Source organism: Manis javanica, chromosome 2, assembly GCF_040802235.1.
Source record: "Manis javanica isolate MJ-LG chromosome 2, MJ_LKY, whole genome shotgun sequence".
Lineage (NCBI taxonomy): Eukaryota > Metazoa > Chordata > Mammalia > Pholidota > Manidae > Manis > Manis javanica.
Window position 1 is genome coordinate 198,044,930 of NC_133157.1, and position 288,358 is coordinate 198,333,287.

The window sequence follows — 288,358 nt, forward strand, 5'->3', positions numbered from 1 at the left end:
CTGAAATTCTTAATTTTTGAACAAGGGGCCTCTTCAACTTGCTCAAGGCCCCACAAATTATATAGTCCACTCTGCTGATAACCTTATGTTGCTAAAGCTAATGACCAATCCTGTGTATTCATTCAACTTGACCTATTAACAGTATCTCCTAAGGTCAATCACCCCCTGCTTTGTGATACATTTTTGTTTTTCTTGGGCTTCCCAGATACCTCTTAATCTCTTGGTTTTCCTTCTAACTCATAGGATCCTTCCTCCTTGATTTCTTTTGCTAGTGTCTCATTTCCCTGATTTCAAATATTGAATGTATTTTCTTCCTTAACTTTCACTTCCTAGATTCATCACAGCCAGTTTCATGATTTTTAAATAACATCTATATGCTAATGCTTACCCAATTTCCAACTCCCAACTCATAGATCTAACAGTCTAGTTGACCTTTCTATGTGGATCTTAAATACAGCTTGTCCCAAGTTTAACTCCCTTCCTTCCCCACTCCAGATCTGATCCATCAAATGTACTCTTCCAAATGTACTCTTCTCTTTCTCTCACACCCTACATCCAGGCAATCTAGTCTGTTCTACTTCCAAAATGATCTCTGGGATTTTAACTGCTTTTCTGCTTCTTTCCTCTCTTGTGCAGAAATGACTAAATTAGCTTCCAACCTGGTTTTCTTGCTTCTGTCCTTGCATCCTCACCTCCCATGATTTATTCTGAGAACAGAAGAGAATGGCAACAGTAAAGCATAAATCAAACAACACTCCCCTGCTCAAAATACTAAAACACTTCCCCGCTTGAGACATATAAATGCCACAATCCTCAAAACAGCCTAAAATATCCTCTAAATGAGCTGATTTTCTCCCACCTCGATGCTTTTGTCTGTCATTAATTTCTGAATACTCTCCCCCTGGTTTCCCCTGCCGCAGACACACTGGCTTCCTTGCTACTTAGCAAAGTTACCAGGTTCACTGTCTCACCTTGGGGCCACTGCACTGGCTGTTCACTCCGCCAGTTTCTCCTCCAAGTCTTGGCTCAGATGAGAGCTGTAGGGCTATTTCACCTACTGAATATATCATGCACACCCTTCATTCCTTTACCGCTGCTTTACTTTGTCTCCAGAGTACTTATCACCTTCTAATATGAAATGTTCTTTCTATATGTTTGTTGCCTGCCTTTCTTTACTGTGTCCCTTCCATGTAAATAGGAGTTTTCGTCTGCTTTCTTTCATTGACACAGCCCAAATGCCTGGAATAGTGCCTGGTACATAAATCCTCAATTAATGTCTGTTGGATGAATGCATGAAGCCTGGGTTTGTACTACATGGCATTACCAGCAAAAAGAATAAATAAATAATAATGGCAATAATAACTTCACTAGAGAAAAAAAATCATCCAGGCAATTGTAAGAAATAAAATTATAGGAAACAAAGCATCTTAATGATATTGAATTGAGCTTTGTAAACTCACTGGTTTACATATGCTTTTTAGGATACATTGATTCTTTGGGTAACCACATGCTATGCAGAAAGAGAGTATCTAAGGAAACTTCAGCTCTGAAGAAAGTACCAATGGTTGTGTATGCACTAACCCTAAAAACTAACAAATGTATAAATTTGAGGACAGACATTGCTTTCATGTAAGAGAGGTACATATTCTGAGAAAAAGTCTGTGATGTATTTGTGGGTTTTGAGTTTCATAAAAATTCCTGGGAAACTGCTTACAGTGTAATGCTTATGCAGCTTTAATTTGGAAATTCACCTTCTATTATGGAAATAATTGAAATAATTTCTATTATATTTCTTTCTAATAATAATAACCCTTGCTATCTCAGTCTCTACTGCTTACCTGAAGAAAAAATTAGTATTTGTTAGTTTGTTGTTCTTGTTATTAAGCAGAAAGTTGAGAGAACCTTTGTAACCTCAAATGATGTATTTTATATAAACACTGTAATATTCATGAACGAATAACTTTCAGATTCCCAACATCCTGGATATATTGAAGAACAGTACTATCAAACTAGCAATAAGTTTTCATTATAGAAATTACTTATTTTTATTTAAAGAAATTTATTCATTAAAGAGATCAACCATATTATGCAAAAGCCCTTCCCTTCCCATCTATTGCTATGCTTCACTTTTTCTACCTCTATTATTTTCATTCTCAACTATTACATGGAATGGGATATAAGACATCTTTGTGGACAGCAGTGGACATTAACTTTGGCTACTTTTTTGTAGTTTTTGCATTTCTTTGTTCAAACAAAGTTAAAAGAAAGAAAAAAATGTACCTGGAGTTAAGATGGAAAAGAAAAATGCAGTCATTAGCAGTATGGTCAAAAACTAGGGCTTATTTCTCTTCTGCACAAATGCTTTTCGTTTTAGGCAAATTTGGCTCTGAAAGAATCGGGCAGGTGCTGTGGCCACTGCAGTACTTTCGAGCTTCCTGGCAGAGCCGGAGGTGCAGTGGGACCTGAGACAAAACAGAGGAACCACAGCTCGCCTCAACCCTTTGCCCAATTTCCTCCCTGCTAGTTACCAGAGTTCACTATTGTTCAGGCTCCAGGGGTCACATTCTGTCTAGGCGTGGAATTAATTCTAACAAATGGTTTGCTTAGCTTGCACTATTTTTTTTTTTAAAAAGTCAGCCACTGACATTTAACATTAGATTTCATATAAAATTCCCTTTGTACGTTTTTTCTTGAAAACTGAAAACCTGGACCACAGGTCAGCTTGGCAATGTTCCTCAGAGCCCAGGAAAGGCTACCTTTATTGAGTCCTCTAGTTCCCGAGGCTGCACGCAGCTGGCTTCCCCCTCACAGGTTACCTGCCTGCTCCTTTTATGCAGCTGAGTGTCTGACCCCTGCTCTACCCCGCCCCCACCCCCAGATGGGAGATGGAAAGGTGATGATGGCGTGACAGACGTGGCTCACCCTTCCCTTCCCTCCAACAATGACAAATGGCTGATGGCTACCTATTTCTCCTTAAGTGGGATTCTGACAGTTCTGGGTGAGAACAAAGTGTATTCAACTTTAGCTGAAAAGTGGTCCCTGATAGAAGAGTCAAGTTCCATCTCAGGAAGAGAAATCACATTATTATTACTGAACTCTTATTTAGACAATGTTTTCCCCAGCTGGGAACCAAGCTTATTACCATTAGGAAAGCCCTACAAAAGTCTCTACTCTGCTGTTTTCAAAACAAAGGAGAAGACCTAGAAAAAACTAAAGAATTTGTTAATTTAGGTTCATAAAAATGAGAAGTGAAGATTTTTCAAGGAAGGCAGGTAGTAATTAATTTGAAAATTGTGAAAACAAGTCCTCTAAAGCAATGAGATATTTATGTTTTTCATCCTGTCCTTTTTATGTTTTTCCTTCTGCTTAAAAAACACTTGGGTGAGTCTTCCTGTGTCCATTTCCTAGCTGTATTTCTTCTGTCTCTCCCTCTTTCAAAATCAGTCCTCAGAAAACCTGCTCTGATTAATTCTATTTCAGGCAAAACAAGGCATATAATATATTAATATAAACTTCTTGAGATAGTTGATCAGGATCATCATTAAATACTCATGTAAGTATATGGAACTGCATCAAAGTTAAACTTCAAACGTAGGAGTTTTTGCACATAACATAATCATACCCAGTACTCAACACTCAGTACTTGATACTCAATATTTTAAAGTAAACACAATTTTTATTGTTAATCTTCCTAAAGAAACTAGTATAACTTTTTTTAGACAAAAATCTACCAGTAAGAGACTGATTGGTTAAAGAAAAAAAAAAATCAAAGCAAATTGAGAGAATCTAGGCTTTTCCAACCTTAGTCATAGTCTTGAAAATGGTGATTTGATTTCACCATCATAATTCAACAGAGCCTGCTTATATGTTACATGGGTCTGTATTTCCTATTCTTACATGGATAGAATGTGAATCCATATAAACCATACCAACGCCATTATGTATAACTGGTGGTAAAACTTTATTATTCAAGTTTAGATGTAACAGACATCTTTGCTGCCTGAAGATTGTTTGCATAAGAAATACACCAAGAACATGTTTGTGAGTAGAAATGAACATGCACTATGAAAACAAAATTAAATAAAACGAAAAAAAATTCCATGTGTTGTAAGAACAGAACTATTATAGCCAACATTCTAATATTCAATCAGGACTACAAATTGAATTTTTTTCTTAGCGACATGAAATCATTCCATACGAAAGACATTTTCTGCTGGTGAATATTGCTGTAAGTTAATTTTACATTGGCATTTTGAGATGTTTCCCACCCTCATCCCACCCACCAAAATTATCCATGTTGTCAAATAGTCTACCCAAAGGAATTTGGCATCTCTTATTGTGGTATTTGCCTGTTGGTAGCCATTAAGAAACTATGGTTTTTATCAGCCTTGTGAAAGTTTTGCTTCTTAGAGTCAACACTATAGGCTTTCTGGATATGATATTTACAGCTCATCCTTAACAAAAATGACCCCAACCTCTCCTGGCCCTTGGGAACTGAGAGTTTAAATAAGCCCCTTGGCCATAAAATAATACTTGGCACTCCCACAGTGCCTTTCAACCAAGGATCTCAAAGTGCTTTACAAATATGTACTACATTACCATTATTATTATTAATATTATTATTATTATTAATATATTTTTTTCCATTTTACAGGTGAGGAACCTGAGGAACAAGAAGAAAAAGTGATTCGCTGCAGGTCACATAATGAAAATTAACCAGGGGTGAAATCAGGAACCAGTTTTGAAGGACCATTTCCTCTGATGAAGGGTAAACCTCACTTCCATGTACAGCCACCCTCGCTTTACTCTGCTGTAGGATGGAGTGGAGCTGACAGCTCTACCTTTACTTTCCAAAGAGTGACACATGAGCGCACGTCATTCAGTTTCCATGTCTGGGTTGAATTTCACATTTCCTTCATCCCTGACTTGACACACACTTGTGACCTAGCATCTTCCGAGGCCCTAATTACTGCAAATAGCCACAAGTGCTATCTGAACAACTGCACCACTATCAGCAACGTGTGAGTCCGCTGTCTATGAAACAGTGATGGAAAACCAAAAGGAAGTGTTCTTCAAAGAAGCCATCCCCTTTGCCCTTGGCCAAGTCTTTCTTTGGGAAAATAACACAGCCCTTCCAAGTCCCGAAGCATGTTTTTCTATCCTCTTCTCATTTACAATTGCCTGATGATAGAATTCCACCTACTAGTACCTACCTTTGGTTAGCATATTTAGTTTCATATTCGGGTCGAATTTCAGTTCCTCCATGTTCTCCTGTGATCTAGGACAGTCACCAAGTTTTCACCTACTTGATCACCAAAGATGACTTGGGTTTCTTTTGCCGTGGCCCTTAACTCAAAGACAGGAAGCTGTGAGGTCATGTAAACTTTGGGCAAAAGGCTGGCACAGAGCACAGGAGAGCTGACCACCAGCTTCTTGACTCCACGCTTCCACAGCAGGATGACATGTACTTCCCCTCTAGGATTGTATTAATGTTCACTGACTGAACAGGCAGGCAGTTCCAAGGATTCAAGACAGGTCACCTTCTGATATTCTGCATCCACACAGCAGGAGGCTAATAATGATTTTAATAGCAGTATCGATATCAATTTATTAAGAAAAACATATATCCTCAGGCATTTTAAAATATATATACATTTAATATTTTTGGAGCTGTATTTGCACCGGATCATAATAGATTATGTGCACATGTGCAATCAATGTGCTACCACAGGCTTCAACAAAGAGCTGTTAAACATAATCGCTTTCTTCTTCTCATTAGTAATTACCTTAGAAAAGAATCCCCCATGCTTGTTTTCTAAAATCTACCTTTATTAAAAGAGAACAGTTTAGAACAAAACATCACTACCTTAAAAGCTGATTTTTTTTAAAAGAACATCTCAATATGTCATGTAGAAAGAATGGGCACACTCTATTCCTCTTGAACTACAAAGTTAATGTGTTAACATTGAGAGTCCCGTCCTTTTCTCATATACTTAGTGTCTCTCAATCCACAACCTTCCAAGGTGGGCTGGCTCTTTATGAGGTGTCTATCCCAAACAACAGTATGAATGCGGTGAGAGATGAATAGAAAGAGGGTGAGAAAGCTGAGAATGCGAATGTGTAAGCTGGTCCTGGCCTGGCGTTTGATCTAAAGCTCAATTCATGATATAGACAAGTAATTTTAGAAGACTTTTAAAAAGACAGCTTTTAAATGGCATACATTGCTAGCTGGCATACAGTTTTCAACATAAGGGAAGACTTTCCCAAGAAGGGAAAAACCTAAATCATCTTTAAAGACCTCATAAAAGGTTAAGTACCTAAATAGCTCATTTAAAAATCACAGTTTAAGACAAAATGTCTTAGAAATCTTAAAACCAAATAATAAAAATAAAAACCAACCATTTTTATATTTTGAGAGCTAGAACAAAAGCTTTCATAAGTCATAAAATAAGGGGTTGTTTAGTGTTATAACAAATTTTCATCTTTTAAAAAAAGCCCAACCTCTCCTCCATCAAAATATGTATAATAATGAAAACAAAAATGAAAATAAAATAATAATAAAGGAATACGGAATAAGATCTATCATGCCAATGCTAACCAAGAATATTCTACTGAAAGTAGACTGATCATAAATATTCCAAGAATAGTGATATGTATTTTCCAATGCTAATCATTACTACTATGTCTGTGAAAAAAAAATCAGATAAAAGAAAATAAAGGCATACATGCCAGAAGTGAACAACCTATTGGTGTTTGACACAATGGAGAAATTGCTTATGGAGTAGTTTTGCCCAAAAAGTCATACCTGTAATATTGCCCAAGTTAATCAAACTTCTGGTATTTTGATGATTTGAGCAGTCCACATTTAATGTTGCTTGAGGATTGCCACAGTGCACTGTTACTAGTCTTTTTACTAAGAAAATTAAATACTGTTTAGTTGTTTGGGAAATCTCCTTTCTTTTATAGATTCTTAATTGCCACCTCTCAAGTCTGCCTGTACATTTTGAGATGCATTCATCAAAATTCCTAATAAAGATAAATCACATCACATAGTTTGAAGGTCAAAGCTCCTCATTCCACTTCTTTATTTCAGTTTATGAAAATATTTGAGCTACCGGACAGGTGAGATCAGAATAGGGCCCTTTAGAAACGAAACTGAAGCTGAAGGCTTAGTCCTGATTTCTCTCTATGTCTGTCTCTGTTTTTTAACATGAAAATGAATTTTTTTTTACATGAAAACGAAAATGCAAGAATGGAAATGACAACACAACATCAGAAGAACATTTTTAAACTTCATTCACTACAATTGTCATGAACTGGTTGAACTCTACCTGCCATCCAACTTTAAGAAACGAAGACCTGGCACTGTGGAAAAGAAACAAAACCCAAACGGAACAAAAACGATACAAACCAACTGTAAGTTAATGTAAAAATGGAGTGCAAATGCGACTACAGAATGCAATAAAAACATCAGTGCTGCAATCCCAGCAGCACTTATCAAAATAATTTCTGAAATGTTTCATCTGAAACACAAAGCAATAAAAAGAGGATATATGTTTATCATTTTAAGCATAACAATGTGAGTTAAGAGCTTAAAAATTAAAAAAAAAAGTACTTGGAATGAATAGTGCTACCCTTTTTTTCCTAAGTAGGCATAAAAATATTTTCATTTCCTTCTTGTTTTCCATACCATTATATCAAGAACTTTCATTTGTTTCACGTTTCCAACTTTAATGCACACGCACGCACACACACACACGCACGCGCACACACACACAAAAAGATATCTACTGCAATAGAAATAGTTGCTTCATTACCTTGTTTGCTACATTTGCAAATGTAAACAGCTAGGCAGAGCCAGAACTGACTCTAATGCATGATGGAATATCTTTGTTGCATACGTACACTGTAGAAAATAATTATTCAATATGTCAGGCACCATTATTTGAAATGTAATACATTAATATTTACTAGAAAAATAAGTTTTTTTTTCCTATTTGTTCTCCCAACTTCTTTAATGAAATAAGTTAATCTGACAGTGCATCCAGTAGCTTGTAATATCTTCTACATCTCCGTGGCAAAAAATAAACTACTGGTTGGGACAATATAATGCAAATTATTAAAGTCAGTCCTTGTACATACATCCTTGTAGCAAGCATTGAGGCTCGACTAACAGCACCTTTAACCAATTATTTAATGTTCAGTTATTTAGCCCTATTTCCCTGAGCAGTTATGCTGAGGAGCTTTCCCTTCATGGATAGTTTTACAAAGCCGTAAGTATTAAAAGTACTATGAAGACATACTTCTAAGAATCCTATTTAATGCTACTTAACTAAACCTGTATAAATCTAATGAAGGGATTGACTGGTACATACAATATACCAACTGTCAGTCTGTGGTAACGTAACTTTAGACGCTGCCTGACCACAAAGTTTGGAAATTATATTTAACCGAAAGAAAATAAATAAATACAGCAGGTTACCTTGTGGAGAAATACCGTGTGTTCTATAAGCAAATTAAGCCCATGATCTGAACATTTGTATCCATCTAATCTTTTGAACTGAGGGGATCCCTTTCGATCTAATGTGCCAACTGAGATTAGTGACCAAGAGGAGGCGTGAAAAACAAATCCAAACTGGTCCATTACATACAAGAAAGAAGGATCTGGCTAAAATAAAATTACTATGTAAGCATTGAGGACACTGTTTTTAAAAATGCATATATATTTGGACAAAATGAACCTAAGTTGCAAACAAAAGGACTACTTTTGAAAAGACTATTCGAACATCTAAAGGACAAAAATACCAGAGAGGGCGTGCATGTGTATGTACAGGCAGGGCTGGCCAAAATCACTGTGTCACCATCTGTCACTTTTCTGGCTGCTCTCTCACCAAGTCTAACCACAGCTCACATTTCTAGGTCTAAATCTGAAACATGGTCAATGAGAAGAGAAGGATGTAAGAGGGCGCCATTTTCCTTTCCTGCCCTGGAGATCGGGTTTCTCGTCTGCCTAGCATTTCATGAGTCTTCTAAATTTAGGCAACAGTTTATAGGTTTTTTGAACAAATGGCCAATGGGCAGCCCAATACTGCTTTAGCATCATGATATGTAAACCCTACCCAATTCTAGACAGCTTTGATCTCTTTCTTTACAAACATAGTAATTGTAGTCTGGTGATACTTCTTACGGATGGTTTCCACCATATACGTTTGCGAAGATGGCTTTGACTTAATAGGTTCTAAAACATGACTATTTACCATCTTCCATTTTTTTCTCACTGACCATTTGTCTCACTTTTTAATCTTGGTAACCTACTCATTAAAAGAAAGAATAAAAGAAGGGAATTTCATGTTGGATAAGGCAGGCTCTATGAAGTAATATTTTTAATAGGTCTTCATAAGACATTACAAGCTATTGAATTCCCATCAAGAAAACCTATTTCTATTTAATTGTGCTAAGTGCTATGGTTTTACTCTTTAGGTTTTCCATTTTTTTCCGCTTGTGCATTGTTCCTATGCAGGCCCCTCTGGATATGAGTTGTGAAGTCATATTTGTCCGTGCAAAGATGCTGGCATATGCTGCACTGGAAAGGCCCACTGTCACCATGGCAACTCATATGCAAAGCATACATCACTTCATCCAGAAAGACAATGCCACAGTGCACACATTTTGTGGAAAGTTCATCTTGAGTACTTCTATCAACTTTCTCTGATTTTACTACATTCAAGGGACCTTCATTTTTTACATTTGAGGGTGCCTTCGTTTTCTCCTTGGAGGCACCATTTGCAGTTGGCCCAGGTCTGGAATGCTTGATCGCCAAATCTAGAGGAATGTCATTGTCTGATCCAACAGCTGAGAAACGAGGAGGCAGACTGAAGGTGGGATAAGGCACATAGTTTTGGCAAGGATTTGGTAGGCCAGGCACATGACTCAAGTAGTGCGGATTCCCAGGAACGGAGAGCTTATATTTACTCCAGAACCGCAGCCAATCAGCTTCACTCTGGAAGTCATTATGTACAAAGGGAAGTCCGAAAAGGGGGTACTGGTACTTTTCAATGGGGCTGCCTGGTGGTGAATAATTTGGGTGTTTCGCGGGTCTCATGTACTTTTCTATGGGACTGCCTCTCTCGGAACTTCCTTTCCCTTCAGATACAGAGGAACTATTTCCTGGGTCTCCAGTACTTTCCTGAGGACTTTTTATCTGAATGTGCAAAGGTTGCATCCTTTTGTGAATATCCAGAGTTTGGCTGACCAGTACTGGCTGCTGAGCAGGATGGCTTTTAGTCAATGAACCCTGGGCTTCATATTTACTCAGGCTGGGGAGTGGAATTTCTCTCTGGTGACTTTCGGTTAAATGATCTTCCGACCTCCTCTCTAAGGGGCTTCCGTTGACCTGCTCCTCACTGCCACCCCTCTGTTGTTTGCTGAGCTGCTCAGCCTGAAGTGCCTCTGGGTTAAGGCGCTTTCTTGTTCTTCTCCTAATAATCTGCTCACCGTTGTTTTGTTTAATGATGTTCAAAGGCCTGGGAGTCTGCAGAGAACACACACACACAATACATAAAAGAAAAGCATTAAAAAGTACATTAAAATGCATTAACAATTCCTCACAAATATAAACCATGCTTAAGTTCAAAGCAAAGATAGGCTTTTTGTTATAAATTTACTAAATCTCCTCCTTTTGCCCTAAGCAGGATCAGAGAGAGTAACCCAAGAGCACCGTTAGCCTAATTAAATCACGTCTATTTTTGCAGGGAACACGGAATACTTTAATCTACTTGAAAACAGCTTTTCCAAACTCAGTAGATTTTGGAATTGCATCATTTAGTGATAAAACTGTGCAGAAAGTTACTTGAAGAAATGTGATTTTTCTGAAATATTTCTCAACTTTTGAGTCATGCCCTAAGATGTCAACACAGTAAGTTGGAGACAGGTTTTGATAACAACTGTGGAAAAATTATACATTGCTAGACACTGAATTGTGCACCCCCCCCCACCCATTCACATGTTGAGGCTCTAACTCCCAGGGTGACTGTATTTGGAGATAGGGTCTTTAGGAGGTACATAAGGTGAAATCAAGGCCCAGAGAGGAGGTAGTCATCTGCAAGCCAGCAAGAGAGCCCTCACCAGAATCCGACTGTGCTGGCACCCTGATCTCAGACATCCAGCCTCCAGAACTGTGTGAAAAATACATCTCTGTTGCTTAAGCCACTCAATCTATGCTGTTCTGTATGGCAGCCTGAGCTCACCAGCACACACATTCTCCTAAATAACTGCACTGGTGAACTTAAAATATTAAATATCAGAGCATAAATAATCAAAGACAAACTGACAAAATCATGAGGAAACATCAGGTAATCAAAGCTGTATCAGTGGGAGTTTTTTTAAAATAACCTCTCACTTTTAATTGTCTTTCTGTGATAGTATATAACCACTATGGAACATGTTATTTGTTAACAGGTGGAGCATTTGTCTTCTGTTGAAAATCTAATGCACTGGTAGCCTTGGTTCAAATATCCCATCTGCATTCTATCTGTACTTAAATTGAATGCTGACATTCACTTCAGCTTAAGCATTATATGATTGGTACTATGTACATGTTCAACAGGTGTTTATATTTGACTAAAATCCATATATAAGACTATATGTAATAAACACTTTACTTGCAGTAAGATCTCTAACTTTGACTTATAAAATCAAAAGAATAACTTTAACAAATTAATACATATTTACAGATTAAAATTTAGGAAAACTGTTTAAAGGGCTAAAATCTGATTTTTCTAAAGGATTACTGGATCCCAAAATTATTTCTATATAAATTATGAATATATGTGATACGGACCTTGTGAATTATTTCTAGAGATGATACATCTTAATGCATGACAATACTTTTTATACATTAAACAAAATATAACTATAGATCCTCTTCGGAATGTTTCTTTTGTCACAAGGTGTTTTGAGGGGAAGAAAGATAACACACTTGTTATTGACAAATCAATTACTGGTTCCAGAATGAAAATGCCACATCCCTTGGAGATGCCAGGTGCATTTATATTGTTCAGAATGTTCATGTTCATAAACGGCTCATATTCATATTATAAAAATACACACTACTTAATTTCTAACTTATAAAGGAACCAGAAATTTGCATTAGTAACTTTTTTAAACATTCATAACTTTTGTGGCAGTCTTTGACATGAAATGTGAGCATAAGCTTTATGTATTTAAATTTATAATTAAAAAGCTCAGAACGAAAAACACCTCATTTCTGAAGAGATGATATTAAAATAATTGTAAAAGAAAGAGTTTATTTTATATCACAGTTGTTAAATTATCATAACCTGGAAGAGTAGTAGTTTAATTAATTCTTGGTCTATGATTGGCCAGAATTCAATTATAATCATTAATGTCACTACTCATTATAATGGAAGCTTATTGCTGCACTTAAATGGTAAAGGTTGATAGAAAGTAAAGTGGTGTGGTGGTGGTGGGAAGAATATTTCTACTAGCTACGTGCTAATAACTCAGGTTTTTACAGTTTACCACCAATTAGTATTGTTGACAGCATGCATTTTTTAAGAGTGTTTCCAATGGTCCATTTATGAGGACGTTTTGTCTAAAATTGTATTCCCTGTAGCTGTAATTTATTCATTGGCTGTGCTAGGAGCTATGGTAAAATGCCAAACAAAATGAAAAGGCAGAGGGAAATTGATTTCTGTTTTCTAAATGGTGTATTCCTATTTTTAAAGGCAGCTCTTGTCAGCAGATAAACTTTCTAAACTAAAAATATATCCTTCAGGAAGTCAAATGCATATACAGATGGGGGAATTTTTTAATTTAAATTTCATCATAGAATTCTAACTATAATTGGAAAGAAATTACTGGAAGCACCTCAGCCAGATATCTTAGAACATGAGGCATCTTTGCACCTTACTCTACTCCTATGTGTGCTGTGTGGGTGCTCAGATTCCTCACTAAAATATCCCCTGGAAGCATCTGGGTCCTAGGTCAGAACTGCTCTCCTGAATGCGCCCAACCTCCAGCCCCCAAAGTAGCTAAGACAACAAGTGCCAAATTCCATATCTGTTATGCGAAGTTCCCAGGAATCAATCATTTTCCTCTTACATCACAAGAAGCATAATGCATTCCTAATGATCTCAAACGTATGTCCCCATAACATTTAAGGCCATTGCATCATAAATCACATGTACCCTCAAAGTGACTGTATTAAACTCTGCAAGGGCAGGCACTGCAAGCCAGGGAATGGTACTTATCACACCACAGACCAGGCTGCTTTATAAAACTTTTCTTGAAGCAGTCTAACAAGTTCTTACCGAGTGAAGCTTCTGGTAGAGGCCACACGCATTGCATACATATCCGCCATTTGCATTCTTTCGCCAGAGAGAGGTCTTTGTGGTCAAGCAATTGGCACAAAAAACACCCGAGCCTCTACGCCTCTGAAATGGGGAGGAGAGGGGGGAAACACAAGGTCAGAGGTGAGTCACATGATCTGTGGAGTTAGACCAAATCAACCCAGGAGTTTTGTCTTTAGACTAGCAACAATGACAGTATAAAACCACATAGCCCATAATGAGGTCAGGTTCAATTGTGTTTAATAGGCACCACTGATTTTCATTATAATTAACCCTACAGTGATGGATGAGGTGTGTGCAACACCAAAGGCTTTTCACAGAAACAGCTTTAACTTTTTGAACTTTGGGTTTTGTGCCTTTAATGATGGCTCCTAAGCGCTGAACTCTAAAATATACCTTTCGAAAGTGTCAAAACCAAAGTCAAAAGACAGAGCATGGCAGTATGTTTAATGTTTTGAAAAGGAGGAGCACAGGCTACCTGAGCTTTAAAATACAGTCAAGGTTGGAATAAATACAACACGTAAACCACTTACAGTTAAACCTGACTTGTGTCTTTTTTTTTTGTACATCATTCGTGTAAACTAAGTATTAAAAGAATGTGAGGCACTCGATTTTAGGTTTTAGACTGCAACAGTAAAATCTGAAAGTGAGCACCTTCTATTTCCCGCAGCCGAGAGGACCAGCAGAAACTTACACCAACTAGAAGTATAGTATTACTAATGAGAACTCTTATGAGGTGCCTGCTTAAGCCAGACAACATAGTCCCATCAATGGCTATTTATTTATTTTATTTGACTCAGACTTGGAAATCACAAGCATTTCTGAATACAAATTGATTTTGGTGGGCTGCATTCTGTAATCACCAGATTCAGAGATAATCTAAGAATATTTGAAAGTAGATAATTAGTACTGCTTGTTCAATTCTTGCTATCAAGTACTGATTCCATTAAACTCATTGAAACAAAAGTCAGGCTGTGTTTGTACGCGCGTGCAAATACGGTCAGGCAGGAAATGGAACTCTTGCTGCAGAAAGAGGCCGCCTGAATTGCAACTCCACTTGCCTTTCTCTAGGAAGCAAAGCCTTTAATGATAAAATACTCATGTTAGATAAGGAGTGGAAAAATCTTGCTGGAACCCCATTTTATTATACATTTAAAATTACAAATACTGTAAGTCAAAATTTCAGGGATTCATAAAATTTAGGCAATTTATTTAACTTGAGTCCATACTGTAGACGACTGGTATCCTTGCCAAGAAAATACAATGGTTATAATTGTGCTCTGATACATTTCAAATGGAAAGCTTTCTGCAGACATAATTTTGGCTTCAAGACTGGAACACTTTCTTGGCATTGAAAGGGCATTTGATTCATCGGGTGTTTCACAATGTATCACTAAAAAGACCTGGTGAGCAGCCAGTTCCCTATAGGGTAATTTTTCCATCCAGATGCAAGTGCTATCAGAGGCCCTCGTCAGCTAAACTAATTATGATCTTGCAATTGCTGATGCCTGCTCACTCTAACATTCGACATCCTCCATTAATCATCAATACAAGGAAAATGAATGAAACGTAAAGAAATGAGGGCCGGTAAGCTGCACAGCCATAAAAATCTGAAATGAGAGCAATAATTTAGCAAGATTGGGGGAATGTTTTTAGTGAGCACAAAGTCAGGCTAACAATTGCCCTTTTCAACCAAGAACACGATTTCATTAGTGTAGCAGGTTGTGCTACTTTGGATGATGTAATAAAAGCTTGATTTTTTTTCACAAAGATAATCTCTGGCTCCCCTTTTTCTCCCTCCCCTCCCCAAGTCAGGACCAGGAATGCATTGTAAATTTCTAAACCTCAGTAAGAGCAACAGCAAATGGGTGTCAGTCCACAAGTGCCAGTGTTGACCTACTGCAAAAGTAGAGAGACTCCTGTTTCCCCAGAATCAAGGAACTCTTAGAGGCTGTGTTTATTAAATACTCCAGGGCCCTCCTTTTCCTGAAGCAAGTTGGGGTCACACCATCTTCTTCTTAGATCTAAATAACATGTTTGGCAAATAAACATCAACTTGATCCACATAAAGCCACTGTAAATGTCCATTTGGAAACCAACCCACATATATGGCTGAGGCTCAAATTTGAATGTGTAACCATTCTCCTGACTGCTTTTCTTTCCTTATGCCCTGGGTGCTTGACACAGCATGCCAAAGTGGGTGTAATCCTGTTTTCAGAGAGCATTTCAATCCTTGCACAATTTTGTGCTTAATTCTCTTGCAAAGAAAATGCCCTTCATTAGTTAGAGGGGAAGTCCTGAAATTACAGCACTAGTTTCTACAGGCATATCTTGATTTAAGCAGCACTTATGCTCTAATCAAGGTTGGTATATCTAAGGTAAACCATATCTGTATTTTAAATATACCAGGGGTACTTTCGATTCACTTACCCAGTACAGCATGGAGGTGAATAATCATGTTTAGGAGTCACACTACTTATATTCAAAACATGTCTCTGCCTTTTGCAGGCTGCAACTTTGAGCAAGTCACTAGACCTCTCAATGCTTAAATGTCCCTGTGTTTGAAGTGTGAGCTGCTGTATTACAGGAGCTCATGGATGTAATTAAAACAGTGCCAGGGATATAGTAAACTTTGTAAGTTACCCACTTGTCAAGCGGGTTCAACTGTGATTTCTTCCATGAGAAAAAATACTTTGTTAATTTGTTTTTCATCTCCTTAGTCTACTAATTGAGCCTTTTAGATATACTTAAAACATATAGCTGGATATTACCAACTGTATTTCATTTTGTCAATCTTATCAAACATGAGAATGGAAAGTTGAGTCAGAGTGAAATCCCTTGGTGTTCACACCCAGAATTCAGCAGGAGTGCACTCGTGTGGGGGCGGAGAGCGGGAGGGAGGTGAGAAACACTTGACACATTAAGTCACCTCCCATCTAAACTGACCTATCATGTTGGTAAGCACTGAAGAGCCTTATTTTTGGTGCGCTTGGAATTTCTGGAAGCAGCAGAGAAGGTGGGAGAAGCGGATAGTGTCTTTAGCTATGTGACCACAGAATCACACAACTGTGCCACATCTTCCAAACCACAACACAGGTGAAAGTCCTGACATAGTCACACTGTGTATAATGTCATCTTGCTGGACACAGTACGGCACTGCTCTTGAAGTTATCAACATCTTCAGTCCAATCAAGTGCAAAGAAGCAGTTACCAAAGGAAGGCAGAATAGAAGTCTCCCTTGCCCCACTTTTAAAAAACAATCTTGGCCTTGTTAGAGAGAAAGAATGTCACTGAAGACCTTACTGCATTCTGGTTTGTCATGCAGGACAGAGTTCTAAAATATTTTTTCCTTCTCCATTAGACTATGTTAAGGACAGAAATCATGTTTCCTAACAGGCATCAAATATAGGTACTAAGTATGTAGGACAGTGCTCAAAACATTAATAAAGTTGAACCTGCTATTGTTATCAGCAGTACTATTTTTAAAAATATCATCAGTACCATTTTTTTAAGTAACTTTTTAAAACTATTCCTTTTAAATGTCTCTAATTCAGGTTGACAAGTTCATCTCCAGCTGGGCAGAGAAGGCCAGTGATATTGTAGAAGATAAAATCAAGAGAACTAATTTTCTAGTCCTACCTTTCACACTTACTTTTGACAAACAGCTGAAGCCAAGTACATGCTAGGTCCTAAGGATACAAGATTGGTAGAACAAAGCACCAATATTCCTTTACACACATCTTCATAGTGATATGCTGCGGATGGTTCTATTACCTGCATGTGTATGTTTAAATGGTAAGATTATTTCCCTTTTTTCTATAAGCTGTTTTTAAGATTGATAATAATTTTACCTTCATGACTTTGTGTAGGAGGGAGGAGAATGTAGTCACATTAAAAGGGATGCTTCTGGGAAAAGACATGATACAGGTAAGTAGCTAGTGGGTCACACCAGTGGCGTATGTGAGGCACACGTACTGTTCAGCATGATCTTACTCTCCTCTCAGGCTGAGGGAAAGCTGCACTCCTACGTCTCAGGAGCCACACACAGTCATAGCATTCTCTGGGCTTGGCCTTCTCTAAGGGCACCTGCTACCTCTATGGGGGCAGAAGGCGAGAGTGAAGGAAGGTGAGCCAAAAACCAAATCTATGTGAAAGTCACCTCAACTGACAATTTCCACAGAGGAAATTCCAGAATCAAACAATTCAACGAGTTATTTTGTAAGTTCAATTTTCAATAGTTTGCCTAATAACTTGTGCATTCCATGGCAAAGTCATAGACTCAAAGTCGAAGTTGAGACTTCAGGCCTCCATGTTATGTCTGTTTGGCTGGCAACCTCCCTTGTGTAAAAGAAGGCAGTAGTAGGAACACTTAATTGTAAGGAATTCTGAAGCCAGCCCAGTGACCAGCCTAGCAAGTGCTTTTCAGTGAGAATTACTGAGAATTCTTCAGATCATTGGTTTTCTTTCTGTATTTCAAATGTATTATAACAATATTGATTTTCACAATAGCAATTTAAGTGATGAATCTGGAGAATCCTCCATGACAGGATTTGAAATAGAAAGTGACACACCCATGTTTTAATGTAATTTAAATAAATCCAACATAATTTTTTTTTCCTACTGTGGAGTACACCAAGAAGTATGTAACTACATAACTTAAAAAACAAACGGGAAACAAACTCCCCAAATACTTCAGTCTTTAGGTTCACAGTTAACCATTGTATGGTGGCCCTGGTGTTACATTTTTCTAAGCTTCTGATTCAAGTTCTGCTTTTAGGGGGCTTAATTTCTTAGTTATCTATCACTCTGGGTTGAGCCTTGGCACATGTGTTGGTAAACCCAGATGTGATTTTATGAAAAAAAAAAAAGGTTTCAAAATTGTTTCAGTTGCTTTTATTGCTTATTTAATTTCATTATTTGAAGATCAGCCCAAAACAAACATTTTAAGGTTTTCAAATTTCATTATTAAGAAAAAATTGATTTCATTTGATTAAGAAAATGTAAATTTGATTGACTTATTCATTCAAGCGGTTTACCATTTAGAGGCATGGATATTCATCCCCAAGATATTAAAAATCTCTAATGGTGAAGGGATTTGTACAGAAATGATCCTTTCCAATAGTTTTCTGTGAGTAAGAACCATACTGAAACCATGTAATTACATAATAAGCCTTGATAGGCAGAGTATTTACTCACATTTTTTATGGTTTTTGTATCTTAGTTATTTTAAATCTAATCAATCTGAAATTTGATATACATGCTGTTAGTCTGGATGTGCCTCAAATATTTTTAACTCTTTCAGCAATTTCTGTGTTTATTTGATTACATCAAGAATCTTTTGTGAACTTCATTTTAGGGAAATACACAGATGGCTATGATAGAACCTTCTGGTACAATTCTGTAGTAATAAAATTTCAGCGGTAAATTTAATTCAGTTCAAGTTCTGGGAATAATTATTGGATGTTCACCATGTGCCTGGCACCGTGTTAGAGGTGATGTATATGATAGACACAGTCTGTCATCTCTCAGTTTCCAGTAGAACCTGCTGAGAACGTACTAAATGTAGAGTTAATGTGATACAAACTGAGATTGTTCATGCACACTGACAATTTAATTCATGTAAATTAAATGGAAACTTTTCCAAAAAGTATTTCCCATGAATAAATCTCATTTAAAGGCTGAAAGTTTTCTAAGAATCAGAGAGCTTACTATATGTGCTCCTTTATAAAAAATGGATAGTAGTCTAGTCATTTCAGAAACAAGTTGACCCTTGTTTAGTGTCCCATTGGTAATAATGTCCTATCAACAGTACTGCCTTATAACCAGAAGAGTTGGTGCATTAAATAATGTGTTCATTACTGTCATATATACAGTAGACATTCAATAATTCTCAGTAAATGATGAACATTATCTTAGTTGTTATCTCAATTATTCACCACTTGGAGATACAGAAAGCTATATCCGCTCCCAGTTTCCTGCAATACAGAATTAACCAGCTATTGACTACACATCAGTAGAGGTTACAGAATATATAGACTGCAGCACCTCAAACCTTCTAAAAAAAATGGTGGCTTGCAATGAACACCTTTAAATTAATAATCAATATTTTATTGGAAGCACAGGCTGGCCAATATTTTAGCAAGAGCAGGGAAAGAACTCTGCCAACAGAAAGCAATAGTTACCAATATTTTGGCTGACTTTTGTTCCAAAAAAAATTGTGAAGAATTAGTTGAAATGGGATGTGCAGCAGGTCTCTGCCTGCTGTAAAAAAAGCCCTCTTTGCCCTCAGATTTCTTGCCAGAAGATTAAAGAGATGCTACAAGGTTCAACCATACACCAATCTTATAATCACCTACCTCAAAGTTTGGAAACCTGTTTGGCCCGCTTATTAAATTCATTTCCTCAACACATCAGCAAAGATAATGGAGACCAGTGTGAACTAAACTGACATCACTAGCTAGGAGCAATGGAACAACTTCTGTTCCAGGATATGAGACAATACATACTCCAGGAATCATACATTGTACCTGGGTATGAATGCGCCTAAGACATTCTACTCACATGGCACCACATGGGAGGTGCCCAATATATCAGGAAACATTAGTGTGTTGAACACATTAGCTCTATTTCTTCTGAGATGTAACTGGTGATTCTTAGAGTGGGACAGTAGAAAAACTAAGAATTCACAATGCATATGCCATATTTTAAATTATTCCTATGGATTCTTCAAATCTTCAGAATTTAGAAATTTGTCATACACACATAAGACCCACCACACAGGGTCAGAAGGATCCCATCTCCGTTCTCTGACTTACCCATACCTGGTAAATGAGTAAATCAAATATTCAATGTCAGACACAAATTACATAACAGAACCAGGACTAGAAAAACACAGATCTTTGGAGTTCTAAAAGTGTTGTTTCTGTAATAATGTTGTTTCTTTAAAGGAAAATGCATTTGGATGGTCAAAAATATGGCTGAAAATTTGCACTGTCTTTTTTCATTCCACATGGAAATTACTATTATCAGAAAAACTACTCAAGCTCCTAACGGCCTCTATTTCTGCCAGCATGGATCCATTTTCAGCTTCAGTTACAACAATGGTTGACGAATTGTTCTACAGGTACTTTTTTCAATGCCAGTCCCCAAATCTGACATTGAAAAGGGGAAAAAAAAGCTTTGGGAAGCACAGTTGAACAATTTTAGTACCTCTAAAGCAAACTTCAGCATGACAGTAGAAGAACTGAATCTGTTTTAGTAAATATATTGTAAATTTCATTTAAGCAATATATTGTAGTGAACACATTATTGGAATTATTCACATTACAAAAATAAAAATTTTGGTGATAGAGACCTGTTCTACAAAAAGCCTGAAGTTCAAAGGGCTCACCTAAGTATTTAACTAAAGACACAACAGTAATTTTATGTTATCTATGTAAGGTTGCCTATATAATAGATAATGATGACTGGTTATTTTGAAAGAAACAAAAATTACCAATTTATAATCAGTAATTCTCTTCATATTAGCTAACAGATTTGCAGGGTCCATGAAGTGTTACCATCTTCAAGGCATTTACATATACATCAATGGTTCCTCAAAAGTTCCTAACATTCTTGGGAGTCATAAAATCTTTTGATGAAATTTATGACACTCTCCCCAGGAAAAAAAGATATCAAAATATTTTATAAATAACTTCAGGATGTGCAAAAGAATGTCATTCACATATATATACACAAAGATTCGTATGGATCTGAGTGCCCGTGGATCCCAAAGTAAATAATCGATCTATGTTATTCCAATTCAGATTCAAAATGAATCCCTAAGTATTATTACTATTCTCCTACTTTTTTGATGAGGTGAAAGACTGAGAATGATTCTTCTTTGACTTACCAACTGTCAAAAAATAGATATCCTAATCCACAAATCTAGGCAAAACACAGGATTGTAGTCTAAAAACCATTTTTTAATAAATTATCCAACTGAATTCTCATTTGACTATTTTTTGTCCTTTCATTAACAGTCACCATCATATATTTAGTATTTATCAAATACTTATTATGTGTAGGATAATATTCTATATGTTTAGTTTCATTATACAACATCTTCAAAAATGATCTTAAGAGAGAGGTGGAATTATCATCATTATTATTATTATTACCACTACTGCCACCATCACCACCACCACTACTACAAGTATTATTGTTTTTATTATTGTTATTCCCTCCACTTTACAGATGAGAAAACTGAGACTTAGAAACACATTTCAATTGCTAAATAACAGGGCTCAGATACAAACCCAGGTCTCCCTCATTTCCGAACTGCAGTTCCTAACCAAGTTCCATGACCTATTACTAAAGAGGCGATTGGGGAATTTTTACCAAAAATATTACACCATAGCTTGGCTTTGAAGAGCCTTTATCTCTTCAAACCACCCTATAACAGCTGATTGAAATTATGCAAGTTTTGAGGTACCAGAAAGAAATGACTCATCCTTGATCAGATATGGCAACAATCTGTTTTGAGGTTGGTAGATACAGTCATAGCCAGAGGGATGCAGCATTTGGCTGATGGCAAGAAAGCAGGGGGCAGGAGGATGGGTGCAATACATGTGTTTTGATCTTGCCATCTCAAAAAAGAAAAAAAATGTATGTGAAATAAGCCTCTGCTTACAAGCAGAAATTAGTGACACCACTGACTTGGCCCCACAAAATGCCGGTCGCATGAGAGGGTAGCTGTGAATTAGCAGCTGTTTGCTTTTGCATTTACCTTGGTAGAGGTAGGGTAGGAAAAACGGTGCTGGGGTTTGCATGAGTTCTGTAAACACATATGTTCAGGTAACAATTTAGTAGATTTCCTTTATATATTTGTACGTTCCCTAGAGGAGACCGTTTGCACTGTATGGTATAATTACACAAGATAAGACACTACCAATTCTGAAAGATGAGTTTTTTTTACAAACTTACTCAGATTTAGATAATACAAAAATATTTATAATTATTTTCCCTTAAATGTTTTCCCCCATTATTACATGTAAGTGTATATATTCTTCATCGACCTCTGGCGTTGACTTTGATACTTTTCATATGTGATACAGTTTCCATGTCACTGTATAACAGTAAAGCTCAAACTATTCTCAACTCTCAAGTTGAGAGGACATAGTTCAGATATGATGTTAAAAAACTGCAAATGTGTCACAAGAGATTCAAATGCAAAATGTGCAATTTGGGCTAAATACCTGGACTGTAAACTATATTGGGAGTATATCAGGAACAGACTATACTGGGACTGTATCTGGGAATACTTCTTATATCAGTTTATCCTCAATGATTTGAAAATAATCAGTGGAGGAAAACCTAAAGGAAATGAAGCTGAACTTCATATAAATTTTTGAATCTATAAATAAGACTTTAAAAAGGTAAACTCATTTTTAGTCAATTTTGTATCTCCTCAGGACATACACAATCATTAGTATTTAAACATACTTTTCCAATGGTTAAAATAAGAGCCTCGTATGTTATGTCATTGTTCAAGTGGAAGATGTGTTTTTAAATAAGAACTGTGAGTACTATAGGTAAAACCATATCAGAGCAGATAATTTCATTACAGAGGCACTGTGCCGATCAGGGTAATCTAAGCTGATTTTTAAAGTTTTAATGCCATTATTTTTTTAAAAACAACAACTTGGAGTTATGGATTTCCTTAACAACAATAATGTAATTTGGTAATAACTGAAATCTTTCATGGGAAAACTGGTTCTTCAATAACCCACACAGTCAATCACACAGGAAAGTACTGTACTAGGCTGTCCTCCTGTCGTCCCCCCATCTTCAAATAGCTCACGTACACGACTTCCTTTTCCATTACCAACTTGTCTGCAGTACCATCTGTAAAAACGAACACATATACCTTGTGTGGCCAGTTTATGCTTTTGCACGTCCATTAGTGGGACTGGCTGCAGCTGCTCAAGAAGAAAGCAATGATTGTCTTTGCTTTCATATATATATATATAAATTCCCCCTCTTGTACTGCCGTATCAGTGCAAGGCAATACATCGTCTTGGGTAGGGAATGCTCTTAATAACCTTACTCGGACCAGGTTCTCTGTGTGATCTGGAGTTTGTTACTGACACTCTATCACATACCAAAGCAAGAACTACCTCATCGCATCGAGCACTCTCGAGACAACCCCTCAGTCATTCCTACCAAGAGGAACAGTTAAAATCACTTTGTACTTTGACATTTTGTACATTAGCATAATATCAGGAAACCAATACTGAGGCCTGGCAGCATATCCCGAGACACAAAACTCCTGGTGAGTGAGATTTTATTTCATGAGAGGGACTTTGAAGACATAACACAGCAATTAACTTTCCTAAATCTTTATTTTTCCCTGCCTCATGTTTATACTCTTTTTCTGTTGGCATTATTTTTTCCCTACATGGACATTATTAAACTGCTCACCATCTCCACAGAAGATGCAAATAAGTTAAAGCAAGAAAACTATGCTAAATTATTTTTTAAAAAGTGATTTGCCCATGAGAAATGTTTCACCCTATTGTGGGATAATAGGAAGACAAAACAAAAAGAAAAAAGAACACACCATCAATTACCAAGCTCTTAAAATAAAAGTATTTGGAAAAAAAGATCCTTAGAGAGGCTGAAATTGAAAACACACAAAAGAAAAAGGGATCCAAAAAGAATGGTTTAATTGTTTTCCTGTGTCATTCCACATTTACAAATGTACCTCGAATGTATCAAGCTAGTCTTCTTCATACGAGGCACCTTGTCGTCAGTGTGTAAGCTTAGCTTTTGTAACATTACAATGTCAATTCTGCCTCAGCTTTTCATATTCTGAATAGTGTTAAATTATCAAACAGCTCTGCTTTAATGGCATGTAAGTATAGGAGACAGTGCTAGGTTCCAGTGATTTACATACAAAAGTCATTCTCAGGAGACCAAGGGCTTGGAAGGACCCACTTTTGTTTAATCTTTGCATTCTTAGTTCTTTGCACACAGCAGACATTTAATTAATGACAGATTCAGTGAATTGACCTGTATCAGGAAAGAGGATTCTGCCAATAAATAGTTTACTAAAATATATGTGTGGGTGCACATACATACTTGCTCTGACTGAAAGATTACACTTTAAAGAGCAGCTTTATTCATGAAATATAAATGGCAATCACCGCTACAGATAATTTGACTTAGACTGAAAATAGTTTCACTTTTGTGAAATGCAAAAGAAAATAAAGTCTGCACCATACTCACACTACATATTATGCAGCAGAAAAGAAAAGGAATGGGCTTTGAGCTTCCGAGCAGTTTGAAGAACTAGTACAAGTGGCATATGCTGGCGTGTGTACACATGAATCCGCTGAAACATTTTCAGCACTGACACATAGTGAGAGGTCACTAGTTGCTTTTATTTCCATTAAAGCAATATCATATTTTATAAATGGAGCTAAAAGACCAACGCTGTTGTTAGATTAAAGAGAAAAATTTCCATGAGTTTCCTGGAAAGTTAAGAATTAATATAATTAACTCTGTGTACAAAAGACTGAAAAAGAAATGAAGCAACAGGGCCTAGAAGAGTGTCTTGTATGTCAGCATAATAATTGTTGATTGTAAGAGAGAGAAAACAAGACATCAATAACTTGTGGTTTGTTTTATTTCTGTGTTAGAGTTCTCTTATTCCCATACACACTCAACATGGGAGAATACTGAATGCTGTGCTCGACAGGGATCAGGCACTAAACGAGCAAAATATTGAATAACTGAGTAAGCTTTTAACATGTATATACACATAAATAATTCAGTATCTATAGCTGCATATTTTTGCACATTTACACAAAACTTACACAGGAGGACCTCATATTTATTTCATTTTTATGATGGAAAAAAGTATGAAGTGTGATCCTAAAACTCTTACATGCAGGTGACTGTCTAACAGAAATTTATCATATCAACTATGCATTAAAAAAATATAAGTATTGCTCTCCTTTCTTCCCTCTCTAGATTTTTCTAGTGACTTATTCATTTTCATGAGATTCATGAGTACATCGAAGATAATATTTCTCATCCAAAAACGTTAGTAGAAATGTGAGGAAGGAATGACCATCCTTTGGAATTTTCTAGAACATAAAGGAATGCTTGGTAGGTAAAGTTTCCTTATGCCTATTAGTCATTCTAGCTGAGGTAGTTTTGTTTTCATTCAGTGTGGACACATAGATTATATAATCATAATATAATATACGAGAGTGAATTGATTAATACATAACAAACATTTATTACTAATAGATCAAGATTTAGAAACTTTTGTATAAGAATTAATTTTGGATGCTGGCTGTAACCTTACATCTGTAAGCAACTCTTTGGAATTTGACATTCTCTGTTGATGAATGAATGAATGAATGAATGAATACACTCATACACTCACATTTAAATATATATGTGCATATATGTATACATTTCCTTTAAAAAAAGGCTTTAAAGTTCTCCAATTTAATAATCTAAAAGACTTAAAGGCTGATGGTCTCATATTTAAAATGCTGACTTTTAAAAAACAGAAAGTTACTTCTTTCCTATGTTAAGGGTTATAGCTGACTGGAAGATCAAGTTATCTCTGATGAAAAGGTAGATGTAGCAAGTGTAATGGCAGAATCAATGAAACCTAAGAAACCAGCAGGTAGCATTTCATGAAGAATGAGTAATTTATGTGTGATTAAGAACATTTCCAGATATTACATATTCCAAAAACTTATGTCTCTCTGAAGGAAAAGTCAAGTGGCTAGATCTGACTTAAATCATCCCTCTTTTTCTACTTATTTTCCAAGATTGTATTTCATTTATTGTGTGTATATACATACACACACACACACACATACTTGGTGTACCCATGTGTATATTTCTTTGGCAAAATAAAAATGGAAATAGTCATCTTCCTTTAGATTCATTCCAAATGAAAGGAATAATTCAAAAATAAATGGAATGGCCTGATTGGTACCAGACTAAGATTCAAAGCAATTCACATTTCCAAAAAAATAAAAATAAAAGGAAAGAAAAGTGAGCCTTAAACATAAAAGTCCTAACTTTTAAAGAAAAAGAAAAATCAAAATCACCATTAACAGAGGTTTAGCTAATTAGTCGATCTAATGCAGAGCTTTTATGTGTGTAGGTTTACAAATTTCAGAAAATGACCAAGTTATTCCACTTACATCTTTAACTTGACCCTTTCCAGGATTTGACCTTCCTAATAGATTTGTTTTATAAGATATGACATCTTTAACAGCTGTGCTATTCTTTCTTGAACTTGTTTTTTTTTTTTTTAAGCATGAAAATAGACTGATTTGCTAAAGTGATTCTTTGGTATCAGTGGGGGAAGGGAGGTATCAGAAATAGAAAAATAACATGAGTTCCTATCTGAGCGAGTCATTTTAAAATTCAGAGAAGAAAAGAAGTATTGCAAACATTTGTGGTCAGTTAAGAAAATGATGTAGAAAGAATCTGAAACTAATCACTGTGAATTGAGCTCATTAATATATGGACATATGATTATTAAAATGGGGAAGCAATTCATTTGAATGTGCTTATCTTCAAACACCCTATCCCTGAGTGGATGACACATACTCACTGCAAATTTCAGTATATTTCAAGTCCAGATTTTTATTTTTTAAAACTAAATATAAATCAGGATTAAGTGAGACAATTTCAGGAAAAAATCTAAATTTCTCACAGGGCAAATAATTGCAGGCACATTGGGAATTTTAACCTATGCTAAAAATACCTCTAGATAAGTTATATTTAATACAGCAACTAAACAGTTTGATTTGGGATATTGATCCTATTCAGAATTCTCTTAATGATAAAAGCAATGCTGGATTTATAGCTGAAATAGGAAGTGGGAACAACAAATGTGTAATAGTTACAGATTCTACCCCTACTCAAGGCTGTACCAAGTTTAACCTCGTAGAGATAGTTGGGTTAACTGATACTTTTCTACCTTGCCTCACATGGCATCTAGACTTAGAAGTCAATAAAGTACTTCAGACAAATAATAAATTGTAGCACAGTATTAAAAGCACATATGAAAGCTATTTTTAATTTCAATTACAGCTTTAATACGTTAGTTATGTTGATCTGATTACTGCTTCTGATAGAGCTACCATTGTCTAACGTGTCCTAAACCACACTGTTCTTTTTACAAAAGGTGGAGGTCTTTGGGTCGGGGGCGGGGGGAACCAGACAACTCTGTTTCCAGTGTCTAGGGGATAATTGTTACCTTTCTCCTTTTCAACTTTAAAAGAAAGCAGTGTCTATTTTATGCTCAGAGCAGCTGTTTTAGGGTCCTGCTGTCAGAATCTTTTCAACTTGGGTAGGTTTAGGATTATTTAAAAAAGAGTACTGTATCACAATACCTTCTCTTGCTGCTAATAACTGAGCATGTATAATGTCCATACACAGCACGGTAATTAACCCAGGAGATGTGTATTCACACTCACTTTTGCATGTATGTACACACATGTACACATACATATATTTTACATGGGTGATTCTAACTGGTTTAATTTTAAAAAATTTGGGCAACTCTGTGACTGAAATGTTATATTGGTAGTCTGAAATATAATAAAATAACAGTATTTGGTCTCCTGATTGCAATTTACATTTCAAAACAAATTCTGAAAACAATATTCAAGGGAAAAACAGAGGAGCTTCTTAAAGCTGACATGTTTTTTTACTTTACTATGCAGTAAACTATTGCAATATAATTCCCTAAATATTAGTAGAGAGGTTTTTCTTTAATAGTCTAACAAATTCATTTGCACTAGACTATTATAGCTAAGACAGTATCTTCATGTTTCGTAAAAAAAGAAATATGACCCTTATCACTTAGCTACAGTTCATAAAATTAACAAAAATCATTACTTTGAAAATACATTGTTCAGTTCATAGTTTAAATGATTGGACTTGCCTCTTTTATTAGATACATACATAATTTTTAACTTGGCAATACTGGTGTAATTTTCCATTAGAACTACAATTAAAATTCATTTTCATCCAAGTCATAAACACTGGTTTCCTCTAGCTTCCATTTAAGTTGATTTAGATTTTCCTTAGCAACCAATGCACAGCCTTCTGCAACCCTTTATTTCTTTGAATGTTTATTACCTGTTGAAATCTTCTTGGCTTGCAGAAGTAGCAGACAGGAAAGGAAAAAACTTACAACTTACACGTCTGATATTTAATCAATAAAGGAAGGATTTTCTTCCTTAGGAATTTACTTCTCTGTGAACTCTGCTTCTTCTCCTCTTTCAGGAACAGAAATGTAAACTGCTTCTCAGAAAATCAAAACCCCAGGTCACTAAACCATATTGGAAAGCATAAGAAACATGTCCTTATTTACTTATTGATTATAAATTATTCACCTATTATTTTTGAATACAATTGCTATTCACTTTCTATGACACAAAGACGAGACAAAGTCTCTTCATCTAAACTCATCTTTGTACTTCCAAAGTTTCTCAGAGGTATATATTCATCATATTCGTTATACAGGTTCTCTCAGTGATAGAAAATCTTTCCTGGAGGGATGATCTCATTTCTGGAAGAAAACAAAATGTACTCAGAGTAAAGTGGATGAATAAGATACCAGAACGACATTAGTAGTACCCAAGGACGATACACTAAAACAAACACTAGCCAGTAGAGCATGGGCACTGATCAGAATCAGAACCAGCTCTAGCTGGAGTGCAGGAACAATTTGAGGAACCCTCTATGAGGCCAGGTGCTACCCCTCACTGCTGGAGGATGGTGGTTCCCACAGAGCAGTCATGGAGGTGCACAGCACCTGGGGCATCCAGAACCTCCAGGGGACGCGGGGGTAAGGCTTGTCAATCAGGATCGATGTTTTCTGACAGGGCTGAATATTAGTCCCTGTGGTGTCACTTTAGTAAAAATCAGATGTAACTAGCAAATCACTGGTATGATCACATGGCTCAAAAACTGGTATTGATCATTATTCTAAAGACTTAAAACAATGTTCTCTCCAATGTCAGCGAAACCTGAATAAATTGGCAGCTCCTCAGGTGGTTGTTTTGAAATTCTACACTCCCTTGGTAATAAGTTCTGGTATGTTTATTTATAAATGTCTTATTACTTTAAATTATCACCTCATATAAGAAGAGTTCAGTGCTTTTGGAGTGTTTATAATTTTGAGGGAGGTAAGGTAAATAAACATGAAGCAATTAAGAATATGATGTAGACATATTTAAATCCTAAGATTTTTATGATTCTTAGTCCTCTAAATGCTACAACAAATGAGAAATGCAAAACACACACATGCATACACTTGGCTAAGGAGCCCATGTATACAGCTGGTGGGATCTGAATAAACTCTTAATTGTTACCCATCACTGAGTCTCTTAGTTTCTTTCAGATGATTGTGGCAGAAAATGAGACCAGATTATCATCAAGACTTTAGGCATGGCTTCATCAGGATTCAAGTGCCTTGAGAGCAAAGAGCACTATTTCTCTCCCCTGCTGTCAACTACAGTCTCATGCACACAGATCTTCTCCTGGATGGCAAACTGGCTATTGGACAGTTAGTGTCATGTGCTCGACTAAGCAAGTGAGAGGGCAATATGGAGTGTGCTCTCCTGATAACTCACCCCAATGGCCTCAACTGGGGCCTCGTTGGCCAGATTCAGCTCATGTTCCTGTCCCACTACGGCCAGGTGGGATGCAGAATGGAATGCCCAGGTCAGCTTATTAGGTATAGAGCAGTTTTTTTAAAGTGAGTTACAAATTACCTGGTGATCTTGCCCAAATGCAGATTTTTCCTTAGTAGGTCTGACATGGGATCTGAGATTCAAAATTTCTAATGAACTCCCAGTTTGGGCAACAAGAAATTAAGGCACACACTTAAGCCCTACTTTGGAGGCAAAACCCAGTATCTGAACTAGATGAAATACAAGTGAGGGAGGTGCGGATTCTTACAAGGAAATTAAGGACTGTTACCATAAGTAAGACATCTACAAATAAGATAAAATTTCTCAAAAAATAATATCACATTTCTTCTATAAATAAATTCTCTTTCTCTCTTTCCTGCATGTTTTCTTTCCAGAAGAGGAACATTTTAGTAAGTAGGGTGTATGTGCTGACAGCACCGTTCATCCTACTTGAGAAGTCCATCCATGCCATCTAGTATTTTCTTTGGTTTGAATAATCCTTGAAAGAATCCATCATTATCTACACTTCTCATGTAACTGTTTTTGACAAAATTGATCTATGCCATTTTCTTTCTTCTACAAAAGCAACACTATGAGGAGGTAGGTAGTATAATGGTCACTCTGCCCCAAAAAGTCTGTTTGGAAGAACTTGGCAGAACCTTATTGGCACAAAAAGCAAGGATACCCCAGTGACAGGTGCCATGGTCAACTGTTTAAGATTCAATCAGGGCCACTTCCTTAGTTCACAATGGATATACAGGATATGTTTGGAAGGCTCACAATGAAAGCCCTGTGGCCAGCTCACACGAGAGCTCTCCTGAGGGTATATCTGTACGTGAAAGACCAACAGAGCTCTTTAGGCGCCACAATGATGACAAAGGCAGCATCAGATTTTGTCCTGAATGCGTGAATTTACTATCCTGTGTCAAATATCAAAAAGTACTTAAGGGGCCAATAACTGGTCCCATTGACACATATGTCAGAAAAATAAATAATTGGCAACTGTATTATCCTTAAGAAAGGCTTACCTTCTTTCATATGAAGTGTCTAAATGGACTGGGGAAAAAAATGTACCTCTTCTGGTAGTATGTCTAGCTCGAGCTCATATCTACATGGCAAATATTAGATAAGCTACTATCAACTTTTGCTCTCTTCACATCCTTAAGGAGTTGGTATTCTCCTTTGTTTGAATTCTACATCACTGGGCATATCTCTAGTTTGTCTAGGTTATAATTCAGAATCAAAGAGAACATGAGACTTTCTATTCTTTAATATACCTATTCTTTCTAAAGCAAAGAAAAGCTGTTACATTTCTTCCCATGAACGACAAGCAACTTATAATGTAGTAAGTGAATTTTCTAAGGGTTTTATGAGGGCATTAAGGCTAAAATGCCCAAACATGGCCTATTTTTTCTACAACTAAATGAAAGCAGCCCAATATCATCCATAAAATGTACAAGAGTCTAAGAAATAGGAAACAGTACAAAACTCACTGCCAAAAGCATGTAAATTTAACTCCAAGAAGTCTTACATGCACAGGATTGCCTAAGCACCAAGCCCATAGCACACTAAATGTGATAATCAAGTGATATTTATCTGTAATTCATTTATACATTCCTTACTATTTAATGCCATTCATTGAACATCTGTCCTGTGCCCAGCACCATGCTGGATGACATGGACACATAGCAATAAAAGGCAGGACCCAAGATCTCAAGTTGCTCACCAATCATCAGGAAAGCCATATAAGCAAAGACCTCACAAAAGCTCTGATAAAGCTATCTATATTTACTAGATTTAACTTCAGGAAGAAAGAAAAAGAACAAGTGGCCAATTACTCTGAAGCGTCACGATATGATGCACGCAGAATGTCTCGCACTGCGCCAGTCACATACACAGTAGATGTTCAATGAATTCATTTCTTCCTTCCCTCTTTATATATTCAAACAAAAGTGGGGAGTATAAATAATAAATTATCTCCATGGGGTGTCTACCAGTTCTACTATTCCAATAATAGTTCATTCTTTCTCTGGATGATTTGGTAACCACATCGACGTGGAGTTTCATTTCCTCCCTCCTGCCTCCCTATCTGCCTCCCTTTCCTTCTCTCTCTCTTCTCCCATCCATCCTTTTCTCCTTTTTTGTTTTATCATTTTCAGACTACTCAATTTCCAGGCATTATACACTGGTACTTCTAAGAAAAACTATATTTCACAACAAAACAAATACTTCAAGATCATCTTACGTAGTCACCAAGACATGATCCAAATCAGCAGTGACAGGTGACTGATCTGACCTAACATTATACACATGCACAATATACGAAGGGACAGGGTGAAGTCATGTTCACTTCATTCCTTTAACAGATGTTTATTACGTACTCAGTAACACGCACATCATTTTAGCTTTGTCTCTCCTTGTTGTTTGAGGGGAGGGAATAAAATGGTCTCTACTGCATATGCAGATAGTATTAGATGCGTTTTTTTTTTTTGTTAAGCTGACATGCTCAACAAAGCACCTGAGTGTTAAGAGTATATAGATCATGAGTACCTTGCAACTTCAGCCCTGAATTTTCTATAAAGTAGGAATGGGGCTATTCACTCCTGGGGCTGGGGGAACAAGAGGTGATTCTTTCAGGAGGGTGGTGGTGTGATTTTCATTTCCTGGCACCGCACAGTGGTTAAGTGCAGGAAATCAGGAGCTGGAAGACCCAAATCTAACATGGTTCCATCTGGGTCTGTTTTTTTGGCTGGAGCAAATTTCTTCATTATTCTCTTTCACTCTTCTCACTTATTTTAGAAAAGAGGAGATCTGATCTCTGCACTGCCATTTTCAGTGATGCTAACAAGATAAATCAGAACATGTGAAATGGACATGAAAGGAAAAATCACACGATGAAATCCGGGGATTTTAAGAAGCATCAAATATGCAAAAACTGAACATGTTAAAGTGGCAAAGACAAATAAATAAAGCAAAGACCTGATGGCATAATTAGTTTTTCAATGGGTCTGTAAGTTATTTTCCATCCTGTCCTCTAGGACGAATTCGGTTAACTGTGTCATGTCGTTCAGGTCTTTACGAAGTTTGTTTTAAAAGTAAATCACTGATAAAATTGTAATTTATTTTAATAACGAGGAAGTTTTATTTAAAGAGCATGGTTTTTCTTCATTAGCTACAGGGGATATACTGTACCCTGTTTACGTTATTATTAGCACTTTGCAGCTAACAAGCAACTTTCAAACACTAGTCTGCAACAGCTGTAAAACTAAACCTTCCAGCGGTTGGTCCCTTCTGCTGAATGTCCAGAAATGCAGTGTTATGACATGTAAGAACATCCCCCCAACTTCCTTCACACTGAGAATGCTCAAGACGGTAGAAAACGTAGGGAATCAACCAGAATGCGCTCCCCTACTGTATACAGCATCTCACTCTCTGATTAGAGCCCATGGCACACTCACAGAGAGAGAGCAACAGCTGTTTTCTGTCTTTTCATTCCCTTCTCCCATTAATGTTATTTCAATTGTGTTATGGGCTGCACTTTAGATCTAAAAAGAAACATTTAGTTTTATTTGAATGTTTAAATGATTAATGACCCTCTAGTGCAGTTGTCTTCTCATAATTGCCACAGAGTGAGCTGCAATTTACTTTTAAGATCCAGACCTCTGGGTACCATGAAGAACAAATGGTAGCTCTGGAACCGGCCACATTGTGGAAGATTCATTGTTTTAAATGTATCCATTCCCCAGTATTTTATGTGGACAATGTTTACAATTTTTTATGTTAAAAGAAAAAAGCTTAAAACTTGTACTCTGGAAAAGTCAAGGTCCTGCCACCCTGCCCATGGGCACAAGATGGGTGCGTGCCTGAGAAGCAGAAGATAAAAGGAGGGAGAGGCTCAAGTCTAGGAAAGGCTGGTTGGATGAGGCAAGACTCCGCATTCTTCAAGGAGGACATTCTTGCATTTCATCTGCAAGCAGCACATAGCTGTCCACGGAAGGGAAGGAAGTATTATGTGCCCCTTTCATTTAATCAAGAAAAGGTGCCTGTAAATTGTAACAGGACCATGTGAGTCTTAAACTCTTCTTTTATACAACTGAAGTCCTCATCTCCTAGTGAGAGGCAGAACAGCAGTCGACATAAAACACATAACTCCTAAAAATACAGATGTTTACATTTTTATAATGGAAAAGGACATGATGGTTGCTTTCCAAGGTTTCAGCAATAAGTCTTATAATAAATGTGTATTGCTCGCCTCAACTTTTTTTCTTTTTTTTGGAAAATAAAAATACATTAAAGAACAGGTTCTCAGACATTGCTGATGCATACACCCGGTGGGACAAAGGAGGATAATGGGCAATAATAGGATGAAAATCGACATATTCAAACCACAAGGCCTGAGAGTTACCTAGATAGTCTGTCATTTCGCTGTGTTTTTCTTTTTAAGTCTTCTGGCTAAAATGTTCTCTGACTTTCGTCTTGCCCAATTTTGGGCCACACCGAATGTTAAATAAACTATTATTTAATCAAATACAGGCATATTAGCCTCACTCCTGCTGACAACTTCAATTAGAATATTTTTGCTTTGTTAAAAAAAAAACCCTTCATGATCTTTAAACTGTTAAGGCCTCTGCACCACATCTGGTAACAATTTTTGATATATCCAACCATCAGACTTCTATCTCCGTGAAGTGGTTTATCCAAGATTTGTTTTAATTAGGTCATCTTTCTAACTTCACATGGCTTTCAAAAGGCCGTATCACTCAGATGTTTCAAGCTGTAAACTTACTGAAAGGTTCAGAGGTTGTAATCAGAGCTTCACCAAGGTGGACTATTTCTGTTTATTAGTTAGATAGCTAGGTTAATTCAGTTACCTCTTAACAAGGACAATAGAGTATTTCTCATTTCAGCACATGGGTTTTTAATTTTATAAAAGCTTAGTGTTGGTATTTAACACCTTACTCTTTGTGCTGGTACTCACCTCAAAAGCAGTTTGAGTCCAGCCTTTCCATAGGAACCCACATTTCAAATGCCTATTTTCTATGACCGGGCTGCCCTGTTACATTTTAAGTTCTTCCATTTAAACTAAGTACAAGTTAGAGAAACATACCCTTGTGAAGACAAGATCAGGTAGAGTAGCATATACTTGAACAATAAATATTTGTTTCTGGATTCGTGTTAATAAACCAACTTCCCTTCATCAACTGTAGCATCCTGTAAGCTGCTTTAGCAAAAACTTACACTTAACCTTGGGTGTATATATATTTTTTTAATATATTTGCCTCCGTACAAACCTTTGGGAGTATAAAAATCTCCACTCATTTATTTGCATCACAGGCAGAGATTAAAGGCAAAACTAATGTGGAAACTTAAACTATTTATTTTATGAGGTAACTATTTTAAAATCCACTGGGAAAATAATGAAAAATGGCCTCATTATTGCTCTCTTTTGGTGAACCAGGCTTCATTCTACCGAAATAGGTCTCCCAACCAAATGTGCGCGGTATGTGCATGCCTGCGTGCATCTGTGTGTGTAGGTTTTGAGGGTGACGCTAGCCTATGGCTTTTCTTGAATAACATTGATGTTATTCCCTTTGAAGCACCAGCACAGCTTTATAGCTTTTTATTATTATTAAACTTCTTCCTGAATGCAGAGGTTTCTCACCATGATTCACAAAGCCTAAGAAAGGACCCACAGAATCAAGAATATTTTAGACTTTCTGGTTAAAACCGACTAAAAACAATCATAGTAAAGTTCATTATTTAGTCTGCATGATGCAATGTATGTGAATACTTGGAAACTCTCGGAGGACTCACTTCAAATGTCATATTTAGATTATCTGGTATTATATAAACCGTCAAGTGCTCTGAGGAGAGGACACAGTGTAGGCAGCAACATTTTTTACCTATTGATTTTCTGAAGGGAAAAAAATACATCTGATTTTCTATTTTTGCTGGCAGAAATGTGGGAGAAAAGTAAGTATGAGACTTCACCTAAATTTTCAAACTGTAATGAGATTTATATTTGAAAATTCTCTCATTTTCTCCAGGGCAAGAAATAGAGCTTCATTAAAATATATACTACAAATACAAAGATTTCACTGGGTTTTAATGAAAATCAGAATTATTTTCCTGGTGAACACAGGGTTCTATCTGGGCAACCGATCTGTGTTTTTCACTTCTTTAACATTTGTTTGTTTCTTGTTTTTTTGTGGGGGGGGAGGTAGATCATATAATGTAGTATAACAGGGAAACAAACTAGCTGTCAACATTTAAAACTTGGGTGATCTCACATAAAAATCTATGGTTTTTTTCCTAGGTTTTATTGATACTTGTAAAATCTAGTGGTACTAGGTTCATTTTCTTGCATGGCAAGACATAGTGGAGCTGGTAGTAACTGTCCATGGGACCTCTGAGCCTTGGCATTTAAACACCCTGCTTGACTTCTCTAAGCATTTAATTTTGCCATGAAAACTCTCAAGTCCTTTGATATTAATTATCCTAGGCCTTTTATGATCTAGAGGTTCTGAAGCCCACTACCTAGGTTCAAATCCTGTCTCTGACACTAGCTGGCTGTGTGACCATGAGCAAGTTGTTTAAAGTCACTTTAATAAAAGTGCTTCCTCTGTAAAAAGGGGATACAAATGGCACCTACCTGACAGGTTGTTTTGAAGAGTAAAGGAGTTAATTCAGTGTTTGGATAACTCAATAAATGTTAGTTGCTAAGGTTCCAGTTTTTGACCTCTGTCCTTTCTTTATACTCAAACTTGTCAATCCCACATATCCTGTAACTTGCTGACACCACCATTTGGATGTTTATCTAAAATGCATCTCCATGCCTAATATGTCTGTAAGTAAGTATTTTAATTTGGATATTTTGGTAACTTTCTAAAATACACCCTGACATATCTTCAATACAGTTGTCCCATCTTCCCTAAACGTTTAAAGTTCCCCATCATTTAGGGAATAACATGATCTAGTACTCTCCTTCCTTCCCCATTTGTTCAAGCTTCTCTTACCATCTTATCTTCCACCAGCTCCCTCCATCCTCATGTCCAAACACATGGGATCACATGCCACTCATTTAGACTCTGTACTTGTCAGTTTTCATTTTCTCTGATGGAGACTGTGCTTCCTTTCCAACATGTCCAGGGTCCAACACGGTGCCTTCAATACAGCAGGTGCTCAGTAGATTTTTATTGAATGCATGAGTGAATGAAGACTGAATCCAACCAATATAAGTCCTTCCTATCCATCTTTTTAGTTCTTCTATCTCTTCTGCTAAGATCTACCTTACATTCTCCTATTTCATTTTGTTGGTAGTTCTAATGTTTTCACAATACACTTTCTCAAATAGTTTTTGTGAACATGGCTATTTCTCCCACTAAACCATGACCTTCTAAAGGGCAGAGAGCACATTTTCCAAAGTCATTTTCCAAAGTGTCTTGCAAATCATCAGTGCTTGATCATTCAGCTGAATAATGCTTCACCATCTCAAAATTCAAATTGGTTTCTCCCCTTCCTCATTACTGGTTTGACTCCACTGTCTTGAACCTGCCCCCAACTATGATGAATGCATCTACCATATCCAATCTTTCCAGTGTCGATGTTTTCCTCCAAGCAGGGATACACAGCTCCCTGTACTTGCATTTTTGCTCTCCGATCCACCAAGAATAGCATTTCTAGGTTATACCTCTGAATGCAATCTTAATTTTTATAACTTTCTTGTTCATAACTTTCATCTTTTCACAACCCAGGGGATACATTCCCAAATTCCTTTGTTCTACATTCTTAAGCCTCTTCACAACCCAGATTTCTCAGTGAACTTCCGTCACTCTTTCCTGAGCCTTCCATTCAAGCTCCAAGTGCCCTCAAACAGATCTTGTACATCCTCAGCTTAGCATTTTCATATATTGTTCTCTCCTCTCCCCTCAACCGTCTGAAACTTGTGTAACCTTCAGGGCTAGCTCAAGATTCCAGACTTGATGAAGCTTTAAATGATATATTTAGTTTCTAGCACTTGTTTTAAGGGAGCTTCTCCCATATTGTCAAAGCCTATTTCATCAGCTACATAAATATTTTATTCTTTATACTTACCCTTGTCTGGAACATCTCCCAAACCTCTCCCTTCAGTTAAGTCCTGATGAACTGCCTTCCTACTTCTAACCATGTACATTAGACCATATTCCTCTTTAAGTTGGTCCAGAGATGTTGGAACTAAACTGCACCAAAATTCCTCCTTCATTTAAGGATGCAAAAAGAGCTGATGAGGAAATCAAGTATTAGACTGAATTTTAGGAGGCAGGAAATTATGACTTTTAATTGCTCAGTTAGTTCAGTAAAGAACTAAGAAAAATTAAATAGCTCAATTTATAAACTTTAGAGAAGGCCAGTAGTTCAATTTAAAGACAATTTTCTTTCCAAACATTACTTTAACAAAGGGCTAAAATCATGTATGGAGAGATGGAGTTATAAGAGAAAAATTATTAAAATCATACATTAAAACACAATTAAGAAATTTATCCATAAATATCAATGCATAAGAATTTTTATATAAAAGGCAGCATATCATTGATTACAATTCATTTTATAAAAGGATGATAAATCTATGATGCATATATTATTATGATGGTTTTCCCATTAAGTAAATACAATTCTTCCCTAGAGATATTTTTTCTTTCAAACATTCATTCCTTTTACATTCAGAATTTGGGTAAAAGCATTCTAAAATGACCACAGGCTTGCACACATTTGGATTTTGTGATAGGTAGGCTAAGGGTATATGGATTGCAGTTTGCTTTGACTTTGCAAAGTGTTTCTTCACAAAAGAGTTCCTACAAAATGCAAGAATGTATTATAGCGGGAATATTTAAAATACTCAGGTTGTTTTCAATCTATTTCAGAAACATAATTTACATAAAGAGCAATGTGCCATGTATAAAATTACTAGTTATGTTTAGTACTCTCTGCTTTCCCTACAAGGAAAGACTTTGTTTCCTATCAGACGAAAAAATAGCTGCTTCCCTTGATCTCACACTTTTCACCTGCATCAGCTGCTTCCAATTACTGGCTTCCACCTGCAGGACCCCATCTAGTTATGTTGACATTGGTTCCTGTTTCAAAAATAGCCAGGCAAGTGACCTGGGCCTGAGGCAGAAGACTGCTTCAGTTCGGAGCAAGACTCTTGCAACAAACTATTTAGTTTCTGGCCTATTTTTCTCCTCTGAAATTTTTGGTTCCTCACTCCTGGCATGGTTCTGATCACTTGTATTTTTCAGTCCCCGATGTGGGCATCCTCCCAATTTTGGTCCTAGTTTATATTTTTTATCTCTGGCTATCCTAGAATCTCTGAACCAATTTACAGACAATGAACATGAACCTAGAAAGGTAGTGGGGATTACAAAATCTCATTCTGACAATCTGGAATTATGGATTGGACCTTGTGTAACTGCCATTTCGTATAGTTTAACCTAGGAGAATGCAGTTTCTGAGGTTACCGATTCAGGCTTTCTTTTTGCTTTACACTGGCGTCTTTCTATATGTTTCAACTTCAGTTTCTCTACCTGTTTTCAATGCTTACTTAGCCTTGCTCTGGCATTATTCAGATTGGCAAATTCCTTGATCTAGACGAGTATTTCTTAAAGTGTGTCCCCACACCACTGACCTCAGACTCTTCCAGGAGTACTTGTTAAAAAATATGGTTTTTTTTCGTTCCACTCAAGGCCCACTGAATCGGAATTACTAGTTATGAGGTCCATGAGTCTGTATTTTGAACAAGGTCCTGTAGAGATTCTCAGGCAAGTACAAGTCTGAGTTTTGTCTAGTGTTTTAGCTTCAGCCGGACTATGATTTTCTGGGTTCAGCTACAAGTTCTTTACCAAACCTAGTTACTATACCTTTGTCCCATACTTGCTCCCAAGTATCTTAGTCTGGTGATCATCACAACATAAGACAAAGTGCAGTTTCTCAGATTTGCTACTGAACTATCTGAAGCTAACAGAATTTTATATGTAGGAAAACTGTTTATTAATTTGTAAATGTTCTGCTTCTATGTTGTTTTTGGTTTATTTGATGTTTTTCATTAATTCTACAACACACACACACACAAAGAATGCCTCCTTTATGTGTTCGAGAAGCTCATAGGCTAATGAACTTTTGTATGAAAGCCAGAAGTAATGAAAATTATAATAAAATATGATGAAAGTAATAAATTAAATCCAGGTGTAATGTGAGCACAAACAATTACCAATCAAAACCAGTCTGAGTTCCTACTGGATCAGACCAACCTTTCTAACTTTATTGTAATCTTAAATAATTTCAGGTTTCTCTTTTGACGGGTGGGTAAAAATTACAATTAGATTAGAAATAACGTGATATTCTTAGAATGCCATATTTTGGATATCACAGAAGAAATGTCAGTAGCACCTTTCAAAAATGATGCAGATTAAAAAAACACAAGTATCTTAACTGTTAATGTATGTAACTAAATACTTGGAACAAACAAAACTTATGTTCAACGTCACCTACTATGAAATCACTGTGTAGAGATCTGAGTCCACTCGATTACTTTCATAATTGTTGTCAAAGTTAAACTGTATTAAATCTTTGAAAATAGAAACTAAAATGTCTCAACATTCTAAATCACATAAAAGAGAAGACATTTTATGCTTGCCTTGCAAGGTTCTGATGTCCTTTCCTTTCAAGTATAGTAAATTACTGACTGTCCATGATGACTCACATAAAAGGACCAAGCGACATACTGTTCACTTACCACAGAAGATATATAGGGTTACTATAATAAAGCACAATTAATTTTCATTTCTGTAAACTAAACAACAAAACTAATAAGAGCTGTCTTAGCCATGCTCCTCATCTTTATTTCAGAAGAGTCCAAAAACAAAGCAGGTTCACAGAATTTCACTAGTTTATTCTTTTCTACCAACCACATCGCTCGTATTGCTTTAGACATTTTCATTATTCTTGCGATGTTTGAGAAATGACAAAAACAGAGAAGAGAAATCTGATAAAGATAAAGTATGGCACAAAAGCTGTATGGATAATTGCCTTCACAAATCTAGTTCAGTTCTCATCTCTCCTAATTAGCCTCATTACCATACTTTAAGACAGACGAGCAGTCACTTAAGACCCTGTTCTTTTCTGTCAGAACGAGTGCTGACAGCCAAATGGACAACATATGGGAAAGTACCCTCTTTCCGGCTATTCCTCTAAGCACTAGGCCTTAGGTAGAAAATGTAGGCCAGTTTCCTAAATTCATGCTCAAATAGGTGTCTCTCAATTAGGGGGAGAATAATGCCTCTTAAATACTTCTCTTTACCCACAACGTGCCACAATTTGGAGTGTTTAGGGCCTACATTTTAAGTATTTTCTCCAGGAATGTTGACCATTTTCTAAAAGAACATAAACGGTATATACACACTAACTCTTTGACATCTTCATGCTTTGGACCTCTTCAAAATTAAACAAAAGAGATTCCATCTTTTGGATGTCCCATGTTTCTTGGATACCTTTAACATAAATGTGATACCCCCTAAAAATTCCTTCTCAAAGACTAAATGTAAGAACTTCATTGATCACCCTTTAAAAAGTGAGTTTTAAATATTAATTTTAAAAATGTCAAGTAATTCGTAAGCATAACGTAACTCAATATCAACTCATTTGTTGCAGGAAAAACACTATGGAATATTTAAAAAGAAGAAAACATTTGGTGACAGGCTGAGTATTTTTCTTTTTTTTCAGATTTCTGAAAGCCTCAGCATGTACATTCTCTACCATGGTTAATTCTGAACAATTTATTTCTTATAAAATACATTTGATAACACTTAAAAGATATGTTCAACTTATTATGATATTGGAAAAGGTAATTATTTGGTTACATCAATTGCAGTATTTAAGATATGATTAATTTCCCCTAGTCCAAAGAAATTAAAATGTCTCAGTTACTCTTAACAATTTAACTATTAAATACTTCTGTAGATACTTCTGGGCCTATCTGTTTACATAATCACAGGTATCTTTCTTTTTTCCCTGATCAGTTTTCCAGTTCTTTTTTGCTAGAGTTAATTTTGCTTTAGCGCCGCAAAACCTATGATGCAATAGCAATGGCAACAAAATCAGGGAAATGGATTTTCTGCACGTTGCAGTTTGGGGAAACTGACAGTCCATTCAGCATGACTGAAAAATACCCTGAAGACCAATATTTACTAAGCATGGCACACACACAGGAGCCTTGTTAAAAATCCACAACAAATCTCTCATTGCAAACAAATCCGAAGGCTTCAGAGCTTCTGCAACTGTCTGAGTAATGTTGATTCTGACAGCAGAAAGCTGCTTTCCTACCATCCAGCAACTAGCTAGAGGTCTGTTGGCCCCACACCAAGATTGCATGATTTGTCTGTATTCTTTGCTACATACTCCTTTTGTGACAATCTACTAGAGGTGAACAGTATAATACTGAGGTGGGCTTTTTTTATCTGCCTACTTAATATTCAAAGGAGAATGGTAAACACCAACTAGCTATTTAACTCCATCACTCCAATAAAGGCATACATAATTAATGCTCAGTTCCCATCAGACTGTTGGAAGAAAAATGGTCAAAGCAGCATTCCAAATAACAGGAAATACTTTGAGCTTCACACTTAACACTTTAAAATGCATGATGCCTTCACTCAGAGATGCCAAAGTAATATGCAATTTAAAGAATACACACACACACAAACACAAATGCTTGCAAAAGGAAAAAAAGTGAGGAAATGGCTTGTGTGAAATATACAGGAAGTTGATGGACTATATACCCAAGCATGTCTTGTGCAGAGCCACCAGCCACGAGGCTGTGTGCAATGGGGAATTCTGAGAAGTACAATTCCGAAGTTTTCTTACAAAAATCTGATTATAAGTTTAGTGGGATATTTCTGAAATCTTATTTCTGCACCCACCTATAGAGTCTGGGAAACATCTGTTCTCATAGTGAGGTGGAGACAGAAACTGAATCCAAACTCCATGTGATCAGATGATCAGTATTCGGAAGCCCACTCTGTTCGCAGGAGCTGCTCTAAACGGCACAGGCCTCACTGCCGACCATCTTAAATGCTTTGAACATGCTTTTCATTCTTCACGCTTTTTAACTTTCAAATGCCTTACATTCCATTTCTAAAAATTAGATAATACAATTAAGCTCCAATGATTTTGTGAGGACCACTTAAATGAAATCACTAGCTAATGCTCTCTTTTAAAAATAACTTTAACCCTGAACTTCAAGTAACAGAACACATACCTCTTTTCTACCTTTCTGTTTTGTAAGTTTAGAATCCTGAGGCCTAGGAAGATCTGTGTCAGGAACTTCCTTCTTCTGCACAGTTAAGAACTGTAACTCATGTGTCACCCATGCATCCCCAAACACCAATTACACACGAAAAAACAGGGCAGTGAAAAGTGGCTGCACACACATGTGCACTCATTCTTGCCTCCCCCTCAATAAAAACAAATTAACAGCAGAGCCTTGGGACAGTTTTTTAGTGTTCACAACTTACAAAAATTTCATAGATCCATAACACATCCTTTTGGGAACCCAGCAAATTCTGTATGTTATAAAACCCCACCAAACAACAAAGATAGCAATCAGAATTCTAAGGGCACATTTCTGATAAAATTTATCCTACTACCCCAAAAGTGTGCAAAAGTATGGTTTGGGTGAATAATCGAAGACTACTAGCATCCAGTCAATTCCTCCCTTAGCCTATTCTTTTCTGTTATTTACTTTTCATTTTATTTACAATGACTACATGATGTAATAATGCAAGAAAGTTAAGACCTGGGTATTGATATTGCTGTATTTCTAAGTGCAGTGGTCTACTTAGGCCGAGCATGCTCTCCAGGTAAACTCCGGGCATGCTATTAATTCACAAAGTGACCCTAGCCACTCCTGAATAACATAAAATGCAAATTTCATTTCATGCACGCTTAAATGTATTCTTGCTCACCACTCGTTTCTCATTCATTAGAAAAATCATTCTTCTTTGAATTAGTGCATTAGATGGACTGGACAGTGTGCTAGACACATCATCTTGCATTTTAAATGACGACAGGGGAGAAGGAGGAAAAGTGACCTATCTCATACCACATGTCAAACAAGAATGGAACTGATGAACACATGAAAGAAACAGACAGCAAAAAACGCAACTATTTTCGCCAATAAACACTAGATCATTTAAGGGAAGTCTCTCCAGAGTTACTGCTTCCTGATTGATGCAATCCTAACCACAGCCTGTGGTCCAAAAATTGCCAATCAATCATGTATACATTACAGGAAAATATGGGTTAATATGTCTTCATGCTGGAGCTTCAATGATGTTCTGTTCAACCCTGGCACAAGATACCCTTTGCAGAAAATCAGCCTGGTGGTGTACGGTTCGTTCATTTGCACCTCACCGTTTTGTTATGATGTATAGGCAACTAGCCTCCTGTGGCCTTCCTAATCTGAAAATGAGCCAAGAGAAAGAACGTGCTCAGAAGTGTTGAAAGAAAGGCCCATTCTGTGCCCAGGGAACTGCATCTAATACAGGAAATGAACACAAGTTTGCTGTAAGCTGTCCAGCTTCTGAATCAGCTGTTCCCTGCTCAGAATTCATTTCCCTCCCCACCCCCACCCTGAAAACCAAGAGCTAAAAGCCAATATTAAAGTTTTGAAAAATGTGTTTTCCTCCTCTTCATGTACTCTCAAAGCTGTGTAAATCTAACTTGAATGGTAAGCGGCTTTATTTTAACAAGTGTGAGTTATCAGAGTTCGCATATCAAATTAAACCCAATGAATTCTGGACTTGTTTTAAATTTCAAGCCAGAGGCCCTAACTCCCTGCATTTCACTTGGCGGCTGGCCAGATTTAGTAATAAAGTGCTAAGCAGAAGACAGGAAATACTAGAGAAGTCGAACAATGTTATGACAATGTTTATAACTTTTACAGTCAGGCCTGGCTGCACATCTGTACAACATCAGACTCTGGTCGGACCCGCAGAGAGGAAACCATTCCTTAGCTGGCAGCGTTTTTCTCCAGCCAGATGTTATCACTTTACTGGTATCTTTTCACCAAACAAAAAAATATATATCATATATTTACATTTCTGAGAAGGAAATGGGGGAGGGGGGTCTCTTATTTGGAAGAAATAGTACCTTCAATTAATACCGCCCCCACAATTGATTTACTCTGGCAGATCTGAGACAGCAGACAATGGCATCTTTCCCTTTGATGTGATAACATTCAAACTGCCTTTTTTTTTTTTTTTTGGTAGAAGGGGAAAAAGCCTGGTTTGATGCCATAGACTGAAATACAAAGGAACTTCCAAGTACCATGGCCTTGGCCTGCTTGTTTAAGGCTCAGATGCCTATAAAATTAGGCAGTCACCTGACAAGTATTTACATAAATGAGATGATATTAGTGGCATTTCCTTGAGCACAGATGTAATATAAGAATCTATCATTTTGATTGAAACTAAGGAAAAGAATGCCTCTTTTACTTAAATCATTTCAAGAGTCTGACACAAAATGTCGCATCACCAATAACACTCCATATATATCAGTATGGAAATAGATTTTTAACAAACTCTAGGCTAATATAAAACCAAAGCAAACTAGAAGGAGCTCGGAGGGAATTTGGAAAATAGTATGAGCAATAAATAACTTTACATGTTCTTCACCCCCCATTTCTAAACGCACAGTTGGAAATAGTCTTCAATTTGGTATTCACTGGCTAAATGCAAAAACCAAATCAACCAGAAATTCCCTCCATGATTTCAGATGTGTTTCTCAGTTTTGCTAACCAAAACGTCTGCATTTTTGTATGTGTACGCTCACGTGTGCATGTGTAGGTCTCTCCAGGTACCTGTCCTCCACTTGCCTTCAGACAATTCATCACATGTTTAGGTAAAGTTGAAAGCAAGTTCAAAATGTGAAACAAGTCTTGGCTTGGCATCCTGGGAAAGCCACATCAACTTCATCAACAGTAACTGCTAGAGACATGTTAAAATGAACACAGTTTTCAAAACACCTGCAAGGAATCATACACCTATTGAAGTTATCGATTATAAAAGACTGCCAGTTTCTAAAGTACTCGAAGTATAAACAGGCATTTGATTGGGGTGAATCTGACTGGATAATACCTACAAATTGCTGTTTGCACTGAGGTCATTTTTATTGTAGCTCATACATTGGCCCTGTCCACATTAACAGACTTGAAGCCTGTGGATAAGAGAATATTTGCAAGGGAATTTATTCACCTGGCAATTCAATTGGAGTTAAGCCGAAATGGGGTATGTAATCCAGTGTTTCTGAAAAGCCTGTTTATTAGTTATCACCTTGGTTACTTTTAAAATGTAAATGCCTGAAGTTCATCCCCACCTCAGGAGGTCTCTGATGGTATCCTGGAATCTACAGGATATTGGGGCTATTGTCAACTTTTAACATCTTCCCCTTCCCCCCCACCACGATTTTGCAGTGTGTGAATGTACACTAGCATGAGATGTACTACACAGCATGTCAGTTGGGCTGCTCAGTGCCTGCCATGCTGGCTGTTCAATATTTTGAATATTGCCTTGGATACAGCCATTCAAATTGGCTGGACTAACACAATTCAAACAGTTTTCTAGTAATGTTTTAAATTATTCCACTTGTACTACTGTACTTCCATGCTATGATTATTTGTCTTTTAAGTTTTTCAAGTTTTTTGGCTTTTATGCAAAGTAAGCTCCACTGTGTATGTTGTTTTGACATGCTTAATTCCACAAGAGACTTCTAACCACCAATTCTTTCATCAGCATTCACACTACTGCAATGATAGAATATTACTTAATATTTTTCTTATAAAGTCCAAGATACTGATGCTCAATTAATCTCCTTCTGATGTATCAACAGTGAAATTATTATCACTTTAGGCTTTGATGCACTGAATTATTTGTTAATCCTGTAACATTCTTTGTTAATTAAATATGTGGGTTGAAAGCTTGAAGAGTAAAATCCTTATTTTGCCATTTTCAAGAAAATGACAGAATTATCTGGAAATACTGTCTTTTCAAAGAAGAATTTTATTTTACAGTATATAGACATTAAAACATCTTATTTTCTAACATTTGTTACAATACATGAAATCCTTCATAATACAAATATTTTACCTTAAAATTTGGTATATGTTAAAAATGTATTCCTATTCCCCCAACTTTTCATAATAATCCATTACTAGTTTTTTGGTGGAGATGTAACTGAGGTCTCTATGTAAGCTTTAGGGTTCTAGATAATATGTGGATTTTTTTTTAAGAATGCTTATAATTTCTTGTTCAAATTAAACATCATCATTTGCTCCAAGTTCTTTTATGTTTTTAAGGGGCTTGAGAATTCATTTCTAGCTTGAAGGATGCAAAAGGTCTGTTGGTAACTTCACATTACTTTCTTGTACTTTAAATTATACAATATTCCTTTATTAGTTGTTCTCACTGTCCAGTTTTTTAGTAATCCAGTTTAACAGACACACACTTCAACAGAGGCAAAGGAAATTTAACTGACCTTAAAATCTCAGGTTGTAGCTATGCCTGCAGCAGGGTTTAATTTCAAGGGAGACGCACTCTACCACTCCTAAATGCAGTTTGTCCAGGTAATGTGGAGATTATGATTTGTTAACAGGAGCGTCATGTTGTCAATAATAATAGATAGCATGTATTACCTAATAATGGAAGCTATAACTTATGAGTGCATGTTAATTTCTAGCTTATATACATTATTTTTGTGGTTTTCAAATTTTATCAGAGAAACCAGTTTTCAAACATTACATGGAGTACTCAATATCTATAACCGAGTACAAGTGAAGCTGCTAGGACAGAAGGTCTGATGAAATTCTCATGGCTCCACTACGCTCAGGCAGTTGAGACAGTTTGGGGAATCCTGGCTGAACATGAGTGAATTATTTATAAACTGTATCAGGTGAAACTAAACTCATTTTCCAGATTTTGAAACAGACCTGAGAGACTACATAACACACCCTAGCAAACTTCAAATCTGTGTCTTTTTTCTCTTTTTCCTTCAAAGCCCAAATTCTTTTTTCTATGCCTTATGGCTTCTTTTGGAAAAGGAAAATATTTTCTTTCATAGTTAATAATATATACATAGTATAATTTTATAAGTAACTGAAAAATTTCCTAGATTAAAAATTAGGTAACTTAAGGGTGACGTCTATGTACATCCTGTTTTATTCTAGCTGACTCAGAATTATATGCCTTAACTTCTCAGGGTATCCCTCTACTACTTTGGACCTTTTAGCCCCTTTCTTTCTTGATTATTCAGATTTGATATTGCTTTTTATTCCTAAATTCTTACTCTGATCTGGAACTTGAATTATCTTTTAAGTATCTAATTAACCTATAAGACATCGTTAGCTTTTAAAATGCATTTTCTATATACTATTTTACAGAATTCATGTCAGTGATACTTGGGGATTAAGAAACAACATCAATTTTGTTTTAGAAATGAAGTGAATTTAACATCTTGTTCAAACTACTCACTTTGGTAACAGTCATCTTAAGATTTATACATTGGAAAATTGGGATATTTCTTAGTATACTTAGATATAAGCAAATTATAAATAAATAATAAGAAAATAGATGGCCCCTCTATTTTAGTCCCTAATAAACTTCAGAGAAGCATTCATGGGTGTAATTCCTTTCTTTGATATAACAAAATCTTCACCATTTTACATCATCTGGGTTGACATATATTAAGAAATTTTCTAAGAGAATGACTTAGCAAAATCCTAATTATAAAATACACAGAAATATATTTTTTCAAGAAGTGTCCTATTCAAATCAGTGCAATCCAGCATTTGGTAATGAGCGAACTTAACTGCTCACATAAACAAGTGTTTACTGAGCATCTAGCAAGCTATTCTATGGGCTGGGGGCAGGGCACAGAACAAATTAGACAAAAATTCTTGCTTCCATTGTCATGGGGGACATGGGGACACACCACTCAAATGCTGTGGAAAAAACCAGAAACGCATAAAACACTGGTGTCCTCCATAAGCCAAGATGAGGAAGTACAATGTGAACCCAAGACAGCATTAATGCAAAGAGGGAGTGGCTGATTTAGACTGATAGGATAAAATTTAGTAGCTTTACTTTAAAATGTAAAAAGTTTAGGTTAATTTAGACTCGTTAAAATATAGGTAACTTTAAAGGTTAAAAAAAAAAAAGAGCTAAAACAAAAACAGCATTGAGGCCAGCCCCGATTCAACAGCTATAAAGCTGGGAATGGTGAGTGGTATTTTAGATTGTTCATAAGAAAGGAGTGCAGTGATTGCCAAAGCTGGAAGGACAGTGGGTTGGCACCCATTGGAGAAGAAGGGGGAAGAGCACCCAATGAATGGCTTAGTAAGAGAGCTGCTGTGGATTCAAGTAAGGAGAACAATTAATGGGTTTTAAGCTGCATATAACATAATCTATTTGTGTGTTAGGCATATACATTTGTGGGAAGGATGGGCTATGAATTGGAGAAGTAAAATTTATAGTCCCTGAACAAAGTCCATGAGGTTCTGATGACTGAACAGTCAATAATGAGACAGCCAATAGGAGGGGTTAAATTCAAGATCAAATGGGGCACTACAGGAGGTCACATGACTTGTAAGTTCCTTTTCAATCCTCATATTCAGTGACTGGATGTGAGGAAATGGAAGCAGGGCAGTCAAAGATGAGGTTCCCCAGGGATGTGATTTGCTAACAGAAAGGCTCACAGGAGGTTGTGCTCTTAGACTGTTTATAGTATTCCAAAAATAGAACTACTATTGAGTTGCTCAGAAAACTTTGTTTTGTAAATGGTTTATAGCATATTTGAATCTAGATCTCTCTTAAATAAATATATTTAATCCAAATTAAAGATAGACCATCAGTGTAGCTTTTTAATATACATACAGATACCTAATCCTATGACTAATAATTTGAGCTGACCAGATGCATCAAACAGCCAAGCCCAGAGCCCAGTTCCTGTTGGTCACATAGTGCAGCTCTACAGTCACATCTGTGAACAGATGGGGCTGGGTACACAACACTAATGTCCTCTTCATTCCCAAAAGGCTATGGTTCTAGTAAATGTTCCTATATTTCAATTCAAATTTTAACAACACACTTATAGAAAATAATCAGATGTAACTGAGAACATGAATAATTATTTATTTACTGATTATTTACTGAGGCAGCACCTGGTATGATATCCAGCACCAGGGAGACATACAAGAGCACAGAACTTAGTACTTAAAGAAGTTGTTCTGAAAGAGCATAGTATTTATTAATTATGGTAGACATCTATAATTCTATTTTAAATTAAAATCATTTATGGAAAATTGAAAACTTTTCACTATCAAAAAAGAAAATATATCATTTCAAAACTATGCTTAAATCCTGTTTTTAAAATGCAGTAAAAACTAAAACCATTAAATTAATTGCTAATGCCACTTTTAAAAAAAGTATGGAAATATTAATGCAGGTTTGTGTTTTTCCAATGCATGTATGAATTCAAAGTAACTGTTCAAAAATAAAACCAAGTATTGGTGTTATCCAATAAACAGATACAATTAATTTGCAATTTATAGTAAACAGTTAAAGGCTTAGATAAAAAATCCTTAAATGTCCTACATGTATTTCTTTGTTTATATTTTACTTTAAATTTCTTTCTTCATGGTAAAAAAATTAAACTTTAGTGCAATGTAAGTTAAATACCAGCATATCTGAATTTCTAAAAAGGGAAAAAGAACTAAAGACACTCTTGGAAGAGTTAGATATATTCCATAAAAACCTAAAATATGAGACTGAAAATCACTGTGAATGAAAACAATTAATTTGTTGATATTGGTCTTCCAAATGGATTTCAAGCATAGAATGCTATTGGTCAAATAAGTACTTACTCATTAAAAGTACTGATTCATAGCTTAAAAATGGGAAGTTTTAGAATTTACCTTTTATTCCTTAACCAATTCATAATTAAGGATAGTATGCAGGCACTGCACTAGGTTCCAACTGGTGATATTTCTAAGATAGCTCCCCATTTACCTAGGTTTGCAGCCACTTCTTCTCAAACAGGACTGATACCCCCAGAATTACATCAGGCTGAGAACTGTGTAATTTTCTTACCCCTGATAATGGTTTTATAGAATGACAATGTTAAATGAGAAAGCAAGTGGGATGGTAACCCTATGATTCCCAATGCCTGTCAGACTCGTGATTTAGGGATCTCTTAAGTGGAACTGCTTGGCTAAATCTTCGAATTGTGAACAGGCGTTCGGGTGTGCACAGTCTCATTGACTTTAATGGAGTTACACTATGAAATCCCTGTATACTACTTTGTTTCCCAAACGTACAGCATAATCAAATTCAGACCAGTAAAGTTACCCACATGTGTCTAAAGCTAGGGTTTTGTCAGCATACTGAATTATACAAATGGTATCCAAGTCTTTTCGGTAGACAACTTAAGTAAGAACTGTGCAATCATATGCAGACATTTAAAAAATGATACATTAAGTAATATGGAAGTATGTTTGTAATATCTATGAAATATGTATTGCAATAACACACTAGTGAGTTCTTGTCAAGGATGTTAGCTACCCATTAGTAATTGAATTTTTTTTTTTTAATTTTCAGAAATACATTGAGCTGGGAGGCACCTCTGTTTCTTTTGTTTACTGATATATCTCCAGTACCTAAAACAGTGAGCAACACATAGCTGGCATTCAATGAATATCTGATAAATGAACGAACTGCAAATAGCCCAAACTTAAATATAATCACCTGTTCAGGTAAATTTATGATCAGACTACAGATGAAGAAAATTATTTTCCTTTTCTTAACTACTACTATCTTAGACTATCCAGTACATAAAATTTCTCTCTTCTCTCTCTCTCTCTCTCTCTCTCTCTCTCTCTAATACACACACACACACACACATACACCCCATAATAGTCAAAACATGATTATCTTATTGAATGTTCAGTACAAATCCCATCAAATCTGATTAAGGCTGATATTTTAAACTTTACTTCAAGTTTTTCCTGGAGTTAAAAATCAAAACTTTTTTTCTATACAACCCTAGAGTTTACAAAACTTCTTCATTATAGATATTCTTCTCTTTATCTTCTTTTCATATAATAAATGCATCAGAAATTATATTTGCTTGAGCAAGAACATTGCTTTAGAGACAGAATTTAGAGCAGAATTTTGGTCCTATATTGCAGGGATACCACATCGGTGATAGGATCATAAAAGGAGCCACAGCATGACCTAGAAACTTGTGTTGGTTTTTTTTCCTTAGAGTTAAGCTTTATAACCAAATTAAGCCTTACAACTGACACCTTGATATTCATTCACTTTCTGCAAGCTTCAAAATTGCTTTTATTCAGAGAAAGGCCTATGAAGTAGTTTGGACAACTAACATCTCCATCTCCTTCTGCCCCACACCAAGCCCTTTTGTAGGAGCCATTTATTCAAGCAACAATGTATCATTTATTGATCACTTATTATATTCTAAGCCCTGGGCATCCACACAGAAGTAAGAGACAGTGCCTGATAGGAATGAGTTTAACTTGTAGCTGGAGCCAAATTATATACCACATAATTAAAGTATGGCCAAATAAGTATAGCTACAGAAGTATTTACAAGGCCCTACAATAGCATAGTGGTTAAAAGTTTTGCCTGAGAACTTTAAGGAAGGCTTCACATCTCACAAACATAAGGGTGATAAGGCTGAACAAGAAGTCCTGATAGAATTCTCTCTGCATGTTATAAACTATAATGAAAAATCTAGGAATCATAGGTAGTAACAGATCATACAAATACTACTTACTAAGAACTCTTCATCTTTCAGGTAACATGCTAAATGCTTTGCATGTGTTAAGAATAGGTAGATGTTGAAAACGTATATACACACATACATAGACAGGTGATATATATATACACAGACCATCAATTACATCTTTTCTTAAGGCAATTAATAGTTTGTATTATAATTATTTGTTTACCCAGATGCCTTCCCTCTGAAGACCATGAATCCCTTGCGGAGGCTGACATATTCATCTATGTGTCTCCAGCAACATCTAAGGTTCCTTCCCTGTGGTAGGCATTCCATAAAGGTTTCTTGAACTAATGAACACCTGAACCAACTATCTTTGTGGCATCTCTCAAGTCAATTAATATTTCTATGCCTGAGATTTTTTCAATCTAGTTGGTCTCTAAGGGCCTTCTGAGTTAAAAAATATTATGAAGTTTTCCCTCTAAGTTCCATATTGAGTAACTGAATTCTATAAACCTCACTTACAGGAGCAGAAAAGAGAATAAACCTGTTTCAGGCTGATTAAAAGCTGCCTGTGCAACTTTTATTTGAACCCATAAATTCTGGGGTTACAAAATGTTTACTGATGGCCTACACACGCAGATACATCAAAATACCTATTTTATATTCCTTAGTTTTTTTAAAAAATTAGGAATTATTTTGAACACACAATTATAGAAACAACATAATGAAAGCACAACCTACAAATTCTAACCTTAAAGCAAACAACATAAGCACAAACAAAACAAAACCCACTAGTCATAGATCAGGAGCTTCCTAGTTACCTGCTTCCAACACCTTCCTTGTTTCTCCTGTCCAAGAGGTAACTACTATTCCAAAATTTAATGTATGTCTTTGCTGTACCCAAAGAGTAAAGCCTACAGCCAAGAAGTGAATGAAATTCATAATGAGGGTGTTCTGTAGACACATGATCTCACTCTCTCAAAGTCTCCACGATGCCCAAGTTCATCAGAACTGAACCCCAAGGAACAAGATAGTTCCTAAGCAACTCCAGTGCTCAAGGAGCAAGGCCAAAAGACCTCTGCAGACAATCCACAGCTGCTGGGATCCAGGAATTGGCATGACCAGCCATCTCCCCTTCACACGATGGGTTAAACCAATAGACTGAGAATTTATGGGGTAGCAAGGGGCGGTATGATGGTAGTCACCAGCTGGGGCTTGCGGCCATTGCTCTTTTGTGACCTTGGGCAAGTTACCTGAGTGCCCCTGTACATCAGTCACTGAATCTATAAAATGGAGATAACAGTATATAGAGTTATTCAGATTAAGTGAATAAACACATGTAAGTTGCCCTAAGAAGTATATATGGCACATAGTGCACAATAAATGTTGACTGTTATTAAATTCTAGGTTCACAAATACAATCTCACAAAAGGAAGTTATTTCCTTTTTATCATCTCTAGAAATCTGAGGCATGCACCTCCTTGGAGGGGAACACATACTTTTGGAGTCCACTAATTACTAGAGTTTTGTATTTTGTAGTGGTCATATAGCACAAGGAGTAGAAGAAGAAAGGCTAGGCAATCTTGCTTCTAATATTTGTTCATTCATTTAAAGCCTTTCTTCAGCACCTAGTCATCACTTAGTCAGCGTGACCGGCACTGGGGAGACGCCACGATGAAGCCAGACAGGACCCTGCTCAAAAGTCATGCATTCAATACACAACTACACCAAATTTGACTAAATGCAGGATGCTTCATTTGCTACCACAAAATATTTACCCACTTTGAGCTTCAACTTTCTCATTCATAAAATAAGGGCAGTAACAACTACTGTCTCTTCACGTTGCTATTAGCTGAAATAAAATCATTTCTATATCCAAACTTTGTGAATACTGAAATGTCCCTGGAATAAAAGCGTCTGTGATACTGACACCTTGGTTTGGCTGCTGAGATATGTTCCCTTGGAACTACTCACAAGTCCACCCAGACAGGGAATGAATCGTAGAAGCCATGTGTCACAGAGCTTAGGTAGAAACCTATGCGATGACTGCAATTTCCCTCACACGGACTGGCCACAAGCTCCTAAAAACAATGGCTGGATATAAAAATTGAATTTAATATAACCAATTTGAAAACTGAGGAAAGAAATGTTCCTTCTTTTCTGAGACATTTAAGCATTTTATCTTCAGAGGAAGAGTGAAATGAAAAGTTCTATCTTTTGCCACACTCCTCATAAATTGTCTGTCTAAATTCCTAGACACAACAATGACAGAATTCACGTAAATACTCCTAACCTTTGAGGCCAGATTTTGGGACCTCATGGAGTGGTGCAAGGGAGGCTGGCCAGCTGCTGCCCATACTCAGTGTATGAAACCAAATATCTATCTCTAAGTTGGCCAACCTAGAAACCCTCATTATAAGAACTAACCACTTTGTTAAAGGAGCAGGCTATTAATAAGCGTTTTGCTGACTTCAGGCCATCAATTATTCAAAACAATTTAATCTTAAAACAATTTCAAATATTAAAACAGCTCAATAAATGAATGTTTTAAAAATGGACTATTCCCAGCTTGAATATTGCATTTCAGTTTACCTTATTACTGAAGTAGCTTCCCTTAGTAAAAATGTCATGCTAAGGATAGCTTAACAAAGTACGTTTTAGATCTCATTCCAAAGATAGTATTTTAATAAAATATATAACAAACATAACATTGAAATAAATTACATCCACCTTTCTATAAATCAGTTTATAGTTTGATTTTTAAGTACCCCGCTCCCCAGTCTGGCATTTGAGATGCTGAAAATGCTCACACATGCTCAGTGCTTGGCCTCCTTACTTCTCTGTGTAGTTAAGGCCTGGCAGCTGTTTATTATGAAAAGAAAAAATAACCAAATAGATGTCTTAATACATTTTTTTAAACTTCAGAGTCAGTTAAGTCATTAATTTTCAATTAATAAAACAGCAAAAGCCTAGTAATAGAGCATGGAATTTCCTACTTTTAAATAAACTTCTTGCCTTTTTAAAAATTACATCACTATATTAAATTACCCAAATACTTTGTCCTCCCTGACACTTAACTGTAGAGATATTATTTCCTGGCTTGGGCTCTATGCACAGTGCTAGGATATTGGGTCAAGTGATCTGTATAACCTGCTTATCATTAGTAATTCCTAGATAGAATTTAGAAAAATTCAAAAATTATAATGATGGATTTACATCAGCGTGGCAATATAAGTACACACAAACTATTAGGACTCAACTGAACTCTGATGGAGCAGTTCGTTATTTGTGCCTGTCTGCCAAGAGGACAATATTCTCAGTAATATTTTGTATGATATAAAAGGTTAAGTTTGAAAAATTAGCATTACAAATGTCACATTTACTTCCAGCAGGAAATGTGCAACAATATGTGACAATGCTGAATAAAATGTTGAAACATGTTTTCCTTTTGTTTTATTTTACTCATTTTTGTAATACAACACTGGTTACTGGAAAATGCCTTACAGCTTTATTCAAAACACATGTTCAAAGATTTGAATGAAAAAACTTTGACTCTCTCTGGAACATCTAACCGATATATCATTTGTGTGCTTTAAATTTTTTCTTACTGTCAGGAACACTTTTATGTTTTTAAGATTTATTTTAACTAGTTTATTATATAATGAAGCTTGTCAGATCATAGGAACAAAGTCAAACAAGATATGCTATATCAAAGTATAACATTTAACATAGAGATTTAAGTATACATATCAAGTACAATGCAATCAAGCCAAGTTTAATCTGAAAATGCAAATGTTTCAGATTATTAAAGCCACATCTGTCCTTTGAAGCACAATTTAGACTGTTTATCAAAAAGCTATGTGTAATTATTCTCCCACCCCAGACTCTGCAACAACAGATTTCTTTTCTTAAGAACTTTTCAATTTCACTTTAGAGTTGGGGTTTTAAAGTCTTAACCACCACAGAATATAAGAACACTAAAGGAAAATTAAAAATCTTTACAATGTGTCCTATTATAATTGCTATGTTTTGTTGGTAAATTGAGATAATATTTCAAAAGGTATTTCTCCAGGGTTTAAGAAAAATGCTAAATGCTTTTGGAAATCAATTCAACATAGTCCCAGCATCAAAAATGTGTGCTTAAGCACATTATTAAAAATTTTCAATATAAAGTTTTATAATACATTTGGCTTTCTCTGCCTTGGCCAACAGAAAATGATCAAAAGCAGCAGTTTAACCAGTAAAGAGTGATTCTGAAGTGCAAGAGAACTAGGACAGAGCTTTGAGTTCAAAGTCCTTGAAGTTCTCAAATCTTAAATTTACACACAAAAAAAGGCTCCATTGTATTTGCTTATATGCATCCATTGACCTAATATACATATATATATATATTACATATAACATATTTTACATATTATATATATATTTGTATTTTATGTATTATATCATACATAAAACCAAAATATATACATATATATAAAACAGAAAAGATACATAAGCCATCCTCAGGATATTTTTAAGTCTGAACCCCTGGAAATGAAATGAGTTGTTCCAACATTATTCTAGAACAGACTTAATTCCTGTGGAAAGGTATCTATTATTGCACACATAAGAACTGAATATGACATGAAGCTTTGGGCTCTCATTTACAAATTCTACTTAAAGATAAGGAGTCACTTTATCTTAGATTATAAAGGCTCACATATATTATAGTCCTGTTATAAAAATGCAATAATTTATTAAATTAATGGAGCCTCTGATACCTATTACTGTGAAGTTTAAATTTAAATACATATTTTAAAACTGAAAAAAAATTGAGATGTTTACTATACTCAAGAGGAAAGATACGTTGCTTGGGACTCTAGATCATTAAGGTTAACTAGAGATGCACCCGGTAGTTGCAATCACATAGAACAGACTATGCATTCAAATTCAAAACACAACTCACATAACTGCTAAACTAACTGCTCTCTTCAATATTTTAGGAGTAATTTATAAATCATAATCTGGCTTCACTAATCAACAGGGGGGTATAGAGGAAAGGGGCTGGCTAAAGGAATTTCTGCTTCACTTCTTACATTTTTTAAAAATGGATTTTTTTTTGTGCCTCTTGTGCCTCCCCAGGCAAAACAAACATAAACATAGATGAGAGCGCTGATTCAAAAAAAAATTTTTTAAGAAAGTGTCAGGAGTTTGTTAGGAGTCAATGGGAAAACATAATTCTGTAATATCATAAACTCTGCCATAATATATTCAGGAAAGGAAATTGTTGACAACATAATTTAGGTGAGTGCTCTATTTCCTTTCCCTAAATGTTTGAGAATTTTTCTGAGACCTTAATGTAAACTCTTCAACAGAGTCATGAAGGCTGCTAATGAAACACAATCTAGTTTCGACACGAGAAACAATTAGTATGCCGAAGAGCTTACGTTCTAGGAAACCTCTGAAATCACAAATCCCTTTTAGTCACATACTGGCTATGGATCTACAGATAAAAATGATCAGGGTAAGGAGGGAGCAAACCCCAAGCGAGGCAGTGGGGCAGAGGGCTGAATTAACAGGCATATAAATTGTGACTGCTCTTTACATTTCCCTTCCATTTTACCAATGCCCAGAGGCATTTCTGCAGTGGAACATCTTTGCAAATTCTAAAAATAAAGCAATAAAGTTTGATTCTTCAACTTTCACAATATTTTGACAGATTCTTCCAACTTTAATTTCCTTTCTGTAATGGTAGTATGATTTGCATTATGTTACACTGCTTCATTTTACCATAAAAAAGTTCATCTCTAGAGAACTGCTCTGAAATGATGCACTAGTTTAATAGACCTCCCCCGAGAATTGAATAAAAATAATTCTCCCATTGTAATTTTATACTGTAATGGTTAGTAAAGATCTCACCGTAGACCTGTATTGAAGCCAGGTTTTGAATTTTCTTAAAGAAATTTCAAATGATCATCCCATAACAGGTTCTTATGTCTCCTGCAAATCATTTACATAAAGGAAATGACCAGAACTGATTTATTTAAAATGTGGATAACTTACAAAAACAAAAACTCACATTCAATGCTATTTGATTCTTTTATATAGAGTGGTAGGTGTCCTTTTAATTTTTTTCCCTGTCTTTAAAAAAGCAGCGTTGGCGTGTGGAAAGCAACATAACAAACCTAACAGTTATGGTAAAACCTGCCCTGTGACAGAAACTGCTCCAGAAACGCTGCCTTGCTAGGAGATCTGTAGTAGAGAGGTGGGAATGAGAGAACCTCTTGAAGGGAAGGAATTAGGCATTTTGAAAAAAAATATCTATATGCTTAATTTGCCTTTTATACTCAATCATAGCCTATAATGAACACTTTTTATGATCTGAATTGATATATATGAATCTGAGCCAAGACGGAGAGTAAGAGACATGAAAAAAAGGGAGGAGGGACAGGCTAGAAACAGAAGTGTGTTGAAAATGATGTTAACAGATATGAAAGGGGACAGAAAGGAATGTGATAGCTGGCAGGCTATAAAGTTATGCAGAGAAATGAGACCGCCATTCAAGAGGGTAAGAAACCAACCTCAAACTTAACGTTTCTTATCACTACTCTTACCTCACTGTGTAAATAACCCCACTTGTCTAGTACCCTTAAACCTTCTCTGCTACCTAAGCAGAGAGTGTAATTATTTTCTTCTAAGTTGGTCATAACTGAACATATTCTGGCTGACGAAAAATCTCTGTAACCTCAGGTGTAACAGATGTGAGACAAGCATAGCCCCACTGTACAACATAAATGGGAATGAGTTGAGCCATCCTCCTTCATGGCTGACACTTTCTAGAACTTTCTTGCCTTCAGAAATTCTCCACATGAAAATTACACTACTACTTGTTATAGGACACCTCACTGCAAAGTGACAAACTAGAGCACTATTTTTGTTTTAATTTCCAAAATACTAATGCCACAATAATTTAGGCAACTAACTCATCAAGATCCATTCACACACACACATACACATATATGTAACATTTTTCAATTCCTGTTTTTAAACAGTCAACTTTCAATTATCTTCAAAGGCTCAGATGCCCTGTAGTTTATTTCTGACAAATCATCCGTTTTATTGTTTCTGACACTGTTACAACTCTGCTTAATCAAACATTTATTTACATAAACGGGATATTTGCTTAATCTAATCCAGGATTTTAGGAGAGACAACTGCTTTAGGAATAAAAATAATTTCCCTTGCATATACAAACAAGCAAATTAGTACTTGTACATGAATGCTGACTCCCAGGATAAAGTGGAAGGAGCAATAAACTAGTCAGAAGAACAGGGTGGAAATGTAGGCAGTGTTTTCAGCCTTTCATGAGCCATGTATTAACTGTGTGGTTACTGTGTCTGAGTTATGGAGAATTTTCAGATTAGAGATTTCTCCAGTGAACAATAAAAAAAACCCAGCCAAAGCTAAATAGAAATGATTTTGAAAAAAGTTTCAGACTTCTCAAGAGCACCAAAAAACGAAAGAGTATAACAGAGTGGCCACCTTGGCTAGCCCATCATTTTGAAACACGTAAGTGAAGTGCATGTATACCAATTTGAAAAGGGGATATATATTCCATTACTTGTTTTTCTTACAGGTTATCAGACTTTAGTTCACACACATACACATGTACACACACACTGAACCAAACAGAACTCCCAACTGACAAGAAGAAACAGTGTGAAGTGGCCCAACATTCGTATTCACAGTTGCATAACAGGCTCCTTGATCTGCAATATGCTTGGCAGCAAGAGCAAGAACAGATATTGTGCAAGTTACAAATTAACTAGAGCGTCATTAACTGGTGCTAAGAAGACAGTGCCTGGTGTTGTCTTCAGCAAGTTGGCTATCTGAGGAAAATTTTTTTCTAGTTATTCCTTTGTCCATGACGTTCAAATGATTACAGCCGTAATCAGATTATCACTTCTCTTTCAAAGAATATCAATGGATTATTCTCAGTGTTTTTAAAAATAATCAACCAGTACTCCACATCAATGCTACCCACTGGCTACAGTCCTAGTCCCGTTCCTTTGAAAGCTTTTGGAAAAATAAATCTCTCAATTAATTTCATAAAAGGCTATTACTAAAACCAGACTGAGCAATTCCATGTCCAGCCTGGCCTATCTATGCTTTGGTTATTGATAGCCTGGCTATCTCTGTGATTGGGTGGCAAGGATAGGATTTTAAAGGATGATGATCTTTTACTCTTTACTTCCTTACGCACAAGGAATACTAACTTCAAGAACTTTCTAAGGACTTCTTATTTATGAATTTTCATTTTTCTTTTTTTTAGCAGCATTACTAGGGTTTCTACTCAGAGTGGAACAGTCTATGGATCAACTGTCTTAAATCACAGTTGCTTTAAACTCAGTGTCCTTTTGATTGAAATGAGAAATAATATCATGCAACAATTAAAATAATCCAATTCAAGATCTGATCACTATCCAAATTTGAGATGTTGGAATTCTGTTTACTTCTTATGCTACATTTAAACATTTTAATGCATGCTTTTACATATAAAGAATATAATTATACATGTTGGCATACAATTTCATAAAAATATTGTCCAACGATAGCCTTACTATGAATGTTATGTATGAAATATGGACAGAATAACAAATATTTGTATTTATTATCATCAGATAATAGTTTGGTTTTAAAAAAAGTGTTTTTGTTTTTGTCCGGTCAATGTAGTTTTACCAAAGACCAGTCATTTAAGATATTTTAACATTAGCCACTGAAATGGAAGAACTTTTCTATTAAACATAATGATAGCAGTATATATCAAGAAAGACAAAGGGTAAACATGTATCCAAATTAATAATATGCAGCTCTGAAATTAAAGTTAGTTAACTAACATATCTGTGGCTCATGTTCTCTATGCCAAACATGTGAAAATGCATTAGGTTTTATGACTCTGCCTTCTGGGGAAGTTCCTTTCATTTTGTATTTTAGATGACTTCGTAGATATTAAGCATTCCATTAGGTGGAGTGGATCATCAGCCAGTTTCTAACTTTTCAGAGTTTATTTCTGGGCAGGAACTGTCTGTATACCATAATGCTCTGCTCCTGTGATTGGCACAAACATTTCATAAAGACAAGGCTGACTCGTGCCATGGTCAGGAAGGGCAAGTGTTTATGTTTGCAGACTATCATGCATCTTCCCTGGGAGTCAGGTCAATTAAATGCTTCAGCACCTATCTCACCCTCTGACCTCTAGGGCATACACTAAACATCATTTCCCTTTTTGTGATTATGGATCTTCCCTTCCATGTTTCTTCAGACATTTGGAAGAGAGGGGAAGACAAAGCAAGCATCCCTAATTAAAGCATTCAAGATGATACCTGAACTTTCACTTGTGTTGACCAAATGGTTTATGCTTTTTTCAATCACTGCCATCTATCATTCTTAATTAGCATCTACCCAATAAAACAGCTCACTTATGAAGTATATTAATTACTGTTTTATGACTTTGGTTCCTATTATTCTAGCTGTACAGCAACAACTATAAAAAGTGTGGCATTTCCCTGCACAAAGGGGCAGTATATGTTACATGTGATTCATGTAAGTTACATTAATATTTAGAGGAGTGGCATGGAATAAGCTGTGTATTCTGACTTCATGTCCTAAGGAGTTGTTTCATTTTTCAGCGCTAGAAATAAGTCTTTCTGGGAGAGACAAGGAGCAAAACTTTCTGCTATGGGAATTTCAAAATCATTCAAGTTATGAGTGGCAAATCCAAACGATAAAGGAAAACACCAGGCTTAGATGAAATATTCTGTTCTATAAATTTTGTAACCATAGTATACAGGGGAAATTCCCTTTTGTGATAATTTGTGCATAAGGCAGAGACCCGAGAGTCATTTTACTGTTAGCTTCTAAATAAATGATGTTTAATTATGTTCATGATTTGGTTACACAGTCCTATAAATAATAGTTTTCTGTGGTATTTACTGAAAATGTGTTCACTATGGATTACCAAGGGTTTAATGTTACAAGATCTTACTAAAATTACATAAAAAGTTATGGGAGCCTTGGGGAAATAAACACCCCTCAAAAAAGAGGAAGAAAAAAAATCAGTAAAAACTTTTTAAATTACTGAAACTTCTCAGAAGTAATTGACTAAATGTATGAAGATATTTTCAGAGCCTATAGTTTATTTCCACAGCTATACAATCATGATAGAATGGATGGCAAAGGTCTGTTTCATGACTTTAATAAGTCCATAAAGAAGTCCACTGAGCCATGAGAAGGTACCCTGGGATGGATGGATGAAAGGAAAGGATGAAGCAGGGAATTTCAAGAGGAGGAAAACGCAGAGCACTTTGTAAAGGGTCTTCCGAGTGACTGATAGGAGAGAACTGGCTTGCAAACTTCCTTCTCTCACACTGCTCTTTCACTCTTGCTCTTGTTCTATCACCAGTGAGAAAAGCGAATAGTTCTTGACTGTGCTCTTAGAGCAGTGAAAAGTATCTTTATTTAAAAGAGCTTCATTAGTGAGTGAAGTAATATAACGAGCATTGGCATTGCACATGGATCAGTAGCTAAATTTCACTTCTCAGAATATTTAGAGATACGAAATATTTCTGCAATTTATATGTGGAAGATCAAGGAAAATTGTCAATTTCAAATAAAGAATATTTAAAGAAGTAAAAAAATATATATGTATATGGACACACAGGGGAGGGGAGTACTTTAAAACAATGCATGTGTTTTTAGTCTTTATTTAAAAGACTATAGAGATAAAATTCTCTGTTTGCCCATAGGTTATAAAAGTAGTCCACTATAATGGTACAGGCTTTTCTGGTCACTAAGAAACCAGCAAAAATAATGGCTTCACAGAGTGACAAGGAAATTAAAATTAAGTGTAGAATGAACTTGCTTTCTTCCTAAGACATGGAAAGCAAAAGACAGTAACTTTTTACTGCAGAACTTTTTAAAGCCTACATGCATAAAGTAGAGGATTAAGTGAAAAATCAGGTTCATAAAAAAATGCATAAATGGTATTTAAAAGAGTGCCATAACAAAAGCATTATTTCATGAACTTTTTTTGTCGTAAAACACAAATTTAGTCATGTACTGGTTATGAAGTTAGCATAATTTGAATTAATTTCTAGGATGATGGCAAATAGTTTTACAATTTTGGTGGGAGGTTTTCGTTCATTATAAAGAAAACACACACACACACGCACACACTTCCTTATTTCTTTTACATTTTCCTTCCTTGTGAAACCTGGATCACTACTTTTACAATTAGCTGGTGCCAATTTAATTTGTATTGGCAACTGTCATAACTGCATAAGCATCTCTGATGTATTGCACACAAAACAAAAGCTTGGTAAGGTTCAGAAATATGAAAAGAAAGCAGTTCAGACTTAACAAGTGACATACTAAAATAGTGCATATATAATTAAAAACAAAAAAACAAATATTACTCCAAAATTATTGTTCCCAGTTTACATTTAGCCACAGTCAAACACTTTGGCAATATTATCTCAATAATTAAAACTTAACACCAGGAATGTGCCTTTATAAATAAAGCATATTGAGGACACTCCCTGTAATGCTTCACACTGTCAATTAAATTACTATTCAAAAATAGTTGCCTACTTCACTCCTATGTGGAAGGGGTGTTACATGTAGAACCCCTTCCACATTTATCATCGATGATATTCTCTAGCTCCCAGTTCAAAGAACTTAAGTATGGAGAATCAAACAAAAAAGAAAAAAGAAAACAAAAACAAAAAAAAATAAAATGACTAAAGGTTGTAGAGCTTTAATTATAAGATGTGGTCTGCCACAAAGAGATGTTCAGAAAATGTATTTTTGTTTAAGCACAACAAAATATGCATGAACTGTTGAACTTGACTCAGAAGCAACTACAAAACAATTGCTGGTAATATTGAGCTCAAATTGGGACTAGTAATTAGTGCAATAAAATTTCAGAGAAGGAATAATTTCCCTAGGAAGCATGGCAGGCTCTCACTACTGAAGTTTGGCCAACTAATCAACCTTCTATTCAACATATAGCCTGTGGTTCCTCTTTTGCCTCCTCAGAGCATCTATTTTTGAACAAAATCATATTGTAACAAACAAGTAATTCTAATTAAAAATGCAAGGAAGAGCTAGGCAGAAATGTAGTTTCTGCCTAACCAGCAAACAGCAGCTCTTGGTTTATATAGACTTTGCAATTTTAAGTCCTCAATATTTGCACAAAATTATGAATTTTCATAAATGTTTAAGTTTCAAAAGACCAACATGATCAAGCAAAAGAGCGATTCATAAAAATATTGAGAGTTGCAGCTGATACAATGATGCCCTTGATTTCTATCCAAAGCCTAATCAGGGAATGAAGAACATTACTCTCTATTTCTGAAAATGCCCTTGAAATAAGTTCAAAAACCACTTATCACACTAACATGCTTACTTTTTCTCTAACTAATTCGCAAATAAAATGATTCCTTCATATGCCTTATTTTTTCAAACACACAACAATAATTACAGCCATTACAAAAATCACATCATAAAGTAACCTTAAATGTTATAGATTCTGATATAGAAACATCTGGTAGTAGGTTGACTTTAGGTAGAACAGTTTCCTCAACATCCAAAGGCCATCATAGGTTAAAAAAGTAAAAGAAACCCCTGAGTCGCTTATGAGAAAACTGTGACAGAAATACGAGGGCGCTATTTATCATTTCCAGATATGGAACTGGGGTGGGGAGAAGTAATTATCATTTAAGAAAGCATGAAACTTGGAACAATCATCCATTTATAATCAAATATGTCACAGAAAGAAAGAAAAAAAGAGCACTAAGGGATGTATTTTCTGAGCATAAAACAATTAGAGATGCGCCAATGGTTACCAATATCCTATTGTAATGTTTAAAGGGGCATTTGCATCGTGAGCTGTGAACCAGCAGTATTCCTTTTTCATCTCGCAGAAGCCGCCATGTGTCTACAACTGCTACTGTATCTTCAGCTTCTAGGGGAAGGCTTTGCTATTATCTCTCAACTACTAACCACTGCTTCTTCACAGCTGATGAGAAACTCTAACGGAAGACTGAAGTTGCAGCTCCACCAGAGATTTGAATTTTCAACCTCCAATACAGTAAAGTACTGTAGATATACTGATGCTTCTCCAGCTTAGGTACACAATTTTGGAACTAAGTTATATCTTTTGAGTGTAAAATAGCCACTGTCAGCTCCTTAGGTTAGAGTTATATGCAGTTAGTTCCATTAATAACATGGCCTTCTGTTTTTATCTCTATATTTCTAGTTTCTTATGTCATACAGCAAATTCTCAAAGGGGTAATAGAATCTAACTATACAAGCTGTTTCTATCTTTTTTTCTCATTTAACATCATCTCATGTCAATAAATATAGAGAACCTATGCCATCCTTTTTGATGGGTGAATAGTTATCCATGCCGCAGTATGACTGGTGTATTTAGCAAAGCACATGCTATCATGTTTCAATTATTTCCATTCTTCCTCTCTCCCTACTTTCTCTCCTTTTTTCCTTTCTCTGATACAAAAAATATGTGATGAACAACCACATATTGTTTCTTTTGACTAAATTACTAGAACTGGGCCTGCTAGATTTCCAGCAAGACATGCTGATTGAAAATTCTGCCACATATTGTCCAATAGGCCTCCAAAAAGATAGATCAATTTCTATCACCAGTATTCACTAGGCCAAACTCATGCTGGGGAGCAGAAAAGTTGAATTTTATTTTTGTTATTCCTTTGATCAATAACGAGGATAAAACTCAATGTGCTTACTAGTCATCTGAATTTCTAATTTTGAATGTTACTGACTCAGTTTTAGTGCCAAATATCCATTTTTCAGGAAAAATGTTTTGAACACATTGTTAATTGAACCATAAAACTCAGAAATATCGTTAGCCCTTTTAAATTGTTTGCTTTCCATATCCTTGTACGTGCAGATTTCCAACATGAGCACAAAGGATGTGCTCAAAATTTCTGCTTTAAAAACATTATACAGGTAACTTTTAAGAAACAGTTTTGAACTGATACTACGTGCAAGGCACCACTGTTTGGGGAAATAAAAACAATAAATCAGGCACAATTTCTTGACAGGGTTTATCTTTTCAAGTTACCTAGAAAGGCATTTTTAGAAAATGTACTTTACACAGTTAACAGATCTATTGTTTAAAATAGTAAGTATTCATCAATTCAACAAATAGTAATTGAACACCTACTCAAACCAAAGGTGAATTAAATGCTGATCTTGCTTTACGTAACTGCAGTATATATATAGTGCAGCAGGCACAACAGGACACATATAACTATAATTCAAGTGAGAACATATCGAGTTCAAGCCTCCTTTACATTGTAAAGGCTCTGTAGGGGAAGCTGTATCTGGCCTGGACCTGACAGTTACAAGCAACATGTAGTGGTCTATTGGTGAAAACAGTAAAATAGAGTCAAAGAAAAAAATTCCCTTCCCTATGAAATGTTTATGATCTGTGCCTAAGAATGGAAATGATCAGTATATATATGTAAAAAAACAAACCTAGAAAATAAGACTTCTATCAATTTCTTAAAGAACTTTATCTTTTATAAAACTTATACTTAAATATACCCCCTTTTGTGAATTTTTCTATAGTTAGTCATGTCACAAATCACTACCAGCTAAGATATCAATATACATACCAGCAGAATAAATGGGTAGTAAAGAAAAGCTTTTATATTAACAAGCAGTAAACTTGTCACAGATTGTTCTTTTAATAAATAATTAAAGCCAGGAAAACGATTTTCAGTAAGCCATATGATCACAGCATCAGAAAGTCCTTAGAGCAGTGTTACATACAAAAAAGTCTAGAAAACTTTACAGTGCCCAGGGAGAGTGATGGTTTTTCACTCCCCAATAAAGCAGAAAGCTCAAAACATCCGAGAGAAGTGGGTGAGAGAAGGGTTCATAGGGATATGATTTTATTTATATTTATATACGTAGATTACATAGCATTTGCTTTGATTTGCTCTAGGTATACCATGCAGTTTAAAGATGTTCAGAGATTTTCTTTTGTTCAGAAAGATGACTGTGGGAGTCAAACCATCATGAGCACAAACCCCAACTCCATTTAGTAGCATGTGACCTTAGGAAATTCACTTTTCTTCTGTGAGAGGCTTTGTCGAATCTATAGCTTTTAAGAGGAAGATTAAATGAAATACTATAGAAAACACTTAGCGGAGTACCTAGCATAAAGGAAGCACTCAATAAGTGGTAGCTATTATTATTAAGAAGTTTAAACATAAGAGCTCAACATTAAAATGGCTATCAGTGTGACTATCTTCTTTTATAGAATTTCTAGGGGAAAATGTCAGTTTATAGATTTCACTCTGGAGACTGGCTAATTTCAACATGAAGAATCAATATTTAAGGCCTGGGAAATCTGCTGCTTTCTTAAGTACGTTGTTTTTTCTAGGGAGAAATTAATGTTATTTTCTTCCTTTTGTTTCATTTTTTCCTTTATTCTACCTAATGCTACCATAGATCAGACGTCTATCTGAAACTACATCAAACTGAAAAACTATCTATCTAAATGTGTAACCACTCCTCACTGTAAGATGAATGCATGTAAAGAATGCATATATTATGCTCAGAAACAATTTTACATATATACCTGTATATTTTAATCCCTTTCATGAACACATTTTAAAATAGGAGGGCTTCTTTGAAAAGATTCCTTTCTCTTAATGATAATGCTCAAGTGTGATGAACTGCCTCTGAAGTGCCAATCTAGCATAATTAGTTAACAGGACTTGCTGGTGTGTAATTTTTTCATGCTAATGATTTGATTCAATGTGAACACTAAATTTCTGTGCATGTCAGCCATTAAAATAAGTTCACAGAATTATTAACATTAGTTAGAAAACAGGTTTAACTGCAAAATATTTTTAAAAATTTCAGTTTAAAATAAAATATTAAATGCTATGCTCCTTTTTACCATCACAAAGAGAAAGTACTAGTTAGATTTATCATTTACAATGTGTTGATATTTGCCTTATTTTTCCTGTAAATATGCTGTGGATATTTTTCCAAGTACCAATCCTTTTTTCCAAGTAACAAATAAAATGAACCAGATTCAGAAAAAGGTTAACTGTTGGGTAAATAAGATCTATATGTATTTGACTTGTTTGCCTATTTTTAGATCAGGAAGTTCAAGTTTATAAGTAGCTCTTCATAAGGCTGGTTGCCACTAAGAAGGAAGGTGGGACCCTAGCCAAATACCATTCATCCAACATACCGTTTAAATTTCACTTTGTCTCAAAACTTCTGTGGTGCTGGCAAATAGAGCTCGTAATGCTGCTTACCAATCTCTTATTTTAACCCAAAACAGTCCTTTGATTATAACTAATTTTGCCACTCTCCCACAACAATTCCAATACTGAATAATTATATTATTTATCTGTCCTTAAAAATCACAAGGATTTAGAATATGCTGGAAGTAAAGTGATCTTCTTTCATAATTCAAACACTAGAGAGCCTCATCTAACTGTACCATATCATCAAAAATCTAGGGCATAAAAACTATTATGAGAACGCTATTCATTGCAAAATCTGAGCAACTACGTTCATTGTTTAAAGAAGCTCCTGTCTGCTCATCACAAATAAAGAAGATAACTCTTCGCAGAACAGAGATTGACTATGTTTAGAACTGCTTTCAGAAACACAGTGGAAACCTGGATAAGTATATCTGCTGAGAAAATTATCTTTTCCCCCCTCTGAGCTTTTCTAAAATGTTTTTGAATAGCTCCAATATCAAACTTTTTGGCTTAAGGTTTCAATTAAGAAAAATTCTACTGAGTCCCACTTCAGATACAGTCCTGCAAAAAGCGCTGGGATGAATAGAGACAGTCCTTGGGAAGTTCAGTAAGATTAGGAAAAAAGTAAATTGAAACAAATAAATAAAATGCAGGGAAGGTTAGACAATGCATTTCCTACGTCTCAAACGCTAAGGAAGCACAGAGAAGGAAAAGAATCCTTAAAGTAAAGTAAGAGGTTCAGTCAGGACCCCAAACTATGTTTTTCACTGGGCCAATCCCCAAATCAGGACATTAGCTTTCCTGTTTGAAGAACAGTTTTAAATGAACACTAACTATTCAGCAGGGATGAAAAACAAATGATTTCAAATGAGGATAAATATGTGTATGTTTAGACATGTATAGGACTAGCTTACCACATTTAATTTAAGCATAAGATGAAACTGAGCTTACAAATGAAAACTGACTCCACCAAATCGTAACTGAATACACAAGTTAATTTTGACTTTGCAAAATCTCATGGTAATAAATTATGAATTAATTTTTGTACATCACAAGGCAAATTTCCTTGCTTCAATTACTATTATCTGAGATAATGAAGGCAAGAGACTATGTATTAAAATCATGAACAACAGACCCACCTTCTCTTGCAAACATCACATTAGCAAGAGAACACACCCTCTTTCCAACTTTGAAGTCAAAACTGAATAAACACGGGCCTTTTAGTATTTCTTAAACCCCAACAAAGTTAGGATACATTAGTTTAATACTAGACGAAAGCCCCTAAGGCAAGGTAACTTCTCTGAATGCGTTTTGGCTCCTTTCATCAAAGAGCCAATCTGGAGAGGGTATGAAAACAGCTGCAGTTGACCATCAACATGCTTTCAGCAGCAAAGGGAATAAGAATATAACTTACATAGCCAAGGTCTATATCCTGTGGGCTTTTCAGATAAACGAACTCCACCTTAACTGTACCCGGAATAAATGGAAAGCCAGGGCAAAACCCAGAAGGAAGATGACTATAATTATTTCCATGCAATCAATATAACTTGTTATATAACTTAATTATCTTTTGTAATTAGCAGTTATAATTTGGCATTTTCATATGAATATTAACTGTCTTACATTCTAGGCACATTTAAGAACACATGTCCTGATTCATTCTGCATATATGTTGTTCTTTTTTATAACTTAGTCTTGCCCACTTTGTGCTTATTCATCTTTCTGCTTTCAGTACCTGACACAGATCGTAGCACAGAATAAACATTCAGTAACTATTGCTAATAAATAAGGAGATTACTAAATATACATGTGATCATGACTATACAAGAGAGGAGGTAGGAAATCATAAGTACTGGTAATTAGACTGTTCTAGCCATCATATTAGTTACTTATAGCTTTTTAATTTAATTCTAAGTATCCCATGATAAAGAAATAATTATTTCTATTTTATGGGTGAGATTTAAGCTCAGAGAGGTTAAGTAACTTGCTCAAGCTCACACAGCTAGTAGCAAAGTCAATCATCAAATTCTGGTCTGATAATCAAATCTTTAAAAATACACAGGGTAGGCATGTGTAAAAAGGAACTATCTCTTTTCTTGGATTGTAAGCCATCTAGAAGTAAAAATACATAACAGGTTACAAATTTCATATATATAACTTAACATAGCAAAGAAACTCACTATAATCAGCTCAGCAGTCTCTGAAATGAATGTCTTGAAAGGCGTATAAGTGAAATTAACTGGATGTCCTCTAGACAGGAAACAACTGAGAACAAGATAGGATATTTCCCAGTTCCAAACGTTCTTTCATGGAAAAGTGTGTTTGACTCATACAGTTGATTTGTAAAGTACGTCTTTTTTTCCCCTTTTTAGTCACTGTAATACTATCTTTCTGGAAAAAATTAACAATTTTATTCCTGCTACAGAATGGGATAAGATCATTGTAAGTCCAATATTTTAGAATTAGTGGAAGCATCTCTTTTCATTAAAATAAACCCACATCAATGTAACTCAAAACAAGGGAGACTTTCTTCCAAAAAGAAAATCTAAACATTCCTCCTGTCTTTCACATTATTGATAATAATGTATAATTTCATTAGCTTAGGCCTAAAATAAGATTCTCATATCTTATTGATACCCATGACTATCCCATATCACACTGACTACCCTATATTCATTTAAAATATCTAATATTCAATATTTAAAGATTCAATAAAAGCAAGATTAGTCAGTATTTCATATAGATTTGCAAATTTTAGTCTTGTAACACTGGCCTGAAAAAAAAAAGTAAGTTAAATACTACATTGTCTCCAAAGTAAGTTAAATATAACATTGTCCCCATGATAGAAGAAATACCTGGGGTACTGAGATATTAAAGAAATGTCAAATATTGTCCTGCAAGAAACAAATTAGGGCTAGATGTGAGTTCTCCTAAATCCTTGACCTATTTCCTTTCCGTTCTTTAGAGTGCTTATTCCATGTTATTTGCTCTGTAACATATTATAAAAGTATTCTTCAGAATCCTTCAACTATTCAACTGCAACTAAAATAGCTTTAAAAATTATTACTTCTCCTGGAAGTAACACTTTCTACAATGCCACTTCCAAAATTTGGTATTTGAGAGAAGATAGCATATTAGCTTTCCAATTTTATCTGATAGAGCATGTAAAACTTCCTAAGGCAATGGCTGATACTTTGCAAGTGAACTTCGAGTAGTGTCAGTTGAATGAGTACACCACACATCTTGAAGAACTAGATGTCTTGAGCATCACCTCCAGAACTACATTTGTTCTGCAATCATGGAATCTGTAACTCCTTGGGGTAGGCTGAATCCTAAAATGACCCTCCAAGATTGTTGGGCCCTGGTGTACACTGGTCTTCTCTGGTCAATCAGTAACACTGAGCTTGGTACTACTGTGAAGGGGTTTTGCAGATGGAAATAAAATCCCAAATCAGTTGACTTCATTATAGGGAGATTATCCAGGAGGACCTGACTTAATCACACGAGTTCCATAAAGACTTTCCTCTGGTTGGTCTCAGAACAGCAAGTCAGAGAGATGTGTCTCACCTGGCCTACAGGAAGGTGTTAACATCTGTAGGAACACAAGGCAGGAAACTGCCAAGAGGAGTAGAGAGTGGTCGCTGGCCAAAAGCTAGAAGGAAAATGGAGACCTCAGTCCTACATCTAAAAGGAAACAAATTCTGTCAACAACCAGTGAGCTTGGAAGGGGCCTCTGAGTCCAGGTGAGAACCACAGCTTTGACAGACACCTCCATTTCAGGCCAGTAAGACCCTAAACAATTATCCAGCTGTGCAGTGCCCAGTCTCCTGACCTACAAAACCTATGAGGGAACAAATCTGTGGTTATCTTAAGCTGCTAAATTTGTAATTCATTTCATAGCAATAAGAAACCAATATACCCCTTTAGTTTTTAAATGTATCCCACACTTCCTGAATAATACTATATACAGAAATGTATTTACTACATATTGTCAACTTACTTGATGAGGACTATAGATGGCCACTCTGTGGGGAGAACATAAAGAACTCTGCCACAATCCCTGCCAGAGTTGTTTACCGTGGAGTTGAAGGAAGAAGGCACAGACATAAGAAACAGCTCCATGACAATCCAAGTTACAGGGCAAGTCACTGGCCGTTTTTGAGCTAGGACTTGATACAATTTGGGCAGATTTTTATCATGACAGAAACTGCTGGACGAACAGGAGAGAGAGACAACAGGGAGACCAGGTAGTAGACTATAGGCAATAAATCACGAGAGAAGGACAGAGGCATACACTGAGCAGTAGGAATGAAAAGGAAGGCATTAGCCAAGACACATCTGAAGGAAGACTGGAGAAAACTTGGTACTGCTGTGAAGAGATTTTTTCACGCTGTCATATGTTTACATCTCCCTCAGAGAGTGATGGAATCTTTGCGTCTCATTCATGCAACAAGCGTCACTGGGTATCGCCTATGTGCTGGGCGCTACTGCAGGTAGTACCAGAGATTCAGCAATGCCCTTGAGAAGTCTCCCTTCTGGGGGAAAGCAGAAAGTAAACAAGTTGACAAATAATGCAGTTACAGGAAGCACTAAGGTGCTATTACTTTTTTCAAAGCCTAGCATCGTTGAATAAACAAGAAGGATGGGCGATGAGAGACTGAGAGAAGGAAAAAGAAAAGAGTCAAGAGTAATTCTGAATTTTTGTGTAACAGGGACTGAAGAAAAGAGTATCAGTGAAAGAAATAGGGAATCTCAAAATAAATAACAAAGTCTCTGTGCTTGTTTCCACACTGATAAAATGGGCATAATAATAGCAACTGACTCAAAGGGTTGTTGGGAATGAATGAGCTAATATATACATGTACAGTGCTTAGAATGGAGCATGAAACATAGTAACCACTATGCAAGCACAAGCTACTCTTTTTAAACTAGTGATAGGGAACCAGAGGTGTGAGCAGAGAAGCTAAAGTCTATCTAAAAGTGACAATGTAGCCAGTAGCCACAGTTTTTTTCCCCTTCCAGTACTAGGAACAAGGCACAGAGCTACAGTAATTCACTCAGAGCCATTCACACAGGGGATTACAAAGCATGGTTTTCTCAATTTAAAAAAGAAAAAAAGTTGTGTTGTATTTTTATTCCTTTGTGCAGGTGTGGGGGGAAGGTCACGGTGCTCAGTCAAGTAGGTTCAGCTTCAGTAGAACTAAGACAACTAACCAGTAAACCGGCCATTTTAAAAAGTGCTCCTCTCAAATCTTCCAGAGACTAAATTTTGTGCTTCTCAATCAGAATGACTTTGGAGAATTCATACCCAAAGGCAGAGATGAAGATATAGAATGATAAAGGAGACGCTGGATAATTCAGAATTTAAATAATGAGCTCATAAGCACTTGAGGCTTAGTATAATTGAGGTTAGGTTATGTATGTCTCAATTCTTAAAAAATGTTCTCATAAAACAACTACATACTCTTTTTGGTAGGTCACACCATTTCTACATTTTTTTTTTTGGACTGACAGCATCCTGTCCTCTAAAAAAAGTCCAGCCGATGATTTTACACTCCCACCCCACCATAATGACACCCTTTGTCTGCTGGAAAAAAATCTATACGACTCAGTTTGGCCTTCATGGCCTTCATGTCCTCCCCGTCCTGCCCCAATTCTCGTCTAAACTCAGATACATACCTAGTCTCAAGTGAATTACATGGTATATACATTTTCATTTAGAAACAGGATACTACTAAAATGTGAGCACTTTTTCATTGCAGCATGTGGGAACATATTTTCTTATTTCACTTCTGTGTGGCCACATTACCCCATTACTCTCATTGTACAAAACCAAAATTAAAACCCTGGTTGAATCCTAGTCTTCAAAAACACCAAGTTTTGAAGGAAAAGCAAATTAAACTATCCCCCTCCCACCCTCTGCTTTTTTAGAAAAGACTCAAAATTCTTCCTACAGCATTCAATCTTTCTAATTACAAGGTTTTATAGCATACATTGTCTGACAGAATTCGATACAACAATCACATATTTCTTGGTTTACTAATAAAGAGTTGGATTTTTAAACATTAAATAAAGAGCGTACATTTTGTGTTCATTTGTTTGTATCAAAGATGGTGAATTATGATGCTCTGAGGATATGTTATGTTCCAATTTCAAAGCAAAGTGGGGCTTTAGGCAGAAAGAAAAAAGGGCCTATGACATTTTGAAGAGGACAGTAAATGGTATTAGAAATAGACTTTGTTAGAATCCCTGTAAGCATGAACTTGGTTTTTCAAAAAAGCTCCTTTAAAGGTAAAGCTTTCTGAAACATGTTCAAATTGTATTTTTAAATATATTCAAAGAACAAGTATATAATATTTTCCCATCTTTTATACTTATTGGAATATTCAAATAAAGGTTTCTGGATCCATCTGAAACTTTGTTTTGTGTCTTTCCATCCTCTGCTATGGAAAAAAAAAATTACTGATCCTCTGATTTTCCTTTTTTACCTAAACGTAACCGTAGAAGAAAACAAGAATGAAATAACGTAGTTGGAATTTGGCTGATGGCTATCTCTATATTTCACTCAATTTTAAAAAATATTTTTTATATAGATTATCTGTGTAAGGTACACACAGAGGTTCTGTCAAACAAACTTTCTATCTCACCAAGACAAGGGGATTTTAGTGGGACAAGACCAAGTTTTACAAGGAATTCTTAAATGTCTCAAACCTTATAAAATCCAGAAACTATAATAAGTAGTAAATCTGTAAAATAACTCTTTGCATCACAACTTTTCCTTACGGTAAGGATAATTTAAAATATCTTTAAGAGGATAAGAAGGTATAGTTAATTATGTCTTTATATTTATTCAAAATCTTTTCAATTATAATCCACACCTTAAAATCTATAAAAAATCTATGGTATATATACACCTACATGTAGTACATGTTTATGCATGCAAAACTAACTTTTTTCCTAACAGAGCTAATGAATAACATTCTAACAATTTATCTAACACATTATCAGTGTGCATTTCCCCTGGAAGAGATTGTAAATTTAGTAACAATCATATATTTCAGTCTTTATTTTGTATCCTTCCTGAATCAAATGACTGCCTTCCTGCTGTTACTCCTTGTGTGTGTTATGACCATTGCCAACAGTCACAGGTTGATCTGCCCAAATAATTCCATTGTCCTAGACCATAGATTTAATCTCATGGAATTTGAAACTGTGATAATCATCTTAAGATTTTTAAATTAATATCAAGGACTAAAAAAATGTTTTCCTAGAATTTTAGGGGTTGGTTCATTATTTTGTAAACTGGAAGGCAATTGTTCCCCTATTCAGATTAAATACAGGATAGACTATAGCTTTTTGAATACAGAACTAGCAGAATCTTTGTATGTACAGTAATTAATTGTACTGCTGTCTAAACACATACCATGAAAGAACAACAAAATATCCGAACATATATTCTGAATTCTGGCTTTTCAGAAAAATTCTTCAATATTTTATTCAGGATGTCAGTTTACGGCAACAATTCTCTTCTCCCTTCTGAAAGTGCTAAGTGGGAGATAAACGAAATAGACATTGAACTTCTACTGTGTAATAATTAGACTTTGCATCAGATGGCTCCAATTTCCTTCTCCCACAGCTGTGTTACTAACTATCCTTTCTGATAACACCCTTTTCTCTCTCTTTTTTAGAGTGTCACAGGTAACTGAAGTTGCCAGATTTTATCTCCAAATAAGGGAGTCATTTGCAATTATTACATGTGATTTAGATTCTAAGATATTCCACTGGAAAGAGAGTATGTACAGCCTAGCAGCTCACATAATACTATCACTCACTTTATTCTGAAGTGCTGTTGGCTTGCTCGTGTCCTGTAGTTTTGGCTTGCACGGGAGAGTCCCTTCTCTCCCAGTGCGAACAGGAAGGAATCGCGGAAGGACTGATCATGCTACCCTCCCAGCTGACAAGCACCCTGTCACAAGGAGGCCATTAGAATCACTGTGTAATGATAAATGTCAATGTGATAAGAATAAAGCCAAACACAAGCTAGTTAATTCACATTTTTTAGGATATATGAAATTTGTGGCAAGTGGATATCCTTATTTTTTGTGATCTTTCTTTCATAGATGAAATATACCCAGGAGGGCTTGATGATTATGAGGGGTTAAGGGTCTTTTAACTTCAAACCAGTTCTCACTTGGCTTCTAATACATAATTTTAAAATTTGAAAAAATTACTATGAGATGAGAAACAAGAAATTGGGTGGAGGGTGTTAGATTAGTCAGGAAATACTCCAGAGATTGTGATCTTAAAGAAAATATTGACCTAAGGCAGAAAAGGAGGGCAAGGGAACTCTCATTTGGGGATTTTGCTAATCAAAGACTCAGAGGTGAGGATGTTCATGAAATACGTTTGAGGGCTATCCAGGAAAATAACTAGATACATTTCTCACGAGTTAGTTGGTGAGGCAGATGAGTTTACAGAAAGAGGCTGAGTTGTTTTTCTGGAATATCTAAACATTTTGTGAGAAATAGGAACCACTTTAGACTTTTTCATATAACAGTTAAATTTATTGAGTGTCAAGCACGATGCACCACTACATTTACCATTTTTATTTCATTTATTCCATAAAACCCTATTGCGTGGATGCTGTCATTCTATCTTATAGATGAGGAAACTGAGATTTAGACAAGATAATTAACTGGCCCAAAGACACGTGATGAGTAAGTGGCAGAAACATCATTTGAATCTAGTTCTCTCTGAAAAGTAAATGAACAAAACAGTATTGTAAGGGGGAAAAATTGGAACAAAAGTGTTTTTGATGGATAGGAGGGGTAAGAAGTAAAAAAAAGAAAGGCTGGTTAAGACTACAAACTCTCTTTGAAGTGCAGAACATTATGCTTGGCTTCTAGCCTGCACTTAAATATCTGTTGACTGGACTATTAGCAGAAGTCTGGGACTGATAACATTTTGCCACTTTCCCTTTGAACTTCACAGGTTTTCACCCACATCACCATAATAAACCACTAGCCTTTAAATCTCACAAATTCTTTCCAGTTTGAAAATTAAAATCTACTGTACATCAGTCACATTGTGGTCTACAGCCCACCTGTAAAATATACTGGCAGTTTTGATCTACATTATTCCATAAAGAATTTTTTAAAAGGGGCATCTAACATATCATACTACCATCAGTTTATACTGTTAGGAAGCACACTGCGATCATCTAACAATTTAATTGACATTTGAATATCTGTTCTATTTTTCTATATTAAACAAAATATAATTCTCAAAAATATGCTATAAATGGAAATGTATTACAAAGTTAGTTAAAGATTTAAATAGATGGATGCATTAGTTTCCACAGAGTGCTATTGTACAGGATTATTTTATTTTAATGGAAAGCACTGATTTATGAAGGAAATTATTTCCATAGCCAAAACGTATTTTCTTGTATCCTTCAGAAGATTCTGTCACAGCTCTGAAAAAATATGTTCGATCATTTCATTAACAAAGCTTGAGCTCATGCTGGGGCATCTCATTCTCAAGCACTAGATTTAACAATGGGACTGTGAACTCCAGTGTCCATGGCAACAGTAGCTAATTCTTCTTTCCAATCATGGTGGCAATTCTCTCCCGTGGCTTGAATCAGTTACAAAACAAAATACTCTCAAAGACCTTTCTGAGCCAATAGCCTTGCAGCTAATCTGCTAATAGGAAATAATCTGTAGCTAATACACACATTCCAGGGCAGCAGTGTGTTTTCTTAATACTTTGTTTCGCGGGCCTCTTTCCAAAGAAAGCATGGTAAAGAATAAAAAACAGACATTCATTAAAAATACTACCTGGCCATTATTAATGCCTAAAACTTGCTGCAACTTGCATGGCAAGAGTTTGTTAAAGAGCAAGTCGAGAGGAAGCAACTAACGTAGCAACAAAGAGAATGAAAGCAAACTGCTTATGCCAAGAGGGTAAGAGCTGAGTTAAGAGAAGGCATGCTTAAAAGCGACTGATTTTTAGCAAACCTTTATAGTTAACAAGTGTTTCCCCCCCCCCCCCCCCCCAATCACTACTCCCTACTATTTGTATAATCTGTTGCTGGATGCACTCCAGCTACAAATATCTCAGCTGTCTTGTAAAAATTATTTTTTTGGTCCCCTCAGTGGCATAATGGAAATGGTTTAGCATTGAAATTAGTTTTTTCACCTCAAGGGTCAAAGTGTAACCTCCTGAACAACTATAATGACCTAAATCATTCTAATTACTGAGAAGAAACAGTCTTCCCCAAAGCCTGATAAAGTTGTTGAATCAGCTCCCAAAACTCAATATTGCTTTTTGTTCAGAGGACGATTGGGATGTTTTTGCTTGAAAGGAAAGCCATGAATAATCATAAAGAAAGATGAAATACCTTTTCAACCCACTCGGAGTGGAACTTCCTCCTGCTTGGGGTTGGGATGGTTTGACACAGCAGTGTGTCTGAGTCCGTGTTCCAGACCCTGGATTCTACCTGGCTCAAGACAATGTGCTGACTTTAGGTTTTACGCTGCAACTCTTCATTTGGGAAGAAGAAACGATTTCCATCATGCCTTCTAGCCACTCTCCCCCTTCCACATTTTAAAAAAAGGAAGCAAATGAAATAAACAGAAGTACAGGAGGAATGAAATCCTTAAAGTTAAAGGAATCACAACACCAAAGGGTCTCTCTTCATCCTCTTTAAATCCGTTTTATAATTCTGGTTACTATGACAACATGATGCAACTCTGTATTACCATGACAATCAAACACAACTTTCAAAAAACAGTAAGCGCTGTTTTATTCTGTTGTTCAATTGCTCCCAAGGAAACATGCTGTTATTTACTTGTGATGAAACCTTTACTATAGTCGAATAGATCTTATGTCAGAAAAAGCCAAATTATGGTGGAAACAGGAAGAGACAAAAATATAGGTCTAAATTAACTATTTATTGAATGGAATCTTTTGTCCTATTCCTAAAAAATTGGAATGCCTTCCATTTGGGAAATATAAACTACTTCTTTACACAAAAGGGGGAGTGCTCATGCACAACAGGACTGGTTCACCTTCCTAGCTACTAAACGTATTTGCCATCAGCTGTGCAACACGGTATGAAAGTCTATCAAAGGACTCTGGGAAAACCAGAGGACAAGGTTAAATATGGGTTAAATACTGAGCTCATCACATTGTTCAAACAAAACTCTATAGAGAGTCTAACTTCTCAGTTGAATTGAGCATGGTGTTTCTTGAACTAAGAAATATCGTTAAAAGGGAGTATTTGGAGCTCCTTATACCTTTCCTTGGTGATTACTTTCAATTGTCACTTTATAGTAGAGTGAATGATCTGAAGTCTTAAAGTCTTCTTTCTACTACCATGACCACCACCCCATCAAAACACCTCCCACCGCTTCTCATGGCTCACATAATAAATTAATGGCTCTGTCTGTTGAGCAACTACAACATGTCCACTCCTACATCTGAAAAATCCTTATAAGTATGCAAAAATAGGTGCTATATCTACTAGGTGGAAAATCGAATTGCAACTTAGAAAGTCCAAGGAACTCTCAGTAAGATTCAAGTACTAAGTGGCAGAACCATGACGTGAACCCACCTCTTTTGTCTCCAAAGCCAAGCCTTTTGAAGCAGAGTGTTTTCCGGTTTTGTATTATGAGTATAATACTACAATACTGTATCTAGTAGACATAGCATGCGTTTTTGCATAATTATTGTAAAGATTTTCAGGTAAGTGGTAAAATCTTTAAATATAACAAGATATAAAAAACACAGCTTACATCTGGATAAGCTTTTCTTTCCTTTAAATATGGGAAACAAATATATCAGAGGTTAAAATTATGTTACATGAAAAGGCCTTCATAAAAGGCATTCATTGTAAGCTTAGGTTTTGATTGAAGGATAGACCAATAAAGTACATTCTTGTGATATTAAAATACTGTTTCAATGCAAATTAAAACAGAATTTATTGAGTGTTTATAGATGCCACAGACACCAAGAAAACAGATACATTCTCAAAGTTGTCAAGGAACCATGAGCCTGAAAGAGCTCAATCAATATTTGAACATACTCCGTGTAATAAAACCCTATAGGAAAGATGAAGTTGCTTAACAGATGGACCTTGCTTATAACCAGTTGAAAATCTAGGCAGTGGAAGATTTATAAAATTTTATTTACAACAAATATAAGCATCTCCAAGTGCACTAAAGGACATATAAATGTTCTTAGCTTACAGATGAGAGAAGGAAAAGAGTTCGTCAATAATAGTGTTTATTACTGTTCTGTCTTTTTCAGTTAATTTTATGATCTTAAGCTGAGCAGGAAGACAAACATTCAAAGGAAAGACCTTATATTATTGGTGATGCCTCAGCACATAAAAGACCTCCATAAAATTAAGGACTTTTTATTCATTGTATCCCCTTGTGTCTTCCTAGAACAATGTCAGATAGTAATAAATGAGTTTGTTAAATATCTAACAGTGGAATTCAGAATTCATGACCCTACTCATGCTTCCACCCCCTGAGTCTGTATTATACTAAAATAGTTTGAAACCAGTGTTCAAAGGTTGGTAGATTATTAAGAAAGTAAGTAAGTGAATGTTCTTCACTGTATTGTTTTGCTCTTTTGAAAGCTAAGGCTACTGCTGGAGAAGACAATTGATCCCAAGATTGAAAGTCATATTGGCTCTCTAAGCCCTATTGTCTTGTAGGAATAATCTCGAAGTTTAAAATCAAGGTTGAGAATGAATTACTCCCTCCAAAATTAAGATAAATGTCCAACGCATAATATAAAGCTTCTCAGTCAAAACAGATGAAGGAAAGCCACACATGAAGATCATGCCTTTATTAATAAAACTGACCATGTCCTTGATCAGACTCTCTTTTCTCTTACTTTACAGTTTTTAAGTCCTATGCAGATTAGAGACATCAAAAGAGACAGGCATAGATAGGTGAGGGGTGAGGAAGATCATCGGACAACACTAGCAAGGGAGGAACATTAGATGTTGAGTAAGGATAAAAGAAAACTTTGAAACAAAAGAACTCAAAAAACATATCTATCAGGTACAGTTTAGGAAGACCAATGGGCATGCTTCCTTATGATATCAAGGGTCAGTAAAGTCACAATAGAAATTATAGTTGATATACTGATTTCAACTAGGCACGGCTTACCTAAAACTTTAGGAATATACTTTAAAAAGTTTTTTTTGTTTTTTTTTTTAGTTTTCACCTTGGAAAATAGTTTCAGAATTTGGGAAATTCACTTATATAGGGCCTGATAAACTAGAAAAACATGATGTAATGTAGTAGAAGCCATTGAACATATATTTGAATCTGGTAGGTGAGGAATTTAATGTATTTGATATAAAAGGTTCATACTACACAAAATAAGGAAAATCAAACATTGCTGAAAACACTAAAGGAACTTCATGCCATACATTTCTTTGAGGAAATGCCAGGGTTGATGCAACCATGATTCATCATAGTGTACTTCTTGTCACTAAAAGGAAACACATATGACCCTGGACAGAAATGTGCTAATCCTGGTTGTTTGCTAAAACTGTAATAAAGCAACCTGTTTCTATCACAAATAATTACCAACCTGCGAAGTATGGCAGACTTCAGAATAGATTCTCTAAACTGGAAATATTTATTGATGCTTTTAACCTACTTATTATAGTATTAAATTAATAAGTCTTGAAAAATGAAGTATTCTTAAATCCAAGAAAAGTCAAAAGTTTTCAGAAATCACATAGTTTTGTCATTTAGTAATACTCTTACATATCATGTAGAACTTATGATATAATTATTACATCCCATTTTCATTTAATACAAGAAAATAAATTAAGGAATGGATGAAGAGCTACTTTAATATAATTATTATGTAGGTTCAGAGACAATAGACTTCTTGGTTATTTCCTTAACTCTGAAATTATGCTGATAAATGACAAAGGGCAACTGACTCAAATTTACCACAACTGATCACTAAAATTTGTCTTGCTTCTTTATAAAGTATTTAAAGATCACTGAACAAAAATTCTCAGGAAGTGTAAAGTGTTATATTAATGATATGTATGCACTACTGATGAATTGATAAACAAAAACAAAAAAGTTTTTGATTATTTTCATAATGATACACAAACATCTAAGGATGACCAGGGCCAATATCTTTCATGTGTGTTAATCCCAGGTCCCTCTTTCACTCTTTGTTCTTTCTTATGGACATTCTACCCACAAGAGGACACTCTCATTTGCTGTTGAAGGCAAAATTTGCTAATTCTTAAAAATATAATTAAGATTTTCAAACATGTTTGATACATCACTGTACTTTTAAGCAACAACAAGAAGTTAAAAGCACTAAGAATGTGAAAGAAGTCTTATTTAAAACCATTAAGTTAGGGGCATCTCCTGAAACACACAGCTTTCTTTAGCAATGGAGTCAGTCTGTCTGAAGTGTTTCCATACCATTTCTGAGGGCAGAAGTAATGCTGCTTTAATGTTCTTGTAGGTTAAAAACATTAATGGACACAGTAAGAGAAATTATTGGATGTGTTTGCTGTGTCTGAGGAATATAACTGACTAGGCAGAATAAAGATATTTTCATAAAATTGGATGGAATACAGGAGTTAGGACATAATGATAAGTTATGTGAGATGATGGGTTATAGCATTAAGTGCTCTGAGAAAATGCTGGATATCTTTCTTAAGTTATAATGAAGTTTAATGTCACCCTTTTGTCATTGCCAAACACTCAGGGTAGGATTTTGTCTCATTAGATTTGTCTCAGTTATCTACCTCCATTATTACAAAATCTAGTTATTAAATGACCAGCATCCCTGAATTCTCCAGGAATCTTCATGCTGAACAACTGCCTTTCAAATAATTTCTGAAGACACAGAAATAGTGTTTTTCAAAAAATGTTACTGTCAGTTTATCATTTGATGTGTGGGAAAACCTAGAATAGGTTTTCAGCCATACAGCTGAATTGAATATAAGTGTATGATAAACTCTGTTTTAATGCCACTATAGTCTCGTCACGGCACGTGTTTTTGACAAGTGATAGAGAATCCTAAATAGCAAGCATACTCCCAAATGTAGGCCTGGTGTGTGTAGAGATCTTTTAGAGGCTAATTCCTTTCATTGCTCTTTGTCATAGAGTTGGGATCAGGGGAAAGAGCTAAATGAGCTTTATTACCAATAACTTCTAATTCTGAAATTCTCTCCTCTCTGCCTTCTCATAAATACCCACCAGCCTCTTGTGGTTGTCCTCAAACTTGCGGGACTACCCTTCAGAAACAGTGCTCAATTCCAAATCCTATTTTCTTCAGAGTCCCTTCCTTCTCACTTCACACTTCGTCAGTTTACTCATTTATCTGTTCATTTATTCATTCACTAAACACACAATTGAATGTCTGTTCATGTTCCAGATATGGTAATTAGGGAGTAGAGATGCAGAAAGAAGGAGAGATGATTCTGGTCTCAAAGGTATATACCAGCTAGTGGAGAGATGAACATGCAAATAAAAATATGATACAGTGTAATTGCTACAACCTAGGCCCCCACACACCACAGTGGAAGCTTTGAATCCTGGGAAATCTCATCTATACCCATGGTTTCAACTAATACTTAATTACCCCTAATTTCCAAATCTAAATAACCAAAACAAGAAGATCTCCAGTTTAAAGGTGTGGACCCAAATGTGAGAAATTTGAAAAGTTCATTAAAAATAAACAAAAAATATTCTTATCACCAATGATTTCTACCCATCCCCACAAAAAAAACACAACACCGTTATTTCTTGGTTCTCTGTCTTTGTAAATGGTACAACCGTTCATATTGTCAGCTGGACCAAAATAAGAAGTCATTTTCTTTTTTTCTCACAAGATGTATCTAATCTATACCAACTTATGATAAATTTCTCTGAATCTATTTCATTGCCTTAGTTCAGGTCTTCAGTTGATTTCTAAATTGTCACCTCACATCTGGAGACTGAAATGCTGCTCATTGCAGTCCAACTTCCTCAGTGCCAGTAGAATAAGTTTTCGAAAATACAGATGTGATCTTGTCCTGCCACTGGTTATAATTTTCAGTGATTCATTATCAAGTAAAGGTTTTCAAGTCTACATTCTTGGCACTGTAGAGTCAACACATATTGAACTATGGGGGAAACAGACTTTCCCACATAGATTAAAACTGAGTTACTAAATGGAATCATCTGAAAGAATAAAAGCACACCCTCAGGGTACTACAGATTGGAGCCCATTTTCTCTTGATAGAACAAAATGCAGCCACAAGATTAGGGTACAAGCACTTTAGTCATGACACATACCTCTGTGTGTAATGGTTCCGGTTTTCTAAAGCCAGGAGTCAAAACTGGAGAGAGTCAACAGAGAATAGAACCCAGCAGCTTAAGTCAGATGAGAACACCTCGGTGACCTGGGCACCAACAAGTCAATTTCAAAAGTAGAAAAATGAAAGGCTTATTACTTTCGATTAGCAACTCTCCTACCCTTACCTCTTTGATGCAGGCCCCAGGCAAAACCTGAGAGATGAAAAGAGAAGCTGCAAGTACAGAAATGTACTTGGCCACACTGACACGCTTCAGGTGTCCCAAGCACCTGATGGCTCCCTGATACCACAGATTACATGGTATTCATGCAAAGAGCAAAATCCAGAGCTGAAATAAAATATCTGGAAATAATACACTGTACTCGACTCACAGTAGTTGATCAATAAATGTGCACTCTGTGAATTGCCAGAGCGCTAAATGGCCAAGAAGCAGTAGTGAAAAAATAGCAGGTCAGTTAATCATGCTTGGAATATCTATAAACACACCTACATGTACATGTGCAATCATTTGAAAAATGACATCTCATTTATTTACTATTTTATGAAAAAGACATATATTCATTAATATTATAGTGAAGATATTTTAGATAATTTCTTTTCACAGTAAGTCTTCAATATAAATTTCCAGAAATAATCTGGCTTCCTTGCTACATAACTTAATGCTAAAACCCTACTTGATGCTATTTCTTTTTGTGCGTAAAATATTTTAAGAATGACAGTTAAGATACCACACAACACAGGTGAATTACTAGACAATTCACAGTTGAGTGCTAGTTGTCAAAAACTGCCACCAAATAAAAACAAACAAGTTAAAAGAGAAAGTTTAAATCTAATCATGGACTTGGATAAGGTTCTCTTGATTCATTTTCTACATTTTTAGCAAAAGCCTCTTTCAGAATTATTAGAAAACGATTGATAAACCACATGGGATAAATTTAAATACCCTGAAATAAGGGAAAATATAGAGTATTTTAGAGCAAATAAATTACAACAACATAAAACTGTAAAATTAAAATTAAACAAAATTATAAAATTAAAGTATAACAAAATAAGATTATATTTAAAAACCATAACAACATTAAGTCATATTTAAAAATTAGAGCCCTGGGCCAGGTTTCCTGAAGTTTCCTGAGCTCTGAAAAAATTACAATTCATGTTGACAAAATGAAGAGGTTAAAAATAACTTTGAAAGAGGCAAAACATATTCATTTATTAGCAAAGATTCAAACCTACACACTCTATGCATGTTGTCATCATCTTGATTGATTTTGGAGTACTTTTTGAAAGAATGAACATTCCTTTCTTAACATGGTAATGTTGTAATTGGTACCATCAACTTATTATTGCAATGAAAACCAAGTTTTTCCTTATTTAATATTATCATGATGGTAGATGAAAATTATGCACCTTTATTATTACAGACAATAACATATAGTTTTCCAAGGGAAATCCCCAAGTGAGTGTTGACTTAAATTCACCTAGGTAAGTCTACGTACTTCCTGTCCCAGCCTGCTTATAGTCTATGTTTTCCATCTCAGGCAGGATAACTTCCTTGCATCCAACTCATCCCTCAAACCCTTTTCACTGCCAACTGGTCACCAAATCCTGTGGGTCAACTCCACTACAATGCTTCAACTTCCATACTTCAGAAGGCTATTCAGTCCTACCTAGACTATTTAAAAATATACATTTAGACTGTTTTTGGCCTGTCTTGTGAGAAGAAGTGTCTCAAGGCCCAAGATATTCCAGGACAAAGGGACTGAGAACCAGATACAATGAGTAGAGAAATTCTGGAATGTTTTGGGGTCTACTATAAAAATGACTGTTGTCCACGATTCTTTTATATACATACATACATATACACACACACATACACACACACACGACAGAGAGAGAGAGAGACTAATTGATATGTGTGGAAAAATGCTAGGTGCTATCACTCTTGCTGCCTAAAAAATAAAGTTCAGATTATTTCAGAGTATTCAAGGCCCTTCCACCATTAGAACTTAAACAGGTTTTATTAGTGCCATTCACTAATGTCATGCACAAAACCCAATGTGCCAGCTGAGAACTGGCCCTTTCCCCATCTTCAAACACATTTGCTTAAATAAAAAGTGGTAGAATACGCAGCTTCAATAATCTTGTTAAGGAAGATAATTTTCTTAGCATAGGTCAGGCCAAGTGTTTATGAGTGATACTGGGAGTACTGAGTCATTTTCCATGAAATTATTATCTGCTCAGCATATTTATTTCTGAAATCCCCCAAAATTGTTACTTTTGAAATGCATGAACACCTACCTCAAGAATTCATTCTGTAACTAGCTAGTTTATATACATTAAAATTACACCTTAAGTAAAATTAAAATGAAGTAAAAATGAGAACTTATTCAGGTGTAAGAAATCTCGGACTGTAAAATCACAACAGGATAATGTTTTTAGCAAAGACAGAACAGCCATGTAGGGGACTTTGGCTGATATTTTTGTAAGGCTCAAGATATATGTTGTATATCCACGTAGGGAGCCACATCATCTGTTATTCTGCCCAAAATATGTCTTATTTATCAACTTTCTATAAGTAAAAGTGAAATAAAAGCCCTTTTCAGGGTATTTGTAGAATGCTCCAAAGACTATTGTCATTATCAATTAGCATTTATGGATGATTTCAATGAAACAATTGCCCCCAAATTAAGCAATGTTCAAAGAAGACAATAAAGAAGTGTCTTATGAAATATAAAGCTGTCCACACCATGTCTGAAATATAACGAAAACCATGTTTAAGCATGCTTGCTGTTAACATGGTTTCACTTATAGTGTAGACAGGACGGTAAATTATCACACTTTCCTGTAACAGGACTTGGTCTCACTTTGAAATCACGGTGGTAATATTTTTAACATGCAAGAATTCTTACCTAAGCCTAGTCATAAGAGACAGAAAAATGCATGTGTGCTGAAATTGTTTTAATGTGAGAGATAGCCACACACTTTGCCATTTTCAGAAATGTCAATGCAAGTGATATCTTGATAGTGTATCTTTGTAATAAGTATTATGTGTGATTGTGTTATTTAGTGGTCTGAAATATAAAGCCTTCTGGTCTGTCCACCACTACCTATATATACAAGCATTCTTCCTTAAAATTTTCTCCTAATTCTTATATTTTTTACATATAACAAATAATCTAACTGCTCACCAGAAATAAGCATTTGGTACCAATGCCTTTAGACATTATTCTTGAAAAGTCATCTTGTAAAGCATTTGACAAATACCGAGGCACTTTTCTTTACCAAAGTTTTAAACCTTATGGAGGCAATCTGAAAGACTTTGCAAACTAGGACTTACAGACTAAATGCTTGTTTAGACTTAAAAGTTTCCTGATTTAAAAATAACAATGTTATTTTTAAGGTTTAGGTGTTTGAAAATGTTTTCTTCCCAAAGTTATATTTCTTAATTTGAAAATTTGTATACAGGTGGCAGGGTATGGATTTCAAAACTATAATGCCTCTGAAAACCTGTCAACATTAGTCTATAACTTAAAAATATATTTTAGAATATAAAATACTTGATTACTATTTTCTAGGAGTCAAATAGTTTTGGATTTCAATCTATCTTGTTAATTAACTACAAAGATTTATATGAAGCATCTCATAGTTTTTTTAAAGTTGGTAAATTATTCAAAAGGAAACACAAAGGGAAGAATGCCCTAAACAGTGTTCATTAACCTCCGAAGTACCCAGGAGGTAAAATCAGAGGATCCTGAAAGACTTTTCCTAAAGAAACACATTTTTAATTATAATTTACAAATTTGTATGGGAACACATTTTTTTAAAGCAGGAGATGTCTTTTCATATTCTGATTATCAAGAGGGCCAGCAAATTAAGTTGTGAGATGAAAAAAGAAATATTGCTTAGCAATTCATTATCAGACATAATTAAGAATTGAGAATTATCCCTAGAACTGATTTCATGAACCAAATTTCTCTATCATATTTAGAAATCAAACAGACTTACTGGAGTTTTTATCTTGCACAATTATAAAAAGATGTATTTATGGAACTGTCTAGTTATTATTACTATTACACTGTCTGGCCCATTATATATAAAGCATTTAGAGAGGCTTGATTCAAATAAGTCTTATTTAATTGGAGGAAAAAGTAAATACTGTTTTAGATACTTAACTAAATAAGGTTACCTAAATTCAAAGTAAGTGAGAGTATATTTAAAACTGTTTGGCAGCAATAATCAATTTTTAAGATTACAGTTGACAATAATAGCTATTCTTTTTCTTCGAATTATACTACTAATACAGCACAGGGAGGTCCATTTGTATCCATAAATTAAGGTGTGAGACATATTTATAAAATGTTTACAATCAGTATCTGTCCTGTTCAAAACCTCACAATTTTGTGTTCATTATGACGCAAAGCACAAAACTGAAAGGTATTTTGGTCTTTCTCCGGGTTCGATGTTTGCTCTAATAATTGTAAAGGGTGAGGAGAAAACAAAGGTTGATAGGCTAATTCAGTTTCAAAAAATAGTTAAAAAGAAGGAAAAAGAATGATTTGGGCTAAAAATAAAGATGGCTTACCTTTATCTCTCTTACAGTAAGTAGTAGAAACATAAGCTTAAAACCCATAGACGCTGTGCTCATTTCTATTCACAAAGAACTGTTCTACTGTCTGTCTGCAAATAAATCTCCTCTGTAAATAGCTCCAAGGTTGAGCTAAAGAATACTGTATGGATCAAAGAATTCATGTCTTCCTGTGTAAAGTGAACAGGCCGCAAGCTCACTTGTTTGTCTAAAACAATTACAGCTTGTATGAAAAGGCGGGGGCTAGGACAAATAAGTTACAGCTGATTTTCTCTGCAAAATATTTACGGGGGGTTTCAAATTAATAATCACCCAGGCCCACAAACAGCCTAATCTTTGACAATTGGTGCCAAATTATGCAAGGTGCTGCCAATTTTGGTTGTCTAACAAATCAAGACCAGTGTATGTTACTCCTTGGCTGAAGTCTGATTGATTCTGGTCATTATATGGGCTGATCTCATTTTCACACATGGAATCAATATGTGAGCCAGATGTTCATTTACAGAGAAGCATTGAAACGACTCATCTACATGCAACTTCATCCGGGACCACAGAGCCCCATAGACCCATCGCCTCTCTTCACCCATACAAGGCTTCACACAGTACAAAACCTATAAAACATTCTGCTAATATTACTGTCAGCTGAATGACTTTTACAGTACCATATAAAGTTGACAGATAATACATGCCAGTCCTAATTTGAGATAGACCTTTACTTTTGGGACCTCAACCATTGAACAAGCAAACAGATTGAGAAGTAACATTTATTACAATACATAAATCATTTTCTTACAACTGCTATAGGTCTGGCCTAGGGGTGAAGCCTCTGCATAGGCTATGAATCCTAATGCACTGCTTACATTACTGAATTGTACTGTCATTGCACTATTGGTGTGCAGAGAAACAAGAGCTTGTCTAGCTTTTCAGAAGCAAGTTCTCATCACGGTATTTTTAGAACTCGTTCCTTGAGAAATAAAAGGCCAATAACTTGTCTTCTTGAAATAAAAAGGCAAAATCTCAGTTTCTCTTGAATAGTAATGACCACCTTAAACAAGATTAATGACCACCTTTATTTAAATTAGAGACATTCAAGTATTTCATTTCATGCAGAAATTACTGTGTGAATGGTTCAACAGGAGAACTAAGCCCTAGTTTACTACAGACATACAAAGAATTTGTCATGTTTAAAGACAAGCAGGAAGTATCATATATCACAAATAGAATGGAATCACCATAAATGGCATGAACTTTTTTAGAAAAAATGTCATGTATTAATAATTAAACATGGTAGAATGTTAACAGAGAGTAAGTATGCACAGCTTAGGAATTCCTCTCTTATTTCTAGAGCTGATGGAAATCAAGTTTCTCCATATCTACTAGAAAATATTCACTTAATACCACTCATAGCTGATGAATCAATCTAATGTGCACTTCACTATATAGGACACTTACTTCTCTAATACTCTTCCTATAATATTATTTTAAAAATGCATGGGTTACCTAATATGGTGAGACCGTATTTTATATCCCGTTTGTTTTTCTGTGATTCCTCAAACATCTTGGCCTCCGTGGAGTCTTCTAATTTCATTTATTCCTGTTCAGTACTACATGAGGATAATCCAAAGGATGTCTGTTTTTCATCAGGTAACGACCATTAAATTTGGTTGCATTTGCCTTTAAATCTTGTTGAATGGCAAAAGAAACAGAAGCTAGAAAACCTATCCCTGTGACTCTGCTACAGTTTCCAAATGTAGATCTTTCTAGAATTTTAGCTCACTACTGCAGAACTCTGAGGCCAGAGCCATTTGGAAGTGAGTCCAAATGCTTTCCAACTCTTGATCTACTTCCCTGGAAGTATGTATGACTGATGCATCTCTCAGCATACCCTGGAAAGACTGATCACTTGGGTCATTTCAAAAAAAGTTTTGAATTGTGAGTTTATGTCTGTGTAACATTTGGGGCTTTGCCTTTCTTCCTCCTGAACTAAACAAAAATATTGGCCAATCAAACATACTCCCTCACATCATGAAATTCCTCTCAATGACTTCTTGCACCGAGTTAAAATCCTGGTGTGTTAAGGGCTAGTAATAAATGTTTCAGGGTTGTTTTTTCCCTGTATGACAGCATCCAAGAAAAGTAATGACAAATGAATCTACATGATGTTTTCCCTAAAGCCAAGCTCTTACCATCTCTTTAAAGTGGTTGAGGAGTTCTTTACAGAACAGGGTCCATTCCAATGAGGAGGCTTATGATAAACCATTGTATGCCAGGAATCCTAACAGGCTTCCATTTATTCATTTAATTATCATTTATAGGGCACCTGTAAGGCTGAGGACACAGAGACAGATAAGACATAACTCTGTCATACAGAAATGTGCTGTCTAGCATGGGGAAGGGCTCAATGAATACCACAGGAGCTTGCACTGTTTGTGCAAGGAACAGGTGACACATAATAACTTAGGCCTAATAGTAAACCTAATAATATCAAGTCCATTTTCATTAGTATTGTCAATTTTCTATCATCTACAAAGCAGTATATTGCCCCTTCAAAGAAAATTAAAGTGCTTGCCATTTTACAGAGAAGGAAACAAAACAAAACAAAATAGAATTTTCACTAGGCAAGTTTAAAAGAAGTTGATTCATTTCCAAAAGAAGTGAGTTACAGAAAACAAGAAACCTGTTTATGTCCTAGTGAGTCAAACTCAACCTGAGGGATTTTTGGTTCCTCCAGTTCTCTTAAATATTCAGTGCCTCATGGAGCCTTGAGAATTCTCCTTTCGTCCGCGATACGTCCTTGCCTTTCTTTCTCTTCCATGCTACGGCCACCACTCTACTGCCCTGCTTATGCTTTATACCAGTAATACTTGCCAGTCAAACAAGTTTCAGGGTCTTGCTCCCCTCCCCTGATACTGTGGGCAGGGTTAACCTACATGAGACATTACTCTCATTTGCACTTCACTCTAATAAATAAAGTTCAGTTCATTTAGCCTGATGTGCAACATTTCTACCTCCGTGTCTTTAACACCATTTCCTTAAGATAAAAATCTAGATCTGGCTTCTGTGCATCTTCCTCCAGTATCCACACCATGCCCAATGCACCCCACTTATCTTCATCTTGCTCATCCTTCAAAGCTCAATTCAGTCACATTCCCTCATACATACCTGGAAACAAGCCTCATTGTGACATACCTCTTGCTTTTCCTTTTAAAATAAATATTACACATTATATACACACACATGTATATGTACACACACACACACACACACACACACACACACACACACACAGTGGGCTTTTAAGAGATTTGTCCTTTACGATGCATTTTCCAGTGGCCAACGAGGAACCTTTTAAGAGTTCTTAAAACCGTGCAGTTGCAGACACTGAGCTGATTGATCACTTACGCCAGCTCTCAGGTCATCCCTCTATATTTCAGGCTTTACTCCCAAAACTATTAATCTGTTCTTCCTAAGCTATAAATTTGAAACTAGCTATTAATACAACTCAGTTCTCTGGGACTTCGTCTCTAAGGCTCTAAAAAAGAATGTTAAACTTCTGAAGATGAACCTGGTTCTCAATTGTTAATTTCTTATTGAAAGAGATTTTCATTAAGATTGAAACTGTGCTGAGTCCTACTTCTGCTTTGACCTTGGCTTTTATCAATGCATTTCACAACTAGAAAATAAGTCCCTTCTTTTACCTCTCACAGCTCTATAAGGCTCTATAAGTCATTCAGAGTTCAACACAGATGCCATGTTGCTTTATTTATCAATGGACAACTCCTTCTGCCATATTAAAGCATTTTGAGCAAAGCTATCTATCCTTCATCTCCATTTTGAATGTCAAGGTTATCAGAATTAGTTCCAGATACAAATGTCAGAAAGCCTCAATCAATTGAAGAAATAAATGTAAAGGACTTTGAGGATATAGTCAGGCAATAGTCCATCACTAACTCATGCACCTGTCTCAAGGATTAAGTATTAGTCTCATAGTAGTTTGGTTAATTTTTTTTCCTTTAAAGTGGTTGTTCATCAAACTGTTTGGTCTTCCTTTTTAGGGTACTTGTGCCAGAGAGTATTCATGTCCAGCATTTAAAAAGGATACTTCCTGCCAAATCTGAAATTATTGTCTTTCTGGTGGAAGAAAGACCACAGCGCAAGGAAAAACAAGGACTTCTATTTCCTTCAGTGTGAATAATCTGCTAGAACAAGATTTTTTAGATGTCTATACGTTTTCTGTGTTACTAAAATTCTGTTCTATCAGGTTCTGTTCAAAATAAATCTATTTTGCCACTTGGAAATCTTTTTTGCAGGAGGTATAACTTAACCAAAATAGTGTGCATGCATTTGGCCAGATTTTGTTGGGCAGGGTGCCATCATATCAATTGATTTGGTTTAGGTCCATGTGAAGTTGACCACCTCCCACTGCTGGGTGTCACCTGCATTTGTTCCCTTCTCAGCTCTGTACCCTCTCTGTACCCAAAAGCTTCAATCATTTGCTTTTTCCCTTTCTGTTCTCCAATCTAAAATTGACCCCTGGTTGCAGTAAAGCACCACATGTTATCACTTTGGAGGTGAGACTTTTGGTTTCAATGGCCCAAAATCCCCGCGATGGAGTTGGGACCCCACAAAGATCCGACACTCACTGGTTTTCCCTACAGGGTAACTAACTCTTCGGTTTACATGATGAAAGTGAGAAGACAAAGATGTTTAAAAAATCTTTTACACTTCCAAAAAATTCAGCCATAATCAACTCAAATACAACAAATCTCACTTCCAGAGTGAATCTAAACCACATTTAGTCGTTAAATCACGAGATATATTTAATTAACAAATTATAAGTGACATCAAAAAGATGGCTAACACAAAGGTTTCTACATATAAACTACACCTGCTTGAGGACAAATGCATTTATAAATTTTTAATGTTATATATTGTGTATAAAATTTAACATATCAAACATAAAACTAAACAAAAGTTTTGTCCTTAGGAAAACTCTGACATCATGTCATCGCTGCCATCTCTAAATGAAAAGTTATCTTCGTTCTCAGAAGGTGCCAAGATTCATGGCCCTCACTAAAGATGTGTAAGGATTTCCACTTAAAATTTTCTATTTTCAGGGGTTTATAAAAGCTATAAAAACTCTCTCCAAGCTGAAACTTGGCAAACAAGAACTCAGCGTGAGGACATTTTTTTTTAAAGTCTAAATTTAAAAACAGTATGTTCATGTACTTTTTTAAGCATAAGAAGACAAAAAGGAGAGAATTTTTTAGGTTTTAGTTGCCTTTTTAAAAATTCTGCATTCCTCAGGAGCTAGTTTGTTTTTAAATATGGAAATTTGAAGACTATAAATTCAAATTCTGGCCATGTTTCTTCATGAATTTGATATGAATTCAAATAATCTAAAATGGACCCTATCACGAAGGGAAGAAATTCACTGTTCTCAGGAGACCGTTTCCTGAAATAACTATATTTTCCTTCCCTCCAATATGGATATGATAGATAGATGCATCACTTTTTTTTCTCCAGAGCCAAAGAAGCTATTTTCATAAGTGAAAAAGTTCAACGAATCACCACGATATTTTGGTCAGAGGATATTATATTTTCTGTCTCTGCCTTATACATACATATGTATACATATATATATATATATATACACACATATATATGTACACACACACACACACACGTGTGTGTGTGTGTGTGTGTGTGTGTGTGTCTATGAAAACTTTTTGTATTTGCCAATTACATACCATAGCCTTTGATACTGGTCAAAATTTAGCTCCCCTGAATTTTGTGTGCATATGTTAAATTCCAATAATACACACGTGCTAAAGTAAGGTTACTATATGTATGCCAACAAAAATGTCCTAATGTCTGTCTTTAAACATATGTCCTACTACATCAAACACACCTCAGTATTCGTGAGAATTATAATGTTTCATCTCAAAAGAACCCTAACTAATCTGTTCCAAACATGGTTATGGGCATGGGAATGACACTCACGCAAATGAGTAAGTCAGGGCTCATCTGTGTAAGGCTCCCATAATCTAGTTGTGGATCTAGACACATAAAATGTGAACACTTGTATCCACACCCTCTTATATAAACCACCTATGAAATTTTTCTCAGAGCAGATGGTCTCCGTCGGCCTATTCTCTCTTCTCTATACCTGAGTTTTAGAACACGTAAACAGTTATGCAACCTTGTCACCACGATCCGGTTTTAGAACACTTTCACCATCCCAACACTTTCCCTCCTGCCTTCTGCCGTCCTCCTGAACCAAGCTGATCCTGCTAAATGCAGGGGCCTTCCCTTGCGCTTACCAGAATGTGTCCTCCCCCTATTTTCAGCGGTGTCATTCCTGCATTTGGAAGTTTGTTCCTTGAGTTTGTAACTCAAACCTAAAATTCCATTTTTCCGCATGGGATGTCTCTAATCACTCCTCTATGGATCTGTCGTGTGCCACTCCAGTTTTCCTGCCCAGTCTGCACTTTGAACCACAGACGGCGTCTTTGGCTCCTCCCATTAGCCTGGGGAGCTGGCTTGGTCCTGCTCCAGGTATCCAAGCCCGGAGTGTGCAAACTTTAATAAAATCTTCTGTTTAGAATTGCAGTCTCCATTAGTTCACAGCTGTCATTTATCTCCTACTTATACTAGAAACTGGTAGGAAATAAATGCTATGAAATCAAACTGAATGGACAAATCAATGTCTGAAGAAATTCAAAACAAGGAAAGGAGGAAAACATTGAATAGAAATCAAAGCAAAAATATCTTGATGTGAAAATCATATGCAAAAATCACAGTACAAATGTTATCTTTATCACTTTAAGGATCTTCACTGAAAATATAGGTGTAGTTGTCATGAGCACTTAAAATTTGTTTCTGTTAGATGGGGACACATAATTAAAGTGAAACTGCACTTCCCTTCTCATCCCATGGTCTACTCCTAAAAAGTTACCACATTTAATAATTTCTCCTATATAAGTATTTTAAAATTTTGCTTAAATTATTATTATCCCTAGTTTATACAATGATTTGAGTTTCCCAATACTGATGCTATTTCTCATTCATACAAATTACAATTTAATTTTGCAGTGAATTATTACATGCTACAATTCCAAATACATTCTACTTGAGTCTTTCAAATAAATACAAATCATACAAAAGCCAGTTCAACAAGCAAAATTGCCTCTCAAGAAAAGATAGGAAATGAGTGCAGTTCCATTACTATTCTCATGCTCAAATGCATGACTTAGAACCATCACAAGATTTTTACAGCGCCATGTGTAAATTTCGATATGAGAAAAACAGGATATATTTTCATGTTGTTGTTTTTAATGTTTTTCCTGTATGAGAGAGACTATCAGAGCCTAAGGCTTAAAGTAACCTCCAGAGATGATCAAGTATATAGAGTAAGTTGCAGGGAGTCATAATTAGAACACAAAGAAAATCTTCACTGTCCAAACTCTTTTTACTATTCTATGTTGCCTAAATATCACTAAGATCTTGGTTGTCACACATCTTGTAGAATCCAAGGGAGATCTGATTATTCTCTGAAATGAAACTCCTCTGAGAGTCTTATCTAAATAGATTTAGAAACTTAATGCAGTGACATTAATAAGTTTAGTTAAAAAGTTAGAATTAGCTCACCATTATGTAGAGATAATTGAATTACATACAGATCAATCTACACCACAAAGTGTAACTAAGTAAATGCCAAATACCCTATGACTTTAAATGAAACCAATTTGGCATGTAGCATCAGTAAATACAGACTGATCAACATCTTATTAAAATAAATGACAGAAATCAGGATATAGTGAAACTTCTAATAAGTTTTAAGTATTTCATATTCATAGTGTATATAATCACATTTTTAAATGTAAGATGTTCTAAATGCTGTCAAATATTCTTCCTTGAATGAAGAACTTGCTTGATTAATAAACAGATGTCAAAGGTCATGTACATTAAGAAAGGGTCGTGTGAACACCACTACGAGGGGAAATGTCTGTTTTGTAATAACTGTGGACAGAAGAAGATAAGAAACAGAGCAGTTGTTTCATCTTCGATTATGCCTTAAGTATCTTTAGAAAGTAACAAAGGAGAATATACATACCTGTAACTGTCTCTAGTTATCGTTTATCATGGTGAATGCTAACCTTAGTGGGATGGAGACATTTAAAATTCCCAGTTATCTCTCATTACTTGATAATAAAATCCATGATGGAATAAAAATCAATTTGGGTTGTAAGACTACTATCTTTCTCAATTTTCTTATTCCCTGAAAACTTTCCAAAGTCTCCACAGTGATGATATTGTACAGGACAAATAAAGTTGGCAATCATCCTTTTAAAAAATTAATCATTAACCTGAGCATACTAGACTTACATCTTTAAAAGTTACCACTTATACCATTTGTACTTTGAATCTATGCTGACATTCACTAAATCATTAATAAAATGGTATATAAAATAGAGGGAAAGTGAAAACACACACATATACAATATGCATACCGTTTATTATAAGTGTGTTAATGATGTTGAGACAAATCTTAAGGAAAATTATGGCAGTGAGAATTTGCAAAACTACCTGATTACAGAATGAATGAATTTTGGTACAGGTATTAAAATTATCTGAGCTTCTTTTATTCAAATGAACAGATGAATCTAAGATATTCATGACTGGACCTTAAATATTTTTATATATGCCTCTAAATTATATATTTATATGAACTCCTAGTTGATACTAAGAAATTTAAAAATTCAGTAACCCTTCAATCTTATGTCAAACAATGAGTGCTAAAAAAACCCCTGATATTTTCATAAAAACTAAATTGAAATATTTAGAAAGACTCAAAAAAAACAAGTTGCCACAAAATAAACATTGGTTTGGATACAGACATTATGTATAAAAGGTAGAGAAACATAAAATCTAGAGGACTCTGAAGGGGAGCAAAATGTACCAACTCCAAAATATGATTCTTTGGCATATTGATTATCTTGTACTGGTTATTTTCAAGAAATGGCAAGCACAGGAAAAGCTCTTAAAACTGAGTAGAAGTTACCCTTTTATAAAAGACATATCCATTTTAAAGGAAATCTCTATTTTGAAGGGTGTCTCTTTTTCTGTACTACAAAAAGAAGGCTAACTCTAAATCTCTAGAAACTCTTTTTCAATGAAGAAAGTGAAGACTTAAATCTGCCTAACAACCTTACCCTTGTTTACTGTGATTTTCTTGGTAACCTCCCATTAACTGGCCTCCCCAGTCGTCCAACCACCTTCTGTCTTTGGATGGGGGTGGTGTTTAGGTGGTGGTTTGGGCATTTCAGGGAGCTGCTTAGTTTTCCTGGGTCTTCACAATGGATGGAGTAGCCAGACATGTCAATGAAACTTCTGTTTGTTTTCCTCCTATTAGTCTGTTTTTTTATTACAGGAGTTCTCAGCTAAAAGATTAGAGAGAAAATTATTTTTCTCCCCTACAAATTTTACTCTGAAGTTATTTCGTAACTGCCTTTCTGTTCTTATTTAACTGTTAAAAATTGGAAATCAAAAACTAGAAAAGACACAGTAAAGGGTTGGTTTAGGAAAAAAGAAGAAGTAAGACTACAGTCAGGAGACTTGACTCAAAGAAAAGGCTCTATTCAGGAAATTAATGATCACATGTTCTAAATGTAGCAGTTACAGTGAAATGTTTATGGGTATTCTCCTTTTAAATATTGCATGCTTTAACCCATGTTTTTCACTGCCTGTTCAATAGTCAATGGTAAGACCTTCCATTTTACAGTAATCCAGTGATTCTCAATCTGGGGGGAGTTTGCCCAGAAGGAACATTTGGCAATGTCGGAGCCATTTTTGGGTGTTACAACTAGAGAGGGAGGGTGTGGCTGGCCTTAGTGGGTTGAGGCCAGGGATGCTGCTAAACATCTACAATGAAGAGAACAGCACCCACAAAACAAAGAATTATCTGGCCTGAAGGTCAACAGTGCTCCTGTTGAGAACTCTGTATAATCTCAACAAAAAGAAAAACTATCAATAGTAAAAATATGTAACAGGATTTAGAAGTTTAATCATTGCTTAATATTTTGCTAATATCTCTAAATAACAATAGTAATTGGACAGATGATGCCTTTGTCATTTTTGCACACATCATTTGATCCTCACAACAAACTTGGAAGTAGGCAAACTATGTATAATTGGTCCCATTTGAGAGCACAGGGCACTGAAGTTCATCAAAGTTAAAGAATATGAACAAGGTCATTCAAGGCTCAGGCTAAAACATGGTTATTCTTAATCCCAGTCCAGGGATCTTTTTACTGTATGACATTACAGCACTGAAATGAAACAACTTTAATGTATTTTATGGAATGTCTGAAAGAGTCCTACATAAAAAGGGTGGCAGGGTTAGGGGAGACATTCTTTTTCATTCTATTTTTACAGGGGAAAAGAAAGTGGTAAAAAAAAATTCCATAATTTTTTATTTGTCATTCCTAATCTGAGAAGATAATCAGAGACTTCAGTGCTTTTAAACCAAACTATATGATTGTTCATCTGAATCTAATGAAGTCACCTAGTTTGGCAAAAAGAAGGAATATTTTCTGCTTTGATAGTTCTAACAAATTGTTTTAAAACATGAAGTCTCTGTCTTCCTATAAGCCTCAAAGTGGAATCTCCAGTCTATACTCACTGAGTTATTATCATTTAGATAGATATCCTAATTACTTTCTTATTCAACTCATGCAAAAGCTTCACTTTTAAAAAGGTCCCTGAAAAGCTCTGCATAAATACACACCTTCCCTGGAACATATTTTAACAAGACATTTTTCTTACAACCATATGAGGAAAGCAGATCAAGGATCTAACCTTGGGGATCTTTTTCTCAAGTAATTTTGATTTTATGTGATTTTATTACACGGAGACGCAATATTTGATTTTATTACAGGGAGATGCAATGGATGTCTTAGAAGTTCTGAAGGTCTAATTACCAAGACAACTTTAAGATAATAAAATAGGTATGAGAAGAAGCTTCCATGATTCAATATAGAGGGGGAAAAAGATGAATGATATTAATTAATGTTCTGACAAGCTAAATATTATATTTTCTGCATGACAGTAAACCACTTTAAAACATGGCTCGTATCCTAACCATATGAAAACTTAAAGCTCCAAATTCTAATTTCCAGACCACTTTGGAGAGAACAAAAAAAAAAAATCACAGACCTGATAATCTTTCATCAATTTCAAACCTGACAGTTTGACTCCAGACTATGCTCTTGACCATGACATAACAATACTGCCTTAGTTGTTGAACTGTTTGGCTCTTTCACTCTTGGTTAACTCAATTTATTTCAGAACCATATTATGTTAATTCTGATTACTATTTAACTATTTAGTATTACTTCAAGATAGCATAACACAGTTGGATTGGATCCAATAGAATTATTCCACTTAGCACTCTGGTCTGGAAAAGGCTTCCAGTCATGTTTCTAACTACCTTCAGGGCTAACCCACCTGGTGTGTGGACAGAAAAGTGAAGGGTTAGAGGTCAAAGCCCAATATGAAGTGTTACTACCATGCCCAACACTGGAAATTTTTTGGTAGGTGAAACAATATTTGGAATGTACAAAACCAGAAGCTAGGGTGTGGAAAATACATCCAAATCTTACATTTCATAGATGAAGGAAACTTGATGTAAGTATTACCAAATTGAATGGCAATCCTAACAACTTACCCAACATGTCAATAATGAGTTGTAATTGTAATGCTAATGGAAATATTCTGTAATATCATTCATATAAAATGCATTTTGATTATCCAGGCTAAAGCAAGAACTATTTTCTCTCTAGAAAATATTACAAAATCCTTGTCATGTGATCAGGTGTTCAAAGAATATATGGACAAAAATGAGAGAAAGGGATCAGAGAGCTGGTCAGGAATACAATAAACAGAAATATTATGTTATTTTTCTAGATTCTCATCATAGTCATGGCATTTGTCAACTTTTAAAATTCTGTAATATGCTGCAATTTCTCTTTCCCTTCTTAAAAATATTTATTTTTAGCTTAATTGTGTGTTCATTATTATGAATTATATTTCTTAAAGGAGGCCCTTCAAATTTAATAAGCTCTAAGGTCCCCCAAAATGTACATTCACCCTTGTGGATGCTAACCTAAATGAAGAAAATTATTAGGGACAAGTAGATATAATTGTTGTTAAAGAAACTCAATACAGCATAGCTGTGACCATCTGAAAAAAATTAAAATGAATTAATTAGAAGAGCAATGGTGACGTTTACCCTGTAGTAGTTTATGTCAGTTTCAAAGTACAGAGTCAGAGAAATCTAAACTTATTTTCACATAATATCAGCAGACACAATTTAAATAACTGTTCATATACAGGTATACTTAATCTAAAGATATGTAAGTCATGAATCTTCCTCGCCTATGTAATCATCAAGGTCATATATCTTCTGTGCCAATTTGCAACATTTTCCTTAAGGGCAGGAACTACTCAATGTATACTTAATATGTGTCTACCAAAATTGTATGATAAAAACGCCACAATCTCTTTGATGTATTATTTGTATAGTAAAAATTTTTAACTTACTCTTGCTTGCTACTTGTTGTTATGATCATTAAAGTGGTGCTTTCACGGGCAATGAAAGTGACAGGAGAAAAACTAAAAAGCCAAATGTGTCGTGAAAAATGAACCAAATTTCAGTCACAAAGGCACACATTATGCAAACCTATATAGAAACACATCCTTCAGATGACTATAACTTCCCAACAATATTGCAAGGGAGGATTTATCCTCATTCATGTTTATTAAAGTAATCCTTGAAGTTAAATTTTTAATTAACTTTGAAATCCACAACATACATTTGAAAGACATTGCCTTTAGAAATTATGTTCCAGTTAAGGGCTTGGAATAAACTAAAATCTAATAAAAAGATTATTTTTCAAGGGAATTTATTTAGTGACTCTAAGTTCATTTCAATAGATGATTATTAGTTTACAAACAACCTTAAGAGTTGCAATTAAAAAATGTGTGTTTGGTTCTCAAATATATTTAAATACACAATAGATGTGACGTCAAAAAAATACTAATTACTTGACCATGAAACCCAGTACCTAAAAATGTTTTCCATGTCATAATTTTAAATTAAAAAGGCTTTTTCAACATTTATGATAATGTAAGAGAATCAAAAACTAAATATTAAAATAAATAAATGGTATTATTTGAATTATATATTTGTTAAAAACACAGATTAAGGACTGAGGTTCTATGACAGTTCAAAACAAAAGTCCATTATAATGGATGTAATGTTTTTCCAAAATTCTAAAATAATAATTATTGAACCCAAAAATCCAGAATATGCTGTTCAGGAAACACTTCTTGTAAAATTCCCAACTATATTTTGGTGGTAATTCATGGCATTTCTAGTTCCCATCTGATTTCATCTAAAATATTCAACTCAGCAAAGGGGAAACACATCTAGATTCTAGACACTAATTCACATACACACCTCTTCACTGTCAATGTAATCATGATTGTTTTGCTAATTCATCAACAGAAGAGATGGAAACACTTTAAAAAAGCAGTATTAATATATGTCCTGATTGTGATTGGCAGTGTTAATTACGTGGGGTTTTTATCCTGTCAGCAGTTTCAAGACGATTATCCTTAAGTTTAAATTCCAGAAATGCTCTGTATATGTGCACACACACACACACATTTTGTGCACTAGGAGACAGACCAGAAGATATAGACTAAGGAGCAGAAGAAAATCTTAGGAAGAAAGAAGCCAGGACTGGGCATTATCCTGGCTCATCTCAGATCACGCATCTTCCTAGCTCTTCTTCCCGTGACTAGCTATACATTCTGGATTCTTGGTCGAGCCTTTTAACATGTTAGATGAATGAACTAGATGAAAAGTATAATGTATTGAGTAGCTGAATGTATGTATTGTTTACATAGCCCTTTAAAAAAACTGAAAACCTAATTTCAACATGCACAGTTTTAAGCTCCCAAAGAAATGGTAACCCAAAAGGTTAAGCTTTCATTGTCTTACTGGACACTATAAACTGGTTTTGTCTCTAAGTCAGAATGTCATTCTGGGGAACTATATAACTCATGCTCTTAAATTTGCTTTAAAGCAGCCTTGCCAATTACTGATTCTCTTATTAATGAATTAAAAAAATCTTTAATATATGTTCATTTTATATCTGTACAAGAATTTGTTCTAAACTTTTTAAAAATTATTCTTCAACAGTTTTGGAGGTTCCATTGAGATAACCAAGCGAATTTAACTTCCAGAAATACTTAAACTAAGGCAATCTCTTGGGGGGGGGGCTCCGGGAGTGAATCCCAAACAACAATACAACTTAACAAGAAAACTATGGTTCTCAGTTTCTCTTTCTTATCCTAATTCTGAGCTTTTGTTTTCATTTCTGGTTCTTGGCCAAGTTATTTGGTTCTGGATTCTGGTGCATACACAGCAAATAAGTTATTTCCATAAGTGACACCAATGATAGGGAATCTTAATACTGATCATTTGGTATTTTCTAATACTGCAATTCTGTTCTCTGTTGGGTGAGAGACAACAGGAATTCTGTTTTATTAGTCTCTTATGTTGCTTTGTGCAAGAACATCTTTCATCCCACTGGAAAACAGAACAACAATTTCAGATCTCAACCAGCTTTTTTGTGCTTATTTACTTTTGACCCATGGCTTAGGCTGAAGAACTGAAGTTGAAAGTTCTGTGTTTCTGCGTTTCTCTAATCAAGAAAGGACTTTATCACTTACAAGTTTAAAATGTTTTCCTATATTCAGAGTATATTAGTAAATTATAATGACAATGTTAAACAAGTTGTCTTATGGTTGATTCTGACAGATTTATAATCTCATTCTAATATTCCAAGATTCCAAGGAAATAAAGGAACTGGATTTCTCAAATTTAAATGAACTAGTATTTTAAGAAGAAAATCATAATCCTTATAGAATCTGCTAGCTCAGAGCATTTTTATATAAGAATATAAATCCAGATTTATATAATTGAAGTACATCTTTGGATTAGCCTGACTGCCATAATCATTTTGATTTGAAACAGATATTTCCCTGATTTTATAGGTAAGTATAATAGAAGTTTATACTTTGTTTTATAAAATTTAGTTTTGTGTTTTCATGAAGAGGTTAATCTCTACTTTCTGAACTTCTTAGAAAGGTTTACTGCTAACATTTCTCCAATGTTACATCTAGGACTGGGATAAATACAAAATCATGTGTCCAACTAAAATATTTTCAATGTATCAACAATAATTACATTACGTAGCTTGCAGGTTAAAACATAATTGAGTTAATGAGTAATCCTTAGATAACTGGTGAATTTCTAAGACAGGATATTAATAAACTGATCTATCAAAATTATAGTGTTGCTATAACTTTGGGTCATTATAATGTTGGTATTCATTTTTCCACTTTAAACAAGTATAAAAATCAATGAGTGTGACTGTAAGAGATTGTGTGATGGCATTTATGAGTTTTGCAAATCTGCTAAAATGATTGTGAATGATAAACACATCTCAAATATCTGCCTCTTAGCTCTCTGTGAATGAAAAATTACTTAATTTGGTTAAATGTTATCATTAATATGAGTGATTAAGATTTTCTAAAAGCAATACTGGCAGAAAAGTTCAACTCTATGAATTACAGAAAATGTTCTTTGTTTATCAAGGGAGAATTTTAGAAAAGAAAGTAGTTTTGAAAGTGAAGTATCTGATTGCTCCATAATATGAAAAAACATAATGAAAGATAAATCTTGAATGTGTACAGTAAATTGTGTAAGAGTTGAGGGAAGTAAATGGTATTTGATTTGGTTTAATAATACCAGCAAGTAATGAGCCTGACATAGTAATAAAATATATTAAAATTTGGCAAATTGATAGACTTATAAAATAATATAAAACAAAGGGAGCCTGTGACTGTTTTGTTACCATATATTAGTGCAGTATTTGATATTCTTAATCACTGCTAAAATGAGAAATTTGTCTTAGATCATTTAGTCTGTTCTAAGTAAAGATTAGCAAAAGGTTACTTTTTACCTTTTGTGTAATAAATTCAGACAGCAGGGATTCTGCTCACCTGAGTAAGTTTCTATACTTTCAGCTTTCTTTGGGATGTTCTAGATTCTGAAAGAACTATGGTTTCTTACAATTATGTTATTTCTGTGTTTATTAAGAAATTGGTATTGTCATTTCAATCAACATGTAGCCAAGCTATTATTTCTCAGGCATATTTTTGATACTCTTTTGATTTTATTTTTCCAAGATCAGAGTCTAATTTTATAGGGGAAAGCAGACAGTGCTCAGAGCATTCCAACATAGCCCAAAATATACAAGCTTTACTCTTAACAGAAATATATTAGAAATTCAAAAGCCAAGGAAAGCGGGAAGCTTAAAGGCTTCAGGTGCTTTAAGTCAAAGGAGGCATCCAAGTGTTTGACTTACCCCTTTGGTATCCAACAGTTTGTCATAGGCTAGAAAGATGCTTAGAGCTAAAATTTTAGGTATGCGATGGCTATGCCTTTCTTCCCTAAAGTGATTGAATGAGCATACATAGTTTTAGAAATCAATTCTCTTAAAACTATCCATGCAAACCACTTAGAAAGTTGTTCCAAATTCTATGCAAAGTCCGATTTGAAAGACCACTGATCGCTCCCTGAAATTCCATTCTGAATATCCAGATGTTTCTCTAGAGACTAGTGTTTTAATACATGGGAAGGCCAAACTAAAAAAAAAAAAAGAACCTAAAAGAGCATCATAATAATGTTATCAGCTGGTATATGTATAAGTTTCCAGTTAGGGTGCAACTGGTAAATGAAGAAGCTTCATTTCCAGCTCACCAATGAACTATCTGGAATGTTGCTAAAACCGGTCATGAAATATAATGAACTGCTGACACTATAAGGTCAAGAAGCAATGTTGTTGCTGAACTCAAGAGACATAAAAGGATTTTCCATTCTCTTTAGTTTGTCTTCCATGGGGAAAAAATGTGTTTTCAGGACCCTTTATATAACATAGTTTCATAAACAAAAACTCTTAGGTCCAGGAAATGTCTTTCATTCAAGCTTCTTACAAAGTTATCTATAACTGGATCATGGAATAACTACTATGAATATATTATTAAAATAATTAGCTAAGTGGTAAGAATTTATTTAATCTTCCCATATAAATGCTAAATATATGCATTAAGACAGGATTTGGCTTTAAACAGGTCATTTTATTGTCTATTCTTCAGCAGTAACTTGCATGTGCTGACAGAGCACTGAATTGTTTCATACCACTAGGTTCACATAATCCTAGTGAGTGTTTTGTTTGCATTTTGTTCATATTTCTAAGAATAAAATTAGAAAAGACACATGTCATTTGTGTTAGTATTAACTCTTCCTCTCAAATGCAAATCTGTTATTAATAAGGGATAGAAGGTTCTAAAATAACATAAAGATGGCATTAAAATGTTGTTTACATAAAACAATGGTGTACAAATGCAATTGAGTTAATTAGGATCTAATAACTATCTTAATATTAGTCAACAAACTTTTACTACTTCAGACCAGTAATTGAAGTTGATTACAGCTTTAAGTAACCTTACAATAGTGCTTATAATCCCACTCTCAGATTTAGAATTTCTCTTCTGCAAACTTTATAAAGATTTTAGTATGGGTGCTAAGGAAGAGTTGTTCAAACGACTCTGTCCTTCAAAGTTTGATTTTTGCAAATATATGGAAGCTTACCTATTAAAGATAAAAATGTATTCAAACTTTTTTGAAAGCATCTTATGCACTTTATCTGAGCACTAAATCTTTCCATTTTACCAGAAATTGATGAAGCACAATCTTCTGGTTAGGTACTTTTTGGTATATGCTGGATTCAGTGAAATAAGATCAGTTTTCTCTATGTGCAATGCTGCTTTATACAGTAAAACTTCCCTATAAAATACAGAAAGTCTGAGAGAAAACACTATTAACTCAATGCTCTACAGGTTGAATTCAAGTACAACTTCAACTGACTTCTAAACTCAGATAAGAATTTGTCTACATTATTAAGAAGCCAGGAAACCAATATCTATATTCCCATAGGCTCACATAAGTTTTCCCATATTTGTGTGAGGGATATGTACATAAGGACAGCCCTTTTAAGCCAGTATAGAAGATATTTCCTTCTAAAAAAAATAGTGGTAGTGGGACAGGTAATAGTAAAAGTAACAAGAACACATTTTATGGGGTTCAAGGCATAATAGTAATAACAATGCAGTCTGATTATGTGATGGACTCTATAGTTTTCATTTTTAACACATTAGCAGTGTGGGACAGTGAGTAAAATCAAAGTTTCAGAATGCAGGAAAGCGATGTAACAACAACAAATAGTCCTTTTATGTTGTCTTCAGAGTTATTTTCAGAACTCTTGATACAAAACACATGTGCTTGGATTTTGATATATTATTTCATATATTAATCTTACATTGCTCAAGATTAAAATTATTTAATTAAATGAATATAGTAATGACTTTTAATGATCCAATTATAATTTATTTCTATAAGCATATAAAAGATATTGTGGGAGTTGACCAATATGAATTGTAATTTACTTCATTTTTGTTTCATAAATTAATACCAACAGTAACATCTGTGAAGGTCATTCATTTATTCAACAAATATGGGACAACTATTATTTGCCACATATTACAATTTATTCTTTAGCCCATTACAGTTTAGTATGATTTATTAGTCCTTTTTTCTTTGGTTTATTTGCTATCTGTAGCTCAACTTTATGAACAGAAATTTTCTTTCTTTTCAGAAACAAACTGAATGCAGAAAAAATGAATCTACCTTTGAAGTTGACTTCAAAGCCATGCCTTTATGCCACATCGGGTTGAAGAGCAAATAACGTGTTTGTTCATTCACACGGTGAACTGAACTCCTGAGATGACGCATGCTTTATGCTAAGCCCTTGGACCACAACACACCCAACATAGTCCCTGCCCTTTTGGTGCTTGCAGTCTCCTTTGAATAAAATGATTTTATTAAAGCGTTATTGAAAGAGGAGAGGTGTCCTGCTGGGAGGTGAGTGACCAAACAAATGAGAAAGGAGAAAATGAACACATCGGAGGGAGATTACTGAGAAAGCAAGATCTCCAAGGAGGCAGGAAAAGAAGGAGCAAACAGCATAATGGGAAGGAAGAATTTGAATTTTTGAACTACACTATGATACAAATATCATATGTGTCACACAGATCGGTTGGCGGCAGAAGCGCTCTGCTTCTCAGTGATGACTAAACTGTTGTGAAATGTGTATTAGTCTGAGGCTAACTGAGATGAGATCTTATAAATCTACCATATTGTTTTAGTTAGAGATCAAAGGACTTGATTAATTCAATAGCATTAACACAAAATAGAAACAGTGGTAACAGAAATTAATTTTCTAGAGCTGTGCTTTTCGGTATGTGGCTATTTACATTTAAAATAATTGAGCTTAAATAAAATTAAAGATTCTGTTATTCAGTCGCACCAGCCACATTTCAAGAGCATGACAGCCACATGTGACTAGTGGCTACCACATTTGGACAGCACAGATGATAGAAAGTTTCCAATGTTCCAGGAAGTACTACTGAAAAATACAGGTAGAGAGAAACTAAAGGCACTAAAGTTTAGAGGGGTTTAAAGTAGTAGAAAGCTAAACAGGACTGCATTTATTTGGTATAAATAACAGGTATAACTTAGAACAGTAATAATGACAACTGTCTATTAAGCAAATCTTTTACCTACAATGGCTATAGTGCCACTGGTCGAGGACATACTGACAACTATTGTAGGGCAAGAAACTATTCACGAAGACTTTACACCGTGCATTCAAGATAGAAAACAGTATCAGGTTAAATCAGGCTAAAATACTCAAGTAATTTCTGGGCCATTTAGTTTATATTGGTAATGCTATAATGGATCTTATTAGGGTCTATTTTCTATAACCTGCAAATGTTTGAACTAGTAGGTAACAGAAAAAAAGCACCAGTGTTAATATCTTTCCATACCCACACTTTCTTTTCTCTTTGTTCTATTTTCCAAAGATACGCTACTTCTGTATATAAAATCTGGACAAGAACAAAAAGTTAAAAAGGGGGTTAACAATTTTGAGAGAGTGAAAAAGAGCCAGTGGAGCAAGAATATGCCTAAGTACTAGAAATTAAAAAATAATGAAATCACTTCTAAAAATCACAAATTCATGCCTCACTTAGGAGATGGCAATAAACTATGTGCTAAAGACAAAACATTAGTTCTAGTACATTAGAAAAGGAATCCCCAGATTGCCCTGCCTTAAATTATGTGGCAAAGAACCAGACTATTTGTTTCTACTAGCAATAAATTAGCTAGTCACATAAGGATTAATTGCAAAACTGACCCTTGAAACGCTGCCCAGTAGCCCAATTTTGAAGAATAACTCAAATTTGGTCTTTTACCAAATAATTTTTAGTAAAGAGAATCTGAATGGTTTAATTCATAGGAGAGAGACACTGGAGTGAGGCTTCCTTTTATACATTTTTTCAGCTACCTACCTACACTTCAGACTGTGTATAGCATGTATTATTCCTAAGGGTCCGGTACCCTCTGAGAACATAGGAAAACTGTGTATTTTGCATCCAAGTATTCCAGGGAATATCATGTTACATAATAAATTCAAATTTTCATTACTCGTGGGTTCAAGAGTTTGATGAGATCGTGTTGATTATATAAGTGATATAAACAGAGATTTCAAACCTTAGCCACTTTTTTTTCATTCTGACTTCAGCCTCATTATTATTTTTAGCAGTCACTTAAATCTTTATTCTCTAATCTCTAATCTCTCAAGGAAATGTGTGCTCTGCATAAGAATGGCATCATTTAGATAAGGATACCACCATCTAATTTTCAGATCTGCAAAATTATATTTAATGTAGAAGGTGAAATAATTTAACTCCAAATGTGTGTGAGGCTTTGTTCACTGTTGAAATCAGGAAAATGAATGTTTAAGGATCACATTTTTTCTGGCAATCTAACCAATAATGCATTCAACTTCCCCACAATTTTCATGCTGAATTCCTATATAAAAAAATAAGAGAAAGAAAAATTCAGTGGCAGGCTTGGAGCAAAGAGAATAAAAGAACAGCTATATTCCACTCACTGCTTCGTTTCTAATTCACTAATGGGCGATTTATAATAAAAATGAAACTCTGTGATGTAAAGGTCCCTTTCACTAGCCAATTATACCTTCACTTGAAAATGGTCCTGAGGAGAAAAGTCAATGTTAAAAAAAAATGCAGTTAATAGATGAGGAGATATTTACCAACCCAAATGTTCAAGATAATTGAGCATTAATAAAAGGAAGCCATTCTGGTGTTTTATTTCAGCTGACATTACCTCCTTTGAGTCACAGTTGAGATAAATGGCTTCCTCTACATGACAATCAAATGGTCACTGTTACCCATTCTCCAAGTGTCAGAATCTGACTAAGGCACCCAACGTTAGAGCCTGCCTATTTCTTTACCAAGAAGGAGGGATGACTTTGTTACTAGTCATCTTAGATTTCGATGGATAGGTTAAAATGGAAAACATCAAAGCATAATTAACTTCTTGGAATACCCCAAATTGACAGTTTTAAATTTGTCTGCAATCCTTAGTCATCTTCTCCCCGTGTTTAGCATTAAGAAGCAATCATTGCAGCAGTAAGAAGTAAATAAATAACCCAAATAGGCAACAGAAAACACAGATATGCCCTTTCCTGGGAAACTAAAACTCGAAGTTAACTATTTACTAAGCTTTATAATAAGTTGTAAGCTGAGCAATTCAAGTAGCAAAAGATGTTCCTCTAATATTTTTTACCTAACTGGAAAGCCTAATACATATCTCTTTATAATAGGAGATGGATTAAAATAACATGTATTGAGCACTTGGCCTCAGCAGACACTGAAGTGAAATGAGTTTTATACACACCCAATCCTCACAACACTATGAGAGGGTCAAACATTCACATAGCCAGGAAGTAAGGGTGTTAGGATTACAACCAAGAAAGTCTAACTCTATGATAATAGGAAAGCAAAGCTGACTTTAATTTTTACATGATACTAAAGGCTCAAACACTCCCGATCTCACTTCACTGTTCCTGTGATACCTTCACGTGACGTGTGCGACCTCGCTGACCATCGTGACTCCAGGTAATATCCTCGGCATAGTGCTAACACCCTAGGGGGATATGTGATAAATAAAAAACAAAATCCAAAACTAACCCAGTGGATAAAAACAGTGGTCTAGATAGTAGATAGGTCTTTAGTCACTAACCATTTTCACCCTTTAAAAGTCATCTTACATTACATAGGTGCTTCATTATATAATGCTATTCAATTGTAGAGACAGCATAGCATGCGGTATATGCAGGTAATATACTGAGTTCTCTATTTATGATCCTTGTAGAAAGTATTTCAAAAGAGGATCTGAGTGAAATTAGAATAGAACCACATAACCTAGAGCAGATAAGTATTATGAACACAATTCAACATGCAAAATGGTGACCGTTAAAAATCTTATGCAAAGAACTGGAATTAAGGGTATCACTGGAGACAGCAAGTGAAACCACTGAGGAAGGTGTGCTATGGGCCAGGAAGGAGATGATTAAGAACCAAGCTGGGGCAGCGACACATGGAATTAAAAAAGAAAGTGGATATGCAAGACTGGCAGGAGGAGGACATGGTGGCTCACTGGCTGGTACGGCAGGAATAAGCAAGGAATAACAGACAACTGAGGTTTCTAGCAGGGGAAGGACAGAAATTGTATGTGTAAGAATGAGTACAGCTACACTAGCAGGGTGAGCAAATATGTGTAACCTAGAGTGCAATTTCAGACACCTATGCAAAGTTTTATATGGCTGTAAATAAGCCAATTTTTAGCAAAATTTTAAAACAAACATATGTCCAATATGTAGATTGAAAATTACATATATACTGGTATTATTAAAATTGTCCCCTTATTTTTAAACTAAAAGGCAATCTGGAAAATGGTGAAGCACATGTAATATTATACAAAAAAAGCATGTAAGTATCTTTATTGGACAAGTGATTTCAACATCTTCTTGAAGAAAACAACTTGAACTACCTCTCCTGAATAAGAATAGAAAGCTTATTCTGCAAGAGACTTCACACCCATTTTTCGCCCCATTCATGTAAGTAAGAGTGTAATCCCACAGCATAAAATGTGTATTACATTACAGGTAGTCTTTGATGTGTTTTTTTTGTGTGTGTGCAAACAATATACGTGATGTTGACCAAGACAATAGAAAATGAGAGGTCAATGCCAGGTAGTTACTTGGTAATGCTAGCTTTTAGCATCTGGTAAACCGCATATAGAAAGCCCAGTTCCTCAGTATGTACAGGATAAAAAGCACACAGAAACAGACATTTAACAGCAACTGGAAGGGAAATATAAAGCTGTTTTATGCATAGGAGATCTTTGAAAAATTAAATTAGCATAGATACTTAAATAAGTAGATACTTTAAATTTTTAATTTAAAATTTATATTACATTTAAAAAAATTACATCAGCAGAGATACTTAAATTCAAATCTGTGAGGGCAAAAGCCAAAGAGAGAATAAGGAAAAGCTGAGATTGGTTATCTGGTTTCCTGTATTTTCCTTCTAATCTGGAGAACTTAATGATCAAAAGAATTCATGTTATTTGTTTTTGAGGTCATCCCTTTTCAGTAAATTTCATAATGTCACCATTTTCTGTCATTATTTTTTCTTTGACAACCTGACTTTTAATGTCATCACAATATACCATCGCAAGAATGTATTGACATTTATTTTACCTGATTTTGTTTTTAGATATTTTTTAAAGGTCATGACATGTATCACCAAGTATCCACTCATCTGTCTGTGTTGGCTATTTTACAGGAGCTAAGAGGAATTAAAGACACAATTCAGCCATCGTAGAACATATAGTCTGACTGGGAAAAGTTAGGCATGAATAACCCAGGGAATTGGTACAGAAGTAACATTTAGCCAGTATGAAGAATCAAGCCAGTTGTGCGGACCTTGGTAAGTAAGGAAGAGAAGTGGAGTAATTCATGCTTATCAAACTTGGATACATGAGCACATCAATGTGAAAACATGTGGTAATATGAAGATAAAGGTAATAATTACATGAAAAACATAACCCATTTATTAGACATGCCACAAATGCCCTCAAGAATATGCAATTAATTTTTATATTAAAACAAATAAGTGCCCAAAGAAATTTTGGTTTACTACTTTGATGAATTCACAAAAGATAGCTACTATAGTGAATGACATAGGTGCATAAGCAATTCAAAGAAAGAAAAAGTCATGTAGTCAGAAATACTTAGAGGAGATTTCCTAAAGGCACGAGACTGCTGCATTCCTTACTACCAATATTAAAAACCCTAGTATTCTTGTAACCAAAGATATTTGTAAGCAGGGCCACCTGGCTGACAAGCCAGTTCAAATGACCTGTTGATTATGTAAGACTTACTGAATCCATTAGCTAGGATACAAAACTTTCAGGAGATTGTTCCTGACATCTCTCAAAATAAGAAAGATTAAGAACTGAAGGGAAAAACAAAAAACAAAAAATATTTCAGAGAAACATGTTTGTAAGATAGGGAATAATTTGATATATTTTTATGCAGATGTAAACAGATTGGCAGAAAGGAAGACTGAAAAGACAAAACTGTTGGAAAAGTCAGGAGAGGCCAGATCAAAGGGATTAAAAAAGGTTTTAAGTTAGGAAAGAAGGCGGACTGTTCCTTTTCTTACCAGGGCTGATGAGAAGCTCTGTTAGTAAAATAGAAGAGATGATTTGCCCAGAGTAAGGGAATTTAGAGTATACTAAAGAAGACCCTCATTTGTGAGGCACATCATAGGCAGTCAAATAAAAACCAGAAAAAGGATTGCTAAATATACATGAAGGCCCAGCAGGGGGTCAAGAGCATGGAAGACATCTGGTGATGCATAGACTGGGAACTGTTTCAGAAAGATTGAGGAAACGATAAGGTAAACGAAATAATGGAAGGAGGTGGTCAAAGACTGGGTGTCTGAGTTCTTGGTCTTTAGGGGAGGTTGTTGTTAAGGAATGATGAAATCTGAGGTATTGCACGCCTGTGAAAAGCTGAAGAGAAAGCAGTATAAAGGTTATTGACACTGAAGAGGCTGAGAAACTCTGAGTCACCAAATATACAAAACAATCCACAGATTAGATACTCAGACCGTGGATAACGTAAATTTGTATCCTGATTTCCATTTGAAGATAGCTATAATTGGCCTAATATTTCTAAAACAAAAACATTTCTATATGACTAGGGAGGAGGTGGAATTGAAATTGGAGTCAGCAATAGTGATTGCCAGTGTCAAAGACAGACAATGCTGACTGACTGAGTCTGAAGAAGGAGAAAAACACAGAGAAAAAAACTTCATTACACATTCCTTTCTTTTTCAATTACCAGTTCTAATAATTATTTAGGTAAAATAGAAGTACTCTTTTTAAAATTAGAAATACACTAGGAACTCCCTCTACCATCTTCCATAAAATGACTGTTTTAGGTTTTAGAAGGTAAAAAAAAAAGTAGTTTTAAAAAAAAATAGTATTTAGAGTAAAAAGCTATTCACATATCAGAATCAAGAGTTTGATTCACTGGCTCTGGATATCAGATAAAGTTAGCACTTCAACTCACCTTAAATCTTTATTATTTAAAAAATGTCAAAGTATTATATTCTGAGTTAATATTCCAGACTCAAGTCTCACATTTCATTTTACAATTGATGATTACATTACCCACTATTACACAAATAAATGTAGTCAAGAATTCTACCATTCTAATAACAGAATTTCTTAAAATGAAATTCTAAAAGACTATTAGGTAAATCTTCTTCAAAATATAAAATTATTGAGCCAACCAAGGTAAAAAAGCACTAAGTTACAGCATTAAAGTATCTGTTACTAAAAACACTCAACTGCATATAGGGTTGTGATACAGAAAATGGATATATATTTACATAATGCAAATCATTTAATCCTAAACTTTTAAGAAATTCAAAAAATTATCCTAAATTACCATAAAAATAGCATTTCACAGTATTGTAAAATGTCATTTACATAACTTCAAATGACTCTTCATTTTCACCAATACTTTTTTTGAGTGTTCATACTTTAGTTCCTTATTTTAAGTAACATAAAAAGGCAGCATGAATTCAATTGGCTAACTTGCCCATCTGGTCCCTAACATAATCCAAACTGATAATTTACATGAAAGACCCTGGCTTTTTTGGTAAAGTTTAGCAGGAATTAAGTGAGTGCTTCCTAAATATATAGCTGATGATTCTTTTCCTTTCATGGGTCTGAAATAGATGTATTTTTAATGTTTTCATCATTAAAAAATATATTAATACAAATTTGAAGGTCTGAATTTTACATTGAGAGGGACTTTCCTTAGTATTCTATTTTAGAAAAGTCTCAAATTGCCTTTAGAGAGAAGTCAGTTTGACACATTAGCAAAAGTTTCCACATCACGTCATACATCATGTGTAAGATGCTTTTACAGAGCAACAGAGGGAGCTCACACCTATGATTCTCCTCCCTCTCATTACATAAATGAGGGTTGCTTTAAATTTTCTATTAGATGACTCCTTTAAAAATCTTGTTTTAAAATGAAGAGAAAAGCCAAATATAATTTTAAATCAATATGGAAGCCAACATCACATATCTATATTATATTCTTTCACTCTTAAGTCTTTTACATATAGCTTAGTTTTTCTTTTTATAAAACCTTACTCATGAAACATCTTTGGAAAAGGTTCATAGCTATGATTCATTTTGTTTACTATATTGTGTTAAATAAAATGTGTTCTCAGAATTATACATGAAAATGTTTGAGAATGGGAAACAAATCTTGTTAAACACAGCAGTCGTAATTTCAGAATCAACTCTTGCCTATAGAGGGCTATTCAGAAATCCCATTAACAATCACAAAAACTCAATAAAGCTAAGAAACTCAATCATATATAAAAAACCATCAGGGAATAAAAACAACTGCTGCCACAAAACCTTCACCTGAGTCTAAGTAAGTCAGCTATGAAAAATGTATTTAAAAACCCGCATTTATTCATTATAAAAATTTATCCTCTGATGTTCATGTTTTGAGACACCAAATTGTCTCCTATTAAACAGATGCATCTTAAAACTTCGAAGGGTTTTTTTTTAGCATAGAAGGGAATATATTAAAAGATATTAAGATATACCCCAGCAAATACAATTTTTGTTTAAAATTTTTATTTATGTGTTATTTGTTTAAATAAAAGGTCCAGGCTTTTTGTTGAAACTTGAAGTAATAGGTAACTGAGCTGGATGGATTTCCAGTAACTTAAAAACTGGACAGACGATCATCCTTGCTTCTCATTTGCTCCTGGTTTAATCTTAGTCACATTTTACAAAGCTAACACATATGCTCTAGTGTTCTACTAATTGCTTGGTGTTCTGTTGACTACTGGGAATGAACCACAAGATACATCACTGTAAACTGCAGGGAGTGCTTCAGTGATCACGAGGTTAAAAACTCCCCAGCAGCAGAAAGGGAGAATTCTTTACTTAACTCACTGGTACAAATTATTTCCAGGTGGTGATAATTATCACTTGTGGTGTTTGATATTCCGGACTTTGCCTCTAAATTCATACTTGACAAGTTAAACTTTTCATCGTGTGCATTTTCCTGTAATCTCTCAAAGGCCAACGACAAGGATAGACAGATTAGTGATGGGTGAAGCCAATTCCACCCGAAATGGCAACACGTAATTACAAGGCTTGTTGTTTATAATTAACTGTGTAAATCACTAACTTGAAAGTTTCTTTTCAAAGTATTTAAAAACCAACTCTTTCCCCAGGGGAATTTAATATTGTGTATTATTACAGTCAGGCATTACTTCGTTTGTTCTATGAAGAGATGTGCACATGACACATTTTACAGACTCTCTCACCAACAAATTTGGAAAATATTCATGAATTGCCTTCGTATTGACATTTTGTACTTCTCAAAATTGTAGGCCATTCCTTACCACGTATATAAATGAAAGTTCATAAATACAATGCAACTACTACATGACCATGAGGAAGAAATCTTTGAGGGTGGAGAGCTAGTGTCAAACCAAATTCTCCATTTCAGAAAATAAAAGTGAGCTTCCCAATATGTCTTCTGCAATGCATTCGTCTTTGTATGAGCAATACTTAGAATCAGAAAACTTTTACTGAGAACACACTAATGCTAGATGCCATATGCTTTGTAATATCCTAATTTAATCATTGATATTAGCAAATGATCAAAAACTCCTAATTTACAAATGATTAATCTAAGGATTAGTAAGTATAAATAAACCTGTTAATAGCTACTAAACTAGTAGGATGTTGCAGACCTATAGTTTAGCCTCAGTTCTTCTAAATTTAAGCATTTGTTTTTTCAACCAACCTTGCCAACACATTGAAAAAAACTATTCACTTACCATGAATATCTGCATCAAAGGAAAAGAAAAGGCATATGCCTTGCATTTAATTCTAGATGCATGAAACTATCAAATCATGTTAAAACCGAGTCAACCTAAGTTATGTCTGTAAAATCAATCTTCTAGATCTTGATTTGTTACTGCATTAAGTCAATATTTACTGAGGGCCTAGACTATGTCAGATACTAGAAATAAAAGGAAAAAGAAACACTTTTTCCTTTCCCACTCCATTGTAGGAGACCCATCAGCAAAGAGATGTCTGTAATAGTGTGGCAAGTTCGTTGGTAAAGTACCAACAAGGGTTACAAGAAAAAGTGGGCATTTTGGATCAATCTCATTCTATTTTCCAAACTACAGTTCAAAAAAAAAATCTCTAGACTCTAATCTTTTCAGTTCTTATTATGCAATTTTTGCCACCACTTCCAAATCCTTATGTCTAATAGCATCTTCTCCCACTATCTCATTTTACTGGATAATTCACACCACCTCAACAATCCATCACTTATAATCTCAAAGCCTGCTCCTGGGAGTCATGTTTCTCTCATTCTTCAGAGTTTATGCAGATTATTTTCTGTTGAATGAGTGTTGGGTACAGTTTGGCAAGATAATCCTTCAAATCCCACCCACCACTTCTTGACTGTAGTGTTTCTGTCGTATTCTTCAGACTGCCAATCTTCCTTCATTCCTCAGAATTCCTGAATTTATAAGGCATACAAATTTATGAGGTTGTACTCTGGGGTTATAAGCTCCAACATGAAAGACATATTAACATCTTTAAGTTTTTTTACAAAATAGGAAAACAGCATAATGGACTCTAATCAATACTGATACTCTAAAATATGCAAATGTTATAGTCAAAGTAGAATATTAGGGGGAAAGTATCTAATTAGGAAGAAAATGCAGTAAAACATTGGTAAGTATTAAGGGACATAAAATATTAATAATATTATAAGCTAAATTAACTCAAAACAATCAATTGAGGACTGGTAGGTTTTATGTGCATGGAGTAAAAAAGAAATGAGTGGCACTTCCTGATCTCCCACCATGTCAGAAGTCACTTCACTAGGTTCAGCTGTCAGTTAATTGAAACAGTCAGCTGAAGTGGGGAACCATTAAAAGATGCCATAAATAGCATCTTTTTTTATTTTAATCAGTTATATTACACATTTTAATCATTTAGTGTATGTTAAAACACATAATATATATTTTTGCCACTCTTTGCATTAGACACCAAGGTGACTCTCTTACATAAACCCATGCACATAATGGATCCTCTAAATTTCTGTGTACTTAGCCTTTCCCCAATCTTTTAAATTGTTTCACCTACACTTAGTTTGATAGTTCAAGTGATACACTTTCACTAAATTTGAAGCACCACTTTCCTAGTTATGGAAGAACTTTCTTTTCCTTCTTAGATATCATGACTGTATATAATATTTAACTTAATCGTATAAATGTAATGATAAGTTCAAATGTCATAATAAGTTTGGAACAACTGCCACTGACTCTTTCAAGCACACAAATTAACTAACAGTAGAAGAAGGACATATGTAACATTAGAGTATACAGTCCACTCTCTGAAGGCACTCGGCCTACTGTGGACATCAGGCAGTGCATTTCACAGAGGATCCAGAGAATGCTGGTTAAATGAAGTTGGGTTAAGAGGGTTTCTATTGTACTTTATTAATGTCCATCATCCTTTATCATCATCGTGCAAAATTTCAACTTTGCCTCCCATTCAACATACATTAATACTTTCACTATTTAGCATTAAAATAAAAGGCTATAACTAATCTTGATTATAGTGCAACCAATTTTTATTGGTTACACCAAGACAGAACATTTTCACACTGCCCACTTAAAAAAGTACACTTTTTTACTTTTAGACACTCTTTCCAAATTATTTGCATAACTTATTTGTGTTTCAAGATGAAAACCCAACAATTGGAAAAATTAAATGGATACAGAGGTCAAGCATTCCACTTGAAAATACTACATTCTTTAACTCCTGACAGTTACGTAGGCTGCCTCATATCCAATATCCAATCTTTGTTTAACAGCATTCAATTTCAGGTTCCTCATTTGTAAAGTGACAGATCAGACTAAGAATCCACTCATCCTTGAGACATTTTATGATTCTGTTATGGAGTTTTCCTTTTTTTTTTAAGGACCACATTCCATCTTAAGATATACTTGACACATTTTAGCCAAAATTCTGGATTGTGAAACAATATTTATTAAGTGAGCTGTCAGGCATAAACTATGCCAGAACCTCTTATATCCACACACAGCAGGACCCAAAATGAGTAGCAGTGTACTGAATTACATCAATATGAAAAGTTAGAGGTCAGAGAAGCCACACAGAGCCCTGCAAAAGCCAACAATGCAACTTAATGTCCTTTCCATGTCCAGAACAATTCTCCATGCAGCTTCTGCAAAAGAGATTAATGGCGATAGCAGCAGCGAGTAGAGGAGAAATGCACGATATGGAAGCCCAGCCAATATTCCATTTGTAATTTGTCACATCTCAGCACAATAAGACTACTGCAATTTACAATTTACAATGTTGGCAATTTACAATTCAAATGAGTGCCTTGATTTTTCAAAGAATGGACTGCATACACATCAGTCAGTATGACACAGAAATGCCCGGTCAGGTTCATTTTAAATGCACGCTTTATTTGATACTGTTAACTAATCACTATCATTACTTTTGCTGTTTACGGATGCAATATTTATTAGGCAAAATGTAATTTGGAATCCTTTCTTGGAATCCTTTCTTGCACCCAAACCTAATTCATTTCCTGACTTTCCGAAATATTTATAACCTGATTAGACATATTAGGTCTTTGAAGCTTTTATACTATGATGATTTATTTATTTCTGGGGCAGTGTTAAAAAAACTATTTTCTAAGAGGAAAACTGAAAAGGAAAACACCACACTGAATCCCTTCCAGGATTTAAAAAAAAGATGACAAAATAAGGAGAAAAAGGGAGGAAGAGGCCTAGTTTAGGGGTAAAAAGGATGTAGACACCAGCCACTCCTGAGCTTGCATCCAGGTTTTAGACTGACTTCCCACTGTGGCCTATGGTGAGCCTCTTAACTTGTTTGCATTGATATCCACACCCATAAAGTGGGGAGGATGATACCCACTGCACAGGCATGTTATGAGAATTAGTTATTGCTTCTAAAAGGCTCTGAAGATGAAACACGCCATGTTAATGTGAACTATTATTATTATTATGAGAGACCTGTCAAATACTATAATTAAACAATTTTAAGCCACACACTATGAAACGATCATTGTTCAGGAGGAAAAGCAGCTCTCACTTTCTCCTTTCAATGGAGCAAAATCCATGCCTTTTATGTTACACCTGCAGAAAGCAGAGAATGTGTACTCTCCTTAAGCTGACCCAAATAATTTCACAAAGTCATTATGGCAGTGTTTGAAGCAGGCTGGTGTCCTAAGGGATGTGGAAGCCCAGAGGAGAAAGGGAAAAAAATAAAAGAATCAGGATATTTTCAACACCCCTTGAAGCTCATGGGGAAAATAAGCAGGTTGTATGGCTGTTACCAGTTCCATTATCACTCTCATATGGCAGGTAGCAAGTAGGTCTTATGGAAAAGATTCAGCCTCAAAGATCTTAGTGTACCACACTGAGGTGAGAAGAATTAAATTAAGTTTTGGTTTATGCAGGTTCTGTTATTGTTTTTTTGCTGGATATTGTACATTGACCTCTAATATCAAGTTTTCACATATTTTGCTCAGGATTAGGAGTGACTTGAAAACTACCAAATCATTAGCTTTCTTTCTTATTTTATAACTATCTGTGATTTTTCTTCTGAAAGAACCAAGTGTTTATTTTGTGCAAACCACAAGGTCTTTGATTTCAGCTTATGCAAGTGAGTACAAAAAAATGTATTTTACCAAAACAAAGACTTTAATAATTGACACTAACTTTTCATCAAATTGAAAAATGATGCCCCTATTTTTTTCTTCATCCAATATTCACTCTGGCAACTTTTTTAAAGCCCTAAGTCTTTTCTCTTTTTATGCACCATGAGCATCATAGTATAGCTAACAGCTTTAAAGACATAATATGTCTAATCAGGATGCATACCCACCTCACAGGCATGTTGTGAGAATTAGTTATTGCTTCTAAAAGCATGAGGTCACAGGAAAATGAACCAAAAATGAAACTATACTCAAGACACGAAGAACCAAATTTAATTTATTCTAGATTTTAAAATGGCCCTCTCATCAGATGATGTAAATTCTTAGGTTTTACTCTGACAAAAATAACTTAAGGAATGGTTTCCAGAAACTGCTTTAACATATTCTAGATGCTCATGTCTGTTGAACATACATAGTACTGACAGTATGCTTAATAATAAAACACAAAAATGAAAATATCTTAAACAGTAAGGCATGGACTTTTTCAAATTGCTACTTACAATTTATCACGGCAAAATGAACAACACTGTATCTTAAACCTGACATAAAATCCTCAGTAGGTATCATGGGATTTAAAGGAAATTTCAGGCCAAAAGGGAAATAATTTCAAATTCCCTGAGCATCATTTTGGTGGACATAACAATGGGAAGGAAGCAGAAGAGACTGGTGCTTAATACCGAATCTCAAATTTAAAGTCCAGGCAATGGCCAACTAGCCACATGCCCTCTTCAGGCCTCATTTTCTTCAACAGTATCCTGGGAGTAATAGTATCTACCTATGGGATTGCTACAAGGATTTAATGAATTACTATATAAACCACTTTCTGGCCCAGTCTTCCAGAATACTATAATCGTGGCTGATATGATGCTGGATTCATACACAGGTAGAAATGTTAGGAAGGCACTGAATTTGAATTCCCTGTCTCCCCAGAATCAGCTGAGATGGCACCGAGTGCTACAGCTGACATTTCAGTGTGGGACCCATTTCTTCTAATTATACCTGAAAATATTCACTATAATTTGTACTGTTCCATTGTACTCAATAAAACTAATAGGCATCTAGCAACCTGATAGAATCCACTTCATGGATGATATGTATACTAACATAAAGTTATTTATACCAACATGAACTTAAGCACAACCACTTTTGCCTCACAGAGCAGCTCTGAAGTCCATCAGGGCTTAATTCAGCATCTGTATTAGCTAAAGTGCATCACTTTATAAATGTTATTACTTCATTCTCCAGAGAAGTACGTGGCATTCTTGGTTTTTGCTTTCATGAACCACTGCAGTAGATGGACATCAGAATTTACGAGTAATTGAACCTAATTAGAGAAGAAGGGGGAAGAGGGCTGGAGGAAGGAGGAGGAAAAGAAGATATACCTTTTTTGTTTCCATCTTTTCACATATTGTTTGAAGTTCCTGGTATTAAAAAAGTTGTTTAAAAATGCAGAAAACAATACATGATATCTAAATGGCTTATGGACCATCCCTTGAGGTCAGATAATTTTTTTTAAAGACTGTTATTTTGAGAATCCTCCAAACAAAATTTTCTTTACCAATCTCATTATCATTTGCAGCTTTTATATGTAGTTTCTGAAGTGGATGCAGATGCATGGTTTGAGAGGATACATCTTTACAATCTTTCTTCTTTCACTCTGGTAGAAATTACCCCCCTCACATGCAGTCAAGCACAAGATATCTTGATGACCAAATATGCTGCAATAAAGAAACATAGGATGCTGCTCTGGAAGCATGCACATTGGAGTTTCTTCTACTGGTGTCAATGGGGTAACTTGTGTGATTAAACCACATGAATTATACTTGTCCTTCCTCTATTCAGGAGTAATTTGACTGGATGGTCATTCAAAGAGTTCCAAGTTCAACAGTCACGCTGTTTTCTTAAATGTGCATGTAATTCTTATCCAGGGCATTCCTAACCCTTATTTACCATATTTAAGAGCCTTGGCCATTACTGGCAGCCATTATTTATATTATTTAATATTTAATAAAGAGCTGTAAACTATCCACTCTTTAAGATTATTGGACAGTAGCTACCAGTAATGGCCAATGTTCTTAGATAAAACCATCAAAACATTCAACGGTATCAAAAACTTTAGAAATGAAAGGAAAATAGAAACTAAACAGATCTCTGTGATATTCTAAGCTTACTAAAACTGATTATGTTAAAATTGGGCAGCATTTCATTATGTATATTTTACATGTAGCTTCAGTTTAGATTTATGAAGAAAAAATCCAACACAACTAACGATTTCTCAACAGTCAGTCTCACTGGATGTTTAAATTATACTTTGTAAACCCATTTCAAAGTTCGTTTTAGGACAAATAGGGTCACTCTTATTTTTTCAAGAATAGATTCTGAAAAATGAAAATGAATGTAAGTTATATGTGCAAAATGCTCATATTACAACTCATTTCATCAGTTTCTATTCTTTGGCCTTCAGATATCACAAAATACAATAAAACCTGTAGACAACATAAGACAATTTATAATCTGAGAAATACACACACACACACACACACACACACACACACACAATGTTATGATAGTGCCTTTAATTTACTATCATCTCTCCCTTAAGGACAAACAAAAATTTTTTTCAAATTATCCAAATTGTAAACCTGACCTCCCATTATTTACATACTAGAACCTATTTAGAAAATGCCAAGGGTAGGCAGAAAGCAACTTTCAAAAGAAAATGCCACAAAATAAAAAATATGTATGTAATTAAATCCTTTCATTTAATTAAATACAACGTATCTATGTATATACACATGCATATATACACATATATTTCAAACTCATTTGCAATAGTATATTTTTAGCAAGAATCCCATTGCTAACTATAAAAAATGCAAAACAAACAAAAATCTTGTACCAATACATGACGTTCTCTAAGGATCAAGTTAGTGTTCTGATACACGTAAGTGACACTTGGCATGCTATTTGTTTTACTTTCAGAAATACAACAGTATTTGCTTTTTAAGTTACACTGAATATGACATTTTATCCTTAGCGTTTCAAGAAGAGAAAGCACTCTATATGCCTAATGGATAAAGTAGGGAAAAACATAAATGTAACACTTTTGGCATGTAAAACTGTACAAGCATACAGAGTTTTTAATGTTTAATTAAGTTAGCATTTCTATAAATTACTATTTAAAAATATTTTCAAATTTCATACCACCATAATTATTTAATAAACAGACACTGTAAACATAGGCAAAACAGCTATCTGCATAACTATCCATTATTGTAAACTGAATTAACAACTTCTACTTTGACTGAAATTTGTTAATGTTTAAACAGAGCAGAAGTTCATTCTAGATCCAGGTTGGTGAAAAGAAGGGCAGATGTCCACAAGTACAGAGAAGAGGCAGTTCTTAAATAATTGTAAGAAAAAAATATGAATTCCATGTTAACTTTCCCCACAAACTCAGTCCAAATGTTCAAATAATAAAACTGCCAGTACAGCTGTCAACTACATTTGAAGTTTATCCCTAACTTTGTAATTTCCTAGAAATTAAGTCTTTAATGTAGGATCCAAACTACAGGAAGTTTACTTTATTTTACTTTTTAATTATATTAGAAAATATATCAAATAGTATAATTCTTGTCCGATAAAATCATTAAAATGCCATATCAAACAGTAAACACTTAAAAGATGTTTTGATTACCCATATCTTGTTAAAACAACTTTCTAAGCATCACTTAATCAGAGAAGGAAAAGGACAATGAATGATTCCATTCTCTCTCTCTCCTCCTCCTTTCTCCCTCTCTTTCATCCAAGGAGTCTCTCTGGCTTCAGCTGAGCGAGTGAAGCATGGGGTTTAAGCTCATGCGCTGTGCTGTGGGTGACCTGGGTGTGAATTCTCATCCCTAGCTCTGGGATCTTAAGCATGGGCCTACGTACTCAGGTCATTAAAAGCAGTATGCTTTGTTAAGTGGTCCAGAGAGGAAGTGACCAGCAGCAGCAGCTTCAGAAAAATTAGAATTTCTTTCTTGGGCCTCTCGATTCTCCCTGTTCCTCTCTAAGGAGATTCTCTGCTCTTGAACTACTCTCAATCCAGTGAGGTCTTCATGCCTGAAAAGGAGTGGCCTTCATGTTAACTATCCCACTGCTGCTCCTTGTATACTGCATATATCTGAATTTTCTTTTTGGGTCCTGTTCTCTCCTTTGAACATCCAATTAATTACTTGAACCCTAAACTGTGCTGAGATGTAAACACTAGAAATTAAATTAACATGTGGCTACTATAAGGATCACTTCTATTTTAACAGAAAACATTTACTCATAATAACGCCAAACCTAAAGAAATAAAGTCTTGAAGTGGGCATTTTAGAAACCAAATCAGTAAGATTCCTTTGGAGGACTGAGTAGGTGGACAGCACATTCAGAAACCTGCAGACCAAGGCACAGAGGCAGGAGAAGGCCAATTGGAACCACATTTGAAAACCCGTAACTCTGACATTAAACACCTTTATCTCTCTAACAGGCCGATTACTCTCCAGTGGGTCTATAATGAAAATTTCAGGTATTAGTAAATATTCAAATTCAAAAAAGAATTAGTAAGGGATGAAAAATATTCACAGCACACTCTCTGATGTGCCTTGTTCGGACTGCCAGTCTTCATCACGTAGGCTTCTGATTGCTAACAATTAAAATCCTGATCTCCTTTCTCCCCGACTAATAGATGAAAGCCTTTGTGAAGATGTAAAATGTGCCCTGTCATATTACTGACAAGTGGCACTGAGCTGGTAAAGTAGTGTATTAATACTGATTACGCTGATTAATAGTACTGTAAAAATTGGTTCGATGGTGCTTCAACGTGTTTTTAAAGGAACAGATGAGAGACATACTGGGCAGAATATATAATTGGTATATTTCATTCTAATGCAAAGAGAAATCTTTGAAAGATGAGTTAAGAAGGAAACTGAGCTGTTTCTAGTTTCAATCAATAAATTAATTTAAAAATAAGAATGTCTAATTAAACAGCTCCTTCTACCCCCCACACCTCCAATCAGGAACCTTTAAGAAAAAAAAAATAGATGCTCAAGGCTTACAACAGGCCTTTTTAATTCAAACAGTATCTTATTCATGCAAATAAGTATGTATCTGGCATTTTACCATTGTCACAAGAATCAGTATCAGTTATGGTTCCAATATGACAGGTCATAGGAAAACATACTGCACAAATTGATAGCATCAATACCATAAACTCTTCTAAGGGAAAGTCAAGTTTCAATACATAAACTGGTAAAAAATGTTCTCATCTATCAGCCATTTTACTCCAATTTCATCCCCAGATGATTAGTAAAGAAGGGTGCTCCTAGCGTCCCTTTGATAGCTGAAGGACTGGAGTTGTGCGGCTCCCCCAAGTTTTTCCAGCTAAGACGTATTTAGGAATCTTGGTCAAGTGGCCTTTCTACTGTAACACCTTATAAAAATGGCCCTTCAGAGTAAGATTTAAGATACACCAAGTATTAAATATAAAACAGAGCTTCAGTGGATAAACTCAAGGAAGCCACTCGTTGGGAACAGCCACTCTTCATGACACTATGATGCTGCAGCAATCTGATGGGCAACGTGGACCTCAGAAGCCTGGGCAGGTAACAGATGCTGCAAAAGTCTCTCCATGCCTCATTAAAAAAAAGAATATATCAAGAATGGTTTCTCGCAGTAACAAAAATGATTAGTGGAAAGTTTAAAAAATCTCTTAACAGTGGGTTTTTGGAGAGGAGAGTATCAAACATAGCTTTGTAACAATAAAAACAAAGAGGGGCAGTTGTGGGCTTAGCAGCTAAGCTTTCCAGCTCATGAGTCAGATGCACGTGGGCTCCCATGCGAGCTCAATCACTAATAAGCTGTGGGACTTTGGCTATGCCACTCAACCTCTCTGAAGTTCAGCATCTCTCTCTCTCTCTCTGTAAAATGGAGGTAATATGAGTTAGTGCTTCAATCACTAAGTGAAAATTCATGTAAAGCACAGGGCTTTTAACTGCTGATTGTTTGTTATAATTATAAATTGGAGTTGTCCAATCTATAAACAGTTGCTTTGCAAAGGACTGATATCTCTGATACTAGAAATCTTCTATCAGGCCTGGAAAGAATCTGCTAAAGAAGATCATGTAAGGAATTCTTGGCGTGGATAGGAGGTTGTTCTGTTTGACTTTTAAAGCCCTTGGCGTCCTTGGACATCTCTAACTATTCCTGAAGGTCCCTTCTGCACCTTGACTAAGTTAAGTTTAACCCATCTTTACTGAATTTCAATCACTGTGCATGAAAACATTAACAAGAATTAGTTTCTGCCCCTGAGGACCTTGCTCAATTCAGGGAGAGAGAAACAATTTCATACTAACATGGTATAGCAGTGATACAAACTCTACAAATCTCTGGCTCAGGAAGAGCCTCGTCCAGGCTGAATCCTGAAGATATGTACATGGAGGACCTCTCTGCGAAGCTAAAGACTCCAGGCTTAACTCTGAAATCTTGTAAAAGACATATGCATCCCTCTAGCTGCAGTGTGAAAGGCGGACATCATTGGCACAACACTGGAAGCAAAAAGGCCACTTCATCTCTGCAAAACACTTTCTCAAAACCAGATTATAGAAAAAAAGTATGTTCAACAAATTATTTTATCTTACTTTTCCAAAAACCTTAGGATATCTGGATATAACATGACTCCGTGATAGGTTTGTAAAAATTAAGCCTACCTAAGGCAAACTTCAAAAGAAGAGGAACAAAAACTTTTCATGACTTTATGATTCAGGTTCCCATACCATTCCAGTGCTAAAAAAAGTATGGGTTGTTCCAAAAAAAGTCTACAGCTTTGCATAAGTTGTGCTAATTTTAAATTCTATACTTGCTATGTAGCCTTTTCTTCTAGACTTCTCAGAGACAGTGCCTGCATACTACATGTGCTTTAGATCATGTTGAATATACAGGAAAAATTTCCATTTTTGCCAAGTCAATACAACAAATGTCTTCTACTAAAGTCTTTATCATCAAAGCTGGAAACTCACATGTTTTACATGCAAGGTATCAGAAGTTCAAAGAAGCAAAGCAGGTTTTGATAATTATAATCCTGCCAGTAAAATGAATGAAATGATTACTAGTATAAAAATTTTTTTCAAAGTGCTTTTGAATAGACTTGTATCTATTTTCTAAAACATCTTATATAGCATCAACAACATACTTGAGGAGAGTATGATTACATGGACCAAAATGTTCTCAGGCAGAGTAAAATGCATTTTAAAACCTTGGTTGAGGAGAACACATTTGCATCCCTTTTATAGCTGCATTGCTAACAGAGCAGAAAAGTGAGCCAGTCTGGCTGCTCTCACCTCTGTGCAATGCCTGCCTTTTGCAGGTGTGCCTCAAGGACTTCTCCCTCTTACTCTTTGAATCATCTTGCAGACACTAATGAGCATTGCTCTTCAGCTTTAATTATTGGCCCCTGACAAGTCAACATAATAGGAATCGGCTTAACCAAGCATACTCCCTAGTGACATGTTCAATTACTCAGGTTGTACTTCTCCAAGAGAGGTCTGAGGGGTTGCTAATTTAACACTGTCAAAAAAATAAACATAAGTATCACTTACAGTTTATCTTTTGACCTTTATGTCACCAAATCTAACAGGATATGCTGTCCTAACACCCCCCCGGGAAAGGACCTGCAGATTGAGTGTACTACAAGGCCTTTCTAAAAAATTAAAGAATCTGTCTGGGATCCACAGTGGTGCATGAAGTTACATAATGTGCTTTATAATCTGAAAATGCTGGAATCTGTTGAGGGAGTTGCTTCATCTCTCTTTTTTAACAAAAGATATACTCTGATCTGCTTTCTACTACCACTTTATTTGTTCACATCAGAAGAAAATAATCCTGCTACCTTTTGTGTAAAGATTAGTTATCATGAGTAGCAAAGGATGTGCAACTTAAACTAACAATTTTAAGCATAATCTGTCAACAAAATTTCTAAGTATATTATAGGGTAGGTGACAGTGGTTTACTGTAATACATCCCTTTCTTCAGGTATGGAAATAAATTAGTATTTTTAATTCAAAACTGCAACACAATAACTTTCTTAGTAAGTTAACTATATTTAACCAACAAACAGCACTGTGATTGAGCTATACCATTCTCTTCCTTTAATTTTCTGTAATAATTTGGTTATGATGTAAATCCACTAGTTCTTAGGCAGCTTAAATTCTCCCTTTTGCACAACCAATTGGAGAGGTACTATTTGTCAGCACTTTTTTTTTCTTCAAGGCACTCTTACCTTCAAACTGCAGCCTTGGCAATATCCAGAGAGGAAGGTCCATGTAAGAAATGACTAACAGAATTTGATATAGTACAATGGTCACAGACTGTCATCCCCCCCGACTCCACTCCCTCACAGAATGCTGAAACATAAAGATGCATCACTACCTAATATGGAAATAAGAGACCTAGAGAATAAGAAGGATCTTTACAAATGTATTGCATCTACTGCAAATGGAACTCAAAGCACGTGTCCTCTCAAAGCATGAGACCCAATGGCAATTATAACTCCATGAAAGATTTTTAAAATAATACCAAAATTATATGTCTTCTATTACATCATTATTGCTGAATAAACAATCTTTAAAAAAATCTTTTACAAAGATTATTGTGATGTATCTTTTATATGAGGTAGGGACTTTGTATATAGCAACTTGTTTCCTTGTAATGCCCAGATCAGTGTCTGGCTAATTTGGAGTAAACGCATTAAAAACATTTGTTAATATAAATAAGATATGAATGAATAAATGAATGACTTATCTATATTCATAATGTTTGATTAATTCTAAATATAGGTATATGTCAATTCTTCAATAAGTAGATATTTCTTTTCCTACTTAACACATTAATATATTAAACATACAGTTTAGTATGACATGCTGTTAAAAACATTTCCAGAAGAGTAAACCATTATTGCTGCTTATGGTTTATAATATACGTTATTTTACAATAGTCTATTTTCCTCTCTAATGTGAAGGTAACTTCTGTAAGTAAACAGCAATAAATAAATAAGTAAATAGAAATACAATCTATGTAGGAGAGTGTAAACATTGTTACATATATTAAGGAGCTTATTTTCAACTCCATTTTTCTAGGCTAAAATTCTATGATGATAAGTAATGCTAATATTCAGAAACTTTGATTGCTTATCCTCATTTTCACAGCAGCATATAAGTAAATTCATATTAGAGGTATTGAATCATTTCAGTTCAAATAACTGAAATTTAGAAGTATCTAAATTTCTGCTCTGATTATAAATGGGGGATATTTTGGGTTCATGATCCTCCCCACACAATTACTCAGCTACTCCTTTAATAAACTTATTGTCAGACCCTGATGACTAGTTGCTAAACTTGATTTCTAAATTTATAGACTTTATGAAGCAGTTATTTTTTCCCAAAGTCCTCACAGTTTATTTGTATAGTATATTTAGGAACACATTTTTTAACTTAAAGAAATAATTCTAATATTTTGAAATGTTTAACAGTATGGAATATTAATACATAATTCCACAAGTGTGTTTACATGATATTTCTCATTCACTAAACTAGTTCCTCAAAAGCATTCTTAAAGTAAATGCAAAACAAACAAATGAAGGAAAATCTGTAAAACTGGCTCAGCATTCCAAGGCATTAATGAATAATAGGAGAGGATTTTTTTCTTCCTCTCCAGTGCTCGGAATAGACTTAAGAGTGGAGCCTCACCTGTCTTAAAAGGGAGCTTTTTAAAATGACAGGTTAGTCAGACTTGCCAACCCCACCAGGAGCCCCACTCCAACCCAGGGTACCTGTGGAAGGCATGCTGTAGCTCTGAATTCAATGACCACTCCCTTCCTGGAACCAATCTTACTACAAGAACATGATACAATAATGTGCAAAAGAAAATAATGGTTTTAAGGTGACAAAACTGAACTGCACTTCATGTTCAAATTTTAAACTCAGATCCCTCTACAATTATTATGGGCAAAACAAGCTACATTTTGGCCAATGAGAATTGCAACCCCATCTTCCATAAAAGATTCACATCAGTTCAAAAGCAAATCCTTCAATGTCTGGTTAAACATGAGATTTACCGATGTAATAATAGAAGCAGAAATAAATGAACAGAGAGGAGGCCAAAAAGCAGAGAGAAATCTTCCAAGGTGATTAGAAAAGGAAGCAAGTCAAGGAAGCTCTGAGACAAGGGGCAGCTACTCCAGGTGGCACAGGTTCAGAGAAGAAGCCCTTTGAGAGGTGCGACAGCAGGAAGAGAGAAACGGGGGACCCAGGGGTAGGTGAGGAGAGGGACAAAGGAAGGAACAGGGAGCCTGAGGCCAGCTGGATAATGAGTAGGAATGAAACAGGGCGAAGGGGTGAAAATAAATGGTTCTCCTTCAACACTGAGGTATTCTTCTACTTCATGGTTACAAATCCCTTCCTATCTCTTCCCAAAATATCTTCGGGAGTCTCACTCCCCCAGTACTCAAACCCTAGCAGCTATTAACCAACAAAGGCAAACACAGTGTAACAGGTACACAGCAGTCCCTGAGTTTTCACAGGTAAGGAAGGCTCTTCTGAATGGGTGGCTCCAAACTAACAATTGAGTTAAGATTACACTTAGTTTGTGTTTAAATAAATACCAAGTAGAATTGCAATTACAGTCTTTGCTACCAGGTCACATGTTCCAAATGTAGGAATATATAGGGTAAATGAAAGAGATTCTTTTGACATTTGTGTTTCTCACTTCATCATCAAGAGTTCTTCTGTAATTATGAGAAATGAGAAAGGAAAACCGTTATTCATAACATTTCCAATATGTTATCAAGCACTAGTGACCTTTTCCATGGATTTTAAAAATAAGATTTGTTTGGCAAGCAATTATCTTTTTTTCCCTCCAGCTGATACATTCTGTCCAGAAGAGTATGTGAAGCAGGCTGCTGATGAGGACAAGATAAGGACACATAACATCAGCATATAGTCAGATGGGTGGAACTTAAGTCTGTTTCCACATACTGCAAACCAGTAGCCAGTACACATTTAACACCTTCTGCTAAAACGATTCTTAAACTATCACAGAACTTAAAGGAGTAAGTGTGATCTCAATAGATTCCCATCACTCTATGTGCCGATCTCAAATAGAGATGGTGAAAGATAAACTTTTCAGGACAAAACACCCAGCATATATTGACACCCTTTAGGTAGCAAGTTTCATATTGGTAACTATTGCTCCCCCAGAAAAGTTTGAATTTGTCTTTTAAATAATAATGTCTTTTCAAAAACTATAGGATGACACTGAGTGCAGGGTACCCTTTTTCTGAATGGTTGCTTTGAAAAATCATGATATTCTAAATTTCCAACTTTTTTTACTGATCCATAAATAAGCCTATTTAAGTTGGCTATCAACACTCCTACAAAGCCTCCATATCCAGTAAATGGGATTGACTCTAGCTCTAAATCTCAGAGTTCATTATATAGGTCTTGAAAATCAATGTCCTTTGGTTGAAAATGAATGTCCTTCATTTATTTTGTGTCCTTTTGATATTCATATGGATACACTATACCCATGGTATATCTGTTGAAAGGGATGCCAACTGTCAGTCCTCTGCCAAACTGTAGGTCTGCATTCTTCTTTCCAAAAGAGACTACACGTTTTTTAGCCAAGAAGCACATCCTATTGCTGCATATTATTAATATTTTTGGTTCTTTACACACTAACATCCATTCAGCAAATCTGATTAACCTAATTAACCAGATAAATATTATCCAGGATCTCCAGAAATTCAATCATATCTAGTAGGATTTCCTAATTTTTATGGTGTTAAGGATGCCTACATGTCATATCTTCAGGCTGCCCATAAACTTTGTGGGTATCTTTGACTGCAGTAATTCCTACATCAGCTCATGCAAAGGTTCGGTGCTGGAGTTGACTGGTTATTTAACACCCTATTTCCCATCCTCATGTGTCCACAAATTCACAGGATGGTGAACAACGACCATGCTGAAACTTTCTTTTTTTCTCCCCCAAATGCAAAAGCCTGCACCAGATCCAAGAAGATGAGCAACCGTGACTCCTGAATGGCAAATGCTATTACTATTTCTCATCCCAATAACACAGCACATTTCAAACATCACAGCTCTTTTCTGTCTTTCATCTCAAGAGTTGGGGGACAACATATTTCTAAGAATGTTTTTGTCAGTGACACTAGGACATTACATTAGTAATTATGGTACAATTAAGAGGTGACGTTTTCTTAAGATCAAGAAAATCTAACGTTGGACTCATGTAACCAGATTCCTAATTATGAGGCAATCCTAAATTCAATTCACCAAACAGAAAGGAATGGTTTTGCTCTTCTTCCTGGCACAACTGAAAGGCTACGTATGTGAAGCTTAAAATTTCTGAGATACTCTGTAAACTACAGCCTCTGGAGAGGGATAAATGGATACATGATGGTGAACAGTATTACAATAATTTAACTTAGCACAGTATTAATAAAGATAGTTGTCATTTACTGGGAAAGGTAACAAGAGTTGTCACAACATTGGGAAAGGCTGATGAAATAAAGATAAAATCCCCTAATGGCCTGTAATGAAAGCTCTTGAATTTTTAGATTATTACAAATGGAAATCAGAAAATAAGTAAGGAGGGAAAACAATGGCAGGTCAATGTTTAAATTGTACCTATTTCACCTCTTCCATATAGAAAAAATCAGACCCAAGACCAACACCTAAGCCACTCAGGCACCTTGGCACAGTCCTTCATAGAGGCGAAGGGTAAAGTTTCACAGAGGCGATCTTGTTTCTCAGTGCTGCAAAACATTTTAGCAATTAAGTATGAGAAAACACTGCTGGTAGCAGAAGATACACTTTGTGGATTTATTCTCCCATTATTGGTCTGTACTTAATCACTGCTTTTTTTCATCATCTATTCAGCGGGGCTCTATACAATAAAGATTTTTCAAACCCACGATTACAATTATATTCCTGAAATGTATTTTTATGACAGACTGCATGTGTAGTTAGGGTTATCAAATTATCTTAAATCAAACCTACTAGATATATTGAAGGCACTGTGCTACTGAGGAAACAACTGCTATAACTAGAAATGATAAAGAATCTTTGGAATGCTAATGTGGTGTATTTTTTTAAGACAAAGGACAGGGAGGTGAAATTTAAAACCAACTGTTTTTACAAAGACCCTCCACCTTAAAGATTTCATTTTTAAGAATAACATACCTGTGGTCTTCAGCTGTCCTTAAAGGTGCCTGAGCTTTATTGAAAATGCACCCATATTTTCAAATCTGTTAAACACTATAAAATCTCAAGATAAAGTGGCTTTCTGCCTTTTATTCCTTAATGTTAATGTCTCAGCATTACAACATATATTAATGAGTTAACAAAATCCATTAGGAATCCTATGAAAACAATTTTGCCATTTATTCTATCCAGTTAATTAATATGAATAAAAATGCCATATTTATTATCATCTATGGTTGGCATCAGCATATCAATGTTACCCAGCAGCACTTGAAATATTGAAAAACAAGTGGAGTATGTTATTCACTAGTCTTCTCAAACAAGCTTTTAACATTTTAAATCTAGGTATTCATCTTGGTATTGCATTATTATTTGGATAACACTATATTCATAAAGTGCCACTTTTAGGACAATAATAAGAACTAAGTAGGTCTGAGCTCATTCTGATTTATCCTAGGTCTCATGTGCCACAATATTTTAGGTTTATTAGTCTTGAATGTTCAGATATACAGAAACAAGATAACTACCATAAGAGCAAGAATATTTCCATTTGGTTTGCTACCAAATATCTGGCACTCAGCCTAAGGCCCTGCCCTTAGTAGGCACGGATGTGTTTATTGAATGTGTGAATGAACACAAATTCAGAATATCTGAGGCCATATAAAGACATTGTTTTTTTAGGGCAATGCAGTTATAGAAAACATTTTTGACATCAAATTTCCAAACATTTTGAAAAAATTCAAATTTCTATAAAATCTTAGTTATATAAATGCACTTTTTTCCATGTATGTATTCTTAGGATGAATCATCATATTGCTGATTTTAACAACAGCCAGTAATGGAAAAAATGGCCTTTTAAGTCTTTTATACAATTCCTGTAGTAACATTTTACTTATTTACAAGTGCCTTGAGTTGTAAACGTATGAATGTTGAGCCTTCATCTTGCCCATCTGGGGAGGCACAGGAAACTGAGATACTCAAAGTACAAGACTGAGTTACTTACACCTTAAGAGAATTTAAAGATAACTCTCAGCTTCATCCATCCAGTTTCATGTTGCTATTAAACTTTTGTTTATAAGATTACACTAAAAGTACAGTCAACATTAAGGCTCAAATCATTTCCCAAAGATAGAAAGAAAATTACCATTGGCATTCAAAACCTAAAAAGGCTACTTCCCTAAAGTAAAAAAAATGGGTCAGAAAAATACAAGTCCTAAAATCAGTGATCAATATCAGGTCTACCCCTACATCAATCCATAAAGAAAAATTTTAGAGTCCTTACAACATTAATGAGGCAGAGGAATCTTTGCTGACTAAAGCCAGAAGTTAGCAGAGAGAAGAAACAAAGACTGTTTTCATAAAATCATAACAACCAGGTTGCTAAGGTGTAAAGAAGCCATTTAAATATCTAGGTTACTTGGTGCCCTGAACTACTTCGAACATTCCAGGGAATTGCTGCTGAAGCCATTTTAGGGAAGTCCCAAGTGCAAAACTACATGCACTGTGAGAAAAGTTCAAAGAAACACTGACAACTACGAGTGGGTAAAATAATGCATATGCTGGTGTCAAATGCCCGTTAGATTATAAAGTTTACTTTTATCAACTCCAAGCAAAACTTAGGGGCCTTTCAGAAACTAGACTGGACAAATGCCCAGGAGTGATATGCACAGTTATGTTTTAACAATGCTACCTGGCAGGCAGCAGGGTAAGGAAACAAATAACTATTTTCCCTCCCCTTTGACTGCCGAAGTATTAAGAACTATCAGTTTAGCATAAAGAAAGTCCCTGCTGAGTTGGTAACACCAAGAGAAACCTCAGCTGAAATGCAAAAAAGCTTTGCTCTTGCAAGGTAAAGAGAAAGAATGGAAGCCTATTTGCCATTTTAACATCAACATTCTCTTCCCTCATCACCTCTAACTCATTTACTAAAACTCCAAAAACTGAAGTCCTAGCTTTATTTTCATAAAGACTAAAGTAACATTGACATTAATCATGGGCTAGTGCTACGATTACTTGGTACTAACATAGAAAGGGTCTATCTGAATAGTTTCTACTGAATGTTCCAAAGCATTTTATAAACAAAACCTCTGTGGTGCAAAGTGAGATGCCTGTGAATATTACACCTATTTTTGAAATGCTTAATTCTTTGCCTTTGACACCAAATATTAGCCTATCTTCTGGTCATTTATGTGCATGGTTTATTTAACCTAATAGACTAAAAACACCAGGAAGGCAAAGGTTGCACCTTGGCCCTTTGTACATGAAGTATTGAATATCTGGCACATACACAGCAAGCACTGCGTACACCTACAAGGCCATGCGGTTCAATTTTAGGAAGCCTTTCTGGATACAGGTCAAGCCACATTCTTGTGCATCAGCTGCATAAAAGGGAAGGTAATACATATTGCTCTCTCAACTTCCCTTAATCTTGTTTTTATTTTTGTTCTCAATTGTTGCAAAACTCCAGTAACCAACAAGGGAGCAATTATAAAAAACAAAGGGGGGGGGTGCACATAAAAAACAAAAACACAACAAATTAAGCAGTGAAAATAGAATTTTACCTCTGGCAGCCTTCAGAATAGAATGGATTAAAAGAAACCTGCTACAAGGGGACAAGGAAAACAAGGTCTAAAGATCCATCCACATACAATCTGGATCTTTAAGTTATTGGCTCAAATCACACACAGCTACTAATGCACGTGAGAAAAACAATGAAAAGTACCTAATCTGTTCTGATCACTAATAACAATACTACCAACCATGTACTGAAGGAGTGAAAAATATACACACCCATCTAAAAAGAAAGTCTTAAATTGCTAGTAAAAACAAACACCTGGTGGCTACCAGCCTAAACCAAACTTGCCAAGGAAAGGGAGGCCAAGTGCCTTCATCACATACCGATCTTGGTCAATAAATCTGAAAACATTTTTCAAAACTTGATTACAAAAAAAATTTTAATTTTCCTGGTACTTTTGTACATGTGCCCAGAGTAACAAGCTATCAATACACCAAGACCGTAGCGGTGTGGACAAAAAAAAAGGAATGATACAACAGTGAAAGACTTTCATGAGATATTTTTTTTGCACACGGTTACAACTCATGCTTTTAACAAACATGACTTTTTTTTAGGTAAAAATGATATTAAAACTAAAAACCCTAACTCAGTAGAGCCCTTTAAAAGTATTTATGTGAAACAGGGAGACCTGTATTTTCAAGCTCTCAATATTTTCTTTATACTGGTTGTTCTGACAGATACAGAAAATGGCTTTTTTACTTTGGTGATTTTTAAGGTATTTTTTGAAAACTGTTTTTAAAAACTTTCCTATTTAAAAAAGTTGCTTTCTGGTTTTGATGCTTCATACAAATCTGTAACTCGACTTATCAAGAATTATTCCCTCTTCTCTTTCTCCAAAAAGAACTGAAACTCAAGAAAGTTAGTCAGTGTGACTACCAAAAGAAATACGCTTACCCAGTGCTAAACTGGAGGGTATGCAAGGGAGAAAAAATTGGTTGGACTTCAGGAATATGATTTACTTAAAACAAGTTTCAAGCTAACGAGAAATAGACTGAATTCAGAACTACACAAAAATTTGAATTTTTTTTCAAGTTTCCAAATACAGGACTAACTAACCCACTGATACACTATATTTTTATTTCCAAACAATAGAACTGACTTGCTTAAAAAAAAATAATAGAAGAGCAAAGGAATATATGTTTCAAAGGTAGAGAGGAGATACACAATTTATCTACTTTCTGGGACAACACAGACAGAAACAGTGCTGGAATGCCTATACTATAGTTCCTGTGCGTGCACACATGTGAACATGTGTGGGTTGCTTGTACGTGTTCCCTTTTTCCATTAGTGGCATTAGATTGACTAGGGTTTACACTAACGGTTACTGATCACCTAAGGCAGATAGTATGATCAAGTAGATTAAATGAAATGCAGCCAGCCTCAACAAGCACCACACAAAATGTGGATTCTGTGAATGAAACTCTTGTCTACTGTACTGACACACAGTAGCCAGGATTGGATAATTTCTAAAAAAAAACAGAAAACAAAACCCAAACAGGAAATAACCCACCCAACAAATAGTTCTCACTAAGCAGCACTGGAGACAAGAAGCCTTTCGGAAATGGAGGGTGAAGGTGTGCTTTGGCAGATTTTTTCCCCCTACTTATCGGTTGTCTGCACTTTCTTATTCACCTCTCAGGAAAGGCAACTTGACAGTGATTTCTGTGACCGACCCGGTCCAGCAGGATTTCTCACACACCCTGCACAGGAGGCTAACCCCTTACAAAGTACTTACTTCAGACTTACGTCAAGGTTGAGTGAATTGTAGCCATGGAACTTAGCTCAAAACGTAATATAAAAGTCTCCTCTGCTAATCACTAAACCGTAGTTTAGCTGGGGGAGGAGGGTATTAAAACTTTGTACTGTTTCATTTCCTCTTATGCAAATACAAAAGAGAAAGAAAAAACTCATAGAAATGGAAGGAGAATGATAAACCCTTTGTTCATTAATTTACGTGGAAAAACAGACTTCAAAGTGACCATATGTGTTTACTTTAACAATTTAAATCTTCTATGGGAGACAAATGCATGATTTTTAACTTGCATTCACAGGCATCTTTACTGTACTCATGTTAAGTCCCCTAACTGTAGTAATGCTTCACCTCCAGCTGAGGTATTAGGTGTTATGATAACTCATGCAACTATAATGGGTATTTCTGGAGTATATGTCTCCTAGGGGATACTAGGCAATCCTGGGTTTATTTAACATTGCCAGAGGTAAAACATACTCAGGAGCCAGTGAATCAGTTACCAAGAAATCTGCTTTTACCACCACTGCAAAGAAAAAAAAAGCCCTTTTCTATTCAATTACATAGTCCTTAATGCCCCACCACAGAATTCTCCAGAAAACTGGAAGCATCCAAAGCATTTTTCAGTTCTTGCAGAAGAAAGCCATGTTCAAATCTCACTATCCCCCAGCATTTCTGAACTGAGCCTGCCAACACTGCCAAAAAGTCCCAAAATTTATGTCAAATTACACTTTACACTGTGAAGAATGAGAGAGAAAACTATCAGTGATTAAGATATTATGAGATACATTACTTGGATTTACAATAAAGATGTACTATGCTTTTCTTGACTCAGCTGTACATGGAAAAGAAGATATGCAGTACTTTTCACAAAGTATTTCTTAGTCCTTCCTATATTAAGTGTTTTAACACTATTTTTAATGATGTGACCATGTGACTACACCTGTTCTTTTTTTTTCATTTTCAAATATGCAAAAATTATACAATAAATTACTGGTAGGGGAAACAGCAAAAGCAAATAAACAATAGAGTTCAATGACACAAGTCTATATAAAAGTTTGAAGCAAAAATCAATTAGGACTGTATCCGTTTATACAGAGAGAAATCACAATTTGCTTCATGTGGCTGGACAATATGGTGACAGATGGGTTTGGAAATCTTGAAAATAACTGGTGTATGTTAAACAGCTGAGAGTGCCCATTACATGTACCATATGGGCCATCAATTATTTCTTTCTGGTTTTTTGGTGCTAAAATGCTGAATTCAATCAGCCCCTTCACAGTGCTGGTACCCTAAGATTTCTGTCCATTCCTGTAGCAGGAATAGTATAAGAGGAACATGTTTAGCTACACCAAATGGTCACAATACATGAATTGCTTAGATAGGTCTGTTCTTCTGAAAAAGACTTGTTTCTCTGCTAACTGTCCACATCCATGTCATACTTGTGATCATTAACTCCAATGGATGTTACTTTTGCAAGTTTCTACATAATGACATATACTCTTGAATACTGAGAAGAGGATAGTGTAAAAGACAATCACACATTTCTTCATACTAACTCTATAGTATATACAAACAGGAGTTTCTAATAAACATACGGGTTTCTAAAAGACAGCTGAGAGAAAGGAAGACAGGGAAAAATAACATTTAACATGTTATTGCCACCTGGGTATAAGAGGCCACTGGGTACACAAAATCCTAAATTAGCGTGGCATTTTTAAAAGATCCTGATTTCTGTTAGAATTCAAGTTAGAGACTTCAGGCCTTTACTCTGACTTCTGACATGACAACCCTCAGGCGTGAAATAAAGACCCCTGCCGACAGAAAGCAGTTAAATACGCATAACAATGTGTTTGCTGCAAGCAGTGCTGACAGCTACAGGTGTGGTTCGTTTTTAAGTTCAGAGGGTTCTCACAAGTGGTTCTCCAACACCATCTTTTAGGAAGCAGGATGGCCTGCAAGAGATTCAAAAGCTATATTCAAGATCCCAACTATGTATTCTATTGGTAAAGTCTGAGAGCATACACACCTGTCAAAAGAAGTGGATGACAATTAAGGATAGTTCATATTGCAGAGACATTAATTAGATAAATGTAATATTAGCAGTCTCTTATTTAATTGTACTGGAAAAAATGACAATGCTTTTTTTGTTTTCTTTATTACAAAACATAATTGGAGTTTCTTGTTTTGATTTTACGTTCCATATGATGAGCCTGTACTTTCATATATATGTGTGTGTACTTTCATATATATATGTAATATATACATATACATGTATATATTAGTGAGCTGATCAAAGTATTATAAAGCAGATGAGTTTTAAATCAAAACTAAAATAAAACATTCTACCCAATTTTCTCAGCTTCTGTAATTTGGTGGAAAGTGTAGAAGTTGTCTTTCCAAGGTGTACTAGCTGAGAAAATGATCCTATGAGCAAAAGCAGTACAATTTAATCACAGGTTTACTGACAGCACTGACAACGGAAGTAATTTGCAATGCCATCTAAGATACACATTTGGTACAGTAAAAATAACAGCACCAAGAAATAAGGAGAGTCATGCTCCATTAATTCTGATTTCACCAAAGGGCAACATTTTTTATCACATTAAATTAAAAGACCCAAAAACATTCACCTGAACCTTCAAGTGGGGAAGGGATTTCTAACTTCACATATGAACAATACCGACTCCCTAATCTTACAATTTTATTTTCACGAAGTTACAGCTACACTATGGTACGAGTGTTTGCAAGTGCATGTGTCCAAATGTTATTTTAAAGCAAACTGTACATAGTGAAGTGTGCGAACACGTACCTAGCCATACCATCAATAGCACAAATGTGTGTAGATGCACCAAGTGCCTGGGGTAAGTATGTGTTTGTGTGTGTGTGTCTTTCTACTTGTTTTAGAGCCCCTTTATTTAAGGTCTTACTGGGATGATCAGAAAAGCTGCCTGTAACCAATCTGCGAGGCAGGCTGGCTTCATTAAGACAACAACATAAAGTTACCGATGAGACTGCCCAAAAAGCAGGGTGGTCAGAACTGTGGGAAGAAGCTGTGCTCCAGCTCCTCCAAGCCTGGAGCAAAGAAGAGCAGAGTTGATCTATTGCTCAAGGCCAGTTGGCAGAACAGAAAATGGCAATGATCCAGGGCTCGGGAGCATCAAAACAGCTGAATGAAGCTGGCCAATGAGCTCCAGGCTACATGGCACTAAAGGAGGGGCTCTAACGAGGTTCCCCAAGCTATTATTTCTGGGTTTTTTTCTGGGTGTTTTTGCATTTTTTTTTTCTTTTTTCTTCTTCTTCTTTTTTTTAAATAGCCAGCTGGCATTCTTAAGGCCAGAGGAAATGTGGAGAACGGCAGGACTCCAGAAATCAGAAAACAGTGAGAAGAAACAGAATGTCATCACTTTTGCCACTCATTCTTCAAAATATGGATGGTGACTCTTTACTCAGCAATGGAAATGTGATCCTCTGACTATCCGTAAAAAGTTAGGACAGCAATGGAAGTTATAATAAAATCTGGGTGAATTACACACTTTTAATTTACCCAGGTTTAGTTAGAAATCAAAACTTTTTCAATAGGTAAGTACTGAAGTTAAAAATGGATTGGTACATCTGTTAGAATACCAAATTGTTTGAAGAAAGAAATAATATGGAAAATGGAGGGGGAAACTGAGAAACTCAATTTCATTGTTTTACTATTTGATAAAGTAAATGCAGTAATTACTCTACTACCATAATGTACATTTGCCGCATTTGTGTCACTGATTTTTATCCTAAATCATCTTACTCATCTGAGAAAGTTTACATTTTTTCCCCTGAATACTTCTTATGCACTGTAGCAGTCTGCACCATTGAAAGGAAACTGGCTGGGTGACACCGTTAAGGTGTACGTATCAGGCATATTCATAATATACTAGTTCCAAAAACAGAGGGGGGGGGTGCTGAAAAGATTCCCCACGTGAAACTAAGTGGCTCCAGTAAATGTCATCAAGGGAGTAACAGCAACATGATAGAAAACTCAATACAAGAATTCCTAATTACCGATGTATCTTTTCCACACGTTTATTCTTCATCTCTACCTCATTGCTGCTGTGCTCTTAACAAGATTCTGAATAGACAAAACTATTTTTTCAGTTCAGTTGCTGATATTAGAAAGAGGAGAACAATCTGGAATTACCTGTCCACATTTTCAGGTACACATTGTTTGACAAAGAAACTCTACTTCTAGGAATCTAGCCTAGAGATATCTGTGAAGATATCTTTGATAACCCTATCTGTAACAGTGGCAGAATGAAAACAAGTTGATCAGTTAAAAATCTTTCTTTAAAAACATTTTATACCTCTCTATGCCAAAACCAAATCTCCCTACGTATTCAGAAACATATTCAAGGAAATATAAGAAATAGAATTTGGATTTAAACACTGGTACAGTGACTTAAAAGTTCTAAATGGCTTAATCCCATAATATCTTACAAATACATGAGGCTAGTTAGCCTTGCTAAAAAAAGTACCACCCACCAGGTCACACCTATGTAGCAGGGGCAGAAGATGACAACCAGGCTCCTCTTACTACCAATGTGGACTTGTTGTGTAATCCTTGGTTCCATTTCTGTCCTCATTAGACAACCCAGTGTTGTGATTCCCTGTAATTCCTGCAGCTCTTTCAGGATGGCTGTGGAGTGGAGTAAATAATTCCTCTTTCAGCATCCGTGATGTAGCAGGGATTAGCAGGTTGGGTACACTGAACCCTCCAGGTCTAAGAGGCTCTGGTTTATTCCTCTCATACAGACTTTTAGATCATTCCCTTCACAATGGAAGCTTCAGGGTAAGTACAGAATTACTCAAAGTAAGAGCTAAAGGGAAAGGCAGTGAAAGGAAGAAATGGGAATGGAAAAGACAGGAGGAAGAATGTGAAAAGCATTTATGAGATGGTGCTGTGTGCCACCACCGACATTACTGACATGGCACCCTGGTTTTTCTCACTTAGGGCGACAGGGGAGTGCTCCTCTCCGATATACAGAGAAGGACATGACTGATTCATTAGCAATTTGGGGATGCTTATAATACATCAGTGACAGTACTGTGCCGCTATACCTAAAACCATGGTTAAGAGTGAACACTACAAAAATAAATACAATACCTTTCTTTGAGAAAAACTGTGTTTGACAGACAGACCTGGTCACACAACCCAGCAAAGCCAACTGAATGGTGTTCATTCAGCACCAACCTAAGGAAGGACAGCTTCTCAATGGGATCTGAAGTGCAGACCTGTTCTTTCTGACAATCACACGGTAGGCTGTTGTAGATTTCTCATTTAGATCCTCACAAGCCCCTTAGTAAAGACAACTGACAAAGTACGTTTCAATAATGAGAGGGGGGGAAACGGGTATACCAAACAAAGTATAACAGAAACTTCTGAGGTTTCATATCTTGAAAAACTGTAATTGTGTAAAATCATTTAGAAAATATCTAAGTTCAACATAGCAATTATTTTAGACTAGAAAAAGAGTAGTCTTAAATATTTAAAAAATTGTAAACGTACCTGAAAGAAATTAAATGCAATGTTTCCAAAATTCAAAGAAAACCAAAAAACTAGTTCTAACAAATGAGGCCTATGTGTATGATTTCGGGACCTCTCTCCCTTCTTCCCATGGAAATAAATTGATGAGGTGCCAACTGTTTCTTTAATAAGGCAACACAACCAAATGCTACCACTTTATTAACTCAAATGCACCAACAAAACAGTATGAAATAATGCAGAAATCCTAGGTTCCAGAACACCAAACCATCTCTAATTGGTTAAATCAATGAGTTAAACTCACTGATTCTAAATAAAATTATTAAGTATATCTCATTCTACTCAATGTATCCAAAACACTTTCATTCCAAACATAATTCGTATGAAATTGTTAATATGATAGCTTAACATTAATTTTTTTCAAACAGAGTCATAAACATCCCCATGTGTATATTGTATTCATGACACATTTCAATTCTAGGACGTATCAAGTGTTCAGTTGCCCACATGTGGCTAGTTACTAGGCTAGATTGCCCAGAACTGCTCTAAATAAACTGTTTGTACACTGATTCATGACTCCAGTACTTTACTCATGCTGTGATTCCTTGGCCTGGATCTCCTGTTCTGTCTTTACTCAGCAAACCAAATTCAGTTCAGGCATCATCTTCTCCAGTTCGTCTCTGCGGACCTCTCAGGCCAAGACAGCTTCCTGAACTTGGTGCAACTTCTCTGAGGCTGTGCTTTCTACTTTGCATTAAACATCATCCCTTTATGTTTCTATCTCCTCATCGACTTTGTTCAATGTTAATGACTTTGTCTCACCTTGTACCTCAGTGCTTAGCACAGAGCCATTCAATGCATGATGGGACACTGGCTACATCATCTTTAAACTTAATTAAACTAGCTGTGTTGTTCTGGAGCACTTAACTCAACTTCTCTATATCTTAGTGTCTTCATCAAAATGGAGTTGCAAATTCCCAGCATCAAAGTGTTGTTAAAGGATCAGCTGAGATACCTGTAAAGGTGTGTGGCACAATTCTGGACCCATAGGCTCACCTTTTACTGTACTTCCAGGAGGCAGGAACCATGTATTATTGACCCTTGTATCAATCCAGCCAAAAGTGATAAGCCAGACACACACTTTGAAATGAGAGAATGAGCAATTAATTTGAAAAACAAAAACAAACCTGGTGTTAGGTTTAATCCAAATTATACACATATATATAGCATATAGATCACACACAGATACATATATATATATATGCACATATATATACATACATATGACTCAGGTTATACTGTATTTCATAATATTCTTAATGCCTGGGTGATTCTACATTCTCGAAAGTTTAACCTGAAACAAAAATAGGGCATAGTTTTAAACTTTTCAGCATTATACGTCAGCATTTTAACATCATAAAAACAGATCTTCTTCTTCCTAATCTTCCTAAGGTGAAATTATAGTTTCAAAATGTAGCTTAGCATAAAAATATTCAACAAATGAGCACTATCTTAAAAGAATGAATTGTGTATGTTTATTTCTAATTAATTTATCTGAAAAGTTGGGATTTTTTTATGTTCTAATTTCTGGCCTAAGATATAAAATATATAATTGTTCTAAAATAGAAGTATCAGAAAGGTTTTCCCACAAATGACTCATTTTAGGAAAAAGGTCTATAATTAACGGGATCAAAATTTCACACTGCCCCACATCTCTAAACTGATACATAAATTTAGTGACTATATAAATCGAACTGTATCAGCAAATATACTCATTTTACTAACACACATCAATATAATCCCAATTAAAATACTCTGTAAGATTGCTTGGAGTATTTCAGATGGAAATAGCTTCTACTGAAATAGTTCCCTGCCACTCTGATTTAGCATCTCACTTTCCCTTATCAGCAGATGGTAAGCCAAGTACTATTTAAATCCATATGTCTTCCATAGGCATAGTTCAAATACTGAACAGAAAGATGACAACTGTCTTAGAGCCAATCAGATTAGCCGTTGAGTGAAAAAGAGTAACAAAATGGAGTTCTGCTTCCTGCAAATGACTTTTACTATATCACCTTTAGATGACTGAGAGACCTACATCTCTGTGAACCACTCAGACAAGCCTAACTGACTGTATTGGACAAGACTGCAGCAAAAGACTTTCCTGACTTGGATTATTTTCTCATGAATTCTTTCCTCTCTGTTTGGGTTCCAATCCTGAAAGGCCATGAATCTGGCACCACAAGGCACAATTCAACATCAGGGCCCGGAAGAACAGAATAATTCACCACCTTTCTGTAGCCTAGAGTTATAATACCGTTTCTCTCTCTTCTCACTCCACTACTTTCTTAAAGGGTAAGGAAAACAAACAAGAACTCCATTTGAAGAACAAAGTTCCCTGTCTTTATAGATTTCAATTCAACAGATACTACGCTTACCTTTTTTTTTTTTTTTGTGGGCAAGGAGATTAAGATGATGGAGTTGGGTTTGCAGTACAAACAACATATACATTCCTGAGTTCACAAAAGCTTTCAAACTCTCCTCTCAGGTTTGTCAAGTCAGACGCTGTGGGCTCAGAGTATCTGAATATTTTCTCTTCTTCATATTGTTACTTTCTAGGCTGTAAGCCTAGACTCCCCGACTGGATCATAAAATTATGGGAGAAATAGTCCCACAGCAAATTTCTTCTTATCTTAAGCCCAGTACCCAGTGTTCTAAAGTGCTTCCGTCTTGAGAAGGGAACAGCAAAGAGGTATGGCGGAACTTCCCCATAGGGTAATTCATTTCAGATTGAACAGTATTCAGCATCGTGCCCTATAGACTATTAGCTTCATTGTGCAGAAGACTGATTATTTCAACCAAAATGAAATTTAGTTTTTTTTTAGAGGAATTTATAAAAAAAAATAATTCAGGATTCACGATTTTAAAAAATACAGATAAACCTTTTAGATTTCACTGGAACTCTTAAACCTAAAACACATTGGCAGATTGTTTCTCTAAATTCCTGTATCAAAAATTTCTGTAAAACCTGGGAAATCTCTGCTTTATCAGATAACTCAGAAAAAAAATGCAAATTTAAAAATGACCCATAAAGCTCAAGTACTTTTATATGTGAACCAAACTTGCTAAAATTGATTTTTTTTCCAGAGAAGCAACTCACTAAATACTATACCCTGATGGTTGCTGAAAAAAATTGCATGTAAGCAATAACTTAGTTAATAATCCTTCAGTCCTAAACAGAGTATTCAAATATAAGTATGTAATTATAACCTTAATTAATGGTAGAAAAATTACACAAAGTATTGCAGTCTCACACGGAAATTAAATGTGGTTTTCCCAATTTAAAAAAAGTGCATATATCCTCAGAGAATTCTATTCAATTAAAACATTGATTCTAGACCTCCTAAGAGATGAGTGGTATGGCAGGGCCAATGAAAAATAGAAATATAAAAATGGCATAGTCCTCTCTCAAGAGCTCACAATCTATTAAGAGAGAAAAATTCACAAATGGATAAATTCTAAGAGCTGGTATTTGCTGTTTATCTCCTATGTTTGCACTGTTGTGTCCCAAACTTGTCAAAATGTCCCTAGTTTTCAGGGGGCCTCAAGCGCGTGCGCGCGCGCACACACACACACACACACACACACACACACACACACAAATATACTTCAATGGATTTCAATCTCAATTTCAAACCTGTGGAATATCACAAAATTCCTAAAACTGCAGTAAAGTTCATACATTATAATTATAATGATTGGTAATTGCAGGGATACCAACTCAATCCCATAAAACCTAAAATGTTATGTTTGAAACTCATCTGGTTCCTTAAAAATAGAACATCTAAGACTTTTGACAGAACCTGAATATAGTGTAGTCCCTGTGTCTAGTCACAGAAAGGTAGGAGCATTTTGGCCTGGTCACAAAGACGGACGAATATAAGCTAGTAAGTCCAAGTGTAAACTTCAACTGTATTATGACTTCTACTGATTTCAGAGGTTTTATCCACTTAGAATTTGGTTAGCTATTAAGAAGCAAGGGAGATTGATTAAGCCATGAATTAGAATTCATAGCCCGGCAAGTTTGGAAAGAACCACTTAAACGCAGTCTAGATATAAAACTTAAAAGACTTACTTAAATTAATGGAAAAATCAGTACACTCAAGACAGCTCCTTTTAAGTGATTATGCTGTGTCTACAGAGGATTTTTGAAAGAACTACTATAAATTCTGTGACCACCACAATAAACTGTGGTTGATTTCTTAAAAATACATTTTAGTTTGTACTTATTACAACAAAATTAAAGAAAAACTTATTATTTTTCTTAACATTAAATCAGTAAATAGAATAGTAAAAAGACATAAGCCTATGTCTCAGATCCAAATTGTTTACAAGAACAGAAAGCCTTGAAGCTTGGAAGATTTTAATCAAGACTTCCATTAACCCCCTACCAATATCCCAGGGACTGTAGGAATTTTAAACAAAAGGGAAAGCAATGCTTTTAAAACAACTTAATGTAATATGGTATTAAAATATGTAACAGTTTTAGCCATTAAACAACAGGTGACACATTGCAGGCAAGGATTTCTCTTTCTTCTTCTTAATGACAAAATAAGACATTAAATAGGACAATAGTATGAGCCAATGGATTAAATCTAAGAGAAACAATTAGTTTATAAATAAGCACATCAATACATAACACTAAAATATATTTTACAGTTACAAATATACACAATGAATCAATCAAATTGGTATAGGACATTACATATAGCACATATTTTTGAATGGGTATTCAAGAATATTTTTCACTTATAGTTCTTTTGATCATATGCATATAATGGCCCTACATAGTTATTTTTTATTATGTTTGAATAAAAAGTATAATTTACATGTAGTATATTTATATAAAACATTGTATGTTTAAAAAACTTTCTAAAGCTTGTACTAATTAAATAAAGTATTAAATTGTTACCTCAGACTGTGATTTAAATATCCAACTGTGCTCTAAAACTTACTCTTCCCTTAGGGTTTAACATGTAAAAATAAGATTCTTGGGCCATGCACGTTTCTGCAAATTTCTGAATCCTATCAATTAACAAAAGAATTTGCCGTACACAGAGGGCTTTAAATTTTATCTCATGAATATCAAAATAGTAACTTCCACTCTAGATGGGGGTCTATCCACTACACTACTTTTTTAAGCTGGCATAACAAAGCTTACTTATACTTGGATTCTCTTTAGACCTGTGCCCTTTGATTTCCCTCAGGCTTTCCAAACACCAAAGTTCTTTTTTATTTGTTACTTGTATTCCAGTAATTTCCTGTCCCATCCATCCCCATCTATTCAAACTGCAACCCCTTTCAAGAACCAACTGATGAGCGATCTCTTCCAGGAAGCCTTCCCTGATGGCTGAATTAAGAAGGGGCCATTTCCTACTATAAAAAAATTAAATAAAACAACATATGTTGTTTGTTTTGCTCAATGGCATTTGACACTCTTTTCCTTATACTATAATCATTTTTCTGAACATTATCTCCCCTACGGGTTTGCCAATGACTTAAAGAATCAGTGTCCATAGCTATGCCTGTCCTACAAAGCTTTCAATATAAATTCAGCTATAAGATGATCATCAATTAATGTAGAAATGAATCCAACTCTTCTATTCCCTATAAGAGATGTAGTTTCCTGCTATTTGATATTTTCATCTGAATATCCTGTAAATTTTGTAGGCATAAGACTGGCTAGTTATTTTATACTCTAGAGTTTTGCTACTGGCACTACCATTCATCAAAAATCAATTTGTAAACAAAGTGAACTTTAAAGCCAGATGACATGGACATTATCTTGCTTGACTCAGTCACTAGCTGGGGGACTTTGGGCAAGTGACTTAGTATCTTTGAGACTCTACTTCCTCTGTAAAAGAAGTTAAAGATAGCATTTAGGTCATGGAGCTATTTTGAAGATGAAATGAATTACTATGAATGAAGAGCATAGCCTGTCCCACAGTTAGCGATGATCAAATGTTAGTGATTAGTCTACTCCTCTAGTCACCCCAAGCTCAAACTCAACTCCTGACTCAATCATAACTTTCTACTTCTTGGTCACCCATATGTATAAACTTTGCTAACTCTTGAAGATTCTACATCTAGCATATCTATGGAAATTGTGTCTCATTTTCACTATCCTTGTATAGACTTTTGTTAACACTCACAGGGTGAGGGATTCGCCTACTAATTAATCTCCCTTATCTCAGTTCTGTCCACCTACCCACCCCACCCCCTGTCAGGCCATCCTATGTAAAATTCCATATTAACCTTATTAAAGGTTTGATCAAGTTATCAGTGGCTCCAAATCCTGTGACAGGTTCCCTATTTCCTTCTGAAATTAACAAAATTTTTCAAATAAGTATTTAAGTATTTCAAACAAGTATTTAAGTATTTCCTAACTATATGTCAAGTCTTAGCTCCCAGAACTATACTGCACATCCAGCTTTTCTGTATCTATGTCCTACAAAATGCCGTAAATAACCTCCCATTGTTCTCTCTAAAAAGCCTGCCCTCCATGCTGTCATATCCACTTGTTGAAAACCTAGTGTTTTTTTTGAAAACCAGTTCACAAAACTCTTTATGACAACTATCTTTGGTCACTGAACTGAATGTGATCTGTTCCCCTTGAAACACCCAAAGACCTCTGCTCCCCTCTCTCCTTACACCTTTTATGGAATTCTTCTCTGTATTACAGCTGTCTGTATATGTCTTATCACCTATACATGATTGTGTATTACTTGAAGTCAGGAATGCTGACTTACTCATATTTATATCCTTTAGAGGGTCTTTCATGGTTCCTGAAATCTAGTAGATGCTTGATTGTTATTCATTAGACAAGAAAAGTTAGAGATCAATATATCAGGGAATGATCTTACAAAGTTATCTTTCATTTTGGATTTTCTATCTCATTCAATTCTCAGAATAAATTAGTTTGGTCTATCACATGTTGGTTCTTTGAAAATAAATCCTGCTTCCGGATGAATGTTAGCATATTTAAATTTAAACATAACCAAATAAGCACTCAAATCTCCCAAACAAAAGGGTATTGGGTTGAAATTTTGTTAACTACAAATACAGCTAGTCTCTAGTCTTATGAAAGGACTTAGCATGAAAGAGTAAGATACTTGGAAAAGCAAATGTAAAGATTGGGAGTTTAGAATGGTTTTCTATACTTCTTTTTAACACCTGACTTTCATTCTTAGATTACAATAAATTACGTAAATGACCTTGAGTGAATTAAAATAAATTCAAATATTTCAAAATAAAATTTGTGTACCAAATACTGCACTGACTAGCTATTGGTATCCACTTTATGTGATCACCAAAGCATATTAACTTTAGGAATCTTTTTAGATATATATAAATCCCTTTATGTATGTGTGTGTGTATATATAATATTTAACATGTATATTACATATACTATTTTATGGTTTTATATATTTTAATAAATAATAAGATACACTGTGTTATATAACTTACTATTATATATAGTTATATAAACTCTCTAAATACATGTATGTATTTACCTTGTAAGACTCATTTCAGTACATTATATTATTTAAATACTCTGAATCTCAAGGTGACTAAGGAATCTTTCAACTGTAGAAGTGAAATAGATATCTGACTCTTTGTTGGTCTTCAGAAATGCACCTTATTCAAACTACCATATTAACCTTTTTCCCTATAATAACATTTAAAGAAAATGTCAGCATTTCTATTTTTTTAGCTACCACTATGAGGCAATTCTAACTAAAGAAAGTCAAAAACGATACCATTTTCTTGTTTCCCAAGAGTTTATAAACATAGCCTGGTGAAGTGACTTATACTTGACAATAAACTCTGCGGCTGTATCATTCCATAGAGGAACCTGATTATAAGGAAACCAATTCTAACAAGTTAAAGTCTCAAGCAAGATACAATTCTACAACTACAAGGATATTCAATATATCAATATTATAGTAGCAGAAATTGGAAATAAATTAAACACCCAACAACATGGAATCAATAATCATCTTTTCTAGTACAACTAGTATAACATAAAATACTATGAAGTCAATAAATGCAATGGAGAAGAATATACACCAATATGGGGAACATTTTATAATTTTTTATAAAGTAAAATTGAAGGCTATTTAATAAACACATGAATTTATGTTTGTATGTGTATGTCTGTGTGTGACAGTATATGTACCCAGAAAGGCATGCCTTAAAATGCTGAGTAGTCATTTTCTTCTTGTTGCTTATTTACATTTTTTACAACATCTATAATAAAAATACATATTTTAATGGGAAAGAAAATGCCAAGAGATACTAATTTAACATCCTTTTCTCTTTTTGTAGACTCCATTTCTTTCTCCGTTTCATCCCCAGCTTCACCCTAGAGGCCACCTCCTTTCCTGGAACCCAAAAGAACTGAGTGTAAATATGGTCAGTTTGATCCCGACCACCCATGCTGCAAATAATTCATATAGGAATAATGAGATATTAACTCTGAAAGAACATAAAGAATCTAAGATAAGTTTATGGTTTTAAAATTCCAGTGGGACGGAACTGAATTATTCACATCCATTAAATAGAATTTGAATGATTCACAGCCAATTTTATTTTTATAATTGTAATGAAACAGCTGGGATTAGCGTCTATTCATGGACTCATAAGAAATTTGCACCCCACCTACTAAAATTAGTTTCTGCATCCAAAATTCTGATTTGAACATCTGACTGTGAACAAAACAGGCATCATTGCTCAATGCCAAGAAACTGAGGAAAAGCATGTCATATTCTCACCAGAATTATTTTATTTCTCATTGTGCATACTTCCCTTTATCATCATTCATTAGCAGCTTGTTAATACCATGAGTCTTTGAAACAAAATTATTTTCAAAGAATGAGCTTTCTTGTCTGAGATAAATTCAAAGAATATAAATGTTGAAGATTTCAAACTGTATTGTGACAGTGTTTTATAACTTACAGATTCTCAGCCTGTGGAGGGAAATCTGATTTAAGAACTTGTACATCAAATATGTGACATCTCTGTGGACACCAGAAGAACTGAGTCTAAAATATAAGAGATTTGTCTTAGAGCTGCTTCACCACATTTACAGATCTGAATGTTTTATAGAAAACTAACTTGGTCCTAGAATTTGCAGTGTTAAAGCAATGTGAGCAACTGTATACTTCAATCTGTATAATTTTCCAAAGGAAACAGCGCATAAGGATTGAATGACTCACCCAGGGTCACACGGCTAGTTAGTCACAAAGTAAGCCTAGAACACAAAGCCTCCTTTCCTCCAATCCAGTACTCTTTCCACTACGTCACAAGGGAAGAGTAAAAAGAAAACATGAAATATCATTTTACCGGAAAATAAAAATCCAGTCAAGCCTGAATCACAGCCACAGACAGCCTATTAAAAGTGGGACACACCCACCTCCAAACCCAGCTCAACCTCAAGGGCTGCGCAGACTACTCAAGAATAATTAGGATATGTTTCAGAGTCCTCAGAAATGCTTAAATCACAAGTGAATTTGAGGCAAGCTCTGAATTTTAATTTGATTTCTAAAACCATCCTATGTTTTATATATATATATATATATATATAAATATAAGAATATATATGTATATATATATTCTTACAGCATAAAGTCTTGACAGGTATATTAACTGGATAATGAATTGGAAGAGCACACTCTGCCCATCTAGAAAATCCACATCTTTAAAACCTCCAACTTTCTTCAAATAAGTTATGTAATTCAGGCAAAGCAGACAGATTTTCTTGAATTATCAAGACATTTTTAGGTTGTAAATTCTTCTTAGGGCATTAAGAGGAATTAAATAAGGCAAATGGTTATCTCCTAAAATATGGCCAGCATTGTTTTAATTGTACCATGCTTTGCCAAGCATATATGCTTCTACAAAGTTAGAAGGAAAAAAAGCATTTTCATTTTTTAATGTACCAAAGGAGAAATTTTTGAAGTCCCACATTGAGTCTTTTTTTTAAAAAAAAAAGACGCAAATTACCTTTTAGTAAGTAAATAGCTCTCTCAGATGTAAGGTTTGAGCACTTTTAGATTCCCATATATATAGCTTGACTGAAGCTGCATATATAAGTAACATCATAGGTGGTTTTCATAAATGTTGCTAACTAGTCAGAATGGCCTGAGATTGTATTTTTAGCATACAACAAGCACAAACTCAATGTTACATTGAGAAAGTATTTTTGTCCCTTTAATGCTTTATTAAGAAATTAAAGAAAAACACTTTCGAATGAAATCAATATAAATATTTCACAAAAACAAATGGAGATCTTTAGATCCCATATTTTAAAGGAAAAAAAATCAGGTTCTTCTCTTGTACCCTTCTTCAAAGCCCATACCATTACCTACCGAATTTAACACATTCATTCCCCACCCAGTAAGGTAAAAACTTTAAAACTGGTTGATAAATTGTGAAGGGCAGCAAAAACACGGTCCATGGAGCAAAATAAAACAAAAGAAACAGAGAGAAAAAGACAAGGCTATATAATTTGCCTGCTTTCACTTAAGACATATGACTCAACTCTGCTTAAGAAAACGGGCCCTGCTTGAAAATAAGTTTCTGTATGGAATAAAACCTATGCTACATATGCAATGTAAGCTCAAGTAAGTACATCACACCATATACCTGGCTATTGGGCATTTCCCACACAACGTGATAAGAAGTAGTTTTTAAAGATTATCATTTGCTTTTTTCTTAATTATCTGCATTCATCAATCAATAAATCAATTTACAGTTTAACAGTTAATCCTTAAGTATTTTTAGGGTATTATTCTCCAAGCGTTATTTATGAGCAAATTTATTTTGTATCTTACAATCCTAAAAACAACCCCTCTCTCTAGGTGATGGTCATTTGTTATCAGTCATGTATCTTTTCATTTAAATAACTGGAATTACAAGAAATTATCCTCAGGAAATGATAAAACAATAAAAAGATAGGTACAGGGAGGTTCATTAAAGTTTTTTTACACTAAAAATGGGAAGTCACCTTATGTTCATCAATATGGGATTTGTTAGTATATTATGACATAGCTGTTTCATGGTATAATGTGGAGTTACTAAAACAAATACTGCAGGTTATATTTGTTGATGGGAAAGATGTGCACAATATATTGTTAAGTAAAAAAGGTTATAAGAGAATGAGGCACACGATCCTATAAGTGAATAAAATTTTTATCTGTACCTATATAAAGAATAAATTAAACACGAAAATATGAATAGAAAAATGAGTTGTAATTTATGAGTGGTTCTCACTTTCTTTACAGTTTTCTGTGTTACTTAACTTTTCTGATAAGCAGGTATAACTTGCACAATATTCAAAAAGCAGTTTTTCTGTTTTGTACATAAAACATACACAAGAGATATGTTTAGATGAAAACAAAATTACTCTGAAAATAGAAAGTCACCCAAGCATTTCTTAACAAATTATCGAGAGTCAAAGGAGGCTGACAATGGTTAAGAACATAGACGGGAGTCTAATAAACAGTGTTAGAATTGCAACTCTGCCATTACAAGCAGTGTGACCTTTAATTATTTAATCTCTCTACCTCAGTTTCCTCATCTGAATAAAAGGGACAATTATAGCTTCAACCTCAAAGGGTTTGGTGAGGTTGAAAGGAGTTAATCCAGTAATAAACTAATGGGGAAGCAGTAAACTTTTAAGCCTAGAAACTTAACTGCTAAACTATTTGGCAATGAATTATAAATATCCATCTATTTTAACCAAATACTTTATTTTTGAATACTTTCATGTGCAATTGTTCTAAAGTAGTTTCAGCAGATTAATTTCTCATCAGGAAACTCAAACTGGACAGTTCAAGGTGTTCTTGGGTTTTTCAGCAAATTATTGGCTAAACTCAGGAAGTTAATTTCCTGAGAACAGAATATTTAATGGCACATGTATCTACCAAGACTTCTTTTCATGATTTAGTCTAAGCCCTGAATACCAAATTGTAAACAAAATGTAACACTACAGGCAAATGCAATTCAATAAATCACACTGTCATGGACCTTATCACTTTCTTTGAATGGTATTTTGCTTATCAAAAATCAATTTTGAAAATCAATTTGTATCCAGATTTTCATAAAAGTTTGACTCATAATCACTACCCATCTTTTAAAAAGTATTTGTAAAATTATAAAGTATCTTTTGCCTTTTAAACTATGTATCTACAAGCCTTAGCCTTTTCTGGTTAATCATAATATTATAGATAAGTAAATTTCCAGAGTATAAAATGGTTCATCCCTTTCATAATTAATATGCTCCAATTAAATCTTCTAAATTCAGAAATTATCTTTTTAAAGAGACAAGTTAGCATGTAAAATTATGTGTGAGAGCTATTTGATCATTCTGACATGAATAATGATAACAAATACTCAATTTATCACATCACAAGCATCCCATATTTACAAAAGATTCCTTCTTTGCCTTACACCTAACAACTGATAACAACATAAAATATGCCTTCAGATAAACTGCTTGGATTTTTTTCCAAAGTCAAGTCATATTCCAGGTTCTATTTTACTTGTAAATTGTAGTTAATTTTAAATTCCTATAAATGAAAATGTTGCTTCACCAAAACAAACAGGTTCTTCAAAGTTCGTGAAACTATCTGCATCTCCTTGAACAAATAATGCGACGAGATGTAGCATTACCCTGCTCACCAAGCTTCCTTGAGTTAATGGTAGAACATTCCAGTAATCAGTGTCCTTATCTGTAAGTACTTAATGAAAGTTCTCTAACAGAGTCAAAGAGAAGGGAGAGGAAAAGAATATGACAGTAGAAACAATATTCATGTTTTTAGAGGGAGCATGTAACAAAATGCACAAAAACCTAAGATTAAAAAAATGTCCTGGCATTTTAGGTAATCAACATTTCTGTTAAATCCATCTATTAGACTAGATTTTGTCAGAAAAATACCAGATTTACATCAAAGATGTGTAGCTCATGGCTGACACACTTTTGAATGATTCTGCATCTGTGCTCCTGAAACTTGGGCCACCTTCTGTGCCCTCTTCACTTCCAACATCTAAGAATGCTCAACAATGGGTTCCTTTTGGGGCCCTGTTATCTCCTGACTCATGTAGTCTGTGAGAAAAAGGAAACCAAGCGAAAGATAGCTATACAGGAAGTAATTAACAGATACTGGGCTGAAGGATACCATTTCACAGCAACTACAAACTTACAGTGCAGTTCACTAAAAGATACATCTGCTTCCTCTGCCTTAGAAACCTGGGCCAGCAGAGCTCTGCCAGACTTCACAAAAAGCTAGGTTACAAAAAAGAAAACAAAAATGTGCTGTTGCAAAATACTAGAGCCAGTGGAGCTGCCTTATAAAAAAGGAAATTAGAATAATAGAAAATTCCATTGGTCAAACCAATAAAACCAAATTTCAAATGGTTTTAGTTGTAATCTACTCTCAAAACTGGTGTATCAATGTAAAAGATGAATGACCAATGAAGGAAAAAAAAAACAAGCTAAAAATTGTTTTATGTACTAAAAACAATTAAAATGGTCATGTTCACTAATACAATAACTAAGTCAATGAGTGGATTGTATTTTTTAAGTAAATGTATGATACAGTTAAACTTAAATCATACCCTTTTCTAATAGGTGACAACAGAAATATATCTCTACAGGGCAGAAGCATAGAGATGTGAAAGCCTTGTTAATCTCTGGATATAGTAAATGGATTTTAATATTTTATTCTTAGGCAAATCAAATTTCCACTGCTATCTAAAAAGAAACTTTATCAACACAGCCCCAAAACTACTGTTCATAACCAATGATTACTGAGGTCTGTACTTCCCATTTTTCCTGGCATAGTCTACTCTCTTTGGTATTTGATATATGCATATATAAAAAATTCAAATGGGGTCAGGAAAATGGTTACGTGCATAAGCACGTTAAGACAATACCACCTATGATAACTGAAGGACTGCTTTTATTTTCATTAAACATGAAGCAAAACAATAAAAATCAGACTTTTCACTTGAGATTATCTTTAGTTAGAAAGAAGTTCCTGCGATCTTCTGTCAGGGATTGTAAAGGCATTCAACACTGTCGCTGGTTTGAACGTCTGTTTGGCTGCCAATGGACTGTCCCCAAAAGAACATTTTTGCATCTCAATAGACTGCCCGGTATCAACAATCTTTAAACTATAAATTTAACACTGCTAAAGAAAGGAGGAAATAACATCCACTTTGTACTCTCTTGGTGTCACATTTACAAAGCAAACAAATCATCATACCGGTTTGCACTTATCTAGAACCCTGCATCTGACAATCTCAAACGGCCTGGCAAACGTTAATTAACTAAGCTGCCCAGCACTCCTGTGAGGACGGCAGGCATTATGAGCCTCTCTAAAAGAGAGATGAACAGAGATCCTGGGAGGCCTTTCCTTTGACAGTCAAAGGCTCAACTTGGAACTCAACTCCCAGAACTTGAAACTCTATTCCCACAGACCATGGCTGAACATCCCTACCAAAGTAAGCAGTGCAAAACGAATATGTTGAAACAGACAACTTTCCTAAATGAATTTACACAGCAAACTAAAATCAACCTCAGAAGAGATTTATTTTTCCCCTAGATGCGTGAAGTGAATGGACTGATCACTAAGGTGTTTGAGCCTATAGAAAATTACTGACTATGCCAGATTTATTAACAATAACATGGAGTAGTTTACCTGAATGCTGATTTGCTTTACACTCCCCCTACAGTTACCAACTGAATTAAACCATACTTCTGTATTTCACTGAACAAAAATGTGTTTAATATTGATAAAATCTTTGTGAAATTTAATGACAAATTTTTGTTCCGATTAATGTGGTCATCAGTTAAGACAAATCTTTCTATGTTACAATATCCAATCTAAAAAGTCAATTACAAGAATGAAATCTAGAATTTCTTATCCAGGAAACAGTAAGACTAATACAGTTGCCATCTGTATGAATCTATTTACAAAATAAATAAATAAATAAATACCTTTGTGTAAATATACCTTATAAAGGAAATTGGTCAGAAGAGGGTACATGACTGTACTGAGTTCTGACTACACTACGTTGCTTAGTTTAAAATGGGAAAGAAGTATCTACTTAAATATATATAACCAGTTAACTTTTGCTTTTAGCATAGGTAATGTTTAATACATTAAGTGTTTTGCAGAGTTTAAATGAAATTTTAAGTTTAAACGAAAACACTGCATTTTCAAAACATTTTCACATGATTATTCATATTTATCAAAGCTACTCTGGAAGTTTTAAAAGAGCAACAATGTTTTCATATAAATTTGTACTATTTCTAGCAAATAGTCTAAAGGTTTTAATATTTCTTCTTACTCATAAAAGACAAAAACCCAATGATTTTACAGAAGTATTGTATAGTTTATACATAACAAAAACCTAATTTTCAAAAACCAATTTACAAGATAACGCTTATGTTAGTGATCCCTCTGCCATATTCAAATCACAATGGTCAACACATATTACAAATACAATTAAAGAATTTTATAACAAACTCAATTCCATACTAGTGACAATGGAAAATATAAAAACATTCACTACCTGAAAATATACATGAATGATCTGCTATTGAACACTAAACTAAAAGCTGATCTATGCAAAAAGAAAAAAGGGAAAAAACAATAGAAATGAAGAAAACTAATGAAGAGAATATTTCAAAATTTTAGCTTTTCTCTGTGATCTTCTATTTCCTTCCTCACTTCAGAGCCAAATTTCACAACTAACACAAGTTAAAAACATGTATCAGAAAGATCGGTGTTCTGAAAGCAATATTATAATTATGTGCTTTATGACATGAACCTAACTACATTCAACCTATTCTTTAAAGAGTTTCCATTACTTATCAGCATAGTGTTGAACTGTTTTAAATTAACATTTTCTGCTGGCAAATTTTCCATACTTAATTCTTGATACCACTTTGTGCAGTAGTGAAAGTTGATAGTCAAGTTTTTACTTTTAGTATTAGAAACAATCTGTATAAATATATTTATAAATATACTTGCTCTGCTGTTAGATTTTATGTACTATTTAATTTAAAAAATCACTTGTAACTTACTTTCCTTTTTTAAATTGCTCACTATTTCTGAATAAACATGCCAAACAGCAATGTAATTTCAAGTTCCATTCTACTACTTAAAGGCAAATATGAATATTACATTCATATAATTCTATAGGTAGGTATATATTTACAGACAACTGTATTTTCATAGGAAACATATTGTTTGAACAATAAAACATTTGCATTATTTCTACTACATATTTATAAATTTTTACAGGACCCCTTCACTACTAACTACACTTCTACAGCTACAAAATTAAAGCACATTGTTTTTGTTTTTAGTAAACATGACAGTGATATTCTGCTGGGCTTCCCCATACCAATGGCAGAGGGAGACCTGAGAAGTATGTATTTAGTATGATAACTTAGCAATAGTACCACCAAAGTAGAATCCTTGTCAAATTCACAATCAGAATACACTCTGCTTCTTAATTCTTGTTTTTTCTTTTTTTTATTTTATTTTCCTTTTTTTTTTAGTTTTATTTTTTCTTAATTCTTTTAGATGTCTTAAAAAGCTGATTCAGCTGATATGTGCCCACTACAAATGTTTAATCCAATTAATAAACTAAGTATGCCATAAATTAAATCAGCTATACTTCCCTATTCCAAATACCCAATAAAATTGGTGATTCCCAAAGCACTATTAAAGTACAATAAAAATGTAAATTTTAAGGAATTACATTTTACTAAAATCACAGAAGGACCCAAAACTCTACTACCATACACATTTAGTCAGCTCTCGAAATTTAGGAGATGATAGCCTTTAAGGATCACAGATCATACCGTTAAGAATCTGACTCTGTAGAACATGGGTAAGTCGCCCCTCACGGAAGATTCCCTGCCTCAGCAGCTAATGTGGGGGAACTGAAAAGACAGTTGCAATGATGCAAGAGAAACTTGAAGTCAGGGGATTAGGAAGTGGATGAATTGAAAAACACAATTTTTTAGAAAAGTATTTTCATCCCAGCTTGCTCGAAGAATGTTAACTGTCATGCTCAGGTTTTAGACTTCACTGTATAATAAATTATTTATCATTCCAAATTCCTAGTGTATATAAATAGTGGCAGCAGAGGTAATACTCCAACAACAGTCTAAGAGAGTCAAACCATCTGGTACCCATGAAGATGTCATAGATGAAGACAATTATAAGTGGGGAAAAAAAAAGGGTGGAGATCTCTAGTGATACAGAGGGAAGGCACCCAGGTATAACACATTCTTAAGATGCAATATGAAATTTAAACAATGTAGGACATTTCACTCCTGCCTTATAACCAGAACAACCTTGGCATACTAAGAAAATAATGAGCATTTACGATTATAAAAATGTAGCTCCACATATATTTATCTGAAAGAGCTCCCTGAATTGAACACCCTTTTAAAGGGCACAGAAATAATTTCTCTTCATTCCAAAGTTACTTATTATAAACTTGCTTCTTCCCTGCAGGAAGGATTCTTTGTTTCTTGGTGTACAGGGGGCATTCAAGCCCTTCTCTTAGCTCCAGGGCATGACTGCACACTGGAAAGGTAACAGCTTTTATAATTAACTGTGCATTTAATAAGGGGCATTTCTCAACTTCACTAGGGAATACCTGAGAAGCACAGATAGGCTTCAGAGAATCTGCAGGAAATGAAAGCAGAGTAGCCAAGCAGATACTGGAAAGAACTTTTCTCCACAGAATACAACCAGAAGGACTTCAGTAGTCTCTGACCTGCAGGGTCAAAGCATTGGGCTGGCTGAACTGTATTTCCTAACTGGCTCATTTGTAAAGGTTAGCTAGTTTCTGACCCTATCTCCTATTCACGAACAAAGCTTTGAAATTGTCCAGAAAGCTCAAAACTTTCACAGAGTCAAGGTGAAATGTCAAAGCACTGGTGCCTTAGGCAAAAAAGCACGCATTACCGATTGGGAGCTCATGAATTTTCAAAATCTGAAGTATTTCTTGACAATGCTGAGTCTACATAACATGAAAAGAGCAATCAAGGGTTACATCTTATTCAGATGTTTTGTACTGTTTTTCCACAAAGGACTATGTCTTTCACCCTAAAAGAGTCTGTAAAGGAAAATGCACAGTTCTCTTCTCTGGACCCTCTTCACACCATTCACACTTAAGTCTATCTCATTATTCCCTCTTCTTGAAGATTGAACAACAATAAGCATTGCCATTTGTGTATAATTACACTACTAATATCTCACCAAGGGCTCTGGATTCTTAGTGATTTAAATCTCTGCTAATTTCCTTATTAACCATACACTGTGTCACACCAACTTAAAATATAAAATAATTTAGTTTTTTTTTTTCACGTAGGTCAGATGTGCAGCCTTCTGGGATACGGAACCTCCTTTCTCCAAATACAGCCTCGTTGTTTTGCATAGTTACCAGGAATGATGGACCAACATTCAGTCTAAGCTACGAGTAATGACAAACAAGAGCTTGCCTATCACTGTACCAAGTATGTGTACAGTACATGCAAACACACATGAGCTACTCTCCACCACTTCTGACTTACACATACCCACACTGACACAGATCACTTAGTTTCACTTGGTAAGACATGATGCTAAATGTGGAGAACGTATGTTCCCTGTTTTCCCTCCAAGATATATGAATGATTTAAAAATTAAACCTTCCTACCCGTAACAGGGACTGGGATTCATCCTTGGACTTGTTTTCTCCGGGTGCAGGATACTGCTGGGCGAGGGCCCCGGACTTCTCTCCACCGGCTGGCACCCCCTGCAGGAATCCCTTGGTCTCCACAGCCAAGCCATAAATAGGTCGCGCCAGATGGGCAGCTTCTACATTGGGGCTATCCCTTAGAGCCTTCACCGGCTCCTGGGTGCCGGACACAGGCGTCAGAAGCCCCAGGCTCGCCTGAGTATATGAAGGACTGCCCCGCAGGATGTCTGCCCCTCTCCAAGCCATGTTTCGAAGGTCATCACTTGAACTCTCGGTCCAAACTTTCTCTTTAAGCCCGTCCTTATCTTCCAGCTTCTCCCTCTTCACCACACTCTCGGAAACTGGCTCTCCCATTTTAGAGTCTGGATTGAGCAGACTGTAGACCTTAAGGTCAATTTTGGGCTCCTCCTTGATGGTGGACACAGCATGACCGTCCTCTTCGCCGTTGGCTGTAGTGACGTCCTGTTCCTGGCAGTGAACAGTGTTGAAGTGCTCCAGTAGTGACTGAGTATCGGCAGCTGTAAAACTGCACTGACGGCATTTGTAGCAGCTGTGTGCTCTCCTGGAGAAGAAAACAGCCATTAGAAATCGAGCATTCTGAAGGGCTTTTTAATAAAAACAGTCTTTAAGCTCCTGAATTTTATCTCCTGTAATGTAATAGGTAGAATGAAATACAATATTCTCAACACCCAGAAATTGGAATGTAATTAACTGGCATTTTCAGTTCTATATAAAAAATGTAATGTTTCCTTTTGTTATATTAACAATAACAGGTACAGGCGCGCGCGCGCACACACACACACACACACGCACACTTTTGTGCACGTACTCCAGCAGTTCACATTTAAAACCGGTTGGTTTGCCTTTTGATTGAACGATTTGCTCTGTTCATTTTACCATGATCAGATAAGCATCAATTCTACGTTATTTAATAGATAGTCATATATTCCACACCTAATTTCATCAATGTACTTTTCCCTTTCTGCTTAAACTAAATTGAGATTTTCACTATAAATATACACATTTCTAGTGCTGGAGTGCTTTATACAGCTTTCATATGTACTAATATAAGTTCTTCCTGATGACAATGTTCTTCTCTATCATAAAATTTAAATCCATTTAGCCAATGAAACATGATCTATGTAAACTAGCAAACAAGATGTATTAGAAGCTCCAGATTTCTTAGAACAAATTCTAGCTACTTGTAAGGACTTGTGAACATTTAACAAACTGTGTGCCTGTTGGATGTTAAGCAGCATGCTAGGTGGGGTATGGATATGTTCACCGAAAGAATGTATGTGAATGTGTCTTTACATGTGTGTGTTTTTAAAAGGCACGAAACAATTGAATTTCATAGCATCTCCGGCTGTTAAAGACAGGACACTAACTGTTAAAATAAGACAAATGTTTGATTAACAGAGAAGCATGATACATCATAAAAGGCGTACCTGAGAGGTACACAAATGACTTGGAATGAGGAACATTTTCTTCTTGAATTTTAAAAATCTTCTATGGCTCTCTCAATAAATAGCATGTAAAACACTTGCTACTCCACTGTTAAAACTGTTTTATCAGTTACCACTTTAAAAGAAAATAAGTTTTGAGAGCTCTTACTTAACACTGCTGCAGAAATGCGTACTCATGTATTGACTGCAGATAATCACAACACCGCTTTGCCAAGCACTGAGTACACGTTGGTAAATCAAAGACACGTAGTCTTTGTCCACTTGGTGCTTAGATTCTAGTCAGGAATGACAAGCTTCAAGTTAGACTATAAGCAAACTTGTAAGAACAAAGAGTGATAGGTGCTAATAATGAAACTGATAGGATGGTAACAGTGGAAGGGCTGCTTAAGTCGCCAGGAAGACTTTCTGAGGGAGAGATACAAAACCAAAGGATGGAAAGGAACTACCCCTGTTGGAAGTGGAGGAAGGGGAATGGAAGCCTATGCCAGCAAGTCTGAGATATTGAAGAGAGGCCACTGCTGCTTTAAAGGATTAAAATAGAGGAAGCATGTCAGTCAAGCTGGAGGGGTTGGAAGTGGATGTCTTCAAAGGTTAAGGCAAGCAAATGCAAGGTTATAAGCAGAGGACTAGCATGGTGAAATGCTTGTTTTTAATCACTTTGGGACTGTGATAGCTTCTGTATTGAATAACTCCATTTCCCTAGGAGACCTGTCTGATGGCTGAAAATCCAACAGGATGTTCCTATTTGATGGAAGCAAAATTCAAAGTGTTAAGTCATGTAACAAAATCTTTGCAGTATTTGTTGAGAATATTTAATGTGATACACAATTACCTTCTTATCATTAAGAGCTTACATTTGGCTGAATAAACATGGATATTTTACTTTTTATAGAAGAATGTTTTTGATCTTTTCTCCTATTTTTCTTCAGTCTTTAAGCAGTAAGGATAAAACAAAAGAAAATTCAACAAATGATAAATAATTTGATGATGAAGTGACCATAAAATCAATATTAAAATTAATGTTCTCAAGCAAAAAAGGCCCAAACCTTAAGGAGATGACATCTATGACCAAGAGTAAGAATCTTACCACCAAAGTCAAGTCCAGAAAAACCCCAAAATAGGATTAAGATCACAAAGGAAAACAGGAAAACTCAAAATCTACATTCTATAACCTCTGGGAACTTCATCCAAAGAATCTTCTTACCAAAATTCCACTTGAGTGTGATCCAATGAGAGATAAACACCTAAACTCAAAATTGTACCAAAAAAATTGTCATAGACAAAGCTCAATCATATGAACAAGAATGGATTTATCAGAATGGTGAAAGCCCAGCACATCCCAGGAAATACCCTAATGACAAACCACATCATCTACTGAGTCATGAATATTAAACACAACCAAACAAAAAACTTCAGGAAGTGCATTCACCAGGTCTGATCAGACCTTCACCCCAAGACAGTTCTAAGGAGCTCATGACCCACTGCAGTGCTGAGGTGATGGCTTCCTGGAGATGGCGGGGTCGCTGCTTGAAATCTATGATGGGATCCTTGCCTATAAATTGCCACTGTGATTTCTACCAAGACTGGTGTTGTGTACAAAACAAAAAGAACAAAAGTATAAACAATCCCAAAGTACAAATATTCCAAGAATTACAGTGATGTCGTTCAAGAAATAAAGACAATTCATTCTAGGACAATAAGGAGAAAGTAAGAACATACAACAGAAGAAATACAAGATTCTAGAGCACCATGTGACAAAATTATTTTAAAACAGCAGACTCGCAGTTCTTACTGAAGGAGCAATTTAGCCCACTTTTAGAATCAGAATGCCTGAGTTCTAAACTTAGCTCTGAATTTTACTATATATGTGACTTTGGATAATTTACTGAACCTCCATTTCCTCATCTGCAAAATGAAAATAATAGTGCCTCTTCATAGGGCCCTTATGATTACTAAGTAAAAAACACTTGTATTAAATAAATAAGGTTTAATTAGTATAAATCATAAAATTAAATAAAGCCCCTTTCTTCTGTGTGCATCTACATTCTGTGCTCTGTGCGAAGGGATTTAAACATACAAACTGGCATTTTGGTGTTATTCTTTTCATTTACCACATGTACCTTAATGACAACAAACTTCATTCTTAAAAACAAGTCTATTTCCTAAAAGTTCTTTTGTTTTAATATACTGCCAGACAGAATATATTCTACGCCCTTTCTGCTTCACCTAGTGGTTTGGTGTTCAATGGTGGCCTGCAAGATTGAGCAGTTCAGCAATCAAGCTTTACTATCTTTTCATTAATAATAGTACTCACCCTCCGAATCTTAAGACCCTGAGTAATATAGAAAGGGCATTACCCTGCTTTATTAAAGTCTTGGGGGGTGGGGGTACCTTGTGAGTCTACTCATTAGGGTGGTTTAGAACCACAATATAACTAGTAATGTATCTCAGTAATTAAGACTATGTGCCTTCAATATCGACTTACTCTGCAATCTAGAAATGTCCCATCCCTTTGCCAAATAAAGATGAATACATCTAACTCATACCAATTATTTAACTGGTACAACCTCCACAATGTACAGGGCTCTGGATCCCTGCACAGAGGGGATACTTTCACCCCAAAGTATTATACTGTAAGACAAGGAGTCTGAGGTTTATAGGTTTTCTTGTTTTAAGGTTCCTGTCCCAGTCGACAACTCCCTAACTCCTTACAGGTCTCAGCAAGAGCTGTTCTGATCGATCTGCTCCACAGAGAACCTCTTGATTCGACTTAACCTAAGCAAAACCTTCCATAATACAGACACTGGAGAACTGTCCAAAAGCAGAGAATGGTAGGGATGGGTATAAAGCAAAAAGAAGTCAGAAACTACAGAGAGATGTTTTCAGTGATAACCAGGTGCTACACTGAAAAGGAAAACACATTTTAACAGAAAAGATATTAAAATAAGGTTGTAACAAGTTTAACTCACGTCGCTTTTCTTTTGAAGAGTTCAGAGCACTCACAAACCTGATCTCACATTCCACCAAAGTATAAAACCCATTTTAAGATAAGTGAAATGGAAAAAGAATGGCCTGTCTCTTTAGTGTACACATCAAGTGAAGAAGAATACAGGACTTCTACCTCTCAGATCAGTGTTCTATATTTCTATCTCAGCTGCCTAAATGTTTAACTTAATGCAAAAACATATGAAATTACAGACAATATTGTAAGCAAAAACATGAAGGGCAGGGAAACTGACAACTAATAGCAAAGAGACTTACTAATGCAAAGGTTTGCAAAACAGACGTGTGGGTAAAGGGAGGGAGTTTCTTAGCAATACAGAATGCACGGTGCCTCTGTGTTCCTACTGAACCAGAACTCTTGGGCATAACCAGAGAATCTGAATTTTTAACAAGGTCCTCAGGTAACAATGCCAGGACCAGTATGTACAAACTACATAAGTAGATATATCATGATTCTAAACAACTTAATGAACACATTCACAGACACTCCTCACCCCTTAACTAATAAAACACAGGTAATACCCTTGCTATCTTTTTGTTTTCTTGAATCTTAACATTCTGGATGTGACAAATATTAATGAAAAATGAGAGTAAAATAAATTGTTTAACTGCTCAATCTTTCAGGGCACAGAACATCATGAGGTAAAGCAGAAAAAGCAATTTGCTACATAGTATTCTACAGGCCTGAAAATCTCTTCTTTCTCCTTTTAACACCAGTCTTAAATGGTTGAAAATATATTTAAAAAAACACATTGCTCTATTTCAAAAGCTTAGAGCAATATAAACTTTTCAATAACCTATACTAATATCTAGACCAGACTTCAAAATCTAACGTGTTGGAATCACCAGGGAATCTTGCTAACATTCAGATTCTGATTTAGGAAGTCCATGGTGGTACCCAATATTCTTCAGTACTTACACAATCCCAGATGATACAGATGCTATGCGTACCCAGACCTTATATAGCAAGAATCATGAAGCCATGGTCAAAAATAACTTCAAGATGGGTATTAGTCTGGAAATGAACTCTCAGTATATATGCTCAGCCCTTGATAGACCATTCCCAAAGGAATTCTTTATGAGCAACATTGTTTCCCTTCTTAAAGCACAGGTAATAGTACCTGCCTCTAGGAGTCACACCAACAGCTTGGAAGGTAAAACTACAAAAGTGACACTGTCAAGCACAGTCCCCAAACAGTATCTCACCTTTTTTAATTTCATGGTTTGGGGATCATCTTTCAATATGCTTTAGTGCTAGGCCATTTATATATATTATCCTGCAACAAACACACAAAGTACATATTTCCATCCCTACTTCACAAAATAAGTGAAATATTATTTCAGGTAAAGCACAGCCAAGTCAATTCATATAAAATAATATGGGCGGCATGATATGATATTTTAGCTCTTGTCCATGGTACGGATGCTATGGGCAGCTGACGTAACGTTCAGAAATTAGTTCCCGAAAAATTGGGCATATTCTCTGACATGCGTCATTCTCTCAACAATAACTGAAAAGACCTTCAACAATAATGCTGTAACTCCCCAAATAAAAATAGATTATTTCAATCCCTAGTATAAGAAACATTCATGAAGAATTAAAGTTTAGTCATTGCAAAATCATATTTGTTTGGATTCTCTCTAACCTACTAAATACATTTCATTTTATCAGTATTAATATAAAAACCTCAAAGAGATTCAGGGAATTTTCCCTCCATTTCTCAAGTCCCACCTTAACCATCTTCTCATCTATAAAGACTTCCCAAATGGCTCCACCCAGGAGTAAATCTAGCATCTTCTGACTTACTTTAAAACATTGTCTTCCTCTGAGGATTTTTTCCACATTACCTTTTAGTAAAATTTGGGGTTTGCCTTATTTTACAGTTACATTGTAATTGCCTTAAGATAAAGCCCACATATCTCCATATCCCCCACTCAGAACATCTAGTCAGTAAATATCCGCTTAATAACCAAAGGAATGAACCATCACAGCTCTGGGAATAGTCAGGATGCTGGATTTAATATGCAGAGTCATAAAGGAGCAGAGAACATTAAAAACTACACAGATATTTTGCAGATAGTATATTTTGAGTGGTCCTCTGAATTAACTCTTCATTATTTAAAAACTCCTAGAACTTCTGGCTACATTAAGCCAAACTAATATAAAAAGACACTACAAATACATGTTTTGCATTAATTTAAATTCCATACTCTCCTGCCAACTGGACAGCAAACAAACGCTCTCCTCATGCTACCTCATTTTGTAGGTCTCCTTAGCATAGTTGCCCGATAAATAAATGCTCAGATAAATAAATATGCCAGATAAATAAATATTTCAGGTAATAAATATTGCATGGGACATGTGTAAAAATGTCCCATGCAATATTTGGGATATACTCATATAAAATCTCAGTATGTCATACATGTAATATTTTAGACAATGAGGACATGAATCAAAGAAATTTTGATAAGAGCTAAATCATCCAATTTACCTCTAGAGAAAACTGCATCAATCTGCCTCAAAAGATCAGATTATACTTAATTCAAGTAACTTAAAATTTCTATGAGACAAGATGTTTTATTCCTTATCCTACCTCCATGACAGAATTTTCAAGTGCTATAAAAAAGCATTTATTTTAGAACCACACATATATCAATGCAGAGTGGCCGTTTTTTACAGGAGTAGAGTTTAATTTATTTAGTACAGATTAAGAATTATTTTCAAAATTCATAAAGGGCTGAGGTTTTCTCAATTCTAGAAAAAAAATCAGCTAAGAGATGCTACTCTTTTATTCTACTCTGATTACATTTCTATATTTCTATTTGCATAATAACCCTACTCACAGTATATGCAGTCAGCTCTAAGCCATGCATTGTTTTTCTCCTCTAAATATAAGCTTCTAGAGATTTACATCATCACTTGAAAAGCTCTCCTTTACCAAAATAACTGTATTTCACTTTCAATAGTTTTATCCACAGTTTTTCTTCTTCAGTAGTTAAATGGAGCATCAAAGTAAATGAGTAAATCATACATAATAATCTTAGACTTCAAAAGGTATTTTTTGATAATAATGGAACTAAATACCTGCAGATACATTATCTCAGAAGAGGACTAAATAAAGGTAATTTAATTTAAATATAGTTCAGTAAATACAACATCTAATAAAGTTAGTTATTTTGTAATGTACACTTGTTTGCCTAAAGGTCTATAATGTGTGGCACTTGGGATGAGTGACACAATTGAATCATGGAATGAAAAATAGGAGAAGGGAGTATCTGAGGGACAAAGATAAAAAAGGGAATTATAGGTGAATAACCAGCTCAGTCAACTCCTAGCAGCTGGGAATATAATCTGTCTTAGTTAAGTGCAGAGGAGCAGTTCACAAAATATAATGTAAGAAAAATTGAAATTCTGAATAAATGAGGTTCCATTCAGTCCACTCATCTTGAGTTTTCAAGCTGAAATAATCTGAGTAGTATTACTCATTTGAAGTAACTGATTTTTTAAGGGGGTATAGGGTGATTTCATATTCAAGTGGTAGAAGAAATATTACTAATGTCCTATCTAAAAAATGTATTTATAATTCACTTTCGAAAAGAAGATACCCCCTACCAAATGTTCAAAATAGAAAGACAAACCTTCCCATAAAATAGAAAATAAATAAGAAATGGGAAATAATTTATATAAACTAGTATGAAAGGGAATCATGGCTAAAATTTATCCTCTTCCAAGACTTGATAACTGTTCTTCTACAAAGTCTTCAGGATTAAATCTGAATTTTCTAATAAATAGTATATATAAAGAAAGAAAGATAGTGTTAATTATGGGTTATTTTCTTGATGAACTGTAATATTCTGGGTAATGTTTTATCTCACAATGGGAGTTTTCAACTTGAACTATTGTGTCCATTTCAAGGTATTACCAGCAACTGATTTATTAGGTATTGTTTAAAAGAACATTTCACCTAACATACACAAATTAAAATGTAACCATCACGGCTCTCACCCTTTTAGAAGCTCTGTATTAATGCACTATGTACTTGACTTTTTCAGATCTGTTGATAATTAAGTGCTTATCATAAAATCTATTCTTCAGAACCAGCAGAGCAGTACACGTTCTTTCACAGAGCTCTTTTAAGATAGAGATTGAGCAAGAGCTGCATTAATTTGACCAATTGCTGTACCCAATGTTATTTCCTTCAGCCTGAGTTATACATCTTAGGCCTAAAAGATTCAAACACTGTTTAAACTTTTAAAAAGGCATTCATAAATCTCTGAATGAACAGATGCTTGTCATCACATACATTATCAAAGGGGATGTACATTTTTCCACATTCCAGACAAGCAGTTCTTTAAAAATAAGGGAGATGGTGCATTGATTCAAATATTTATTGATGAGAATATCTCATTTTCATTTTAAAAATTCATCATGTTATTCACACACACACACACAAAAAAAAACTAGAACACAATCACAGAATCATAGAATATGATTATATATAAATTTACATATACATGCACCTGAGAGAGGGAGATAATACAATACAGTTCAGTATATATATATGAATGCATATGTTATGTATATGTTAATATATATTTATTAAAATAGTGTATAATTTTGTTTTGTTAGTTTTTGAACTTATAAGAAATGGTACCTGGCTGCAAACAGTCTTCAATTTGTTTTTACTCAACCAAAATTTGCTTATAAAATTCATCTATGTTGTATTCAACTGTCATTTATTCAAATTCACTACTAATTAATCCCTTGTGGACAGAAAAAAAATTGAGATTTTTTTCCCCTATTTTTGTTTTTGATTTGTTTTGGTTGTTTTACTTTTTCAAAAATTACTAGAATGAACAATTTTTGTACAGGCTTCCTAGTGCACCCACATAAGTTTTCTGAGAAGTGAAATCATGCTCATTAAAAATATGAATATCTCATACTGTCAGATTTGCCAGATTCACTTTAAAAAGTCATATGTATGAGACATTTTTACCCCTTTTATAATCTTTTCTGTCTTAAACATCTATATTTTTTAAGATTAATAAAATGATCTCAGGTTTTTTTGGGTTGTATAACTTCATTTATCTCTGTCTTTTTGAGGTCTAATTTAATTTCCCTGAGTGAAAGGATGTGTTCTCTATGCTACTGTTCTCTGAAATCTGATTTCTTTTTGGCTGAATATGTGTCAATTTTGCTAAACATTTTATATCTGCTTGAAAAATATATGCATTCTTTAATTGTTGGGTAGAAAACTGACATATTTTTGTTAAGTTTGTTCATTCACTGTCCAAATCTTTCATATTTTGAAAATTTTTTTCTATTCAACCTTTGACAAGAAAAGTGTCTTAAAATGTACCCCTCTGATTGTGGTTTGTCATATTTTCCCTCTAGTTGTCTAACAATTTTTGCTTTACATTTATATTTTACATATTTAGACTTGCTGTATCTCCCTAAAGAATTGAACCTCTTATCATTAGGCAAAGACTTTTCCGTAATAAGCTTTTTGTCTTAAAATCTATATTATATGAAATTAATAAAGGTGTCTTTGGTTGATATTTGCTCTTACAATGCATATATTTTTTGTTTCAAACTTTTCATATCTTTATGTTTTGAGTGTGCATCCTGTATACAGCTTATAGAATTTTCTTTAAATAAATCTGATAATATCTTTTATGTGGAAGGTTTAATCCACAAAGATTCATTAAGATTTTTGGAATCTGGACTTTTTTGCCATCTTGCTTTTGAAATTCTGTTTGCCCAATTTTCCCATGTATTCTCTCTTGTCATGTTTTTAAATATAGATTGAATTTTATGGGTGTTATTTTGTTATTCCATTTTTTTTCTCTATAGCTTTGGAAATTACATACACATTTCCTATTGTTTCAATGGTTATCCTTAAGATTTACAAGTATGCATAGCAAAGTGCTAACTCACTAACTACAGACAATTCAAATACATTGCCCAAAATCTTAATCTGTCCCTTTATAACTGCATACATAAGTTCCTGCAGTTCCCTGGTCTTTGCTTATGTGAAAATATCTTTGCTCTTACTCTGAGAAGGTAGTTTGACAGGTACACAATACTAGGTGGACTGTTTTTTTTTTTTCCTTCAAAACCTTGAATAGTATTACTCCCTCTTCCAGTTTCCACTGTTGATAAAAAGTCTGCTATCAACCTGTCTCTTCTGAGTAACTGATATATTTTCCCTAGCTGCTCTAAAAGGCCCTCTCTGCCATGACACTTTAATTTTACTATAACATATTTATGGCTGAATTTATCTGTGTATATTCCACTTAGTCTAAGCTAGGCTTTTTTCCTATCAGTATATTTATGTCTTTCATCAGTTTTAGAAAATTCTCTGCCATTGGCTCCTCAAGTATTAATTGCCTATATTCCATTCTCTATATTTTCTTTGGGGACTCTAATTAGATACATGCTAGAACTTAGTTTTTTATATTTCCATATCTTACTATCTACTTTTGGTACTTGCCATTCTCTTCCCCTCTCTTAAAAATTCAGGCAAATGTCTTCAGATTTAACTTCTGATTAAATCATTTGCTCTCTATCACTGGCTTATCTGTTATTTAACTACTTATTCATTTGTTTTAAGTTTCAACAGGTCTACTTTCAGTTCAAAAAAATGTTATTTTTTTATTAAGGTATCATTGAGATACACTATCATAAAGGTTTCACAAGAAAAGCAATGTGGTTATTACATTTACCCTTATTATTGAGTCCCCCCCACCATACCCCACTGCAGTCACTGTCCATCAATGTAGTAAGATGCCACAGAGTCACTACTTGTTTTCTCTGAGCTACACTGTCTTCCCCATGATCCTCCCCACTACACCATGTGTACTGATCATGACATCCCACAATCTCCTTCTCCCTCCCTCCCCACCTGCCCTTCCCCACCCCTCCCCTTTGGTAACCACTAGTCCCTTCTTGGAGTCTGTTAAATCTGCTGCTATTTCGTTCCTTCAGTTTTGCTTTGCTGTTATATTCCATGAATGTGGGAAATCATTTGGTGTTTGTGTTTCTATGCCTGACTTATTTCACTGAGCGTAATACACTCAAGCTCCCTCCATGTTGTTGCAAATGGTAGGATTTGTTTCTTTCTTATGGCTGAAGAGTAGTCCATTGTGAATATGTACCACATCTTCTTTATCCATTCATCTACTGATGGACACTTAGGTTCCTTCCATATCTTGGCTATTGTTAACAGTGCTGCGATAAACATGGGGTGCATATGTCTGAGTCTGAGAAGTTGTTTTCTTTGGGTAAATTCCTATTTGTTTCTTTTTAACATTCCTGGTCATTTATAGACTCAATGGATTTGATCAATTTGTAAGTCTGATTTTCTTTTCTTTAAGCATTACTATTATTTTACAACTGAAAATTATATTATCTTAAGTTCTTGGGTATCTACAACTATTACTTGCATTTTACATTGATTTCACATACAGTGGTTTATATTCCTATCTGTATGGTGAGATGAGTTTTTGTAATAGTGAGTTCATCTAAGTTTTACCTTAAGCCAAAGATATCGCAGAGGTGAAAACTGACATACTTTCCTACAAACAAATTTGTGTTTACCTCTGATAGGAGTCAGAGGAAGGCACTAGTGGGGCACCCCTTTAGCCACCTTCCAGGTGCCAGCTTAAAGTGCAACTCAGACTCAGCACCTTCTCTCATCCAGTGACTCCAGGCTTAGTCTCCTGAGCAACTGTAGCATCAATACTGGTATTTGCACACAGTGTAACATCACATTCCATGCTTGTTGTTCCCTTCTCCCCAGTATGAGATTAGTTCACTCTTAAGGAAGGGAGAAGAGAAAAGCTTCAGGTATTCCCCTTCATACACAGAAGTCAAGCAAGGCATTCAAAAGTATATTTTACCTAGTATAGCTGTTTTATTAAAAAATTTTCCCCCCACTTACTCCAAAAACATAAGTTATAACAGTAAAAATGTTGATAAGGAGGATGGTAGTCAATTAGAGAATGGGTACACTGTTTAATTAAGTAATAAATAATAAAACAAGTGGGGTGGAAGAAATAAATTCATCAGTGGAATATAATAACTCGGTCAAGATGTGAGCTAGGGACATTATAAGTAAATGTAAAACATTAGGAAAAGAGAATTTGCCAAGTTCTAGTTACTGACTAGATAATGTTTACAGTTCAACCCAGGTTAAACCTGGTTCTTCAAGGAAAATGCCCACGGAATGGAATCCACACTGAGGTTTTTCACTCACAGCTCTAAATTAACTCCTGCTTCTCTGCTTATTTTATAGTTTTCAGTTTACACTACCTTTTCACTACATTATGTCATACATATAAAGTACTCAAAAGCCTAGAATATTCCACAGTAATAACAGAATTATGGTTCAAGTTTCCCAACATAAATAATGTGAATCAACATAAATTTAACTAGAAAGATATACTGTGATGTGGGAATCTTGACCTCTTATACTATGTTCAAAATGTAACATTTTGGGAAAATGCTTTGATAGCAGATCAAGTTTGCAACATCCATGTGACTATTTCACTTCACATCCCTGGAGCTTCCACTACTGATTAACTTTCAGTAGGGTTTCTTTTACTTCCTATCAAGCTGTGACTCCTGATATTAATTTTCTAAATTTCAAATATTTCTACAAGAACTCGTAAACATATCAGAGATAAACTACTCAGGACCTAAAGGATCTATGATCACACAAATTACATCCATTTTTAAGAATAATTCCAAGAGTGTTTTAATGCTCTGGAGAGGGACAAGTGCTATTCAATATTTTTATCTAATAAAATGCTAATAGCTTGACTTAAATTCAAAATGCACAGACAATTGTCATTGGGTGTGGAATCCTAGATCCTCAGAAGGGTTCCAGACCACCTAATAGTCAAAGATTACTGCAAATTATCATGGAGACCTCGGCTCATTCACAACTACTGTGAACTAAAAAACTCACAGGGATTTCATTTACTTAAAGATATTCACTAAGCACTTTTTAGCTGACCTGGTGCTATATCCTGTAGATAGCAGTGAATGAGACAAGACTAATCACTTATCTCTAGAGCTTACTTTCATTACTAAATATTACCTAAATTCTGAGATTATTCACTAATAGTTTTATTTAGACTTTTATTTCTCGGGAGATTTTCTCATTTAAGCAAAGTATATGGAAACTCTGCTTTTCTGGACAAGTTTTCAAGAAATGCCCTCAAGAAAAGCCATTTCTTCCACGTGATCTGATATCTACATATATCTGTGTGTGTGTGTGTGTGTGTGTGTATGTAAATGAGTGTGTGCTCATGTTATGGTGGATTTCCTTGTGATTAAAGAAAGCCTCCTCCTTTAAAAAAAAGATTATCTAGTTTTTATATCACTTGACAAATGTACACACAGAGTATGTACACTAGTAAAGCTCGAAATGAAGCTTATGTCTGCTAGCCCCAGAAATAAATTAATATGCAGTAAACAGAGGAGTCAGAAACACTTACTCCAAGTGTGAACACATATTTGATTGCAGGACTGTCTTTCCCAGAATGACCTTATAAATTAAACAGTGTAAATCTCAAGGAAGTGTTTTCTGAACATTTAGATTCACTGTGAACATTAGGGTGCCCTTCAAATTAACATCTAACATTATTAGCCTGTTGTTGGACATGAACTGCTTCATTACTATGACTGAGAAAACATACACATACTTTGCTAAAACACAACTTTTAAAAAGAACATAAAGAACAGTTTAAATTCCTGAGATGTTAAAATTAAAATAACAAGACTTAAACTAGGATATTGAGTCTACATATGGAAAAGCAAAGCGCTTAAGAATAGTAAATAAAGCTCTTTACTTTGATGCTCAGAGGCACAATAACAAGAAAGCACCCAGAAAGTGCTGAATAATATGTAAATGTGCTATACTACCTGGATTTTGCTGAACTAATTCTTACTTACAACCTTGTCTCAGTTTAAATCCTCGCCCCTCAGGGAGGTAGTTCCTCCTTTACCACATTGACCATGTGGTTATTATATTCAAGAATATTGGTATCTACTTCATCTCTAACGACATGCACTCTCTTACAATGATCTGTGCAGGTCTTCCCTACTAAACGGTTAAGTTGCATGAGGGCACTGACTATGATTGCCTCATTTTCTCCTTTGTAACCAGTGCCTGGCAAAATAGATAATTCTGGATTAACCAGTTAAGCAATGAATACATAAATGAAATAAAGATACACACATCCTGAACTAGAATGTGAAAATAGGAAACATTAACTGGGGAAATTAGCATTCATAAAAAGAATAGGACAAAAGCAGAAGGAAGCCACTAACATACTTCATGTCTGTTTACGAATCTGAAATAAGCAGTTTTACTTGATCAGAGGAGCAAGTGTACAGAAATCCAAAGTCTCACATATTACATAATGCTCACCTTCAGGTTACTGATTATATGCAAAATAAGGCTGTTGCTCAATTTTTTAAAGCTACAAGCATGTCCAGTCTCATTTAAAAAAAAAAAAACAAGCAACATGTTCTCAAGCTGATTGTTTCCCAATTGGAACAGAGGCTAAAACGTATTACAGTGGCACTTTTCATTTGGGAGCTACTCCATCAGAAATGATGCGACATGGAGTCACTTAGCAAGGACAAATAAATGAATTGTGGTGAATGAGTAGACCCATCAACTTTATCAGCATTACTGTGAATTTTAAAATACTCTTAGTAAATGATACAGAAACAGGTATGAAACATGAGAATTAAGAGTCTGAAACAAGTGACCAAATTAAAAGCCATGGTTATTACATCTACAATTATATAATCTGCAGTTTTATGAATGGTCTTTTCATGCGATCTTGTCCTGTACTTCCTCTAAGACACCACAGTCATTCCCAATGATTCCTGATCAGCCCACTGGATTCTTTCCATCATTTTCTTGCTAATTCCCCCATTTGGCTTACCTGTAGTGTCGGGAAATCTCCTCTTCCACCTGGGTAATGAAATCACACTTGGTACATGAGTGTTCCTTGCTTTCCTTGACAGCTTGCTGCCCATCCAGTCCTGGCAGGTGATTGGCTTCTTGTTTGACATCCGATGCTTGAGGCTCATGCATGCTCTCATAGTGAAAGAGGAGCACATCTACATCAGGGGTGGAGAACGAGCACTGGTGGCACTGATGTTTGACTCTCGAGTTCCCAGCTGCCCCAGGAGACAGGTGCAAAAGCAAGAGCGCACAGTGGGAACAATTACTTTTTCTACAAGCAAATGGATAAGTAATTTCTCCAAGGTGCTTTTCTGGGCTGCAAAGGCCTCTGGGACAGAATGGACAGTGTTTGATGGTGCATTTATGAATGTTATGGAGTTGCTGATAATGACGGAGAAGCGGCCCCACTACAATTACATCAGGGCCATGGCTTTTGGAGTATCTAAAGTCGCAGAACTGACAATTGTAGCTTGTTACCATATTATCCTCAGTTCCCTTGCTGGAGAAGTCCTTCTTTTTAGCCCCACTGGAGCCCTTGTCTGCCTTGGCCATCGGTTCCCCTTCTGTACTCTTGGCTAGATCATTCTGATTAATGACAGAGCCCCTGCAAAGCTTATCATTCAATTCTGGATTAAGGCCGCTTGACTGCGCTCCTCCATGCTGCTTGCCATAATGTTCTAGCAGTTTAAGGGAGCTACATGACTCACAGCTGAAACTACAAAATTTACACCAGTAGTAACTGGTGGCCTCGGTACCATTTTGTCTTGAGGAATCAAGGGGCTTGATGGGCACTGAGTAGCCAACAGGAGTGTCATCTCCTGCCTTGACCGTAATCTTGTCCTGCCACTTTCCCAAGTCTCCAGAATCACTGGGTCGAAGTGCAGGGATGGATTTGTTAGAGTTTTTCTCTGAAGGTTTTGCACTCTCAGAGGAGGGGAGAGAAGCTTTTATTTTGTTCGGGTGAGTCTGAAGAAAATGCTGTTCTAGTTCAGTTGATGAGTTGCCCATATAGGTGAAATTGCAGAATTTACAGCGGAAGTACTTGGTGTTTCCTTGGCAATCTGGTGTTTTCCGTCCAATGCCAATGAATGTTCCACCTGAAGTGACCTGGTATAGAAGAGACAGGTGTTATTTTAAAGGTATCATTAGTTCAATCCTCTCTCTAGGAGGCAGGAAGAGACACTGCCAATGATTCCACATTAAAAAACACAACAGTACATCTACTTATTATGAAGCCATTTGAATCATCAGAACCAAACAAATTCTCTCATTTCTCAACAACTTCTCTTTGAGAAGCCCATCATGCCAACCATGATTGGACAGAGTAGTAAATGAAAATATGTAATAAAAGTACTATAACTAATTCATACTAAAACTAATGCATACTTTTTTTAAAAAGCTAAGAAAATAATTCTCAAGTAAGCAGGTTTTATTACTGCCTCCTTCAAATCACACGCCTGTGGAAGCAACCAAATCACAGGCAATTCCTTCTCAAAGTTAAGAGTTGCTGTCAAAACCAGAGGCAGTTGCTCAGATATTACTCAATGCAGACCTTCTCCAAGGAAATCCTCTTTAGTTCCAGCAGCAGTGAGGCTACAGGCAAAGATGAAGTTTGTGGTTTAGGAGAGGTGCTAAAATGACCACACAGAATGGCTTATAACTGAAGTCTGAGCATGCAATACCATCCTAAAAATAAAAATGAAAAAGGGCTTGAAGTGTTGGTGAAGAAGAACCAATGTACAGAATTTAAAATGTTTCCCAATCTAGGGCAAATGATAGGAAGAAAGCCTCCCAGAGCCTTATTTGATTAAGGCTGTCTCACAGCAAAGGCCCAGCCCCTCCCATGGACTTGGTCATGGGGATGTTCAAAGGCCAAAGTAAAACAATTCGATCATAAAAATCACTATAGATCTTTTCTCTATCCGAAATCATTAAATCATATAGTGTCAGCAATGAAGGGCACTTTCTAGAAATGGCTTCCTGCCTTTTCAGTGTGCAATGCAACGGGAAGCTTAACTCAGCGCCATCACCGAGCAGCCAAAATTCCTGGCTGAAAAGTTTTAACAGAAATGCTACAAAGAGAGGGAGATTTCCTCTTCCAACTATCAGAATTTTTGAATTTTTCCAGCAACCAGATGTAACAGATTAAGCACGTGGCATAACTGTGTTCTGCTTCTTCAACAGCTGCTCAAAAATGACATGTGTGATCACTGCTCATATCCAAGTCACTCCCTGAGAAAAGTCTCAAGCATCTCAAAGTCATCTACAAGGTTGTAATTAATATGTAAATAAGATTCCTTTAGCACACTGAGAGACTGCCTGTACTGCATCTGTACAGAACTAAGACTGAAGTCCATTCTGCCACTTAAAGAGAGATATGACCTTGATCAAATTACTTAACCTCTCTGGAGAAGAGCTTCCTCAATTGGGGCAAACTGTAAGTTTATTTCCAGTATTACAGTTCTAGGAAATGTGCATGCATACATAAACAGCTCAACATTTACTGTACATTAAGATAACTGTTAAACCTCTCCCACAGCCTTTAATCCAAAGATGACAATGTTTTACTTTTGACAGTGTTTATATCCACCATGGCGAACAAACAGACTTCAGTCTGTCATCCAGAGAGCATCATCTAATCAAAGGAGAAGAGTGGGGCACCATCCCAGGCAGCAATCTGATAATCAGCAGTGTGGCAGATGTCAAACTCAAATCACTGGACTTTGCATATAATACAGTCAATTGCATATTCTAACCTAGCACTTCAGTGACTTGAGCAATTAAATGTTACAGAGAAATATAATGCATAATATTGCAAAATTCCTCCACCTATTTCCCAGTTCACTAGAAGTGAGGAGAAATCTTTTCATAGAATAAAAAACAGAAAAGAAATAAGGCATTTAAATGGGATGTCATCAACTCAGGTACTTTGTTCAGGAACTTCAAATTCAAAAGAGGCAAAATCAGAAGTATCCCACTCTTCTCTAATGTAAGCAAAGAAAGCCAGTAGACAAAATCTAGAGACATAAATTTTCTTGTTTTAGCTACCACACTGCTTCAGAGTTGTGAGCTTCCTAATACAAAATGTTCTGAACTTCTGCTTGTAGCACAGGGATTCCTGAGAAATCACGATGCATCACCACTACTTCTTTGATTTTTTAATCTTCAAGTTTCACGTTCAATGCCCACATGGAGAGGGCCGAGCAAAGAGTATATATATTCTTAAGAAATACCTAAACATAGGATTTTGCAGTTAATTTGAATTGTTATTGAGCATCACAGCATCCTTCCCAGTATCTGACAACAATTTGACATTGAATCAGAAAGTCCAGGGCTAAGAATGACTACTAACAAGTAAAGAGACCACTAAGGAAAGGCCACTTCATGAAAAAACTGCCAGTAAAGAGCTTTAGTTTAGGATTAACTAAGCTAATACGAAAACTGCATCCAATCTTTCAAGTTGGTGGTATCTGTGTGTCTAAAAGTTGCGTTTTTTACCCAGGGAAAATCAGTCAACTCCATTACCTGGGAAGCTTTAATGGTCATATACTTTATGCTGAAAAGTGCTTTCATACTACTGACTGCTCTGTCAAAAACTCCTCAAGCCAATAAAAACACAAGGATCTCATTTAATGACAAGAAACTTCTACAGATCATCTATTTGCTTCTTGGTAAATTATATTAGTATTTATTAAATATTATTGAAAGCTAATATAGTATTAGCATTATATGTTTTACACATTATAAAAGCCTACTTGGGAAAATATAATTACTCAGTGTTCTACTCCTTTTCTCTTTCAAGAATATCTAAAGGCTACACTTGTGGCCACTTTTATACTTTCTCTGTAAGAGATGTACACTTGAGTCATGGCAAAATATAACTGATGTGTATCACATAAATACCATTCTAAAATAAAACACAGTTTATTATTTTAGGGGACCATACCTGAGACTCTGGCCATATTCATTTTATTTTCATGACCCACAAATGTTAATTTAAAATAATTACTTACTGGGTCAAACACAATTATACAGAAAGAACAGTTACACAGACTAAGTGTTCTCAGCAACCTTTTATTGAATCTTAGTGTGGCTAACAGTGCCTACACATTGAGAGAATTATTCCTAACTTTTCAAATGGTTAAACTCAGTAAGGAGTAAAATTATGATCATTCCCTAGCTATGACTCTACTAAAAAAAGACACCACAAGCAGAATAAAGGGTTTAAGTTTCAATCTTCTTTCACTAACCAGAAGTTAATTACAGCACGCATTAATCCAGCAGTTCTTTGATATGGATATCCACACTTGAAAAATTTTTATTAAGCTGTAAATTCTGTTTGGGCCAAAAATTACACCTATTCATACAACCAATTAGTAGTGACTGAGTGTTTAGCTTGTGCCAATCTCTGTGACAGATGTTGGGATATAATAGTGAACAAGCTAGAACACATCTCTGCCTTTAAATTACTTTTATTTGAAGATCAAAATTTGTCAGTAAAATCCTTTATTCATTTGTATTGATCTCTACTGGCATTTGTTTGCTCCATTTGTTTGCTGGCATTTGAGGGAAGTTCTCTAAGGTGAAACCTGTGGAAAGACACATTGCTTAATCTCGTGGTACCTCGGTCTCCTCCTGTAAAACGTATATACTTACCATCTTACAGGCTTACTGGGAGGGTCAAGGGAGAGAATTTATCCCAAAGTGATTTGCAAACTTTCGATCAATGCTGGTCAACAGAGCTTTCCGAGAGGATGGAAACGTTCTGTAGTCTACTCTGTCCAATGTGGCAGCCACTAGCCCCATGTGGTATGGAGCACTTGAAACAGGAGTAGTGCAACTGAGGAACTGATTTTTAGTATGAGTGCTTTTTATTAATTTTTAATGAATTTAATTTTAATTAACTGAAACTTAAATACCACATGTGGCTAGTAAATACCATATTAGACAGCATACTCTACAGTACTGTTCACCTGAGTGGGATTGTTATTTAATAAAATGAACTGTCTAAATGAATTTCTCCTGCCAATGTGAAGACTAAAAGAAAGGGGAAACGGCAAAGTCATTCAATGACAAAATCTGAAAATTGTCATTCCCAGTGTCCTCAGCTGTAAATGAGAACGTTCAATGCCGCTGTTGCTGAGCTAATGCTTCTGTTTATATTCTTCTTGGACTGAAGGAGTGACATTTTATTCATCTTTGGAACTTAGCAAGGACTCAATACATTTTAGTTGAGTGGATGAACTCATTATGGGAAATGTGAACATAGATGGAAATTGGAAATGTCTCACCAAGGCCCATAAGTTACCTGGGGCAAGAATGTGACAGTAATTCACAGCCCCGTTGTCATCAACCCCACCTGACGTATTTGGGGTCCTTCAAGAAATAGGACAAAAAACTGCAACTTTTGTCCAAAAACAAGTGGCTATGGAGCAATTTGTTTGTGAATTACAGTTATAAAGAAACACCCAACATACCTGGTAAAGGCATAAAAATGCACAGATTTTAAACTTTTTCACTAATTGGGGACCATGATGGCTTTTTATTCTATCTTACCCTTAATTTTTAAAACTATTCCTTCCATATAGTATGTTCCATGGCATTCATTTATAATTTATTTTCACATGTTTTTTCACAAAAATGTTCCACTGTGGAAGTTAAAAATATAAAAGGTTGGCTTTTGTCAAAGTCTTTAACCTCAATTTATTTCACTCTCCTGAATAATATGGAACAAAAACTACTAAGAATAATATCTAAAAGAATACGTCAAAAAGAAAGATGTTTTTAAACCTCGGATCTCTTAAAATGACACTTGAGCACATGTACATATTTCCAATGGAACAAAAAGAGTTGTTTGAACCAAATACAAACTCTTTCTCAGATGTGGTTCTGTTTCAAGTACTATAATTGATAGCAACAGAGACAATTAGGAGGGTACCAATTTAAGAAGACTTGAGGTTATGAGCTTATAGTCAAAAAAGCAGAACCTCCACAATAAAAAGCTACGTTGTTAGATATCATAGTGTAAATACTGACATTACAAATAACTTGAAGAAATCTGTCAAGGCCAATCCTGGCTGAAAATAACTGGAGTCAGAATTAATGTGCTAATCTGCATAGGGAATGCTTCTGTGTTGTACAATGCTTCAAGAAACATTGCAGAATACAAAGCGTGCCTCAGCGATGTACCTCCAATGGAGACTAAATGCTTAAAATTTCAATAACAAGTCTAATTCGACAGCAGTCATCTCAGTCTGATGCTATCATAGCCTATTCTTTGTGTCCCTCCAATAAATACCCCTCTCATCTGCATTTATAAGAACCAAACAATTTTTTTGGGGGTGGAGGGGAGGACCAAAAGTTAAATTGGTAAAAGGGGCAATTTTAAGGCTACAAATTTACAATTTGTAAATTTGCACATATTTACAATCAGCTTTGAGATTACAGCAGTTAAGGAACCTACCCCAAACTGGTTTCCTCATTTTGCACAGCATAATTTTCTATGGCTATTTTAGTATTTGGGCTGATTGAATATCAATAAATCTTCAAGTCAGTCTCAATAATTTGGAAGGCAATTGTTTAAGGGGGAAAATGCACAATGAAACAGATAATGCAGCACAAATGGATTATAAAGCTGAGTGCATTATCCATGGCATTCTGCTCCTGCATCTGACCTGCCCGGCTCACAATGGAGTTAAATAAGAATTGCCTGTTTGTTCTAAAGAGTGTCTTAATGGGAAAACAGAAAGTGGAATCCCTGTGGAACATCCTTCCTCAAGGACGGGGGCTTTGCTGTATGCCTGCTATGTGCCACATAGTAGCACTGCGGCACCGCACAGAAGTGACACAGTCCAAAACCCCACCATGACTGCAGTTGAGTGCAGAAAACTCACAAGTAAAACAGGTGACAGTAACAGTGCATTATGTGCTCTGCTGAGAGGCACCAGGTTCTATGACAACACAGAGGGAGAGAAGCTAACTCCACAGACAGGTCAGCAAAGGCTTCAGGGAGGAGGAGGCCACCAAGCTGCAGACAGATGAGCTGGCAAGGAGATGAATCTCCAGGGCAGTGACCACGGAGAGGCTTTCCAGGGGCAGGAAGCAAAATGAGTAATGTGTACATGAGGGTGAAACTGTGCAAGTGAATCTCAGGAAATACGGAGCTGGTGGGGCGGGCGAGAGAGAATTCAGAAAAGTAATGTCTTATTGGTACAAGTATAATTCCAATACATGTTTATAGAAAGTAGACCTATACTTCCCACAAAACACAGAAAGATGGATCCGTACATAGAATTTTTTTAAGTGGAAGAAAGAAAGGAAGGGAAAGGGAGAAAGACAGAGGGAGAAAGGGGAGGGTAGAAGAGGGAGGGAAAAAAATAGGAAGAAAAGAAACGTCAGGAGAGGAAAGCAGGTGGACGATGTGTTGAGATGAGAACAAAAGACAGGGGAAAAGAGAACAGAAAGGAACAGAAAGGGAAAGAAAATAAGTGAAGAAACCACCAGGAATTTCCTAAGAAAACACTAAGGCTGGTAGCAGTAAAAGAATAAAGCAGGAGAGACAGGGCAAACTACTCGACTGTTTAGGGGCAGACACAGAGCAGGCAGAAATCTACGGTAACCCTGTCATTTCCCACCTAACCGACTTGAAAATGGGAGCATAGATCAAAGGAGGGGAAATGAAGCTGTTTTAAGGAAGGAGCTAACAACCTGAGTTTTACACATGTTGACTTTGAGGTGCCAGTGGACTATCAAGGTACAGCTCCCCATTAGCTGGAAAAACAGGTCCTAGAGCAAACCACTGATTATAAGACTCCCAGATATGTCACTGGCCTCATGAAAGAATTCAGGTGTCCTTTAATCTTCCCCCGACAAGTCATCTAAATATGAAAGGAGAACTGCTGGACATTAAACTTTTTCTAAACTCATGCTCCTCACAACCACCCACACTTGCCTCTCAGAATCCAGGGAAATCCCACAGCTCTGAGCATGGTTCGAGTGTCAAACTTAGACACTCTAATAACTAAAAGAGGAGAATACAGCTCTTAGACTGTACATTAAATCATAAATTCCTAACTTTACAAAGCCCTCCAAATGAGGGGAAGAGGAACTGGATGAAATGTCCCTTAATTTTGGGATAAAACAGGGCATCCTTAATTGATTAAATCAGAAGCTGGCCCTTATTCACTCTGTCAGAACTAGTTTGTTGCAAAAGTACCAGTGAAAATGAATCACAGTAATTTTAAAAAGACAAATCAGTAAAATTAATTTTCCTTTCAATGATTTCAATTATAAGCCTAGTAAGTTCAAATAAGGCAGCATTACACTGTAAGGATTACACAAAAGACAATCTCAAAGCAATCACTAACATCCTAAATTCAATGATTTACACAGTATGTATCAAACAGCCCTGGTGTGCCCATCTAATATCTCCCCCCAGAAAAAAATGTAGTTGGCTTATCTTCCATTGTTTTTCTAGCTGCAGTAAAATCAGTCATGTATCATAATGGTTATGAAGACAGGTTTCTGATGCTTGTCTACTCTTATTTATATCCCATTTACCTCACTTAACATAACTCTGATCTTGGACGGGTTACTTTAATTCCTCTATGCCTGTTTCATCATTTTTAAAAATGAATATAATAGTAGTTAGTGTTTACTTCAAGGATTTTTATGAAGATGAGTTAATTAATACATGTAAAGAGTTAGATCTACATATGCACATAAAAAGCCCTTAAAATGTTAGCTATTATTAGAAGTGATTTCAAACTTAGAAAAAGAACCAAAAGTTACGTATCATTTTGATTACATGAGCTGTAGGTGAAACAAGTGTGGATCAGATTAAAAGTAAGATAGAAAAATTAGTCTTACATTTGACTTGCAATGAAGGTTTTTTTCTGATATTCTGGCAATGCCTAACACTTTAAACTTTAGAATCAGATGATGAAGAATTCCAGAGGTCTGTGGTCTAATGATTCTCAGAAATAGACCCCATGAAGGAAATCAAGAAATGAATGGGAATTACTCTCTTTCTTCATCTTTTCTGGAGTTGGTGTACTACTTAGATATCTGTGTTTCTGACAGCTGCATGTCTGCTGTAATTATGATGACCCAGAAAACAAAAAGCACTAAGTAACCAGCTGCCCTGATATGGCTGGACCGAGAAAGCCTTTTTAAGGATAATTTTTAATTTTTATTTTTTTAATTTATATTGAGTTGAATATTGCTAAATGTGACTGATGAACTATAACCATGATTTCTTCTGCTAAATTTTCTGCCCAGAGAGAAATACTGATATTCATGGAAGTGATACCTGTTCTTTAGATGACAACAAAAAAATAGAAAATCAAAGAGCTATTGACATTTATGCTACTGATCCTCATGTTACAAAGCCAAATTGGGATTTAACCATTATGCAGGTAAAAGGATCATAGAAGATGATCAAACGACTCTTCTTCCCCTGAGAGGCTACGTTATCCATCCAGCTCGGCCATCTCCATGATGAAATAAGAAGGTAAATGCCAGAACTTTGCTTTGCTTTATGGCCCTAGGGTGAGCATATGTTTTATTCTGCACACTTTTTTCCTTGTTAAAGACACACAATCCTGAAAACAAGTATGGGTTCATATGCCAAACATTGTGTACTCTCTATAGACAGTCTGAAGTGATTAAAGTCTCATTCACCAGTTGTTGTAAAGTGCAATTGTCCTCAACTCAGAAAAACAAAGAAACAGAAACTGCTAAGATCTACAACTTCCCTCCTACTCCAGATCAAAGGAAACTCCAAGGCAAAAAATAAATATTTGGAAGTAAAATTTAAGAAAAGTCAAAATAGACCAAAATGAGATGAATGTTCTCTGATTTTTTTTCCGAACTGTTAACCTTCTGCTCAAACGAATATACTGGCATATGTTAAGGATCTATAAAGCTCCAGAGTGAATATGTTGAAAACACAAATCCAAAAAATGACCTTCTATCTCTAAAATCTGTTCTTCCGGCTTCTCAGATGACATCTATATATTGTCCAACTCTGATAAACAGCTCCTTGCTCAAACACAAGACAATTCACTGGTCAGTTAATAGTGAGATATTTTTCTTAAGATTTTATTAAGGGCCAAAATGAAAAATAGCTGGAACCCTGTAGCTACCCTTCTTGGAGTGCTGAATAATGCAGAATAACAGAAAAGATTTTCTAATATGAAAAGGCAACACATATATCATGAGTACTTATAAATCTGGGATAGCTAAAACACTTTCCCGTGGGAAGCACATCTTGACAGGACTCCGACTTTTATAAGCTGGTCTAGGGCTAAGAGCTCCCCAATAAAGATGATGCCAACGCCCTAATGCACAGCACATTAAGCCCTAATGAAACAGCAAAGTCCGCATTTAACAACTCAGACCTCCATTCAGCAATGGTTTAAATATAAGCATAACAAAGCAGATTAAAAAGAAAGAAGCTGTAATTACTTTTTGAAGAACTCAATCTCTTGTCCTATTATTGGTCTGTATGTGAGCCTCAAAGGCTGAATACAGGTAGTAAAAATTACATGAAGGGGTTACCAATGTCACATCACTGTTTTTTCAAAAACTGAAGCATAGTAGTTGATAAAACATGCAGGAAAATTTTTTAAATGAGAAAGTTACATCCTGGTCAAGGCAATTAACTCCAAGGCAGTCATTATATCCTTTCTTTGTTGTTTTTCTTAGTAAAGAATCAACATCTTTTCTGATTTCAGGGCCTGCTACCTCTAGGTGCATGAGGGATCTGAATTTGACAGACTCAGAAAAACTGTCCAGGTTTTATAATGGGCCTTTAAAGTGACCTCCATTATTTGGCTGAGGCTCTATCTACTACACAGTTCAAAGAAGCACTGTTGTTTGGTACTATTTTTTTTTCTAATTTTTAAGTCTTTGATTTCATTATTTGTATAAAAGTGGATATTGCCAGTACAAGGATGGTGAAACTCCAATTAATCCCTAAATATATGTCAAATAATCTGAATTTGGAAGTTGAAATTTAAAAATTTGTTTAAATTATTTTTCCCACTTGTATATCTCATGTTTGCATTCAAGTCAATTTGAATTATTTAAAACTACCCATACCAAACCAAAATACAGATCAAAGCCACAGAGTTCTTTAGTCATCTACTTCTGGCTTCTGTTCCTTTTTTCTTGGCCTAAAATGTCATAAATCTATCATTAACCACCAACTGTCCTGACTGTTAAAGAAAAAAAAAAAAGCCAGTTTCACTGAAAAAGATTAATGAATTGGTCTTTTATCACTTCAATTAGCTTAAATTACGGATTTATATAAATTCCTGAAGCTGAATGACTGTCTGTAACACTCGTATTTACCAAACATCTTTTTATCAGAATACACACAAGCCATTAACTTACTCTAAGTTTCTGACAAAACTGCATGAAAGAGATTTTATCATCAGCATTTTATTTTCCACAGCTTTTAGTCCCCACACAGCTCAAGTGCCAAAGAAACAAGCTCTCAAACAGCCCTTCACCAGCACAAATAACGTGGGCTACAAAGGAATTTCAGATACACTTTTTTTTTCTGATACACTTCTATTCATCTTATGCATATAGGGAAGCTGTTCGATATTTATTTCAGCATTAAAACTATTAATGTTACTTATCTTCAGACATGTTTCTGCATCCACCTCTAGTACATGTGCAAAATACTCAAGATGAGCATTAGGCCTCAAGGTCTATTGAGTATTCTTTTCCTAAACTGAAGAAAGTTAACTGTCTTCAGTCTTATTTCTAAATACAATTGTTTCTCTGAAATAATCACCCACTTTTTCCAGATTGCTTTTCTGTTTTTAGCTATATTATTTCCCTTTGAAAAAACCTGATCTTAACTAGATTATCTTCCTTCATGCTATTTCCTACCACTGTCTCTCTTCTCTGCTGCTGCAAAGGACTTAGTGGAAGCCTAGCCTGGAATCAGCTGTTTTATTTCTAGTTCTATTAGTTCAAACTCAGATAGCTCTCACATCTGTTTTATTTCTAAAATCACTGCCCAGGAAAAGTGTCCAGCTCATTCTACCCAAACATAAACTTTACTATAAATAACTAAGAATCTAACAAATAACTGTTTGGGGAAAATGGAAGTGTGTTTAAAAATCTGAATTCTTCCAAACTATAGGACTTAGTAATCTTCGTTTTAGAGCCTTCCTGACAGCCCAGATCAACTTCCCTCAGAAGTTGTCCCCAGAGTGAACGCACTGAAACTCCTGCCGGAAATCCAGGTATTAACATCATATTACTTGCTAATTATAAAACACCATTTCACACACTGACATTATTCACTTCTAACCCTTTTATCTAAAACACGTATTTGCTTTCCGATCATAGTTTGACAGCAGAGTGTATCTGACATAAGACAGTAAAATGATCTTTAATAAGGCAGCAGTTCAAAGCATGAAGCTTTCATGCATAATAACCATGTTGGCTTAATTTGCTGCTCCACAGAAATAGTTCTATTTGTGGAAATTCACAAAGTAAGATGGAATTTTTAAGAGAGCTTTACAAATATGAAACTGACTTTTAAGGGTTATTCTTTGTATCTCCCTTAAAGTGATAAGATTGCTGTTCTGACATTTTTAAAGGACTTGGAAATGTCTGATTCTTCTTACGAGCACTACAAAATATGTTCCCTACCTGTTATTTATAACCCCTTGGCCTGCCTGCCTTAATTGGCACTAGGTCAACAGAAAGGTCTACAGCAAATGTGCTGTAGCTATTGAATTGATAAAAATGATTGATATTTTAAGAGACTTAGGAAGTCAAATAAATGTGATATGATTTCATTAATTCTCTAGTAATTTTTCTAATCATTCCTAAAGAAGGTGAATATTAAACTTAAGATGTTTTGAAATCCCCTGGCCTAACAATACAATCTACAGACTGTAACAGAAATTCACACTTTCTCAAGCTGACCATAGGTTTCCACTATGCTGAAATTGCTAAAATGAAATAAATACATTTCTTTAGAGCCAGTTCTACATTTCATTTTACTTGAAATGGTAATTTCTTTTTATTTCACATAATGTCATAAACTAAAGACAGAAGAATAGAACAAAAAGATAAGCCAGTAGTAATAAAAGTAGAAATTTAATAAATTATTACTAAATGCTTTCACGAATTATTACCTTTTTTTAGAAGTAGAGAAGAATGCTTTTTTGGCCCGATCAAGGTCCTTCTGGTGTCGTCAGTACTTCCAACCACTCTGACTTCTTTTTAGTCAATTAAAATTTATTTCCAAATTTTTATGTGCAATTATGTTGCAAATGTATTACTTTTCAGGCATATCTCTCTACAACTGTTAATACAACCCAAATCTACTCCAATTTGACCTTTGGCTGAGCATAAAATCAAATCCTAATTAAAGACACAGGACCATCGCTTATGGAAACCGTAGCAAAAGATTTATAATCTAGGACACAGCATGGATCACTATCATGTGGCACCATAAAGATTACTGCCACTTTTGGAAAACTGTGAAAACATTAAATTACCGTGGAATGTCTGGGCATACGAAGACTTGCTAATTCCATGAAAAAACTCTTCCCATCCTAATAGAACCATTGGGATTATTCTCTATGATGAGAGGCTAAAGACCACTCTGATTACACATTTGGATGACAAAGCTATGGAGAGTATCCATCTCTTCTGCTGGATCTACCAGACTACCCACTTTGGTATTGGGAGCTTGATTTTAAGAGGCATATAAAAATTCACACTTCATTGCTAATAACTTCTTCTGTACAAAGAAATCACAATACAAAGCACAAACCTGTACATCATAAGTTCCATTTAGTAAAACGGGCCTTGAAGAATTGATGTCCTGCAGCACGCCAGAAAGCACAGAACGGTTAACCTTCTGGAAGTCTTTGGAATGGCTGAACTGCACCATGTTGTGAAGGGCCAAGATTTTGCTGTCCAGCTCAGCATCCTGCCTGGTGCGGTTATGCAGTCCTAAGTGATACTTTCGGAAGTGCTTAATCAGATCTGTGGGGTCGTTGCCATAGTAACCATAGCCACAGATATTGCATTTAAAGTCCTGAAGCTCTGGAGACAGAGGTGCCGGCTCTGGGTTGTCATTCACCAGTAAGTCAGTTTTGGATGTATTCAGTCTTACACCCCCATCTGAAGGCACTTGTGGGTTTTTTGAGGCCACTGAAACCGGGCTTGAGCCTTGACCGCTCTGCCCTGTTTCCTCGGGAGCCTTTGGTGACATCTTATCATCTTCCTTTGTCTCCAGTGAGTCCCCTGATGGGGTGCAGGCCATATCTTGAGGGTCATCTGCATCTGCTCTTTGAGGAGACTTCAAGGGCTCACAGACTCCCCCAGCAGCTGGAGATGAGAAAGCCAACATATTTCTATCTGTCACCTCATCATGTGGGTAGGAGGAAAGGTTTCCTCCCTTACTGGGGCTTTCATAATGGAAGCCAGCCTTCTCACTCAGGACAGAGCTTTTTAAGTCCTTCTTCCTGCTAGAAGCTGGATCTTGGACATGCAAGATACGTTCCTCCTCGTGGTTTAGTTCTGCAGCATCAGTCTGATCCGTATTTTCTGACATCTGATCTGCAGGCAACTCGTTGGTCTTCCCAGAGAGCTTGCTTTCTGCACCGACAGGCTCCAGGGTCTGGCCCTCGCCTTCACTAGCAACGTTTCTCAGAGGGGGGTTCTTTTTCCGGACCATATCTGCAGCAAGGCAAGGAAAAGGACGATACAGCATTACTTGAAAGCTGTAGACATGTAATCTAATCTAGAACATTCTACTCAAGCTGTTCAAGGCTTTTTAAGGCATATAATAAAAAAAACTTCCTCTAGGAAAAATATCAGTTTTAAAAATAAAAAAAATCTGAAGCTAAAGCAAACAATTTTACATTTAGAATTATTTTTGTCACCGAGTGGCTCTTTTATTATTTTAAAATGATTTTATGAATACCAAATTAGTCTTTTATCCTTCTTATTAATTATTCTTGCCTGCCAATTAATTTTTTCTCAATTTCTTTCTTCAGTTGTAGTAAGTTATATATGGTTATATATTTATGCATGTTATATATTATGTGTAATATGTACACATTATGTTTACAGAATGTATATACATGTTTATGTTTATAGAATATGTATCACATGCTTATTAATATATGTATTATGTGTATATAAACATAAATTGGAATTCAATATTGTTACACACTGTGCAACCAAGGTATAAATATAATTTCAACCAAAATATCCTCATAGAAGAAGGAAACAGCATATTATAAACAAAGTGAAAACTGCACCATCACTTTCAGGAATGGAGGATAACAAATGTTTTCCTATCTCTCCTCCTGATGAATTTCTCTAGGCCTGGGGCCTGTCTAAAAGTCAGGAGGAGCCCTGGTACACGTCACAGTGGCCAGGCTGGGTTTTACTAAGACAATTCAGCATGACGGGGAACCTAACTATATTCTGGGTTTCTATGAACAGTCTGGTGAAAACAGTACCAATTTCACCATCAGGATCACAGGAGATGTTGACTGAGGTAAAATATAAAATTGAACCATATGACACTGGCATGTTTTAGCTCAAAATGGCAAAATATTAGCCATTTCCTATGGTTCACCTTCACATGTTAGCTGAGCTGTACCTTTCGAGTTAGTGGCATCAGTGGGCAGGGTCAAAATAAGAAGACTGTGACAAATTCCTCGACTGGAGTCTAATAGATCAGAACTCTAAGGGTATAAGGATACAAGAAACAATTTATGTCTTGTCAATAAAAGAATGCAGTAACAAAGGCTAGTGGAGAACGGAGGTTCATGGCCTATGCTCCCTAACCCTCCAGCTGAAAAACTACAAGTATAGGATGAATCGTCACTCCTAATGTTTCTTGGAAAACTCCACCTGTGACTATTAAAACAGGCCTTCTTTACTAGCTGACTCTGCTTCAAGGACAGATTTAACAGAGTTAGTTACACCATGATTATCCAACTGTCCTGACAAAATCCAAATTAATAACATGTTTTAATCATTTTCACCTATAATTTGTCACAAGCACTGAGAAGCCACACTGGCTTTGGGTATGTGGGTGTACCTTTACAAATATACCTTTTATATACTGAAAAGCTAGTCAAGCAAAATTTTTATCATATGAATCACTGAACCAAGAGAACACACCAGTTAGAATATAAGCAATCATTTTACAAGGTAAAAATTCACTTCACTGAAAAATGTCAAAAATAGCATAACTGTACTTAAGAAAGTACACTGTTCTTCTCATACAGTAATAACGTTAGTCATCAAATATCCACAGAATCTCCCTTTTGGAACAAGATAACATGCAAACAAATGAACAATAGAACCAGAGGATAAAGGGTTGAGGATTCAAGAGAGAGTGATGGCCACAAGGTGGTGCAAACCTGCCTGGCCTCCCGGGGTGAGGGGGGAAAGACGGCCTTCACCTTAGTGCCATTACCATTAGGCCCTGAAATTAACTAAGCTAGGGAGCCATCACTTAAAAATGAAACACTAGCTGACTAATTTATTGTTTTAATGTCTTATTTGTTGATGTCAATGTTTTAGGAGGCCTCTATTCCTCTGTCAGACGTGACAGACCTTGGGAACTTGTACCAAAATATGGAAGGCTGTGCAACAATTTTACTGGTAGTCAACAAAGGAAAACTAAAAAGGAAAGTAAAGAAAGAACAAAAGAGAAATTTAAGAAATTAGTTATCACTTAAAATAGGAGAATTTGAGTAAAAAAATATGCTGTTTTAACTTGTCTAACAGGAAAGGACATTCTAGTTTATAGAGTACCAGCCATCCCTACATATAAAAATGTGATGATTTGATACATCTCTTGCTGTTTACTCCAGAATTTCCTGAGATTTTTTTTGTTGTTTCCATTATACACAATGGTCTTTTAAATATTGCAATACAATCTTTCCTTGGACAAATACTGAAACACCATATCATTTGTATTTTAAAATTTTATCCTTAATGTAAATAAAATCTGACAATAATGCATCAATATGAAATAAATACGGTTACACAGAAAAGATAAATAGCCATATGAAAGGTAGGATTCATGATGAAATGAGGATGAAATAATGCAATTCATTAAGATTATCCTCCCATTAAAATGAAGAGAAAGTAGTTTATGTTCACAAATTAATGTCAAGGTGATTAAATAGCAAGAGAACTAAGACAAAACACTTAAAAAGGAATACTTATAGATACATTAATATTGAAACTTTGAACTTTTTTTTCAGAATAAAAATTGGATCTTGCTGACATTGTTATCATGAGGAAAAGCAATGGATCATAGTTTAAAAACTATTAAAACAGCATCTACAGTGACAGAGAAAAAGTATGATTTAATTAAATTACTATCCTTTCAATTCCAGTTCCTCCTTCTACCCCAAAAAAAGACCTTTAGAATCCATATGACTCACTCACTCCTTATGCTGAACAGAACCCTTAATAATATACATGGCAAAGAATGTTAAACTGCTGAAACTTCAAAGAACTATCAGAAGGGTCATTTGTGTTTTATTTTTTGTTGTCGGGGGGAAGAGGCATGTTCTTTTTAGTTGCTTTAAAAAAAAACATCATGGTTAATTTAGTTGACTATACTTTGAAGTAGTTATAGAAAAAGAATTTTTTACTGAAATTATATCACCGTAATTTTTCAGAATAACATACTATGTAAATATAAGTGCATTTGCAATACTTCTAAGTGGAAGAAACTCCCCTAACAAGTCATCAGTTAGATACTGTAAGAGACTATAGCCACCCTCAAGTTATTATCTTTAAGACAAATAACAGATTGCATGATGTTTTACTGTGTGCCAAGAACTTTTCCAGTTAACATTTTCACTTGAAAAAATAGATCACATACTTGTAAAATCATACCCAGCATTGACTTCATAAGGCATGTGGCTTTAGAGTGCTTTTTACAATTATTAATTCTATTAGTCAACTAGCAGGAGGCTAACGCAATTGTCTTAGAAGACGTTCAGAAGACATGGAAGACATTTTGAGAGCTGATCTGTACATCTGCAAAACAAAGCAAAAAAAAATATTTTCCTTCCTAAATGATGTAAACATACTTTCATGTTTCATACCTGAAATACATTAATAGACCAGCACCACAGGGCTGCTTGAAAGATACCTGATAAAAGCACGAGCAGACCCTGACCAAGAGCTTCCCTCCCCTGGGTTTTAATAACGCAGCAGGAGAAGGAGGAACATGATATAAGCAATTACAGAAGTCATTTTCACAACAGACTTTAATGTTCATGAACTTATTTAACCTCTAAAACCCCCTGAGCCTAAGGACCATACTTACCTACAGTGGGGTGGGGATAAAAGATTGAATTCGTAAACATAGAGGGGAATGGTTCTGGAAGAGACAAAAAGTGCACTTCCTGCTATTACACGGTCCCAGCTGAAGACAAGTGGCCCCGACAGCCTCTTCCAGATCCAGTGTCTGCCACGTGGCCAAGAAAAGAACTATTTCAATGCCATCAAGAATTCTGCATCAGATCTATGTAAGCCTTACCAACAGCTATAGAACATTAAGCACTATCACATGTGTTATCTTTTTAGCTATTTTTAGTAGTCTTCTATTTTCACTCGATAAATAAGCTTGTAAAATGGTGACTGAACTACCTTTAAACCCTCACTATACCACCATTTTAATTATCTGAATGAAACTATTGAGGTAGATACTACATTAATGGTCATAATATAAACAGATGCATATATACATACACATATATAATTACAGATTACTATAAATATATATGCATGCATACGTGTATATGTGTATATATATGTAAGTATATGTGTGTGTATGTATGTATGTATATGTGTGTATACTGGCATTTTGAACTTCCTTTGGTAGTCAGTCTGTGAGAAATCAGCAGCTCTATTTTAATTCATTCTACTGTACAGCAATATCTCACAGACTGACTACCAAAGGAAGTTCAAAATGCCAGTTACAATAGGTCTACTATAAACAACCATTAAGACAATGAGGCTTAAAGTAAATTGGACAAGGTAGAGTTGAAGAATCTAAGTGAGAGCTACAAGGCTCAAAATGGCTAACTTCAGTCTTCCATTTCATTGTAAGATAAAAAACTGACCTGGGGGTGAGTAATAAACATCCCCACATTTCCATCATTCTTGACCTATACAAATATATGACATGTCCCTTTAACAGTGGAGCTAATGTGAATGCATATTACCTGCCAAGATATTGAAGTAGTTAAAAATATATTTAGCTTCCTAAAAATGCTCTATGTATTAATTTTCATTACTGAGATGTAAGACATCCCATGCAAAAAAAATCTGAATTTCTATTCTTATTTCCCTCTAAATTAAAACTTAAATCTAAAAGCTTTCTTTGAATTTTTAGTAAGAGTTTATTATAAAAAACAATAGGATACTGTGGTATTTCTATGCTACAGTATCAGGGAAATTTATGCAGTGGAAATAATCAACATTATAGCTTAAAATGTAACTCTGCCAACTACTTTATCACAGTGATTATAATGCTTAAATATATAGGGGAAAAATCCTTTTTCTGTAGGAGACTGACTCACATTCTCAGAATGGCACTCTCGGGATCTGAGTTTTCTATTATTACTTAGATATTTTGAATTAACCATTAATTATTTAGGTTTGTTTGATATATACATTTTACTTCACAGATGTACATTTCTGAAATATTATTCCAAACAAGCTTGCAATAGATAATCAAATGAATTATTCAACCAAAGAAATCAACTATCACAGTAATTTTTAAAGGAAAACTGAGATGAGAAATAGGATTTATTTTCATTAGATGAGAAACTCTTTGAAGGTAAGAGACAGAAGTTCTATTTTCTTTGTAGCATCTTGACCCCAAACAAAGAATCAAAACCTAAGGAGACAGAATGGCATAGCAATCAATCACATGTCCAGTTTCTGAACCCAGTTCAAATAATCTGCTGATGTGATCAAGGGCAAGCCTCTTCATTTCTCTGAGCCTCTGTCTTTAGCTGTATAGTGAGGGAATTACAATAAATTATTTCTAAACCATCTCCTGCCTCTAAGACACTATAGTGGTTCTGGTTAATGGCTTATGCACTTTAGTTTTACCTTAGAAAATCTTTGTCCAATTTCCTTGAAAGACTATAAAATATTAAACCATCAACAACTAAGGGTGGCATAAATGCCACTGATGCCTAACATTCAGTCAGTTACTAATTTCTTCTAACATTAATTAATTCATTCATTCAATAAATGTATATCTAGCATCGGTTATGTGCCAAACACATCCAGAAAGATGACTTTAATTTTATTATTCATCATGAATTTAAGGAAGGACACTTTTAAAAAGCAAAGAAAAAAGATTATTAGGAGCACCTTTTTCTAAAAGAAAACTGAAATTTTTGAGTATCTTTCCAGATATCATTTCAACTAGGTGCACTTCCAATTGATAAGATTCTCTCTATATATACACAGACACACACACATAAACACATCTTTATTTGTATGTATTTAAAACCTGAACAAGACTAAAAAGTTAGAGGAGCAAGGCTGTGTAACTTGACCTCAGTCTCAAATCCTGCAAAGTATTATTATTATTATTATAAGTAGCAGTTCTTGTCATCATAATATATAAGACCAGATGACATTTTCTTATTGTTTTTCCAAATAATAAAACTTTGTGTTTGAAATCAAAGCTAAACACAAAAAGAAAAGACATGATAGCCTTCTTCTTAATATATTTCTTCTATGCTTGTTTGTATCAGCAGCCTAGGAGTACTGAGTTATTAATTACACATTTCATGTAGCTCTTATTTAAAAATTAAAAAGAAAGGAAAATATAGCAAATCATTTCTTTTGATCAAAAGTCTCCCACAAAGAATTTAAAGAATTAAGCAAGTGATAGCAAAATAAAAGGAAGGTCAAGTCTTGGGCCTATAGCAAACTAGATAGCTTCCATATGAACAATACATAAAGTTCAGTTTTTAAAGAACATATGTGTTTGCTCATTGGTTTAGGAAAAAAAGAACACTTGAATCCTGTCTACTCCATATATACAGATCAAAATCAGATTGCTTAAGTGAACTATAAAATGCAAGAGAACATTGTTTATCCAATTCATAAACCCAGGAATTGCTGAAGGAGTTTAAATGTTTTCTCTTTCCAGGGCAATACTTCAATGGTAGATCGCTTTTTTTGTAAACTGCTTCAAACTTCATAAACCCAATGTCAGTTCCTGTTCTTTGCTATCCATGTCTATTTAATGTGCTCTCTCTGAATTGATTGTTCCCGAATCCTTAAAGGTATTTTTGGACATCTTAAATCCTGTTGAGATTTAAATGTCATCACCTTCAAACAACTCCCATCAAATAAATCTCTTATTAATTCACATCAAATTAATCCAAAATGATTGCTTCTATTAACATATGTTTCAGAGCACAAAGCCCATTAATAGTCATGTGGACACTAGAACCAACCCAAGCCTCTCTGAGATAAAATGCACATTATTTAGATATCTTATTTCAAAGAGATTTGATTCTGGCCCAAACACATTTTATTAGGCTTTTATTTCATCACGCAATGCTCTCTATATTTTAAATATATCATTATAAATGTACCAGTCTAGGTAAAGAGAGATAGTCTGATAAGTAATAATGTCATATGTGCCAAAATTAGTCTCCATATATTCATATACATCTTAAAGAACTGCATTGACCACCTTTTATAAGAAAATTACAAAAATGTTTTGCCTTTAAAGACTTTATGCTAGAAGTCTAATTGAAACTGTAGAATACATCTGAAAAAAAAATGAAGCATGTATCTGTTTCACTAAATAGGGTATCTAAAATAGATCAAGTATACATCATGGATTATCAAAAGGAAAGGGGAATTGATTATTTTTCTACTCACAACAGGTGAAAGGCAAATGCATTAAAAACTCTGATTTGAATAAGATCCCAATTTCACTAAGCAAATTAAGAAACATGACCATTCATTTCCTCACACATGTCATTTTTCCTTTTCCCTCTGAAAGAAAAAAAAATTAAAATAATCTAAAATGACAACTGTTGATTCAAATAGGCCAACCTGACTTTGCATGCGTGCATGGGCCAGGCACAACTTCATCCCTCTTTGTTAAACCTAGAATATTTCAACTGGTCCAGGGACAAAGAGCCAAACAGAGCACTTCATTTTTTTAAAAAACTCAGAGAAAAGTGTAAATCATCTATTTTTCTTGATGGTTATGAGGTGAATTGACATTTTATTTGTATATAAATTAGATTTCCACTGATAACAGAAACGTAGGCTTAGTGCCTTATAGGATTGCCTTTAACTTTCTTCCCAGCATTTGCTGAAAAACATTTTTGCATATTAAAGTAGCTTAATATTAATAGATTGATATTGCATTGTCTATTTTCTAACTTGTTATTCAATAGAAAAGGAAAATCTCAATTATTAACTCAATTCAACAATATAACTGGCTAAAATCTGTCTCAGTTCTTTCCTAACAAATCTGTGTCAATCACTGCAAATCCATTTGGTAAATTAACATGCATATACAGTATAGTGAATCTAATGGAGCCGAGTGGCTATTAGGCTAGATCTCAATTTTTTAAGAGCAGCAAACTAGATACAAGATTAAAACAAATGTTGTAAAAGCATATTAAGAGCTTATAACTTAAGAGCTTATTGCTTATACGGTCATAGATACATATTTAAAACATATATGCATGTGTTAAAGGTGACATTTAACATAATGTAGTATTTAACATATAGGTATATGCTGTATATAACATATGTGTGTTAAATATATATGTTACACAGTCTAAGTGAAGAGAAGTTTGAGCCATCATATGCAACAATTCTTTCTCATTAAACTGGTAACTTGCAAACCACGTTGCTCATTCCCAAAGTAACATGGGAAGTAATTTAAAAGGTCTCATCCATCTGTGGACCAGTAAGTCCAATGAGCAAACCATAGCAATGTCCAACGGGTAAGGCACAAATATCATGAGAAATCCTAAAATGCATATAGGCAAGGCAAAGGAATTAGAAATAAAGTATTGCTATATATGCAAATTCTAAGAGCCAGGGATCTTTGTTCTGTATGCATTCTTAAAAGTCTATTTAAATCAATAAACAATACTGATGTATATCTTTCACACTGTGTAATGAATACATACTAATGACATGAAATTTGGTTTAGATATCACCCCAGTTAGTGGTAACTGCTTACTGTAACCAGTATAACATCATTTTCCTTCATAAAAACAAAGTATACACACACACACGTTGAAATCACTTTTCTTTTTTGTGAGGTAATTGAAATTTTCCAAAGAAAATTGATCACTTCTTAAATTCTATATGTTTGAAAGCAACTTCTGAGAGACTAAGTTAAACCACGTTTTCCTGGCTCTGAGAATGAGGAAAGTGTTATGTATGAGAAAAAGGAAAGTACATGCAGAATCGCTTCATAATTTGGGTAGGTAACAGGCTTAGAAACCTTCAGCTGTCAGGAGTCCTTTTGAATGCACCATTATTTCAGCACATTCTGCCTATGCTCAACCCAAGTTTAGCTAGGCTTTCTCTGGGACTTTACTATGGTAACTATTTAAGCACAAATGACAAGAAGTTCAAGAAAGCTCTCCATGTTACTCCTTGGTATTTGTTTCAAAAAAAAGAAATGTAAGAAGGTTCTTTGGTCAAATTAAGTTTAGTAGAATTGTGTACTTCATATCCCTTCTTTGGAGATCCACAATGTACATTAGCAATTACATCTCTGAAGGGTCCTGGGGGTGAGGAGTGGGGAGTCTATTCAATTTGGATTGGAATTTCCCACTCTTCTTGGGCATTACATCACATAATGCCACTTACCAACAAAACTAATGTTTTGCTGAATGCAGAGGGAGATGCTGCTCTATTTTAAAGCACCTGTAATATCTTTAAATAAAAGAGTATTCTTTCACTAATGCGACAAGAAAACTAAGATGCATTGATCTAAATTGGATCATTTTTGAAGGGATGATTTTCCTCTGTTATTTTTTTTTTCCAGCAGGTTACCAAAATGAAGAAAAGAGGAGGGTCTTTATTATAAAAGATTCAGAATCAGCATTTTATAAGACTGTAATGGCAGAGGATTATAGCCATAATTGAACATTGATGAAAAAGCCAGGAGGTAAACATCTCTGTACAATTTGATTTTGGATGTACAAATTACACATGCATAAACATATATGAGCATGAACTCAATGTTATCTGTGAGCTAAACAGTTTACTCAGACATCATTGCATAAAGAAGTCCTCATTTTTTTCAGTTATTACTTCTAATGTTGTACATGACAGTGATCAGTTAAAACACTACAACCTTATAAACTAAATTTGTCTCATTCTTTTACAATGACTTAAATTTTATCTGATTAAAATTAAGTCAGGAGCCAAAATATGGTGAAGAGTTTAGTGAAATATGCAAAGAGATTAGAGAGAGACCCAGGATTGCACTGAAGAATTTACAATTCATATAATTACTATCAGTAGTTCTTAATTGCTTGTAGATACCTGAGAGAGAGTATGTCTAGCCCACACGCTCCTGAGTATTAATAAATCCCACTTCTCCTAACTCTACTCAGTGTCCATCTGAAGATGTTCACTGTACCCATTATAAAGGACAGAAAACCAATGTCTGGGCCATAGTCAAAAAACATGTGTCTAATGTGGACCCAGTACATGATCATGATTGCATCCCTTTGTGGTATAGCTTGGTATCAGTCTGGCTCATGTGTCTAGGTGGTGCAGGAGAAGAGAAATCAAGCATACAGAGAGCGTCTCCCCATCTTACTCTTGCAATTCCCAGGTTCCATCCTTATGGGCTCTTGGATTTTGTTTTATTGTTATTGTATCCCATACCCCCAAAGATTAAAACATAAGAATACAAATAGGCTAGGTAGATGCCAAAGTAATCCTGAAAGAGGGAATTAATTGTAAGTTCATTTTCAACACAAAGGCAGAGCTGGTAGTGAGGTCATGGTGAGGTCCAAGTCTGAGAGGATTACCAAGTAATCCCAGTTACTTCTGGGCCCCAGACTCCTACTTTATACATTCACCTAGAGATGAAGAACAGTGATTTGATATATATGTTCAGGGCTGTGGAATTGGTTAGAGCAGAAATTAGCTCACTCATTTAAATATTTGGTATAGGAAATCTCATCAGTCTTCCCATACAAGTTCAACATAAACTTAAGAATCTAATAAACAGACGCTCAGATAGACATACACACGCACACATACACACACAAAAAACCCACACCCTTTTAGAAAATATTTTTGCCACCTACACCCCAATTAGTCATTTCTTTTCTCCATCAGTCTTGCTGCAGACACCTGTCATAAGAGAGGAAGAGTGTATGTGTTTGTGTATATATGTATGTATGTAGGTAGGTATGTATGTGTGTATGTACATATATATACTTTTCCAGATTCAGGTGTTTTATAAATAGTTCCTTCAAAACCTAATTGAATGTTGAAAGAAATCAAAAGTCAGAATTAGACTTTTGGCTTTCATTTTTATTAACAATTCTTTGAGTAAGATACTATTATTTTCACATTTTACAGGTGAAGCAACTGAGATCTAGAAAAGTTACCACATGGAAGAGCTGGGTCTGAGGGAATCTAAAGCCATGTGAGACTACTTGGTGCCCATTACATTTCTCATAAACTCTGTACTGTTTTTATGAACACAACTTAAGCAATGTATGCACAGATATAAAAGCAAAAGCACTGAGAAACTTATTGGAGAATACAATCTGACAAGACAACATTTCACAAAGATTGCCATCAAATGTATTCGATTAGTTCTATAGTTTTGTCGAGCAAATACACAATCTTCTCAATATTCTCACAGACTATTAGGTTATCCTAACTTTTGGATTGGCCTCATAATAGTTATCACATCACTAAAGTTGCCAAATGATTCAAGTCTCCAAATGGATTCACTTCTACGAAGCCCTCTATAATTCCCCAAAGCGAAAGTGAGTGTTTTCCACTATCATCCGTGGCAATTTATGTATATCCTTTTAAGGGACCTGCCACACCACACGGTTAACTACATGCTTCTGTCTTAGGCTACCCCACTGGACTGTGAAGTCCCCTTCAGACCAGAATATATCATTATTAATATTATTAGTTAACTCAAAATATGAATAAATATGCATTCATACACATGACTATGTTAATCAAAATATTGATATATAGTAATTCATATATTTAAATATAAGTTTTCTTAAAATTCTCAAGCGTTTCCAAGTGAACACAATCTGAGTTTAGAACACATTCCATCATTAACAATGACACAGTATGATAATGATTATTGGAGAAAAAGAGAGTAGCATACTAAGGCAAGGGACATATATATTTAAAAAGCCAAGTGATACTAACATAGTCCTCCCCACTGAAACTAGTCTACTACAAAGTAACCACCCAAAGAAGTTCTTACTGGATGCTTGGACATTAGCACACTTAGAAATTTCTGCATACTGCTTATCTCTGCAAGGAAGTCCTGAATCTCTTGGCATTAAATAGACTTGTAAGAATAAAAGCCAGAATAATGCTAGAGTTGATTCATCAACATAATTAATAACAAACCAAGATATACAGGGACTTATAGCATTAATTTTGTCATTATTTAGGCTGTAAATAAGAATCAAGTAACCTAGTTCAAGATCCCTGTTCACAAAGCAATAAATGCTAAGATGGTGAGAAAAAAGGATTACTAAATTTATTTGTTTAATTGTGAATCACAATTATGTTGATTTGATTTGGGTTCTATATATGTTTATATAACCTTATATATTGAAAATATTTGTAGAATGAATTACATAGAGGAAGGTTCATCAAGAAAATAAACACTCTCTAGTACTATTTCTATAACAATGTTAATGTAATCAGTAAAATGAATATATATAAATTCATATATCTGTTTATTGATGTTTATTTATATTCTATACAGGAATACTATATGGTATTTAATATATTTATTAAATATATAAGAAAGTTTCTATAACTACATGCATCTGTAGATATAATACTTTATTTTTTGGTATCATTAACATACAATCACATGAGCAACATTGTAGTTACTAGATTTTCCCTCAGTATCAAGTCCCCACCACATACCCGGTTACAGTCACTGTCCATCAGCATAGTAAGATACTACAGAGTCACTACTTGTCTTCTCTGTGCCAACTGCTGTTTCACTGAAACAATAGTTCTCTCTCTCTTACACACACACACTTTTTAGCCAAAAAATGCACAAATTCTGAGTCTCAGCTCAATGAGTCATTACAAAATACACTGTGTAACTACCTCTCATGTCAAGAAATAGAACATTGCCAGTAGTACTCTACAAGCCCTCTTCTCCCCTCTTCTGTTCTCTGTTCCCTTCCCTCTCCCAGGAATTAATCACTTTCCTGACTCCTTACATTTTAGGTTGGTCTTGTTTGTTTTTGAACTTTACATGCATTAAAGTATAGCACTCATGTATATTAAAAGTATACATTCTTTTGTGTCTGATGTGTTACCCTCAACATCATGTTTGTGGAATTCATCCATGTTGTTGTGTCTAGTTTGTTCATACTGACTGCAGTATGATGCTGTATTGTAGGACCATGCATCCCATTGTTCAGGCATATACCACAAGTTTTTCATCTATTCTGTTAATGTACATTTGGGAGTTTCTAGTTTTGACAATTCAGTTGATGAGTACTCTTGTGAATGTGCACACATGTGCTTTGTGTACACTTTAAAATTGAACTTCTGGTCTTACTTCATTCCACGTACTTTTAAGTTGCTAGGAGTCTAATCCAGATGTTTGAGACTTTCTGTATTCTTTATATCCTAGCCTAGTCCTTGAAAAGACAAACTTTTATTTATCTTTACATATTATGCTATTAGAACAGAATATTTTGAATTTTGGGGTGATAGAGAATGCATGGTGACAAATTTGTAATTAAGTATCATATCTACAATAAGGGGAATAAGGGGCATTATGATTAGCACACATAACATGGTCTGCAGGGACCATGGAGGAATATATTGAGAAGAAACCTTTCAGCTTCTGTATTTTGATGGGCAAAGAAGCAAGATGCATCGAATGCTGTCACTGGTTCTCAGACTGAGCTGCAGGGCATAAAGGGCCCAGATGTGCCAAAGTAGGCAACAAAGTGGTACAAGAAAGACAAGAAATGAAGAGAGAAGATGAAGAATTCTAGACAGAAGAGATTTGGAAGAGTAAAAGGTTCAAGAAGAGATCAGAGGCAAAAACAAGATAACAAAGAAACAGGAAAGAGGAGAGCTCTGTCATTGATACTGCTGGTGATTGTGCCAGAGGGGACAAAGCAAAAACACATATATCTGCAGTTACTAAATATATCATTAAGATAGACTACTTCAATCTGAGCACAGAGACTAAGCAAAGGTGGACGAGAACTAGCATTTTTTGAGTGTCTATTATATACCAGCCATTTTCTTTTTTGGCTCACATAATTTTTTCATTTGGTCTTCACTGAACGCCTACAAGGAGTTGCCTATTGTAGAAATGAGAAAACTGGAACTGAAAAGGGTTAAAGTCACCAGCTTACCTTAGAAGACTGGATGGAAGAGATGAAAAACAGCCAATAACACAACACTGTGGCTCTTTCAGAAAATTCACACATCTCAGTTCTGAGTATTTTTATAAGGCTGAATAAATGCTGTGTTTAAATAAAGTGTGGCAGATTCTACCCATACCTGAAGTAGTTGTTCTCAATTTATGTAATAAGGTATATTCCAGTTCACAAACTGAATGATGGTTGCTTCTCATCTCATCTTGCATAAAAAAGCTAAGTTAATAGGTAAAATTCTATCAGTTTTAAACTTTCCATCTGGTTAATATTTTTTTAAGACTTTGGCTTCTATTATCACGTGGCTTCTAAAGAGGCATGAACTAATGTTAACAGAGAAACTTGAAAATATTATTTCTTAAAACAATCTCATGCAGCATTTAGTATTTTTTATAGGTACAAGCAGACATACAATACAATCACATTTTAGCCTACAGAATTTGTGCCAGAAAGTCCAAGAATACAATCACCTATGGAAGCTTAAGAGCCTTTGGTTTAAGCAGAATAAGAACTGGCTGGCCAGCCCCGCATCTACTGATACTGTATGTGTTCTGGATGTCAAAGCATTAATGTTTATATATTTAACTGCTGGCTACAGGAAACAAGGTTATGCATGGACGGGAAAAAATGTTTGTAAAAGGAGCAACACAGTGCTTAGAAAACCGTGGCACTATGCAGTATTACTTAACGTGAAATGCTTCCATTAGTTCTATGAACGTTTTGTGACACGGTATTTCAGAACAGTTTTACCTAGTTATTTCAAAACCAAATTACTGCAGAGTTCACCTAAACAAACAATACTGGTATCTGGTAATATTATTATTATCTTCATACCTGTAAATGATGTCTTGTTTATTTAGCTAGCCTACAAATCAGGGTGCTATTCAGCAAACAGAAAACTATTACCAAAACAACTTCATGAAAAAGCTAATCTATCATGAGAGTAACATCAGTACTTTCAATCTTGTTATAACATTAAGAATGCCCTGTTTTAATACTGAAATAGAACAAGTTATATTAAAAGTGAGACATTACAGAAGTCTTTAAGAAAATTGTAGCCTACTAAGTGTTTATCATAATCTGGAAGGAAGTAAAACAGGTCGTAGGCCCCAAAATATCCAGCCCTGGTTCATGGAAATTGAAATGGAATTCTCCTTCACAAAGTGGCATCAATGTGGTCCACATGTGCTAAAAGAACCATGGAAGACAACGGTGTATAAACAGTAAAAAAAATAAAAAGTAAAACAAACAAACAAACACATGAAATACTTCTGATAGTGCTAACAAGTAAAAAGATAGCACTATTCAGGAATATTTACTAATGACCAGAAACACTGCTTGAAAGAGAATAGCTTTGGTCACTAATTCAGTAACTTGAACTTAGAATAAAGCTGGTTGTGCCAAAATGTCCCATAGTTTATCCCCTTGTGCACCCTTTATTTCACTCTCGTGAATAAAATTGCAAATGATTACCCAGACAAGCTGCTATCAGAATTTTTCTTCCAGAAACCAAGGTCGAGTGTATCTGCTGACATCAGTACCCATTTAGCACTAAATCCTATTTTTTCTGTGCAGCTATTACAAAGCTGGCCATATGCTATAATAGCTGATGCTTATAAACAAGAATAAATTATAATCAAGAATAAATTCCCCCTTTTATATGGGGCATACACTACAAGACCCCCAGTGGATGCCTAAAATCAGATAGTCCTGAAACCTCTAGATATACCACATTTTTTCCTCATACATGCATACTGTGATAAAGTTTAGTTCATAAATTAGGCACATTAAGAGATTAATAATAACTAACAATAAAATGGAATGAGTATAAGAATATATGGTAATAAAAGTGATGTGAATGTGGTCTCCCTCTCTCAAAATATCTAATTGTACTATACTCACCCTTCTTGTGATGATGTGAAATTATAAAATGCCTACGTGCTGAGAGGAAGTGAGAACGATGTAGGTGCTGGGACTCAGTGTTAGGCTACTATCGACCTGCTGTCAGTACATCAGAAGGAGGATCATCTGCTTCCAGACTAGTCGACCTCACTTAACTGAAACCGTGGAAGGCAAAACCACAGGTAAGGGGGGGGGACTACTAAAACATCATATTTATTCATTTAACAAATATATTTTACAGCATTGAGCAAGGTGCTGAAGATACAACTGTGAAGAAGGTAGACATGAAATCGTCCCTCAGTGAGCTCAGTCTAGCAGGAGAAAGAAAAACAATAGGGCAGAAAGGTACTGAATGCAGATTCAGTGTAACAAGAAAGGGTTCCCGGGAAAGAAATGACTAAAACCTGAAAGAGAGCAGAAGTTGGCGGTGAGAGGAAAGGACTGAGTGATTCAGGCAGAAGAAACAGCAAGTGGAAAAGCTCATTCTCTCTCAAGAGAGAATGTGATTCTTAACAGAACTGAAAAAGGTTCACTGTGCTAGCAATCTCAGTGATGTTCAGTTAAAATTCTGAATCTACGAAATAAAGGATTAAAGCATAAATTCTGTGGAAAATCCCTGTTTTCCTAAAATATTACACAATCAGTTATAGCATATGTTCATAAAACTTTTGATAAACTCTTCATACAAAGTGTTTACTACTGGATCATGGATAAAATTTCTACATAATTATGTTACGGAAAAAACATGGTTGAGATAAAAAGTAATTTAATATTAAAATGTTGCCCCTGACTTTGACGCAACTTTTAAATGTCTGATAAAACTGCCAATAGTCCTACAATCTATCATATATCCTATATTATATATCATAGTTCTATATCCTATATCATAGCGTAGTCTTGTATCATAAGTCAGTAGTGCTGTACCATACACAGTTAGGTATAATCCTGGAAATATAATCAATATACGCATGTACATATATACAATTTACTTAACATTAATCTCTCTCAAAAGCTTGATATTCCAATCATGAAGCACAACTTGACACTTTCAATAACAAAGTTCTATTTTCTATGCCACAAAAGCGGAATATTAAAAGTTTCAAAACTACTCTTCTTCATCAGGTTGGAAAAAAGGTACCAAAGCAACATCAAATATTATATATGTATTCTGCTTATGGGCAAGAGCATTTCATACTAAAATTTCTAATCAATTCATTCATATCATAAATGTTTACTGAGCACATGTTTCAAACAATGTTGCTGAATACCAAAGAAGAAGAAATCTTAAAATTATTGCTTTGTAAGAAACTAACTCCCTCTGTCAAAGAAATAAGGCTCACAGTAAACATCTCAGCACAGTCCAGGATGGTAGAGAGCAAACAGGAAATTCCCTTGATGGCAAACAGTAAGTCCTAAATGCCTGCTCTTATTTTTATGATTATTATTATTTCTACTATTTGTTTTGCTCATAACAAAATCATGTAATGTCAACAGCAGTGGAAACATTGAAAGGAGATAAGGAGTGGAGTGATTCTGAGAGAGAAACTGGAATGGCACAGCTCTGAGGGACAGAAATCAGCACCACAGCAAAGAGGAGGAACAGAGAGCAAGAGCTGCTCTCCCATATGACATGTCAAGGGACAGTGAAGAATCTGGACAACCAAACCATGAGGTTGTATAAGTTACTAAGATGGGATCTTGAATGCCAGCAGATGAGGCTGGAGCATGCACAGAAAACAGGAACCCACCTGAAGTTTCAAAATAAAAGAGATCAGGAAAAAGCATGACATCCTAAAGATAGTGTGACATATACTCTGAACAAAGGTGAGCAATGAAGAAATGTTATGTATTTCAAAACAAAATTTATCTATGCACTTCAAAAAAAGCAAATATGAAAGAAGAATTTTTTACAAAATTGGAGTTATCCTACCAGTTGAGAGGAAAGGAAGGGGTTACTGATATACATTTGTGAGACATTAATGATGATATTGGATTATTTAGGCATTTCTGTGTCATTACACCTTTCAATAGCTCAAATTGGAGCTATGATTATTAATATTTTATTTATCTGCTTCAATATTTATATTCCTACCTGGATAGTATTCTCCAGTGGTCATTCATATTCATATTCTCATGACCAAGTACAGTGCCTATAAATGAATAGGTGATGCTTAGTAAATATTTGTTCAGTAAATTTATTGAAGTTTTTGAAATTTGGTGGATGAGCTTAGTGAAACTTATTGAAGATAAAAATAGAGTTAATCAACTGATTACTTAGTGACTTGACACCCATTTGTGTGTCTCTGAAATGCCTGCCCATAGTTGGTGTTTTATCTAACCCTATTTATCCTGAATCCATTCTACAAGTTCTTAGACACACAGCATTTTATGAAATTTTCCAATGTAAATTAAAAGCAAGCCTTCCAAAATGATCACAGATCCTCCTAATCCCACTGGGAGCTCATTCACAATTCAGTCGAAACCTCAGTGATGATCTAACTAGTAACCCATGAAAGTCAGCAGTTAAAATAATGGCCAGGAAGATCTCAACACAACACACCTCTTTATTTCAAGCCAGATCTATACTGAGGAAGATTTGGCCGACCTCAGATATAAGTACTAAAGGTTCCTGTAAGGTTGCATTGTACAGCACTACTTCCTAGTAACTACTCAAGTGTCCCAGTTGCTCCCTATCCAGAAGGAATTGTTTTTAAAGTAGGAGCCCTCCCAAACCAGGTCACCTTTAGGCAGAGGTCAGTGCTCTCCGCGCCCATTCAAAACAATTACCCTAAGACTGTGTAGCAGAGAACTGAAGATGTGAGCACAAGAACGGTAACCACTTGACCTGAGAATCTGCGGCACGGCCATGAAAGTACCTTGGGTCACAAGCAGACACTGCACTTTTAACCAATAAATCTGACACTGCTCTCAAGTTTGAGGTAATAGGTCTTGCAAAACATTGTGGGCAGAGATCTCCTTGTACCTCCAAAAGCAACTCCTGGCAAAAATGCCTCTTTTTCAAGTTTGCTCTGAGGGTGGAGAGAGAAATGCACGCACTCACACACACACATACACATTCTCTCTCTCTCTCTCTCTCTCTCTCTCTCTCTCTAAGGATTGATTACAAAAGAATATAAACCCAACTCGTGAGTGTTCTGGCCAGGATTTATCCTCACATTCAAATTTACCTGTATTGTCTTAATTCCTATAATATGTATAGTATAACTTGTCTAATTCAGAGAGTTATCTTTCAAAGGGAATAAAAAGACAAGAGGATATAAATAAATGCATAAGACTAGATACACTGGAGTAGACTGCAAAAGGCTGTATAACTATACTTCCCACTCTTCCCCCTCTAGACTAACCTTCTAGCAGGTAACACACAGACTGAACATTCTACATATGTTCCACGAAGAACAGCATCAAGATGGCAATATCTATAGGGAGGCAAGAGGTACTTTTTGAACAGGTACATCCACTGTCATTATTATTTAAAAGAGAAGGCCAAACATTTTGGGGTAGAAAAAGAAAACGTAAACTTGCCAATATTTCTTTTTTTCATCTTTCTAAAGTCACTGAATTTTTTTGCCTTAAATCAATGTTTCTCTTAATCAGTTTGTACTAAAAGTACAATGTAAATCAAATAGTGGCAGCAGAATATCTGTTGCTTATGTCACATTAGGAGGTAAGCACTGAATACAAAAACATTGTCTCTTTTAACAAACCAGGAGCCCTCAACTTCTTAAAGCAGTAGTAGCATTTACATTTACAGTATCAGAACTCCTTAATTCCATGGGCTGTTACCAGAGACATCTTGAGTGATGGGAAGGCTGGGAAATATGATTTAGCTATAATCATATTTGCATCTCATTTAATGGTCAACTTTGTAATTGCTTTCAAGGAAAAAAAAGTCTCCCTTAGGAAAGGCATTTTATAGAAATTCTTCATGGTAAATTATTAATTCAATACACCCTCTCCTAATATCCAACTATATATGTTAATCGGAAAAAGTCTCATCAGTGGAATAATGAAACAATATTCTCTGAATTGAAAAAGGTTACTTTTTCTCATGACAGAAAATATTCTTTCTCCAGATCACTGAAGGAAGTAAGACCCTCTCCCCACTTCTAGCTCCTCCCCATTTCTGCCTTTAAGAATCTTTGCAACAGCAAAATGATGAGCGTCAAGTTCTAAGCCTTTAAAGGGACAGTGAAGCCTACAATTCCAAATTGAATCCACCAGTTTGTTAGGGTTCATAGCAGCAAGGAAATCATAGTGCCAGTATGAATGTGCATCCGACTCTCTGGGCAAGACCTTGGAAATGAGTTGTTGCTAACAAAACTATCATACCAAAGACTGTCCACAGTACATGTTTCAAAGGGTTGAAAACAATACAACTGTACTTGATTTTCTGGACTCCTTGCGTGTCCATAAATGTTGAAGGATATAGTTTATGATCAAATTGGGAGTGGCTCTCATTCAGAGGTAAACTGATAACTAAGTCTTGGATATGAAAGGTTCAAGGGGTAATACTCTCATTTACATCCTCTCCCCCTTACACAGGAGGTAAGCCTCTGAGGTTCGGAGTCTGACAATGAGACTTACTTATTTATCCAGGTACTTAGGATCAGGCCGTCTTAGGCAATTTAATTGTTTAACCGAACTCAGTATTAGTGCCTAACTTGAGGGGTGGGGTGGAGCAGAGAGCAATCTGGATTCATTTATAGTGAGTTTTCTGTAGAACTTAAAATATTTTTGAAGAAATATGGTAAAGTGATTATCTTTCTGGAACTAGATCCACTGACACTGTCACATTAACTCACAGCTTGTTAAATACTGTGCAATCTTTCTATAACATTCTTTGTTATGAGACTAGAATCAGCATATGGGAATTGCTCTTTTCCTGCTAAACTGAAGTCATTACTAACTACTCATCTGTGACATGTACTCTTTCTTGTAACCAGGGATTTTTGCTTCACAAAATTTAGAAACTGCCACATTGTTTCTTGGCATCGCTTTCAAATGTGACATCATTTAAATTTTGGAGAACTCCGCTCTAGCAAATATGTCAGTGGGTGCCCGGTTAAAGATCGCCCAAAAGGGGCACCACGGTCTCTGTGGAGACCAACCACAGTTCATTTCTTTCAATCTGTACCTTCACATGCCTTTCATTAGAGGCATACAGAATTATAATGAGCTCAACAAATGCATTTCAAAATGGGTTATCAGATTACCAGAAACAGGAATGGCTTCCAGTTACTGAAGATCTGTATTGAAACACAACTGCGATGTGGGGATGAAAAGCTCCATTTTCAGTTTCATTAAGTTCTAAGGTTGAATGAATATGAGTACTTTTTAAGTAGACATATACTGATTCTCCAATGCTATATGCATACACAATAATCACAAATACAGCATAAGTATAAATACAGATATGAGGCTACTGACTCATTTATTGCAGAAGACAAAATAAACAGGGAACTGTCTCCAAATGGTAAAGGTTTCAGAGAATCGGTACACTCAGACTCTCTGCAAGTCTCATTCTGGAAATAGCTGAATGATTTTTAGAACTTCCTCTATTATTTGAGAACTTGCATAACAAAAAGGGAAACTCTTGTTATCTCATCACTAAACTCTGTAAGCCCCTAGAACTTGTAAATTTTTTACTCCAAATATAATTTGATAGCAACACTTGCCAACCAAAATTTAGCACTAGTGCTCTTCAGTAGGGAACTCTTTTCTGTCAAGTAAAAATCAATTCCAAGAGTTCACTATAATGTTCCCTAGAAAATATCAATGACATCTCATGGATCACTGTTAGGAAAATGCTTTGAGCTTCTAACCTCAAAAAGCCTTTATTAATTTTAAACATACTGTTATTTCTTTAATGGACAGGATTTTGTACATAATATATTTATCTCTTGACTTCAAAAGCATGCTTCCTTCCTGTAAAGGAAAAAGAGGACACTCACACATACACATACACACAGACTTGCTTAAAAATTAAGTACATGTGGTTGTAAATGATGGCTCAATATCACTATACCACAGGGTACAACCTGTAGTGGCTATGAAATCCTGTGACTATGTATTGTTCTTCTGCAGAGAAACTGGGTGACCTCAAACCAATTTTATTCAACAATGTTTATGATCACATGGCACATTTCCTATGTATGAAAAAAAACAAATTCTGAAATGTCCAGAAAGAATCACGAAATATTATCTGTGAGATACTACTTCTCAGGAAACGGTCTGATGTATTGTGACGAAGTTACCACAGCCTACTGACAAATGAGACAGTGAGTGATAAATTCTTAAGTGGAATTTTGTTTCGACTCACTCATTTGGGGGAAGAGGAGGAAATTTCATGAAATGAATACAAAAAGTAAGCTAAGAGAGGAAATCCCTGGTTCTCAAAAAGTCATGGATTAAAAAGTCAAATATTAAAATTAAGTACTAATCCAAATACAACTTAAAATAAAAATGATGGCTTAGGTCATTAATGACCCAAAGAATAAGGCACAGATGGACAACGTGAAAAAACAGCCCAGAAACATTTCTTTCAAAAACTTTTACAATTCATAGTGGCCTTGAACACCAAATCTCATTCAACAGAAATCCAAATGTAACAACTGATGAATTAAGGCACATATTCTTCCAAGGGAACGATGCCAACTTGCTTTTTGGAATAATTGGTGCCACTCTTCCCTACAATAGCTGACAGCTAGAATTCCAATCAGTATATACCCTAAATTTAATATTTCAAATTAAAAGATAAATAAAGCTTTAGAAACACCATTTTGAATAGTCTAATGAGGACTCATAGTTAACGATATATGAAAATTAAAAAGATTAGAAACAGAACAATGATTATAATTATCATAATAATAAATATGCACACAGCCCTTTGGTATTCACAAAACCTGCTTTACATACATTATTTAAATTTATTCTCCCCCACAACCTGTTCCCAGGTAGTATTACTCACAGCCTATATGAGGAGACAGTAAACTAGAGAAATTAGAGACTTACTCTAATTCTGACTTTATTCCAACAAAGCCACACCACAGCTAGGAAAACATAGCTACAACCTATTGATCTTCTAAACACAGCTGGACATAAGCCTGCTGCAGACAATCACATGTCCCAGAAGGCACTGGAATGCCTGAAACTTCTTTAATTTGCACTGCACATAACTGGAGGAAAAAATAAGGTTGGAAAGAGGCCAATGTGCTCAAATAGAAAAATACAACAACAAATTTTTTTAAATATTGTGATGCACATTTATGACCACTGAAGTACCCCCTAAACTCCGGGAATAGCTGCTCCAACAATATGAGAAGTGTATGGCAGACTTGGTCTCTCTATTATTTGTATATTAGAACCTCTGTTCCTCGTGCTGTGGCTTCAGTACCTTTCTTTTCATAGAGCTACGATTTAGTCCAGAGGTTGAAGATAGAACAGTACTTACTAATAACTGGTTTAGCAACTGGATATAAATGACATGAATCAATAAAGTTCAATCCTTGCTAAATATCTCTTGCAGTAAGATATTTAAGATTAGCTCTATAAAAATACTGATGTTTCATGATATTATTGATGTTTTTATCTTGAGATTAACATTTTCTTTTCAACATACTACTTTAAAAAGATTTGATGTATTACATCATTTCATATATTTAAGGGTCAGCTTTTTACAAGAAAGCATCTCTAGTTTTAACTATACTGTCTTATGAAATCGACTTATGATATGAACTTAACAAATATTCTCCCTACAGAAAGCAATACTAGAAGTTACTCTGTTACAAGTTAAAAAGAAGGATCTAAATGTCCTTTGTTTTTTTGAATTTTAAAATTAACCAAGGGCATCCACATATAAACCCCATCATCAACAAGTTAAAATGGCCCCCTCCACCCAGCTATATATCAACTATTTTCTTTACTTCAAGCATACTGGAATCTTAGAGACAAAAATGAAGCAACTGGATATAAATGACATGAATCGATAAAGTTCAATCCTTGCTAAATATCTCTTGCAGTAAGATATTTAAGATTAGCTCTATAAAAATACTGATGTTTCATGATATGGCTTTAATCTTACAGGCTTCCAGAAAAGGAAATTAATAAAGAGGGTATAAAAAGCATGGCCTTAAAAAGAATTTAAAAATAAGCTCAATAATGTAGAGAGAGATGAAATTTGATAGGGATCCGTGTGGGAAGAACAACTGTCTCAAAATTTGTAATTCAAGAAAAATACAAAAGCCTCAATTCCTAGAACACCAAAAACATAATAGAAACCACTCCAAAGAGACTTCATGTGCTTATAAAAACTACTAAATTATAAATTGTGACTTAGTGCATATGACTTTCTTATGTTAATTTTATTCATAGCTTTCTGAGAATTCAGAAGGCACAATCCTTCCATCTACTCCAGAATGTCTGTGTAAGTAAATATACTTCAAAAATCAGAAATACTGGTTTCAGCATCTCCTTGAAAACTGTATGAGAAAGAATGTGACTGACTGAAAGGCTAAGCCTACTTTTTTAATTGATGAAAAAGAGGAACTTCAGTGCGTTCTCTCAGTTAGCCCGTCTCCACCTGCTGCACCATGATCGGAGGTGAAGGGTAAGATTTAAGGAGGAGGAAGCGTTGATAAACCCACCTCGGGATGGGCAGGAGGCAAAAGAAACGAGAGCGTTAAATCAAAGGGGGCAGCAGAAATGGAGAAGGCCCGGGACACGACCCGAGAGGGGGAAAGAGGGTTCCCGGCGAGAGGAAATCAAGTTGGGAAGGGGGAGAAGGGCGAGCGGCGCGGCGGGAGGCGGAGAAGCCTGCAGGCCGGCGGGCAGGCGCGGGACGCGATGGGGAGGCGCGCGGCGCCAGGTTGCAGGGGGAGCGGCGCACACAACTGCTTCCGCAGGACTTCCTGCGACAACACGCCCACAGCCCCGGGCCGAGCACGCGTGGTGGCGGCGCAGGCCCAGGGTGCTGGGGGAGGCAGCCAGCCCCTCGGGCACACACAGAGCTCCTGTCGCTGCAGCTTCTAAGGCCACAGACGGCAGGCAGCCTCCTTGCAAGACACGAGCAACTCTCCGCAGCTTCTTGAGAAGCAGCTTCAAGAAAATGGAATCCTATTTCTGTTACTGAGCTGCGGTTCTGATTTATTTCTCCTTACAAAAAAATAAAAGGAAAAAAAGCAATTTTACGCTTGGTTTTTAGTTTCTGTGACTGTCTGAACCACCCCAACAAGCTGGGTCTTTAAAGCTCATTCATAAAAAATATAAATTACTTTTTTATTAATCCAACAGAGACACACTGGCTAATATTTATAAGATAAAAGATTTTGTTGTTGTTTGCTTGTTTTTATGTCTAACCTACATCAGCCTTTCCTTCTGAGGTTTTGTTAACATTCAAAAGCCAAGTCAGAGTGCCATGTTGCCCAGACCCCATCTGCAGCAGGGGCAGCTACCCAGGAGGGTAAAAAATTTAAGAAACACAAAGCCCTGAGGATTAACAGGCCAGTACCACATCTCCATGTCATTCAACAACTTCCCCTTATAAGAGTTTGCTGATCACAGCCTTTTTTACTGTAATGGAGCCAAGAAGAGGCAGTTACTTCGACTAATATAGATTTTTTTAACAGGAGATTGCAGCTACCTCTATGCAAAGAGCACAAGTTGAATGTGAATTATTACTAAAACCAGATTTCAAATGTCTTCTATATAATGGCAATGGTTTTCTCTCTCAGACAATGAACAAAGGTAGACCAGGGCTCACGAAGAAAGCAGACCAGAGCAGTGTTACAGTCTTTGAAACCCCTGGAATATACAGAACTCAAAACCCTGCTTGTACCAGATGAGAAATAAAGTAGCACTGCTTTCCAGCCAGACTGCCTGGGTTCAGCTACTGCTCCCTGTTGTAGCCTAGGGAGCATGAGAACTTCCCTGACACATGAGAATGACAGCACTTTTCTCTCAAGTGGAGACAGTACACTTAGCAGAGTGCTCAACAAATGTGAACTCGTATCAGCATTTGAAGGTGGCCCTTAAAGGAAGCCTGATCTCATAGGATGCAGCCTTTCCCCTGTGAACCTAGCTCACCTACGGTTGCTCTCACTTCATTTAGTGATCAGAGCTAGCTATGCATTCAGCAAATGAGACGTTGCTACATGTAGCTCATTTCCATGCAAACTGTGTCCAGCCTTTGGGCAAAGTTTACATGCCCTCTGCTCCCAGATTTTCACAAGTGAGAACACTATGACCGACTCATTTAATAATGGCCTCCTTCCCATCATTAAAGGGCACCACACAGCTTTGGCAGACAGGAAATGAGCCCAGTGTACACGCTGTCCAGCTGGCAAATAGAGGCATCTTCAACAGTGTCCACTCCTACAGTCTGATAAGGAACATTTTAATGGGGCCAAAACATACACTTCCTTCCCCTATTTCTGCACTGAGCAGACATGAGAGCTGGAGAGTCATGTCAGGGATTATGAAACTGCAATAAAGAGATTTCTAAGCTACCAAGACTACCAGAACAGCAGGACTAAATTTCATCTACTTGCTTTCAAACAAAAGTATGCACCCCTTCAGTTGTGGAAAAGTACAGAGGATTTTAAAACCCCTACTTATTAACCAGAATGTACTCTTCAATGGAATTCTTTCAACTGTCACTTAAATAGTTTGTAAAATTTGGCAGTTATTACTTTTTATAAAACCCAACTATCTCCTTCAAAGGAATTTTAAAGTTGTTGATAGACATAAGGTGACATCAGAAAAGTATGTTTGAAAAATGCAATTAGCTAAGGTTTCCAGGAAGCTTTGGAATGTTTTGTTATTAAGGAAGAAATAGATAAATGAGAGTCCTACAAGTAATGAACTGTCCCAGAAGCAAAGAACTTCGTTAAATAGATCTTCTCCTTGATTCTCCTTCATGATTCTATGTCCATACAGATTTGGGAATGCACAACAGCAAGGCTTGATAATTTTCCAGACCTGTTTAATATGTAAGTGCTTAATAGATTTGTCTATTAAATCAAAGGGACTTCCCAATTCTCAGATAAAAGAAAGTTTTTTAGTTTAAAAAAAAAATACTACAGAGAGAAAGCCAAGCATATGATCTTAAAGAACAACAAAAAAAAAACTTCAAAATTGTTCCTTGGCTTTTGAAAAGAAATTAAGTCATTAACTAAACCAAACAAGTCTCCAGCATTCTTGTTTCAACATGAGAAACTTCTCAGCAGCTATTATTCCATTATCACTTTACTGGCCATTTCTCAAGGAGGCACGGACATTGAAAAGACCCAAAGGGGTTCAACATCCTTTACTGCCCTAAACCTGGACATCATCCCCAGAGCTGCATTACTATGGTTCTGCTCAGCTCCTGACAAACCCTGGCCATCAGTAATCTTGTGAGATCTCCTAAGGGTCTAAATCATCCGTGCTTCCTCACCATCCAAGAGTTACAGGTAACCACTTACAGGTAATTTTCATCATGAAGCCACTGTCCTCAAACATCACGACCTATCATTTGGGTTGTCAACTATTTAACGTGTAGAAGTTAAAACTACACATTTCCGACTTAGGACCTTGGAGCCTAATATTGTTATCCTTCATGTTTTTACCACTTTGCATTTTCACTGCTTCGGAGGGCCTCAGATGCAGTATCAGTAAAGCACAAGTTGGTCTGGGTTTTCTACAGTTTGCAAGTGTATTTGTACCTCCTTCTGCCTCAGTTTCACTGACACTCTCACACTTGGTTCAGTGACATTAAACAATAAATGACAGAACTTAAAAGCACTTTGCAAAATTACATCATGTTAAGTTGTAACCAGCAGCATTATACTTTAGGAACAACACATTCAGGCAAACTTCAATACCTGTCTATTAATTATGCAACATCAGATAATCCTTTCCTCTTTGAAAGCTGACAGCCTAATATCACAATTTTTCTCAACACCTAAAATGTCTATGCCCTTCTGGACAAAGTGTTCTTCCCCCATGTGATCATTTAATGCAACACTTTTGAGAAATCACTGCATCCAAGGCACTGTGAAGAGGACAAAAATTAACTGGGAATGCTCTTACTCTCCTTAGATTTGCACTGCCAAGTGGATTCTAGTATGAGCTAAACTAAAGCTATAAATCAACAGGAGCACAGACAGGGACAATGAAATCTAAATGAGTGGAGATGGGAAAACTTCAGCGGGGTGGAGACAAAAGTCAACATCTGAGGAACAGGCAGAAATGTTATAGGTCAGGTTGCATTAAAGGCATTTCATAGAGGGAAGAACATGAACTAGGGTTGGTTGGGAACGTTCTGGGACTAAGTATTCCCTTGAGGAGAGAACACACAGTACAGTACAGATGCATGTGGTGAACTGGGAACAGAGCTTCAGGTCCTGAATGCCAGCTGGTGATGATAAACAGGTTTCTAAACAAGTACCTATGGCATTTGAAGGCCACTGATACTGGAACTGAGAAGCTCAGATAAGTCTAGATATGAAGATGCTGGAGTTACTTCATTCAGCTCAAAGCCTGAAAGCCTACAATCTTCAAGGAAAAGTGTGGAGATTAAGAGGAAAGTCGAGGACAGACTAGAACACGTGGGGCAGCAATGCAGTGCCCCAGAAGCCAAGCCAGGAGAGATACTCAAGAGAATGGCTGGCAGCATCCAATTCATTTAAGAGGTGGGGCAGATGGAAAGACCACTGGGCTTGGCTGCCAGGAGGCCACGGTCCTCAATACAGCAGTGTCGACAAGCAGAGGGGCGGTGGCAGACATCGCTAAGGGGAGAAATGGAAATGCATACTAAAAGAAACGCAGATTCATATTTTCCCCACTCTGAACTTATTTTTGTATATCTAAGTAGGTTTATCTTTTATCTGAAGAGAGAAAAGGGATTCCATAGCTGGCTTAGAAACATTCTAATTAATCTCAAAGAGCAACATTTTGACTTTGTGCCATGCCAAGTACAAGATGAAATCCATTGGGAAATAAAAAGTAGCCTTTTGTTTTGTTTTACCTTTTATTTCCTAAATTGGCAAGGGAGCTATACTCATTATTGTCGACTGTTATCTCAAATCAATCCAGTAAAACTAAAACCTCCCTCTCTCAGCTTCAGTAGGCATATATCAGCTTAAACCGTAACCTATCTCCCTCAGATTCAGGAGCCACGTATTAGCCATGGAACTGCAATCAGGCTTTTCCTAGATTCCAAGAATGTTCCATAAACAACTTCAACTGGATTATAATCCAAATGAGCAAGAAGGTGAATGCCATTAACTACCTTCTATAAAACATCCTGGATTGTCTGTTCACAAATATGTGCTGTGACAACAAATATTAAACAGTTTAAAGAATGTCTGAGAAGGGTTTTACCAAAAGCGTGTGAATATTTTAGCTTAGTTGTGATTCAGGGGGAACGAAATACAATTAAATATACATCAATTTATCAGGAAAGCAAATCCCTTACAGTGAAAATAAAAAATGAAATGCAAAAAAATCAACTTATTTAAACCTTATCTGTATTTGACCTGTTTCAAGAGCCAACAAAAAAAAATCACTTTTTGATAGACAAGACCCACAGTAAGAGAGACTCTAAATTTATTTTAATCTACAATGCCAAGAGTACACAGTAAGTTTCTAATCTCCTGAAGTCAAAGGAAAAGAAGAGATACTTGGAATATAAGAGAACCAAGTATAAAAATAAATTTCAAAATAACATTGAGAAAATCTAAGGAAAACTAGGGTGAGGTGGGCATTGACAGCATTTCCTATGGTTCTATGAGGTGTATTTTGGATGTTAAACTACAGAACTGTAAGCTATAGTATTCTTTTTTTACCCCATAGTCAGGGGAAAAAAATATTCAACTACATATAAAGAGATAATAGACAGAGAAAAGTATGTAAAAAAATCCTAAGATAGTTAAATATATAATAATAATGGAAGTTTTCAACCTTTCTTTGCATGGTATGCCCACTCCACCAAGAAAGAAAATTTATGTGGGATGATCAGCATAATAGTTAAAGTGATTCCTTAACACATTTTAGAAGAATCGCTTTGTAATATTAGAGAGCATTCCATTACTTTATAATTTAATCACTCCTAACTGATGGCGATTTTCCACAAGCAAACCAATTCATTTTAAAGGAATAACTATTCACAGCCATGTATAAAGAGTTTTCATCTTAAAGAAACATTAATCAAACAAAACAACCAAATTAAGAAGGAAAAATAAAACAGATAAGCCTGCCCTCTGGCTACAATACAAGCAGAAGAAAACCCAGACAAGTAAGAGGCAGACTTGCAGGTGTCTTCACCTGGCACCTCCACAGGAAATGGGGAAATGGGTTCAGATGCAGACCCTGGAACACAGCAGCGCGTCCAGGGTCTGACCCACCTCCCCCTGCTTTCCAAAGTCACTTCTGGAGCTGTCTTCTGAAAGGGTCTGGGGGATGTCATGGGTCCAACATCTTTCTGCATAGCATTCACCACAATTCTTTAAAACAGAAACGCAAATGACAGTGGCATGAGGGGTTATAAATCCTACATTTCACCCATGGGGAGACTTGCATTAACCCTTTAGATTATATAACTATCAAGAAGAATAAGAAATTTAAGTAAAATACTCAGATGTCCAAGAACACAGAGGATTTTCCCTGTTTTTTTCCAATATAACAAAGTAAATGATTAAAATTAGCTTAACTAATACAGAAATGGTAATTGCATCCATATTGTACAGTGTGGTCATGGTTAACAATGGAACGTTAAATTAATTCTAAAAGAAAAGGAAAAGCATTCAATTTATAGTTTAAAATATTTCATTTTCACTACATTTAAGCTGAAATTTATCATTCAAAGAGCAGGTTTAATAAATATTAAATTAACTGAGATTCCTTTATTATTCTTTTGTTAATTTGTTTTTATAAATGCTAAGGAGTTTATGTGAAATGCCACAAATGGTTTCTCAACCACACTTTAATAACTAATTGCATATTTCAGGCCTAATCTCACAGATGCTGTCTATAGTTCTCTACCTGCCAAGGGGCTTATAGTTGTTACAAATAAAGAACAGTCCAGTTTCTTGGAAGATAAAAATGTCCTTAATTCAAGTGAACTGATTTGTTTTTAATTGATCTCAAAATAAATAAATGTTGTAGATACTTTAAGCTGAAGGGAGAAGAATAATTCCAACTAACTTCTTATTAATGACCATTTTATAACCAATTCTTCAGCACCAAATGGATTTTATGTAAATTAATCCTAAGAGGCTTCAATTGCTCAGGTGTTTGAAAGAAACATTAAGCCTAGGTTTTCTGCAGTAACTTTTTATCCTTTCAGGATGACTTCTAGACTGAACATTTGATTCCCATATTCATAAGGTATTAACAGAGAAATAATATGAATATAACCACTGATTAATGATATGATCAGCAATACCCCACTGCATAAATGATATTAATTCTACTCTCATATCCACCTACAAGAAGAAAAATACAGATTAATGAATCTTAACTATTAGACAGATGTCCTCAACAAACATCAAACTGTCTAGTGTTTTATGTACACATGAGGATGGTGAACCAGTTCGAAGTTCAGCCCTTCATCTAAATAGCCGTGTAAGCAAGTGAAATTCACTTAATCTTCACTTTTCTCTTTTGTAAAATAAGATGATACTGTTAGAATGGATATTAGCTCCTGTCCCTTCTATTACTCAAAATAAAATACAACCCTATGTTCACTCTGAGGAACACCTAAATTAAAGAAAACAAAGGAACAAAATTTAAATTTGAACAGCAGATTTTTAGACTGGCCATTCAAGTAAAGTTCAACCACTGAGAAAAGAAGTATTTCATTAGCCAGGATCTACTTTTCCACAACAAAAAAATGCTGTTAAAAGACTCTCAAGCCTGGATCCACATTTCCACACGTATGTGGGAAGCAGACTATTAACACTCACACACGATGAAATATAGGAGCCAGATTTTAGAGCGCAAGTGAAGACCTAAGAAAATTCTCACCGGCTACACAGTTCACTCTACCTCTTGACCTCACAGAGATTAAATTTATAAATAAATTTATAAATAAATTAAATTTATTCTTCTGTTTATTTCCTTTTGTCCATGGTTTGTTTTATCGATGTAACCTGGTGAAATAAAGGGCACATATTGTTGGGCTTAGGAAGTCTGGTTATATTTTTACATAATCATCTTTTGTCAAAATAAAAGCTGACCAATTATGCCTACAAAGGTGTTTACACAAATACACCCCATTTGCTTCAACATCAGGAACAGAAGAAATATGCTGTGAAATTTTTTTTATTCTTTATTTGTATCTAGAGGCTTTGAATTCAATCTACAAACAGTGCCCCGACTCTTCCATTATATTCCAAATAGGTAAATTTGTGTAACTATCCTTTTGAAGTAACACATGAAACATGATTTGAAGTCATCAGGTTAGCCTACTTCCACAACACGGTTTTGATTACACTGGACTAAAAGTTTTGGCAAAACATTCGCCTGACATCACAGGCCCCAAACAAGGAGTTGGTTGGTTAAAATGTCCACATTTCTACCAGTGGAAACACAAAAGTACTGTCACATACACTCCACTAGGAGTGGAAATAACGCACTCTCTTAGAGTCCATTCCACTTTCAGGGAATAGTGTGGGTGATGTGTGGCGATACTAAGTTTGCAGTTTTGCGATTTGCAAAAATCTATTTCTTTGGGGCCTGATGCATTTGTACCAAAGGAAAATATTTTTAAATAGTCTTTAAAATGAATGTGCAGAGCTGTTGCTTCTTTATAGTAGCAGCCTTATTTGTTTCACACATAACTATAATTTAAGGGTGTCAATCATTGTAAGCAAAGCAGTTTGCAAAAAATGAAATAAAACACAGGCGAAACTACAAAATATTTATTTTAACTAAGACATCTTTGCACTAAAATATGTTACGTTAAAGTCTCCACCATACATACAGATTTAGTTTTAACACTGCACATTGACAGTACTTTATATTTTCTTATTAATTTTGGAAAATTCCACAGGACTATCTTAAATGGATCTCACAGATGATTAAATATTTGTTTCTTTTCCTTTCACTACGTGTTCAGATACAAATTGCCTAAACACAAAGGAGAAAGAATTAAATGTCATGTTATTTTATATCATTCATAATTTTTGCTATTAAGGTCAAGGAATAAATATATGACTTTCAAACACCATTCTTTCTTGAAGTACAAATAAAAGTTTGTAAATGATACGAAAATTTTTCCATGGTGATGCCTTAGAAATGACCAAAACATCACAGAAAGGTACGGCAGGAGATCTGAAATCACTGATTTCTCAATTTCAGATGCATTAAAATGAGTTTCTCAAAAGATAACACACAAAAAAGGAATATAAAATGAATGCAAATTTATTTTACATTTAATGAGAAACAACAAGGATTCTCTAAGAAAACCCTTAAAAGATAAGGTATTGCCTCTCCTTTCTGAAAAGCTTAAAAAGAAAAATGAATATTTAAAAAACAATGGACCTCCAGTAATCTAAGAGAATTTGGAAAACAGTTCTCTAAAAACCAATCCAGAGCAACATAGGATGACTATTTGGAAATAACAGAAGCATATTTCGTCATAAAATTCAAAAACTCTTCAAAGACAAAAAAATCAAGCTAACATCCCAGTGATTAACTCAGGGACTGTTTAGCCAAGAACAACTTTCGGCACTTAAAGCATAAAACTGTCAGTTCCCTCTGCTTGGAGACAAAACATACAAAAAGCAAACATTCACTGCTATATTTTCCTAGACATGAAAGACAGAACTAATTTTTATAAAAGCTGATCACTCTGAATATTTCTACCTATTACTATATTCATGCCATTGCTCTAAAAAATCAGTGACAAATTCCAAACCTCAGAACCATCCTTAGAATATGGCTACTATTCTAATGCACATTACTCCCTAAACTTGATGGAAATACAATCATTTATTGAACTTTACTAGAGTTCAATGCACATTATGTTAAGCAGCAAATGCTTGATGTTAATGAAATACAAGCTACCATAAACAAGTAAAAGATCTGAAAGGGTTGATAACATGATACTTGGCATCCTACTTCTTGCAAATCTAAAGCACACTGATGGTGAGAATAATTTAAGTACTCTTTCCTGTATCAAGATAAATTCATTTCAAGCATCATCGGTGATCAAATGATCAAATTCATATTTATAAATTTAGAATAGAGAGTTTGGTGGAAGCACTGAGTAACTAAAATTGTCTTAATCTTATTGCCAAAATATGTCACAGTTGGTGCTTACAACTGTTTGAAAATTACACCACACTTTAATTTCATTCAATGTATTTCCTCATAGAAATGCAATGGCATAGACATGATCAACAACAAGCAACACAATTAAATTACTAATTTACAATATATATGTTTCTTCCTTGTCTTATATTGCTCTCTCCAAAAAATATAATTATAAAGAAAAGAAGGTAAAAATCCTACAGCTGGAACATTTTATCACTGAAAGGAGAAATCCTTATTGCTCCAAAAATTAAAATATTCGATCCCAAAGAGGAAAACTGGAAAACAAAAAAAAGGGAAAAAATGGTAATAAAGCATGGCAGAATAATCCAGAGGAAGCATGCTTGGTCTCAGCATAATTTTCTCTCGCATCCTGAAATGAATGACACCACACTGCCCCCAGATCTCTTCCCATACTCCCCTGAAAACCATCCAGAGGATTTCCAAAAATCAAAAATTTTAGTGCTCTCAAATGCCACATTGGCTTACAGGACTTCCAGTCTTGAAGGAAAACAGTACAGTAGCGCACCAGAAGCTAGAGAATGCTTTTTTGTCACGCCAAGCCGGAACTGATGAGTGTGACCCCAATGGGGTTTATCTCAAATTCCCAAGTACCACAAAGAGGTCAAAGTTTTCTGTGTCAAAAATGTATAAATAAAGTCATATAGAGCCATAGTTCCTTACAGTATAATGGAATGTACAGTATCCAAGTCCCCCTTCTGTTCAGATACGTATATGTTTTTAAATTGGAAGCAAACATTGGGAAAACAAAAAGGAAGAAAACCTGCTTACCCTAATATCTACGCCACTGTTTTCCAGTTCTTATCAGTATTGGCCTCATTTTTAAATTTTCACTATTGTCAGTGATATACTGAATTACTCAGGGAGTGAGAAGAGCATGTATATTAAATGTGAACAATGATATATTGAACTATCCTGGGAGTAAAAAGTACATGACAGGTGTGTACATCAGTGTACACAGAGTGAAACGACAAAGTGAGTATGATCATGTACACATATTTACATGTGAAATGTGCACATAATTATTTTAACTACTGACCTAAAGTCTTATGAGTGACAGCATTCTTACTTAAAACTTATCAAAGGACAAAGAAAAAGTAAAATGTAAACAACTAGGGCACTCTTTCAACAACATAAATTGTCTTAAGAACGGGACATTGAAAAGTAGAATTAACAGCAATGTGATAGAGAGTGAACAGATGTCATTGGGGTTTCGATTAAAATGAACTTCTTATTGTAATTTACCACATCTTGCACCCAATACAAATTTATTCTAAATGCAAAGGAGAAACATCTCTTACTATCTGCTTATAAATTACAGAAAATGTTTTACATTACCCATTACTTGGATGTAATTGCTTACACCGGTCTCCTGCACCTAGTTATTTTCTAAAACTTACCTAAGTGCGTAGAACTGAGGAGCAAAATTTGCAATAATCTTTAAAAAGGATGTATTTCCAGTAGTAAGTTAAAGACAGTTGTAAACATAATCATTTATGATTTTTCAACTTATAATTCAATTTATTAACATAAAAATTCAGCGACCAAATAGGATACATGATTTCAAAAGATCTCAAAGGTGTATCTAGAAACAGTTGTTAAAGAATTATTCATCATTCAGCAATTAGACTAATACGTACTGAGAAAATATAATATGGACCTTAATTAAAATAAATATATATATGACCAGTCTTAACCTCCATCAGTCAAATAGCCCTTTTTCAAAGTAAAATGAGCTAAATTCTTTAAAATTTTTTTATATTAAAAAAAATGTTTCTAATGTATTTTTAATGGCATCAAAAAGTTAACACAAAAACAAAAGCCAAAATCTCTTTTAGGAACTTTTCTATGTTCAGAACTACTTAATAGTATTGGGAAAAACAGGCTGATATATTTATTTCTACATCTTTTGGAGCTAAAGATGATGTGCAGATGGTGACATCACAGAAGTCACAAGTAGAAGTTGGTTTTTAATTTGTTTTGCCAATCTTGCTCTCATTTCAAAATCAAATTATAATTAATTTAACCCTCAAATAGGTGTTGGGATGCATTAAGTATTAAAACGGATATCATAAAGATTAAAGTTTTTCAAAAACTATGTAGTAAGTCAAAATTCCACTCAGTGGCTGTAATGCAAACATATTCTATATGAGTAAAAATGTAGACACGTACAAGTACATGTACGCACTAAGTTAACATAAAGTCACAAATTCATATGCTGCACTTGTGCACAGCTCAGAGAAAAATAAAGTTAAAACTAGATTAGTCATGCTTGGTAGCTCTGCACAAGAAGTGTATCATGTAATAGAGAAATTAGATTCCACAAACTAACTTCTGTTGTATATATTCACACTATTTGTAGATGTATCTGATCTCAGATATATGCTTCTATAAGAAGAAACTGAAATAGTGATTCACAAGAATTCATTGAAAAACATATTGTAAAATCTAATCAAGAAGTACATGTCCTTTTATAAATGTTTGCTGACTTAGTACGTTTCATAAATTCTGTCCATATTGTATAAATAATAAAGCTCTGAGGTGAAATCTTTTCTCTTTTTTTTTCCTATAGCTAAAATAGAGTTAATGTCTATATAGCAGTTGTGGCTTCCTCCTTAGTTATTATAATACTCAATTTAATAATACCAATGCTTTTTTAAGGCTTGTGGCATACACATTAGATAATATGAATATGTTTACTATTCTGTATGAATACTATACTACTCGCTACCATGAAGACAAAGCAACAGATAAAACAATTTTAAATGCAATTAAAAGAACCATGCTCCCTTCAAATAAAGGAGAAAAGAAGCAGAAAATAAATTATGGACCCTTGTATATTTGCTTCTAACACTATCTACTATAGAAGGCTTAAATAGCTGACAATGAGTCATTTGTTTATTCAAATGTTAAGTTGAATATACGTTAACTTTTGATTTATGTAAAAGCATTTGGAACATTTTCCAGAGCCTATTTTGACTGTGTCAATTACCTAGATACCAAAGTTGTTGTATTTGTGTTGCTTGAAGAAGTAGGACATACAGCAACCCTCCAAACCAGTACTACAAGCCTGGCAAATAGCATCACATTTGGGTGACGCACAGAATCCATCACCCTAGGGGAAAATTGCATTGGGTCATAGTATGGAGTCTTTACATGCTCCATATTATTTCTACATAACGTTTTGAGATGACAGAATTATAAACTATCTACTATCCTACAAAAAAGATATATCCAGAAATAGCACTGTCACTTCACTGTTCCTCTCAACAGATATGGGACTTTTAAAAAATTATCTTCAGAAGCATCTCTTAAAATACACTGAAAGGTGGCATTTTGATTTACAGTTTTTTGTCATTTTTTAAGATTCTTAGCAAATTCAAAGTAGATATAAGTTTTATATCTTATAATAATATGGCTTCACTATGTTTCAACTCCAAATTCATTTCAAACTTCTAGACTTTCTAAAGTAGGACATGTAGCTCCTTCAAAGATTCACGTTTAAAGCGTAGTATAAGTCATGGTTCAGCATCACAGAATCTACCATCAAAGCGTATCTACACATTATCAGTCCACATATGTACATACATAAAACACACCTATAAAAAACATGCACACATATCAGCAGAAATTTAAACTCAGTAGAGCTATCGTGGTTACTTCAAGCATTTGCAGGCATTTACACTGCTAGATTTCCTCTCGTATTATAGGTATCCTACTACTAACTACCAAAAAATTGCACAAATCAAAATAAGTTACCTTTGTTCAAACAACAGAGCAGCTCATTATATAACAGAAACTGTCATCCTTAATCGCTCGGGAACCAAGATAGTGCAGGATTCTTGGAGCAGAAGTGGTGCGGAATGGTTTGAGGCAAAACTGAAACATATTGTTTAAGTAAACCTTAAGGGGAGGGGATCATATGCGCAATTGATGGATTTTTTTTTTTGTATCATCTCCCACAAAGCCTCTCAACCCCTCCCCACCACTGAACAGTAAACAAACTGCTGATATTAAAGCGTTGCAGCCCTCAACACCTCCCCCTGCCTTTTTTCCTTCTTGCTGAACTTTAGACTGTTCCTCAGTTTTGAAGTAATAAACCTAAATTCATTAAATAAAAAGTATTAACAGAGAAACCCATAACTTGAAATTTGTGTTTGAAAACTTTGTGAAAAATAAAATAAATCAAGACTTATTCCACAAGACTCTCACTAAATTGATGCCAGCGACTTAAAGTTTCCAAAGTTTTTCCTGACAAGTCCTTAAATACAGAAGTAGTTAGCAAAGAAAGTATTCCTCTGATTTGAACCAATATCTGTATCTTCAGAAGAAAAACTGAAAAACACATAAGGTAAAGCAAAGCTGTTAAGTTTCTGTAAGCTTCAGCTTCCCTGAATATGCAGAATGCTTTGTATGATCACTACAAATAGGTTTAAAAGATATTTTAAGGTATTTTGGGCGATTCTTAATTTTCAGTATGTATTATTTTTAAAATGTGTTCTACATAAAGAAAAAAAGACAAAATCTCCCAGAACAGCTTTGGGGTTAAAAGCAAAGTCCAAGACAAGTCACCATAAGATTTCTACGAACAGTTCACATCAGAATGTCGATACTCATTTCTGGCCCACCAAATGGGGCAGAGGGCCTGGGTTCTGGGGGGAGTGTCTTTCCCTAAGGAAGGAAAAACTGGCACAAATCTTTTTTGCCCTCTGAAAAGATTCTCCTACTTTTACAGCTTCTGTAGTTGCCCTGATGTCAATCAACATCACAAAGAGGTCTCTAACTGGAGAAAGTTCTGATTGCCTGTACAAGATCAGGAAGAAAGAAAATGACTATTAAAAAAAAATATGATTAAAAGCACTGTGATAAATAAGGCTAAAACTTACCAAAACTGTAAGAAAAAAAAGAACCACCGGGTGAAACAAACTACCCTTAAAATTAACACTTTCAATCTAAAAATATATTTTTGTCAAGTTTCATCTATTTTCCTTCCTCTGCACATAAAAATGATTAACGTCACAATTAAACTTCCACATTTCAAGCTCTTGCCAACAGGTGTAACATTCTTTATATAAACAAATTCATTGACCTGTTGCCACTGATAATCTTAATTAGTTCATCTCAGTTGAAACAAAAACAAAAAAAATTCTTTTTTCCAAATAAGAAAGAAATAATGCAACACAAATACCAACTCCTCCCCAAACCCAAAAACTGTTTAAGTTACAGTAACCTGAAATGCACCGGCCATCACAGAGAGCAATTGGAGAAATCCAACAGGGCTCAGCAGGAAAGATTTTTAATAACAGATTGAAAAACAAGAATAAAAATAACTGCATCAACAGAGCCTTTCTTCCTCAGGCCACAAGCCCGTTCTTACTTGAACTTTTTTTTTAAATGGCATTTTGGCCACTAAAACCAATCCAGAACATTATTAAAAGTTAAAAGCTACCAATTACTTCTGTCTGTTCTTTTAAAGCAAAGTTTGGCATTACGTCAGTTGGTTTAAAGAAAACAAGAAAGAGGGAGAGAAAGACTAAGAGAGAAAGTTTCCTGCTTGTATAAACTAAACCACCAGGGAAGGTGTCTAGCCACTTGTAAAGTATTTACTGCAGGTTTTTAAAGAGCTAGAAACGTTTTAAAAATTAAAAGTTTTCTTCCTTATTTTTAATGAAACATACTTAGGGACGAAAACATGTACCCCTAATGTCTTCTCTGGGGTGTTTGGTGGTATTTGTATTTCAATGACTGCTTTGAATCAGAAAAGGATTTCCAATGATGCTTCAAATTTGAAGTACATAGATAATTTCATTTGTGTTTCTGTTACTTGGATTTGTGCTCTTGGAGACAAAAAACGTGGGATGACAAAAAGTAGACATTGCTACTAGAATAGCTACTACAGCTGCAGTCACTAGTCAGGCTTCTCCACCTAACTCATAAAAATTCAAGTAATTTTCATCCATAGATCCTTCTGCAAGTTCAGTAAAGAGGTTCCCTTAAGCACCAAGTTCACTTTCTACCCTAAATCAAGTTCTACATTCTACCCATCAGGGAACCAAATCAAAGACCAATGAATTCAGTTGCCAGGGATCTGGGAACCCCAGAGTGACGTGACAACCCTAACGGTGACCATAAGAGCAACATCAAAGACATTATTTATAAAGGCCATATATAATTAATTGAATATCCTATACAAATAAACAAATGGCTTAAGACCCACTTATACTTGAGGATAAATTTTTAAAAGTGGTTATTCCCTCTGCAGTACTGTTAGCTACTGAACAGTAGCACAAAACACTTGGCATTTTAGCATATTCACTTAAACCCAGTGGCTAAAGCCTACAGGAGACAAATAATTTTGTTCATTGTAAAAAAACTCTGCTCAATTATATTTTGGGGTAAATAACTGCAAAGTATATTAGTTTTCTCCATACATGACAATTCCAAGCACCCTTAGAAAATCAGATTAAATTTCTACTTGGCAAAGTGTATAACAGTTTCTTCATATTTTATCTAAGGGGGAGCCTACAATTCCAGAAATCGTAACAATTCCATGATTACATTATAGTAACAATTCACTACTTCCTTCCGTCTGATGATAGCAAATGATGAATGTAATTATCACACAGATAGACAACGTAAAACCAAGTCTACATATGCTGCCATTAATTTCCCCAAATTTCAGTAAGGAAGATAAATGAGTAAACAGGACTCAGAATTAGCTATACATGGCATTCATGGTCGCAACCAGCAAAAGAGGGAGAGAGAAAAATCTTTGTTACCTGAAAGCTCAACTAAGGATAAACAACAGAAAGTAAGCCCATAAAACTTGCCTGTTTTTATCAAACTGATTATACCTTGTGGGCTACAATATTTGGGAGAGAACTGTCTGAGTTTACAGTTTTCTATGCCTGCCAAAAACAAATGCAGACTACCACACTAGCTCTCCTGCGGAAACTAAATTAAGCAAAAGCAAATACCAAGGGGAAAGTTGTCAGTCTGTTGAATGAATGGCTGCATTTTACACACCAGAGAGTATCTTAATAAGAATATGCTTTAATATGCACCAGTCATTTTATTTTAAGTGCATCCCTTATTTTAAAAATTATAATTCTCCTTTTAAATCAGTTATAAACACCTGCCCATAACTTTACTAAAGTCTATTTTGTTTTACACACAATAGGATAGTGTTGTTTTTGTTTACATGATTGTTTGCTATCCAAAGGAGTATTGAGTAAAAAATAATAATTTTTACATATGTGCACTATGAAAAACATTTGAAGACTAATTGTCGATATTTGTGCGAATTACAAATTTGAAATAAAGTTGCAGCACAAAAACAATTTAAGTCCTTTTCAAACTTTCAGTAATGCTTATTTACTTCAACAAAGAAGGTAAGACAAGAGTTCATTAAAACTTAATACCCTTTGGCATTTCTTAATAGAAATGTACAGATCATTAATTGCAAATTGTGGTATTTCTGTATCTCTCTCACACCCCTTATACACACTCACACACATCAAATAACAACAACAATAAAAAAAATAATTAGAAACATCACTGAAATACTAGAATCTTAAACGCAGCTTTTCCACAGATGCATTCACTGCCTTTTTGAAGGTTTTTCCTTATGAATGAAGATTTCCTTATGTGTATTAGAGGGACCTATACTGTAGAAATCAGAGTAAACTTAGGATTTGTACATGACTTAAAAAAAAGTAAAAATAATACTGAAAATATGGTGGGGCACGTGAAAATATGGTAGTAACTCACGATAAGCACATTAATACGGGTTCCAACCTAATTTTAAGCAAATGTTTTATAATACTCAAAGTATTAATTGTCAAAATGCTGAGCTCTGTAATCAACTCAGGCTTCACAGCTTCTATGACACTCTTCTCCTTACTTTTAATGTTACCTTTAAGAGACAAAGGACAAAAACTAAAGAGCCACACAGACCCTCCAGAGCCTCTAGAATTCAAAGGAGTAACAAACTATTTTGGAAGTTGCTATATTCCCCCATTTATTTGGAGAGCGTAAGACTTAGTAATTACGTGTGGAAAAGTATTCTACACACATATATTCTAACATATAATTGATATATCAGGCAGCCGTAAACATCAGTTCACCAATGGTGGCCGACACAGTATTAATGAAGCTTCAGAATGCCTCCTATTTAGAAAAATCAAGTCATGATATTGACATTAAACTTGTATTAACCCTCAGGAGTTTTATTTTCCCATTACTAATATCCAGAAATAACCATCAAACTTTAGCACATTAGTGGCCCTGTACATTTAACTGAATCTAGAGATGTTTTCACTCAGGGTCTAGCTTTAAAAGGAAGTTGTGAAATCTGAGGACACATAAAGTCTAAGAACGGCATCTCTAACTTGTTGAGATTAAGCCTGCCATTAATAAACTTTCACTTAAAGGTAAAAAAAAAAAATCCTCAAAATGTTGGTATCATTTCCAGACTGTCCTGCAAGCATTGCAACTTACAGGAAACGCTTCATCTTCCCAGACAAACCCTATATTTATTCACAACCCTGGCATACTTGGGGAAAGAAAAAGAGCCCACACCATTTTAGAGCTAGTTTGCTTTTTTACATTAACCGGTAGAATATCTGAGAAAGTGTTCTAAGCAAATGAGAGCATGTAAGAAACTTTACAACAGAAACTTTCATTCTCATTTTGTCCACGTCAAGAACTGGCTGCCCGCATTACTTTCCTCTGCTGCCCCTAGCATTTTTAACTCTGGCAGCCTTTTCTAAACGATCAACTTTTCCTAAAACCAGCAGGAAAGTAACATGATGCCAGCAAGATGCATAGGTTTTAACTTAAGAGCTGGAGGACTCTGAAGAGTGGTTGGAAGCGTCCTATTTTATTTTTGCTTTGAACAGTCATATTTTAGCCAATAACAAGGCCTATAGTTATCACTTCTTTGTAGTTTTGTCACTGGCCGTATCTCTATTTTCCCTTTGTACTTATTATCCCTCCCAGACACTTTTCTGTTCACCTGGTGTGTTACCAAAGTTCAGTGAATCTACAAAAGTTCAGTGAATCTGCCTAACTTCTCTGCAACTTAAGTTCTCCGCTAAGCTCCTCACTTCACTTACCTCAACTTAAAACTCTAGCCGTGATTTTCCAAAATAGGACAAGGATGAATATTCTATCATAATTTTGACTCATCATTAAGATCCACCGCTCTTATTCAAAAACTTTCATAGTATCAATTCTGAGGCCTAAAAAGATATGAGGAAGTAAAACAGAACCTAAAATTTAGTAAGTCCATGGTTGCCTCTGAAACCCACCAGTCCTTCTCGCCCTCTAACTTAAATTGCTTTAGAGTCGTAGGGCCATAAAAAGGGTACCGACTTCCCTGGGGAAAGGGGAAAACACCACCATCTCACACAGGTACTAACAAAAAAGCTTTCCCAGCCACAAAAACAGCTTTGCACTTCAAACAGCTCCCACCTCCGCCTCACCCTCTAATTATTCATGGGGTCCTATAATCCTCGAGTTATTTGAAGGGACAGCGGTGTTTGCCTTGGCCTTTCAGAGATGCGTTTCTCCAGAATCCAAACAGGAACCAGACAGAGGGCGAAGCGCCCGTCCGCCTGGAGGTCCCACTGCTGTCAGGCATTTAATCACCGTCCAGTGTCCGCTGACCCGCGACACATGGCGCATCACCGCACCGCAGAGGAAGTCTGCCCCTTCCTCAGCCCCGACGGAAGCGCTCTGGCGGCAAGGCCCCGCCGCATGGCACGGACGGGGCACAGACCCCTGGGCCAAGCTGCCCGCGCCGCGCGGAGGCGGCTGCACCAGGGGATGCGACGCCCTCCGTCTGCAGCCCAGCTGGGCCTTTACGGGAAAAAAGTTTGAAGCCTGGCTCTGCAAACTCTTCAAAGCCAACGCCAGCCCTGGGCTGCTTCCCCAGTCTGGGCACCACACGAAGGCCCCTCTCTGAGACCCTCCCGACCCTCCCAAGTTCGCCCAACTTACTACTCTGCATGCTGGTGCCTAGTCTGCTCCCCGCTTGTCAGGAGCCCCAGAAAACTTGCAGCGGCGGCGGCGGCGGCCCCTCGGGTCCAGCCACCTCCGGCTCCTCCGCTGCGCCCGGTAGGAGAGAATTAAAATCAGCCCGAGAGAGACAGCGAGGGGGAGTGGGGCTGCGAGGGGGAGGGGGCACCGGCCTCAAACTTCTTTTTTTGGCAAATGGGGATTTGTTTTTCCTCCTCCCCGGCGGCTGAACTTGACCCTCCTGACTCCAGGGGCTACCGCAGTTGGAAGTCGCTCCTTTCTAAGGCTCGGATGCCTCAGACCCACCATAAGGAGGAGAGGAAGGGGGGGCGGGGGAAAGAAAGCAGAAAAGAAAGAAAGAAATCACACGCGCAGAAAGAAAGAAAGAAAATGCATGTGAAACTCGAGAAGCCTGCGCTTGGCTTTCTGCACACTCTCCCTCGGCTCCCCCCCCACCCCCAAAGAAAGTCACTTTTAATTCCCAGGGCTCCCTGCTCGCGATCGCCCACATCCGCGCACCCCCGCGCGGGCGCACACTCGCGGCGCGGCGCCCGGGCCCGGCCGAGGGGCGCGCGCCCCGCACCCCCGGCCCCCGGCCTCCCCGCCTTACCTGTTGATTGATCGTCGGGAGCACCCTCGGCAGCCCGAAAGATGGTGGCGCGGCGGCCAGAGCCATGAACCGTCCTCTGTTGTTCGCAGAGTTGATCTTGGATGATTGGGGGGGAGGGGGGGGAGAAAAAGGTCTTTCCTGCCTCCCCCCCTTTCCCTTCCCTCCCCCCCCTATGAGAAAAGGAGAGCGAGAGCGAGAGAAAGAGAAAGGAGATAGAGCGAGGATGTGCCCGGTGCCGGGTGGGAGAGGGGAGGGGGGGTGTTGTTTTTTGTTTAAAAAAAAAAAAATAGGAAGACGAGAGAGCGGTCGAGAGGACGCGGGCTCTGGAGAAACGAGCAGCACCAAAAAAGAGGACGCTTGAGATTGCAGTGAGATCGGGTCTTTATCAGAAATGTTATCGCTTGTCAGGACCTCAGTCTCCGCGCATTACGTCAGTTTCAAGACACCAACACTATTAATATCAAAGGAGCCTTGGCGGAGGAAAGCGCCACCCCGACCGAGCTCCCTTAAAGAGACAGCGCGCGTCCCCGCGCCGCCGCGGCCGCCGCCGCCCCGCCCGGCCCCGAGCACCCGCCGCCGCCGCCCGCAGGGACCGGCCCCGGCCGCGGCCGCCGCCTGCGCGAGAACTTCGCCCGAGTCGGGGCGCCGCAAATGAGAGCAGCGCGGCGCCGGGAGCCGGCTACCTTCCCGCCCCGCCTCTCCCCCCCACCCTCCTCCCCACCCCCCGCGTGTGAACGTGCGGGCTGGAATCGGAGGAGAGAACCGAAAGCGCCGGAGCGATGTGATAAAGACGAGGACCTACCTTGAGGGGGATGGGGGGGGCCGATGGGGGCCGGCACGCGGCGGCCACACCGCTGGGCCCCAAACCCGCGGAGATGCTATCATGAACGATCAAAAGAAGTCTCGAAGTGCTGGTACCTTTTCGGTGGTCACTTTCCCTGCTCCCTCCCAATTAAAGGGCGCAGGTTTTTGTGCGTGTGCCTGGGCGGCCCCCTCCCCCGCCCTTTTTCTAGGACACGGAGAAGTCTTAGGACCTTGGGTCGCAGGTCGCGGTTTCCCGTTCACTTGATGGCAAGAGGGCTTGAAGAGGACAACTTGAACTCTATCCCGAGTTGGAGAAGTGCGGACCGAGGTTGCCATGGTTTTCTGGTCTAGGAAGAAGCTAGCGAGCTCAGTGGGTACTTAAAGAGGGTGACACGAAATAGATAAAATGGGAACATTACTCAAATGCTGCAAGATTAATACCTGCTGTTTTTTGGGGTTTTAGTAGTAGATAAGGAACTCTGGTTTAAGCATGACATTCTTTTTACTACTTCATATCTCCAAATTGTCTCATTGTTAAGTGAAATTCCCTTCACCTGAACTTAATAAATAGAGCAGGTTTTCCTCTTTCTCTCTATTTTTTTTTTTAACTTCTAAAGATCAACAATGCATGAAAGAGTACCATGGCAGGATTCAAAGTATAGTAGGTGTTAAAAATTAAGTAAACGTTTCTTGGGCGTTTGGACTTAATTCTCTTCAGTTGGGTGACTTTACGTGACATGTTTTTCCTCTAGTGAAAGTCAGTTAAAACTAATTTTGTGCTAAAAGGAGAAACATCTCTCCAAACGACAGAGTGATTAAAATTAGAATTTCAGAGAGGTACAATCATGAATCTGAGCTGAAGATGAAGTAATTTCCTCCAAAATATTTTCCACCAAATGATTCTTGAATCTTGTAAAAGATGAGTATATTTTTGAAACATACTATTATCAGAAGTGAAAATGCCAATCACAAAGAAAAAATTTAACATAAGCATGCGCACTGGCTTAGAATCTTAACTGCATTTTCTGTAAGGTCCTAATTTCTACTTAATATAACTAGTTAGACAGATATGTGATTCCTTTTTGTAGCACTTTTATTCCAGAATTTGTTAGCGTGTCCCATACACTCTTGATGAATAGAAAAGCAGTATTTCTTTTGCAATAGAGAAACTAGTTAGGTACAGGAATAGTCAACATAGTTTCAGTGAGGCAAACTATATATTCCCTAAAGAAGTAAGATGACAATGAACCTTGTATGCCTGCAGTTATTCATATGTTTTCATCAATTTAAATTAATTTTTGGAAATAGAGTTTAATTTATGTATAGTCCTGCATTCAGGGAAAATTAATATAAAAATCTTCAGTAATCTCAGTCAGCTACTAATGACCACCTGCATATTTCCACACTAGAGTCATTTAATACTGTCCACCACCAATTTCCACTGTAAAATGTAGTGATATATTAATATAGACCTTTATTTTATTTTTTAAGCCATAAATTAGCTTACCAACTTTTATAGAAGTATAGCACAGCACAGAGAGAGGCATTTTTGTTCAGGAAAAAAAAAAGGATCTGAGTGAAGCATTCTTTAGCCATGACTAAAAATATTAGATCAAATAAATTTTGAAATATGCATCTGAATTGTAAAACCATTTGTATTTAAAGAGTTAATACCACCTAAAACTGCTGAAACTAGTATCTGACTGATAAAAGCTGAGGCTATATCTTAGCAGCATACTTATATAGTACAATATATCACAAGGATTAGTCCCTTAATCTACTTCTGCTCCCCAAGATTTAAATGACATCTTAAAAGAGGAAGTGATCTTCCTCTCCGTCACCTTCAAATCTAAGGCAATCGTCAAGAGTGTAAATTTACTCACATGAAACAATCATTGATTAAATTGGTTCAAAAAAATTAAATTACATGCTTTTGCAAGCACAAAACCCCTGAGATGGCTGATGTTTTTCCACCTGTAATAATACAAAGCTTGACCATTAAGTCTACCCAAAATTATGTATTATATAAAACGTTAAAGCCAAAGGTCTGAGGGTGAATTACGTCCTTTAATTGAAAGGATAAAGTTACACTTCAGGTGCTGCAGCCAACAAATTCATGGTCACTTAAAAATTTAATGAATGAAGTTTCACGGACTCAATTTTGCTGAAGTTTGCCTGAGAAATGAAAAGTCTTCATGTTACTTTTTGTATTTCAAGTTAAAGTACAGCAGATTAAAATGCTGTCTGTATCAATCCATTTACATTAACCACAAAAGGTCTGTCTGTAGCGAACTTAATAAACACGCAAATATTTTTGTAAAGTTTTTCAAGCAAATTACTTATTTTATTTATGAAATAATGTATGAAGAAAATTTTTACCTCATGCTTCAGATATACTACATATGCTCTTGATTGACACAATATGTTTAAGCTCAAAGGCTCTCATAGCATTTTTTAATTCATGTAGGAATATTTCAAAACAACCAACTAATACATGAGGTCATAATTGTTTGACAGTTGTTTTTAATATATAAAATAAGTTATGTATATTGTTTTCCTTCAAATGTTTGTTGATTTGTTTTTACAGTCCTGACATTTGCATGGCACAAACTGAATTAGGGGAAATATTAAAGATTTATTTACATTTATTATCTTCTGCTGTCAAACATATGCAAAGCTCTTAAAACCATTCTCTTCTTTTGGTTTTATTTGCAAGGCATTTCTGAACAATGAGGCTGGATGTTAAAATAACCACCTGTGCTTTTACAGGATACATCAGAAAATAAAGGAGAAATTAAGAGAAATTTTAAAAGCAAACAAAAGAAGTAACTCCCAACTAAAATAACCTCCTTAGACTTTCATAGTTCTTTGAATTCTGAAATATTCTCTCATGGCTGGACCACTGATGAAAGAGTATCTTGAACTGTATTTATGCTTATTATTCATTGCAATTGCATAAGGCACTTTTCCTATTTTATTACTTAAACGTTCTTTTTCCCCCTTTCTTGTAGTTTATTCAGCAAAGATACAAAGAGGGATTAGTAGCTAAGCACAAGCATACTTGTTTTACATTTCAACCTTTTAGCACATAACTTACTTACAGTTCCAGCGCCTGTAATCACAATGATTTTACCTGATGGAACACGTATTTCAGAAATGTAATCCAACTGTTTACCCTAACACGTCATAAATTACAATTCCTTTCAGAAACCTCAAAGATTGACAACCCTTGGTCCTAAATGCCGACTGCTTTAACGCACAGCATCAAGAAAATATTTATGTATTATTTGCTCTCAAGTTAGTACTTTATCATATGAAATGAAAGACCATTTTGCCTTCCAGCATATCAAAACAATTATTGAAGTAGTCTGCCCTCCGTGGTGAGACCTGAAGGAACAGAGCATTGTCAAAGATGAACTTGCCTGGGTCCATTTCATCTTGCAATCATGCACACTCAACCTTTAAAGAAAAGACTCTTCTGCACAAATTATGATCATTTCCAAACTACCCATTGTGGAACACCTCTGGGTGAATTTATTAAAGATAAATTCAGCTTCAAATAGCCTGTATCTAGTACTCAAATTCACACTTATACTTGCCAATCCTCCCCCTGCAATATCAAGCAACTGCCTAGTTAAACAGATGGGCCTTGCAGCCTTTCCTAAAAGCCAACAAACATGGGCTTTATTTAATTAAAAGAGGAAACAAATTTCTGAGGTGTAGACACACACAGGCACATGCACACACACACATATGCATATACACACACAGAATCCTGGCCTAGGGTGCCCCAGAATAATAATAACAATTCTTCAATAGGTTTTCTAAATGTCCAACTATATACTATCCTTTGGATTTAAAATAGATGAAATAGGACCACTCAGTGCCACCTATGCAAACCAAACCACTATGGGAAACAGCTAAACTCACTTCCCTCCTTTAAAGTAAAAAAGAATGCTTATATCTGAATCAAGCCAGATGTACCATCTGATCCTGAGAAGTAGGTGTTTTCCAGTGTTCTGCATATTTCTGCCCTCTGCTTTACTGGCTTCTCCTGCTATGTACTCTCATCCCATCCACTCTACAAACTTTATGCAATTGATTCTCAGTTGTGCATAACCAAGCCCAACACCCACTTTTGCCTACATTTCAGACAGCAATATTCCAGTAGGAATTCACAGTTGTGATCTGAATATGATTTATGTCTAATCATAATTTAGAAAGGAGAGACTATAAAGACAGACAACATGGAAGGAGGAAGGAAATAGACAAACCCTATCTCTGTTAAAGTATGAGTCATCCAGACCAAAAACCTCAGACGTTTGACATCTTTGGCAATACCCTGTCCCACAGGCTCCACATCCAATCAGTTACTTAGTCCTCCCTTTTCTAAAGGATTTTGTACACTTACGGCCTTTCTTACCATCTACACTGACCCTTACCAAATTGAAAGTTATTATCTCTCCCAAGACTTCCCATGGAGCTCTTTCACTCTTACACTCTCTCCCTCTGTTCACTATGACACAGAGCTACCAGATCAGATCATCTCCCTTCTGCATTTTCTATTCCTCATGACAAACATCCCATGACTCCCAGCTGCCAAAAGAATAACACCAAAGTGCTTAGGGCATTCGAGTCCTCCCATGACTTAGTCCAAAATGCTCTCCTTGCCTGATTCCTCACTCCATTCTTCCACACAGGCCACTCTCCCGACCCACCGACTGAGCCATTCCAGATCCATCGGACTCTCCAGACTCCCTTGCTTTATACTTATGGCCACCTTCCACTGGAAAGGCGTTCAAGGGCCTTTTGTGCCAACTCTCCATGCTAAATACCCTCTCTTCTTCTAAGATCAAACTCAGATGCTGCCTTTTGGATAAAGCCTTCCCCGATTTCCAAATCAGAGTCAGCAATACAGGAAGTGACCTCCTATGGGACCTGTTTTCTCTCTCATCATAGTGACTTGCACAGTGTTGTTTGTTGACTTATCTCCCTCTCCTGCCAAACGGTAAGATCCATGAGGGCAGAAGATCATCCCATCATAGGTAGCCTGTAACACCTATTAAATTGAATTTAGAGATTAGAACCACCTCTGTACATTTTACTGAGAAACACACTATTGAGCCTGAGTTTCAAATGTTCCATGTGGCTTCTTCTTCCTTTCTTTTTGTTCTTTTTTTCTTTAATACATATGGGCCTATGCATCATGTGCCAACTGAAGCTTCTGGGTGGTCTTCATCTCAGCAGCATATTTTTGGCAATGTATCAGAGGAGACGTTTGCCCTCCTCTGAAATATTGTCCTCATTATCATTAAGTTTGGGTTCATAACTCCATGTTGCTCTAAAAATAGTGAATTAAATGATCTTTAACTAAATCCCAGGCATTAAAATGTGGGGGTATAGAAAATGAGGCTGAAAGCTGAGAATTTTCAGATGGGAAAGGATTATCTGTAGCTTTGGAAGCCAGAAGTGTGGGTTAGGAAAGTTATAAAACTGAGGTGGAAGATAAGCAATCTCTTTATACATTAATGTTGTTTTTTTCTCTATATTGCTTAATATTCAAATATTGAATTATTCTAGCATAAATCAATCTCTTGATAGCTATTCATTTTTTCAGATGTTAAATTATCAAACACTTTTGTGATATTTAATTGATAGTATTGATCCAAATGTCCAGGTTCCCAAAGGGGTCATGTTTCCTAACGTATCATGAATTCCATGGAAGTGTGTATGTGAGTGTTCGTGCATGTGTGTTTGTCTAGAAGTGTGTGATCATCTGGTAAATGAAAACTTCCATTTGGTCAACATTCCACATTCCATCTTGGTGTTTACACAACTGATTTATCCTGGGTGCATCTAGATAATGTTATTAGATTGGTGTATAGACTGTCATGTAGACATGATAAATATTAGTTATTATTATTATTAGTTATTATTTTGACTCTAAACTTTATTCATCAATAACTAGACACTGATGAGATGACTAGACTGTCAGCTTCTGGACGGAAACTCCTCTCCACATTTTCTTTCTGCCATGAGAGGAAGAACATGACACCAGCTGGGCTCCCTTGCCACCTGGTTTCTTGGGTGGTCGACCAGTGACACCATCAGCTCAGAGAATGGGGAGAGAGAGACATTCAAGATACTTACGCTGATACCTTCCTGTCGGGTAGCCCCCCTACCATGGCTACATTTCCAGTAATAACCCTCCCCCACTTTGTGATTTTAGGTCTAAGGGTGGCTGCTTCTGGCTGCCTCTAGTTCCTGGGTATTTCACCACTTCTTCTTGACTCCCTAAACCCTACCTATGACTTTGTAAATGATCCTTCACCAAATCTCTTCAAATTCTTTTTTGAGTGTGTCTTGTATTACCTACTTGCACTCTGATTGATACAGAAGGGCTTGTGATAAAATTGTTTTGTACTCTAGGGTCTAGCATAGTCCCTATAATTCCATAGAGTTAAACAAATATACATTGAGTAACTATTGTGTGCTAGACACTGAGTTGGGTGTTGGGTACCACAGTGGTGAATGACCTGACATGCCCCTCCACCTACAGAAATTATGGTCTAATTAACTGCTTTTTAAACTATCTTGAGTGCTTTCTAAAAAACACAAATGAGTAGACCTCACCTACTAACAGGCATCTCTTGAGGTGGAGCCTGAGAACACAACTTTAACGAGCATACATGTGATTCTCGCATTCACAAAGAGGAGAGAATCCTTTGACTATAAAACTGCTAAAGGCTCCAGTACAAATGTGAAGACACAAGAAAGACCTTGATTAACATTGGCTGTGTAAATGCATGAAGGCATGAACTAATGTTGAGAATCAGGTGGTTCAAATAGGGAGGGCAAGGTCATTGGCACTGGTTTGCTGTGCTTAGGGTGCTAGGGGTATTGGAAGTTGGGATAGAGGATGATGTGCAAACTATGCTAATTGTTTTTGATAAGCATACTCTTATTTTTTTAATCCCACTGCCCCCGCCATCCTCCCCAGACAGCACACACAAATCCACTGCAGCAGCCCAGCTACTGGGTTTCCCCAGCAGAGCAGAGCCCTGGGCAATTGTTCCAATTTGCTCTCGTCTAGACTCTCGAGATAGCTCTGTCTGAAAGAGAAGCACGGACACTCATAGTTCAAAGCTAATTAAGTCAGTAAGATAAACAAGGTAGGACTCCTGGGAATAAGGGGAATTTCTTGAGTTCCAAGAAATTCACAATTTAGAGATTAAGAACATTGGTAATATCTGAAACTTCTAACTATATATTCACCCCTCCCAAGAATATCTCAGGATTTTAGATAAGGGGCATGCAGATGACTACATGATGGCTACTAAACGATCACTGTGATAACCTTTTTATTAAATCACAATATAATTACCTTTTCTTTCTATTATTTATAGTCTTAAACTAAGTTTCTAGATAATACTTCCTAATCTGTTCTCAATATTCTTTAACTTCCTTTTTTTAAAGCAGTCCTGGGCAAAAATGCTTGAACTACTCAATTCCAGTATAAAACTAGTCATTTAGAATATCAAAGCACAATACATATATACATGTATTTACATGCTATAAGGCCCTTTAAAGAAACAAAATCAAAACATATCTCATATTATCTCTTTCAAACACAAAAGCACATGAAGAATGCAGTTTTATCTCAATTATGCCATGAGTTTCCAACTGTTCTGTATTAGAATCTAACAGTTAAAATCTCAAGACAAATTTGAGAATCTTCAAACCAAATCTTATTTTATTTAAAGAAACGAGCCACTTTATATCTTAATCTCATATCAGGTGGATGACGGCAATTTTGTCTTTAGACCACAAAAGTGAAAATAAACATGAAGTAGCCATCTAGAAACAATACCTTCTGGGGGTTACATCTGAACAATTTGTATAGATTTATATATGGAATACATCCTGAAAGTGGTCTAAGTGTGTGTTATAGTTGATGCCTCGATGATCTGTCCTACTATCTAGTATCTGTCCTACTGCTCAGTATGATCCTATGCTTTGACTTACAGTGTCATTAGACAAAAATTAAAATCTCATTCAATGTTTCATCACATATCCAGCAAGATACTCTGTTCTTAGGTTAGACATAAGAGCTGAGCTCAGATCACTCTATTAAGATATTTTATGATTCAAGTACAAACACTCTAACAGTATTCTTTAACCATATTTTTGGCAGTGGGGTTCTTTTCTCATTTAGAATATCACTAGAGGAAAGTTATATAATTTTTACTGAGGTCATTGTGAAATTTCATCTCTTTGTGATGGGCTTCAGGCCTCCTGCTTCAAAGACTCCTTAGTAAAGACCATATGAGAAGAGGACAGTCACCCACATGCTTGTGAAAGCCTAGAATTATGGAACATTGACTTCCCATTGCTGTGCAGACCTTTCTTCTAATTTTACAAAAAATGGAGACCCAGACAGTGAAGGATGTACTTAACTAATAGTAATGACTAACCCTCATGCAGGGCTTATTATGTTCTGGGCTCTGCTCTAAGTATTTCACATATTTATTTATTTACTCGGAACAAATACTCTGTGAAGTAGGTATCATTACTATCCTTATTTTACAGCTATGGAAATGGACGCGTATCCAATGACACAGCCAAAGTCAAACAGGTGATCAGATGTAGAACCAGCTGGGTCGAGGGGCTAAAGTCCTACTACACTATGTTTTCATTCTGGTGGCAGAGCTAACACTCCAACCTATGATTCTGACTTGACATTTAACCTTGCAGTTCTGGAGTGTGTCTCGTGTGTGTGTGTGTGTGTATGTGTTTCTACTTATGAACACTTGCTACTTTTTAGCTACCGACATCCATTCTTTCTTCCCTAGCAATAGTCCACTGGTTTCCCTCAGAAGTAAGAGAAGCCTCTGTTCTAAACCCATAAAGAGGACTCATTGCAAGAAAAGCAAGTATCTGACTCTGGCCCTTCTTACCAGGGCATCACATTCAGGAACCTGACAGAGTTGAAGTCAAGAAAACCTCAGAGGACAAACGGAGAGAAAATTTCAATCTTTTATTCCATCAGATTCAGTCCTGGGAAGATGTAAGGCTAAAGCTCTTGCAGCTCTCTTGCCACCATAGAAAATTGGAGTGAATGCAGAGAAAGTGGAGCTTAGAGACGGAGAGATAAATCCTGTGTTGTGAAAATGGGGATCCCTGAATATGTCAACCTTAACCCCTGCATTCTCCACTTTTTTTGTTTATGGCTTAAGCCAGTGTGAATTGCTATCAAATAACTATACTATTATAAAACTTAACAAAATTTCTAATTGCATTTCTACCCAATTATAAGCAATTCAAGTGAATAGCTTTTCACCCAAAATAATATTGCACAGATTGATGGCCCATCTTACTTGCCAGATTTAGCTCTATGTAATTTTTGAAAATATTTAACATTGAATTCACTCTCAGATAGCAAAGACATGAAGACGTTAGAAGTGATTTGGAAATGCGTTGAACATATCCAAAAGACAAATTCCAACAATTTCTGTGAACAATAGTAATGTGTTCAGAATACCTGATGCTCTCTCAAGCTCTGGGATATTTGTTCGCTTAACTCAGCAGTTTTATCTAATAGTCTTAAATGAATATATTGTTTACTTCACAAATTCTTATTGTATTAATAGAAGGCTGGGGTTTTTGTACAATGCTCTTCAAAACTTATTGAAGGAAGGCAGGGAGTAAGCAAAATGCTCATCAAAACCTGTCAGTAATCCTTTGGTATTTGAAAGGCTTCATATCAGGAGGACCAAAGAATTTAAATAATAATAATAGTGGTAATAATAATTATTAAAATATTTTACTGTGTCAGTCACTGTGTTAAGTTCTTTATGACTATTATCTCCTTTGCTCTTAAAAACAATTCTTTGAAGGAGACATTTTTATTTCCACTTTAGAGATGAGGAGACTGAGGCATGGAGAACTAAGTTACTTGCCCAAGATTACATGGCTGAGGGCAACAGAGTGAGGGTTTAAATTCAAACAGTCTGGCCTCAAAGTTTCCCTAAAAACATAGTTAAGATATTTCATATTATATGCTATACTTAGTGATGACATACAAGCACTAGGTTAAAAATAACTCTTTTTACTCACTAAAAATTAGTTACACAAAGACTGCATTTATCAGTGATTTTTTCTTTTTAGATGTTATTTTTCTAAAATAAAGAAAAATAATTATTTCAATTGCTTTTGAGTGTAATTTCATCGTCTTTAATGGGTTTTCCTTTATTTATTTTGTTGGGGACAAAGTTTCAGGAAGTCCTGTAACTAGTATGCTCTGACATAATTATGATGCATATTTGTACAGGTTTGGTAATTAAGATAATTTTGAACCTGGTTTACATTCATCCTTCAACTAACCTTGTAAGCTAATGATTATATTTTGTGATCCTGTTAAAACTTGAGCCAGATCATGTAGCATACCTCTATTCAAAGTCCTGTGATGGCTTTCCTCATCATTCTGAATTAAATCCAAAGCCTTCACTGTAACTCAGAAAGAATCCCATCACCGACCCCCACTTTGTTCCTCAGTTGACTTCCTATTATCTTTACCTATGTTCATTCCAGCCACTGGCCTGCTTGATTTCCTTTTAACATGGAAACATATTACCTCCTCAAGGCCTTTGCATCTGCTATTCCCTCTGCTTGGTATACTTTTCCCATGAATATCCCCATAGCACTCTCCTTCACTTCATCCAAGTATTTACTTAAAAGTCAGCTCCTCAGTGAGACCTTCCCTGGTCATTCAATCTGAAATGTTAAATCCCACTCCCTTTCCACATTCTTCTACACTTATTCTACATAAATTGCATTCTATTACACTATATTTTCATTCTGGTGGCAGAGCTAAGTCTCCAACCTATAATTCTGACTTGACATTAAACCTTGTAATTCTGGAGTGTGTGTGTGTGTGTGTGTGTGTGTGTGTGTCTACTTGTGAACACTTGCTACTTTTTAGCTACTGACATCCGTTCTCTCTTCCCTAACAATAGTTCACTGGTTCCTTCCTCCCTACTCTATCCTTTATGCTCCATGCTTACCAGTATATGATATGAGTTTATATATATTTATCTGATGTATCTGCCTCCCTAATTAAGTTGTAAGCTTCATAAGTGCAGGGTTTTTGTCTGTTTGGTTTGCTGCTCTGTTCCCTGCATTCATAACAATACCTGGCATATAATACATGCTCGATAATTACTTGTTAAATTAATCAGTTAATTAATAGTAGTTGATTGTATTGAATTATTTTAAGTAAGAGCAATTTCCATTGCAAATGAAATAACTTGCAATGACATTACCACAAATGTACATTTCAGTCCACCTACTGTGGATCATTCAAGTTTTTTACTTGGCAGCTGTGGTAATAGGGATTTTAATTTTATTTATAAAGAATCTCAATCCAATCCACATCACCATCTGCTGATTTTTCAGCTTTCCAGAACAAATCAGTGCTCAATTTGCTGCCAGCTGAATCTAATCAATTAATTGATGGATGTACTGATTGATTAAGCTTTTCATTAAAGAAATATTTACTGAACACCTACTATGTATAAGGCATTGGGATAAGAGCAAGTCATTCAAGACCAGCAAGAGCACTTGTGCCACAGAACTCCTGGCCCCACAGGGAAAAGCTGCTGGAGCCCAGCACTGAAGCACGAGTAGTCACAGAACTGTTAGAGTAAGAGATTAGGGGGTGCCCACGGAGGTGGGAAAGTGAGCAGACCTGAAAGGTAATGTGCATGCATATTGGTAGGTATTTCTGATGGATTGGATGTGAGAAATAAGAGAAAAGGAAGTGCAAGGATACCTTCCAGTTTACTTACCTAAAGAAATTCCCATTTACTGGGATGGAGAAGGCAAAGGAAGAAACAGGTTTTAGTGGGACAAGTGTGACATTCAAACGGAGATGGGAAGTCTAGAACACATAATAAAGATAGCTCGGAAGGAATGATGAGCAGATATAAATGTAGATGTAAATATAGATAGATATGGAAATAAACATAGGTACGCATGTCATTGGTATACAAGTGGCATTTCAAGCCATGAAAATAGATCACCTTATTCCCTGCATTATAGAAAAATTATAGAAAAGATGAGCACCTAGAACTGAGACTAGAGAGGTTAATTAGAGGCAAAGATTTCTCCTCGGCCAGCAAAGGAGATTGGGAAGAAACAACCCATGAGAAAGGAAACCCAGGACTGTGCAAACAATTCAAAAGGAAGGAAAATATTTCAAGAAAGAAGGAAAGCTAAGAGGTTGAGTTATATGGATTTGATTTTATGGTAGTGGGTTGGAGATCTTGTTGCATTATGTTCCAGGGGAATGATGAGAACTAAAATCATAATGGAGAGAATTTGGGAATGAGTCAGAGGTGAGGAAGTAGAAGCAATGTGTACAGATAACCCTTTTAGAATGTTTGACAATTAATGAGCCAGAGGCTCAGTTTCTGACAACATGGGGGAGGGCAAGATGCCTTTTTTAAAGATGGCAGATGCATGAACATGTCTGTTTGTGGAAAAGAAAGATCCTACTAAATGGGAATGATTGATAAAGTAGATAAGAGAGAATATAATGTGAGAAGCCAAGTCTGCAAGATGGTGACAGATGGAATCTATAGCATATCTTCCTTCCTGGTAGAAGAGGCTGCACTTCCTCCATGGTGTCAGAGAAAAGACAAAGATGGAGGAATGAGAGTACAATGATGACAGGAGGCAGGAAGTACCAGTGTCTCAGGCAGAACCCCCAGTTGCAAGCTGAATGAATGATTAAGGAGAAAAGATATTTATCACAGTGTACCTGGTAGCTCAATGACTGGGACAGCTGGAAAACCATCTCAAAGGCTGGCTTTCATCAGAACTAGACTGATAAAGAAATCACTGCTGCCTCTTCTGACCTCTAGATGCAACATTTGCACAGCTGACATTTTTGCCCCCCAGAAACTTGCCTGTGAAGCTACAACCACTGTTTCTGCTACTGACAAAGAGAATATTCCCCTTCTTTTCCCTCTTATAGTAATAACTCCTTATCCCTTGGTGTCTGATGACAGAGGCTGTGCCTTAGTTCAAGGGATAATGGGAAAGCGAACACCTCACAAGATTAGCTTCTGTAAGGGGAGGTGTTTCCTTGCTCCCTATAACGATTCATAAAGCGAAGAGTGGGCTCAGATGTTGGATGAGCTAAAGAAGTATCCCATAGCACATTCAAAGAAAGGCAAAGTATCTTAGCTTAATAAAAATCTTAATAACAAAATCTGTACAAATTTAAAGCAGTGTTTTAATACAATATAACACATGATAATTAGATAACTTCAGGGATTTTAAGCCAAGAAGAAAATAAATCTTCATGTTATAATGATATAATGAACACTTAGGAACAGTTGCAGACATTGCAATTCCTGACACTTAAGATATTTCTAAAAAAAAAGTCATTCTAAATTTTAATAATTCACAACTTGCCATGACACAAAAAGAATGCTCGCCACTGGCATAGCTGTTCTTCTATGTTCATTTCCAGCTCATCACGACTCCAAACTATTGTTTATTCATTTTACTGTTTTTGAAATATTGATACATACTGACTTCAAAAAACTCAAGCGCTTATAGGAAAGTTCCAAAATGATTAAAAAAAATACCTGAAATCTTACCAATACACTTACACTCAGACACACACAGTTTTTCATAAATGGTACATAAGGCATATTGGTCTCTAGATGTTAATGAGAGAAATCAAAAGAAGACACAAATGGAAAGACATCTCGTGCTCACAGATTGGAAGAATTAATATAGTTAAAATGTCCATACTACCCAAAGCAATATACAGACTCAATGCAATACCTATCAAAATTCCAATGGTATGTTTCACAGATACAGAACAAAAAGTCCTAAAATGTGTATGGAACTGCAAAAGACCCCAAATAGCCAAAGCAATCTCGAGAAAGAACAAAGCTGGAGGTGTCATGATCGTAATTAAAACAGTATGTTATTGGCATGAAAACAGAAACATAGATCAATGGAACAGAAAAGAGAGCCAAGAAATAAACCAATGCATAAAGTAATTTATGACACAAGAGCCAATAATATGTAATTGGGAAAGGACAGTCTCTTCAATAAATGGTGTTGGGAAAATTGGACAGCTACATGCAAAAGAATGAAACTGAACCATGGTCTTACACCATACAAAAAATTAACTCAAAATAAATTAGAGTTGAAATGAAAGACCTGAAACCAAAAATGTCCTAGAAAAAAAACACAGGCAATTAGCTCCTTGACATGGATCTTGACAGTGATTCTTTTTAATCTGACACCAAAAGCAAAAGGAAGAAAAAGGGAAAATAAACAAATGAGACTACATCACACTACAAGCTTCTTCAAAGCAAAAGAAGCCATCAACAAAATGAAAAGGCAACCTACTGAATGAAATAAAATATTTACAAATTGTCAATCTGATATGGGTGTAGTATATAAAATACAGAAAGAACTCACTTGACTCAATAGCCAAAAAACAAACAATCTGATCAAAAAATGGGTAGGAGATCTGAACATTTTCCCAAAGAAGACATGCAGATAGCCAACAGCATGAAAAGATGCTCTACATCATTAGTCATCAGGGAAAAGCTAATCGATACTACAATGAGATATCACCTCACACTTGTTAGAACGGCTATTACAAAAAGACTAGATGTAACAAGTGTTGGTAAGGATGTGGAGAAAATACAACCCTTGTGCATTGTTAGGGGGAAAGTAAATTGATGCAGCCACTATGGAAAAGAGCATGGAGGTTCCTCAAGAAATTAAAAATAGAACTGCTATACAACCCAGCAATTCTACTTTTGTGTATATATCTGGAGAAAATGAAAATGAAAAACTCTAATTTGAAAATATATCTGCATCCCCATGTTCATGGCAGGATTATTTACAATAGCCAATATAGGGAAACAACCTAGGTGTCCACTGATGGATAAATGGATAAAGAAATTGTTAGATACACACACACAATGGAGTATTATTCAGCTATAGGACAACATGCCCTCAAGGCACTACACTAAGTGAAACCAATCAACAAAGACAAATACCATATGATCTTTCTTACATGTGGAACCTAAACCTAAAACACAATCAAAACTAAGCTCATAAAACTGATAGTTGCTAGGCGCAGTGGTAAAAGGTAGGACAAATGGGTGAACTGTCTTTGTTTTTAGTCTAAATAAATTGAAATTTAAAAAAATAAATTGTTATTAGTTAAAAAATTAATTTCCCTTTTATAATTAAGAAGGCATTGTCCTTATTTTCCCATTTCATTTACATTATTATTTTTAATGGCTGTTCAGTGTATCCACCTGTTATGCTATTAATAATTCCCAATTGTAAACAACAATGTCATGAACATCCTTGAGTCTAGAGCTTTTCATACCTTTGGTTATCTCCTTAGGTCAAATTCTTAGAAGCATTTACTGGGATGCCCAGTATACACAGTTACACATCCTGATACACATTGCCCAAACTGTCTCCAGAAATAAAGCACGGATTATGTTTTTACCAGCTTGGCATGGAAGTGTCCATGGAAACCAAGACTACTTTGAAGATACTTACAGGAAATGGGCAGGGTTATATATGTAATTTCGTACCTTCTCAGGCAGCTCACCTTGATCCTTCAGTGTTGCTGGGGCTCTATGATCAGGTTGGCATTTACTACTCATCTCATATTTTTTCCCTATGTGTTACAGTGGAGGAATGCAGTAGCACAAATAAAATAATGAGCCAGTAGCTCCAGACTTTCTTGTGTTGATAAGATTCAAAAGCAAAGTTCATGGGTTTCTCTTCAGTCTACTTGGTCATCTAAACAGATTCCACGAGACAAAACTTTGTAATATTTAGTTCTGTGAGAGAGCATCAAGTTTAATCTCTTCATGGCTAAGGAAATGAAAACCCAGAAAAATTTCATAACTTTTTCAAGTTCGCACAGAGTCTTAGTTAAAAAAAAAGTAACAGAACCAAATTTAGTTCTTCTGCCATGATATTTTCTATATCCTTTTCTAGGTTAGATTATATCATATGAGTTTATGAGCTCAAGCCACTCTTAGATATGGTAAGCATTTGGAGAAGTAGGTTATCTCTCTCAGGATTTGACTTTTAAACTCTGTGTATCTGACCCATGATAGAGCAGATACTTTAAAAAATTAGCAAATTAAAACCAATATGAATTAATCAAAGTAGCTTTCCTCACAAGTGCTCCTAAAACAAATTCTTACAAATGAAATAAACGTAAACATACCATGAGAATGTGTGACTAAGTCTTTGATAAATACTTCTATAAGGAAAAATATTACATGACTAATAATTTTGGCCTTTTGTACCCTGATATTCTTACTTGAGATAGTGTTACATAAAAGGTACAATCAATGATAAATTCTGAGGAAGGAAGATTAATTTCGCTGCTCTTGCTGAATATTTTTTGACAATTCCTCTTTGATAGTCTTCCCAAATGTTATATTTTGGTGCCTAACTTAGTGTAAGTACTACCCAATGTGTCACACCCTAGTAAGAAACATTAATAATTTAAAAGGCTATATTTTTAAGAGCTGTGTCATCTGCTCAAGTAAGACCTCATTTTCACAGAGTACATCAGACCACTTCTGGGCAAAAAGCAAAGGTTTCCCAGGGAAACCTTAATCTGGAGATCTCTATAGAGCTTTCACTTCTATATTGTTATCAAAAGTGTTTATGGTCTTGCCTCTTGGGGACTTACATAGTCAGTCCCCTGTAATACATTTGGTCAAGAAAGTACAATCCACTCACCCTTCACTTATGCAATATAAATCACTGAAAGTCATGTATTTTTGAAAATCAGCAAATATTATCAACAATTAGAATGAATCAGTTAATACTATCTTAGATATGGGTTTCTTTTCAAGCCTGACAACCAAATGTCCCCATATCCCTTCCACTCCATTTTGGAGTACTACTCACTCAGGATGGACTATTCGCTCAAATGACCCAGATTCCACAGATCCAGATTCCACAAGGCGGACAAGCATATTCAATGGAAAAGTACATTTTAAAGTTATGAGAAAAAGTCTTTTAGCAAACCAAGCTCAAAACCATGTATAAATCTTTGGTTCATTCCCAGCCATAGCCCATATGCACCACCAGTCATCGGGTCTTACTGATTTTTCCTATGTCATATTATTTCCAACATTATTTCCTTCCCTTTGACCACCTACCCCACTAAGATCTCTATCTAATGCCTGATTGGTTTGCTCCATTGTCTTCCTTAACTAATCTGCATTTCCATGTTTATTAAAGAAATATTTTTAAAACCCTATAGTATGGTTATTCTTCTGTTTCAAAATCTTCAGTGGCTCCATATTATTCAACGCACAGATGGTAAATAGACTGCATTTCACATCCACATTGCCCGTGCATTTATGTCCACATGCATAGCATTCTTTCCAGCTGAACCTTGAAAATCATTACTAGAGTTAACTCATAATCTTTGTTAACACAAATTTCAGAATATCCTCTATAAATCAATCTGTAGGTCAGTCAGTAAATTAGATGTGACCATAATATTTACTATCCTAGGCTTCCTTCTTCTTTATCTGGATTCAACATCTTCAACTAGATTCAACCTCAACATCTACCTAAATCTTTCCTCTGCATCCTCCCCAATCCTTTTCTCAGAAACTCTTCATAGGCCCTTACTCCCGTCATGCCATTTCATGAAAAACACCTGTTCCTTTTCACCTCTACAACTTTTCTTGCAGCGCTCCCCCACTCTGAAGTATGATTCCTGCTCCTTTCTGCCTACCGCTATGACTTTGGAAAAGTCCTATTTGTTCCAGCCTTTATAGTCCAGGCTGATGCAATGTGATAGGCTCTATGCCCGTATCTTCAGTCCTTTTGGCCTATTTGACTCATTTGGTAATTAGTGACACAACATTCTTGACATTTCTTGTTATTTAATCTCATATAATTATTTAACTTTTCATTTCTTTGCATTTTGCATTCATTAAGTGGGTTGTAGCTTTCTAATTTGTATTTTCCTCCATTCTTTACAGTAGCATGGGAGCTCATAAATACAAGCCAATGTTCTAAGTAATTTGTTCTTCATTCCCATAGGAGGAGAAAATGGTAAAGGGAAATATCAATCACACATGAATGATAACATAGTGGAGGAAATAGAAAGGAAATAAGAAAGCAATAAATAAAACTAAAGTTAAAAAAAAAAAACGCAAGCTTACATGTTCTGACCAAAAAGTGAGGTCACCATTCTAAAGATAATCTGACCTTCTGGAAACAGAAATCCTATCTGGAGTTTATAAGCAAGAGCATGATATATACTACAGCAGAGAGATGAATTACCCTAACTCTTCTTTCCCTTGGAGATATATTATCCAACAAACTGCCTGTGCTCTGTTTAGTTTTATAAAGCCAAATGAGATCATCCATATTCAGGCTTGTTCAACTCTACTCTCTCAAGTAGCAATCAAACAGCTGTCTTCAGTTGCAACTTTGTGACTCATAATACATTCATCCCAAAATGCCCTTGTACATCTTGTAGACCATATCATCATCATAATAATAGTAACACTTGAGCATTGTGTACAGTCTTTTTCATCTTCAAAGCCTGTTTAAATTCTATAATGCAGTGAAAATGTGACAAGTTGAAAAGGTATGGAGGGTTTTTAAAATTGTTCAACGAAAAGGGTGTTGAACAGTGTAATCCTGATTACAGTGTGTGAACCCCTGAGAGGGTCTGCAAGTTGGCAGAGTGCACCTAAAATGAAACTTCAGAGCTGAAAATCATCAGGTTGAAATTCTCTCTCCATTTAGTGTAAATGGAATAGAAATTTCAGCTATTAAAGAAATACCAACTGATTATGTGGTTCTTTTCTGAAAGTATTGTACTGTCTAATCTGTGTGTCTCATCCAACTTCATCTTAGGAAGAAATGAATGTTTTGTCAATCAGGCGAAAAGCCTGTGTGCAAGCTTAGATGCTTGATGCTCATCTTGTGGAAATAGTTCTGTATATATTCAAACTAAATTTTTAGTTTCAGTTACAGTGTTATTCTTACCAGTCACCTGAACTGCCTGCCACACTAATTTGTTTGCAGGCTCCTCTTTCTGCAGCTTCAATGACACATTTTTTTCCCCTCTGATTATCCTTGGAGCTTCTTCATCATTTTGGTTGTTCTTGGCTCTCATTCAGAAGCATCAAAATTGCCCCAAATTTCCTTCTTTGAATCCCAAAAAGAAAAAGAGAGAGAGAGAGAGAGAGAGAGAGAGAGAGAGAGAGAGAGAGAGAGAGAGAGAGAACACTGCTTCCTTTTTGGACCCCAGTATTTTTCTTTGTGAACGGACCATTTTCTATCATCTACTACCCTGCTTCTCAATTTTCTCTTAAGAAGGTTATAAAGTGGTCATCAGTATGGTTTCACTGACCATATTTTAAAAGTTCATAAAAGTGTTTCACCTATTTGCTTTATTGAAATCAACATAAAAGAAAGATTATTGCAATGAAACATTTCATGGGCCACGGGTTCCCTTGCATCCCAGGCAGGTAGTGAGGCTTGCAGATGACAGCCAGCTCTGTACGGGAAGGTGTTTATGCCACATTGACCTGTAAATACTGTTTGCCACCCCCGATGTTGTGGCCCAGAGAAAGACTCATCATCACCCTCATTTTCCTCCCTATCATTCCTTTTTTCCAGGGGGGCTGGGGAGAGGGAGTGAAAATGAAAATTCACCTCCTTCCTCTGTGCCATTCTGTGTTTACCCAGGAGGTCAGAGAACACATTTTCCCCCTGAGGATCCTTCCTGACCCTTTTGTAGACCCTCAGCAACTTTAATCTGGGTCATGACCTAGGGAAGGAACCAATGATCTATGGCAATTCAGAAGTATCTCCCAGGTTCACCACAGAATAGTGTATTTTCACTTTTTGTCTACAGACATTTTGCTTTATATTTGTTTAATTTATATCATTATGTCGGTAACCATTTCCAGTTCTTCAGGAGTACTCATATTTTATTTAACACGTTTCTCAGTGTTGACAATTTAATTTAATGTTGGCATCCATCTGCAAACTCCATTACATAGATGCCCTTCTCCAATCTTTAAGATGCTAAGGGAAAATAAACTTACAATCCCCTTTAAATATCTTTATATAATAAAATATACAGTCACTGAGCACATTCTTTGTATTTTGGCCTCTTTTTCTTCTATATAATTTTTCTTGATGCTTAATTCAGCAAGTGTTATTTGGGAAGGAAAATTAATGCTTTCCTGAAATGTTAATGTATTGCCTTATATTTTATCTCATTTAGCTTTCCTTTGAGCAATGCTATGTTTTTCATAAAACTAATTTACTTTTTATTATTATACTGTTTCTTAAATCTTTAGACCTTAAGATTTCTGTTTCTCTGTTCACATCTATTTGATTATAGAATTATATCTTCAGTAACTTCTCATTTTTGAAATATCATGAAATCCTTATAATGTTGGATGTAGGATTCAGGAGCAATGTCTAAAACAAAGACAAAAGAGGTACATTAAGGTTTGTTTGTTTGTTTCTGTACATAGTTCTTAGAGGCCTGGGGGCTGGAATGAGTGAGTAGGCCTTGATTTGCCCTTTGGCATATCCGAACCTTTGTTATAATGAGATGTATTATACATGAGCTTTGCTGAACAACATTATTTTTTTCATTCAACTACATATAGTAACTTTTGCCTAGTGTAATCCTCTTAGGCACTCTATTATGATGATTAAATTACCTCTCCATAACTTTAGCAAGCATTGAAATTTATATAATGAATATGTAAAGTCATGTTAGCTAAATCGCTTATGTTTCACATATGTTCAAAAATATTCCTTGATGTTATCAGTCCATAGTCAAGTTTATTAAATACTTACAGCATAGTAAGCAAGATTTGTAACACACAATAGAACTGCTTTCTCTTTAACTTCGAAAGAAAACCTTTACGTCTTTCTAGCTGGTAAATTAATTTTTCTTCATATCTTAAAACTTCCCATCCTCTAAGAAATATGCACTGAGGTACTAGCATTTTTCAAGGGAGTGCTCTATTTTAGAGACTGCTTCCTTTTTTGCACATGGTTCATTAATCTGAATATACATTTCAAAGATTTCATCTTTAACTAACATGCAAATTTCCTGGTTTGGGAGTCCAACAATTTTATAGAGTCTGCCCTTGTGAAGACGTATCTTACTACATAGGCCGAATTTGACTAGCTCACTGAGAGTAAACATGGTTATATTTTTCACATCATCAAATTATTTCTGTCCTGTCAGGAGCTTTAGACATAGGCAGTCTTCTTTGGCTGGGAATCTTTACTTTTTGGTCATAAATGTTTAGCACAAAAGGCTCTGAGAATCGTCAACCAATTGCTCACTTTGGAGTCTTGCAACCTATATTTAACTAAATCAGTAAAAAGAAAGTGATGCTGAACTTGTGTAAGTAGACAATTTAAACATGTTTCTTTTACAACAACAAATCAGATAAAATGGCAAAATATACATTCATCATGAAGATGGCATAAACTTTGTGCTTATGCCAAAGAAGAAAGCTAAAATAAAGCTTTTCCTGGGATATACTGTGTGATAATATCTGAGTGCATTTCTTCATGGCAATGAAAACTATATTCAATAAGCTTTTTCTAAATATTTAGAGACTGTGCAAGATATTTTGTCTTTCGTTTGCTTTTGTGTGTATGAGTATGTGTGTCCAAAGAATACTAAGTGGTAGTTAGAAATACTTAGAATCAAATAATCATAGAATTGAAAGGAATCTAAAAATTTGACCAATTGCCCAAGCAATGTAGAAATCCCTTTGTTCTATTCAGTCTCTCCCTGAACACTCCCAGAGACAGGAAAATGATTGCTTCATAAGATAGCCGGATTCATTTTTTGGTAGTTCTAATTGAAAGAAAACTCTTTGCTGGTTTCCTGCAACATCCACCAATTGTTCCTGGCTATGGACTCTGTATCTGCCCAAAACAATCTATTCACCACCATGTACTTTTCCTTACATCATTGAAAACGAATCTTTCAGTCTTTCTGTTGTGAGTCCCTCAGTGGTTTGCCACTGTGATTGAAGTACCCAGATCAGACTAGTCCCTCTTGTTTGGAAAGGTTTCAGTTTAACAATATCCTCCAAATGCTGGTGCTCAGAAATTGGAAACAAAAAGTGTCAAGATGAGCTCAGATTGGTGCAATGGTTATACTGTTTTCCTCCACCTGAAATTAACAGACCCCACAATGTAGTCATCATTTTGGCACAGCTGTCTTGCAACTGCCTAACATTGAGCACATTAGCAATTAGACACCACAGGGCCTTTTTAGACAGTTATTGCTATACACATTTCCATCATCCTGAACTTGCAAATAAATGTATCACCTAAAACATCATACTGCTTTGTGTTCATGTTAGAGTTTTTGATAATCGTTTTAGTTTAAGTGATTTGCAGTGAAATTCAGAAATGAGGTTAGTCTGGCAATACAGTAGTCCCCCTTATCCATGGTTTTGCTTTCTGAGGTTTTAGTTTCCTGCAGACATGGACGATCCAGAAGCAGATGATTCGCCTTCTGACATATAGTCAGAAAGTCAGTAACACTAAGTCACAACATCTACATCATTCACTTCACTTCATCTCATCACATAAGCATTTTATCATCTCATACCATCACAAGAAGAAGGGTGAGCACAGTACGATAAGATATTTTCAGAGAGAGAGACAGACACCACATTCACATAACTTTTATTGCAGTATATTGTTGTAATTGCCCATTTTATTATTAGTTATTGTTAATCTCTTATGGTGCCTAGTTTATAAATTAAACTTCATCATAGGTATGTATAGGAAAAAACAGTAGATTAGGGCTCCTCATAGATCTGTATGTATGTATGTATAGGAAAAAGCAGTGTATATATAGGGCTCAGTACTACCTGCAGGTCCAAGCCTCCCCTGGGAGTCTTGGAAGGTATCCTAAGTAATAAAATAATTCTAAGCATTTCTAACTACCACTTAGTATTCTTTGGACACACACACACACATACAGGGGACAAAATAGGGGGAGACTGCTGTTATTTGTTTTTAGGTTACCTATGAAGACCTCTAGTGATTACTGCATTTTTCCCCCCACTCACTTACAAGCCTACTATCTGATAGCATAATTTTGAATTTGACAGGTGGCTGACATGTTGGTTGGCAATTGATGCAATTTGCTTTTACTCCTTTCAGAAAACTGGGATATTTTCACATCTGCAGTCTTTTGACACCTGCCCTGTTGTCCATGATTGCTTCAAGATTACTGACATTGGCTTCACTACCATATCTGCAAGTTCTTTCAGCACATGGGATGTTATTCAAAAGGAGACTTGAACTCATTTGACAGACTAGGTACTTTCTACTATCTCTATATCTATTCTGGAATTGAATTCCCTCTTAACGATGTTTGTTCTAACCTTTCCAGTTTGAAGATCATGCTCCTTGATAGAAAAGTTGGAAAAAAAGAAGTTGGTCAGTTCTGCTTATTTTTTTGTTGCCTGTGAACATCACATCTTTCTTAAGCAATTAATACAACCCTTCCTTGTTCATATTCTGAAACCAAGTAGAACACTAAGAAAAAAACAAAAACTTATTTTTATTTTAAGAGTTCTGATCATTCGTAATTAAAAGACTTAATAATATTAATCAGTGCATAGAGATTTTCTTATGTTATGGCCTCTGGGAGCTCTCTAAAGTAGAAATCGTTGAAAGAGTTAGCATGTGGGACAAATCCATGATGAAATCTAAATTCCATGTTTTTCCTTCTAAGTAATGTGAGGATCTGTAAAGATGGTGTCCTTTTATTTCTGAAGTTGAATAAGTTCCTGTAAAATTTGTTTTCAAGTCAAAGAATAAAAGTTGATTCAAAATAAAGTTGTCAAATTTTATTAGCAAATATACTCATTTTTGTGATTTATACTTTGCATGTCTTAAAGTCCCCTTTTCAAAAAATTCTGAAAGACAGGAGAAATTGTATTTTTAAACTTTTTTCAGATTTTATAATGGCTTAAGGGAAGTTCTTCGAGGACAGATGGATACATTCCCCTGCAAAAGATGAGAATATATGTGGCCCTTCAGTTTAATGATCCTGGAGAAGAGATGAACAAGGATCTTTAAAATACTTTGTAAATAGGCTATAGGGCTTTTTGGGTTTTCCTTTTTAGTATTTAGGAACTGATATGTATTGATTGCTTAGCATATGGCTAAATAGATTTATTTACGTAGGTTTGCCTGTACTAAATATGTGTCAATATACACACATTTACGTATTACTCTCAATCTAAGGAAACATTAATTTGCAGCTATGTATGCAAATAGGCACTTTTACTTTATTGCTTTTTCAACTATACCATACACATAAAAACATTTCAATTTACACTAAAGAAGTGCTAATGTTTCGGAGAAATGTGACTTTATTTTCATATATAAACATCTGCCAAACCAGTGTCTTTTAAAGACAAAATAATTGAAAGACTTGAACTTTTTAAAAATAAATAAAAAATACACACGTTAGTATATCAAAAGCAAAAATAAATGATTAATACTAATTTCTTAGGTTAAAGAATTGCTGCTAACATCCTTTAAGGGGAAATCTATACAAATTAAATGATATTTGCTCAACAATTATCACTGTAAAACTGGAAAATAGGTAGAAATAGGAGAACAGATTCATATTTCAAAACTAAACGAAAGTTTTAAAGAACACTTTAAAAAATCATCATAGTGTAATAAAATTAATAGTAACAACCTGCAGGAAGAGTCACAAGATGGTATTTCTAAACATATAATGAAATATTTTCTACAAAACAAAGGGGGGCTGATAAATTATGGAAAGGCTTATATACCTAGTGATGAATATCTTCCTGGGATGTATGTAAGTAGTTATCACCAGACACCAGGAAATACAGCTAAACATTCGCCAACAGCCCCAGGATTTAAATCCATGGCTCGCAGAGACATTCTTCGGGATCAGGCTCAGTCCAAGCAGGCTGTCAGCGTGACTTATGTCACCCTTGCTCTTTCACCGCCCTTGTGGTTCTACCTCTGTGTGGTTTTATTTACTTCTCTCTTCCCTACCCTGCTTGCCTGCATACTTTCTCCCTACTTGGTCAGGCTGCTAATGCCACGACGGTAGTCTTTAATCTCTTTCGGTTATCTCAGACAACTGTAGCTGTTAATAAATGTGCATAATATTCTAGTATTAATTTACCTTTTGCAAACCACTGTCTTTTGGTAATACTCAGTGGAACGGGAGTAACTTGAGAGCAGATGAGTTTAATTCATTCTCTACCACAGTTACGAGATGCAGACTGACTCCCTGCTCACCATTTCACATTTAACGCCATTGGGTATAGGGAAACAGAAGAGAAGAACTACTTATATACATCCCATGAGGGATATTTGAGTGTTCTTACCTTACGCTAAGCTACCGCAGTGAATTAAACCAACGAAATCCCTTCCCTCATGGAATTTACATTCTGTCCTTCCTACCAAAGGACTCGATCTGTAGTATGGTTATGCTACATACATGTTAGATAAATGACTATTGCTCACCTAATTAGTTGTGAAACAGTTCCATCCAGTTTCCTGAAGTCTTAATATTTGCAATTTTTCCAAAGTACTATATTGCCTCCCTGATCATTATCCAAACTGTAAGTCTTTAAATAATTTCAAAGTGAGGTAAGTTACTTTTAAACTATGCTTACCTTTCAGTAATAGTCACATGATCAGTATGACCCTGCAGGGGAAGTCAGCGGTAGACGACTGCAGGATGTCTCTCTTTTGCACTCTCTCTCCCTCACTCACTTGCTCACTCGATCTACATATATTGCTTAATATATCTTTGTTTAGTCTCATTTTATATAATTGTTTAATCTCAGTTAATCAATTCAATGACTCCACAGACATTATTAGTCCCATTTTATAGAGGAGCGAAATGAGACTGGGGAAAAAAATAGCATAGCTAGTAATTGACATAAATAGGTTTTGAGCACAGAGATGCCTGATTTCAAATCCCACACTCAGGCTCAGACTACCTGCAACTAATCCTGGTACTACCAGCTAATCTGCCAGGAAATTAACCTTCCGAGTGTGACTTACTTCCCAAGGGATTTTAAGGCTACTGTGCTCCATTGCACCTGGATTCTTAAGGTGCTCATCTGAGGGACCCCCCCCCCTGAAATCCGGTATGATTTTCAGTGCCAGAGAGAAAATTAAATACTGGATAAAACCACTAATACACACAGCATTTTTTACTCAGACTCAGTAAGGATTTGTTTCACTTTTTAAAGTAATATGAGCTAGCTAGGAGAAGACTGTGAATTTGAGTCTCCTTAAGAAATTAATATTCCAGCTTTCAAACTAAAATGATTGCCAAATCCAGTGCACATAAATCTTCTTGGAACCCTGCTGCATTGGAATTTGTTGAGCCAACTCTCCTGAAACACTCTCTTCCCTCAGCTCCTAGGTGTCGACCAGTATCTATAACTGCTCTTCTTGATTTTTCTCTCAATCAGTTTTATTCTTCAGAATTCTGCATCCTTTTGCTCTTCTAAGTTTGCATATTCTCCCATGTGATCATGTGCTCCTCTCACGATTTCATCAAAAATAGACTGATGGCTCCCATATCGTTATCTCGACCCTGACCTGTCCTCAGATGTACAGGCAAATGATTCCAAACTCCTGATGGACATTTCCCTTTGAGTTTCCCAGTTATCTCATATTTTGCTTTCTTAAAAATTAAAAATATCACTTACCAAATCTTCTTTGTCACCTGTACTTTCTTCTGTATTTGCTTTGTAATGTGTTTGAGCTCAAGTTTCTCCAGTCTTTGAACACAAATGGGATGATCTCAAAATCTAACCCATTGCCTAGCCCCACTCAGTCTAGATCAGTACTTCTTAAGCTTTAATGGGCACATGGGTAACCAGGGCATCCTCATAAAATAGATTCTGATTTAGCAGGGTTTGAGTAGGGCCTGTGATTCTGCTCTCGGGTTGTGCCCGTACTGCTGTCTGCAGGCCACACTTGGGAATCATCTCTTCACTCATCTTGTTGTCTCCATATTTGTCTTCTTACAGCAGCCTTCCTTTATATTGACTCCAGAATGAGCTGAAAAACTAACCTTGGCTATTGTTTAAAGTCATTCTCTCTCAGGTGAAAATCTGTACTTCTTCCTATGGTTTACGAGGCCCTCTAAAAACCTAGTGCCTGTTAACCTCTCCAGACACATCCAACCACATCTCCAGATTTTAGTGCACCAAATATATGACTCATTTTAGGGGCCCCTTGCTCCAAAAGCCTTCTAAGATCCTCAGCATCTTCACTCTTTATTACTGCATCCCCCACATTCCTGGATATTTATTTCCATGTGTTTATTTCCTGTTTGTATATCATAAGCCCCTTATGGTGAAGGACCATGTATTGGTCCCCTTTGTGATCCACCCTGCTAGGACAGTGCTTGCATACAGTGGATGTTCAGTAATTGCTGAGTCAAACTAAACATACTTAAATTTTCCACTTTCCTCTTTTAAAATTGCATTGGCCTTTTGAAGGCAAAATATGAATATACCATCATCTTTTCATGGAAAACTACAGCATAAGCTTGAAATGTTGGATCCCTTTCATAAACAGTGGCACAGATGATTCAAAAAATTAATTAGAAACTGATTGCTTTTAAGTCTTGTCTTTCTTTGCATCACATTTTTCCTAATGCACCTTAGATAAATATCTTAATTTTTTATCATCTGAAAAAATGAGAAAGTATATTACATTATGTCCAATGCCAAAGTGATACTGCTTTGATCAAACTATAATTATAAATGACAAATATGAAAAGAGAAGATGTAGAAACAAATGGAAATGTACTAGTTAAAGCCATATAATTAATTCAATGGGTCTGGAATGGTAAAAAAAAAAAAAAAAAAAAAAGGATGAAAAACACAACTGATAGCAATTTCCAAAATATAAATTAATTTTGTTAATTTACTAATAGCATTGATTTCAAACTATGTCATCTCATTTTTAATATGCAGGAGTCTTATTTGAAATACATAATACACTCAGCCAAAACACTCTGATGTCAGCTACAATCACAGATGAGGTAAAAAAACAAAGTTTGGGTTTCCTACTGGCTATGTTTAGATGACTTATTAAAATGTGCAGGTATGGAAACCCTCCTATTGGTAGACCCACAGCTGCACATTTAACTCCCTGTTTCGGCAACATACCAGGGAAAATTCATGATTGATGACCTGTGGAAAGATTAAAAGAAGGAAAAAAATATGCTACACTTGCTTCTCTACAAGCAGACCAAATTTCCCTTTTAAAAAAATAACTATTTTGTTCGCAAAGCTGTTTGCATGTAGACAAATTCAGCGGGTCTAAAATGTTCTCTCTGTGAGAAAACATAAGGGTAAATAACTTAGGTTACGCAAAAATAATCCTTGTTAAGTAAGTGTGATGTTCATTTTTCCCTGTAAGTTAATGCATTTCTGGGCTTTTTTAGTTGTTTAGCAAATAGGTGGTACTCTTAGCAGAATTATTAAATGTGTCACAAACATAAACCAAACCAGTTTCTATTAAACAGTATTTTATATTACTTTCTGCCTTGCATGTGCATTTCTTTCTGCAATAGAAAAAAAATACATTATATAATTTGCTCCTACAATTTAAGGATTTAGTTCCTCTAATTTTCTAGGTGAAACAGTCTTTAATTCTCCACACCTACATTCTTTTGAATGGGCGAGGACTGCCCCAAAAGATCTTCTTTATCTTAAAGAAACAGCTTTTCTTTCCCCTTTTCCTTTTCTTCTGTAGATGGCATGTTTTCTTTGATTCTTACTGCACTGCAGAATTCAAATAAGCATGATTGACCCAATTTAAACTTCTACAAAGGAAAAAAAAAACATCTTCTTAATGACAGCCTCTTTAAAATTAGTTGTCCAGGTGGAGTTTAGATTCTGACACATGAGAGGATTATAATGTTGAAGGACACTTCACAGGTATTTATATTTACTCTGAGCTCTTTCAAAGTTGAAAACAATGTGACTTTCCATTCAAAGGACATTAAAATGAAGTTATATATTGAATGGGCACTGGCAAAGCTGGGCTTATTGGAAAACATTCTTAGTGGAGTGTTGAAATGGCAAATGCATGAGAGAGGCCAGAGTGTTTGCATGCACTCGTACCACAGGCAGCTTACTTCTAGAAATGATCCTCTGCCACGACATGTGAAATAATTAATGTTCAGCCACCTCGCTTTGGTGGAAGAGAGTTTAATTAAAACATATCTGCATCTCTATGGCACCTTCTATCCGAGAATATTTATGAAGTATCATTATGAGACCAAATAGTCGATAAAAATGAAACAGGGAAGAAGGAAAAGAGGGATTCTTAGAAAATTATTTCTACTGAGATTTATATCAGGAAATTTTACTAAGAGAAAAACTATCCACAGTAATAAAATGTTCTCTATAAGTTACCACTTTTACATTACCTGTCTGAAGAATATTAAATCAACATTTTTAACAGTTGAGCTGGGAGGGGAATAAAAAGCTCTATTTTTTTGCAGAAGGGTTAAAATAAAGACCACCTCAACTCAAAATTATTTCATCTGTGAAAGAACATAAAAACCAAAAATGAGTTCCTAGATGTATGAAATAATATCAAATGACATGAGAGATAAATGAAATTTGAATGCTTTTCAGGTGCTGTCTTTCTCCTAAAGTTACATAACAGAATCAAAATTGAAATGTATGCAGCTTAAAGAAAATATTGCCAACATCAGAGTATTTCCTTTTTAAAGAAATAACTTTTAGATGGGGAAGAAAAAGTATGGCAATTCTAAGACAGGCCTCAGAATACAGTTCTGTGTATGTTTAGATTATTGCGAATAGTACAGTTGTTGAGTGTTCATTTAAAATACCATTCATAATAAATTACATTCTTACACATGTAAGGAGAAAGTTATAAGGGAAATAAATACCATTTTTGAAAATAATCCTATTGTCTCCAGTCTAAAGAGAGACCACTATTCTACCTCATCCAAATGCAGTTATTCCTCCCCACCCCACATACACACACCCCTTCCCCACTCTCCACCTGTATTTATTTTTCTATGGGGCACTAGAAAGTACAAGGAAATGTAATTAAGATATTTCTCCATTGCTTCAAATAGCAACATTAAACATGTTGACCAATGTTAGGTGGAATCCTCTCATCAAGAGCCACCTTCCCATTAAGACATTGCTGACCAAGTGCTGGTCTTATGACAATTTCCTGGATGGAGGAGCTAGACAGACAAATGAAATGATGCACATGAAGGACTCAGCACAGGGCACTGCACACAGTGCTTGGAAAATATTAGTTATGATGACGATGATGGTTATGATGATAATAAATACAAACATACATGCGGCAGGTAGGATATCCTCACTGCCTGCAATATTTACTTATATTTTAATGCATAGAAAGCAGTACAAATTTACTCTTCAAGATCTAGTGTCATGGACTTATAAAAAGATAAAACAGGTATTATTAACAAATGAGTATTTTCAATATCATTAGGTAAGTTACACTTTGAAGTTAAATTTATAGAAATTTAGTTTTCTTTTTTCAAATTAATGGTCAAATATTTAGTTTTGAAGGGTGAGGAGAGAAACCAACATAAATTCACTAGTTGTGGATCAGAAATGCCCTAAGAATTTTAAACAAAACATTAAATTATGTAAAGTGGTTTAGGGGAAAATATGATGTATACTTCAGTATGGGGGCCTTAGTGTTTTGTTTACTAGAAAGTTAGTCTGAAATGTGTGTCTGCTGTATTAACTAGTTATACAAAATACATTTTAAAACCCACAGATGTTATCTGTTAAGTTAGAAACACTTTTATCATCTCCAAATAATCACAGTGAAGGCATTTGTGTGCTGGAGAGTTACTGCTCTTAGTGACATTTTCTTTAGATGTTCTCTTGGAATCAAGTTTCCAAATCCTTCCTAGGAGCCTTGTTCATGAGGAAAAAATAATTGTCAAACTATAAAAATGAATGTTTGGGAATTGCTCAGATAGAAAACCTAGCAGAGCACTCTTGTCTCACTAAGTTTTTAAACAAGGCCCCAAATTGGACACTATTCCTGCTTCCTAAGATTGTTCATAAATGCAGAAATGAGACATCCCTGATCCTATGAGGTGCCAGATTTTTGTTGTATTCATTTTATCGACCTAAAACTTAATATGAAAATAATACCCTTTGCTGGCTGTGTGAAGGAAAACTAGCAGAGCAGTAATCTGGCTCACAGGAAATTCTGTGTGTATCTGCTTACATATCATTTAGCATAAATTCAAGTCCAGCTAATTCTTCATTCAGGAATTTTCAGTTTTATTTTCCTCTTGCAATTATTTTTTTTTAATTCAAGAGAACAATATGAATGAACACAGAGAAATGGGCCCTATTTTAATTCTTTAGAAGACTGAGAGACAATTTGGCAAACCTAAATGAATGTTTGAATTTCAGATTTTAAAAAACATGACAACACGGTCTTTTAAAAGTATATGAATATATAAATGAATTTTGAAATAAATGATCTTTCATAATTTTTAATAAAATCCACACACCTGGTCTCAAGTTACTAAATCAAACTGGTGAGCATGCTTGGTACAAAACAGCTAAGCCAACCCAGAGAACTATTTCTTGAGAAACACCAGGGTGACATGGTCTTTAGGTAGAAAATAACTCAACGTACTCTAACAAAACACTATTCTAGGAAAATGTTGTAGCATTGATTTTTGATTAACTTTCACATCTAGTTAGGCTACTTGCTGAAAATACTATTCACAAAATAATTTCCTTTACTCTTCCAAAAGTGCCCATCTCTTTAAAATGTTTGCCACTGCAATGTGACGGCTTTTTAAATGTTGTCAGCTACTTAGAATGATGGGGCACTCTTTGTTTGTCAGTTCATTAATTTATTTAAGATGTGTGTATGGTCAGATTCATGAAGGTAATAAATCTCTTTCGTAGAGACAGATAATTACTTTAACATGGCAAGACACAATAGCACAGAACTTCATACAAAGCAAGCTTAGCATATGCATGATAGGCAACAATAGAATGTAAGTATTAATAGAAAATAAAAAACAGTTCTCAATTACATAATCACTGAAGAAAACACATTTAGAAGTTGAACATTTGATATTTTCTCCCTCTAACAAGCTTGCCTTATTGCTAGATACTTTCCCACATTAAAATTCCACTAATGCCACCGTATTCAGATCTCCAGGGAGCCCTTTCTCCTCTTGAAAATATTTTGGGGTTTCACAAAAATCGTTTGCCTGTCTCACTGGATTGAACCTCAAAGACTCCTTTGACGCAAGTGTTATTTTGACCACGTGAACATGGTTTCCATTTTTTAACTAGATTAAAACATGCATGAACAAACTGCTCATTGAACTTTCATGTTGCTTTGTTGCTTTGATGGCTTACAGATTTCTGCTTCATAGATGCCTTACCCCCATACATTCTAAAAGTGAAATGATACATTGTAATTTGAATGATAATTTTGTTTTGATGATTTAATTGATAGCAGACTGAAGGAAAGGATCCTGCTTTTCCATTTATGTTTTTTCCCCTGCTGAACAGATGAGACAACTAGGAGTTTCGTAAACATCTGTAAATAATTAAGGGATGTTACACTAAACTGTATTTCCTTTACCTTCACCCGGGCTTTTCTTGAGGAGCTACATGGCAATCCTGGCTCAGAAAAAAGAACACCTTCTTCTTGTCACTCAGAAATTCTTGCCCTTTCTTTTTGTCAGTTTGGGTGATGATTAAAGGCAATCTGCCCATGTTAATTTTCATGACGCCAGAGATAGTCTTCCTACACCCTTTATTGTTATCATACCAACAGTCTTTGTATCCACTAATTTCACCTTTTGCAGAGCATTCTAATGCTGTCTTCCTTTTTTTTTTTTTCTTACTAGGATTTTCAGAACTGTTCCTCTGTTTTTACAAACGTGTTTCCAAAAAAACCTCATGCAAAATGCTGGGGGGAAAAATCAGAACAGGGTTTCTAACTGCTTGCCTCTCCAACAGCACCATATTTTAGAAGAGCTGTTTATCTTTGCATGGACATGTAAAAAAAAGGAGAGTGCCAGCTGTTCAAACCTGCTCCACCTCTGTTCCATCCAAGAAGCTATTCATTTCCGTTTATCAGCTATTAAAGAGATTAGATTACATCCCAAATGGACTCTGACTTGCAGTGAGGAGCATCCTCAGTAGACGAAAAAAAAAATTAATTCAGCGACCAAAATGTCTCTGTTGGCTTCAGTCCTAACAGGACCTTCCAGCCTAGTAGAAAGAAAAATTCTATCAGCAAACTGAAAAAAAAACCAAATCAAAACACTCTCATTGAGCACTGTTTGGTTATCCTAACACATAGAAGGTCAAAGTTTGAGAAGCTACTATGTATTTATTTTGACCCGCTGCCTTGAATTTTTCAATGTTGTTTTCTATTTATAGAAGGTCGAAGCCTCGGGAAATCTTATGGCATTCCCTAGATAAACTGTTTTTCTCTAAATCCACCTTCTAAATTCCTTCCTCTACTCCTCACCCACACATGAGCAAAGTTTGTATTATTGGTAGTTGGTTAGACTTTTCCACAGAAAAGTTCAGGAAAATTGGAAGGTTTTTTTTTTCTAATCACCAGGAGATTTACTGGTGGTAGAAACAGGGAGGTGAAGTCTTAAATGTTTTTAGATCTTCCAAGAAGTCTAGTTTTGAGGTTTTTTTTTTTTACATTGATTGAAATGCAATTCCCGCATAGACTAGTGCAGGTAAGCAGTCAGGGGTGTGAAATTTTAGAAACTGAACAGAGTCATGTGTCCACAGTCAAGAAATAGCACAATGCCAGCAGCCGAGAAATAATTCTCACGTGCCTCCCTTCGCCCTGCCAGTGGCAGCAACGATCCCGAATTTCACTTAACTTTTTTTATAGAACTCAGGGAATAAAGTGAACACCTACTTTTTACCCACAGACCAGGTCAAGAAACTGAACTTTGCCAGCAGCCCAAAAGCGCCCCCCATGGGTCCTATCCAAATTTCAGCCATGTCCTCCTTTCAAATGTAACCAACCTCCCTGGGTTTTTTTTAGTAATAACTTCCTTGCTTTTTATTTTTTAGGTTTTGTCACCCAAAGTTTAACTTTGATAGCTCTAGTAAAACTTTCAGAGCATTTTCAAACCAATAATTAGAATATTGATTTGTATCTACTTGCTGTTGCCACCCTTTAGCATCTGCACTACAAGCTGAAGACCTTGTATCAGGAAGCTTGCAGGAGAAACACATGAAAGGAGGTTAGCCAGTGGTCTGGAGAAAGACACAAATCAGTAACCAGCACTTTTAACACCCCTGCCAAAGAGGCCCAGGAATGGAGCAGCAGGGAGGAAAATTAACTACCTTCACTTAACTGGGTTCTTCCCCGAGGCCAAACTTGTGATTCCTGACAGACAGATTTGCATTTTGCCTGTTTGTACCTTACCTAGTGTATGAATGAACAGAGGGCTCCAGTCTCTAGCCCTGACAGTCCCCTTTTCCTTGTAAAGCACATTTATTCATCACCTCGTTAAAATGAAGAAAATGAACAAAATATAAACAAGTTGGATGGGAGGACAGTTGGGGTGGTCTACTAGTAAATTCTAAGCAGAAGAAGGGGTTGCCCCATGAGCAGATAGAGGATCAGTCTTCATAGCCATTGCACATCTTTCTTTCCTTTGTCATTAGTATTTCATTCAAAAATGGGTCCAAGACACAGGGGTGGGTTGTGTAAGTGGAAATGGAAGAGAAACAAAAAATATCACACACACACATGCAGTAAAAACAACCCCCTCCCCCACCAAGAGTGCTTGCTGCATACAGTATTTCTTTTGGCAAAGTTTAGACATGTCTTTCTAGTTAACAAATGTATTCTGCTGTCAGCTCCTTTTAAGAATTATACTCCATGCTTCATGCCAAATAACCTCTTTAAATATTAATAAATAACTCAAGGTATCTTAGAGAGTCTGTGCTTGAGGAATTATGCTAATACTTTGAAGAGACATGACAGAGGGAATCCCCCCTTAGATATCTGCTCCCAGGAGCAGGCTTCCCCAAATTCTGCCTCCAAACTGGTGCACTCCCACAAAAGGAGGGAAGAGAGGAAATCACTTTATTCCTATGAGCTCTATCGTGCACAGACCCCACTGTAGGCGCCTCCTAAACTGTGTGGTTTCATTGTTAGGACTGTCCACTGGTAATGCGCACCAGGCCATCCTGATGCTCACCATACAATCCACATCACGATTTTGCTGCTTAGATAATCAAGAAAAAAGAATCCTAAGTAAATGGTTGGGACTCACTGAATCTCCTTCTGCTGCTTGTGCCCATGTGGTGGGACCTTGAAGGAATCCTTGGATTAATCCTGCTACCACAGGGTGTGCTTGTGTTTTATGTGCAGCCATCATAAACTGTGTGTATGTGTGTGTTCCCTCAGCTTTATTGCAGCCTACTGATTTTATTTTCCAAGCTATCTCTCGGAGGCCTTCAATGTGCATGCAACAAGGCAAGAATGATTTTCCTCTTGGTTATTGTTGAAATATTCCAAATTATCCCCTCTGCAAATCACTCTTCCCATATGGACTTTGTCCAAGTGATACACACAACTTTATAGTTGAGATATTCATCAATCACTTCATGACACCGGCAAAGGTTGAGATAATGTGCAGAGGAATGCAAGGCTAAAGGATAGAGGTACTGTAGGGTTACCTGTGTCTCAGCTTTTTCCACAAGGAGAGGTATAGAGAATATTGACTCCAGCCCTTGGCTTCCTCCAAACACAGTATCAAGCAAGAGTCTTCTAACTATGCACACCCCATTCATCTCAAGCAGAATTAAATACCTGAATTAACTTCTATTTAGTTGCATTATTCTTTCACTGTGAAATTAATATGTTGTTAAACCACGTGTTTCTAATCATGTTTTGTTCTGAATTGTGAGTATAGAGCATATAAAATATTACAAAAGGTGATTAGAAAATTACTATCCTGTAGCACGAAAAATGTATAATTCATTAGTATTTGGGTAATGTGTAGCTGTGTATACCCAAACACAGATTTGTGTGTGTGTGTGTGTGTCTGTATAAGCACACATATATGTATTTACATGTATATACTGTCATTATTTGAGCTAGTTTTAATCTATAAAGTTGCTGTTAGCACTGAATTAACAAATATGGAAGCATTGCTTCTGGGAGAAATACAGGGTTAGAGTCCTGTGAACCTCTGGTCACAACACTTTAAACTACTGATTAATACATAACCTTGTGTTACGTGTGTTTCTGTTTAAAGACACCTTATTTAATATCTGTTGTTTAATCATTGATGTTAAACTCAACAGCCAACAGCACTGTAACACAGGCCTGGGTAAATCATATCTAACACATGCATTTTCTCTGTAAAGCACACCACAGACTTCTTGCACTAAGGGACACAAGCCATTTTAAACAGCAAAATCACCAACAAAAAGTACAGAAGTGTAGTGATGGTAATGGGGTATGTGGTGGAGACTTGTTAATGGGGGGAATCTAGTAACCACAGTGTTGCTCATGCAATTGTACATTAATGATACCAAAATCAAAAAAAAAAAAAACACAGAAGTGTGAAAAAATTGGCATCAAGTACACTACATAAAGGACACTTGTACTTTACAAGAGCTGAAATGAGAAGGCAGAACATTGCCTTGCTTAACCTCAACTGATAACATGTGTCTCTAGTGGCTCAAATTTTTTGCTATTCTCTGCATGTCTGAATGACTGTAAAGTACAAGAGCATTAATTTTGGGGTTACAAATAATTGTGAGTAAGTAGGCGAATTTTAAAATGTGGAATCCATGAATATGAGTATCAATACTATGAATATAGTGATTATATATCACAATCATATATATAAGCATATCGTATATATATATATGTCTCACATTTATACTGAAGTACCATAATTGGCTGAACCCTTTCGTGTTAACCATTTAGATTGTTTATAAAATTTTGTATTATAAATAAAGCTTTGGCAAATAACTTTATGCATAAGTATAAGTCTACATTGCAAATGATTTCTTCCTTTAATGGAATTTCTCACAAGTGCCAGTAAGTATGAAATCAAAGGGTATGAAAATTTCAAAGCATTTCTAATATATAGATTAAACACATTGCTCAATGTATACCCCATGAATAATGAATAATGTGTAGGGGTCATTTCTCCAAGAGTAAGCAGCTCTTCATAAGAGGCCTTGATCTCTCTGGAACTCCTCACCACGACTAGGATGATCTTACTAGGCAGCCGAACAAACTACTTGCAGCCCTGCCTAAATCCCACACGTGCTGGCCTTCAGGTCTGTCCCCTTGGCTTTCTCCACATTCCCAGGCCTAGCGCTTCCTTCTCCTTCCCTTTTTGCGTTGGAAGCTGCCCTTTCAGCGTGCCTTTCCTGGTCCTCCCCAAGACTGAATCCGGGGCTTCTCCCATTTGTTCCTGTAGATCCCCTCCTCCACTCCTACCATAGATGGACTTCAGAGCCCTAACTAGCCTGTTTACCCATCTGTCTCCTCATCTGAATTTTAAGCTCGTGGTAGACAAAGACTCTGTGTTATTCAGGTCATATCTCTAAACCCCTTGCACTGCACTTGACATTTTAAAGATTTATCAAAGGAATGAACCAATGAATAATGTGCAAACAGCACAGGTTCCCACCAAATTCTGACACTTTCAAAAGCTGCTCCTGGATATTCATCCCCGTGTTCAAAAATGCCATTTCATCTTCAACTGGTCACTCTGTGTTCTCTTCCACATGTCCAGTTCCAGCACTTGAGCACATCCTCTCTTCCTGCAGTTCCCACCAAGCTGAATGCGGTGCCTTGTGCGTGCGTCCTTCCGGTCTTACTCCCTAACAGCCGCTCATGTGTGACTCCTTCACCATGTTCTCATCTCCTTGCACAATGCCTGGTTAACAATATGCTCATGATGAATTTCAAATGAGTGAATAAATGACTTCTTCCTTTATTTCTCCTTATCATAATGCTTTGAGGTCCATATCAAGTACCACTAGGATAACCTTATCTGGCAGCCAAACGGAACTACTCTTGTCAGTACCTCACACTTTCTCTGCTTTCCTATAAAGCTTTTGGACTTTGACACAACCAAATTGATTCCTCCTTCCTTTGAATCCCACACATTTTACTTTTATTCCCATTATGCACTGGCCTTTTTTACCTTACATCATATCTATTTGTATAACTATAACATCTACCTTTTAAAATGTATTTTTTTCCCAAGGATTAGATTTTATGTTTTGTACATAGTGCAGTCTTGCACATGGTAACTGATCGGTTGATATTTGTTGGGTTGAATCTCTTGAAATAGTTATAAGACTAAGTCCTTCCTTAATACCATAGAGCAGTACTCATCTAATATCTTATAATTAGATATTATTAATTCCATTTTACAAAGTAAGACACAGAGAAAGAAAGAAATTGAGATAAACTAAAGAAAAACTTGTCTCTGCAATTCCATAGCCAAAGAGAAATACACATGGGTCCAGTTAGTGCTCAATTTCTCATGCCTACACATGTGTTAATATATGTTCATATTTACATATTTTGTATTTCTCTCTAATCATTCTGTTACTTAATTGCCTAGACAATCATGACCTTCTGTCTATGCTTCTAAACCTCAATTTCTAAAATTTTCAGTGGTTTATCTTCTGTAGTCTGAGATGAAGAGAGACAAAGGATAACACATGATCTTTGCCAACAGCCTTTCTGAACCTACTAAAAACAATATTAATAATCATTAATACCTTTCCTCACACACTACTTCATAGTGCACATATATCCTATAATTTGATCTTCACAACCATGCAATGAGGCATTTAAGGCAAGTGCTATTACCCCTGCTTTGCAGATGAGGAGGCTGAGACAATTACATAACAGGCTAATTGATACTCAAGGTCATTCAGTTGGTAAGTGGCAGAGACATGACTCAAATCCAAGTTTTGGAATTATTTTCCATTCTGTCAAATATTTTGTAGGCATGCTCAAGAGCAGTTGTGAGAAGAGAAAGGCAAAAAGGAATAGGACAAAAGATAGGAGGAGTATTACAAACGTGATGGGAATTAATTAGATTATTTAGGAATGTTATAACTTAAAAATATTCTAAGATGTCTGAGTATAGAAGTAAAAGTTCAGTTTTGAAAATTATGTTCTGCACCACACCACTGAACACTGCAGAAATGCCATTCAATTTATGGAGCAAAGTTTGCATCCTCATATCTGAAATCTGAAAATTAAGATTCATAAAATAGACATGCAGGATCGATTTGAATATCTTATTTAGAGACTCAAAGAAGCAATAGAACTCAGGTTTATGTTAGTTATTTTTAAAAGTTGAAAGCATAAGAACAAAATAGCACAGGCTTCTTCTGGCTCAAAGCTGTCCTTTATAATGAAATCTTCAAGTTTTGTATAGTACATGGAACTCCACCCCTGCCCCATCTTCCCCCAAATGAAAATAATATTTATCTCTCTACTGATTGTGTTTCTGTAAAAAAAAAAAAAATCAAGCACAATAGAAAATATAGAGAATGTTGAAAAAAGCAAGGTATTGAAATTAATTTGGGAATTTTAATTACAGTCTGCAAGGCTTCATCTATTATAAAAATAAAGAGAAATTCTTGTTAATTAGTGAATATCCTAAATTAAATTATTTTAATGAAAAGTAATCATTGCTTTTAAGCATGAGGCATTTTCTAATATGATGTCAAAAAGCATTAATAAGAAAATTACAGACATACCTCATTCATACAGCAAAGGTATTCCTAAAAACAAACAAACAAAAAAACCAGGAACATACTTAACCATCAGATGTTTTGGTAAAGTAAATGTGAAAACAAATAAATATTAAATTTATGGGAGAGATCATTTTTTTAAAGGAAATCACTAATGTAATACTTGGCTAAAAAGAACTTTTTTGATCTCTTTTGAAAATTTAAATTTTGAACTGTAAGGTTGTATTAGAGTAAGAAGCATACCTATAAAATATGTAAATATTTGCGAACAATTTTTAAATAATTACAGTTGAAGTAATAACTGAATTATAGTGTGTCCAAATTATCCCTACTTTTGAATTACTAAGTATCTCTGACATTTGTCCCAGCTATTGCTGAGCATTTTAACAGATGGGCTATTTTGTCACCCTGAAGAGGAAAGAACAATATCTTCCTTTGCCTTAAGGTCCAATCTTCTTTAAGGCCAAATTCCTGGATCTCTATGAAGTGGCCGGGATGGGGCAAAGCCAACTCCAGAGGAAACGGATCCTGAAACTCTTCCCTGAACAAGCTATTATGTAGCTGAGTTACTGGGTTAAGTAAAAAAAACTCTCAGATTCCTGAATAGGAAAGTATTTCTTTTTTCTTTGTCATACTTGGTTGCTCTGTACTAGCTGAACAACACACACATTAAGTAAAATAGTATTTTTCTTAATGTCATCATTAAAATGAACACCCAGGAAGTACATTCACATTTTGTTTACAATTTTAAAATCAATTTTGCAAAATCATTTTAGTCCGTAACATCAGTTTTTCTTTATTCTCCAAGTGACTGCATCTAACTTAGCAGGCATGTATGTGTTCAACTCTATTTGGAAGTTAGTTACATGGCCTTACCCCAGTCCGTTAGCTAGCTAGCTCTTTGAGGGTAAGGACCATTCTTCGTCATTTCTGAAGTCCTCAGAATATTCATTGCAATGCCTTCTACACAGCACATACCTGAACTGACCTCTCAGCAGAATGCACCACTTTGGATCAATTTTCTCCTCCAGACTCTCTTTTCTGTGAGCTCCATTCTTGGTTTTCTCTCCATGGCTCGTACTACTCTTCTGCAGGCTCTTCTGCTCTCTCCACTTTTTCCTGAGATAGTAGAGGTTCAGATCTCTGTCCTGTAACTTCTTTCCTGTTCACTTTTTATACATTCTCTGTAGGCAATCTCATATCCTCACATGGCTTCAATTACCATCCATAAAAGCAAATCTGAAATTTGTATCTCCAGCTCAGACCTCTTTCTGAGCCCCAGATCATGTTTTCAAATGCTTACTTGTCATCAACAATTGAGTGTCTCACAGGCACCTTACAAGCAACATGCTCAAAGTGAGTTCATCTGACTTTCCCCAAATTTGTTTTCCTGGTCCAGCTTCTTCAAAAATCTACCATCCACCCAGTTGCCTGAGCCAGAAATCTAGAAGTCTATCTCTAGCACCATATCTCTGGTTAACAGCCAGGTCCTAGTGAGTCTAATTCTAAGGATCTAGAAGCTATTCACAATCTCTCAATCTTCACAGCCATGTCCCTGGTCCAAGCTATTGCTTAGACTACTGCAAAACCTCATTACAGCTTCTCTGTTACTAAGCTTACATTCCTTCAAATTGTTCTCTACACTCCACCCTAAGATTGACTTTCCTAGAAATTCCTTTAACACCTTTCTCTGGCCTCCCATTGCACTTGGGATAAAATACAAAGTCTCTGTCATGGCCCGGAAGCCCTTGCCCTGTCTGCCTCTTGACAAGCTCTTGGAGACTTCACCTTATGCTGCTCCCTACTCTGCTCTTACTACTCCTTCAATGCTCCAGCATTTCTCAGGATTCAAACCTTCAACCCATTACTCCTTTTCTGGAATGCTCTCTCTCTTCTCTCTTTCTCTCTTCTAACCTAATATTAACTCTTACTCACATTCCTCACTTTGTAGCTTACATGTAAGACTTATAAGACTTTTGTCTTTGCCTTCCAGATCAGGTATGCCTGTTACAAACTCTCATTTAGATTTTCCGTTGTCTTTTATAATCTGCTCCACATCTTATCTTGTATAACACTCATCATACACACACTTGTCTAACTAATGTGACTTTCCCCAGGTCAGACTATATGCTCCATGCAGGCAGAGGCTATCTAGGTCTTCTTCACTGATACGTCCTGAATGTCCAGCATAATGACTGATACATAATAGGTGCTCAAAAAATATCTGCAAGTCAAATGAAGGAACAAATGCATTAAGAGGAGCTACTTAAGAAGTGTTTATTAGATGAACAGTTGTATTTCCCACTATGTATTAGGCAACACAGTTTTATATGTATTACCAGTATACTTTTGGAAGAACCAAGGCAATGATCAGTTATATTTTACACTTATTCTTGTTTCCACAAAGGATTTAATACGACTACTTCAAGATTATTAATTCCAGATCCAATAACATAACTCATATGCTCAAGAGAAAGTGGAATTTTTTAACAAATGCTAAGATAACTTGCTCATTACTGGTGGACAAATACTTGCAAAGAAGAGATTTATCTTTACAAAAATGACTTCATTATCTTCAACTGCTTAGATGAAAGAAATCATCTGTTCAGATTTAAAAAGGCACTTCAGAAAACATACATTTAGTTGTAATCTAAATATATTAAGAGGGATTGCTTTAAGTAATTCAGTGAAAAAATCTGACTTACTTCCTTGCTTTTGTTGAAATTACATATTAGAGTTCCAGAAAACAGTATATTTTCTGTAGTATATATCCATGTATGCATTAACATATTACATTTATCAACCAGAAATACAGTATAGCAAAGGAAAATTACATGAACTGATTTATCTATGCATCTCCTTCATCTTTCTTTTAAATGCTAGAATTTGGCTATTTTTTCCATATAATAAGCATATATGTAATTCCCAAAATAACAGAATTTTTATTCAGAAGGAAAATCTGGTAGCTCATTTATCTCTCCAATGAGAAGAGAAAAGAGAAAATGTGATCAACCTGTTTTTCAGTAAATAACATTTCTCAAGTAGTACACAAAACTTACTTTCTGAAATCATGGGAACTTTTTATTTACAAATTGTTGAACTTGACTCATTTAAGGTCTAAATATGTATAATGTAAATAGAAATCAAGCTAAATTTATCTCTTTGGTAGCTGAAGGTCTATATTGGGAAGTGTGTTCTACAGAAGGTAAACATTAGAACAGGAAGGTTGGAGTTTAGAGGGTTTTATTGAAAAAAAAACCTCACTTGTAGTATTTATACTTTCCATTTATATTTCCTTCATAGAAGTCTGAAGCACTTAGAATTTGTTTTTGGCCCCTGACTATATTTGGGGACAACATTTTTGTTTTTGTTTTTGTTTTTTGCTGAGATGAAAAGTAGGATATACCTTGAAAGGAACTGGAGTCATAAATAGTATCCACATATACATTTTAAACAACAGAAAGAAGAACCAGTAGGTCCACCCCTCTCACACAACATAAAGCCAGTTCTACCTGTGAAAACTGGCCACTAACACATTTTCAAGACCATTAAGAACAAAAGATGAGTGCAAAGCGCTGGTGCGGGAGCACTATAAAATGCCAGCAAGTACAAGATCGCAAAATTGAGCCAGACAGCCATGCACGTCTCTATGGGAACTTAATATTTAAAATCACTAACTTGCGTGAACTATCAATACTATTGGATATTGGATGATTTTCAGTTTTGTATTTATGCAATATATTCAAATAGATACCCTTATATCTTGAACTTCCTTTCTCTTCTTTCCAATCCTAGGTAACTAAGTCAAGAGAAGTACTACAGTTCACTTATTGGAAACTACTTCAGCTCCTGCTCACTAACAGATTAGAACAGGTTAAACAGGTCTTTTATTGAAGTATTAAAATGATAAAGCCAAATATCAATAAGTTTAACTGCCAAAAACATAATGTAGCTTCTCGTCAGGATTGAGGAAAGGTGAATTAGTCATGTCAGGAGACGGGGCAGCTCTGTGGGCATGACTCAGTAGGTATTACATGCCTACATCACCATGTACATACAGGTTGCTTTTTAGAAGCAAATCTTTCCTTTGATGATCATTTATTTATGTAGCACATTTCGTTTCATAGGCTTTCAAGGAGGAGTTTCTGAAACAGGTATCACATAATTTGCCTCTGGTGGAAATACGCACCAGTTCTGTGTCAGGAACCAACATCTGCCCTCAGTACCTCATCATTAACCCTACTAAAAGTTTGTAGCTGAGACATAAAAGCAGAGAACTTTCATAGGTCTAATCCACCCAAGTAGTAATCTGGTCCAAATCGCTCATTTTACAGATAGATACATGAGGACCAGAAGGGTTTGGTGAGTGGATTCAGGCCACTTAATGTGTTTGTTAACACAGGATTTTAACACTGGGCTTTGGATTCCCCAAAGAGGTCTCTGTCACCTTTAAGAGTTGTCTCCAGATTTATTTTCATGTTTCAAAGAAACATTTTTAAAGTTCTAGATCAATAACCATTTGCCAAAATTTATTTTGCCAGGAGGAGACATTCAAAACACATCCATCAACCATTTACTGTACTATTATTTAATGAAAGTAAGGGCACTTTGATACACAAAAGAGGAAGAACAAACAATAAAAATAAAAGAAACTGTTCTAAATTAAATAAACTTGATTTTATCTAAGTTTCACTGTATTGCCTTTGTTTTGTTCATTTTGTTGTAGGCCAGTAAAACGTTCATCATGGATCAGAATTCATCATTACTATTGTGTCCTCATTTGCAAGCTCTCTGTCTCTACTTCACACCACAAGAATATATTTAAAACACTGGGTTAAAATGATTGTAAGATTGAGTTTTCCTTACCTCCTTCTATTTCCCCTTCTCGAGTTTTGATGAGCTGACGTCAGTGATATTACATTCTTATTTCTGATTGAAAACACCTTTCTTGTTTGAAGTAGTTTTGTGAAAAGTTAGAATATCCTAGGGTAGCCACTAGCCACATATAGTTGTTATGCAATTCAAATGTGGCTAGGCCAAATTGAGATTTGCTGAAAATGTACAATGGATACTGGGTTTTGTACAAAACAGGGCACAAAACAAACATAAATAATGTCTGTATTGATTACTTGTTGAAATAATGATAATTTGTACATGGTGGATTAAGTGAAATGTATTATTAAAATGAATTCTGCCTGTTTATTTTTACTTTTTAAATGTGGGTACAAGAAAATTTTAAATTACATACACAGCTCACATTTTGGCTCTCATTTCATTTCTGTTGGACAGCGCTGGTCTGTATGGAACAAGCATTGTGGCTAAAGCATTCGAGCTCCTCACTTCCTCCCCCAGCTCTCCCCATTGCTGTCCTCAGAGGTTACATATGGCTTAGTCCCCTTTCTCACAGAATGACTGCAATATAACAGCAGAGTGCACTCTCCATATCTGGTGAGATGGTGGTTCTGGAGGTATCATTTTCTAAACCATGGGTATCACTTCCAGAACTATTCTTGCTCCTCAGTGAATTATTTTAGGCAAGTGTAAATTCTGCCTCTTCTACAAGATCTAAAAGGATAAAGCAGAGAGAAGTACTAGGTTCCCTGAAATGCAGAAGCATCTAAATAAATTCGGGTGCTTATCCATATAGGCTTCTAAAGTAGATTCTGTCTACTCTGTAGAATACAAATAGGAAGCAATACCTCTATCCGAGAAGCCTTTATTACACTGTCCACATTAGTAATCAGAGCACACAGGCAGAAACATTCTGAAAAAGCAAATAGAAAAAGAATGTGGATCCAAAACCATTTGGAGTGCCTAACAACATTACATTTTTTTTCTTCCATTTTCATAAATTAAAGACATTGTCTGTGACAGCAAATTGAGGGATTTTCCCTGTAATTTGAGAGTGACCACAGAAACTGTTGTTTTCTCTAAATCTTGATAAACTCAACCTTTTTTCAATTAGTGGAACCTACTGACGTTAATGTATAACAGTAGCTTGCTTTTTTCTCAACATATAATTCCATTTGCTGGCTTGGTCTTAGGCTGTGGTTTTATAGGTTGAATGGCTGGTCTACGGCATCACAAAATTATTCAGCACGGTTTGTGATGACAACCTTACCCTACCTTCCAGGTATCCTGCAGCTGAATACAAAGCAAGACTGTCTGAATGCATTGTTTAAAATGTCTCCGGTGACTCACAGTCCATGGCCTCTGTCCAGTTAAACTGGTAATCTGCAAGTTGGCAAGGCTGTGTTTTTGTATTATTTTCTGAAAGGTTTTATAGGCATGGCTGTTGCCATGATTTTTACATAAGGGGAAGAAAAAAAGTCCAGGCTGTCATGGTTCCACACCTGGAGTACCGTGACCTCCTGTTAGCTGGCTTCTCTTCTGTCCCTCTGCAAAGTTAATCCATCCTGTTAATGGCTGCCAGATGAGTCTTCTGATATTTATCTTCTTTATCATATCAAACCTACAGCATATCATAACTTACAAGGACTAGAACATCTGGTGTAATCTCTATCTGACATCAGAGTCTTTCATAAATCAACCCTTTACCCATATCCAATCCTGTTTCCTCTAACTGGAATCTCTCCCTGTTTTATGATCCTCAACATTCTCCCTTCATGTGTCTGTCCTTGCATTTCCCGCCACCAGCCCTGCCAGCACCCCTGCTCATTGGCTACCTACAAGTTTTTCTTCGATGACTCTCAAGTCTGCCCAAGACTTCATTCTTGGTTCTCCAAATTGTCTATTCTTTATTCTCTAAATGAGTTAACCACTAAATTATATACACCCTTGACTTTTTCCCTCTTTGTTCCCCATGTGTTAGTCCTTCCTTCCTAGCTGGATTATAAATTCCTTGATACTGTACATCAAACAGCACAGTTCTAAAGCCATATATTATGTCGTGTTTAAGAACGGGGATTTGTTTTCTGCAAATCAGACCTGCTTCTGAAATTCTAGCTCTACAACTTAACTAAATCTGAAAGGCACAGTTTTGTTATCTGCAAAATAGTGAGAATAGGAACTAACTCATGGTTGCTGTTGAGTTAAACAAGATGTCCAAAATACGCTTTTTCCAGAGTTTTTGAAAGAGGAGGATGAAGGAGAGTGTATGAGGACACTGGGTAAAGAGTCTGGAGTAAAATGAATATATTATGGGTACAGAAATGAAAGTGATGGATGAGGATAACACATGTGGATAATAAATTCATTTTGTGTAGGGATCTTTTAATTATACCTATTTCATTATATTTCTTTCAGCATAGGCCATTGGCATTTAGCTATTTTATGTAGTTCAAAAAAAAACCCCTAATATTACCATTTGTCTGTTCAAAACCCTAAGAAGATTCCCTATTGCTTACAAGATAAAAACCTAAATTCCCTGGCCCTGTACAAACTGACTCCAAGATAGTTTCTGGTTTTGCGTCTCATTTGGCATTTATATTTACACTCCGTCCTCCAGCTGAACAAAACTACCTGCATTCTGCGTCTGCCTGCTCCTTCTGCATGTGCAGTTCTTCGTTTTCCTTCATTCTGTCCTTGGAAACACCCAACTAATCCTCCAAGCCCTGACTTGGTTTTATCTCTTCCACAGATAGAAATTTCCCTAACTGTCTCAGGTAATATTGTATGTGTGTCTGAATGTAAAGTGAGCTTCCCTCGCAAAATCATCTTTCAAAAAAGAGGAGATGCACCACAATATTTTGCAAAGAATAATTAGTATTATTTTTTCAAGTTGCTGCCTTGGTCTAAGAAGTATGTTGAGGCAGAGTGCTCCATCTCTACCCCTTGAAAAGGCTGGCACTGGCCCTCTTTCCGTGCTGGCCTGGTAGGAACACATACTCCCACTTCCTGTCTTAAGTCCAGGACCTATGACAGGAGTCAACAC

At 35.7% G+C, this 288,358-nt stretch overlaps 1 protein-coding gene and 1 long non-coding RNA gene across 13 annotated transcripts; one reads left to right on the plus strand and one right to left on the minus strand.

Annotated features, from left to right (window-relative positions):
• Positions 1–5,636: 5,636 nt before the first annotated feature.
• On the minus strand, positions 5,637–242,823 carry TRPS1 (transcriptional repressor GATA binding 1). Of its 10 annotated transcripts, none has more exons than XM_073229986.1 (8): positions 239,708–240,480; positions 238,194–238,319; positions 198,068–198,211; positions 193,959–194,869; positions 180,126–181,255; positions 164,650–165,253; positions 13,332–13,454; positions 5,637–10,531 (listed from the first exon to the last, which is right to left on the minus strand). In XM_073229986.1, exons 3-8 carry the CDS (start codon positions 198,081–198,083, stop codon positions 9,470–9,472), a joined length of 3,846 nt encoding a protein of 1,281 aa, XP_073086087.1. In that variant the 5' UTR covers positions 198,084–198,211; positions 238,194–238,319; positions 239,708–240,480; the 3' UTR covers positions 5,637–9,469. The 10 variants fall into 10 exon arrangements, with proteins under 10 accessions (XP_073086087.1, XP_073086085.1, XP_036866715.1 ...); XM_073229984.1 differs by having other exon boundaries at positions 198,054–198,211; XM_037010820.2 differs by lacking the exon at positions 238,194–238,319 and having other exon boundaries at positions 198,054–198,211.
• LOC140847981 (uncharacterized) lies at positions 181,262–207,028 on the plus strand. 3 transcript variants are annotated; one of them, XR_012128364.1, is made up of 4 exons: positions 181,262–187,901; positions 189,428–192,411; positions 197,425–197,522; positions 204,243–207,028. It is a non-coding gene; the product is annotated as an uncharacterized lncRNA (long non-coding RNA). The 3 variants fall into 3 exon arrangements; XR_012128363.1 differs by having other exon boundaries at positions 181,262–187,343; XR_012128362.1 differs by having other exon boundaries at positions 181,262–192,411; positions 204,243–207,026.
• Positions 242,824–288,358: the final 45,535 nt, after the last annotated feature.

Excerpts from the sequence above, each read along its gene's own strand:
- TRPS1 (XM_037010820.2), bottom strand. The coding sequence starts at position 198,090 with ATGCCTTATGAAGTCAATGCTGGGTATGATTTTACAA. Across the intron at positions 165,254-180,125 it reads GAGATTTCCCGACACTACAG|GAGAGCACACAGCTGCTACA; the intron begins GTAAGCCAAATG and ends TTTCTTCTCCAG. Across the intron at positions 13,455-164,649 it reads AATCCCAGTCCCTGTTACGG|AGGCGTAGAGGCTCGGGTGT; the intron begins GTAGGAAGGTTT and ends TCCCCATTTCAG.